This window comes from Sorex araneus, chromosome 3 (genome assembly GCF_027595985.1).
Source record: "Sorex araneus isolate mSorAra2 chromosome 3, mSorAra2.pri, whole genome shotgun sequence".
In the NCBI taxonomy this organism is placed as follows: domain Eukaryota; kingdom Metazoa; phylum Chordata; class Mammalia; order Eulipotyphla; family Soricidae; genus Sorex; species Sorex araneus.
Window position 1 is genome coordinate 133421557 of NC_073304.1, and position 288358 is coordinate 133709914.

The following is a 288358-nucleotide window of genomic DNA, read 5'->3' on the forward strand; positions in this document are numbered from 1 at the left end:
GATAGATCTGCTGTGAGCCTAAGGGGTGCTCCTTTGTATGTGATTTCCTTCTTGGACCTTGCTGCTTGGAGTATTGTGTCTCTCTGGAAGATGTCCATCATTGTAACTATGATATGTCTTGGGGTTTTTCTGTTAGGATCTCTTTTAGCTGGCACTCTTCGGGCGCCTTGAATCTGGATGCCCGCATTGTCCAGCTGTGGGAAGTTTTCCGCAATGATTTGTTTGACTGTGTCTTTTTCGTTGGGGTTGGTTCCCTGTGGTTCTGGTAGTCCAATGATTCTAATGTTGTTCCTCTTGAAATCATCCCCTAGGACTCTGATTCTGGCTAGAGCTATTTTGAGGTCTCTTGCCATGGTTTGTTGTTGCCTGTAGGCCTCTTGCAGCTCATCTTCAAGCATACTGATTCTGTCTTCGGCTGCAGTCATCCTATTGTTGAGGGAAGCCAGAGAGTTTTTGATTTCATGTATGGAATCCTTCATTTCTTTTTGAAGGTTTTTTATTTCTGCTCTCATTTCTTCCCGTATTTTGTCGGCTGTCTGTTGTATTGTTTCCGCCAGGTCTTCCTTGAAGTTGTCCATCTTTGCATTGAGTTCATTGAACATGTTGAGGATTTCAACTCTGAATTCTTTCTCAGAGAGGTCAAGTTTGTAGGAAGCGCCCATTGAGGTTTCCGGACTCCTTTGATCGTCCTCTGGTTGCAATGGGGATTTTTGCTGTTTCTTCATGTTGTTTGTGGTGATATGAAAGAGGGCCCTTGATGATGAGTGTCCCTGTTTCCTTTTGTTGCAAAAAAGGATTGTGGATAGGCTCAACAACTTGCCGGTTGTTCTACAACTTGCCGGTTGTAGAACCTGGTCTCCTACTGAGATGTTTCCTTCAGTTCTTATGTGAAGTCTTGTGTTTTATTGTCCTACTGCTTGTGAATAGCTAGGGTATTAGTCTTGGATAGGATGTTGAGGAAAGTACTTGCCGCCGCGTTAGTGTTGGCTGACCGGCAATGAGGCCACGCCCACTTTTCTTAGGCCACGCCCCTGGTGGTTAGGCCACACCCCTTTCCCACAACCCGTCAGTGGTCAACGTGCTGGGGGTGGCGTGCCGGCCATTCGGCCGGCAGTCTGGAGGGGAGGGAAGCCCGGGGTGCTCAGGGCCGCATAGCAGGCTGGGTCCGGAAGGGCGGGTCGAGGGAGCGTCACAGACCTTTGCTGGAAGACTGGACGGCGGCGGCGCTTGGGGTCGGCGTGCCGGCCACTCCCATATATTTTTAAAAGTGTCCCTTATATTTAAAAAAAAATGCCTCTCATAGAGGCAGGGGAGTATTAGGCTAAGGATTGGGAGAGTTTGTGGAGGGAATGCCTGAAACTCAAACATGAATAACTTGGTAATTTCACTGTGACTAATTAAAAAATTTTTTAAACATTTTAATTTTTTTAATTTTCATGTCATTAAACATTTTTAAATGTAAAAAAATGGAGGGGAGAAAATAAATGCAAGTAGAAAAATTTCAAAACATATTGTGTTCAAAATGACATAAAACAACGATAGAGACAGTATCTTGAAAATAGAAAGTCAAAAAAGGAATTTACACACCAAGGGTACCCAAAAGGAATTTACACACCAAGGGTGCTCATAAGATTCAGGGCAGATGTATAAAATAAGACTCTATAAACCAGAAGGAAATAGTAGGATATGGGGGGTGGGGTGGGTCAGGAGACTTAATGAAATGGACACTTCTCCCAGGATACTCTTCAACAAGATTCCAACTTGAAGGAGCAATACAATCTCTGGACAGGCAACAAGTTAGAGAATTTATAGCCTTAAAAGCAGTCTTGTAAGAAGCATTAAAAAGCTTCTTTAAAAGGCAGGAAAATTTTTTCAGCATTTAACATTGAGAATAGCATCCACCCATGGTGTTTATGGTTTCCCTCTACTAAACTAAGAAAGGTTTGCTAAAGGATTTTATGCATTATCAATATGAATTAACATTTAGTATATTTTGTGTTCTGTATCTGATCATTGGGAGTGCTTTTTGGTACTTCCATGGAAATATTCATTTGTTTGCTTGTTTGTTTGTGGAGGCACACCCGGCTACGCTCAGGGCACACTCCTGGGCACTGTGCTCAGAAAGCACTCCTGGAGGTGCCTCAGGGGTCCATACAAGGTGTGAGCAACTGAACCAGGGTCAGCCATGTGCAAGGCAAGTGCCATACCCACTGTGCTACTTCTCTGGCACCGCATTGAGACTTAAAGTGAAAAACAGAGATTTCCACTACAATATTTCATTTATTAATACAGACACTTAAGCAGTATCTATATTTTTTCTAATTATACAGTCAACATTTCCTGTCTTAGGATTAAAGCATATGCCTATTCAGATTTCCCCTTATTTTTTTCTTAATTCTCTTCATCCTTCCTACATTTTTATAATTTATTTCATGTACATTTTAATATGTATTAACACAGACTTATTCAAAATATTTAGTTTTAGTTTAATACCTATAAAAATAATATAGTTTTGAGAAAGAAATTTGAATTTATCATTCAATTTATCATTGATTTGTGAAAATCCAGATTTAGCTCTGTTCATCTCTCTGTGTGTGATGCCAGTGAACCCCCAGCTACTTACGTGAAGTGGAGAGGAGAAAGACGGTCATTTTCCTCGAATCCATGTCAGTCACCCCTGGACTGGCTGGGAAGTCTAGGACTGATCAAGTCTGCGATAAGCCCCTGCACAGCACAGACCTCGAGTCCCGCCACCCCACTTCTCAGCAGTCAAGCTCCACCTGACATCCACTTATTTGCAAGGCAAAGGAGTTCATCACTGCCACCAGATTTCTCAGGAAGCCATGGACTCTGGCTGGAGTAAGGAATCACTCTTTGCAGGAAGGGAAAGTCAGTCCTAGGTCTGGTCCAGGTTTTCTGGGCCCTTGCCTTCTCTAGAAAAGAATTTCAAGAAGAGATTAGCAGTGAAGTAAAGTAGATTTTATTTAGAGGTTTTTGAAAAAGGGAAAAGAGGGAGAGAAAGAGAGAGAGAGAGAGAGAGAGAGAGAGAGAGAGAGAGAGCGAGCGAGAGAGAGCGAGAGAGAGATAGAGAGAGAGAGAGAGAGAGAGAGAGAGAGAGAGAGAGAGAGAGAGAGAGAGAGCAGTGCACTCACGAGAGAACACAGGCTTCTCCAAAGGTGGAGAGAGCCCCCGGACACATCCCAGCATTAGATATGACAGTACAAATCTTAAGAGCGGAGATGCGGATGACACATATGTTGGGCTGTTGGGCACCACATGTGCTTGATCATGACACATAGACATGGGCAGCAAATGGGCAGGATATGCGTAGGCTTTCTTTGTTCAAGTTGGCTTTTCAGGGTTTCTTCCAAAATGCCCCATGTGTGGCTTTCTACGCAGGTAAGAGTCTGTTGCTAGGGTGACTACCAAGGGGGAAGAGTTGGAATTAGTTGACAGTCTTCATTGAAATTCCTTTCGTGCATAGCTTTTCTTGGAGCGGGCAGTCCAGCCTTCTCTGGATCTACGCTGAAGCCAGATAAAGATCTTAATAGCCTTAGTTCCTGTGTCCACGATGTGGGTCCTGAAAGCCTTAGGGCTAGTTGGTTATCACTTCCCAGGAATTTCATTGCCTCTACATGTGTAGATATCACCCCCTCCACAATAGAAAAAAAAAAGAAGAAATTTCTCCCATATGTGAGATGAAAAAAAGAAACACAGGTAGCAACAAATGGTCAGTCATCATAGCTGAAGAATTGGCTGTAGAATTGAGCATCTATAGGAATTTGGGGGCGAGAGGGGTGTCATCCTCAAGTCTCAGGCAAATTTGTTGAGCTCACAGAACTTCTGTAAATTTTGATTGAGGGAATCATCTTGGTCCACAGTTTTGAACAAAAGAGATCAAAGAGAAAATTCTCAGCATGAAAAAGAAGTTAGAGAACTAACTACTGAAGGAGATAGGGAGAGAATAGAGTCTGAAGCTGGAGAAGGAAGAGCGCAGGGTCTTGGATGGGCTTGTGGAACATTCGAGCAATCTTGTTCACAGAAAAAATGGACAGTACTTACAAGGGAGTTCAGATTAGGGACCACTGAACAGTTTCTCATACACTGAAAATAAATTGAAGACAGAATTAATCATGTTTTAATAACTTTTTTCTGTGCTATTTGTGTTGGTCAGAATAAATTATCATAGATAAATAGTACTAGTCTAAAGAGTTTCTTCAGAATACAGTTAACTAATAATAATTGTACAACTGAGGAAACTTTTTTTCTTTTCCTGAATTTTCTGTTCTCTGTTATTACCCATATGCTGTCTGTGGGAAAAATGTCTCGATGCAGGGCCTCTTTCATGTACAGCCACTAGATGTCAGGCCAAACTTAGTCAATTACCTTTACCTTGGCTCACACAGGACATTGATTTTGCCGGCTTAGCTGGAGGAACCTTTGGGAGCATGAGACCTTCAGGGTCAGATACAGGACCCTCATGGGCCTCATGCCTTAGAACCTCTTTCTTAATGAGCCTCCACGGCCTTCTTGGCTAGGGCAGATAAGTAATCTCAATTGTGAGAACTAAAAAAGTTAGAATACCAAGTGACTAGCCCAAGCACTGAGGCCTTCACTTCAAAGGGGCCTCTTTTGAGAGAATATCCAACTTCCAGAGGTGCCGCCTTTCCTTCCCCCTGTAGCCTCCTAGCCTGGGAGGGCTTGTTGGGGCTTCCTGCACAAAGACAGGAAATCTAGTGGCGACAGCCTGGAAAGAACACAGAGGACCTGCCTCCCACAAGGTGCCTGCAGGTGATTCCCTCCAGGCTAGCCCTGCAGTACACAGACGCTGTCAGGAGGTGATTCCCTCCAGGCTAGCCCTGCAGTACACAGATGCCGTCAGGAGGAAACTGATTCCCACTGGCAGGGCTATCCTCACCAAGGTGTCGGCAGTCTCCTGAGTGTGAGGTGCTGCCAGTGATAGGTCCAACTGATGTAGGCAGGACAGGGAAGGCCCCTTTCCAAGGCAATGGCAAAGATTTCCTGGGAAGAAATAGCCCCAAAGTTGCTATGAGAGCCTGATAAGACCCCTCAGAAGAAAACAGGAAAAGACAGGGAAAAAGGGCCTGACAAGACCCTCAGCCACAGATAGCAACAGACCCAGAGAAGCTCCTGCAGAAACAAAAGGCCAGGAAAGGAATTTCAAAGAAGACCATCACCACTCCCAATCCCCCTGGTAACTGCCTTAGCAACAGACTTTGACCTAGGTAGAAGCCCCATGTGGGGGCAGGTTGGAGAAACCCTATAATGGCCACCTTGAACAAAGGAAGGGCGCACCTATGCTGCCAGGGCACATGCAGTGCCTGAGCACACGTGTGCCCGCATCTCCCCTCTTGAGATGTGGACTTCCATGCTTTCCTGACTCATGCTGGGATGTGTGTAGGGGCTCCCTCTGCCCATGGAGAAGCCCAGGTTCTCTCTTGAGCACGTTATTCTCAACTCTCTCTCTCACTTTCTCTCCCCTTCCCTTCAAAACCTCCAAATAAAAACTATGGATTTTCACTGTTCATTACTCCTGAAATTTGTTTCTGTGAGGCGAGACAAGAAGCCAGTAACCCTGGGTCCCGGGTGGCCGAGGTGGATGGGGAAAATGTGGCCGTATTTCTCCTCCCCACTTCACATGAGCCACCCATGGGGCCCACCAACTTCACAGCAACTATATTCTTGCAACACAATAGAGAAAGCAAACATATATATGTTCTAGAATTGTACCATGGTTTATATTAGATAGACCCATTCCCTGCATAAGAACAGTGGCCCTGGATTTGGGACAAAATGGAACTTTATTATTAAGACCACTGGGGAGGCAATTTGTAGAAACCGCTTCACTAGATTTAAAAATAAATATAGTAAAATACCTGCTCAAATCTATACGAGAATACCCTGTAGTCTTAGTAAATCAACATGAAAAATATATGCTTTGGAGGTAATTGGGCTGGAGAGATAGCACAGCAGGTAGGGTGTTCGCCTTTCATGTGTTAGATTCGTGTACGATTCCTGTTCAATTCCTCCACCCCTCTCGGAGAGCCCAGCAAGCTACCGAGAGTATTGCACCCGCATGGCAGAGCCTGGCAAGCTACCCGTGGCGTATTGGATATGTCAAAAACAGTAACAATAAGTCTCACAATGAGAGACGTTACTGGTGCCCACTCAAACTAATCGATGAGCAGTGGGATGACAGTGACAGTGACAGTGATGCAGATAATGAAATCTTTTGCATTTTGTGAATAACTTGAAGAAATAATTTGTAAGATAAATTTATCAGAATAATTGATTTGGAGTGAATTTGAGTCCCTTTATTATGTCTCAATATAGTGTTAGTAAAAACAAGAAACAGTTTTACTTGCCACACTGCTACTTTCCTCGAAGCTCTGTTGTGTTGCCCTTTCTGGTCCCTTAGGAATATCTTGAGCATAGTCCATAAGTTTCTTGTCACTTTCAATTTCTAAACCTTCATTTATTTTTTAAAATTTACATAAAACTCTATTTAAATCACCCATCTCTCTTCTAAGCTTCACAAGGGTTGATATTGTGATTGTCTTTATTTTCTTCTACCCTGACACTTTGAAATTGGTGAACAGAGACCTAGAGAATCCCTGTTAGTAAACTAGCCTCCAGCTAATGTGATGTTAAGTGAGGAAGAATGGATAATAAATACAATAGTAAATTAACAAATAAAAAATGTTTCAATGGAAATGTTTTCATTCTTTGGAGGTTGCTGCATTGAGCTATCATGGTTGGACATTAATGCTCCAGATAAATGTGATATTCAAACTTTGTCTCATACCACTACATGCATGAGTTCTTTCAAAGATCTTATTGGAATCTATCTACCTACCATGCAACTTCTGATGTGTTGGTTCATCTCTTACCTAGTTTATCTCATCTTCCTTTCCTGGTAGAAAACCCTACGTACTTCAATCTGCTAAAGAGTGAAATTTGCCAGGAGGACAGCTGTATTCAGTGGAAAATTGACAAGAGAATGAAAAAGCAGGTCTCTCTATAAGGTCATAGGAAATACTTGTGTTTCAGAAGTGAATATCCAAATATCATCAATGATTCTCACTTTTTTTTCCTGTCCTTTCTTCAGTTAAGCTCTCAGATATAAAGGAGCAAAACTGACTGCATTGAAAGATGGCTGCTGGCTATCTGGGTTACAAAGACATGTCTTGTTATAGTCCTCCTACTCCTTTAGTCTCTGTGAGTCCCTATCATTTGACCTTAAAGATGAGTAAACATCTTTAGCATATTCACTTGTTCTTGTTGATTGATAATCATAAGAATATTGGGTTATAATATTTTTTATGAAATTCTTTTGAGTTTTTTTTATAGGCTGTGAATAGGCTGAATAGTGATGGACTGAAACGATAGCACAGCGGATAGGGAGTTTGCCTTGCACGCGGATGACCTGGGTTTGATTCCTTCATCCCTCTCAGAGAGCCCGGCAAGCTACCAAGAGTAGACTGCCCGCACGGCAGAGCCTGGCAAGCTACCTGTGGTGTATTCGTATACAAATTTCAAACTTATAGATATGCCAAAAACAGTAATTACAAGTCTCACAATGGAGACGTTACTGGTGTCTGCTCGAGTAAATCGATGAACAACTGGACGACAGTGCTACAGTGCTACAGTGATGAATACTAGTGGCGTTGAGGTTCTTCTTGGCAAGTACTGGGAAAAGATTGGTCATAGAGTTTTTCAACTTTTTATATATTGTTATTATTTGGGGGTGGGAGTTGGGCCATCCTAGTTGTGCTCAGGGCTTGTTCCTGGTTCTGTGTTCAGGGGTCACTCTTGCAAATCCTTGAGACACCATGTGCTTCCAGGGATTAAACAAGATAGGCCACATGCAAGGCAAAGACCTAATACCTGTATTTTCTCCTCTATCAAATCTTCTATCAATTTTTTTGAAGGCTGAAATGTAGCTCACTATACAGATTTGGTGCATTATTTCCAATATAAGGTCACAATGAATATCTTTCACAATATCTTTTGAATTCTATAGAGAAACATTAAAGAAAGTTTAAAGTTTTATGAATCAATATGTTATATTCAAGAAGGTACTAGCATGTTTTCAGCACTCACTTTATCTCATATCATAGAAGACAATGTGATGATTTTCTTATATGATAAATGAGAAAAATATATCAATTGTATCACTTGTCATCCCATTGCTCATAGATTTGCTCAAGCAGGTGCAAATAATGTCTCCATTCATCCCTGTTGCATGCTAGTGTAGCCCAATGGCACCTGCTTGCTACAGGAACACGAAGAGCCTCAAATCTTTCATTCAGGGTCTTGATAAAGAAGTCTGACCATCTCATAAGTGGGCAGCCAGGCATTCTTTTGACGTCCCGTGGAATCCAGTTGGTAATAGCTCTAGTCCAGCAGTTGTCTCTAAATTGCATTACATGTCTGGCCCACCTGATTTTCAACACCTTGGCAAACGAGACACCGTTCCTGATTCTCGATGGTCGACAGAGGTCAGACTCTGGATTCCTTCTCTCACTTGAGTGAAACATGATATTCCAAGCATAGTTCTTTCAATTCCTCTTTGGGAGATCCGAATAGCATTCTTATCCTGTTTTCATAAGGCTCAGGTCTCAGGCGTATGTTAATGCAGGAAGAATGGTACAGTTGAAAAGATGTGCCCAGAGCCAGAGGTTCTTCGTCCTCTTAACAACTTCTTTCATGCTCTTGAAGGCATTCCATGCTACTCTCTTTCTCCTGCACAGCTCAGGTGCCAGGTCATTCATCGTACTGAGTTCTCAACCTAGGTACACATAACTGCTGCATTCAGAGATTTTCATTCTGTTGAGAGCAAATGGAACATCAGGAAATATTCCGTTTCTCATGAACATTGTCTCTGTGAGATTCAGCTGCAGTCCGACATTTCCTCACTCACAGTCAAAGTTGGCCAGCATTCCTGATGCTTGGCTAATGTTTGGTGTTATTAGAATGATGTCATTGGCAAAGCAGAGGTATTGTAGTTGCTGACCGTCTATCTTCACTCCCATTTCTTCCCACTCCAGTCATCGCATGATGTTCTCAAGGATGACACTGAAGAGGTTTTTGTTTTTGTTTTTTAATTTTATTGAATCATCGCGAGATACTTACAAGCTTTCATGTTTGGGTTACAATCACACAATAAATAAACACTCCTCCCTCCACCAGTGCACATTCCCCAACACCAATATCCCTGGTATACCCCCCTTACTCGCCCTCCCCCTGCCTCCAAGGCAGACAATATTCCCCATACTCTCTCTCTACTTTGAGCATTAGGGCTTGCAACACAGACACTGAGAGGTCATCATGTTTGGTCCATTATCTACTTTTGACACATCTCCCATCCCGACTGATTCCTCTAGCCATCATTTTCTTAGTGATCTCTGAAGGCAAAGAAGAGTTTTGGTGAAATGTCATCCTGCTGAACCCCTCTCTTTACCTTGGTGATCACTTCCTTGTATAATGGTGAGATTCTGGTGGTGAATCTGTAATACAGCTCATGGAGGATCCTGAGGTACTGAGTTTGAACACCCTGTTTGGCTAGGGCTTTGATCACTGCTTCAGTCTCAACAGAATCAAAGGTCTTCTTTAAATCGATGAAAGTTAGAGTGGCATCTTGAACTCTCGCAAAACCTCAATGAGCTTGGTCACTCTGTGGATCTGGTCGATAGTTCTGAATCCATTTCGGAACCCAGCTTGCTCTTGTGGTTGCCCTTTGTCTAGTGTTTGAGAATGTTTTCTAGTCAGAGGATGACTCGAGTGAATAACTTACAGATGATGGACAACAGGGAGATCAGGTGACAGTTGCCGATGTCATGGATGTCTCCCTTCTTGTACAACAGAATGGTCCTGCTGGTTTTCCATTGGGACAGAACCTTGTATTCAGACAGGTAGCGTGTGAAGAGCCGAGTCAGGGTATTGATGAGTATTGGTGTCAGATTCTTCAGATGTTCCAGTGTGACATTGTCTGGAAGCTTCATTACCAACGAAATGGCATGTCAAATTTCGGAAGGGAGAATCCTGGGAATGACATATCCATCCTGCGGAATTTGGTAAGTGGGCAGGTGAACGTGGCTATCAAAGAGATCTGAGTAGAAGTCGTGGATAACCTTTTCCATTGCCATTTTGGAAAATGTGATAGATCCATCAGGACATGGAGGGCAGTCATCTTGGTCTTATCATTGGTGAAGGATAGGTGGGCATTGCAAATACTTTTTCCAGCTTCTGCCTCATCAGCCAACACTGCTGCTCTTCTCTCTTTGAGGTCTTCCTTTATAGCTTCTCTGCACAGCTTCATGAGCTCGGACATTAGCTTGTGATGGCCTGAGGCTCGCACCAAACCATGTTGGCAAATGAGCTTCCGAGGACAGGCATCTTTTTGTGGCTTTCTCTCTCTCGGTATTCCTCGCACAATCATGAAGGTGCTGAACCAGTCGATCGTATTCCTCATCAACATTGTTAATGATGGCATCTTCCCATATTGCCACAATAGTGCCATAGAGCTCCCAGTTGGTGCTCCTTTTGGGAGTTCTCTTCTTAAACTTTGCAGCCCTTTCTCCCTGCTCCATGAGGTAGAATTTTGCATGAAGGAGATGGTGCTCTGATCCTGTTTGAAATTTTGGGACAACAGTGACATCAGTCAGGCAAAACTGTTGATTGAATATGATATGGTCAATTTCATTGTGGAACTGTCCACTGGGAGACTCCCAGGTCCAACGTTTAGATTCGGCCTTTTGGAACTGCAAGTTACCATGGATGGTCTTGGTCAACATGATGAACTCATACAGTCTCTCACCTTGTTCGTTCCATTCTAGGCTGTGGGTACCGACATGGAGTTCTTCAGGTGATCTTCTCAGTCCTATCTTGGCATTAAAATCACTGACAATGACCTTGTAGAAGGTGTGGTCTTCTTTTATAGAACTTCCCCAGCCTTGTGTAGAACTTGTCAATTTCATCTTCATTGTAGATGGATGTTGGTGCATAGATGATGAAGGTAGAAACTGCCAGCAATAAGCCACATCTATTCAAAAATAAGTGTCCTATTCGGGTTGTTAGGCATTTGAAAGAATCAATGCTCATGGCCAAGCTCATGTTGATGAGGACACTAACACCACCGATGCCTCTACTGTTGCATGTTCTGAGGAATAGCTGTTCTCCAGTGTTGAAAATGGCATGATGTGATCAATGCATTCTCGTCTTGGTCAATCCAATGATGTCGTACTTGATCTTCTGCGCTTGCACCATCAGGTCCTTAGTGGATGCTTCCAATGCCAGCATACATGCTAAAAATGCAGACAGTCATTTTAGTCCTTCTTTGTTTGGGCAGCCTAGTTTATTCCTGATATTTTAGCAGCCTCTTCTTGCTCATCCTTCTCAACACTGCCGTATTGGGGGCTCTTCCAGGGTCAGGGGAATGAGGCCCAATGTTGCTACTGGTTTGGACTTATTGAATATGTCACGGGTAGCTTGCCAGGCTCTGCCGTGCGGTTGGCATGTTATAATGATCTGCATGCTGACAAACAACCACATACCTTGTGCGTGGACATGATGCTCATGTACAGAAAGTACTGGCCAAATCAACACAGTTGATTGAAGGAGTCCAGCCTTGTACCTGCCTGCACCTCTGCGCAGCAACTGTTGGCTAACTCTTGCCAGTTGCAACTGTTGCCATCTCCTTACCATGATGAAGCCATGAGCCATCGAGGGGGGGGAAAAATATAATCAGTAAATATTCAATAACTTGTCTTATACTTAGAAAAATGAAGCAGGAATGCAGGTTTGTATAATTCTAAGACCCATTATTTTATGTTTCTGCTTCTGTTTAGACAAACAATTTCTTATAAGTAGTTCTGATAACCTCTATGAATAACTAGTTTTAGATAATTTAAGCAAAATTCAATTTAAAATAAGTAAGAACCACTAAAAACCAAACCAAACAAAACCAACACTACTTCCACTTAAAACTCATTCAGCTTGTTCATTCCTCCTGTGAAGTATTTATTGACTGGTCTGGGGATATACGTAACAGTATGACCCTGATCTGGGTTCTATTCCTGCTACATCATGGCCTGGTGAGAATTTCTGGATGTATAGCCTTGGAAGCCCCTGAGCATCATTGAGTTTGACTATGGAGGTTCTTGAGCACCTCCTTGAGCACTAAGGTGATCCTAATTGTCCTTGGCAGTGCATTGCCCCCCCCCCCCAACACACACAACACATCTTTTGTTCCTAGCACTAAACCGCTTGTCAAAAGGCAAAGTATGGCTAGGAGTAATTGCTGGCCACCTTGAACAATGATTGGGCGTCTTTCCCACTCCCCCAATAAGATAAAAGAAAAAAATGAAAATAATTATTGGAGGCCAACTGTGAAAGTTTCAAATGTATACCAGATTTCAAAAGTAGTTGCAACTAGGAAGATATCTGAAGTCTTATAGGAAATGAGCTATAATCAAAAGTATAAGTGAAACATTCTAAAGATCAAAAAAAAACCTAACAAGACACATGTACAGAAATTCTGAACTTCAATTTCATGCATGGGGGTGTGGCGGTTGTCAGAAAAAGTTACACTTTGAGATGAATTTGAGGGAATGGTAAGCTATGGAGATGGAAGATGTCAGAGAAGGACTTGAGGGCGGGGAACAGCAGAAGAAAAGCAGAAAGACAAGAAACCATCTGGTAGGATTAGGGAACTGCCAGCTACAACTAGTTTAACTAGAATGTCAGGTGTACGGAATTTACCTGTTAGAGATTATGAGATAAAACTAGAAATTTAAGTAAGGGTTAGAGCTCAGACAACCTCTACTGTCCTGCTAAAGTTATGACTAAGGTGCCATTTAAAGAATTTGAGCTGAGAATTATTTACCTAGACTCAAGTCTGAGATCTGGGAATGAGCTTCAATCTTACACAGGATCAAAATAAGAAACTGACAAATGCAAAATTAAGGTTAAAAAACTCCACTCCTATCCAAAACATTATGAGTTTTAAACAGTAATTATTGAAAATTTATAGAACCAGAGTCATTGTATACTACTTGTTAGAGTACAAAATGGAATAATCACTTTCAACATTGTTTGATGATTTCATATGCAAGCAAATTTTTCCTTAGGATCTAGACATTTCATTCCTCATTTCTTTCATAAGTCAAATGATAATATACATCCACAAAAAGACTTACCTTAAGAACTGTTTACAATAGCCAGAATCTGGAAAAAACCCGAGTGCCCTAGAACAGATGACTGGTTGAAGAAACTTTGGTACATCTATACAATGGAATACTATGCAGCTGTTAGAAAAAAGGAGGTCATGAATTTTGCATGTAAGTGGATCAGCATGGAAAGTATCATGCTAAGTGAAATGAGTCAGAAAGAGAAAGACAGACATAGAAAGATTGCATTCATCTGTGGAATATAGAATAACAGAGTAGGAGACTAACACCCAAGAATAGAAGAATAGTAGAAGTAAGTACCAGGAGGTTGACTCCATGGTTTGGAGACTGGCCTCACATTCTGGGGAGAGGGCAACTCAGAGAAGGGAACACCAAGTAAAATGTGGTCGGAGGCCATGCAAGGGAATGGTGATGCAGGCTGAATGTAGACTAGAGACCGAACACAGTGGCCACTCAACACCTCTATTGCGAACCACAACACCTAATTAGAGAGAGAGAACAAAAGGAAATGCCCTGCCACAGTGGCAGGGTGGGGTGGGGGGAGATGGGATTGGGGAGGGTAGGAGGGATGCTGGGTTTACTGGTGGTGGAGAATGGGCACTGGTGAAGGGATGGGTTCTCGAACTATGTATGAGGGAAACATGAGCACAAAAATGTATAAATCTGTAACTGTACCCTCACAGTAATTCACTAATAAAAAATAAATAAATTAAAAAAAGAATATTTGAAATAGCCTTTCTCAGAATACCTAAAAACTGCAAATAATTGAAATTTGCATCAACAAAAATATGCAGTTTTTATATAATCATATAACAAAATGCAGATTTTTATTAGCAATAAAATATCTTGAACTACTGATACAAACTATCAAATAATTACATCTTAAGTATATAATACTACAGAAGATAAGAGTTGCATCTTGTGGTTACTTTATTTAAAATCAAAATTCTGAGAAAGCTCATCTATAGCAGTAGAAATCACTTAATTGTTGTTGGGAGAAAAATGTAAAAGTAAAGCTAAAGAAGGGACTCAAACTGAATGTTGCTTAAGGGAACTTTCTGAAGGCAACGCTCTCTGTGTTATTTTTTTTTAGTGATTGAAATTATTATCAATTGCCAAATGTTCACCAATCTAAGTGAAACTCCAGCTTTTTACTTATTACTTTTTACTTATGTGAATTATATCTCTGTTAAAAACATATCTAGGGCATTAGTAATGTTACATCAGCCTAGAATTCCTGAAACAAAACAAAACACTCAATCCAAATGGCAGAAATAATGGCTGAAAATCCCTAGAATTTAGCAATAAAATTGATAAAGTCTTCAATAAAGATAGAATAATATGTTTACATTTTTAATTAAACCATTTTTAAATATAATAAATATAAGATAATGTTTTAATAACAGCCTAATATCAATGCTAAATTATAAAAAAAACAAAAAATTCAGTGGAGGTGAGGCAGAAATGATTCAGTGATATGTTTAAATTGACCTGTAATTTAAAATATTAAAGTTTTTTATAGGAAAAACAAGTTTTTGCTTAAACATTTTATTTATACAGATAAACATCTTTATTATAAGCACTTCTTAATATTTTTCACCTATGTGCTAATTTTGCTCTTAAAATATGACTTGGCTACACTCATTTCTCATATGAAGTAATGGATCTTACTTAAACATGTCATATCTGTTGGATAAATAGGAATAATAGTGGGTGAGAAAGCAGCAGATAACTTTATGGAACTAGCTTAAGAAGCAAAATTAAATTATTGTTCATCAGACAGATAAGCTCCAATAAATATATACTTAAGCTAATCTGTTTATAAAGTCAAAAGGTATATTTCCTGTTCGAAATAAAGATAGAAATGCGTAGAATTTGTCATTCTGGAAACTTATTTGGATAACACAAGTGTGTTAAAAGAAGTTGAAAGGTCATCTGAGAGGAGAATATAGCCTTGAAGCAAACATAACTCATGAATCTTTCCCTGAAAGGAAAACTAAGTTGTTTCCTACAGAAAGAGTCCCAGTGATAATCAGATAAAAGTTTTATGTAGAAATCAGATAGTGTTAGAAAGTTTAGAGAATAAAATATGACACTTGGGAGGCAAATTCTTTCAATGCACTATAATTTTGGTCTCCACAGATTCCCATCTACGCACTTGGACTAGAATTTGTCTATGGAAAACTAGAGACTATGAGACACTAGAGACAAGAATTTGTTTATTGGAGATAGATTCAAGAGTTAATAGCTGAAATCATTCAATTGCTGCAACATGGATGGAACTGAAAGGTAATATGTTAAATGAAGCAAGCCAGAAGATGAAGGATAAACATAGGATGATATCATGTGTATGTGGTATTTAGAGTTAGCAAATGAGGAAATGCAATGGTTAAAGAAGGATGTCTAGATCACTCTTGGTCCCAAAGGAAAAGGAAAAAGAAAGACAATGAGCAGAGTTGGCTGGGGAGTTGGGTAGGGGATGGAGAAGAGACATATGGGAAGCAACAGGGAGCAAGGTTCAGGGTACATCAGTATTGTTAAGGAATGAGAGAGCAAATATCCAAACCACAGAGTCAACGGCACTGGAATCATGAGAACTAAGCTTTAACAATTATACTTAGGGAGATACCTGTCAATATGGCAGGCTATGTATGAGTAAGAAGCAGAAAAGAGAACCTGGTGGTAGAATTGTTGCTGGAACATTGTATGTCAAACTCAGTTATGAATAACTTTGTAAATCATGGTTCTTCAAGAAAGTAATATTTAGGGGAAAAGAAAAGATTTAATAGTTGAGGTCAGAAGTGATAGTACAGCAGATAAAGTAATTGGCTTACACAGTAGCTGACCTGGATTCAGTTCCACGCATTCTACAAGAAGTGATCCCTGAGCTCGAAGGCAGAAGTAAGCCCCCAAACACAGTTGGGTGTGGTCCAGAAACAAAAGCAACAGCAACAACAAAACAGTAAGTTTAATAAAGTATGGTAAATCTCTACAAGAAAATATTGCATAGCAAATAGTTAGAGTTAATTAGATTCATATCACTATATCCCTGTCAGATCACTTCTGACAGGCTCGGGGAATTATATGTGGTGCTGGCGATCAAACCCAAGTCAGCCGTGTGCAAGACAAACCCTGTACCTGCTGTACAATCACTCTGGGCCCTAGGGTAATTCTTATTTTAAGTATTCATTTTGGCATAAAACAATAACAATACAGAAATCTTATAAGACATATAAGTTGTTCAACAAATATCACACTAGAGAAATTAAAAGTATTGCTCATATGTAAAAGGGAAAACTTGACATGTCTATATAATTCATATGGCAACTAATTTGAGTAAGTATCTTAAGTCTTTGAACTACAAAAGAAAATTCAGTAAATATAAGTGATGGATAGATGAATAGAAAATTAGAATGATAGAGAAGAAAAAGGAGTGAAAAGAAAAATTATTTTTCATTAGAAAAATCAAGATATTATTTCATAACAGCTGTTATACTGATGGTTTTGTTTGCTAAAAAGACTCATTCTCTTGATCCTTAGTGTTCTGATATTCCACAATCAAAATGCATGTGTATTTTCTGTTTTAAGAACTGTTGCCCCTTCAACTCTGGAAATGCTCCCATATATGTCTATATCATTTAGATTCATTTATTTCCTCTTTATGTCACTGCCACTTACTGGTTATTGGAACTCATGGATATGTTTCTGGTCTCTTACCTTTCCTCTAAGTTTCCATATCTTTTTTAATTATTACACTTCTTAACATTTAAAAAATAATTTCTCCCTTTCTTAGTTGAAGGTGTATTTCACACACTTTTCTTTCTAATAGCACTCTCCTCCTGCTTTGTAGGTAGATTTAATGCCTTGGTTTTAAAGGGGTGGGGGAAAGGCGGCTATGTGGCTAAATTGGGGTGTTTTCAGTGCTTAATCCTGGTTCTATGCTCAGGAATCACTCCTGGTAGTGCTCAGGGGGCCAGGGTTTGTTGAATGCAAGAACCTTTTTTTTTTTTTTTTTGAATTCTTGGATCACACCCAGCAATGCTCAGGGGCTACTCTTTTTTATGTATTTATTTATTTTTCTTTTTGGGTCACACCCAGTGATGCTTAGCGGTTACTCCTGGCTCTGCACTCAGGTATTACCCCTGGCAGTGCTCAGGGGGCCATATGGTATACTGGTTATCGAACCTGGGTCGGCCGCATGCAAGGCAAACGCACTACCCACTGTGCTATTGCTCCAGATCCTCCAGGGGCTGCTCTTGGCTCTGCACTCAGGTATTACTCCTGGCAGTGCTCAGGGGACCATATGGGATGTTGGGGATCGAACCCAGGTTGGCTGCATGCAAGGCAAACACCCTCCCCATTGTACTATGGCTCCAGCCCCAAAAGAAGAACCTTAACCCCTGTATTATCTCTCTATTTTTCAGTATCTTACTAAATTAGTATGTTTCATTGAGTTATTTTTTGTGCCCTGAATGATCTTTCTATCTTCAAAGGCCAATTTGTATGTATCCGTATGTGACTATATTGTCTAAATATAATGAAGAAAATGGGAAATGAGATTATAGTTAGAACAACAACTATCCACATATTTCTGGAAGATAAGGACCATACCAAAGATCACTGACTGGGGAAGAGGTGAGGCTGGGAACTTCCTTCTTAGAATACACACTGACATAAATGAAAAAAGAAGTCAACTGACCTGGAAGAAATTAATTGTGATTTCTGCACTGTCACTTATTACCTACATTACCATAAGTACTTTTACTACATCCAAAACTCTCACTATTATCCATTAGGTCAAATATACAAGACGGTATGATACTTGCATTAAAAGATTACTTATATTTTAGCACCCTCATCAAGACATAAAAACATTATTTCAGAAAGTTTTCTATATAGCTCTTTCAGATCACATTGTTCTCTCAAACTTGATCTTAAATAGTGTGCCAATAAATTTCGTTTGTCTTTTGTTTTGCTTTTCATCTCTACTTGTAACTATAATAGATATGTATTAAATATCAATTATACATAATATATATTCTATCTGCATATAATTTTATTGTGTTTGATTTTAAACTTAAGCATAGAATTATGTATTATTCCAAGTATCCATTCAGCAATTCAACATCATATTTTTGAAGCTCCTCATGTTTTTATTTACTCATTTTGACTGCTAAACTTTATTCTATTTAATGACCACATTTTATCAACTCTATCCAAATTTACAAACATTAGATTGTCTTCAGTTTCAGATCATCATAAATTATACTGCTATGAATGTTCTTATGCCAGCTATTACATAGGTGCACATTTGTCTATTGAAGTGAATTACTGAATTGCATACATACTTAGTCTTAATACCATATTTAATACTAGTAAGTTATTCAAAGTTGTATTATTATACCTAATTCATCAGTAGAAGACAGTTCTAATTCATTTATACTTTAGTGAGTATTTGATATTGTCAAATATGCTAACTCTTTCCATGCTGGGTTTGTACTAGTATCTCATTTTGGTTTTAATTTATATTTCTATTATTGAAAATTCTGTTAAGCATGATTTTCTTATGTAATAAAATTTTGGGGGCTTCTGGTCACACTTGGCTGTGCCCAGAGCTTATTCCTGACTCTGCACTTAGGGATCACCCCCACATTGCTCAGAATTCCATACTTTGGGGATCAAACTTGAGTCAACACCTTGCCCACTCTACTACCTTTTCAGCCCGAATCATAACTTTAAAAACCATCCTATATGATTCTGCAAGTAATCATTTTGATCAATGTTGGTTGTTCATTTTTGTATTTGAAATTTTGGTTTGGGATGTGCTTTTAAGTGAGATAAAAGAGTTTTATTTGTGAACTCTGAAAGAAGAGAGAGAATAGAACACCCAATAAAGTAGAAGAAATTATGCATCTCTAGTTGAGATGTGCAGGTGACCCTAGGAGGACTGTGAAAATATTTTAATAATATTTAGAAATCTATCTGAGGTCTCACCCAGTTAAATGTGTGCTCAACTATTGAATCACACCTTGTTTCCCATGAAAATATTTTAATGTGAATTTTAACATGAGGTAAAATATTAAGAAAGAATATTCACTTTCATCTGCCAGGTGCCTAAGAACATGATCAAAATAATGCCACTTGAAAGATTCATACTACAAGGGTAATGTGAACATGAACTAAAGCCTATGTGAGAGCTTAATTATTATTACATGTTTTCAGAAGGTATTTTTTTCTATTCAAAACTAAGGCTCTAAAAGAACCTTATATTAATGCTCCCTTCTGTAGGGTGAGATTTCTTTCTAGTTCACCTTACCGAGTATATAGCACTTAATGATTTCACTCATATCTGGACTGAAAAGAAACAAAGCAATAAAACAGATAAAGCCTATTGAAAAATAAAACCTGAAACCTGAATATTCACAGAACTGAGATGACCAGATGGGAAAAAAGGGGAGATTCAAAGCAGTAAAACAATTCAATAAATTATGGTGGAAAGGTATTTGGTATTTTGGTAATGGGCTTGGTAACATACATTGTCACTGTCACTGTTACTGTCATCCGTTGCTCATCGATTCGTTCGAGCGGGCACCAGTAACGTCTCTCATTGAGAGATTTATTGTTACTGTTTTTGGAATATCCAATATCCAATAGCATGGGTAGCTTGCCAGTATCCACTCGGGTTCGATACTCTCAGTAGCGGAGGAATCGAACTCGGGTCGGCTGCGTGAAAGGCGAATGCCCGACCGCTGTGCTTATTTTATTTTATCTTATTTTATTTTTTGTTGTGGCCATCTCTGACAGTGTTCAGGACATACTACTGGCTCTGGGCTCAGAGATCCCTCTTAGAAGGGATTGGGAGAGACATGTAATGTCGGGGATTGAACCCCGATTAGCCACATGTGAAGCAAGCCAGCTGTACTCTCTCTGACTATAGGAGAAAAATACATTTTAAAGAGGTGTAAAAGCATACCCCCAAAGAAAACGTAGTTTAGTAAACCCATGTATCTCAATAAAAATTAAATAATTAGTTAAAATTTTTTTTAAAAAAAGTATTATTATTGTCTCTATAAAAAACCACCATCAGTGGTGTGGACCTTAAGATCTCCCTGGGAGCTAGAAAATAGTTCAGCAGACAGGGTACATGTGGCCAACCTGGATTGATCCCTAGTACTCCAAATGGTCTCCCCAAAACCTGACAAGTGTCATCCAGGAGAACAGAGCCAAAAGTTAGCCCTGAGCATTATCAGGTGTTAAACTTGCCTTCCCAAAAGGATTTGTTTCCTGTATCCTCTATTCCAAAATCCAAATCAAGTTCTCCAAGTTTCTTAGAAACCTCTGGAAAAGGTCCAGCTGTGCCACTGTAATCTAGTTTACAGGACTCTTGCTTTGATTTTATTTTGGAAGCTAAATATGTCTGCATTATAACATCTCAATAAGAAAGTTAAACTATTAGTGTATATCCTGTCCAAAATTTTTGTTACTTCAATTGACAGTGTCCTTTAGCATATCTAATATAATTTGGAAAATTCTACAATGTTACTTCTTTAATTTTATGAAAAATACTACTTATTGTTCTACTTAAGTAATGTTCCATATCATAGCTCCAATAATCAAAACAAAAGTCACTACTAGCCACATGTCACTGTTGAACATATAAGGTGTGATTTAAGAAGTCAGCTTTTGTTTTAATTTCATTGTAGTTGCTTTCAGTTTAAATTTAAATGCCTCCTTAAGGCTACTGGCTATGGATATTGGACAAAAGAAATACAGACCCTTTTCACTCATATATAGATGATCTTGTGAATGATATATAAACTGGTTTTCTTCACTAGATAAATAAAAATAGAAAACAGAGCAAAATCTAAAGGAAAAAGTAAAAGAAATTTTAAAATAAATCCAGTCTTTCTCTGGAATGTTGTTAGGCATCTGGACCTCACATCTTTTTTAGATTGATTTATGTATTGTATTTATCTATCGTAAAGTAGGATTCTAAATGTAAGGCATCCACCTGGCACCATCACAACAAAGGATATAGCATAGTTTATGTTATTGCACAAGTCCAAAACACAAACAGCACAGGAAATGGCATGAGGCACTCCCCAAAAGGTTTCGTTAGGATAATCTTATCTCAGCTGCAATGGTTTTGCCTAGCAGCTCTAATGAGCTATTTCTGACTCAGACTAGCTTCTTGAATTCTCGCCAAGCCCAGTGCGTACTCACAGCTGGGCTCTCCCCTCCTGTTTATGTTACTTGTGGAACTAGACCTCTTCTTAGTCCTCTGTAAAGAGATCAGTCATTCAGTGCCAGGCATGTGCAGAGGATTTCTGGACATACAGACTTCATATTTCCTTTAATAATATTGATGGCTACATAAATATTATGTATCAATATTATAAATGTATGTATGTACCACTGCAGTTACTTTCTGTGGAGAATAAGCACTGTATTGTGAAAGATCACTGCACTTAGTGTCCAGGAAAACAGATTCTTACCCCAGGTCTGTCATTTGCCAGTTGTGTTCTATTTTTGTGCAAGTCATACAATTGTTCTGAGCCTCCATTTTTCGAATTGCAAAAAGGAGAAGTTTATAACATAGAAAGGATATAGCACCGCATTCTTTCATAGTAAGGTACACGTCTTACATACAACTGATCCAGGTTTGATCATTTGCACAATATATGATCTTCCAAGCTCCTCTAGGAGTATTCCCTGAGTTAATACAGGAGTAAGTCCAGAGCACAGCTGGGTGTGGCCAACAGAAAATGCAAAAATGAAATCTAACTCTTTATTGTGGTTAAATGGGGAATGTTTGATTGCTCAGTAAATTATTTATATAAATAAATATGTATAAGATAAAAGACATAAAGGAACTTCTATTTCCTCTCTTCCACATCTTCATAAGTGGTCATCCCAGTAGAAGGAACACAGTAGGTAATGACTTGGTGACGTGTGAAGGTCTTTGAAGAAACAGTTTTGTCTCCTGATTACACAAATTGTCAAAATAAACATATACTTCTCAATGACTGCATTTCTCATGTATCGAAATGAAAGATTACTATGGCAGTCTCAAAGGGGATTTAGTAGCTTTCCGTTGGTCAAGAGATCTTCCCACTGGGCCACATCTGGCGCTTTCAACATGATCATGACAGGTGGTAGTTTTGAACTTTCAGTGTTGTCAAAGGCACCACACATCCACCCTAAACATTAATTCTGTTTATCTTTAGAACTTTGAACTTTATTTTCAATGGCCTATTTTCTATTTTGAAGATTGCTAAACACTTATAGTTCCTAGAGTTCTGTATGCAATTCTGGGTCAATTTCTGGGACTTGTGTTTTCTCTTAAAAGACAATATTCTACTTCCTATTTATAAGCATTTTATTTCCATAAATAAAAATGTCTGTAACTACAGAAAAATGAAATAATATTTATTAAAAACATGTTTCATTCACAAATAATTATTATTAAATTAAAAATAATGGGTTTACTTTTTAGTTGTATAAAAGTAAATATCCCAATCTGTATCATATAGTCTGAAACTATACAAAAATAGTGCATCTATTGTAAATTATATGAAAAGGTACATTGTGTCTTTGAATGACTACTAACTCAGATTTATTAACAAGCAGATTGTCCAGAAATAAAACACATATTTGTCTATCCCCAAAGTTATAAAGCTTGACCTACTTAAAGAAAATCATCATAAAACAATATCCACCATTAAGCAATCAATATTTGTACAGATTTCATTGAAAATTTTTAAATAGAAATCCAAAAGAGCAGCCAGCTCACTTTAAAGATGAATATTAGCTGTTCTTGGTATAATATTATCTTAGTATATGAAAGAATAGAAATTCTTGTATTTTAGTTTTATTCTTCTACTTCACTTAAAAACTTAAAAAAATATTATCTCTTATTTTAAAATGATTTTCTGAAATTATGCATATATGTTTTTCAAAATAAAAAATTTATACTGAATTATGTGTACATACACAAGTCTCTTGCCCCCACACCTCACTGTCTTCCCCCACCCCCTCGCAGGGGGTGGGCCTCAGCTTCCCTCCCCACCCCCAGCAGAGCTCCCATGGCCGAAGACCTCCGGAGCCTAGCCACAGCCATGCTCAACGTTCGGACGAGTTTCACGCATGAAGGAACATGTAGAGGAACTTAGGTATTGAGACCTCAAGCCTGCTCGGATCAGGACTGGGCCTCTTCCTCCTAGATTGCCCATTTTCCAGTAGTGAGGAGGTCACACCCAGGGACTGCCCCTGGCGCCATGTAATCCCACCAACGGCCAACATCCAGAGACTATAACACCAAGCTCCCAGAAACTCGTGGCCACTTGGAGGCCGAGCAACTTCTTTTAACCTAGTTCTCCCTCTGGGAGAATCTGGCAAGCTACAGAGCGTTTCCTGCCCACATGGGAGAGCCTCGCAAACTCCCCACGGGGTATTCATGTGCCAAAACCAGTAACAATGATGGATCTCATTCCCCTGACCCTGAAAGAGCCTCCAATGTGGCACCATTGGAAAGGACGTGTAAAGAGAGGCTTCTAAATCTCAGGGCTAGGACAAATGGAGACGTTACTGAGACCACTCGTGGAATTTGATGATCAACGGGATGATGATGATGATGATGATGATGATGATGATGATGATGATGATGATGATGGTGATACATAATTATCAATGCCCTTACCCAAAGGAGAATACAAAAAGTGTGCCATAATTTATAGTTTATTCTACAACATTTGGAATGGTCTTCTGAGAACCTTCAATGATATCAACTTAAAAAATCTTCATTTATTTGACTTGAATGAAAACTTAACATAATAGAATACCCCAGGCTCTTTGTTTTAAAATTAAGCAGAGACTCATTTGTTCAGTGCACCTTGTTGAACATCTGTTGTATGCTTTCCATAGGATTAAGTGCAATGAATGAGGAAAAGATAAATGAGGTCAGGGAAGCCAAGTGATTGTCCAAGAATACATGCAATTCCATGACACATTGGGAATGACAGTTCAGGCAATTACTATCATAACACTTAAGGTTTAAATCAGAGAGCACATATCTGAAATTCCTTATGAAAGTGCTAGTTATTCAAAGATCAGTAAATTTAAAGTCTGTCACACCAAAGGAAGGAAGGAAGTTTGGGAAGTGCCTTTAAACATTAAGACCAAGCTATCAAAGGAATATTTCAGAACTTGTATAGTAATGAAACTTCAGCTGACAGGGTCTAGTCTGCTGGTACAGTTGAACTTTTAAAAACGTACTCTTTCTAAAAAGGTGGACTTGGGGTAGCATTATTTCTTAACTGTGCAATCTGGATCATATTCCAGTCTTTAGTGTTCAGACATTTAAAATCCAGGTCTTCTCTGGGTGGGAACTCTTGATCCAAACTTAGATGTTACTCTCTTCCACTTTAATTTTCAGATTAAATATCAGGACATTTTGTCTAAAGATAGCAAATTGCAAGTGAAGTCAAACCTCCTTAAGAAAATGAGGTTAAGTAAGTAAATAAATAAGGACAAACTGTCTATAACATCTCAATGTAAGGCAGCAAACACACAAAATAACAAGTGGAAGCTATTATGAAAAACAACTCATTTGTCTTAGAAATAAAGAAATGGCTAGGAGACAACACATTCCAAAACAATTGGCCCTCAGAATACTACTAATTCCTCCAATGGGGGTTGGCCTATGGGAAGATACAAATTTTTCTTTAAGAAGAATAAGATCATAAGGAGATTTAATCACCATTATATTTGCCTTCAAAATCAACTTACTATTAACTTTTGAGTGTAGGGGATCTGGTTACATATTCTTTTCTTAATAACATATTCTTTAGTTTTATTTAATGGCCATCAAAAGGTCTTCTTAAGCCTTAGAAAGCTTCTAATGGTGAGAATCTACTAGGCCTTAGAAAAAGGGCAACATAAACTACATTTTAAAGACTCCAGAGTACCTGAGTATGCTTGAAATATTTTTAAAGTGAGACCATTAAATTAAAGTAAAATTCTAGAAAGTCAAAACATCAACATTTTATTAAGAGTAATGGAATGAAAATGTGGTTGGAGAACCCGCTCGGGAAGGGAGATGCGTGCTGAAAGTAGATTATAGGTTGAACATGATGGCCGCCCAATATCCCTATTGCAAACTATAACACCCAAAAGGAGAGAGAGAGAGAACAAAAGGGGATGTCCTGCCACAGAGGCAGGATGGGGTGGGGATGGGATTGGGGAGTGGGAGGGATACTGGGTTCATTGGTGGTGGAGAATGGGCACTGGTGGAGGGATGTGTTCTCGAACATTGTATGAAGGAAACACAAGTATGAAAATGTGCAAATATGTAACTGTACCCTCATGGTGATTCACTAATTAAAAAATAAAAAAAAATAAAAGAAAGAGTCATGGAATAAAGAGTCACAGTACAATGGTGGTATAGTGGTGACACTACATTGTAACTAACATGTTTTTGTGAAAACCAAGAGTGGATAGAGATAATCATAAAAAGACAATTGATGGGGGCTGGAGCAATAGCACAGAGGGTAGGGCATTTGCCTTGCACGAGGCCAACCCAGGTCCGATTTCCAGTATCCTATATGGTCCCCTGAGCACCACCAGGGGTAATTCCTGAGTGCAAAGCCATGAGTAACCCCTGTGCATAGCCGAGTGTGACCCAAAAAGCAAAAAATAAATAAAAATAAAAAGACAAGTGAAACATAAAATAATCATAATTTCAAATGCTCTTCATGAAACATCAGCAGAGGACTAATAAGATCAGAAATTGGGCAATTAGCTCCCTTTGTTTCATGGTTCAGCCACCTTCCAAAGAATGTTGGCAGGTAATGGAACAGTGATAATGTCCTAGGGCAAATACGGAACTGGTTAGCAACAGAGTCAAAGCACTGCAAGAGAGAATGGGATGTCTGCATGTTTTCATAAATTTCCTTCTTCAAAATAAGAAAATTGAATTTATTTGCAGAATTCAGGTGAGAACAATAGAATACCCCAGAAGTATTCAAGAGGAATTTGAGAAGTCATTCTTTTTGCAGAGATATATTAGGAAATAAGCATATAAAAATATTTTAATACCAGGAGGTTGGCTCCATAGCTTGGAAGCTGGCTTCACATGCTGGGGAAAAGGCATCTCAGATAAAGAAGGGAACACCAAGTAAAATGTGATTGGAGATCCCGCGTGGGAAGGGAGATGCGTGCCGAAAGTAGACTAGAGACTGAACATGATGGCCACTCAGTACTCCTATTGCAAACCACAGCACTCAAAAAGAGAGAGAGAGAACAAGTTGAAATGCCCTTCCACAGAGGCGGGGTGGGGTGGGTGGAATAGGATTGGGGGGTGGGAGGGATACTGGGTTCATTGGTGGTGGAGAATGGACAGTGGTGGAGGGATGGGCTCTCGAACATTGTATGAGGAAAACACAAGCATGAAAATGTGTAAATCTGTAACTGTACCCTCACTGTGACTCACTAATTAAAAAATAAATTAATTAAATACTAAAAAAAGCATATAAAATATTTAACAGTTTTTTAATAATGTAGGAATACTGCTATTTATTCAGCCATTTATTAAGCTGATTGAATTGGGCATGAACTCCACATTCCTTACATTTTTTTATTCTACTCTGAACGTTAACTATTTTATTATTTTATTATTATTTCCCCCCTTTTTTTTGATTTGCCATGAGACACAGCTACAAAGCTTTCATGTTTGAGCTTCGGTCATATAATCCTCAAACATCCCTTCACCAGTGCACACTTTCCACCACCCAAATCCCCAGTACTCCCTTCCTCCCCCTTCCTCCCCTGCCCAGCCTCCAACCCTTCCCCTGCTTGTGTGGTAGCTGATTTCCCCTATACCCTCTCTCTACTTTGGTTACATTCAATATTTCGACACCAGTCCCACCACCACTCAAACCTCCCAAAAAGGCAAGGCTAGAGGATTTATTTTGTATTGCTTGTTATGGATAGAGTATAATGTCCAGGAAATTCTGTGTCATTCTCTTCTGGGAGATTTAGTTTACAGACTCTGGGTCTTGGCCATTGATGAGATTACATGGCGCCAGGGGCAGTTTGTGGGTATGACTACCAAGCTTCTGGGAAACTGGAGACCTGGGGGAAGGAGGCCCAGTCCTGATCCAAGAGGGTTGGGAGATCTCAGTCACGGGTTCCCGCATATCTGGGTTTTCCTGCCGGTCTGCTCTCTGGTGAGGTTCATCCCTTCTTGGGTGAGGCTCGTCTGAGCATGTGGAGAGTGGCCTTGGACATGGCGGTGGTTGGGTTCTGGAGGTTTTCGGCTGCTAGGGTTCTGCTTGGGGCAGGAAGGGAAACTCAACCCACTTCCCCTCTGAGGTGCCCTGGTGAAGACAGCCTGGCGTGGGATCAGGGCATTCTGCGGTGCTCTCTTCTGGGAGCTTTAGTTTATAGTCCCTGGGCCTTGGCCATTGATGAGATTATTTGGCACCAGGGGCAGTTTGTGGGTGTGACTGCCAAGTTACTGGAAAACTGGGGACCTGGGGGAGAGGAGGCCCAGTTCCAATTCAAGCAGGCTTGGAGATCTCAGCCATGGGTTCTTGCATATCTAAGTTATTATTTTTATTTTCGGGTCACACCCTGCAATGCACAGGGGTTACTCTTAGCTCTGCACTCAGGAATTACTCCCGGCAGTGCTGGGGGACCATATGGGATACTGGGAATCAAACCCGGCTTGGCCACATGAAAGGCCAATGCCCTACACGCTGTGCTATTACTCCAGCCCCTAGCAGTTATTTTTTTAAGGAGTAATTCTGCAATGCTTCTGTGCCTGCTATACAGCAAAAAAGTGCAGTTATTATCTATCACTGTATCACTGTTATCCCGTTATTCAGCGATTTGTTCGAGTGGGTACAAGTAACATCTCCATTGGTTCCAGCCCTGTGATTTTAGCAGCCTCTCCTTACTCGTGTGCCCCAATGATTGGAGGCTCTTTCAGTGTTAGGGGAATGAGACTGTTATTACTACTGCATTTGGCATATTGAATATGCTATGGGGAGCTTGCCAGGGGAGCTTGCCAGGCTCTGCCGTGTGGGCAGGATACTCTGATCTGACCAATGTACAAGTACTAATACACCCAATACTTCTATATTAGCTCATCTGAGGCAGAGGGCGATGAGGCACTGAGTTGGCCCCAAGGGGCTTCTGAAGCCTTCATGCTTCCACAGGTGCCTCTTTAAGTTCCAGTTCTAAATTTCACCAGGAAGGCCCAGAGCAAAAGGGAGCAGAAACATCCTGGAATGTTTCTAGGGGTAACAGGACTTAGCTGCTTTTCAGTCACTCTGGTCTATTCCCCTGCAGAAATTTGAAAGTTCATGTCGGTACTCTACAAAGCATTTCACACAATCTTGTAAAATGTTATATACACAAAGTGAAGATGAATGCCTACATCCACACTTGTAGCCTTGACTGTTTACTTTTTACCTTGCTGGGCATCTGTGCTAGGTCACTGTCACTGTCACTGTCATCCCATTGCTCATCGATTTGCTCAAGAGGGCACCAGTGATGTCTCCATTGTGAGACTTGTTGTTATTAACTGAAATAAAATATATTAAATATTGGTTTTATCCATCTAGTTTTCTTGTGTCCCCTTATTAGTCTTCTCTGTGTATATATTATGTTAGTTACCCCAAGAAAGAGTCAGTCTGCTATAATTAGGAAAGCAGAAATCGTTGTTACAGGATGTAAAGTTTCAGTAATGCTTGATGAAAATTCTAGGTATCTGCTACATGACATAATGCTTATAGTTAATAATATCATGCTTACACTTAAAAGTTTATTGCTAGTGGATGCCGAGTTATCTGTTCTCACCACAATAGAAATAAAGCTACCCCTTTTAAGATGACTTCCACTGCCTACCTGAACTACTACAATGCTAAATTCCAAAGTAATTTATAAGAAAACTATGAACACAGCACCTTATTACTGTTAAGGATAGGTCTGTGTGTGTCATTCGATTGGGCAGTTGAAGAGGTTTAGATCAAATGTCTCCTCAAGTGCCCTGGCATAGCTCTTCTTTTTTGGTAAATAAGATACTTCATAATTCATAATAATGCACAACATAAATGTGTGCCCTAATGTCTGGAGGCCAAAAGAAAAAATCATATATTAGTGCATTTAAAAGTTTTTATTATTTTCTTTATTAAGGCATCATGATTTATAAAATTATGCAGAGTTAAGTTTTAGGTATACAGTATTCCAGCATGACTGTAGTAAACAACTTAGATATAACAGTGTTAACAATTATGGTCTCGATGTACATTGCCATACCCCATTAGCACCAATGTGTCTCGTACCCTCCACCAATATCCTTTTATAAAATTTATTATTTCTTTTTATTAATGAGTCACCATGAGGGTACAGTTACAGATTTACATTATTTTCAAGCTTGTGTTTCAGTCATACAATGCTCGAGTATCCATCCCTCCACCAGTGCCCATTCTCCACCACCGATGATCCCAGTATCTCTCCCACCCCCATCCTACCCCCCCACCCCACCCCGCCTCTGTGGCCGGGCATTCCATTTTGTTCTCTCTCTCCTTTTGGGTGTTGTGGTTTGCAATAGAGGCATTAGGTGGCCATCATGTTCAATCTATAGTCTACTTTCAGCATGCGTCTCCCATCCTGAGGGGATCCTCCAACCACACTTTACTTGGTGTTCCCTTCTCTATCTGAGCTGCCTTTTCCCCCAGCATGTGAGGCCAGTTTCCAAGCCGTGGAGCATACCTCCTGGTATTTATTTCTACTATCCTTGGGTGTTAGTCTCCCATTCTGTTGTTTTATATTCCGCAGATGAGTGGAATCTTTCTATGTCTATCTCTCTCTTTCTGACTCATTTCACTTAACATGATACTTTCCACATTGATCCACTTATATGCAAAGTTCATGACTTCATCTTTTCTAACAGCTGCATAGTATTCTATTGTGTAGAGGTACCAAAGTTTCTTTAACCAGTTATCTGTTATCGGGCACTTGGGTTTTTTCCAAATTCTGGCTATTGTAACTTCACCAATATCCATATGCCATTTCTGTCCACCTTCTCATTCCATCTCTTCCTTCCCCCTCCATCAATTGATAATTTCAGTTTTGCAACCCCAGGCCAAGAAAATGTTAACCGAGTTTGTTCTCACTAAAATGATTTCTCTGGAGCTTCAACAATGCTCCACAAGTCCCTTAGCTGACAGGGATGAAAATCTTATTCAGGTGACTTTTTTTTTTTTGGCAAAAGATACAAGTAAATCTTAAGACCATTATCTGTGATATTCACTGAGGACAGAGTCACAATTCCTGTGCATCCAAGAAGTATTTTCTCTGCTCAAAAATAGACAAATGATCACTGTATGAGTGAAATGGAAACACAAAAGTTCATAAGTTTGTAACTGTACATCACAGTGATTCTCTAACAAAAATTTTTTTTAAAAAAACTATAATTGCTGGAGAACTAGATGCTCTTATCTTTATCCTGACAATCATCAAGGAGAAACTGTTTGAGAACAAGCTTGATGGCAGTGCTGTCCCTCCAACAAAGCAGGTTTAGAGAATGTAAAGAAGGTTGAGAATTATGGAACGCTATTGGCCACATCTGGATAGGATGCTGACTGAAGTTTCTGCCCCAAGTAAACAAAGAGCAAAATTCTACAAACCAAAAATTACTCATCTGTACATGGCAGCAATCAAGAGAAGGTTCTCATTTATCTGCTTTACACTAGAAATCTTTTGTTTTGTTATTGTTTAAAGGTTAATTTTTTTCCAGCTTTGTTCAAGGCTTACTTCTTGCTCTGGGATTAGTTATCAGTCTTGATAGGGCTCTGGGTACCATATGCAGTGCAGACAGTAAGACGCTAGGCAGCAGCATGCAAGTCAAGAGCCTTACTGGTGTACTATGTCTCCTGTCTCTACAAATCTGTTTTTAAATGACAGTAAGTGAATGTTACATTTAGTAAGAATAAAGTTACTACTTTGGAAACCTTCTGAAAAAATTAAAATTAAAACATGTTTGTCATAAACACCCCAAATTAACTCTCTACTAAATTATTATTCATAATTAGATTCATATATATTTTAGGAGTTTGGGATCCTTCGTGAAACTGCACATAAGATTTATTTTTGATAATTTATGCCATGTCATTTCTGGCATAATAATTATGAGTTATTGCGGCCAAGAGAAATAAAGAGAAATACCTAAACTGGGTAAGGTGTTTGCCTTATGTTCAGCAGACCCTAGTTCATTTCCTGGCATTCCATATGGTCTTGTCAGGAGTAATTCCTGAGTGAAAAACCAGGAGTAAAGCCCTGAGAACTGCTGAGCATGCCTCCCCCCAAAAAAAAATAAAGTAAAACCAAAACCAAAAACTAATAATTACTAGTTACTGAGAAATAAAACAATTATGAATATAAAATTTTATTTGGTGGGAGGAGATAGAGATTAGCCACATTTGGTGGTACTTAAGGGTTACCCTTGCCTCTCTACTGTGAGTATCTTGTGATGGTACTGGGAAACTAGAGAGTGCCAGGGATCAAAGTAGTATTCCTCATGCAATGAAAGTACTCGGTCTATTCAGCTACCTCTACAGCTCAAAGTCAATTTTTTTAGGAGCTTACTACAGTGGTGACAGATGTGGTGTTGAAATTTGTTGCATAAGTAACAATTATTAACAATATTATAAATGAAGAAAACTCAAGCAATTAAAAAATTAAATTTTAAAAGCAAAATTTTCTTAGATAAGTTTCTAAGAACAAAATAAAATACATGTCAATGAATCTAAGACACATGCCAAATTGCTTTGAAAAAATGTGATGCCTGAATATTGAAGCACATTAGACCTCTGAAGGACATTTAAAATTTTACAAATGAGATCAAGTAATATTTTCTATGCAACTGTGGAGTCAGGGAGATTGCTTAAAAGATGAGAGTACATGCCATTCATGCAGTAGACACGAGTTTGATCTCCTACCTTGTATATTCTTCATCTCACCCTCACCCTAGCACCTAATGTGCTGCATTGTCAGGCCTGAGCACCAAATTTGAAGGCTAGCATGGCCAGGTATGTCATCTGAGTCTCCTAATATCACTGGGGAACCACTTCCCCCACCAATACAACCTGTTACTTTATTAGATACTGTGATAATAGTGGTCACAGAAGTAATAAGGAATTAAAATAGAATTAGAGGGCAATGAGAAACATTGATTTCTGGTCAAAACTATTATGCAATATGATTAATGACACTAACTACTTACCTATTACACATTAAAAAGCTTCTAGGTTTAAAGAAAAAGAACAACTAACTCCAAGTAGGATTGATGGCTAAATATAAATTTTACAATTTTAGCATTCATTTTTGTAAATGAGTTTTTTGACATCTCAAGATTACCCTATTCTGTTAGAAATAATGGTTGTCCTTGGTGAAGGTAATGACTAGAAAAGGAACAAAGCAGTGTTCAGGGACAGTAGTTAAGTTCTTTTTCTTGATTTGGAACTAATTAATAAAATATGTACAATTGTGGAATCCAGGAGAGCTTAGTACTTTGGGGCCTTGTTCTCTGTATATGATATATATATATATATATATATATGTGCAAGAAATGTGTTGTGAGAATTCCTTGAAAGTATCTTTCACATTGCAGAAATGTAAATGAGAAATCTGGAACATTCTGTGAAGCACTAATTTGAATCAAAAGTTGGTATCTATATATGTGCATCTATTTTGCTACACACCATCAAGGATTTCCAAAGCATAAATTCTGAAGGTGTGAAAAAACTGTTCCAAGACTCAAAAAGTAATAATAATATTTTTCTTTCCTAAATTTTGGCAGAAATTATGCCGGTGAAACTGTTAGGAGAACAAAATCTATCTACTTGGAGCATATTGGTTCTCAAAATAAATTTTGAGAACTTGACCAGGTGGCAAGACTTGTGAAACCTAAATGACTGGCCTGAGACACGTATAACTGGTGACAGAGCTAGAACTAAATCAACTCTCCGGTTTATCTTAACAGAACTCTTCCTACCTTTGGAGAATTCTTTCTATACAGCCTGAGATAAATATCAGACAAAACAGCTGGTGATTTAAATCCTTCTGTAAATATCTTTGTAACTTTGTATTTCACAATGATTCAATTGCTTTTTAAAGCTGAAAAAAAGTGCTGAGAGGAGAACTTTTACAGAAGAAAAAAAAGTAAATGCTTGGGGATAAATGAATAATAAGAAACACAAATAAAAAGAAAATTAGTCAACTAAACATTAGCCATATCCCTGTGTAAACAATGACCCAGTTTCAAGGCTTCACAATTAATCTCATAAGAGACGCAAGCAAGCCACTAAAACTCACAGGTACAAGGTTTTCGGTCTTCAGCTGAAAACTCTGCACCCCACTTTGGGAGGGGGCGGGACAGCTGCCCACTTTGCTAAAGCTTTAGCAGCCACAGCCACAACCATCAACTCCCAGCCCTTCCCCTCCCCCGCCCCAATTCTGCCCAGTTGCTGACATACAAACGAACCAACTTCACTGCTTCACAACTAATCTCTGCCAAGTTAAAAAAAAAATACAAGTTTTCAGGCTGAAAACTCTGGGGTCGTCTCAGAATGGGAATGGACAGCCTCCACTACACAGCCAGTACTTCCAGAAGCCCCAGCAGCCACATTCGCATCCCCCAGCCTCTGCCATATAAACAACAGCCCAGCATCACAGCTTCACAAGAAATCTCCAAAGAGTTGCAAACCAAGTCAAATTGCTGAGAGTCATTGGGGCAGTTCTACAAATCCTGGTTTCCACAGTACACAACCCCATATGCAGCTGTGTGACACCTTCAAATTCCACAATACTGATAGCCTGGTAGGAGCACACCAAAGTAGATGAAAAATAGTAAGAAGCCAACTAAGCTAAATAAACAGAAACAAGTAACACAGAAGGCTCAACTAGCAACAAACAGTTTAGTAAAGCCTCAGACAGACAGTGACTTTAATGGTACTTTAATTGTGAGATATAACAATTTTCACAATTTTTTTACTGGAGTATTTTTGGTAATTCCATTAGCCATTTTTTGTAACAAGCAATATAAAGATACATTATTTTGTGCCTGGAGAGAGGTGATGGGGAAGCTGGGGGCAATGGTGGAGGGGCATGAGATACCTGTCAGAACATTGAATGTCTGAAACAACCGAATTGTGAACAACTTTGTAAATCACAGTGTTTAAATAAAGTTAATAAATAAATCCTTCTGCAATATCCCATTTTATCTGGTTTAAATTCTATGACTCCATAGTTCCTCTCCACTCTGTTGTTTTGTTATTTCCCAATACATTTGTTAGTCCTATTCAGGGAGAACTATATACTTTTATGTTTTGTTCCATGTCTAAACACTTTGCCTCATTAAATATCTATCATAAAGCAATCTCATAAAGTAAGATTTATGGACAATGGCTGGTTTAAGACCACACAAGTAGTAAATTTTCATGCACTTCTTTCTAATTCCAAGCTCCTTGTCTAAGCCATTTTTCCTAGCTGCCTCTGTTAATGCATTCACAGTACCTACATACTTTTACTGACTTGGTCACATTTGTCATTCCTTACACATATCAAAGCTAAACATTATTTACTGAAGACTTATTTGAAGAATTAGAAACTGAATACCTTGGGAATTAGGAAGATTGCTCTTAAATTGCTTTCTGTATGTTAAATTTCTGCAATCTTTCTTAAAAGATCCTAAACACAACAAAACTTATCTTGTCAGATTCCCACAATGCTTGATTGAGCCTAGGGCCCCAAATCAGTAAAAAGGTGTTGCTAGACTTATTAATTTAGGCTTTTCTCATATTTTTCTTTAATTCTTATCTCGGTACCAAGATAGTCAGAAGTCAACCAAGCACCAAGCATTTTTATTCTAGGCTGACTCTGATGTCATTTATAATCTGATTATCTTTATTTCTCTTGATAGAAAAAATGTATTTAATAAAGAATATGGTATAATAGGCAACAAATTTCCGGGCAACAACTGTGAATTTCAACTTACAGACAACACAGGGACTAAGATACTTGCCTAGTAATTGCCATCCCTGTCTCTGTCTTCAGGAGCACCACCAAAAGTGACACCTGAGTGCATATCCAAGGTTAATCCTTGAGTACTACCAGGAATGGCTTAAAAACCAACACAAACTGTACAAAGGAAAGCCTGAGTTGTGACTAAGGAAAATTTCATGACTTGCATGTTGGAGACCCCGGATCTGATCTCTAGCATTGCAAACAGAAAAAAGTGCAAAGTATATGAGCACACACTTCTACAAAGAAGATGTACATGTCCTCAATAAATATATTAAAAGGACTGGAGTGATAGCACAGCAGGTAGGGCATTTGCCTTACACGTGGCCAATCCGGGTTTGAGTCCTCCATCCCTCTCAGAGAGCACAGCAAGCTACCAAGAATAGGCAACAAATTCCGCCCACATGGCAAGCTACCCGTGGTGTATTTGATATGCCAAAAACAGTAACAACAAGTGTCACAATGGAGACATTACTGGTGCCAGCTCAAGCAAACCAATGAACAATGGGCTGACAGTGTACTGTGCTACCCTATATCATTAGCCTTCAAGTGAATGTTAATCAAAGTTATTATGAAATATTTTACTCCTTCTAGAAAAATAATAATCAATGAAGGATAGCAATAATTGAATGAAATGTAAAGAAATATTAGCTTTCCTATAATTATGACTATAATATTAATGATATTGTTATATTGGAAAACATAAGTAAGGAGAAAGATGGGCAAAAATGAGATATGACCTTAAATGGATGTCTTGGTATTTTTGGTACTATGATGGCAATTTCAGATTGCAATTCTAAAAGTGTAATAAAGTCAATAAATTATATACTTTGAATTATGGTATATGAATTATATATTCATAATTGCAGCTTGGAAGCCTAAAAAAATTAGAAAAATATTCGGCCATGTCACTGGACTCCATGCCAGGCTGTTTTCACTCGGGGCACCACAGAGCGGAGCAGGTGAGAACCCTCCCCACCCCAAGGAACCCAGCCCTTGCAGCTGACCTCCACTACCCAATGACGCCATGTTCCAGGCCACTTTCCAGATCGCATGGCTGCAAAGCGGCTGCGTGAGACATTATAAGACACTTCCTACCCATTTTTCATAATTACCACATCATATTTGATGGAGTTCAGACAGTAGGCAACAAATCAGAGAGATCATAGAGAGTATGCATTATATATGTACATATATATACATATATACATATATATATATATATATCAGAGAGTCCAGCAAGCTACCGAGAGTATCCCACCTGCACAGGCAGAGGCTGGCAAGCTATCCATGGAATGTTCAATATGCCAAAAACAGTAACAATAGGTCTCAATTGCCTGACCCTGAAAGAGCCTCCAATCATTGGGAAAGATGAGTAAGGAGAGGCTGCTAAAATCTCAGGGCTGGAAGGAATAGAGATGTTACTGGTGCCCACTCGAGTAAATCGACAAACAACCGAATGACAGTGATACAGTGATCAAGTTAATTAGTTATCCTTGTGTTTGATCTACTCATATGTCTACTTTGGTTGTTAAAGTAGAAAGACCTACAACAGCTCTGCAACATAGTGTCATGAGTTTAGGACATTGAAAAGAACTCAATGAAGATAAGTGGTGGGTAATTCTATGAGATACTAATTCATAACACAAGAATTGCATATTTCAAAATACTAGAAAGAATCAGCATTGGGAGCCAGAGATATAATACAAGTGGTGAGCTACTGACCTTACACGTGGCCAACCCCAGTTCAATCCCTGGAGCCATATAGCGTTTCCCTAACAATACCAGGAGTGATCTCTGAACACAGAGCCAGGAATAAGTCATCTCACAATTACAGATGACCCCAAAACAAAACAAGACAAAGAGGGGCTGGAGCGATAGCACAGAGGGGAGGGCGTTTGCCTTGCACTCAGCCGACCTGGGTTCGATTCCCAGCACCCCATATGGTCCCCTGAACACTGCCAGGGGTAATTCCTGAGTGCAGAGCCAGGAGTAACCCCTGTGCATTGCCAGGTGTGACCCAACAAGCAAAAAAAAAAAAAAAAAACAAGGCAAAGAACAATCCATGTTGATAGAAATATATTAGAAAGTAATAATAATTCATTGTTGGTGCAATGTTGGGTGGTTCAGCTAATATGAAACAGTATGGGGATTTCTCAAAAAAACAGTAAGATAGAGCAGGGCCAGGGGCCTCAGACATATCATCAGTGTATGTAGGTATGAATGTGTGTATGTGCGTGTTTATATGTACACAAGCCAACAACACTGTAAACATAAGACCTGAACTTTAAAATGTACCTATTAAGGAGAAGGCTAAGGGTGGGAAGGAATCTAAGAACATTGGTTGAGAAAAATTCACATTGGTGGTGGAATTGTGATTAGAACATGCTGTCTGAAAAAAGCTTTATTGTCTAGAAGTTTTTTAATTATTGTACCTTAATTTTTAAAGAGTAGGAATAGCATTTTCATATGATCCAGTATACCATTTTTTCATCTACCCTCCAAACACAAAAAATATTAATCTGTAAAGATATATACTTACCTATGTACTTTGCAGTTTTAGTACTATACCCAGGATAGGAAACTACTCAAATTTCTAACTACAGATAAGTGTGTATCAAGAAGTGTGTATACACACACCACACTATTATGCAGCCTGAAATCTGGCCTTTTGCTGCTATTGTGTTAGTAAAGAAGTCAAAGGGTGGAGAACAAATGACAAATGACCTCACTCATCTGTGACATACAGAGAAACAAGACATGGGGGTGGAAGATGTCAAATGATGGCAAACACATTACCCTGTACCATAAAACTAAGAATGCCAAGAAAGGAAGTAGTCAGTTTGGGATATGAGTGGAAGTAACCAATTGGTTCAACACTTTGGTAGTGAAAGAGTGCAGTAACTGTACATAAAAACCACAAGTGTTAGCACTATTATAAACATGAGACCCAAACTATAATAATTAATTTTTTAATGAGCTTGTAAGGTGGGTTAAGTGAAGGTTTGGGATGGAACTGAGACATCAGTGGAGGGCCACTGACTCTATAGTAAGTGTGGAGCTGGAACATTCTATGCCTTAAACTCTATTATTAACATTAGTGTACATTGTGATACCTAAATAAAAATTAAAAATAAACAAATTATTAAAATTTATTAGCAAATATAAATGAAGACCTATAATTATTGAAACCTCAGCCTATTAGATAATTTTTTATAGCTCTCCGAGGTCTCAAACTATTCTTAGATCCTTTGTTTTCTAAGAGTTTGTTTTGTTTTGTTTTGTTTCCCACTGTACTATCTCCCCAGTCCACAGCCTCAATTTTTAATGTGTAAAAATGGACATTTTTGCCTATCATTGAGAACATTTCAAAGACTAAATTAAATGTGGAAAAAACCCGGAAGCAATTTGAAATATTGATGTATCTAGGAGTGAATGATATTGGCAATTTAGATACCAAAGAAACGACTTATACTACAAACAAAGTGTCATTTTCCAAAATTAAAAAAAAACTTGCTCTACACAAATATAAAATGAATATATCAAATATCCTATTCAACTGATTATCTAGCAGCAATATGTTAACACTGGACTAAGGGGATTCTGAAGAACAGACAGGCAGAAATGCATTTACATATAAAACTGGGTTGTGTGCTCTAAGGTAAAATGTTTTGGGTGATGTTTTAAATTTGAATAAATCAATTGCACCTACTAGTTAAATTTAATTTTGTATTGTGATCCCCAAGAATCATTAGCTTGATTGTCAGTTTTCTACATAGTTAACTTCAGTCCCTAAAGAACAATAAGATAGTCAAATCAGGAAAAAGATGTTTTCTTGCAGAATCAGATGACTCTGCCAAGAGTTCATTAGACAATATCATACCGTCCTCTGGAAAATCTCTTTGTAATTTCTCTTGATAATTTTAAAGTCATGTACAATATTTTCTTACAAAACTACCAGTAGTATAATCCATTCCTGTATGTGTATAGCTGAATGAAAACAATTTTGAAATGCTTGATTTCACACACGGTCATTAAAAAGCTTCAGAAGGATATTGTTCTTTCTTTGTACATATGTGTGTACACAGTAGGAAATATAGTTGTCAGGTTGAAGAATTAGTGCAGGGATTAAGGCACTTGCCTTGTGAGCAGCCAAACCTGGTTTGATCTGTGGCATCACATCTGGTCTGACAAGCACTGCCAAGAGTGACTCTTGAAAGACAAAGAATGAGTCCTGAGCACCTCTGAGTATGCATCATGCTCCCCCATATGTATATTTGTCAGATATCATTAAAATACTAAGCTGAGTTGCATTATCACTGTCTTCCTTGTGCTTCATTCTAGCAGTTCAACTTCTCTATTCTCATTGAAATAGAAATAGGAAGTTACAAAACAGAATACAGAGGAATAAAAATAATTTCTGTAATTTTTTTTCAAAAATTTAAGACTGGGGGCTGGAGAGATAGCACAGCGGGTAGGGCGTTTGCCTTGCACGCGGCCAACCCGGGTTCAAATCCCAGCATCCCATATGGTCCCCTGAGCACGGCCAGGGGTAATTCCTGAGTGCATGAGCCAGGAGTGACCCCTGAGCATCGCCGGGTGTGACCCCCCCCAAAAAAAAGCAAAAATTTAAGACTGGGTGAAACAAGAACTCATGGAGAAAGCAGAAGAGTTGAGAAGAGATGAATATTCTGGAGGAGAGATGAGAGATTCTTCAGGTTGGGAGAAGAAGGGACATAGTTAGACAGCAGAGAGAGGTATGTGCTAGAGGGAGGGACTCAGCCTATTCTTCAGATAATACTCTCAACAGAATCAAGTCTCCCAAAAGAGCAGAACTGATGCTTAGTACAATAGCCAGGATATAAAAACAACCCAACTGTACAATGATAAATAAATTACACTTAATATATATGTGATGAAATATTATGCATGTTTAAGAAAAAATTAAATCATGCAATTTGCAACAACTTGAATGGAACTGTTTGGTATCATGTTAAGTGAAATCAGTAGAAGGACAAATATCAGATGACCTCACTCATCTGTGCATATTAATAAAACGTAGAAATAGTGAGTAAAAGAATATATATACAATAATAGGTCAACTGCACAATTCTCTTTATTTAAGATTAATAGCCAGAATTAATTTATGAAAATGAAATCAACATGGTGGTATTTGGGGGAGGAAGAGAGTAGTCAGTGGGACAGGGCATAAAATGGTTCTATAAATTATTGAACTGTGTACTTAAACTTATTTTTTATATTAATTTAGACTAAAATTGCTTTAGAAAAAATAAAAATATATGCAATTTGAGAATAAACTGGAAGTCTCTAAAATACCTATGAACAATATTCTAATCTGTAAAAGAGCTCTAAACTGAATAGAAATTCTCTCTGTGACTCAAAATTTTTCAAATTAGTAGTGATAAATGGAAGATAGAATATGACTCCTCAAAGCTATGCATATACCTGCAATGTGACTTTACACAGTAAAACTTTGTAGATGTGGCTGAAGTTATTCTGGAGTTGTCTTGCATGATCTAGATGGTAAAATGTCATTATCTGATTTCTTGGAAGCATCTGATTTTTTTTCTGGCTATAGTTAGAGATACAGTAGAGTAAAATTGGGAGAAATATTGAAGAGATGCAAGTTTACTGGCTTTGAAGATGGAATGTGACTTCCAGACACAGAAAAAAATCCTAGAAAGCATATTCTCCCTTAGACTCGCCAGAAAGGAATGTAACCAAGTGATACCTTGATTTTACCCCAGGGAGTTCCATGCCAGATTCCTGACTCATCTCCTGGAAATGGTAAATGTATGTATTTCAGCCAAGTTTATGAAAAGTGGTGCAGTGGTAATAGAAAACTAACAAAAAGAATGAGCAAATGACTTTTGTAATTGTTCCTTACTATAAAATGTTTTTACATCAAAATTTTAAAGAAAATATTTTTTACATTTACATTATTTTTTACATTTTTGCAGATAAAATTGATGAAAGACTTGTCACCCAAGAGTAGTAGAGATAAAGACCAGAAGGACTGCTCCATGGCTTGGAAACCAGCCTTATATGCTGGGGGAAAAGGCAGCTCAGATAGAGAAGGAAACACCAAATAAAGGATGTTGGGAGGACCCATTTGGGTTGAAAGATGCATGCCGAAAGTTGACTATAGACCGAACATGATGTCCACTCAATGCCTCTATTGCAAACTACAACACCCAAAAGGAGAGAGAACAAAAGGGAATTTCCTCTTAAAACCCCCAGACCTTTCCTATGGGAGTCACAAGCAAATTTGTCATCTCTCCAAATTTACTGATATTTTACACAATGACTATATCACATTTCTCCAAGTGCTGTCTCACTTAATTTTCTGAACAGTGTAGCACTGATCATTCAAAAGAGTCACTGTGGTCTCTGATCAACAGATCTGATAGACTAATTAGGGTAAATGTATTTGCTTATAATCCTACAAAATATATTATTTAGAGGGTTTTTTACAGAGAGTGGATAATCGAAGGGTGGAAAACTAATAATATTTTTAGAAGGGGGTTTCTGCTTGGAGTGACAGAGCAAACTTCCAATGCGGATCCAGAGAGACTGTGAACAACACAGTCAGAACTGTCCTTTAGAGAAGGAAAGCACCCAGGGTGTTTTATCTATTGACTCCAATAGTTAATTGCTTGAAGGTTGTTTCAGGTACATCTGCACTTACCTGTACATGACCACACTGCACTAATAGCGTATATGCAACGGCCAAAAATCTGTGCAGATAGAAGTAGCAGCAGGGACCACTAAGGGGAGGAAAATAGATATAAATGAGTCCCTCATTGTATTTGTAGTTGTAATCAACTTCAGATGTTCTCTAGGGATAAATATATAACACTCCTCAGTTTCAAATCACAATAGCACTCAAAGCCTAAGACATGAAAGCTAAATTTGACCTTTATAAAAAGCAACTTCCTCCCATAGGAGACATCACAGAATTTCAGCTACTGTTTTTATTAATACAAAGTGGATAGATATAGCTCCATCCACTCCCATTAGAAAGGGTGGGGTTGAAAGAGCACCTCTGAGATGGGGCATATTGGGCCCAGGGGTGCCCCTGGACCAGCAGCTCACAGAAATCTCCTCTGTGCTCACACACAGGTGCAACTGAAGCAAATCTCCAGGTTTGCGGGGGCTTTATGGCCAGACTGCATCTGGAGGTGACAGCTCAGCTGCCCAAAGTGACTGAGCCTGGTGACCAGGGAAGAGTCCAAGCTGAAAGGGACACCCCACCCCAAAGAGCCCCTGCTTGCACTGCTCTGGACATCTTCACAGCTCCAGTGGGCGGAAAGACCCCCCACCCCCCACTCACCTTCCTACCACACCTGATGGTCTCTCAGGGATTACTCCTAGTTTAGTACTCAGGGAACATTCCTGGCATATCTCAAGAGCCTGAAGCAGTGTAGGAGATCAAACTGTGGTTCGTCATGTGAAAGGTTTGGAGGTCATACCTGGCAGTGCTCAGGGATTGCTCTGACTTACCACTCATGGATCACTCCTGGTGGGCTCAGCCACCATAGGGGTGCCAGGTATTGAACCAGAGACACAACAGTGAGTCCCGGAGGCACCACAGTCCGAGACCCCTCTGGGCCCCATACAAAGCCAATTTCACCAAGGCACCCCAGGTGGAGCAGGTGCAGTCTTCCTACCTACTCCACATGGAATCCTGGCAACCAAAAGCTTCACAAGCAATGCCCAGATATGCCTGTTCCAGGACTAAAATCTTCAAGCCCCATAGTGACGCAGGCTGTCCCTCCCCGGTGCTCTGCAGCCAGCTGGCCCAGCTGTCATGACCATGAGCTTCCTCCAGGCACCATCTTAGCACACCAGCAGCCCTGTTCCAGAGACTCCTACTTGAATCTCCAACTGGATTACTGCCCTACAGAGATTCTCTGGCCCCCAATCACTTACAATGTAGGATTCCAGAACTCTCATGATATTCCAAATGAGCAATAGAAAATAAATCATCTAGCATCTGCCCCTGGCAGGCAGGCTTGAATGATGGTGGGGAAATTCAGGTGAAACATAACACCCAGTAAGTAGAGAGAAAGTATTGGGGAAATTGTCTGCCATAGAGGTAGGGTGAGGACTGGGATAGAGAAGCGGGGAGGGGAATACTGGGGACATTGGTGGTTAAGAATGTGCACTGGTGGAAGATAGGTGTTCGATCATTGTGTGGCTGAATCTCAAACATGAAAGCTTTGTAACTGTAACTCACCATGATTCAATAACACTAAAAAATAAACAAACAAACAAAAAATACATTGTGGATGTTAAGTTACAGTATTATATATTTCCCTTTTCCTCCCTTTGGGTGCTATCACACAAAAGGCCACTATAGGAGGAGTAAGTGAAGGTGCATATTTTCACTGTACTGTGTTTCCTTATCTTCCTTACTTATTGTATAAAGAATCTTTTTTCAACCGTTTTGACACCTGTGGCCTACCACCTGTTCTGTATGACAGTCAAAGGAGCAGACCAGTGACTTTCAGACTTTCTACATTTGTGAACCTGCAAAAGTCCATGGGCCAGTAGTTGAAGACCACTGGTGTAAGATATCCAATATTACTCTACAACAATGAAGCCTCAAATGGTGTCCTGGATATTCTGTGACATGAACTCACCAAACACACTAGTAACCTACCTGATATGTGTGGACAAGTCCTTTAGTGTCCCCTTCAGTGTCCCCAGTACCTTTTCTATGCACTTATCGATAGTCTTCTTGATATCATAGCAGTCTACCTCTCCAAAGAAAATTCCAGTGCTACTCAAATATCTTAATTTTTTTCCATTGGCCTGGAGGCCAGGATAAATCAAAATTATAAATTTCCTAAGGCCACTGGTTTCACTCTATCACCTACATTACCAGTTTTACATTTACCAGATGTAATTTGGAGAATTTCCAAATTTGTCTTCTCCCCTAAAATTGGTCTTTTCTCACATATCTTCTCATATATTTCTTATATTTATACTTTCATGCCACTGCTTCTACGTGAAACACCAACCAATACTATGCTAGAATTTATGTGTCAAGTTCAGTTCAAATTCTGACACTATTGTGTGGTTTCCCAACATAAGACCAAATTAGGTTCTGCCTCTTCTGTGTTCCTTGACTCTTCATTCTTTTCTCACAGTGAGCTCCAGTTCTCTGCAAGTCCCTCCTGTGTCAAATTTATCTTTCTTTCTTTCTCTTTTCTTTTTTTTTAATTGAATCACCATTAGATAGACCATCACAAAGCTGTTGATTATTGAATTCTACTCACACTATGTTCCAACACCCATCCACCCACTGTGTACCTTTCCCACCACCAATGTCCCCAGTTTCCATCCCACCTGCCTGCCTCTCCTGCAGGCACCTTTCTTCTTTCTTCTGCACAGTTTTGCAGGTATCCAAGACTAACTGCAGCTTTTGATCTCTTTCAAAATTTATTTATGTATATCGGAAGGACTGGAGCCATAGCACAGTGGGTAGGGGTCTGCCTTGCACGCAGCCGACCCGGCTTCAATTCCTCTGTCCCTCTCATAGAGCCCGGAAAGCTACCGAGAGTATCCCGCCTGCACGGAAGAGCCTGGAAAGCTACCTGTGGCATATTCTATATGCCAAAAACAGTAACAAAAAGTCTCACAATGGAGACATTACTGGTGCCTGATAGAGCAAATCGATGAACAATGGGTTGACAGTGCTACAGACAGCGACACTGCTACAATAGCTGAAGCACGTCTGGTAGAAGAGATTACGTGGTGGTGGCTCTAGAGTTGGTTCACGGGGGTGACGGCCAGTGCTTCCAGAAGTACAGAGAAGTGGAGGGAGGTAACCCATCTCAACTCTGATGATGCCTAGAGATTTCAGTCTCCAAAACCTACATACCTGAAATTTCAGTAGGTTAATATTTTGGTGAGGTCCATCAGGAGACAATGGAGTCCAGCCAGGGGCATGGTAGTAATTTTGGATTATGGGAGCAAGTGGCTGTTGGGGGCTCTGTTTGGGCAGGCACCAGGGTGACCCACCTCTCTCCAACCTACCCCAATCTGTTCACCTTGCGCAGCTCTGAGATTAACTGCCAGTTTTGATCTCTTTTGATATTTATTTATGGGTCTCTGAAGCAAGGCCCTTAAATAAGCTTGTATGGTTGAGGCAGAGGTTGTGTGTGGGTGTGGCTCCCACATACCTACCATTTTGTGGTGTAATTTCTTGGGAAACCTGGTCCTGAGTTGTTGGAGTCAGGCCACAGGCACAGTGGTTATTTGGGGGTATCAGGAATACTAAAGGAACCATCAGGCTGCTGATGTACTTGCCCCCTGGGTCCAGGATGACCTGCTGGTGGCACTCTCAGGGCCCAGTGGCAACAGCAGCAGCGATTCTGGCAGGGACCAGGACTAGGGCCAGGGCTGCTACTGATCACGGTCTGGGAATTCTGGGTGGGGTGTCCAGTCCAGCAGGGCTTCACCAGAGGCGCATGCCCCGATTCTGGGTCTCTAGACACCTGGTGCTCAGGGAGGTTTTACTCCATGATATGCTGCAGGCAGTGGGCTGGGCCAGGAAAGAAATAGCAGCTGAGTCCCGGGAACATTGGTTGTTTTTAGTCTTGGTGAAGCTTCTGGACCGAGAGCGAGATCCTGGCATACCACAGGTTTCTGGGGTTACCCAGCTACCCAAGCCAGTTGCTCAGGTCAGGAAGCTGGAGCATCACAGCAGTTCCAGGCACCAGGCTGGCCATGAAAGGTACCTTTCTTCATGAATTGACACTTACATTCATTCCCACGAAATTATGGAGAGTTTCTGTGTCATCATGCTCCACAGCTCGAGAACCGCCTGGGACCACGCGAAGACTGTCTTGGCTCCTACTCAGCCTGCGTCTTTGTTTCTTAAAACAACAAAGGTGACACATTGTCACATACATTATTCATTTAAAAGTGCTATGATTGAACTATATCTGATAGATTCATTTTAAGAGTTTAATGCATTTTTAAAAACAGTTTATTACTAGAAAATTTCCTCAGAATAGGATGAATGGGTTTTCACATTTATCCATTTTATTTCAACAATTAAAGAAATAAAGTAAAACTTTCTCAAGAACTCCTTAGTAATTTGGTAATGGAAAACTTAGTAATTTGGTAATGGAAAAATAAAAATTAAATGTCATTATAACAAATAATATTTAGTTGTATGTTTAATTGCATTTCATTGTTATTTTTAACTGCAATAAAATATAGTCATAATAAAATATTAAGAGCAATTATCACAATGATTCCATTTTTAATCTAAATTTTTACTAAATGTGGTATTGGCAAAGTCTAATTGAGTGTATCCACAGAAACAAACCCTGTGATCCCACAAGCACCACCAGAAGTGATCCCTGAGTACAGAGCTAGGAGTAATGTCTGAGTACAGCAAAGTATAGTGTCAAAACAAAACAAAAATACTGTATTAATTTGATTATAAAACTTTTGCTTTATTCTGCACACTAAACTTACATGATGTGAGAAAAGAAGAAACTTGGTTGTGTAGCATGGGTAATAAGAGAAAGTGAAGGGATTTAAGTGGCTTTTGGAGCTACATAGAGTTGTCACTGATTATGCAACAGGACAATTACATGGGGAAAAATGTGGAATACACTGAAATTTCATAAAATGACTTAAGAGTTTTGAAAACAAAATATTTATGGGAAAAAATGTGATGCTGAAATATTAGTGGTATGGAACTACAGAATTTGTCCCCCAAATAAGCAATTAGAAGCCTACCTATATGTGGCCAGAGGATTGTATAGGGGTTAGAGCACTTGCCTTGCACAGGTCAACCCAGGTTCCATCTTCCCCACCCCAAGTGGTTCCCAGAGCACTGCCAAAAGTGAGCCCTAAATGAAGAGCCAGGAGTAAGCCGTGAACACTGTTAGAGTTCGAAGAGGCAAATGAAAAGAAAACCAGCAGACTGGACTCGGTGATCCCTGTTGATGTGATGAACAAATGTGGGGGACCAGCAAAGTTCTAGATCTCTGGGCCAGCTCTCTTATGTCCCATGGCCTTGAGATCCTTATATATATGCTCGTTCATTTTATTGTAATAGTACTGTGATTCACCTTAAACTTGCCAAGAAGGCTGAACCTTAAAAAAATATTTATTTTTTCCTTTTTATTTTTATAATTTTTAAACATTTTATTTTCATAAAAGTAGCTCACAATATTTCATTACAGATAATATTCAAATACCCACCCAACCAGCAAGCATCTCCCCACCACAATAAGAGGGAAGTGTGTGAGGGTTGTTGTATTTCATTCTGGGGTTATTTAAGCCTGTATATAGAAGAACACAAGCAAGTATATTTAAACCAAACACACATGTGCTACTTTAGGTACATCAGTGAACTATAGTGTAAGAGGTCACGTAGCCACGAATGCGGCCATGCACTCCAGGAAATACTGCATTTCTCTCCTCCAGGAGCTTTATTTTATAGTCTCTGGGTCTTGGCAATTGATGAGATTACATGGCATTGGGGGCAGTTTGTGGGTGTGACTGCCAAGCTATTGGAAAATGAGGGATTTGGGTGGAAGAGGCCCAGTCTCAATCCGAGCAGGCTTAGGAATCTCAGCCAGGGGTCCCACATACCTGCATTCCTCTGTCCTTCATGGGTGAGGCTCATCTGAGCATGTGGAGCATGGCCTTGAGCATGGTTGTGCCTGGGTTCTGGAGGCTTTTGGCTGCCAGGGCTCAGCTTGGAGAGGGGAGGGAAACTCAACCTGTCCCCCTCCGAGGGGCTCTGGGGAAGACAGCCTGGCTTGGGGTCAGGAAGGGTGAACTTGTTTCTTTTTTTTTTTTAATTTATTTGTTTTTAATTAGTGAATCACTGTGAGGGTACAGTTACAGATTTATACACTTTTGTGCTTATGCTTCCCTCATACAAAGTTCGGGAACCCATCCCTTCACCAGTGCCCATTCTCCACCACCAGTAAAACCAGCATCCCTCCCACCCTCCCCAATCCCATCTCCCCCCACCCCACCCTGCCACTGTGGCAGGGCATTTCCTTCTGTTCTCTCTCTCTAATTAGCTGTTGTGGTTTGCAATAAAGGTGTTGAGTGGCCACTGTGCTCAGTCTCTAGCCCTCATTCAGCCCGCAACTCCCTTCCCCCACATGGCCTTCGACTACATTATAGTTGGTGATCCCTTCTCTGAGTTGCCCTTTCCCCAAAATGTGAGGCCAGCCTCCAAGCCATGGAGTCAACCTCCTGGTACTTATTTCTACAATTCTTGGGTGTTAGTCTCCCACTCTGTTATTCTATATACCATAGATGAGTGCAATCTTTCTATGTCTGTCTCTCTCTTTCCGACTCATTTCACTCAGCATGAAACTTTTCATGCAGATCCACTTAAATACAAAATTCATGTTTCCCCCCTGCTCTCTAACAGGAAGACACTGGGGGCGTGGCCTGTGTCTTAGTGGGCGTGGTCTCAAAGTGGGCGTGGTCACCTGTCAGAGCGCGGGGGGGGGGGGGGGGGCGGGAGGGTGTGGCCGAGGGTTGGTCTTGGTACCTGATGGACGGGCAGGCGCAGTTACAGAGCCAGTTCGGGAGACGGGGTGCGCGGGTCGCGCTTGGGGGGGGGGCGGGAACTTGTTTCTTAAAGTTCATTGATAGTATCATTACCTTGGGACTCTTATAGTGAATAGGGACATGCTAAAGCAAATAAAGTCCAGAATACTAATAATTACCTATTAAGTTTAGGAATGATCTACGTGAGTGAATTAAAGAATCCATAATATTTGAGATACTGTCAGAAATCCATGATTGAAATTTAAGATATATAACCTAATAGTAACTCATTTATAGACAGTTTGGGATATTGGTGAAAACTTGATCTACCGGTTAAATTTATTTAAATTTATTGAGCTTGTATGACTCATTTTTGTTCTTGGCAAGATTTTGCTTATTAAAACTAGTTGTTCCCAAGGTAGCTATTAGAAGTGCTTAAGTAAGGTAAAAGAAAGTAGAGTCAAATACTTTAATGTTTAAAGGCATTTTATTAACTTTTATGCTTAAAGGCAGTGCACTAGCTAATTTTATAAGTAGTACTGATTTTTCAGGACAATTGAACCTATCCAACTTTTGTCAATCACATTTTAGTGATGCAACTATTAAAAAGTAATCGTTCTCATCTCCTACAGAAATTATAACAAGATTTATAGATTAAACTTAACTCCACTTTTAATTAGTAATTTAATATGCTAAATATCAATTTAAAGTACAATTATGTAAATTGCTATCCATAGGGGATTTAATTGCTATTGCTAGGCACATAAATTCCCTCAGGAAACAAAGAAACTTATGCTTGCAGGAAATATTTTTTGATTAGAAAAATCAGATACCCTTCTCCCCCACGAATACTCTGGTTTAAGAAGCTTGTTCCCAAGTGTCAGGCATAGGGAGTCATGTTCTATCTTGAATGTTTTTGGTTTAATTTAATAAGCACTTAATTTAATAAACTCATAGTCAGAGTTTAGATATACATAGAAAGAGGAAAACTGCCCTAAGGACCTAATAATCTCTCAAACGTAACTCTTCCATCATAACACCATCACAGTGGGGGTTTGGATTTCAGCGTATGAATTTTGTGATAGTTCATTTAGGTTTTTTGGGTTTTTTTTTTTTTTTGCTTTTTTGGGTCACACCCGGCGATGCACAGGGGTTACTCCTGGCTCTGCACTCAGGAATTACTCCTGGCAGTGCTCAGGGGACCATATGGGGTGCTGGGAATCGAACCCGGGTTGGCCGTGAGCAAGGCAAACGCCCTACCTGCTGTGCTATCACTCCAGCCCCATGTGATAGTTCATTTAGATTGTAGTAATTCGTGTCTTTTAGTTCAAAACTATCAGTCACGAATCACGAATCACGAAATCCCGTTAATCATCGATTTCTCGAGTGGGCTCAGTAACCTTTCTATTCGTCCTTTCCCTGAAACCTTAGAAGTCTCTCTCAACTCGGCCCTGCCAATGGTGTCCCACTAGAGGCTCTTTCGGGGTCAGGGGAATGGGATCCAGCTTGTTACTGGATTTAGCATATGAATACACCATGGGAAGATTGCAAGGCTGTCCCATGTGGGCAGGAAACTCTCAGAAGCTTGCCAGTTTCTCCCAGAGGGAGAAGTAGGCTACAAGATACCACGCAGCTGCAAAGCGGCCGCGTGCTTCTGGGAGCTTGCTTTTAAGTCTCTGGATGTTGGCCGTTGATGGGATGACACACACCTGGGTTCCTCTGCCGGTACCTTCATGCGTGAGGCCCGTCTGAATGTGTGGAGAGAGGCCTCGAGCATGGCTGTAGCTAGGTTCCAGTGGTCTTCGGCCACCTGGAGCTCTGCTCGGGATGGGGAGGGAAGCTGGAGCCCATCCCCTCCGAGGGGCCCCAGGGAAGACAGCCAGGCATGGGGCAAGAGACTCTCTGCCAAAACGATCTGTCACTCAGATATAATTTTACATTTGTCAATTGATAAAACAGTGATCAAATGATAAAACAGTGAATGATTATACCTGTCCTATCTGATGCTTTATGCCAGTGTATTAAAAAGATTTTATGGACACAGCAATCCACATATTCAAATATGGCTAATGAAGTACAACATTTTATGAGTGAAAGCATGTGGTATGTATGCTGAAATTTAATGTGAATCTTTGCCAACTAAGTTGCAGAAAAGAGAAGTATTTCAAGTGTAGTTTGAAATATGTCGTTTTCAAAAAAACAATCCAAAAGGTCATTGAAACCAAGAGCTGGTTCTTTGAGAAAATAAACAAGATTGATAAACCACTAGCAAGACTGACAAAGAAAGAGAAAGAGAGAACCCTAATAAACCGAATCAGAAATGAAAAGGGGGACATCACAACAGTAACCAGTGAAATTCAAAAGATCATCAGAGACTACTTTGAAAGTCTGTATGCCACGAAATAAGAGAACCTAGAAGAAATGGATAAATTCTTGGATTCCTACAATCTCCCAAGACTGAACCAAGAAGACTTGGAATACCTGAATAGACCCATTAATATCAAGAAAATTGAAACTGTAATCAAAAGTCTTCCTAAAAACAAAAGCCCAGGTCAGATAGATTCACTGGTGAATTCTATCAAACATTTAAAGAGGACCTGTTGCCAGTTCTTCTCAACATTTTCCAGGAAAGTGAAGAAACAGGAACTCTCAGATTAGGTGTTGTGGTTTGCAATAGAGCATGAGCATAAAGATGTATGGATCTGTAACTGTACCCTCACGATGACTCTCTAATTAAAAATAAACTAATTAAAAAAAAAAAAGAAACAGGAACTCTCCCAGTTTCTATGAGACACATATCTCCCTAATACCAAAAGCAAACAAAGACACCACTAACAAAGAAAACTATAGAACAATATCCCTGATCGACACTGATGCAAAGATCCTCAACAAAATATTAGCAAATAGAATCCAACAACTCACCAAAAAGATCATACACCACGACTAAGTTGGATTCATCCCAGGGATGCAAGGATGACTTAACATTTGGAAGTCAATCAACATAATCCATCATATCAACAAAAGTAAAGATAAAAACAATATGATCATATCAATAGACACAGAGAAAACATTTGACAAGATCCAACACCCATTTATGATGAAAACTCTCACCAAAATGGGTTTTGAAGGAACTTGTCTCAAGATAGTCAAAGCCATCTACCACAAACCATACCTCAAAGGGGAAAAACTAAGGACCTTTCCTCTAAGATCAGGCACAAGACAAGGATGCCCACTCTCACCACTTCTGTTCAATATAGTACTGGAAGTACTTGCATTAACAGTTAGGCAAGAAAAAGATATTAAGGGCATCCAGATAGGAAAGGGATAAATCAAATTCTCACTATTCGCAGATGATATGATACTATAGAGAGAGAATTCTAAAGCCTCTACCAAGAAACTCTTAGAAACAATAGACTTATGCAGTAAAGTCGCAGGCTATAAAATCAAAACCCAAAAGTCCATTTTCCTATATGAAAATAATGAGACACAGGAAAGCGACATGAAAAAAGCAATCCCGTATACAATCGTGCCCCAGAAAATCAAGTACCTTGGAATCAGCTTAACTAAGGAAGTAAATGACTTCTACAAGAAAACTATAAAACGCTACCCCATGAAATAATAGAGGACATGAGGAAATGGAAACATACCCCCTGCTCATGGATAGGGAGAATCAACATTGTCAAAATGGCAATACTCCCCAAAGCATTATACAGATTCAACACTTATACATATTCATTATACATATGAATAATTCAACAATTATACATATCCTATAAGGATACCCATGAAATTCTTCAAAGAAATGGGTCAAGCAATCCTGAAATTCATATGGAACAACAAATGCCCACGAATAGCTAAAGCAATTCTTGGAAAAAAGACAATGTGAGGCATCACCCTCACCAAACTTAAACTCTACTACAAAGCAGTAACAATTAAAATAGCATGGTACTGGAACAAAGGCAGAGTTGCAGACTAATGGCACAGGGTGAAATATAACTACACACAACCCCGAATATAAGGTCATCTATTCTTTGATAAGGGAGCAAGAAATGTGAAGAGGAGCAAGGAAAGACTCTTTAACAAATGGTGCTGGCATACCTGGACAACCACATGCAAATGAATGGGCTTAGATCTAGACATAACACCATGCACAAAAGTCAAATCAAAATGGATTAAAGACCTTAACATCAGACCACAATCCATAAGGTACATTGAAGACAAGATCGGAAAAACCCTCCACGATACTGAAGGTGAAGTTATCTTCAAAGATGACACACAACTGACCAACCAAGTAGAAACAGAGAAAAACAAATTAAACTAAGAAGCTTCGGGGTTGATATCAAGGGTACATAAGGCACTGGTTGAACTCTACAAGAAAAATCATCCAGCCACATCACAAAATGAGGTGAAGAAATGAACAGAAACTTTCTGAAGGAAGAAATATGAATGGCCAAAAGGCACATGAAAAAATGCTCCTCATCACAAATCATCGGGGAGATTCAGACCAAAACAACTATGAGATACCTCACACCACAGAGACTGGCACATATCAAAAGAACAAAAGCAACCGGTGTTGGCGTGGATGTGAGGAGAAAAGGACCCTCGTATGCTGCTGGTGGGAATGCTGACTGGTCAGCTCTTTTGGAAAACAATCTGGATGCTTCTCAAAAAATTAAAAATTGAGCTCCCATTTGACCCAGCAATACCACTTCTGGGAATATATCCTGAAGAGGCAAAAATGTATAGTCGAAATGACATCTGCACTTGTACGTTCCTCAAAGCACTGTTTACAATAACAAGAATCAGGAAAAAACCCAAGTGCCTGAGAACAGATGACTGGTTAAAGAAACTTTGGTACATCTACAGAATAGAATATATGTAGTTGTTAGAAAAGATGAAGTCATGAACTTTGCATATAAATGGATCAACATGGAAAGTATCATGCTAAGTGAAATGAGTCAGAAAGAGAGACACAGATGTAGAAATATTGCACTCATCTGTGGAATATAAAATAACAAAGTAGGAGACTAACACCCAAGAATAGTAGTACCAGGAGGTTTGCTCCACGACTTGGAGACTTGGGGCCGGCCTTGCATGCTGGGGGATAAGTCAGCTCAGGTAGAGAAGGAACACCAAGTAAAGTGTGGTTGGAGGACCTGCTCGGGATGGAAGATGCGTGCTGAAAGTAGACTGTAGATTGACCAGAATGGCCACTTAATACCTCTATTGCAAACCACAACACCCAAAAGGAGAGACAAGAAAAGGGAATGCCCTGCCACAGATGCGGGGTGGGGGGGCCTGGGGGAGGATGAAGTGGGGGAGTGGGAGAGATACTGGTATCATCGGTGGTGGAGAATGGGCACTGGTGGAGGGATGGGTACTTGAGCATTATATGACTGAAACACAAGCATGAAAATATGTAAATCTGTAATTTATCCTCACAGTGATTCACTAATAAAAAATGATAAATTTAAAAAAAGATTAAACACAGTAACAGGTCTACAGTCACTGTCACTGTCATTCCGTTGCTCATCAATTTGTTCGAGCAGGCACCAGTAATGTCTCCATTGTGAGACTTGTTGTTACTGTTTTTGGCATATTGAATACACCACAGGTAGCTTGCCAGGCTCTGCCATGTGGGCAAGGTCCACAGTACATAACAAATATTATTTGTACTGTTATCACTTTGATATATATATATGTATGTATTTCAAAGACTGATGCATGTGCATACATATGTGAACAATTAATGGATAGGAAAAATTCCATAAAAAGGTAATCGTAATTCTCATAAAAAAAAAAGAAAAAAGAAAGCAGAATGATGGGTCCCAGAGACTGGAAGGGAAAAGAGAATTAGGAACTTTCATTTAACAGATATGGACATTCCATTTCACAAAATGATAAATGAGCTATAAAGATGGATGGTGGTGATGACTGCACAATCTTATGTGTGTCTAATATCACTGACCTGTGAACTTAAAAATGGTTAGGGGGCAAATTTTATGTACATTTTTCCATAATAAAATTATTTTTAAAAATTCATTAAAAAAAGAAATATGTGATTTTTGTCATCCTGTGAAGAGAAAAAAATAAAAGAGGAGCAAGAGGAAAAGGAAGAAGAAGAAAAATTTCAAAAACAGAAGGGAAAAGAGGAGTGTTAGAAACATCTGATGTTCAGAATTTAGGTTTTTTTTTAACAAAGTGCTTACTCCAAAAGTAATTTTATTCAGTTCAATAGAGTTTAGTCAAAATAACACTGTGTGCTCAGTTTGTCTCACTAAGTAAGCAAGGAAATGATACAACAGTCATTAGCTCCCATCCTCCCTTTCCTTCTCACCTCTTTCATGTAAATCTAAAAGAAGGTAAATCAACAATGGTTTAGCTCTTCACTCCCAGTTCAGCAGTTCTGGAGACTAAAACCCAGTGAAAAGTGATTTAGGCTCTATAGACAAATATTGGTAGAAACACAATGAAAACTTTAAATTTTAGACACACAGAAATGACACAGTTGGTACTAACATTATCCCATCAGTTGGCCCAAGACATTCTCTTATTCCTTCAGCTCTTCCCATCTTTTGGTTTATATGTTTATTTTCTCACTGACCCAAACTATGGAGCTATTTTTTTAAAAAAACATTTTCTATTTATTTTATTTTGGGCCACACCCAGCAGTGCTCTGGTGTTACTCCTGGCGGCTCTTCACTCCGTAATTACTTCTGGCAGTACACAGAAGACTTTCTGGGATGCTGGGAACCAAACCCAGGTCGGCCACATGCCAGGCAAGCACCCTGCCCTCTGAACTATTGCTCTGGCTTCTGTAGTTTTACTTGAAATGCCTCAAGTCAAAGAGGTCTACATTCAGTTGTGCTTGAGGGATAGGATTGGTAGCATTCAACAGACTATAAATGATTGACAGGGGCCAAGAAACCATATCACTACCTTACACTGATAATGATAGGGGAAAACAGAACGCTGATGACTGGTGCATTGAGAGCATAAGAGTTAATGAGTAAGCCAGACATGTTCAGAATTGGGCCACTGCAGTTACCATCTGCCTCACAATCCCTGTTAATTAGAGATCCAAAAGTCAGAATTTTGTTTCCCTCCTACCTCATCAGAGGGAACAACATGCCGTGTGTTTCTCATCTTCTAGAAGGAGAAACTGAGGCAAAAAAGGGGCACGTAGCTCCCTGAGGTCATGTGACAGTGTATGTAATAACGCATGTAACCATAGAAAGAAACCAAATTTCTTTCTCAGATTTCTGTTCTACTGGTATTCTTGATGCATTGGAACCTCTCAGTAAAGTACTGACTTAAACATCAGTTGGGTTCTGAACTCTATCTACCCCATTACTGCACTATAGTAAAGTATATGTCACATATAATTTATTATTTTAACCAATATTAAGTGTTCAGATCAGTGGCACTATGAACACTCACATTATTGTCAATCATCATCATCAAAACATCTTCCATGTTCCTCAGCTAAAATTTGTTTCCCAGTAAACAGTAACTTCCCGTAATCTCCTCCCTATGACCAAGCCTTGGAAATCACTTCTGAATGTTTGTTCAGCAAAGACATGCTGGTTTTGAGTTGGCAATACAAACCCCCTCCCCAAGTTTAGTTAGATCAAAAAAGATTGAAAGAGCTACTTGTCAATTTGGAGTCAACTGTACTTACAGGACTCTGTGTACCGGATATGTGTGTATGTGTCTTTAAATGATTCTCCACCTCCTAGCCCGCCTCCTCACAGTTTGCCACTGGGTTTGCAGTCTTCAGGTTTCCTCAGTTTGTGCAAGAAGCCAGCATGAGCAATCTCCTTTATAAATGCCAAAGCAGGTTTGTTGCAGTGGAGTTCACAGTCTGAGTTGAGGAATGTAAAGGTTGCCAGTGTAAAGGTAACAGTTTGGTTTTGGTTTAGAAGATCTGTCCAAAAGATAGGCTGTTACGCTCCTTCTGGAAAAGCCTGATTGGTAGGATTCCTATAGGAGCTCAGCCCAAAGCTGATCCCATCCCCTCACCAACTTCAGCACTAAAGCTTGCCAACTACCTCTGGAAGAAAATTTGCTGGGTTCCATCATTTCATACAAATGGCTCATCCTGGAGGCGGTGATGTTTGCAATGGGAATCTTTACAATCACAAGAAACAGAGTGACAGCTCAAAAAGTGGAAACTGCACAAAGAATGGGATAGTGAAAGAAGCCCAGGTAAGAGGCAAACTGGTCCCCCTGCCCTGAATGATTTGAGCATTTTCAGTATCTCTTGGCAATGCTGCTTAAGTGGTTTTAAACTAAAAATGCCCTGTTTATAAAGTGCTTTAAGTGCTTTAATTCTGCAACTAATTGAAAGAGTCACCAAAAAGTGTTTTTTTTTAGGTATGGGTAAAGCGAGATAATTTTCTCACCTTATAAGATAGGACACAACATAAACTCAAGATCCTTAAACTTCCTGAGCTATTAAGGTACCTACCAGATGTCTATTTTCTTGTAAGAATTTTGATGATGGGAAGTGAGGGGGGGGGTGAAGGGGGTTGGCATGAGAGAGGGGGCAATGTAGTGCAGATTCAAATTTTTAAACTAAATTTCAGTCCATCAAAAATTCACATGTTACATTCATCATGCTTCAGAAGAAAAAGAGGAAGTGAAAGTAAATATTGCTGGAATTGTGTGGTGGAGAGGGCATTTTCGCGGGAATACATGAGAAATGCCTCTGGTTGAAAGATGGATTCTTTTTAGTGTTTAATGGAGCATTGTCATAAGTCAGTTTGATTTGGGGCCAGAGCCCTTCTTTGAAATTTGACATCACAGGAATTCTTTTCCAAGACACTTTGGAAAGCGTAGCTTATTGTTACTTTTTGCAAGCAGGAACCAAACAGACTTGTTGGTTCTTTTGCCTTTGGTATTTAAGTTTTTCCTCCTTTGGCTCCTGCTGTCACAGAATGTTTTACAGAAATTTACTGAGGAGGAAAAAGAACTCATGCTTATTTGGATAGGAAGCTTAGGTTTTGGAGGTACTGGTAAAAAAAAAAAAAAAAAGCTATTTCCCCTTTTTTCTAAACCATGATGCCATAGCCACCTTTTCTGAGCAGCAATGTGAGCTCACCTGTTGGAGGAACAAATTAGCATAGCCAAACAGGTAGCTCAACTGTTGGGAAATAAGAAGCTGGGCAGGGAACCCATGTTGTCCTCCTTTACTCATCCATCCTTGGAGAACTAACATCTGCCTAGAGGAAAGGTCAGATTGTTCTAAGATCACAGGACAGGATGAGCTGGCAGAGAGCCAGTCCACTCTCACGACATTACATGTTTTTCCCTGGAGTAGGGGGACGGCTCAAGACCCTGAATTTTGTGGTCCCCCCAAAATGTCTAGCCAGATAAGTGTCGTAAGTGAGGGACATTTGAGAAAAGAAATGGCATGATCTCGAGGTTTTCCTGGATTCTGTGAGTTTTATCTCTAGTGACTTAGATTGTGCTTGTGGGTTATCTCTGGTTCAATGGAGCTTATCCTCATAGAAGACTCTATTATGCTATTAAGAAACATAAACAAAGTTTATCTACTGTGACAGCTAAAGGAGAAAATGAGAATGGTTAAGAGTTGGACATCACTGCTATCATTTACTCTATGCACTCAAACCAGTGAAAAAAGCAAGAAACCATGAAGAAAAGTTTTGTGCATATATTCATAAGAAAAATAAAGTTCTGTTAATAAAAATATCAGAAAATTGGTTTATTTTAAAAAACAATTTAAAAACGCAATTAAATCAAAAGCTCCATTTATAGTAGCATCAGAAACATGAGGAACTTGAGAATAGTAGTAAAAATATGTGAGGTAGAAATGAAGTTGAAGATATTAAAATACTATGGAGAGACATAAAAGTTAACTAAATTAAAGATGGAATAACATATAATACCCATATGTAGATGAAATATGTCAATTCTACCTAAATCATTCCATGAAGTTTATGTGAACTCTTTATATAAAATTATTTTAATTTTTCTAGAAATAAAATTAAAATTAAGAAAAATGAATAAACAATATAAAAGAATAATAAGCAACTGATACTGCAATAAAGAAATCAAGTGTTATTTACATTAGCATGTAAACACTGATAAATTTTTAATTTATAAGAATATTGGAAAATATACTTTAAAATAATATCTGGAGACAATAAGAAAAACTATCATATAATAAATCATGAATCATAAAAGTAAAAAATCTGACTATATAAAAAATGAACATTTATTTCTGATGAAAAATATAAGAAAAAAACACTATCATAAAACTGTATCACTGTCATCACAAAACTGTATCACTGTCATCACTGTCATACCATTGTTTGTTGATTTACTTGAGCGGGTACCAGTAACATCTCTATTACACTCAGCCCTGAGACTTTTGCAGCCTCTCCTTACTCATCTTTCCCAACGATTGTAGACTATTTCAGGGTCAGGGGAATGAGAACTATCATTACTGTTTTTGGCATATCAGGCAACATTGAAATATTCCATGGGTAGCTTGCCAGTCTCTGCTGTGTGGGCAGGATACTCTCGGTAGTTTACCAGGCTCTCTGAGAGGTATGTATATGTCTTTAACTGTATTTGGGATATGAATACACCACAGGAAGCTTGTCAGGCTCTCCTGTGCAGGCAATAGATGATTGGTAGCTTGTCAGGTTCTCCTAGAGGGACAAGTAGGCTATTAGATGTCGCGCTTCTGGGAGCTTGGTTTTATAGTCTCTGGATCACAAAACAAAGAATGGTAAATTAGAGACCAGGAAAATATTTTTAATATATATTATAAAATTCAAGTTTCTTGTTAAACAAGAAATTTTACAAATGAATACAAAACTATCTAAAACCAAAGAGAAAAAAATGACACAAGATATAAAGGACATTATTGGAAATACAAAAGGTAAGTAAAGGAAAGAGAAAGTAAGGGAGGGAAGTAAAGAAAAGAAAGAAAAATAATATTCTAGAATTGGGTTCAATTAGATGGCAAATAAAAGTCTGCTTTCTCAGGTTACACTATAAAGTACAAAATCAAGATGAAACTTAGTTGTTTTCAATTCAATAGCAATATAAAAGTTTGCCGTTGAAGAGGTAGTACAGCGGGTTGAGTGTTTGCCTTACAAGTGACCAACCTGGGTCAGTCCCTGCCATCCATATGGTCCCCAGATCACTGCCAGGTGTGATTCCTGAGTTCAGAATTAAGAATAACCCCTGAGTATTGCCAAGTGTAATCCAAAAAAGTCAATAAAAAAACGATATAAAGATTCATTAATAACATTTTAGAAGCTGCTAGTGCTATTTCTTTTTCTATGTATATGAATTGTTTCGCTTGATTTTTATAATATCACAGCCAAATTATTATTATTATTAGTTATGTTTATGAGGATAAAGAAATTGAAGAACTTACCCAGTGTCATGCAGTCAGAAGAAAAGTGCACATATATATATACACACATATATGTACATATTTATATATATATATATGTATTTCCTGGACCTCATGGTATCATCTGTTCTCCATTAAAATAAGCCTACAAACCAGTATTTATGAATTAAACAGTATACACAACGGAAGACTGGTCAACTATAAAATTGGTGAAAATTGTCATTTTCAACGTCATGGATAAACCTTGAATGAATCATGTTAATAACAATAAGTGATATGGAGAAAAGCAAACATCTTATAATTTTATTCATATATGAGATTAAAAGCTAGAGCAAAAGTGTAAACGGAGGACCTGATTGTTTGTTCCCAGAGTGGGAAATATGGGGGTGTGAAATAAGTAAAGAAAGTCAGTTTTATGGTGATAAATAGAAACTACACTTCTGGTGAAAATCATGAAGTAGCATATACAGAGGTCAGATATTGAGTTTTACATGTGAAACTTATGTTATAAACCAATGTCACTTTCATAAACATGTATTCTAGTTGCTAAAGTCAAGAAAGGGATTTTTATGTTTTTATTGAAACCACACATTGAAAAAAAATAAAAAATTTATAGCTCCTAACATATGTTGCTCTATTGTAAAAAAGATAGTAAGGTAACCAAGAAAATTATAATTATGGTAATCTCTAACAAGTATTGAGGCATTCTAAGTGCCAGGCAATCTAAGTGCTTTGCATTCATTTCAAAACATACCTACCAGATAGATACTATTATTATTGGACCCACTTTAAAGATGAGGTAACAAGAAAACTCGGGTAACATAATTAAAGTCAACAGTTGATAAGTGCCAAAGCTACATTTGGAAATCAATTCCAAGTTCTTGAATTTTTGGTCTTTTTCCTTAGTCACACTGACTCTATAAGTCATTTAAGACATTGTTTAGAGTGTACTTCCTACCTGATCCCACAGAGAAGTAGAAAATGAATTCGGGTTTAAAGGACAAAGTCAGAGTAAATAATTTAAGGTGTTGTGGGGAGTTTGGCTTGCTTCTTTTTCTTTCCTTCTTTTCTTCTTTCTTTCTTTCTTTCTTTCTTTCTTTCTTTCTTTCTTTCTTTCTTTCTTTCTTTCTTTCCTTCTTCCTTCCTTCCTTCTTCCTTCCTTCCTTCCTTCCTCCTTCCTTTCTTTCTTTCTTTCTTTCTTTCTTTCTTTCTTTCTTTCTTTCTTTCTTTCTTTCTTTCTTTCTTTCTTTCTTTCTTCCTTCCTTCTTCCTTCCTTCCTTCCTTCCTCCTTCCTTTCTTTCTTTCTTTCTTTCTTTCTTTCTTTCTTTCTTTCTTTCTTTCTTTCTTTCTTTCTTTCTTTCTTTCTTTCTCTCTTTTTCTTTCTTTCTTCCTTTCTTTCTTTCTTTCTTTCTTTCTTTCTTTCTTTCTTTCTTTCTTTCTTTCTTTCTTTCTTTCTTTCTTTCTTTCTTTCTTTCTTTCTTTCTTTCTTTCTTTCTTTCTTCTTTCCTTCCTTCCTTCTTTCCTTTCTTCCTTCCTCCTTTCATTTTCTTTCACTCTCCCTTTTATTCTTTTTTATTTATTTCTTTTTGGGTTTTGGGCCACCCCCAGATGTGCTGAGGACTTACTCCTGGCTCTGCACTCAGGACTCCCACCTTGAGATGCTTGGGAGATCATACAGAAAGCCGGGGATCAAACCTGGGTCAGTCAAGTACAAGTCAAGCACCCTGGCGACTGTACTGGCCCTGATTCTTCTCAACAAAAATCTAGTATTACTTTTTATTAAGCAATTTAGCATCACTATTAGTATAAGAAATACTAAACTAGAAAAATACAGAAATACTAAACTATCACATACAAGGACTTTCACTGTGCAACTTGGTTGACTCATGAAACAACTATATCAATGGACTAGCCATCCACACCCAAGCCCCCATTCTTCAATTGAAAAAGCTCTGATCTCCCCCATGTTGATTCTGAGTCATATAATCTAAGACTGAACACCAGATGAATTTCTAGAGATAAAGTCTAGAAGATTTCATCAATCCTAGAAGTAGTACATGGCTACTCTACACAGGTCGTTTGCTTAGAACAACATTTCCTGGTAATATGGTACCTTCTTAGATATGTGATGTGACGGATGAAGGAGAACTAAAACTTTTTTTCAAAAAATTTCCCATTAAAGGCAAACTTCTATTCCACCCTTCTTACAATTTAAACTGTACCTACATACGTTTTTTGACTAGCAGAATGTGACAAAAAGGGCCATCTTGAAATTGGGAGACATTCAAAAGGACTTTGTAACCAGCCCTCTCAGAACACTCAGCGCCAAGACACCAGGGATGGAGGAAGCCCACGCAGTCCAAGTAGAAAATACCAAATACCTTTGCTGTACTGAGATCCAGCACCAATTTGTAAACTTGGAGAATTAAGCTATCCTAGAAGCAGGATGCTCTGGCTTCAAGGTCTATCAATTCAAATGCATAATCCCTGAAGAGAAGTTATCCCTTGACCAAACTGTAGATTGCTAAGCAAATAATTTTTGTTGTTGATCTATTAATGAGGTTTGAAGCAGCAAATGTTAAGTAATACATGTGTTTTTAATCTCTCAAAAAGTTATTTTCTAATCTAATTTTATAATAATTTTAGCATTGACATTTTTCTTTTTGTTTGTCTTGGGATCACACCCTGATGAACTGATGGGCTATACCCTTTCCGTGCTTGGGGGTTCCTCCTGACATCAATCAGAGTCACTGTCACTGTCACTGTCATCCCGTTGCTCATTGATTTGCTCGAGCGAGTACCAGTAATGTCTCCATTGTGAGATTTGTTGTTACTGTGTTTGGCATATCGGATACGTCACGGGTATCCTACCAGGCTCTGACATGTGGGCAAGATACTCTCTGTAGTTTGCCGGGCAATCCGAGAGGGGCGGAGGAATCAAAGTTGGGTAGGCTGCACGCAAGGCAAACGCCCTACCGCTGTACTATCTCTCCAGCCCATCAGTCAGAGTAGTGCTGGAAATCTAACTAAGCTCCTAAATGCAAACTCCATCTATTTAACTATTTGCATTTTTGCAAATGTTTGCATTTTGAAAAATCGTAGGGGTGTTAAAATTTTTTGTTCATTTTTTTGTTTTTGTTTCCAATCTTTGTTAAAGATGTCTTTCTCTAGAATGAACTTTTATTAGAGGAGACTTTTATGCTTTAGTTTAAAGAGTGCATGCTTAAAATGGATATCTGACTTGCACAGTTAAATTAGATAAATTTAATATCAGAAATGCAAAAACTTAATTGTTTGAATGCTGCCAAACCTGGCCTATAATTAATTTTCTGGAGTCTTAAAATAGATGCATAATATGTAAAATAATGTAAATCAGAAGAGTATGTGCATTCAGAGATGTTTCATTAATGAAAAGAATGCATGTTTTTAGTTATTTAATATATAGCTGGACCGATAGCACAGTGGGTAGGGCATTTGCCTGGCACGCAGCCAACCCGGGTTCAATTCCTCTGTTTCTCTCAGAGAGCCCAGCAAGCTACCAAGAGTATCCTGCCCGTACGGCAGAGCCTGGGAAGCTACCCATGGCATATTTGATATGCCAAAAACAGTAACAAGAAGTCTCACAAGAGAGATGTTACTGGTGCCCCCTCAAGCAAATCGATGAAAAATGGGACAACAGTGCTACAATGCTAATATATGTTAATTAAAAATTAATTTTATCTATTTGTTTCCTAAAACCATTCTCCTTCTAATATAATGGATAAGACTCTTGCCTTGCATATAGCTGACCTGGGTTCATTCCTGGCAACCCATATTGTCCCCTGAACTGCCATGAATGATTCCTGAGCTCAGAGCCAGAAGTAAGGCTTGAGGACTAGTAGGTATGGTTAAAAAAGAGAGAATATTTTTTCTCCTTGGAAACACTGGTAGAGATAGGTCAAAGTTACCAAATAATTTTAAAAGAATCAATATCACTTATTTCTAAATATATAATTTTTGAGTTCTAGCACAACACACGGTCCACTGAACCTCACCAAGGAATCATCATACTTGCTATACTGTCATTCTTGACCCTGAAAATTGCAGTTTTAATGACTTAAAGGGCTAGAGGGATAGCGTCTGCCTTGCACATAGCAGACCGAGATTCGATTCCTCCGTACCTCTCGGAGAGCCCGGCAAGCTACCAAGAGTATCCTGCCCGCAAGGCAGGACCTGGCTAGCTACCCGAGGTGTATTTGATATGCCAAAAACAGTAACAAGAAGTTTCACAATGGAGACAGTACTGGTGCCTACTCAAGCAAGTCGATGAACAATGTGTTAGACAACAGTGCTACAGTGATATGCTCCCATGAGCACTGCTGGATATTTCCCCCCACCTCCCTGTGCCAAGCCAATCCCCATTCCCATCTTCTTCCATAACTACAGGGGTGTCCCAGTGTTTCCTGGCACTACAGAGACTGAGCAACAGGCCCTTGCATTGAATCACTGGTCACATGGACTAAAAACACTGGGAGGTAGTACACCCATCCATTCTCCAGTATCACATGTTCCGCTGATACTACCAGATGTGTCCTGGGTGGTTCCTGAGCTTAAGTATTGAACCATCTAGCTTGCACAACCCTAAGAATCAGGAACGACCCCCAAGTTCCCTGTGCACTTAGTGGATGCTCTTACCAACCCCCACCTACCACCACTCCCCCCCATGTCCCAGGAAACCCCCCTTCTGAAAACAAACAACTTCCATAATTTGTTTGCTTTATGTCCCAAATGAAGTCCATACTTATTCTCTCTTTGAGATACTTTAAATCAGTTCTTGTTATAGAACTGCACCCCTGCATTGTGTCAGGCGCTAATGGTAGTTCTTTCTCTGATGTGCCTTAATCTAAAATCTCAGGGCTAGGATGGATGGAGATGTTACTGGGCCACTTGAGCAAATCAACGATCAACAAGATGATTGTGATAGGATTGTGATATAATTTTTGTCTTAAATATTATAAATTTTGTTTTGATTTATCTGAACTGAACTGGTATAGTTTTCCTGAAATTCTAAACTATCCTGGCTAAAATTTACATAAAAAGTTGCTTCTGCCACACAAGAGGAAGAAAAACCTTAAACGGGTAATTCAAATTTAGATTAAACCTTTTAATTTCAATATCACAAAAATGCAATTAAAAACTATAAACATAACTTAGGTATTCAAAATTGTTCTTCACAATTGCCTTTATCTATGACAGTGACACCTGAATTATTTTCCACTCACCCAGGAATTTTGTCACCTTTATTATCTTTCGGTTCTAAAGGAGGTAGGAATTGCAAATGTCTTAAAAGAAAGCTGATAAGCCTATGTGACAATAGAAAATGAAAGCAAAAGTTTCATCTGAAGAAATTTAATGTTGCCAATGGAGCAAAAAGGTCCTGTGACAAAAAAAATGTATGTAAGGATTTTCAAAAAGAACCTAAAAAATCCAAACATGGTGAGAAAAGGTAGTAAGTGGAAGATCTAGAGTTTTGAGATGTTTGCTTTCAATCTTTAAAGTTTCAAGTAGTGTGAGTTTCAATAAAACACTGCTATCAATTACAAATCGATAACCCTGAACTATAGATAGCCAGAATAAGAAAAATATAGTCATATGTAGAATGCTATTTTCACAAATTCTTTTAGAAAGAAGGGCTCAGAGATTTGACACCTCTTAATTTAGACTTACTTTAAGTTATTTAAAATCAATAATTGATCTCTATGTCTTCATTTTGCCAAGTTACTATGCTAACACAATGTGAAAATTTGTAGAAAAATTATAGCTGATTATATATATCATTAGATTCTCCTAATTAATCAGATTCCCCTGGTTTTAAATATGAGGCTCCAAGTTATCAAACTACTAGAAATAAAACTATTTTATTGGACAAATCTCATCTTTCAGGTTTCATAAGAAGTGATATATAAACTGTTTGTTACATTAAGCAGGAGAAGTGCCTAAGAGCCTTGGCTGTCGTGAGCTCCCCCTCATATACAGCTGTCTGTGCTGTCTTCCTCTTAGCACCCACTAAACTTCAATCAGCCAAATCATGCAAAAGTTCCGTAATAAACCCACAGATTTCTCAGGAGCTTTAGTTGACTGCTCCCTTCCTCCTGCAAAACCATCCCACTTTCCTCTGCCTGCCCCTAACCTACCCATCCACAAGCACCTCACCCTGTATCTTGCTCCTCCAAGACTTTCACTCATCACTCCAGCCTCTAGGATCACTACCCCTCACCAGAGCTAAACTCAATTGTCATCCCACAGAGCACAACATTTTTGGGCTGTGTAATTATGAATATGGATTTTCTCAGGCCTCTTGGAGGTAAGACACTTGACATTTGTTCATTCCAAGTCATGATCTATGGCTTGACCTCACCCACCAATACTGATGAGAAACCCAAAATTGGACGCTAGTAGTGATGTCTCTTCATTTTCAAGATTCCTACAGTGGCCACGAAGGAATGTCTTCCATGCACCTCAACCACTGCTGAGTGATTCTCACCCATGACTTTGGCCACAGGAACACAACTCAGCTGCCATGCTGAGGCCAGAGCAACCACCTAGCAAAGAGTTGTTGATCAGCTGGTAGATGGTGTACATATCCAAAACTTTTTCAAGTTTCCAGTGTGTTAATCTCTATTCTATAATATCTTTAGAAATTAAGTCAGATCTACTCTCAAAACCCAACCCCTCCAAAATAGAAAATCAACTTCTATAGAAAATATAGGCTGAAGGATTTATAAAATTATTCAACAAAGAGAGAAAAGCAATATGACCCAAAGCAACTCAGACCACTGCTCACTTTCCCTGTTCCATAATTCATTTTCACAAAAATTTATATCATAAATTTATATTCTATAAATTATCATATCTATTTTGTAATGTAACTGCTTTTATCATCTTCCTAAAACCTTGAATAACACTTGACTCAACCGGAGCAGAAATGAAATGAAAGCAGATAAGACACTAGCCTTGCCTGCTGCAGATCAGAGTGTGATCCCCAAACAACATACGATCCCCAAGCCTCATCAGGACTGATTCTGAGAACAGATCCAGGAATAAGCCCTGAACAATGTCGGGTGTTACCCAAGGCTCCCACCCGCCAACAAAGGTTGAAGTCAGGGATACAGAGGTGTTTGTGTGTATGACATTTTCTACCCCAACACCAATCAGAACTTCCCAGTGAACTACTTAGGGAAGAGTAATAGAAGGAAGATCACTAGCTTTAATATTAGATAATAATGGGTTGCAGATTTCTTTTTTTTTAATTTTATTGAATCACCATGAGATATTTAAAAGCTTTCATGTTTGGGTTACAATCACACAATGATCAAACACCTATCCCTCCACTAGTGCACATTCCCCACCACCAATATCCCCGGTATATCCCTCCTTTCCCGGGTTGCAGATTTCAATTCTGTCATACTCTAATAGATGCACTACCCTTCATTCATAGCTTCATTGTCTGAACCATACTTCCCTAGGCAATGATGATTAAATGATACAGTTAATATACATTGGTTTCCATTAACTCTCAGACATATATTGGTTACACCAAAAATTGTAACTGTTATCTATCAGAGTTAGCCTGCAACCACTTATTTCTCATCAATTGCTATTGTAATCTTCAGTTGTTCAGTTTATCAATTGTTTAGTATAATGCAGAGCATATACTACGTACTCAGTAAATTATTGTTTTAGACCCTAATATTTCCGCATCCTACAGTATCTTCTCAAATTTTATTATTTTCATTTGACCTGCCAGCAGTATTTGACACAAGAAATCACTTCCTCCCCTTTTTTGTTTTTTGGGGGAGGAAATTACACCTGATGGTGCTCAAGCATTATTCTTGACTTTGCACACAGGAATCATTTATGGTGGGCCTATAGCAACATAAATAATTCCAGGAATAGAACCCAGGTTGGTCACAAACAAGTCAAGTGCCTTACCCACTGTATTATCTCTTTGGCTCCATGGATATATTTTAAAATCTCCAAACCGTGCTTTGAATACTGTCCTCCTTTCTATCATCACCAATAATAATGTCTTCAACACAGCAGACTTCAAAGTATAAATCCTCTGGTTATTTAATTTGTAGGTTCCCCAATCTTGTTAAGAGTAGAGTCCCTACTCACTGTACTATAAAAATAACATAATTAGACAATTTATTATTACCAGGTAGCTAAGTCTGGTGTCAAACAACATGCTTTAAGTAAATGGAATTTCTTAAAGTAAACGAAAATAGAAATTAATTATTATTAATTCAGCTAAGAATTCCTAATACCTCTTAGTAAGAGATGAAATTTTCCTGGATTAAAGAGAAAATGAATACTTCATAAGTATATTAGCCTGTCATCTGGTTTTAATAAAGCCCTAAATTCTTGGGACTGAATGACCAAGTACAAGTCAGTAGAATCTATCTTTGTATCAGTGATCCTTTATGTGAAATAATATTTAAATTTTCATTTAACAAATTTTTATATTACACGACATGCAAGGACTTTATGTAAAATGGCTTAATTGGTACTTAATCTGGAATATAATAGTATTTCAGGCCAATCTCAGTGATGGAGGATGCTGAGTACTCCACCTGGTACTGCAGTACTTGTGAAGAGCTGTTGGGGGACCCAAGTCTGCAACAAGCAGTTTTGAATGGGCCATGTGGAACAAGGGTATAGAACTAAGGCTTAGCAAATGCCAAATAGCAGATCTTACCTTTAAGCCATATTCCTGGGCCCACTCTTCCCATTGTTTAGATGTATCAAGTGATTCAATTAAAGTTAGGTAAATTTTCTTTAGACTAATCATTGAGTAATTAAAACAAGTTGGCCTTAGGTTCTGTGCTTTTATCTCAGGGGAAATCAAAACTATTTTAATTTTATTGTGAATATTTAAATTTTTCTAGAGTTCTAAAATTTACCAACTGCTTAGATTCTACAACAATTGCTTTGTTGCATTTGTTTTATCCATGAACCCATTATTTCATCTATAAATAAATTCATGTATTTTAAAGAAAGTTTAGAGAAGTAGATACTATGGTTCATGCAAAGACCACTACCAATAGCCCAAGGGAATTCTATATAAGTGTCGGCTGCTCAATGTTGGCCCTTGTCTTATTTCTACCATTAGTTTCTTTTGGTGAAATAATGCTAGAAAATGATAGAGAACACATATTGGACTTCCTTTTGATACTGCCTCTAACACATGTAACAAAAATCCTTGAGTAAGAGACCGGCATGCCAACAAATTTGTAAATGAAAACAAACTTATAATAATATGGAGATATTAAGGTTATGTATAAAGGTGGAGCAGTTATGAAATCAAGATGAGAGTAGCAGATCCTGTTGGTGCCATCTCTACCTCCTCCTTCCAGTTCTTAATACATCTTTATTCCTAGGGCCAGTTCCCATGTCCTTAGCTGGAGCACTTTCTCTGGTCCCCCTGAAATCTCTAAGGCCCTGGTATTCATCAGGCCAGGTGCCATTAGAGAATCAACACCCCCAGGAGAAGCCATCAACTATAAACTAATGTAAATAGAAATATAAATATCCCTGCCTCCTCTCCTTTAGCTGAATGATCCTGAGGCATTCTGTAAGCTATCTCTTAGAGAACCACAATACTAAATATCTTGATAACATACTCTTTCCTTATTTCCTACTTGTCCCATTTTCATCCCCCTCCTCCATTTGTGCTTTCTGGGATGATCTAAATAAATTATTGTCATTTGAATCTTTTGCTCAATTCTGCTTATGAGTACCCAAAAATTAAGACAGTGATTTATTAATATGTAGCCAACTCTTTTGCATTAATGACAAAAGCAAAAATTACCTTCAGTATCAATAATATCATTTTATCTGGATAATAATACTTATATCCGTGATCTCATTAGATTTTCACAGTAATGTGAAATAGATAAAATGAGTGTGGCTGATATATATTTTAGGAATGAAAAGTCCGTGGTTCATTAAAAGGAGACAGAATGCACATGAATGAAGACAGTGTTTTGATCCTAAGTTCCGGGATGACTCAGAGAACTAGCTAAAGTCGATATTTCCCTAACCATTATTGATTCATAAAACTTTATCAACTACTCATAAATACAGGTAGACAGTGGGAAAATTGTAGCTTTTATCCTTTAGTTAATTCATAACAAGAGCAAATAAAAGTTATCTGGCTTATTATAGTATGAAGAACTACTTTAGGAGTCTCCATAATTATTTTAATCTATGACATTCCCAGAATTTTAATTGATAACTTTCTACATTATATTTCCGTAGTTGGAAAGTAAACAATTTTTCTTCTCCTTTCAGCTAATACAACTTCAAATAAACCCTTTTAAAGTTTTTTATATAATTTTCCCTCATTTTGGTATTCTTATGTTACATAAGCAGATTATATAGCAAGTATATTGCTCAGAATCACCTGCTTCTGAACTTTTGATCAACCTCAGTTCCATTTCAAATACATGAGATAGATACTGTCTTCCTAACCCAATAAAGTAACATGAGCCGATTTAGGTTTTGGTTACTTTGCTAATTTTGTCCAAGACAATCAAGTTGATGACACAGTAGAGATTTTGGGTTCTTGCAACATGTTAGGTTTCCTAGTCACCTATTCTGATTGTTAGTCCTAAAGATTCTAGGCTCTAAATCTTTTCAAACACTTGTATAATGATGGCAAACTGATATCAGATCTCAGAGAATCATGCTATCTCATTTTCTAAATCTTAGTGACACATTTCTCAATATGCAGGTGAGACTCAAAAGAGGTGCATCACTTGCCCACAATCTCAAAATTGCCAATCCAGGGCAAGACACACCTCTGTCCATTGTCAGTATATAGTGCTTTTATACTGTATTGCCTTTTACATTACAGAACCAGAACCAAAATTCTTAAGAAGACTGACACTCTTTTTGAAAAACTTTACAAATGACTTGGGGACATGGAAAAATGGTATAATACATATACCTCCTGAGTTGTTTAATTCTTTTATAAAAGGAGCCAACATTTTTGCTAAGGGACCATGTTTCCATTGATCACCTCTCAGAAATACCACAATGAGTGCTTATAGACAGAAACAAATAGAAGTACTCAATCAGGTAGACTGAGAAATCGAGCCAAAGTCTGAAATAAAAGATTATAAAAGGCTTTTTTGTTCATTATAATACCAGTGTTTATGTTAATAATATTACTATAGCATGTAAACATAAATTACTTTGGCCTCAGAAATTATTATGGTTTAAGATGCCTGGGTCTGGGTCAGAGAGAGAGTAGAGTAGGTAGAGTTATTGCTAGCCTTAAAAGATGAACCAAAAGGTTCATGGGATACTTTCGACATGCATAGGTTAATGGAGAGAGAAAGAGAAAAAAGATGCAAGAAGAATAGGTAAGGGAAATCATAGCATCAAATTTGAATAAACGAGGAAAGAACAACAACTGAATCATGGACACATTTCTCTGTTTCCGGGTAGGAAGACTTTTGTTTGTTTCACATTGCTAAGACAGGGCATTGTTTGGTGTAGTTTTACAAGATAGAAAGTTTAATTGGGGTCCAGGCTTAGAAGTTTAGCCAACTGAGGTGTCATAAAATAGATTGAATTTTATCTAAGGCTAAAAATCATGTACAATCTGAGTGCAGTCCACTGAGTTTAGTCAAATGACTGTAACACATTTTGTGTGCTCTCAGGAGCCACACCCTTGTTCTTAGTCACCTATGAGTCAACTGGCTGCCTGGCATAGTAATGAAACCACAGAGCACACCTCACCATAATGTCAAAGCACACCTCAGTTGTTAGTTTCTCCCATCTCCATTTAGAAGTTTCACTTTACATTTTATTAGCAAGTTAAAAATCTCAGCATCAATTGCTTGTTGCATTGAGTCATATTCTTACATGGATACTGGAGAAACTTTAAAATTACCAAACCCATAATCACAAATCACTGTGCGTCACTGAACTTAGGGTCTCCCAGTTAGCAGTTCTCCACACAATCTACCAGGGATTGTTTTGAAAACATGGGTGTGATCTCATTTTTAAGCCAAAGGTTTGTTAAAATCTGACCAGGGCCCAGAGCAAGATAGTACAATATGTAGGGCCTGCCTTGCACACAGCCAACAAGGATTTGATCCCTGGCATGCCAAGTGGTCCTCTGAGCCCCACATTGTTACCTAGGAGTAATCCCTGAGTGCAAAGTCAAGACTGTCTTGAACACCACTCAGTGTGGCCCCCAAAATAAAAACAAACAAAAAAATCTGATCAGATGTTTTTTTGTTAAGAGCAGGGTTTCAAGTCTGTATTACTCAACTTTACAACTCAGTCAGGGCCGAGATCTCCAAGGCTGTTCTGATCAGGACTGGGCCTCTTCCACCCAGATCCCCCATTTTCCAGTAGCTGGGCAGTAACACCCAGAAACTTCCCCCGGCTACTGTGTAATCCCATCAATAGCCAACATGTTGAGACTATAAAACCAGCTCCCAGAAGAGAGCAACACAGTCTCTTACCCCTGCGCCTGGCTGTCTTCACTGGGGCCCCTCAGAGAGGACAGGTTGCATTTCCCTCCCCGCCCCGAGCAGAGCCTCAACAGTTGAAGACCTCAGGAACCCAGCCACAGCCATGCTCAAGGCCACTCTCCACACGTTTGGCATCTAACAGCCTATTTTTCCTCTTGGAGAACCTGACAAGCTACCAATCGTCTATTGTCCGCATAGGAGAGCCTGACAAACTCCCCGTGGAGTGTTCATATCCCAAATACAGTTAAATGTATGTACATACCTCTTGGAGAGCCTGGCAAGCTACCGAAAGTATCCCGCCCATAAGGCAGAGCCTGGCAAGCTACCCATGGCGTATTTGATATGCCCAAAACAGTAACGATAGGTCTCATTCTCCTGACCCTGAAAGAGCCTCCAATCATTGAGAAAAACGAGTAAAGGATGCTGCTAAAATCTCAGGGCTGAGTGTAATAGAGACATTATTGGTGCCCGCTTGAGTAAATCGACGGACAACTGTATGACAGTGATACAGTGATTACTCAATTTGAGTAAACCTCTGCCTATGGCCCCAAACTATTCATTTACTCATTCAGTCATCAAATATTTATGGGATATCTACTACATGGACTGGAGCAATAGTACAGTGGGTAGGACGTTTGCCTTGCACGAGGCCGACCAGGGTTCAATTCCTCCCCTCCTCTCAGAAAGCCTGCCAAGCTGCTGAGAGTATCTCACCCACGTAGCAGAGCCTGGCAAGCTACCCATGGCATATTCTATATGCCAAAAACAGTAACAAGTCTCACAATGGAGACATTACTGGTGCCCACTCAAGCAAATCGATGAACAATGGGATGATAGTGATATAGTAATCTACTTCATAATTCAATAAAAAAAAGAAAAGTAGTTCCCCTTCTGGAATTTAACTGTGACTACCTTTACTCATACCTGCTTCCTACCTATTTGTGCCAGATAAGTGTTGACCCCTGCCACACATCCTTCTTTTTGTATTTTTTCATGCTCTTCCTCTGTTGTAAATGCTGTATCTGGTTAACTTCTACTCATTACTCAGATCTCATTTTAAACACTTTATTTATTTATTTATTTGTGTTTTATTGAATCGTTGTGAGATACACAGTTACAAAGCTGTTTATGAACAGGTTTCAGTCATACGCAGTTCCAACACCTGTCCCTCCACCAGTGTAAATTTTCCACCACCAATGACCCTAGTTTCCCTCCCCGTCTCTTACCCTGCCTCTATTATTATATAAACTAAATATTTTACTTTATAGGAAGGTGTTTCTCTTTTCTTGAATTAGGTCAAATCCTTACACTCTCCATTGCATAAGATCTCTTATTCATCATTTCTCATTTTGTAAGTACTTGTTTGGCATCTTTACAGAAATTTTTCTTAGAGGGTCACAGAATAAATAATTTTGGGCCCTGTGGGCCATACATTCTCTGCTACAACTCTGTCATTATACTGTAGAGGGCAGTCACAGGTTAATATGCAAACAAATGGGTGCAGATGTGTTCCAGTAAAATTATTTACAAAAATAGACTGAGTCAAATCTAGTCCATGCACCACCATTTGCCAGCCTCTGACCAGTAAAACATCTAGCAGTGATGGAAATGTATGCTCCTGCCTAGTAATGCAACCACCATTCACATGCTTTTGAGTGTGCTATTGAAATGTGGACAGTGTAGTTAATGTTATAAATCCCTAAATCAACTTCATTTTGACTATTCAAGAGCTAGTAGGCATCTGTAGCTGGTGACTAACTATATTAAACATCACACACATTAACCATGAGTGTCACAAGGTCAAGGACTCTGTCCCTCTTGTCATCATGTTGTTACCTAGATCTAGCACAAAAATTGGAGCAGAGTAGGGTTCATGTGCATCTGTTCAATGAATAAGTGAATGAATGAACAAAGTGTAGAATGACATTGAATGTTTTGCTTTTAGGCCACACCTGTCTGTGCTCAGGGATCACTCCTGGCAATGCTCAAGGGACCATATGTATTGTTGTCTATCTGTCCCCCAAAGCTGTTTCATTTGTGAAATATGATGCAATCTGTCATGTTTTAAAAACCTAACTTCAAATTTTCTTTTGTTTTAATCTACTGTGACAGAGTTGAGGAATTCAATGTAAGCCTATCTTTTTCAGCTAAATAACCTTGAGGAAGTTACATAATGCCCTGCACTTTTTAGAGTAATTATAATCCTTATTTGCTACAGCTATTTACAACCTACTTCTTAGTTGTATTATGACAATATGTAAGGTTATAGTCACAAAATCTCTGAATACTCCAGAGGTAAACACTGTATCCACATGACATATAATAACTTATCAAGAATACAGTAAGTGGTAGCTATTTTCAATGATTTATAACCACTGGTACATTATTTTTCTCTAGTTTATCAGGATAACCTAATAAAGCTCTATGTTTCTCAAAGGATCCAGCATGTTTCAAAGATCAGCAGAATACAATCATTGCACAGGAGTGAAGGACAGCTACTTTTTTCCAAAGTTGAATTATATCCAATTGACTTTAAAGTCTCCATCCCATATGTTATCCCAGAGAGGATCTTCGAAGCCTATAAATATTTATGCCCTGAATTAATCCTTTAGTTTTGATATGGGGCCATCCTACTAATGGCACATATTTTTATTCCACTGCTCTCTGAAACAAAATGCCTGCTTACCCTGCTATAATATTCCAATTTCACTATAGTGGCTTCTTTATGTCTTATTTCCAAATGGGTAACACAGGAAGTCTAGTCATCATTTCATATCCTATTCTTCTTGAGTCCACATATCAAAAATGGCCCCAGAACTTATCTTCCAGTCTTGGCAGATCCTCCCCTCCTCTTCCAAACTTTCTTAGTCTCAACTTTCTCTCTCATTTACTCACTCCAACAGATGATTTTCAGCAAGTTTCTGTAGTATGTGTTCATTGGTACTCCTCTAGGACTGTTTAAAGCTCCTAGAGAAATTCTTCCTTTTCTGTGGACTCTATATTTTCCAAACTGGATGAAGCCACACTGTTGCTCTGAGTTACTAGCTCATTTCTCATGTAGAGAAGAGAGCAACAAAGGTTATGGGAATTAAGTGTAACCTCTCAGTAACTGAATTCACTTATTATTTGAAAGAAAGGGTTGGAGTCACTAATATATAAGGAATATATCTCCTTTTAGGGATTTGGATATAGAACAGTGGTTAACGCTAGGTGAAACCAATCAGGGTTACATATAGCACCATAATGCCCCTTGAGCATCATTAAATGCAGCCTCAGAGACCTACAAGCACTGACCCTAGATCATCCTCACACTCCAGCGCCTGAGCAGCATTGAATTTTCAGGTCCTTTCATTGGACTTCTGATCCAGTTGGCTAATAACCACGAGCAGGGTCCTGGGACCTCCTGAGCACCATTTGGGAATTTGGGACCCCCTCCCATTCATTTTATGTCATACCTATGTTATTATTTTTTCAATACCAGGGATCAAATCCAGGACCTCATACATGCAAGTATGCTGTGCTCATTGCTGAGGTCTTACCTCCTCAATCCTCCAAAGTTTATATTTTTTGTGTCCCTCTCTTACTTTTGCAGCCATTGAAATCTAAATATTGTCACTTGCTTTTTCAAGATGTACCACGAAGAGTGAGATGCCTATAAATAATTGAATCTTCAACTCAGATTATTGTTCAAAATGAACTTTCCTAGATTTAATTTTCATTTTATGATTATGTTTCCTTAGGCAGATAGCTTGGTTACCAGACTCCTAAGCTCTTATAAGTAAACATTAGAAATGAAAGCGTGTTGAATACGTTTCCGCAGTATGTTTTAATTTAGTGAATTGATAATGTCATAATACATGACCAGCCAAATCCCATGGTACAAAACAACAAAGTTTAGTTTTCACTCTTAATGTTTCATTGAAAGTATACAGAAGTTGAGGTGGGGGTAGTAAAATGCTGTTCACACACTTATTCAGGGCACATAAGTTCTTTGATCTGTGATATATGACTTTCAAGGTCACCTTGCCCAGTCGCATTCCTGCTGTAGTCAAGGAACTGACATATTTCACATATTCCCATTTTATGTTTGTTAGAACTCTGTCATACAATAATATTTGCTTCAAAAAACGTATAAAATGCAGCCTTGCTATAATAAAGAGGAAAGAGTAAAATTGGTTTTGTTACTTCCTTTAACTCATTTATCTAGAATAAATATGAGTAAACTGATTAGGTTTAAACGATATATGAATATAGTAGAGTTTTTCATAATTTATGGGGTGGTGGAGTGAGCAGCCCAAAAGATAGTGCAGAAGTTAGGACATATGCCTAGCATGCACCTGAGCCAGGTTTGATTCCCAGCACCACATGGTCTTCAAAGGCATTGCTGGGTACAGATGTAGAAGCCCCTGAGTACTGCTGAGGTGGCCTGGGTATACTCCGACATCTCAGAGCCTGAGCATCATTACATTCAGCTCAATGCATTGAATCTGTGGGTAGATTGACCAAGAATCATTGTGGGGACACCCTATCCCCCCAAAACAGAATATCTATTCTTTGCCACAGTTGATAACTGGGTTTAAATACTTGGAATATTTGAAAGGCCTGCCTGAAAGAAAACAAAACCTCATATTAGTTTTGTAAGTGATCCTTTATTTTCTGTCCTTTTTAAAACATCTTGTCATTTAGAAATATTATTGTAACACAATGTGGTAAATATAAAGCTAGTATTACATAATAAGGACATGGAATCTATATCTTTTTAGAAAAAGAAGTCAAACTTCTGTCTTAAATGATATATATTAGACAGATAATGGCTATTAGCATATGTGGTGGTATTGAGTGTGGGCTGATACTAGAGAACAATTAAGGAAAGGAGCAGAAAATGAAAAAGTTACAACAAAATTAAATATTTAGAGGTGATAAAACTTGGGTTGTGAAATAAAAGTAGTCTGACATTATTTAAGCAACAAACTGAAGACAGAAAATCAAAGACTTTGAGACAAGTCATTATCTTCTGAGCTAAGATATTTAGCTTTATGTTAAAACAAAATATATAGCAAAAAGAATTTTTGTGATGGCATAAAATGTTTATAAAAGATGAGAATACATCTTATATATGAATTTGGTTCACTGTCACTGTTAGCCCGTTGCTCATCGATTTGTTCGAGCAGGCACCAGTAACGTCTCTCATTGAGTTACTTAATATCAAATGGATTTCTTACATTATTGTATTCAAAACACTAATTCAATCAGAGATATTCATTCAGCACAGTTTATGGGATGCTATATGTTGACAACGGATGTTAGGTTTTGTACACTATGAATGACTAAGAGGTGCAGAGATATGTAGGTTTCTACAGCCCTTTCTGTTGAGAGGCAGCTCTAGGAAGCACTTTGGAAAATCTTATAAATGATACTTGGGTACTAGAGCTAGAAATAAAGTTATCTAGACACTGCATATTTGAGGAACTAGGATGGAGTAAAAGACATTCAGGAGATTATTGCTATGGTTGTTAAATTATGGATTATTGCTATAAATGAGAAGTTTTCTGGATTCTCTCAGTTGTGTTCAGTAACTTCTTTTCGATCCTTGCTGCCCTTATCTTTCAATCATTCTGTTAACTGTCTTCTCGTTCCTGAAGTCTACTCTACAACCTTCTCTAAAGCCAGTATAACATTCATCTCCCTCCCAGTTCCCAGTTCCTGAACACTCTCTGTGGTGCCATTGTCAACCATAGTCTTCTGGTGGCTCACCCTGTTTCTTCACAAAATTTTCAATAAGACAGACACTCAAGATTGGGAATGACAAGTGATCTGATGGAATCCTTTCAGTTGCAAGTAATGAAAAGCTCAAATATAAAGCAGAATATATGTAAGATTTTTGGTTTCATATTTTGAGTCTAGAATTGCATGGGCCCTGGATTGGGCTAATTCAGTGATACTACAATGCCATCAAGGATCAGAGCACTTTCCGTTATTATTTGACCATTTTTAAAAGCTTAACTGGACATCTCCTTTATATAAAGGTGATTAACTGCCACTCCAGATGTCCCAAATACATGTAAAGATGTCTACAGTATAGAGAATTTTTAAATTTTTTTTATTTCCAATTAAACCCTTACTGAAAATTCACCCCAAAAAACTCTTATTAATCATAATCACACGTCCATGTTTAAGCCTGTCACTGGCAAGACGAATTATAACTAGCTTGGACTAATCATGCTTCCCTGCCTGAGGTTAAAGTCTTACACAGAACACCAAGACTCTTCTACAAATAAGGAGCATATGGATGGCAGGAGGGTATGACATCAACAATATCTATATCACGCAGCAAGCTCTACTATATGTTCTATTTAAAAGAGTAATTTATGACCATTTTCAGTGTTAGAGTGTTTAAGCTGACAAAGTGTTTAACTCCATTTTGAAACTCAGCTGTCTGTGCTTATGTTCATGAAGACCACAACTACATCCTCGAACCCTATGGTGATGTCCCATTTCTTATGTAAAAGTGGCAACTTCATTAAAGAATTTCATCAAGATTCTAAGGAAGAAGTGTTCCTGTATAACCATTGATGAAGCGTAGCTCGGATGTATAATCCTCTGAGTCTGCCTTCTACAATACACACCTGCGCTTGTAGAAATGTAGATTTGTTTTTATTCTTGAAAACACTATTATATTTATGTAGAGGAGTGGATTAATCAGAATAATTTTTAATAGTTGCTGAAATAAGCAAGTCATAAATCTCATGAGCTCAACATAGTGAGTTTCATTGGCCACATATCTCTTCAGTATTGTAGCTTCACACCATGACTCCAATAGCCAGTACATGGTGGAAAAAGAAAAAGATGGATAAGGCACAACAGCATTTTGGCTGCTTTCATCCAGAAATGGTACATACTATTTCCAGTCAAAGTTCATTAGCTAGTTCATTAACGAGACACATGGTTCACAGCAATTGCAAAGAAGCCTTGGAAGTGTAGCAAACACTGCAAATATTGAATAAATGAGTTGTTCTACAAATATGTTTTGAAAACCATTTTCCCCAAACCATCTGAACAGTGTCTACATGCCTCTGAAATTTTCTGGTTCAAGTTGGGGCCAAGATAAATTATAATACTAGCAGTGATAGTCTCCTTTTTTTCTGAATTAAATCATTTGAATGCTCTATTTGCTTGGTCCATACAGTCAATTTTATTGTATAAATTGAATAACCAACTTGATTTTTATTTGAAGTATTTTCTCTCTAGTAGCTACTATTTTCTTTTATCTCCTTGTTTTAGCTTAATTTTAAAAAGTTAAAGAAACTTTTAAAGTAAGTGGTTTGTTACAAATTTTAGGTATTTTTAAATACAGGTATTACAGATAAAGATTTCCCCTTGAGTACATTTTTAGCTATATTTCTAAGTTAGATATATCTTCATTTTTATATATATGCATATATATGTGTATATGTATATGCATGTATATAGATGTATATATATATTTGTAATTTCTTACCATTTGACCCATTTATTATTTAGAAAATGTTTAATTTCCACATATTCATTAATTTCCCATTTTTGTCTTTTATAGACTTCCAATTCTGTTGTGGCCATAGAATATATGCTTCATTATTTCAATTCTTTTTAATATATTAGACTTTTTTTGTGACCACACAGTGTTCCAATGTACTTGAGAAAATTAGGAAGTATGTTTGCTTTCATTTGGTTTCATTTTATTTCTGGGTCACATCCAGCTGTGCTCAGGGTCTAAGCCTGGCTGCATGCTGAGGAATCACTCCTGATGGTGCTCAGGGGACCATATTTAGTGCCAGGGATCAAACTGTGGTTGGCCAGGTGCAAGCTCTCACCTCTTCTACTAATTCCCTGGTTCTGAGGAGAGGTATTATCCGGTGGCTAGTAAGTCGAGTTGATTTGTAATGTTCAAGTCAGGTTCTTATTGACCACTATCAATATGACATGGAAGTTTCTATTGTGAAATTGCTTAATTTTTTTAAATGTATGTCAATTTTTATATAAGGATTTTAGGATTTTGCTTATGAATGCAGTTTTTTCATTCTAACATTAATAACTGATCTTTTTTTGGTTTTTTGCCTTTTTATTCTCTTTAATGTTTGATTGATAGTTTTAATACAAAATGTTTCTTTTCTAGTAAATTTTATTTTTTTAAAGCTTGTGATATTTGATATTAGCATTCCAGTTTCTTATGCTTGTTCTTTTTATGTTATTTTTTTCATTCTTTTACCCAGGTTCAATTCCTCCAACCCTCTCAGAGAGCACGGCAAGCTACCGAGAGTAGCTGGCCTGCATGGCAGAGCCTGGCAAGTTACCCGTGGCGTATTCAATATGCCAAAAACAGTAACAACAAGTCTCACAATGGAGACGTTACTGGTGCCTGCTCGAGCAAATCAATGAACAATGGGAATACAGTGCTACAGTGCTACTTCTAACTGATTTGCACTAAATATGTCTCCTTTAGACAGCTTATATTTAGATTTGACTTGTTTCTTTATAGTTTAACAATCTACCATTTGGTTGAATTTTTTCTATGGATATTTATTGTTATTGTGTAGCTCACGTTCTAATGTACATCTATTCTTTTTTTTTTTAATTTTTTATTGAGTCACCATGTGGAAAGTTACAAAGTTTTCAGGTTTAAATCTCAGTTATACAATGCTCAAATACCCATCCCTTCACCAGTGCTCATATTCCACCACCAAGAATCCCAGTATAGCTCCACCCCGCCCCCTCACACCCCTAACCCCCCACACCCTTAGCCCCCCCACCCTAAGCCCCCCCATGCCTGTGTAACTAATAAATTTCACTTTACTTTCACTTTGTGTACATCTATTCTTATGTTACTGTTTGTTTGGTTGGTTTTGATTTTGGAGTTGCAATCAGCAGTGCATAGGATTTACTCTGGACTCAGGGATCACTCCTGGTGGAGATTGGGGAATCATGTGGATTGAATCCACGTTAGCCTTGTGCAAGGCAAGAACCTACCCCCTTTACTATAACTCTGGACCTACAATTTCATTTTGTTTGTTTGTTTGTTTTGGATTTTTGGGTCACACCCGGCAATGTACAGGGGTTACTCCTGGCTCATGCACTCAGGAATTAACTCCTGGCAGTGCTCAGGGGACCATATGGGATGTTGGGAATCGAACCCGGGTCAGCCGCATGCAAGGCAAATGTCCTACCCTCTGTGATATCACTCCAGCCCCTACAGTTTTGTTTTAAGACAATATAAAAAAAGAAAGAAGAAATATAATGTTATGCTGATTTTAAGAGTCTCATATTTAACTGTGTTCTCTCTTGTGAAGCTGGGGTTCAGGAGTGGAGTGAATTTCAAGCAACTTTTTCAGGCTAAAGAATTTCCTTTAGGTTTTCTTATATGATGGATTGTCTATCAATGAGTTCTTATTTTCTCACTATATTGGGATACATCTATTTTACATGAGTTTTAAAAACTATAATACTTAATAATAAAACATTTCTTCTAGATGGCATAATTTTTAGCTTTTTGAATGTCATAAACAACCTTCTGTTCTTTATTGTTTAGTTGGAACTCAACTTCTTATCTTACTAAGGTTAATTATGCAATATATTGTTTTACCTTTCTTTTTAAAATATATTTATATCTCAAACATTTTGCTATAACATTACTGGAATAAATTTCTCTGCCTTTGTCATATTTTGATATAAAAAGATTCTGGTAATATTTATATATATTATTAAATTTAAGGTGTATGATTTTACTATATCTTGAAAAAATTTTTTCTTTTTCTTTTCCTCTGCTCCTTCTTACATTATCCATATGTGTATATTAATATACTAAATAGTATCCTACATTTTTCTGAAGTGCTATGTGATTTTTATTTTTCCACACTTGGTTTCAGTTTGTTTCTTAGACAAACTATTAATATGTCCTGCAATTTACCAGTATCCTCTTGCAATTTTTATTTATATTAACTCTCTCCTTTTAATTCACCCTGTACTTCCCTCTCACTCTTACTGACTCTTAGTAAACTAAAATCATTTTCTGAGGATAAATATTACTAATGTACATAAATATTATTTTCCAAATATTTTTCTGTAGTACTGTAACACTTATCCTGTTGTTCATCGATTTGCTCAAGCGGGCACCAGTAACATCTCCATTGTGAGACTTGTTACTGTTTTTGGCATGTCGAATATGCCACGGGTAGCTTCCCAGTGCAGGCAGGATAGTATCAGTAGCTTGCCGCTCTCCGAGAGGGACAGAGGAATTGAACCTGGGTTGGCCACGTGCAAGGCAAAGGCCCTACCCGCTGTGCTATCGCTCCAGTCCAAATATTTTTCTAAGAGAAATATAATCCAGTCTCACATTTTTGCCTAACATCTTTCGGAAGATTTAATTAAAATCATAACATTTATAAAGTGCATATATTATATCAAGGTACTTTTCATATAATATCACATTTAATTTTAAATAAAGCTTAACTTATAAATTTTATACTTGTCATTTAAAAAAATAAAATGGAAGTACCATATTTTTTAATGTTTAAGAGTAATTTATTATAAAGCAATTTGTAAAACATAATGAATACACAATATGGTATGTTTTTATTTTCTCGAAGAAGAAACTAGTAGAACTAGTGCAGTAATTGGTCAGGGGTACATACCTTGCATATGCATGAACCCAAGTTTGTTTTCAGATTCTTTTTCTCTTCTATTGTTTTCTAGAGGTTTCCTTCATTTTTTCTTAAAACTTCTCAATCTTTTCCTCAGCCAGTGTTATTCTGCTACTCAGATCTTCTATTGTGTACTTTCTATCTCCTACCATGCTCTTCATGTCTGTCATTTCTGACTGTAATTTTTACCATTTTCGCTTTCATACTTTTGTGCTTGGCTATCTGCCATCATTTCTTTAATCCCATTAAACATCCTCATCACAATATCATTAAAGCCAATCTCTGAGGATTTATAGAGTTGGTTGGTGCTGGTTGAGCCATGGGTGTGTTATTATTATTACTTTCATTCAGAGAATTTGGAGGCTTCTCAACATCTTCCCCATTGGGTTTACTGGGCACCTGCTGTGCTGAGCTGAAGGTGAATCTTTGCTTTATTCCACCTGCGAGTCTCTGAGGTTTGGGGCTGGGAATTGTTCTTTCCTCCCCTGCCTGTCTTCATCAAGTAATGCGATGTATAACTGTGAGCAGTGTGAGATTTGATGAGTAGAGGATTAGCATAAATGGGCAACACAGGATCAGGCCTATTGATATGCTGGTGCTTGGGTGTGGAGGCTGCCAAAATATCGCTGGAAGGACGGGGAATTCATGCTCCATCCCCAAAAGGCCCCAGAGATGTCGGCCAGGAAATCAATCTCACCTGAGAGGGTAGGGGAGCAAGTAGAGGTTAAAAGTGCCATATTTTAAACATAGACAGACTTACGTTTATGTGTTTATCATTATACTCTACTGTCCATCAAGACTGAACCCAAATTCCTCCTTCAGGAAGCTACTCTACTCCTGATCACCCACTGTGATATGGGTCCTCCATTTTTGTCACCCTTGTGGCATTTTTTTTGCCTTATTTTGTGGTCATTTACACTTGCTCCCCTCCAGAACCACCTGGGATTATTATACTGTTCTCAGGGAGAAAATAACTGTAAATATCAATATAACGTATATTAGCCTAAGATAACACAAGATAAGCAGGCAGTTTAAAAAAAAAAACAAAAACGTAGTTTACATGAGAGTGATTATAAAGGTAGAAGCTCTAATGCTTTGTTTATTCCTAGGTGTGAGAGGAATGCAAGGAATAAACAAACCCCAGGTCCCAGTGTCCCAGATTATCAGAGTCAGATCTGTTTGCTTTCAAAGTTGTTGTAAAAAGGAAAGAAAAGAAAAGAAAAGAAAAGAAAAGAAAAGAAAAGTGTGTATTACAGATTACATTGTCCTGTCAGCCAGACTGCATCAAGGTTTTTGGTTACTAAGGTTTTATGCTTCCTTTTATTTGACAGAAAAAAATCCTATATTCAAACGAAGTAGGCAATCCCAGACTGAATAATCTTTTCCTAAGAGAAAAGGTTAAATAAATTTATATGAGAAAGGAAAGTGGTACTAGTTTGAATCGATAGCCTTTGTTGTTAATTTCTCCTTTGTGTTAGCATTTTCTCTCAGAACAAGCCACAGGGGTCAAAAATTAAAAAAAAAAAAATAGTTGCACAGGCCCAGCCAACTAAGGGTTTTATTTGCATCCCATAGATACTCTATTATATTCAGATTTGCCTGAGAGCCAGTTCAAGCAGAAAATTCCCAGGGGGCTCAGGTGGAATGCTGTACTTGATTTGGCCACATAATGAGTATGAACCAGAAAAATTAGAAGAGGCAAAATCCGCTGATCTCCACTGGATGGCCTTCATTAAATACCATAGATTTGATGTGTCTTTTTTTTTTGTTCCTGGGGAACTCCTAAGTGGAGCATATAGGACCTGGGGATCACTCCATCCAGAAATTCTGTCATCGAGGACAGTGGTTCAGTTTCGGGGCCTGTACAAGTAGTCAGAATCATGTTCTACTTCTCATCAAGATCAAAATCATTCACCCCTTTTGTAAGCTACTCCTAATCATCCTCCATCACATGGCTCCTCCATTTGTGTCACTCTCTAACATTTTCTTTCTGTTTTCGTTGTGGTCATTTGCACTTCCTCCCCATTCACTACATGTACCATTACTTGGGAGAAATGAACTGTAAATATTAATTTAATATCCCCTGGTATTAGCCTACAATAACACAAAATAGGCAGCTTATAAAAGACACCCTAATTTAAATGACAGAGTGATTGTAGAGGTAACTGCTACAAATGTCTGGTTTATTCCTGTATGTGACAGGAACACATAAAATAAACAATCCCCAGGGTGAGTGTCCTAGATTACTAGGCTCAGCATCTGTTTACTTTCATAGTTGTGTTTAAAACTAAAATGAAAACAAAGAAGTAAAATGTGTTACAGATTACTATGCTGTGTCAGTCTTGATCGAACATTAATATTTTATTCTTTCTTTACTATGGCAGGAAAAACCTTATATTTAAACTAACTAGATAATCCCAGGTTGTATAGTCTTTCCAAAGAGGAACAGCTCACTACAATTTTAACTTAAATAGTATGGTAAATGGATTGTTTTCCATTAGTTCATAAATTTTGCTCATTTTCAGGTAATTCTGCTTTTTGTAAGAGAATCTCACCACCATCACCCCCTCCAGCCCATCACATGCCATGCAGTGATCTTCTTTCCTTAAACTGTATATGACTGAAACACAAGCATGAGAATATGTAAACCTTTATCTGTACCCCCACGGTGATTCATTAATAAATAAATAAATAAAAAGAATTTCTTCAAATTACCCCATTTTTTCTTGTTAATACTGCTTTAAAACTACATGTAGATACTTGAACATTTTTCTCTTTCTTGGCTTCACATCTCAGAAATTACAGAATTTCATCATGAGGATCATAGTCCCTTTGCTGGAGTGTTGGGGCTGGACTGAGCTACCAGGGCGAGCCCATGTATACTGTACCGTGCTACGGACAGGAACATAGGGACCCATGAAAATGGGCGAGATTTCTCGTGTGTCCTGACTGGTTTGGATGAAGCTGAACATTTTCCCCCTTTCAAGCTGCCTTCAGAAAAATAATTTCAGAATACTGAAAAGAGCAGTTTTTCCTTCTCTCACAGAAGCCTGGCTGGTCTTTGACATGCAGATGGCGTTAGCCAGGCCTGACCTTTGATATTGTAAATTGTAGATTTCAGGTGCAGGCCCAGCTTTGTCTTTGGGATGTAAATCCAGGTGCCTGTAGAAGGTTTCAGTTTCCGTTTTGTATCTTTCCCTTCTGAGTTCTGTATTCTTTTCCGGAGGCTATAGGCCTACCCATACAAGGAAACAATATGTTTCCATTGTCTCAATGTTCTCCCTGTAACATTTTTTGATGCCTTTGGTGATGTCACTATATTGCGCCCTTTAGAGGTACCATGATCAATAAAAGGAGGTCCACGAGGCCCTCTGCTTTTGCTAAGAGCCAGAGCGAGCCTTAGTCCTCCAATCAATGCATTTCTTCCGCGTTCCTATCTCAGCGCCTCCGATTGCACGAACGTTCACGCAACACTGGAGTCTGGAAAAAAAAATTCAAGAATAAAAGGAAGACAATAGTGTGTGTCCATGATGTGAGTGGAAGTGATGATCTGGGTCAGGAAGTCATGTGGAATGCAGAAGACACATATAATAAGATCATACACAGGACAGAATAAGTGACAGAGGCAAAGTTGGCACAAATATATTAAGGCCAGTCATCCATCATGCACAAAGGGCTGGTGTAGTGAAAAAAGACATCAGGAGCAGGAACCCTTTCTGTATTTTCATCATTTTGCTTTTAACCATTCAAAAATTAGTCTGTACCTATTGCTAGGTCAGGAGAATCCGTTTTGTTTATGAGGGTTTGGGTTTTTTGTTTATATAGGTGAACAGATGATGGTGACATTTAATTTTTTAAGTAGGTGAGTGGAATTTAATGCTTTTTCCCCCCAATTTCACTAAATCACTGTGATTTACAAAGTTATTCACAGTTGAGTTTTAGGCATACAATGTTCCAGCACTGATCCCACCACCAGTGTGAACTTCCCTCCATCAGTGCTCCCAGATTTCTGCCAATACTTTCCCCTCTCCAGCCCGCCCTCTTGACAGACACCTTCTTCAGCTCAGTTGTTAAAATTTAGGTCTCATGATTTCAGTGTCGTTGACTCTGTTGTGTGGCTATTTGTCGCTATCATTTCTTAAGACCACCAATGTACCTGAATCCCCTTGACCTGCCCCCTGTAGCTTCTCATCTGTCCTTTCTCCCTGCCCCCCTCTGTTATATTTCTTTCCTTCTCCTTTCTACATTCTGGGGCCAAGGGTGGTCTGGGTATTCCCCTTTTGAAACCAGCCCCGACAACAATCCAGAGGGACATGGAGGGGCCGGTCTTCTCAGAACCCAGAGCCAGGATTGAGCAGAGGCAGGCAAGGCGGGGGCGGGGCTGGTGCCAGAGGTCTGTGACAGTGTGAGGGTGGGGGGAGCTTGCACTGGGCTGCTTGTTGGGCCCTTTGAGTAGGAGCTATCAGAAATCCGTATTCATGACAGTAACTGCTGGGACTGGAGCAATAGTACAGCAGCAGGTAGAGTGTTTGCCTTGCACGTGCCAACCCGGGTTCAATTCCCAGCATCCCATATGGTCCCCCGGAGCACCGCCAGGAGTGATTCCTGAGTTCATGAGCCAGGAGGAGCCAGGAGTAACCCTTGTGCATCGCCGGATGTGACCCAAAAACCAAAAACAAGAAAAACAAAAACAAGACAGTAACTGTTGATGCACATCAGTATCCTCTAAAATGGGAGGTGGTGAGGGGGCTCACTGACATGCTGCCAGCACCCTGAGATTCTGGGAAGAAGCTCATTAACCTGCTTCAGGTGCCCCAAGGGTTTGGGCGGAGTGCTGTGCAGAGCTGCAAGGCTCCCCCAGAGGGTGTGGGCCCAAAGCAAAACAGGGGGAGCTTGGAACTTGGCAGAGCACATTGAGATCACAGGGACTCTAGGAACTAATAACCTCTCACAGCTGAGTCTCAGGGCCAGATCTTTCCCTGTGAGGAAAGCAAAGTCCCATGTGTTTTTTCACCTTTAAGAATAATATTGGCTCTGGACTCTTTACAGATAGATGCTACTATCATGAGGAAGATTCCTTTCACCCTTATTTTTATCGAGGAATATTGTTTTCACTATGAATGGGTATTGGATCTTGTCCCATCAATTGATATGATCATATGATTTTTATCTTTTCTTTTACTCATGTAGTTAATTGATTTGAATATTCTGAACTATTATTACATCCCTGGAATACATTTGATTTGATCATGGTGTATAATTTTTTTTCTTGATGTGCTGATGGATTTGGTCTGCTAAGATTTTGGTGAGGATTTTTGCATTGATGTTCATCAAAAAAATTAGTCTGAAATATTTCTTTTTTGTAATATCACTGTCAGCAATGGGTATCAGTCCAATGTTAGCCTCACAGGTGTTAGAAAGGATTCCTGTTTCTTCAACATTCTGGAAAAGTTTAAGGATCAATGGCAGTAAGTCTTTGCTGAAGATTTGATCAAACACCCATAAACCCATTTGGGCCAGGATTTTTATTCTTAGGGAGATTCTTAATTACTGTTTTGATTTTCTTACTTATACTGAGCCAATTCAGGCTTCTTATTTCCTCCTCATTAAGTTTTGGGATATTACGTTTCTAGGAAGCTGTCTATTCCTTCTAGTTTCTCCAGATTGACAGAATAGAGTTGTTCATAGTTAAGTTCTCAGGACGTCTTGGACTTAATGGGAGTTGTAATTTCATTTCTGATCCAATTTATTTGATCACTTTCTCTCCTTTTCCTTGAGAATCTATCCAATAGTTTGTCTATCTCATGTATTCTTTTGAAGAACTAGCTCCGGGTTTTGTTGATTCTTTGTATTGTTCTCTTGGTTCCTATATCAGTGATTTCTTCCCTGGTGTTTTTTACTTCTTTTCTTCTACTGGCACTTTGATTCATTTGTTGGTGCTTCACCAGACATGGTGTGCATTTTAAGTTGTTGATTTAATCTTTTTCTTCTTTCCTGTGTAAGCCTATATTGCTTGTGAGTTTCTGCTTTAGTGCTGCTTTTGCTGTGTCCTATAGATTTGGGTAATTTGTTTCTTTATTGTAATTAGTCTCAAGAATTCTTTTAATTTCTTCCTTTATTTCCTTTTTGATCCAGATGTTATTTAGCAACATGTTGTCCAGTTGTTAGAGTTTCTCCCCACCTATTTTTATGCTTAATTTATATCTCTGTGGCATTGTAGTCTAATAGAATACTTGGTGTGATTATTGTTTGTGAAATTATGTAATCAGACTTAAGTCCTAAAAGGTGATCTATCCTGGAAAATGTTTCTTGAGCACTAAAGAATGTGTACTCAGCTTTTTGAGATGAAAGGCCCTGTATAGATCCAATATGTCAATTTTGGTCTGATATAAATACGATGCTGTAGTTCCTCATTTGGGGTTTTTCTTTTAGTTCTACATTTAGAGATCTTATGTCTTCACTAATATTCTGTCTAGTGCATCTATCCAATGGTGACAGTGGCATATTGAAGTTTCCCACTACTATTACATTTCTATCCATGTCTTACTCTAGGTTTGTAAAAAAAAGTCTTACAAACTTTGCTAACCCAACATTTGGCATGTATATGTTGATTAGAGTTAGTAATTTTTGGTCTATATTTCTTGGATCAATAAGTAGTGTTCACCTCTATTTATTTTCTTTAGACTGAGTGCAATTTAATCTGACATAAATATGGCTGTCCCAACTTATTTTTGTTTTCCATTGGCTTGTATAATTGTTTCCATCCTTTCACTGTAGCCAGTGTCTATCCTGTTTTTTCAGACATTTTCCTTTAAGTAGCAAATGGATGGATTTTGTTTCCTGATCCACCCTGAAACTCTGTGCCTTTTGATGATAAAGTTTAGCCCATTGATATACAGGGATGTTATTTATATGAAGGGCTGTGTTGCCATTTTATTGTGTAGGGTTATTACTTTTACAATTGGCTATTTGGTGTATTTAAGTGACTTTTCAGTAGCTCATTCAGGGCCAGTTTGGTTATCACAAATTTTTCCAGCTTTTGTTTGTCTAAGAATTTTTATCCCTCCCTTCCATCTAAACAAGAACTTTGCAGTATGGTGAACTCTACATGGAAAGTTGCTTTAATTCAGTAACTTTAATATGTTATTCCATTATTTCTTGCCTGCACTATTTCATATGGAAGAGATGTTGTGATTATTATATTTATTTCCCTTATATTGAAGGTTTTTCTTCTCTTTTGCTGTTTTAAGAAGTTTGTTTTGGTGTTTTCTGTTTTCTGTTTTTTATTTTGTTTTTTTTTTGTGTGTGTGTGTGTCTTGGTGTTCTGCAAGTAAATTTTGTTTGGTACTCGTCTAGACTCTCACATCTATACAGCTGTCTGCCTCCAAAGGGTGGGACAGTTCTCAGCTATTATCTCTATTACCACTCATTCTTTCCCTTTTTCTTTTTCCTCACCTTCTAGTATTCCTATAAATTGTAGATCATTCTTATTATCTTTGTTCACTAAGTGCTTTCCATTTTCTTCGATTCATTTATTCCTCTTCATTTTTTAATTCTTTTTCAATGCTGTCCGATATTTTGTCTTGACATTCATCTATCTAGTTCTCACCCTGTGATATTCTGCTAGTATGTCTTTCTAGTGTGTTCTTTAGTTTTGAAAAAGAATGAAAGCCTCCTGGCAAATGGAGTCCTGCTTTGAGTTGGTTGAATTTCTCATCTAGTTGTTGCTTAATTTGATGACAAGTGCTTGCTTACTTTCTGTATCCAGTGCAGTGATTTTTGATTTTAGGTCCTCATTGGCCAGGCTCAAGCATTTTTGTTGGGCTTGGACTGTCCCTATCTACAAGTACAACTGAATTCCTTAGAATCCTTATTATTCTTTGAGTTTTGTGGGTATTAATGGTGAATATTTATATTCCCAGGTATACTTGATGACTGATATAATGGGTTGTTTGTACCAGATGGTTAATAATAGTACTTCTGCTATACAGGTTATTTTCCTTGCCATGCAGTGTTTGAGTATGCCCTGAAAATCATCAACTAGATACTCAGTTAACTGAAATTCAAGGTTGTATGAAAAATAGGTGATAGGTGTGCCACATACCACTTTCCCCAAAAATAAGAATTAGAGAGATGTGCCTAAGGTTAAAGCATTTGCTTTGCACGCTGCCAATCGCAGTTAGATCTCAAGGATCACATAATCCCTTCAGCACCACGAGGAGTAGCATTGAGCACATAGCCAGAAATAAGATTTGAGCAAATAAAAGAATGCAAAAACAAAATCCTTAACTATTAGTAGAAATAACCATTAGTAGAAATATTATTCACTAACCTACTGAATCAAAATTGAGAAAATTGATTAATAGGAAAAAAGTATCAATTAAGGTGGAATCAAAATTGTTGGATATTAAAAGTCTATCCTCTACTCAAATGTTGAAGACAAAAATAAAATACTTTCTTTAAATTTTTATGAAGTGAATTTTTAAATAAGTGAAATGTTATATAAATTAAAACACTATTATTTAACTGATAAATATTATAAACATAAAATAAACAGATGAACTAAATAGGGCAGTAATAAGCTAATAAACTTTAGATTCTGTATCACTGTACCACTGTCATTCCATTGCTCTTTGATTTGCTCGAATGGGCACCAGTAACATCTCCATTGTGAGACTTGTTACTGTTTTTGGCAGATCGAATATGCCACAGGTAGCTTTCCAGGCTCTGCCGTGTGGGCAAAATACTCTCGGTAGCTTGCTGGGCTCTTCGAGAGGGACATATGAGACTGTCAGAACATATTATTGAACATTCATCTCTCTCACATGATTCAAACAAAAAGGTGACACACTAGTATCTCCTCAAAATCCACGGCTTTCCTCTCAGCCCAAAAAGTCTTCCACATGCCCAACAATTTATAATGTTTAAGCTCTGACAGGCCATTGGTAGGTCCCTCCCTTCACCATAAGCTTCATTCCCTCTCAAGGTCTTCTTTTAAAATAACATCAAGGTGACTCTTTCATCACCTGGGTCAAAAGTCCCAATACTTTCTTCTTGGTCACCCAGTTTCCCAAATGGAATGTTACTTCTTCAAATGAGGATTCTATCCCCAGTGAACATTACTGTGGCAGATACATCAGTAAATTCATGTATCACAGAGCATGTCTTGAACTATCATTTTGAAGAATGCCTACTGTGGCTAACTGTCATTTCTGCCAAACAATTTCTTATTCTTAGCCCTGCAGACTGCTGATGTGACTGAGAATCAAGGTAACACAGCTGACAGAGGAGCAGGTGTGAACCAGGAGCTGGGACTTCTGACTCCTGCAAGCTTCTATTCTAGCTCAACTGCCCTCTCCTCTTACATGCTTCCCGACACCACTTACAACTTTAGATTACAATAACAATTAGCAATTACCAGAAGAGAAGTAATAAAATGGGGATTGGAAATATTCTTTATTTTATTTTTTATATTTTTATTATATTTTATCTTTTTCTTATATTTTGTTTTTATAAAGTTGTTCACAAAAATGTGTTACATTTAATATTCCAACACCAATCCCCCACCATTAAACCTACCACCACCATTTTGAATGCTTCCACCCCATCCCCAAACCCTGCCCCCAAAGCAGGACCTAAATAATTTATTTTATATTGCTTGCTATAAATATTCCACTAAGATTTATCTAAGGAACTTTTTGGGGGGTTTTTGTTTTTGTTTTGTTTTTTTACTTTTTGTGTCACACTTGGCAATGCACAGGGGTTAATCCTGACTCTGAACTCAGGAATTACTCCTGGAGGTGCTCAGAGGACCTTATGGGATGCTGGGAATCAAGGGTTGGCCAAGTACAAGGCAAAGGCCCTACCTGTTGTGCTATTGCTTCAGCCTCCAAGAACAATTCTTAAGTTGGAAAAAAAAAGCAACATACATGTTGATTTTAATGATGCCATACACACACACACTTATATATAAGAAGCTTCAGTTTTTTATGTGTAAAAAGTAGAAAATGTGAATGTACAGGAAAGTAAAAGTATAACAGATATAAATATAATTTCATCTAACCAACAGTTAAATTTTGCTCCAAATTGCTTCATGTATAACTTCACTTTTGATTGGCCTCTTGAAAGAAAATTATAGCAGTCATAACACTTCAGCTATCAAATTCTTCAGTATGTACAAAGATTGATACTATCTTCCATGGAAATAGAATAATGCTATCACTCTTGATAAAATTAATAATAACTTATTAAGAATATGTTTCATTCACACTTGGATTTCCACAGATGTTTAAACTACATTTATCATCTTTTTCCCTCCTCTCTCTTTCTCACACATACACACACATACACGCACATGCACACATGCACACACACACACACACACACACATACACACACACACATACAAGGTCCAATGAAGGAACATTGGATTTGGATATGTCTCTTAAGTCTTCTATCTCGCAACATTTTTTTTATTTCCTTTGTTTCACAATGGTAAAGGTATAGTTAAGATATAAAGTCTGTATAATTTGAGGTTTACAATGCAATTTGACATAGGTACACACACACCGTAATGCAATAGCTACTACAATCAAGTTAGCACTCTCATTTCACCTAGTTGTTCTGTGTATGTGTTTAAAATACTCTTAATTACTTATTAAAAGTACATGCACAATATTATTAACTATATAGCTATACTATTTTTAAATCTCAAAGATTATTATCCTTATTAACGAATGTTGTACCCCTTGACCAATGTTTCCCCATTTCCTTTATACTTGAGACTTTGAAACCGTTATTTTACTCTCCGCTTTTGTAATGTTAATCTTTGCAGATCCTACAGATAAGTAATATCATGCAGTATTTGCCATTTTGTAGCTTATTTATTGCACATAGAACAATATGCTCCAGGTAAATCTGTTATCAGAAGTGGCATAATTATCTTCTTATGGATGAGTAGAATTTGGGGCTATGTGTGTTATACATAACACATATTCCTTATACATTTTTCAAGACATTAATCCTATTTCCTGTGATGATAGATTTTAATATTTTTTTGAGTAGCCTCCATAATTTTTTCTATATTGATTTCATCCATTTACATTCTTATTAACAATAGACAAAAATTCCTTTTTCTATGCTCCTTGTGTTTCCTCTTATCTTTTTAATAAATGACCATACTGGCAGGTATTTTGTTACTTCTCACCACAAGTTTTGATTTTGAATTTTCCTGATAATTAGCAATATTGAGCACTTCCCCCCATTCTTGTTGACTATTTTGTATATCATCTTTATTAAAATATCTATTCATGTCATATTTATTAAAATATCTATCCATTTTTTCTTCTTCACCAGTGGCTACTTTGTAGGGCTCTCATGATTATCTTGGTGAATGTGTTCGGTGCTAGAATTTAAATCAAGGCCTCATACTTGCCTTGGAAACTATTTTAGTCCCTGAGCCATTTTCTGGATGCATTTTTGCCAAATATCAAAAATAATAACACCAGCTCAGGACAACACTGGAATTTGAACTCATTCTCATACTTGCTGGGTAGGCAGTTTTAATCACTAAGTTATACTGTTAGCCCCAAGTCCATCTTCTATATTTTAGTAAAGTGATTTGATATTTGGTTCTTGATTGTATACATTTCTTATCTGTTTTCAAAAGTAACCACCTCTCAGATACTTGGGTTGAGTTGTTTTATACCATTGCATAGGTTGTGTTTTTATTTTGTGGACTTTTTCCCTTTGCTGCATTGAAAGTTCTCAATTTAATATAACATCACCTGTTTATTATTTTTCTTTTAAATATAAGGCCAGTATAGAAATTCCTTTGCTATGGATTATCTTATTATGTCCTTACAAGTGTATTTACTATCTACATCTATCTTATAAAATTCATTTTATAATATAACTAAATTATAAAATTAAGAAAGATGTAAGAACTTAAATTTAGGTTAAATGTTCCATCAGTATATTGATTATCATGCTATGCGTAGCGCATAAAATGATTAATTGTTCCAACAATTGTAATAACATTTGACTGTCTGGATAAGATAATAACTTTATAGTTATGATTATGTAGTAACTAATAGGGCAATACCTTATCATGATGCAGAAACTCATAAAATTTTCACTTAATGGATTTAGTCTCTGCTGAGAAATTTTGCCTGATTTCAATCATGAATTAAATTCAATAGCGAGTTATAAAATAAAGTATACATATTTTTCTACCCTCTTCAGTGATCAATTCCCAATTCCCTCTTAAAATCTTATAAATCTGTTATACATTCTTTAGCATTTAAGTGGTGAAAAGTAAATATATATACATATATATAAAATAAATCTCATAATTTATTGTCATGGGGAAAACTAACCTTTATTTTCTGTTGTTTTTTTAGCAAAATGGGAATGTGCATTTTCATCATAAGCCAATTGTTGAATCCTTTGAGGAAGCGCCTCTTCATGTTATGGTTTTCACATACATGGGATATGGACTTGGAACCCTCTTTGGCTATTTCAGAGACTTTTTAAGAAACTGGGGAATAGAAAAATGCAATGCTGCTGTAGAACGAGAAGAACAAAAAGTATGTATGCTCACATCCACGGACATATACCAGTTTCTTTTCTTTCCTAAAATGTTCTCAGAATTAACGATGCATGTACAAATCCTAAAAATATTGAGATGCTCATGAACTACTCTAAATACATTCCTTTCCTCTCTATCTCTTAAAACATCACCCACTATGTGTTTGTTGATGTGGGTACTTTTACATATATTTATTAATTAAGCTTTATAAGATACTAAACTTACTGTTTGAACAATATTGGATTTAATATTTATAACAACCCTATAATATCTATGTAAGTATCACTTTAAAGATGATAAAGTATAAAAGCAAGAACCCATGACTGGAACTGTACTTTAGTATTCTAATTGTAAAATAAGCATTGTGTTCTATCCTGAAATAGAAAAGTGTGTCTAAATGAAATATGAGCTCTCTATTGCTTTTAGGTAAGGGTTTGTGATACACCTGCCACTTTGGATTGAATCATTATTTGGTGTGTGTGTGTGGCTTTCATGTTTACTGTGGAGTTTTTAACAGCATCATTGTCCTGTATCCATTCTAACATATATTGCAATGGTTAAAAATAGTTACAGGCATTTCCAAATGTCTCATAAAAATATGAAATTATCCCTAATTTATAACAACTGATATAGATATTCTCACTCTCAACTATTAACTTTAAAGCTTTATCTTTTTTCTAATAGAAAAACCTAGAAAGAATTCAGAGATATTCCAGTAACTTTCATTTTGTTTATGAGTTTTCCAAATTGATTAAGCTGGTTTTTGACGCTGTTAACCTCCTTTTTTTCTAAATATTGTTTGATAATACTCTGATTTATTTTCACAGATCCTTCCATGTTGTGGGTCTTTGTATATACCTAACAAAAGAGCATAGGTGAGGCAAAAATTTCAATGAACTAAAGTAGTCTTGACTACTTTCAACTTAATAACTAGTGGTGATAGTATGATAGATATTATTAAGTAACATATTAATAAAAAAATTATGAATCAGTTATTTTGGCCTCATGTTAAGTATATTACCTTCTGAAGAAACAAGTCTCAGTTTATTATTACTATTCTCCCTACACTTAGCAAGTCTTTGAGCACATGCTGTCACACATAATGGGTACCAACATACATGAGTAAAAACACAGATCCTATATCAGTGAATTTGAGTGAGAATAGAAGTATTTGTGGAGAAGAATTAAGACTGAAATTCTCACAAGCGAAACAATAAAAAGTGAAGCTAGGAAGGAGGAAGATTTGAAAAATTGGGATCTATGGAAAGTTATTCCCTTAGAAAGTCAGGAAGGCCTGAGACTAGAGCTTGAAAAGTAAGCAGGAGTAAGAAAATGATGCCTGGAGGAATCAGTCAGGATGGGAGATGTGTGCTGAAAGTAGATAATGGACCAAACATGATGACCTCTCAGTGTCTGTGTTGCAAGCCATAATGCCCAAAAGTAGAGAGAGAGTATGGGAAATATTGTCAGCCATGGAGACAGGGGGAGGGCGAGAAAGGGAGGGGGTATACCAGGGATATTGGTGGTGGGGAATGTGCACTGGTGGAGGGATGCGTGTTTGATCATTGTGAGATTGTAACCCAAACATGAAAGCTTATAACTATCTCATGGTAATTCAATGCAATTTTTTAAAAAAGTAAGCAGGAGTTCTCTAGTGAGCAAAGTAGAAAAAACTGAAACTGCCCTATAATAAAAGGACACTCTCAGAAGAGAGCACTATATGTGCCAAGCCATACATTCTCTTGGAAATCAAGTCACATTCTTTTTGAGCATATAATTTTTTTTCAGGAGGCTACACTAGCAGCCGCACAGTTTTATATTTCTGTATTTAGTATTTTAGTAACTAAGTCCAGAGAAATATCTGCCAGAAATTGCAACATTGAGAGCTTGTACCTCTCAGCTACTTTATATTCCACATATGAGTGCAATCTTTCTATGTCTGTCTCTTTCTTTCTGACTCATTTCACTCAGCATGATACTTTCCATGCTGATCCACTTATATGCAAATTTCATGACTTCATGTTTTCTGACAGCTATGTAGTATTCCATTGTGTAGATATACCAGAGTTTCTTTAGCCAATCATCTGTTTTCAGGCACTCTGGTTTTTTCCATATTGTGGCTATTGTAAACAGAGCGGCAATGAACATGGAAATGCAGATGTCATCTCTACTATACCTTTTTGCCTCTCCGGGATATATTCCCAGGAGTGGTATTGCTGGGTCAAATGGGAGCTCAATTTCTAACTTTTTGAGAATCGTCCATATTGTTTTCCAAAAGGGCTGAACCAGTCTGTATTCCCACCAGCAGTGAAGGAGAGTCCCTTTCTCTCCACATCCACGCCAACACTGGTTGCTTTTGTTTTTTGGGATGTGGGCCAGTCTCTGTGGTGTGAGATGATATCTCAACATTGAGCATATAATTTTTAAGATTGTGTTTTTATTTATTGAGATATATAAGAATAACAAAAGCAGGTATGTATCTTCTCTTTAGAAAACTGACCATTAAAAAAATTGCAATAAAATTTTATTAGCAATGAGCCATTAAATTAAGCAGTGAATAATGAGAAAGTAAAAAAGAGAAACATCTAACTTGAAGTTAGTGTTCAGTGAAGGTTTCTGGGAGGAAGACTTTAATTGAGATTTTCAGGCTAAAGAAAAAGGAAAGCAATACAGGACAAGAGTCTTATTTGGGGAGAAGAAACCTGTTTCAAATGGCCAAGAAATAAGAGGAAGCATTGTACATTCAAGTAACCAAGGAATTTTAATCATTGTGACCAAATTATTGTGAGAGTAGGAGTAGGTGGGCAGAAAGATTTTTAGAGATGCAGGCAGGAACTAGACTATAATGGGTTCTTATGAGCCATGGATTTTCATTGTAAGAACAACGGGAAGGTATTGAAGGACTTCAGGCTAAGAAATGCAGATTTGCAAATTAGAAAGTTTATGTTCACTGCCCCATAATAAAGGGATTGCAGGATATAATATAGATTATTTTTTAAAATAAGAGGCAGTTATCCAGGTTAATAAAAATCTAAGTGAGAGCTTAAGTAGTGAGGTAATGGGCAATAGTAAGAGATTAAAGAACAATATATATTTAAGAAATAAGAATTGATAGATGGACAGACCTGGGAAATTGAGGAGATTTATATGTCAAAGAATACAATGGATTTATGATAAAGGCATATTGATAGAAAGAAGGTGGTTTCTTTCACTGACATAGAGACTAGAAGAACAACTTGGAGGGCAATGTGCAGATACATTTTTTGACAGAGTCTTAAGAACTGGCAACTACACTCAGGGATCTAAAATCCCAGAAAAAATAGTCTTGTATGTATATTTGGCACCTCTAATGTGTGAAGTATAGCAACAAACACTAAAGTCACAAAAGTAAGAGAGGTTCTCTTTTTTCACTTAGCCCAATGGTGATAAGAGAGAAAAGGAGAGAAGAACTCTAGGAATTTTATAGAATTAAACAGATGTTAGAGATAGCATTCTAATTCAAGAAAAAGTCAATATGATAAAAAACAATTCTTATACTAGCTTAGGAATAGATATATGTGCTTGAACTGAAAAGAGATAGTAGCAATGAACAAATGGGAACTAGGTATAGAGACACTTAAGAGGTAGAATCCAATCTTTGCTATGCAATATGTAGAAAGCAATGCAGACAGGAAAATGCACATGCTTTTTTTGGTGAAATACAATGGTGAAGGACACAGCACATTCTGGAATGTTTTTTTAAGCAGAGGATGGATTATATATTAATTTCTCAGGTTTGACAAGCCTTTGTCAGGCTTAGGCCTCAGAACTACCATCTATATTTTCCTTCCTCCCTCCCTTCCTTCCTTCCTCCCTCCCTCCCTTCCTTCCTTCCTTCCTCCCTCCCTTCCTTCCTCCCTCCCTTCCTTCCTTCCTTCCTTCCTTCCTTCCTTCCTTCCTTCCTTCCTTCCTTCCTTCCTTCCTTCCTCCCTGCCTCCCTGCCTTCCTTACTCCCTTCCTTCCTTCCTTCCTTCCTTCCTTCCTTCCTTCCTTCCTTCCTTCCTTCCTTCCTTCCTTCCTTCCTTCCTTCCTTCCTTCCTTCCTTCTTCCTTCATTCCTTCCTTCCTCCCTCCTTCCCTCCCTCCCTCCCTCCCTTCCTTCTTCCTTCCTTCCTTCCTTCCTTCCTTCCTTCCTTCCTTCCTTCCTTCCTTCCTTCCTTCTTTCCTTCCTTCCTTCCTCCCTCCCTCCCTCCCTCCCTCCCTCCCTCCCTCCCTCCCTCCCTTCCTTCCTCCCTCCCTTCCTTCCTTCCTTCCTTCCTTCCTTCCTTCCTTCCTTCCTTCCTTCCTTCCTTCTTTCCTTCCTTCCTTCCTTCCTTCCTTCCTTCCTTCCTTCCTTCCTTCTTCCTTCATTCCTTCCTTCCTCCCTCCTTCCCTCCCTCCCTCCCTCCCTTCCTTCTTCCTTCCTTCCTTCCTTCCTTCCTTCCTTCCTTCCTTCCTTCCTTCCTTCCTTCCTTCTTTCCTTCCTTCCTTCCTTCCTTCCCTCCTTCCTTCCATTCTTCCTTCCTTCCTTCCCTCCTTCTTTCCGTTCTTCCTTCCTTCCTTCCCTCCTTCCTTTTCTTTCTCTTTCTTCTCCCTCCTCCTCCTTCCTTCCTTTCCTTCCTTCTCACTTTTGGGGTACACCATAGAGTGTTCAAGGACTACTCCTGGGCCTGTGCTCATGTATCATTCATGGTAGGGGTTGAGGGAGCATATGTATTGCCAAAGATCAAACCCTGATGTGATAGGGAAAATGCCTTATCTGCCATACTATCTCTCCCACCCCAACAATTAATCTTCTAGCCAGTTTCAACATGTTTGTGCTATTCAAGCAGCAAGACTCATCATTTCGTTTGGGCTAAAGCATGTATTACATTCAAAGCAGAATAGAATTACTTGGGCACAGCAGGTTGGCTCTAAAAGAAGCCAATTATGAGCTGGCAAGTTGAGAATGTGAAGTTATTGCCCTATATTCCTGAGCTCATCACCTGTACCATCCATGAAGGAGAATGAAAGAAGAAAAGGGAACAGGAGAGTTATGATACGGTATCAACAATGGTTTCAATAACTCCTAGACATCACAAGGGCTCTTTAGAATCTATTCCACTGAGAAAATGGGGTTGAGCTTTTCTGGATGATGTGCAGGAGCTACCACTAGAGGAAGGTATGATTTACATCCAGGCAGCTCCCTTCAACAAGCTGTCAGTGTCCCACACTCCACATCGTTATTGCTCAAGAACTTGAATAATTCTCCAAGAGGAAGACTGCATTGAATAAATCAGTGTCTTTCTTCTTAACAAAATAAATTATTATACTCCTGTTTGATCTCAGTGTATTAAAGAGCTCCAGTTGACGCATCTTGGTTGGTGTGCCTTTCATGTACCATGTTTGTTTTTATTTCCACTACATCCCATTTCACTTCTCTTGCACTGCATGTTATTTATTGAGCGTTCTTTGCTTTTGAGGGAACTTAGCAATTTATAGCCTTTCCGAGTAACGGGTTCTAATAAAGCACAGTTGCTTTGTAATGGAGGTTGGTGACTATAAATCTGAGCTTCAGATTGACATTTATTGACAGTATTCCCGCTTGATGGCAATAAGCTATTTGGCATGTATCTTGAAGTCTCTTGCTGAAAGGTAAGATATGCTGCCTTTCAGTGACATCCTAATGTTTTTTTCAGAAATAAGCTCTATTATATTCTATAGTTAACCACAGGGAGTAGAGAATATGTTATCCAGAAAAGAAAAAAAACAGCTGGGAGCTTGAAAGGGAGTTTAAAATTGAAAGCAAAGTTTCAATCTCTAAAATAAGGGTGGCCCAGTTAGTCCCTGACATCACAGACCCCAACCAGCACAGAAAAAGCTGGTAAGGGCAAAAGGACAACAGCAAAATATGTATGGTTGGTGGTGGTGCAGAAAACTAATCACCTATTGTTTAAAGAATAATAAAGAGATAATTCTTATTTCCAATTACACTTACACATAGTTCATTTTTTAATTTTTGACAAAGCTCTATGTATATGTAAGGCAAACACCAGGTTTGATTTCATAGTAGAATGATTACTACAATATAATTTGTATGCTTTTCTCCTTGCTTCTTTTGCTTAGTTAAATGCAAATATTTATTATACCAACTTTCCTACTTTTATTTTCACTGTGCTAACTTCTTCCTCATACCAAATGATCTATTCGGACTAATGTGTTACCCTCACACTTAGAGTCACTTTTTTGTCTTTTTTAATTTAGTTCAAGTACCCTGAAATTAATGCCCAAAAAAAGATGCCTCTGAAAATCATTTTTGTCTAAATGACATGACTACAGAGTCACTGATGTTACTAATTCACTTAATATATACAAAATGATAACAATAGAAAACTTAAAAAAAAGGAAACTTTTTAAAAGCTCCAATAAGACCCTTAAAGGGTTTCAGGTCCAGAATACTAAGAAGTTCAGCTTGAACCAACAATCAGAAGACACTAGAAAATAGGACAGGTAGATACAGGTCTTAAAGTTATTTGATTAAAATTTTGCTTGGAATTTTGGGGACACATGAATATTTTTATTTAAAAACACTTCATGTTGAATCACAAGTTATTAAAGACCTTTAGATAAAATGCTCTCAGTTATACAACAGCCCACTTTGAAAACTCTAGAAAATGATGTTAGCAAATATAATCAAATAAATACCAAGTATCATCAGACACTTAAAAAAACTTCAAGCACAGTCATATTTTTGTCTCAACCCCATGGCTGGAGAATCACTTCTCATGGCATGATGCCTGGCATAAAACATTTCAGTAGCAATTCTGTGTTTACACAGATTCCCAGTAACCCAATAAGTAAATCCCAGGCATTTCTGGCCCATCCCCAGAAATTTTTACTCCCACATAAAACAAAGGATTCCGCAAGTCATAACTATAGAAAACTTTAAGACAAACCTCCTAATGTTTGTATGAATTCAATCTTGCCCTTATGCATTCACATTTTACATCCTAAATGTGGGCATGTCCTAAACGTAGACTTAACCCAGAGAGACTTTCATCTGAATAATTTTAAAGAAGCATTACTTTAATACCTCTGATTTTATACAAAATAATAAAAGATTCAAGCACTAGTTTTCCTTTAAAGTTTCCAAGTTAGTGTCCCTAGAAATTCAACATAGTAGCCAGCAGCTGATAGAATGGTGATATTAGACCTGAGAGTCTGTCTTTTTTTTTCTTTTTGGGTCACACCCGGCAATGCACAGGGGCTACTCCTGACTCATGCACTCAGGAATTACTCCTGGTGGTGCTCAGGGGACCACATGGGATGCTGGGAATCGAACCTGGGTCGGCTACATGCAGGCAAATGCCTTACCGGCTGTGCTATCTCTCCAGCCTCGAGATTCTCAGTCTTGGCGGCGCATTTGGATTACCTGAAAACCTTAAAAGTAACTAATTCTTGGAGTTTTTCCGTAGATATTTTGATCTGGTTGTTTTGTGATACACAGTGATTGGTGGAGCTCAGATAAGCTGACTCTCTGAAGACAGTTACGGAAACCAATGGTTGAAACAATGCTTCTCAAATTTTCTTGTGCATATAAAAAATAAGTCAAAGATCATACAGATTCCTCCTTTGATAGCTTTAGTATATGTAGGCCTAGGATTCTATAGTTCTCACAAACTCCTGGTTGGTTCCAGTTCTGCTCTTCCAGGAACAGCCTATCAATCCTTCTTAACAGTTTTATTTGTAAGCTTATACAAAATATAGAATTTGGGATGGAGCCCAAATAATTCAATGGGTATGATGCTTCCCTTGTATGCAGCTGTCTCTGGTTTTATTTCTGATATTCCGTGTGGTCCCCTGAACCCACCAGAAGTGATAGCTAAGTGCAGAGCCAGGAGTAAACCCTGAGAAGAATTGGTCAATTTTCTTGATCCATCAGGGATATTGACATATGTTCAAGTGTGAATCTAAAGATTCTCAAGTGAAGTTCAGTTGTCCCCTGTGTCCAGGAAATCATCTCCTTCATATGCATAGCTTTTCTGTCAGATCCAGGAAAGATGGCCCTTGTCAACTCTTTTTATTATGGCAGTTGTCAAAATTCTCTTTTGGCATATTAGCAACCTGACTGCCACTGAATCTAAATTAGTGCTTCCAAACCTTTTGTGCACATTGGACCTCCAGGCTGCCACTACTGGGATTTCCCTTCCTTTCACCTCCACCATCTCTTATTCCACCCTGTCCCTGGAGTCTGTGATTCCTGACTTTTTATTCATTCTTTCCTTTTTCTTCATTCTCCTATTCACCCCCATATTGCTTTTTTTCTCTTCTCCAACTTAAATTTTAAGGGCCTTGAAATACTCTCATCTACTATTTCCTTTTAAATGTTGAATCATGAGATTCATGGTGACCTAGTCCTTCCTGACAATTATGAGTATATTTCATCACCAGTTCTTCAAGATCCTATCTTCTTAAATTGTGAGTCCCAACTGGTTCTATGTGTTCTCACAAAACTTTTTTCTAAAATGTATCACTGTCATCCTGTTGTTCATCCATTTACTCAAGCGGGCATCAGTAACATCTCCATTCGTCCCAGACCAGAGATTTTAGCAGCCTCCCTTTATTCGTCTTTCTCAAGGACTAGAGGCTCTTTCAGGGTCAGGGGAATGAGACATGTCACTGTTACTGTTTTTGGCATATCGAATATGCCACGGGGAGCTTGCCAGTCTCTGCCGTGTGGGCAGGATACTCTCAGTAGCTTGCCGGACTCTCCAAGAAATATATATATATATATATATATATATATGTGTGTGTGTGTGTGTGTGTGTGTGTGTGTGTGTGTGTATATGTATGTATTTCCCTCTATGATTTCATGGAAAATGGGTAGGGAGTGTCTTATAATGTGTCCAGGAATATGTTCACTCATGCGTGAGGCTCAGCCTGAGCATGTGGAAAGCAGTCTGGGGCATGGCAGCATTTGGGTTGTGGAGGTCAGCTGCCAGGGCTGCGTCCCTTGGGGCAGGAAGGGCTCACATCTGCCCCACCCTGGGGTGCCCCGAGTAGAAACAGCCAGGCGCGCAGTCCAGTGACATGGTTATGAGAGCCTCAATTTATGCTCCCTTCCAGGAGAAGCACCTGTGAGTTCTGGACTGTGGCCGGTGAAATTATCTGGCACTGGCATGAGGTGGCTTATGAGTGTGACCCCTGGGTGGCCATAGACGGGAAGCAGGCAGAGGATCACTGGGCCCAGGTCCTGTTGAGCCCAGAGTCCAAGATCACAAAGGTCCATGTTACCTGGGTTCCTTGGGACTTCGCTCTTGCTTGAGGCTCAGCCCAAGTGTGTGGAAAGTGACCTGAAGCATGGAGGCAGTTGGGTTGTGGAGGTCACCTGCTGTGGCTGGGTTCCTCATCCACTCCCTATGGGGCTCCCTGAGTGGAAACAGCCTCTGGGACAGAGTCCGGTGGCATGGTTATGGGAGCCTCAATTTATGCTAATTTTTTATACTCAGTTTCACACATTTTTCTAAAATGTGTTTTAAGATAAATTTGTTATTTGATTTATTATCAATTAATTTTTAATATATCTGCCTATGTTATATACCTATATACCCAGAGTTATACAAAACTATCTCAAGCAAAGAGAAGTTCTGAATCTTATTTTTAGAAGTTCTGGCCCATAACAGTGGTTTTTAAATCACTGATTCAAACTAACTTTTTTTCTATAGGCATAAAAAGATTATAAACCACCAGTTCATCTGACTCTTGCAATGAATGAAAAGTAAAGGCAGAACATTTTGGCTAGAGATACTTGCCACATGACTTCTTGTAGGAAGCCATATTTCAATCCTGGCTGTTATCTTCAAGTAAGACAGAGCCTGGCACTTCTCAAACAGGGGCCTAATTAAAACTTCTCTAACAAGGTCGCCGTTACTGACCTTACTGACCTTACCATTCCACTAGCCGATACCCGTGCCTGACATGATAGATGAACATGTCACAATCTGTGATTGACTACTGTTTGTATAGGGTCCGGGCACGCATACCACTACCTGCCTCCCAGCAGGCAAGTATAAAATGCTGTAGCTGCCAGTGAATAAAGCTCTCTCTCTCCTTTTCTCCTCCTCCCTCTGTTTCTGCGTCTGTTCATTCGGCTGCGTCCCCTCCTCAGCCCCACAAAGGGTCCTACCTGCTGGACAGGGCAGGGCCCTCACAACTTCTGACTTCTGACTTTAGTTGTAAAGGAATCATATTGGCTGTTAGTTAAGCAACTGTGAAGATTGAAGGTGTAAACAGGGCAAATCCATGCCCTCTTCAAAAAGATACTGGATTAGACAAAGCTGATGGCAATAGGTATAGCATGAAATAGTCTAATAACAAACATATTTTGAACATTGAACCATCCAGTATTTGCTAATACAGATTTAACTTGAGGTACAAGAGAGAAAAGTCGAGAATGGTTCAGATTTATGGCCAGAATACAGAGCTAGTGGATTGCCATCTCCTCAGAGCCATGGTATGATCTAAGAAAGATTGCAAAAACAAGACTGAAGAGGAACCTCACCTACACAGTTTTGGACATTCCAAGACTGAGTGCTGATGAGCGTGACCCAATGCAGAGAGGAGGCTTGGCCCAGAAGCGTGTCCAGAAACCGACTTTAAGGAAATGGGGAAGGTGGGAAGAGTAGAGGCAGGTGTTCAAACACAGGTGCAGGTAAGTGGTTCCAGTGTGCGAAAATTAGACCATCTGCCCATTTCTTACTGAAACGGGGAGATTATTAGCAGAAAGTCAGGAAACCAAACAAGTGTTGGAGGTTTCTCAAAAATGAAGAAAGTTATTTCTATTTCCAAGTACTTCTGTTGCTTGTCTCTCTCTCTCCCTAACTCAGAGATCAAAACCTTCTCACTATTTCCCAAGAAAATCTCACACATATGGACCTCAGGGACTTTCAATCTGCTTTTATCTTTTCCTGAAATGCTCCTCCTCCAGATACTGGTACCACTGTCTCCCTCATTTCCTAACTTACAAAGAACCAATAGTGTAAAATGCAGAACTCTTTGGCCAGTGAAATCTCCAGTCTCTCCAGCCAGGCTTGTACCTAGCCACTTATAATGAGAAAATTCACCCTCACAAGAGAAATATATTTCTGCACTTGCATATACTAGAGAAGTATGATGACTCAAAAATAAAATTTTAGAATTATTTTAAAAATATAAAATATAAACCTTTTGGGGTTGGAGAGATAGTGCAGTGCTGGCCTTGCATTCAGCTGATCTGGGTTCAATCCTTGACATACCATATAGTTCCCTGAGCACCGATCCAAGTGTAAGCACAGTTGGATGTGGCACAAAAACAAAACAAAAAATGCAATTGGCTTAAAAATATATATATATATATATGTGTATATATATATACATATATATGATAGTAAAATCAGATCACTGCCTTCCCACAGTAAGTACTCAGATAGGTCAACTTGTATTTGCATATGAATAGCATGTATGCATATTAAATACAGGTTCATAATGTCTGGTGTATTACTAAAATGTTAGCCAAATCACTTTCTGTTTTTTTTTTTAATGATAAAGAATACTGTGCTTCCTTTAGACAGAAAGCAAGGATGGCAAGTATGATAGCACACAGAGTTTATAGATTTTGATAAAGTAGAACTTTGCTAGTGCACACTTATGAGTATTAAGTCAGTGTGTGAAACGCAGCATATTAAGGCAAACCCTAATGAAGAATTCTTTCTCAATCTCCTTTCCTTTTTATTATGGTACTGAACAAAAGCAATCTTGTTTCTCTTTATTCCAATATATAAACTATGCATATGTTCATTTCCATTTACTCAGTCTTTCCCTTAACAGAAAAAGGATCATATTAATAGTACATATTGCTGTGTGACTTAATTTTATTCTACCTAATTATATGCCATCACATGTAAAACTCTGGATTACCTCATTCCTTTTTACAATTGCATGATTCATATCAGTAGATGATTACTTACATTCCAGTTTTCTGTTTTTGCAAATAATTCTTCAGTGAACAGCATATGCATTGATTCAAGGATAATTCTTAGAAGTGACATTCTGAGTCCAAGGAATGCACATTTTAACTTCTGAGGGACTGGCAAATTGCCTTCCAAAGAAACTTGTCCAGCTAGATTCCTGTCAGCAGTGCTGGGAATGCTTCTCCCTGGCAGTAATTGTTGCATTGGTATTAACATATTTCTTGATGTTTGCCAATCTGATAGGTGAATATGCTTTGTTCTTGTCTTAATTTGCATTTCCTGATTAGAAGTGAGACTGAACTACTTTTCACTTGATTATCAATTATTTATACTTATTCTTCTAAACTATTCATATGCTGGATAATTTTATTAAATTGTTTTTTTCTTACTGAGAGTTCTTTCCATATATCCTTGAAGCAAGAATTTATCTACTAAGCATTTTACAAGTATTTTTCCAATACTTTTCTTGACTTTCAACTTTCTCCATTTTGCATTTATCATATATGCATTTAAAATATTTTAGAAATTGTAAAACATTCCTATTATGTTGTTATAATTACCTTTTTTAAAAGGAGAGCTAATCATATGAGAAGACTTTTTGATCAAAAAGTTAATCTTACATTTTTTCTGGCTTTATTATTTAGGCTTGATGATGGATTTTATTTAAAATTCCAACTAGATTTTATTTCTATGTATGAAGTACAGAATTTTTAAAAGCTTTTTAACTGTCTCAATATCATTGTTTATGTTGTTTGTCTCAGTACTTGAAATATTAATCTATATGTCTTTTATGTAAATCTATATGTATTTAGATGTTGCTTTTTTTAAGTATTTTTTGTTAACCTTAGAATTAACTTGCCAGTGTTATTTTTTTAAATAGGCTGTTACAATTTTAGATATTAATATGCCGACTCTATAGGTATAGCTTAACTTTAGATATTTGACAGTTTAATGCTCCTTACCCTTCTCACTCAAAAACAGAATGAGTATATAAACTGAGATATTTCTTAAGACATTTAATAAATTTTATAAGTTTCTTTACTCTAAAATCTTGTCATTTACTCTTATGATTGTTATTTATATATAATTTTTATGGTGATGCTATTAAAACTACCTTTACCCTCTACTCCATATTTGAATATTTTAATAGCATATAGAAAATGTAGTAATAATTTTTTATTTTATTTTATTTTTTATTTTTATTTTATTTATTTATTTATTTTGCTTTTGCTGTCATGCATGGCGATGCACAGGAGTCACTCCTGGCTCTGCACTCAGGAATTACCCCTGGCGGTGCTTGGGACCATATGGGATGTTGGGGATCGAACCTGGGTCGGCCACATGCAAGGCAAACGCCCTACCCGCTGTGCTATTGCTCCAGCCCCCAATTTTTTGTTTTAAATGATAACATCTAAATGAAATCCTCTCTTTAGGTCTCAATTTCAGGTAGAGTTGTACTGAATTTTCTTATTGTTTTCCTTATGTGCCATGAAAAATTATATTTTGTCTTTTAGATCTATATGAATACCTTATTAGTTATGTTAATTGTATAGATGTAGTTAATTTTTGTCTTTCAATTTTTGAGATATCTGTGTTAATACTTTCCACTGTGGATTTTTAAAAATATATTTCAATATAACTCTCAAATATATAAGAATTCATGGCTCTGACAGCTCTTGGAGTTTCCCTTTTATCATTAAGAATTACCTTGTGCGCTATGTGTAGAAGCATTCCTCAATATTCATTTCTTTATGTCTCTTATAAGCAGCATGTATATTCTGTAGATTTGTTTAGGGAAGGGTTCTTAGTTTTTTTGAGAAATGTTCAGGTGATCTTCCAAAAAGGCTAGCCTGTCAACATTCCACCAGCAGTGAAGATCCCGTTTTAGCCCACATCCTCACCAGCACTAGTTGTTGATCTTTTTGATGAGTGCCGGTCTCTGTGGTGTGAGGTGATATCTCATTGTTTTGGTTTTGCATTCTCCTGATCAGTATTGATATAGAGCATTTTTATGTATCTTTTGGCCATTTATATTTTTTCTTTGAGCAAGTTTTATTAATCTCTTCTCAATTATCAATCAATTTTTATAAAATTGGATATTTTTTCTTGCATAGTTTACCAGTGCTTTTTATGCAAATACTTTTTTTTTTTGCTTTTTGGGTCACACCTGGCAGTGCACAGGGGTTACTCCTGGCTCTGCACTCAGGAATTACCTCTGGTGGTGCTCAGGGGACCATATAGGATGCTGAGAATCGAACCCGGGTTGGCCGCATGCAAGGTAAACGCCCTACCCGCTGTGCTATTGCTCCAGCCCCTGCAAATACATTTTTAAATATGAAATATTCTGTATTTTTATAGTAATTACTCACTTGAACCACATGAAATTGTTGTTTTTATATGCCAAAGCTGTCAAACTTTGGCAATTCCATGCGGTTAATTCTATCTTGTGTTTAAACATATTCCTGATATTTTTATATCTTAAATTCATTTTCCATTATTTATTTTAATATTTTTCCATCTTAAAATACTTTTACTTTTTCTCTTCCTGTTTTTGGCTTTAGGGGCATGCCTGGCAGTGTTCAGGGCTTTTTCTTGGCTCTGTGTTCAGGGATTACTCCAGGTGGGTTCAGGGAAAACATGTGCAGTGCCAGGGATTGAACCCAGGTCAGTTGCATGCAAGGCGAGTAAGTACCTTTCTCTCTGTACTATCTCTCCCACACCCAAGTCTTTTTTCTGTAATAATTTTCGTACGTTTGATTGAGGTCTCTTTGTTTTACATTTTTCCTGCCAATGTTAAGAAATCTATTTATTAATCTCTGTATTGTTTTTAATGGTTTTCTTTGAATATTTAATACACATATATTAATTTGTTTTTGATACAGTTTTTCAGTAGGTGCTTCTAAGAAGACAATAAAAATATACTTATGTTTTCATACCTTAAATTTGTAGCTCTGTAGCACTATCATCCCGTTGTTCATCGATTTGCTCAAGCGGGCACCAGTAATGTCTCCATTGTGAAACTTCTTGTTACTGCTTTTGGCATATCTAATATACCACAGGTAGCTTGCCAGGTTCTGCCATGCATTTTAAATTTAAATTTTATTTATTTTAAAATTTGTTATAGTTAAGTTAAAGTGTTTACAAGGGATTCCTTTATTTAGGTCATGTATATATTCTCCAGGTGGGTAGTTTGTCATTAATCTTTATTTTCTCTTTATCAGAGATATGTTATTACAGAATTACATAATTATTACAGAAAGGTTTACTAGAGCAAAACTCATGATTTCTTGCACACACTGTAAGGGCTATTTTTGTGTGAGTACAGGATAAAATGACTTGTATGAAAACAGGATAAAACTCTGAAACAATTTAATTCTTATTCTCCTATGATTCAGAGAATATTATTCTCTCTGCTCTGAACATTTTGAGGTTTTTCTCTTATCCCTGGAGATTTGAAATTTTACCAGTATGTTTCTTGATATGAATTTTTGTTCACTCCCTCTACCCAGTGGTTTATATGCCATTTACATCTTAAGATTCAACCTTTTAAAAAATTGTTTTTGAGCCATACCTGGTGATGCTCAGGGCTGACTCCTGGCAGTATTCTGGGCACCATATGGGATGCTGCAGAACAAACCCATTTGGCCTCATGAAAGGCAAGCCCCCTTTCAGCTGTACTCTCTCTCTAGCTCTGATTCAAACTTTTCTTAACTCTGAAATTTCTTCCTTCTCTATTCTAAATTATTTTGAAATATTTTCCTGATATAAGTTATGCTTGTTAAGCTTGGTATTTCTTACTGCTCTAGATTTTCTCTTCCTTGTTCTCTATCTCTCCACCTTCTTCCTATTCCTCTTTGTTTAGTCTTAAAACACCTACTAGAGAAATTTTTGATGTTCTGAATGTCCTAAATAACTCTTGACTTTTCCATTCTATTTTCTTTTCTCTCCCTTTTTATTATGTTCTAAAAAAATAACTTACTATTATAGCTTATTCCTGTTCTACAGTGTTTTTCTAAACATGTTATAACTATTCTAAATTATTTTAAAATATTTTTCTAAGATGACAGTTATGCTTGTTAAGCATGACATTTCTAATTGCTCTAGATTTCTTCAAATGGTGCTGGGATTTTATTTCATGTTCACTTCTAGACACAAAATGAGCTTGTCTTATGCCTATTTCCTATAGATTCACCTATCTCTATTTCTTCATATAAGTACATAATTCTATATGCTTTAAATGGACGTGTGAAGTAAAATCAGATAAAGGGCCTTCTCTGCAATTTTGTAGTATTTTTCACAATGGCCATTGATCTTCCTGGTAAAGATCTGGCTCTAGAGCATAAGTTACTGCAAGAAGTATTGATATTAGAATGAAATTAACTCTTAGTTTTTCCACTCAATTTCTGATTTTCTATTGAGTTGTCTATAACAATTAGAAATACTTAGACCATTTGAAAAAAAATGGTAAAGTCCTAAACAGGCTTAACAGTGGAAAAAAATAAAGACCTCATGTAGTAGAAGAAATAAGGCCATCTTTGTGGTTGCATTTTCAATTTGTCTCATTGCTCTAATTTTATCCCAAAATGATGTATTGTGTTCTCATGCCCTACGGCTCACTCTCACATCAATCCATTTGTATCATGATGAAAACTAAAGATAGAGGATAGGCTTAAAGACAAGTCAAATCCAGAGCTGCATGAAGCTATGTCCTATTGTAATGCTCCTGTTTTTGCAATAGCTAGTCCAGTTTCATTTTCTGACATAGTTAACATGCTGTGGGAGGCTGATACTTGAGGGCATTGACCTCTGGGTGGTGTTGACTGGTCCTAAGGAAACCTCACTGGTGTGCAAAGGAATGGGGTGGGGTGAAAATACACCCATGCAGAGGAGGAAAGCCTCGCAGGTGCAGAGGAAGAGGAGAACAATGCATCTCCACTCCCCCCAAAGCAACACAGTTCTGCCCTGGACAAAATCTTGTTTTCTAGAACACTACTACAATTTACTTATCTCTCATGAATATAGACTGTTGAGATAATGTTTCAGATCTGACTTCGATAACTCACAAAGGAGTTCTATGCTTCTGACCCATCCTGCTGACAAATAAGTTTTAAGAACATAATTTATTTTTTAAATACTATCAAATGTGAAAGAGATTTTTCAGCAAAAATCTCTGAACCGACAGAAGAGTTTGAAAACCCTGTATCTTGACCTAAGGACACTTATCTCAATAAAGAGTTAGATGCCTATTTCCTCATAGGTAGAAATTCTGGATCTCTGAAACAGAAGCCAGAAAGGCTGGGCAGAAAGGAGTATTGTCCCACCTTCCCTCAAGGGAATATGATGACACATCTTTATGTGGCATCAATGGCAGGAAGCCCTAGGTTGTTTTCTCAATTCAGTGCCAAATTCCTTATGATGGTGAACACTCCTTCATAGTCTGGTCATCTATTAACATTAATTTTCCATGTTGTGATTATGGTTTTTTGTCATCATGGGTATTTAGAAGAAATACTGGGATAAGGCTCTGCCGTGGCATATTTGATATGACAAAAACAGTAACAATGATGTGTCTCATTCCCCTAACCCTGAAAGAGCCTCCAATGCAGCACCATTGGGAAGGACAAGTAAAGAGAGACTGCTAAAATCTCAGGGCTAGGATGAATGGAGACATTTCTGGTGCCTGCTCGAGCAAATCGATGAACAACAAGATGACAGTGATATAGTGATACTGGGCTAAGTGAGGCAGCTGCCAGCCTGAGATAATTCTGATGATAATGCTGGGAGAATGAAGCCAGGGACTGACTGAGTTCAAGTTACTCACCTTGTTGACATTGATTTTTCCTTTCTTATGAAATGGGTATTTGATACTTATTTGAATTTTTTTTTGTGTATATGTGTGTGTTTGTGTTTGCTTCTATATAAACTTAGCTGGTTTAATTTTGTAGTCATTCCATTTGGGTTTTTTCTACCTAAACCCAAATATTTTCCTAAATCAACCATTAATTTCTCTCTGAAGCTCACTGATAATTTTACTTTAAAGATTTCTCATAAAATACAAATCTCTAATTTTATTGATTTAAAAAATGCTACTTACAGACCACCTATTTCTCTTTTTTCACTTAATAGAATGAGGTTCACATGGACCATTTCAAATAATATACTTTTTTTAATTATATGGGATACAACTTTGGGGAATATAATCTTCCTTTAGTAAATAATCTAAAAAGGTTAGTAAACAAAGAAGAAATAGTTTGGGAAAGTTTGTTGTAGAATTCCACAATCCTTTTTTTACTCATAAAATAAGTTCATTTTTCTAATATATAATATCAGCTTACATCTGATTTTCATAGTCTTATAAGTTTATGTCACAATAAAGCTTATTTCAAGATATTTGACTAGTTGAGCAAAAATACACTTGGAAAAAATTTCAACTTGCAAGTATAACCAGTAGAATTTCCCAGTTATCCCTCAAGTTCATGTGCAAGGATATGCCCCTATTTGTAACTATAGATATCATTAGTATTCTTCTATCCCCCCCCAATTATGTAATTTTAAAAAAACACAAACGGTAAAGTAACATAAAAAGACTGTGACTCAGATGGCAACACCTGGTTTTGAAAATTTGAAGCTTTTATAAATTTTCTTCAAATTGGACTAGCACAGAAGAGTGGATCAAACTTAGACATAAAATGTCTTCGACAAAACCATTCTACAAGCTCATTGTTCTTCTGTGTTCTCTGAGGAGAGGATGGGAAGAACCGTAAGAACTCTTGCTCCTAACCACTCTGTGTCTTCAGGATAATGTCTGAGAGTCTCATTTGGATCCATAAGCCCCCACTGTCTGTGCTCATGTGGCATTGCAGCCTCACCCCCCCCACACACTCTGGGGAAAGGGGTTGCAATTAGAGAGATAACAAGGTAGCCAGACCAGCAAGGAGCACAGCTTTGACTGGTGGCTGGTGGAAGTTCCTAGAAGTGAGTGATGAGAATTGTACTACATCTTACTCCTGGTCTGTTTGCTTCGGGCCCACACACGGCAGTGCTCCTGGGATGTTTCCAGCTCTATGTTCAGGAATTGTTCCATGCAGCACTCAAGACACCATGTCTGTGCCAGTAGAAGGGATCAAGCTGCAGCCCTGCTGCTGATAAAGTACCTTAATCCTTATACTACCTCTCTATTCCAGCATTGTACTCATTCATTCTTCTCAGTACATTCTCAGCGTTCACGCTGAAGCATTCTTCCTATAGCAATCTCTTCCTACCTTCAGTACCTGTTTCCAAGTCCCCTCCTACATAAAGCGTGAAGAGACTTTCTCTCTGACACTAATCTTCTAATGCCCAGAGCACTTGGCTTCAGCCAAGGTCTTGCATTTTTCTGCATTGTATTAGCTATTCTGGGTTAGATGACAACATTAGATATGCCTTACCTTGAGTCTTACTGGAGTTATAAACCCCTCAGGCACAAATTATGAATTACGTTTTGCACCACAAAACAGTGCCACTGCTTCAACTGCAAGAGAAGTTTGGCATCTCCACTAGCTGTCAACTCGATTTCTAGGCCTTGGGCAATATATCAGTGAGTACCTGCCAACAGTTTTGTAAAAAAATCCTACCATTCAAGTATATCTGCTTTTCTAAAAACAGAATAAGTGGAAATATTCATGTTCATAAAACTTAGACCAAGTTATCAGCCATTATTTTTCCAATTAAGCTGCCTTAAACATAAATACCTACTGTTACCCTTGAGATGTGATTCTGTATGTAAGATGAAATTCTGTGTGTCTCTCCAGTCATTTCTGGTTTGAATGATACTACCATTTTGTTATTTACATTTATTTGCCGCTTTTACAAAACTTAACTGCACTGAAACATAACTTCTTTGGTGATGAAAACCAAAAAATTTTTGGAAACTCAATCACCTAGACTAAGAAAAACTCATTTGGAAAGTACTTCTAGAGTAAATTTATGGTTGATTTGTTTTAGATATCTTTAAAGCCTTTAATTATAAAATAAATGTTAAGAACCATTCCAGGAGGGGCCTGGAAGGATAAAAGAGCAGATAAGAGACTTCCCTTACATGCAGCCAACCTGGGTTCAAACCCCGTTTATATGTCCAGAACATGCCGGGAGTCATCCCTGAGCTGAGCCAGGACTAAGCCCTGAGGACCACAAATAAAACAGAAAAACTGACATGGAAGATTATAATATAGGAGTAAAGGTGTATATAAGACGTGTTCAATTCCAGTTCTAACCCTGGCTCTACCTGCTGGAGCCCAGAGGTCCCTATGCTCCACTGGGGAAGCCCTGGTGGTCCCTGAAGCAGAAATGCTATGGCACTGCCATGTCTCACATCTTCACTTTGAATCTCTGGTCAATGGGAGTGGTCCCCAGATTCACTGCCCACCACTTAGAAAGTCCACACTCCTCTCCTCCCTCCAGTTTTTAAATAGCAGCAAGGAACCAAAGTTAAATTTCTGTCTCCATCCTAACAGAATTTTGTGCCACTCTATCAAAACTTTGAGAATTTTTATAAACGGAACCTTTACATGAGAATCAGAGACAACTGGAACCGACCCATCTGCAGTGCTCCAGGGCCATGTTTCGACGTGATGGAGAGAGTGTCAGATGATTACAACTGGACATTTAGGTGAGGCAATCACCTGGAGGGTTTGGGTTGAAAGGAAATTTATTTTTAAATTTTAATTGCTTAACTCCAGTCCAGCTCAATTCCACTGCTTCATAAATATTCTCAGCAAGACACCAACCTGTGAAAAATTTCAGGTACCCAATCCCAATGTCCAATGTCCAATGCCCAATACCCAATGTATCTGGGGTGACAGAGCGATAGCACAGCAGGTAGGACGTCTGCCTTGCACGTGGCTGACCTGGGTTAGATTCCTCCGTCCCTCTCGGAGAGCCCAGCAAGCTACCAAGACTATCTCGCCTGCATGGCAGAGTCTGGCAAGCTACCGTGGCATATTCGATATGCCAAAAACAGTAACAGCAGGTCTCACAATGGAGACGTTACTGGTGCCTGCTCAAGCAAATCGATGAACAATGGGACAACCATGCTACAGTGCTACAATTGTTTAACTAAACAACATTTATTTTACATAACAGAGTTTCAGGCATGCAATGTCCCAACACCAGTCCCTCAACCAGTATCAACTTAGCTCCACCAATGTCCCCCAGGTCCCTCCCCTCCCAACAGCCTTCCTTCCTCCTTAACAGGAACATTTTAAAATTTGGTTGTTGTCATTTGGATCTCCTGCTTGAAGTGTTGTTGGCTCTGGGGTATAGATATATGCATGTACCTCTATCCCATCCAGGTGTCCGAGGCCTCTGGCTACTCCCCTGTTATCTCCCACCCTCCCTTTCTTATTCCCCCAGACCCCAAATCTTTATCAAGAAATACTACTAGCTGGGCCACAACTTTTATCTATATTTTAAGAACTGTGGAAGTAGCCAGTCTTCCATTACTTAGTCCTTTATAAGTTCACATATTATCAGTTGGGAAAATAACAGTAATTTAGATACCATGAGTAGTTTGTTTATATCACAATTATCTGAGACTTTTCGAGCCCCAGTCAGAAATTGCCCACATCAGCTTATTGACAAATTATACCCTTTAAGGTTTTGCTAAAGTAGATAGTCATGAGCATGGCTCTTCTCAGTGAGAAAGTTCTTGCTACAATTTAAAGTGGAGCGCAAACATTATGGCAACAATTGCCCATGGAAAATCACAACTAAGTACTATTCCATGGCTCAGGATACCTTTTCCAGTGTTCTTGCCAGCTTCAACATGGTTATGGAATGTGATTACTTTCTTCTAAAAACAAACCACTGTGTGGCAAAACAATGAAAATCTTAAAGAAAATAAATCATATGATCTGAACCCATGCTGCCTTTGGAAAAGAAGTTTATTTGGGATTCAAAGATGATACTAAGTTAGAAAAGTCCTTTGTGCTTATCTGTACTCCTCTCTGCAGATTTACAGGAAGAACCATCAAAGATGTCATCAACATGGGCTCATATAACTTCCTTGGTCTGGGAGCCACATATGACGAGTCTATGAGAACAGTGAAGGATGTGTTAGAGAAATATGGTGCAGGTGTGGGAAGCACCAGACAAGAAATAGGTATGTCTATTCACTCTTTGGGAATTACATTTTCAAATTAGTTCAAATTCAATTTCCTTCTGACTACTTCTCAAACTTGAATCATAGCTATACTATATATAAAGTGCTGTTATAAAATTGAAAAAAATGGTATATGAAAGGCTATTTAGGAATTTCAAACATCACACTGTTGCCAAAGTATTTTATTAATTGCAGAGTTATGTTCTCCAGAGTAAAAATCGATCTTTCTTGACCACATTGTCTAAAATAGCATCTATTGTCCCCCTTCCATCTGTTCCTCTTTTGGGTCCCTTTTCCCAGTTTAAAAATAAAAAAGATTTATTGATATGTACTTGATATGCAAAAATGTATCTGTTCAATTTATGTAATTTTATGGGTATGACCATATATATACATCAACAAAACTATCACTATCACCTTAGTAAGTTTTTAATGTTCTCTTTATATGGTAAAACATTTAGCATGAGTTCTACTGTCTTAAAAAATGTGAATGTATAATCCATAATCATTAACTGTGTATACTTAACTGTTTCAGCATATCTTTGGAACTGAAACTTGATATCTATTGAAAAGCAGTATATATTTGGATTTATTAATGCTTCTCAGTTTTCCTAATGCCAATCACTTAGTGTCTACAGCGATCTTGCTTTTGGATTTGCATATTTACCATTTCTGCTACTAAATAATAAGTTTTGTGAAAGGATGAATTGTCTATATTAACTATTGTGATGAATTAATTAAGATGAATGTATGGTCAATGTAGATCATATTGCCTATTTTTATTTTAGCATTACTCTCTTGTTCAGAAAAGTAAAATTTGTGAGATGGGAATTACTCTTATTCTTATCCTGGGGGAAAAGATGCAAGGTCACACTCTAGGACAGTGTTTTGAAATTTCTAGCACAGTATTTTCTTATGTATCGTCACATTTATCACACACAAAGTGTCTTGTGCTGTAGTAGCCAGCATACATATAGATGTTCCGGTCTACATATTAAGAATTAAAGTGACCAAGTAATATGCCCTCAGTAGAAAATTAAGGATCCTAATCCCTAACCTAGCTCAGATTTCCCAATAGAGTACTTTCCTAAACAGGATAAGATGTGCAAGGTCAATTTTAGGTCAGTTTCAGATATGTAAAAATAAGGTAGAAATGACAGGTATAGTGCTTGTCTTTCACATGGCTAACCTGGGTTTGAATCCTGACATCTCATATGGTCCCCCAAGTCCTGCCAGGAGTGATCCTTGAACATACCACGAGTAAGGCCTAAGCACCTCTTGCTACAAAGAAATTTAACATTTATGGAAAGTGATTCACACCATCCTCTTAGATACTGGGTTAGCATAAGGGTTTTAAAATTCTAAAGAACTATTCATGCCTGAGCAACAAATCACCGTTAAAATTAAATAAAATAACCCATTTATTCATGTGCTCAGTAATGCTTAGCTACAGCTCCAGAGTTAGTAAGTAGTTGTCCAGGTTTTCTAAAAATGAAATCCTATTAGTCTTCATTTTAAATCTTGAATGCCAGAGATATTAGCAGGGTATGGAACAAAAGTTCTATTTAAAAGAAATATATTTCCCATGATGCCATATCTAGAGATAAGACATACTAAAGAAGAGTCTAGTCACAAGAGCACTGAAGTTAAAACCATTGGGAATGTAGCCATTTCTGATTATGATACGCAACACAAGACTGTTAATGCTGACATCAAGATGGAAAACATTCCTAGAGATGCTAAACCCCTAGCTCAGTGAGACAGCGAATTTGTCCATCATAACTTGCATTAGAGGATGGAAGGCGCTTAACACAGACAAACAATGGAATTCATACGAAATATGGGTCCCCAGACCTCCAAACTCAACAGACCATAAGAAACTGGGCAGCGATGAAGATTCCAATTTGGACTGCTGACAGTAACTTCTTTATCCCTCTACTCATGCTTCTGAATGTCTAGGTTTTTAATATTTACCTGCTTCACTTAGCTCTACAACTCAAACTCTAGGAGGAAACAGAAAAGTGGAAACCTCTCCCCAACTAATATTAAGCAAATAAGAATATAAATAATAAGAATCCATATAGTTAAAAATAAATAAAATTTGAAAGTGTTCTGTAACCTAAGTATTAAATTTAAGAAATCAAAAAATAGTAGCAAGACCTTTTCATCTATTTCAAAGATGTAAGCAACTATGGAATATTGATATTTTATAGTACTAAGAAAATGTTTAAAGTATTAATGGAATAGCAGCATAAACATGGGAGTAGAGAGGCTTAACAATATTTAGTAAAAAATTAGTTTATTTTTAAGAACCAAAAGCTATAAATTTAGGACTATTTTATCACCTTAAAACTAACTTTCTGAGTAGGTAAAGAGAAACAAATATGATAACCTCTCAGTACCTGTATTGCAAACCATAATGCCCAAAAGGTATGAGAGAGAGGGAGAGAGAGAGAGAGAGAGAGAGAGAGAGAGAGAGAGAGAGAGAGAGAAGAAGAAATGTGCCTGCCATAGAGGAGAATGGTGAAAAGGGGTTGCAAGCCAGAGGGTGGTGGCTGAAGGGAAAGTGGGGACATTGGTGGTAGAAAATGTACATTGGTGGAGGGATGTGTGGTAGAACATTGTATAATGAAACCCAATCATAAATCAGCTTTGTAATGGTGTATCTCGTGGTGATTCAATAAAAGGAATTTAATTTTAAAAATTAAAAAGAACTTTTTTGAATGGGGCCAAGGAGATAGTCCAGAGGATAGGGATAGAGCACTTGCCTCGCATGCAGCTGACCTGGGTTTGCGTTCCATCCTTGGTACCATGTATGGTCCCCTGAACCCTGCCAGGATTGATCCCTGAGCTCAGAGCCAGGAGTAAGCCCTGAGCATCACTGGGTATGAGAAGGAAGGAAGGAAGGAAGGAAGGAAGGAAGGAAGGAAGGAAGGAAGGAAGGAAGGAAGGAAGGAAGGAAGGAAGGAAGGAAGGAAGGAAGGAAGGAAGGAAGGAAGAGAAAGAAAGAAAGAAAGAAAGAAAGAAAGAAAGAAAGAAAGAAAGAAAGAAAGAAAGAAAGAAAGAAAGAAAGAAAGAAAGAAAGAAAGAAAGAAAGAAAGAAAGAAAGAAAAGAAAAAAGTTTCCTGGCATTTTAAAATATAGTTTCTAAAAATAATTCATTTTAAAAAGAAAGAAGTCAGATTTGGCCAAAAACTTAAACTCAGCTATGTTCTATAATCAAAAACAAATATAACTAAATTAATGTTGTATAAAAAGCTAAAAATATAAAATAGTTATGAGTCAGATATCTGGTTTTCATCTCCCTCATACAACCACAACTAGAATAACCTCAATGCTGGAGGAGTAGCATTGTTGATTCAATGGAACAAGTAGCAAGGAAGACCAGGATGTACTTGCACCAACTCTGCCCCTTGAACTGTGAAAACTTGGTCCCAATTTAAGTAGATGATACATCTCTAGAAGATATATATATGCATAAATATATAGAGAGAATTATAAATGTCATTTTTAAATGTGGTCTGAATAGGGATAGGGAGAAAATACGGGTATAATAGTCTTTGCCTTGCATGTGACTGATCTTTTTGATCCCCTAAACCACATATAGTCCTTGGAGTATCACCAAGAGTGATTCCTAAGCCCATAGCCAGGGGCAAGCCTGCTCACCATCAGGTACGGTTCAAAAGCAAACAAATGGAATATGCTCTGACTGCTGCTGTTTATTTTCAAATACAACTAAAAAATATTGTAAATAATGAAAGTGAGGGAGATCGTGACTCTCTTGGATCAGTTTAACAGATCACAGTAGGAAATATATTTTTATATAATAATGTGGGACAAAAAAGCATAGCAATTTAAAATCATTATTAACATTTTAAGTCTGTACATTTTAAATATAGGTCTTTTATATTCATGCTGGTTTTTTGTAGTTGGGGTGTCCCCAGATCTGGGTTAATTCCTTCAATTGTGTGCCACATATGACACCTTCAGTAATTACAGTCTAGTATTTTCTAAATGGGTTTGTTAGTGTGCTACGAAAGATTAGAAATTTTGAGTTTGACGTGTTTATAGTACATTATAAATTAGTGAACACAAGAATGAAAAGCTTATCAAAAAAAGACTGGTACTCAATATCTGTTTTTAAGGTGGCTTACATCCAAATGTTTAACTAGAAAGTTACTAGAAAAACTATAAACAGAGCTGAATATAAATTTAAAAATTTTTCAGCGCCAGTGTCAAGAATTGGGTATAAGTTTTTCATAATATCTGAGTAGCAAGATGAAAAATATAAGGAGTAAATCTCCCTTGTGCAAGGAATGTCCACATTTGGTCTTTGAGCATCTTAACTGAACTATTTAACTTTTCAAGTTTGTAGTAGATTTTTGTCTAAATACTTTGGGCTAATAATGGAAGGCAGTAAAGCAAGCTCTGAGGCAATGTAAATGCATATTTGCTGTTCTTCTTTCCTATGAACTTGGTTAAGAATAAGTTAAAACTTTAAAACTAAATAAACTACTCAAAAGTCTAATGTAATTATGAACAAAAAAGGAATAAAATGAAGAATTAACAAACAGGGGCTGCAGTGATAGTACAAATGGTATGGGGTGCTTGCCTTGTACTTGGCCAACAGGGAACCATCCAGCATCCGAGATGGTTCCCGAGTCCTCCAGGTGTGATTCCTGAGCAGAGAACCAGTAGTAAACCCTGAGCATCACCAGGTGTAGCCCCAAATAAAAATAACAAAAAAATAATTATCATATATAATAAGCCCGGCAAGCTACCGAGAGTATCCGACCCACAAGGCAGAAGAGCCTGGCAAGCTACCCGTGGTGTATTCGATATGCTAAAAACAGTAACAACAAGAATCACAATGGAGACACTACTGGTGCCCGCTTGAGCAAATCGATGAGCAATGGGATGACAGTGACAGTGACAGTGAATAAGAGAATAATTTTATAAAATTATGCTTAGATCCCCACTGGAAGATAGAGATGATGCCAATCTTTAATGTAACACATAACATAGCAAAACTAGTATGGCAGCTTATTTTGTGCTTTGAAAATCAGGTGGGCCAATTTAAAATTACACAGGGGGATTATAAATAAATTTTTTAAAATAAAAGTGATAGAATACTATTACGTACATTCTGATTCTCAAAATGAAGACCTCAGGGGCTAGAGCAATAGTACAGTGGGTAAGTCGTTTGCCTTGCACACAGTCGACCAGGTTCTATTCTCAGCATCCCATATGGTCCCCTGAGCACCGCCAGGGGTAATTCCTGAGTGCAAAGCCAGGAGTAGCCCCTGTGCATTGCCAGGCGTGACCTTCCCCCCCCCAAAAAAAAAAACAAGACCTCAGAGATAGGAAGTAGATTAACAATATCGATATAATTTTAATATATTTTTGTAATAGATGTTGAACCTTAACATATATTGCCATTAACTTCACCCTTTTATATAGCTATTGAGTTCTCATTAAAATGTTCTTTATATCATGCTACAAAGAAAACCTCACTGAATTATGAGTAGAATCTGTGTAAGTCACATTCTTGGATCGTAAAGAAATAAATCTAAAAGTTAATAAGAGGATTAGAAATGCTTTTGTAGAAATCATTTGAGGACTTGAAAACACTCTCTTAAGTGACGGTCAAAAATGGAAATAAAATTAGTTACATCACATTGAAGAATAACAGTTTTTAAATCATAAAATATCATAAATTCCAATAGTTGTGAATTCACAGGAGAGCACATATTTTTGTTTTACTGAAGAATTAAAACTAGGGCCCAGGCAATAATAGGTCAAATTGCTGGGCACATGCTGAGCAAGTTCCAGCACGGAGTTTGATCCCTATAATTGTCTCTTGCCCAGCACTACTGGTGTAGACCTGGTAACCTCTGAGTACTCAGAGTATGACTGCCATAGCAAGGAAAACAACAACCGAGATTAGTAAACTATGCTGCTAAGGCAGTAGGGGAAGGAAGAAAAGCAAAAGTATCACGTTATCAAAGATGAAATCAGGGGCTGGAGTGATAGCACAGCGGGTAGGGCGTTTGCCTTGCACGCGGCCGAACGGGGTTTGATTCCCAGCATCCCATATGGTCCCCCGAGCACCGCCGTGTGCATCGCCGGGTGTGACCCAAAAAGAAAAAAAAAAAAAGATGAAGTCAGAAACTTGTGAATGAGAGATGACCTGAGGCGTCTGTCTTTTGATAAATCTCTAGAAGTGATTTTGATAAATAGCAGAATTGACAACCATGGGGCATACATCATTTTAATCCCAAACTTTGACAAATTTTTAATAAAATAAAAATTAAAGTCTAATATTACTTTAAATTATGAAATAAAATAGCATTGCAATTAATTATTAATACAAAACTACATTTCAATAAACAGAGTGCTATAATCAAGTATTTCTGCTCATCGTCCATAGTTCAATAATGAGACAATTTATATTACTGAAATACCCAAGAAGATAAGATTGATGTGCGAAAGCAGCAGTAAAATTTAGTAGATTTTACTTGAAAAAACTTTTATAGAATAAAAATAGGAGCTTCCTGAATAAAATAAATAAATGTCTACATTAGACAAAGAGATGACTATACTTATGAGGATTTGCAATAAGTATTCATGTAAAAATTAGGAAAAAGAAAATGTCTTGTAGTCATGTTTATAACCTGTGGAAATAATTGACCATGTAATCATCAATTTAGTTTTTTAACTAAATATTTACTGGAATATATCATATATCAATTCTTATTCTGGAGGCAGATTAAGTAGATTATAGAATAAAAGAGGAGGTGAAGGAGGTGAAATTAGCATTAATTGCAGATGATGACCCTTCTTTGGTGTTTAACTGCCTTTGAGATGTAAATAGGATTTCTAAAGAGGTTTCTCTTAGGGCCTTATGGAGATAGGAACTCAGTAGGAGAGACAATGTTTCATTTTACATGTTTAAGTAATCAGAAATGTATTACAAATAATAAATATTCAAAATAATTCAGTGAAGACCTATATTTATAAAGATCATTTTTAATTGTATATAATAGAAATTTCTTACTAAGTAGAAATTAGTAGAAGATAGTCTAGGGAAATTGATATTATTAGAATAAGCACAGAATCCTTGGACTCTTGTACTCAGCCCAGTTCACCAAGAATTGCTGGTAGAACCCCCCAGAGCCTCCTGGCCACCAGTAGGGAGGCCCTCTCCCTCCCAGGAAAAAGCTTGAGCTTATTTTTAAAAATTAAGACATGGAACTAGTCTGTTTTTTACCTAAAATACTTGAAATGACTGGAAAAACAAATTTATATAATGTTGGTAGAGTAAACTAGAGGGAAATTCAAAAAAATGTATGCAGCAAGTTGTTCAACCCAGCAATTCCATTTAGAGAAAATTTGCCTCAAATTTATTGAATGCGTATATATTGCAATATAGTTAATAATAGTAAAAAGAGAGTTAAAATTTGGGGAATAAATGAATTCTCAGCAATAGTAAAGTGAGTAATATACTTGTGGCTCAGTTGTAGCGTGCATTCCTTTTATGTGAAGAGTCTGATCTCTAACAGAACAAAAAGGGAAAAGAAGAGATTAAAATTATAATGTAATTGGTAACAACTTGGTTCACAGCAAAGCTTTTTGCATTAGGTTATTGGGATTCAAACCCTGTTTCCTCTTTCCCAGATAGGGTCTGAAATAACCCAATGCCTTCCTAATCTCATTTTTCTCCTCTGTGAAATTTTAAATACATTGTTCTAGATATACAAACTATCCTGTCATGCAGGCAGGATACTCTTGGTAGCTTGTTGGGCTCTCCGAGAGGGACAGAGGACTTGAACCTCGGTTGGCCTTGTGCAAGTCAAACGCCCTATCTGCTGTGCTATCCCTCCAATCAGTAAGAGCATTGTCCTTAATTATCACATGGTTTGTATCTCTATTTTCCTAAAAATTTTTCTGCTATTATTCACATTAATTCAAACTATCAATGCAAATTATCAAAATTATTCAATAATTTAAATATCAAGACTTTATGCTTCTTTTGTTAAAAGTTATTTATACTTAAATATCACTTTATCACTGTCATCCCATTGATCATCAATTTGCTCGAGTGGATACCAATAACGTCTCCCTGAGATTTTAGCAGCCTTTCTTTACTTGTACTTCCAAACGGTGCTGCATTGGAGGCTCTTTCAGCGTCAGGGGAATGAGACCTATAATTATAAGTAATATATTCTTGTTACTGAAGAGATCATACAATTAACAGGGCACTTTTTGAAGGTGACCTACCAGGGTTCTATCCCTTGCACCCTATAGGGTGCCCCCAAGCACTACCAGGAGTGATTACTGTGTGCAGAGCCAGTATATATATGAGCCCAGAGAAATGCTGGGAGTGACTCCAAAACAAAACAAGCAAGAAACAATGACTATATTCTTACTACTTTGATAGAAAAGAGATCAGTCTGAATCTTTTGTAAGATATGAATTAAGTGTATTTCAAATAAATATCAGGTTGAGTATTTATTTTCCTATAGGAATGAGCAGTTTTTAAGAAATTGATACTAAATGGAGAACTTTTTTTAAAAAAAAGCAATTTTAATTAACATGATTTTATGTAAATCAATGCTATAAATGTACTGTAAAACAATTGCCTTGATTAAATAAGATGTTAACATTCCTATCTTGATTATTTTTAGCCTTCTTAATTTACACAGCTAAACTCTTCTTTATAAACAGTGAAAGTCCTTCCCAGATCAAATTATTATGAATTCTGCATAAAGGGATTTTATTCCATTTCTCTCAAGTCTCTTTATTTTCCTGTAAGAATACATGCAAACAATGGGAGGAGGATACAGAAAAATTGTTGGAAACTGAAAAATGAAATGTATCTTGGTTTCTAAAAATCTTTGGAAAATTTCTCATACCTGTTACAATTCTGAAAAGGCAATAACTCTTTCTTGAAAAATGATAGACATAGTACAACCAAATTTCAGCTAACAGATATTTCAAGGATTGTAGAATTTCACCCCACTGGGATTTTGGTTTCTGTTTTGTTTGTTTTTGTTTTGCTTTGTATTGCTTTAGGACCCCATCTTTACCTTTTGCTTTAGGTGGTGCTCGGGGTTACTCCTGCCTTTTGGCTCATGGATGCTCCTGGAAGACCTCAGGGAATCACATGGAGTGCCAAGGATAGAACCTGGGTTGGCCACATGTGAAGCAAGCACCTTATCTTCCAAGCCCAAATAGTTCTGCTTAAACAAAGCCAAAGCAAGCTTAAGGATTCATAAAGCTATGCCAAGTATAACTTAATATAACTGGAAAGGTTTTATCTGTAATGATTAAACAAAGTCAAAACTTAAAGAATTTCAGAATATGTAGGCTATCAGCTACTGTCCTTTCAACCAAATATGGTAAATTGAGTACATGAAGCTTAAAGATTTTCAGTGACTTTCCAATAAAATGCAGTACAATACAGTAGGTTGATAAGTCAAGATGAGAATCTTACCAAACAGCTCTTATACTAGCCCACATGTTCATAGCTGAAACAAAGACCATCTCCATTAATAGCCACCAAAATAATACAACTGTCCCCTGAATTGAGGGCAGGAGCAGGATCACTCCTGATAATGTTCAGAGGACCATATGTGGTGTTGTTGGTGGCACCACTGCATGCAAGGCAATCACCTTAACCCTTGGCAGTTTCTCCAGCCTTGACCCTCTATTTTTGTACTGTCCACAAATTATAAAGTATGCTTACAGTTTAAGTGCTTAAAAGATAAAAATGAGGGGCTAGAGCGATAGCACAGCGGGTAGAGTGTTTGCCTTGCACATGGCCAACCCGGGTTCGATTCCCAGCATCCCATATGGTCCCCTGAGCACCGCCAGGAGTAATTCCTGAGGGCAAAGCCAGGAGTAAACCCTGTTCATAGCCAGGTGTGACCCAAAAAGAAAAAAAAGATAAAAATAAGAATATTTTGCTACATATTAAATTACATAAAATTCATGGTTTCATTATAACACAGCCACACCCAATCTTTGTGTATAGTCTACCATTGCTCTTGATATTAACTGAATTGCAACTGAATTGCAACAGCTGCAGTATTGGTCTGACATGGTCCAAAATGTTTTCTCTCTGGCAATCTGTGAAAAATTTGCTGATACTGACAACAAAAATGCAGCTTTCCAAATCAAGGGGGGGGGGAGAAGAGAACAAGAACAAATGGGTGAACAGGCATTAGAGCTTCAGTTATACTGGTGGCATGGTGAGTGGTACAACAATATATCCAAAACACAGACTCAACAACATTGAAAACATAAGCTCTAAGCTACAACCACTGGAATTTTGTAAGGTGTCTGTCAAGATCACAAATGGACAGATAGGGTGGGGGTTGGGAGTGTGGAAGAAATATGGGAACACTAGTGGAGGGAAGATGATACTGGTGAAAGGATTAGTGTTGGAGTACCATACACCTAAAACTCAACCATCAATAACTTTGTAAATCAAAGTTCTTTAAATTTATTTGTGATAATTGAATCCCAAATCCAGTAATACATAATTGTACACATTATACATCAAAATATAATGTGTCCCCTTTATTTTGTTTAGCTTAAAAATCCTCTAACACTCAAATATACTGAGGATACAGACTAGCTTTCGCTGACATTGGCACTTTTTTGTATCTTGAAAGCCACTGATACCATTATTCCAAAAATGACTAGCTATTAAGTGTTGTTTTTAAATTTGTTTATAAAATTGCCATATAAAAAGTCACTGCTTATGCAGTTATAGGTATTTATTTAACTGCTGTAAGAAGGTGCTCTGGATTCCCCAGTGTCGGATGTCCAAGAGGTGTGATGGTTCCTTGCTGGTCCCTGTGAATACTGTCCTTGGGCCACACTGATTTCTCTCTGGTTTTGTCCCCCCAAATCCATTGCTATTTTCCTGGTCTGTTGCTTATGCTTCATGGTCTTATCGTCCTTGCTGATTCTTGCTACTCTTTGTCCCTTTTAACTCTTTTGTTGTGTGTGTGAGAGGGTGAGTGGTTAGGGGTGCCACACCCAGTGGTACTCTGAAATTACTCCTGGCTCTGCACTCAAGGATAACTTCTAGCAGGTTCCGGGGAACAGGAGGTGCCACGGATCAAACCTGGTTCAGTTGTGTGCAAAGCTAGCATCTTATCTCCTGCACCATAGCTCCAGCTCCCCTTTGATTTTTTCCTGTTTCTCCAACCACATGCTCCTTTTCCTACCATTCACCCTGGGTCCAAGGCTGCAATCCATCTAGATCAAAGGCAAGAATCAAGAGGAAGTTCTGTGCCCTGTATTTCACCTTAAAGTGCTGTGGTCTCCACCCTTTAGCCATTTCCATTGTCTATCTTAATAGACTGAATATTCTGTGTTGGTGAAATTTTAAATGACCATTTGTCTAACTAGATTACCAGGTGACTACACTCACCTCTTAACATTATCAATTTGAGGAAATTAAAGACTTTGTCAATATCTACCCATAATTTCCCACATCCTGTGAAAATAGGAGCACTTTGAATGTCAAAAGTACAACTTGGCAGAAATGTGAATTTAACCCATGTTTTCTGTACCCACCATGAAAAGTAAAAGAACAAGATGACCTTCCTGGCACTTGTACTTCACCTAATTCCATGACTGTGATCTATATACACAGCCTGACTTTTCATCTGATATTTAGGGCACTTTCTGTAATGGAGAAGATGGCCTTTAAAAAAAAAATCCACTTCCTATGCGCTGATGCCCAACAGCCCAATTTTTTTTGCAATGAATCACAGTGAGGTACAGTTACAGACTTACAAATTTTCATGCTTATGTTTCAGTCATACAATGATCAAGTTCTCATCCCTTCACCAGTGCCCATTATCCACCACCAATGATTCCAGTATCCCTCCCACCACCTCCACCACCTCCACCTCCCACCCCTGCCTCTGTGGCAGGGCATTCCCTTTTGCTCTCTCTCTTTCCTTTTGGGTGTTGTTGTTAGCAATAGAGGTACTGAGTGGCCATCATTCGGTCTATAGTCTACTTTCAGCCCACATCTCCCATCCCAAGAGGGCTCTCCAAGCACCATTTACTTGGTGGTCCCTTCTCTATCTGAGCTGCCTTTTTCCCCATTATGTGAGGCTGGCTTCCAAGCCATGGAGCAATCCTCCTGGTACTCATCTCTTCTATTCTTAGGTGTAAGTCTCCCATTCTGTTTATATTCTACAAATGAATGCAATCTTTCTATGTCTTTCCCTCTCTTTCTGACTCATTTAACTTAACATGATACTCTCCATGTTTATCCACTTATATGCAAATTTTATGACTGCATCCTTTCTAACAGCTCCATAGTCATAGTATTCCATTGTGTAGATGTACTAAAGTTTCTTTAACCAGTAATCTGTTCTTGGGCACTCGGGTTTTTTCCAAATTCTGGTTATTGTAAACAGTGCTGCAATGAACATACAAGTGCAGATGTCATTTCTACTATCCTTTTTTGGAAAAACAGTATAGATGCTTCTCAAAAAATTAGAAATTGAGCTCCCATTTGACCCAGAAATACCACTTCTGGGGATATATCCCAGAGATGCAAAAAATAAGATGGCCTCTTGAGTGTCCTCAGTTCAACTGAAGAAGTATGCTGTCTTCATGGGAGGAAGCTTTTATATCTCTTAAAAGAGAAAAATGGTATTTGCCTGAGGGAGCTAAGAAAAAATGGCATCTAAGAAAAGATATCAAATTAAGTTGATGAATGAGTGGGATCTGCAAGGACAATGACCATTCTAAATATAGAAAAGAATACTCCCAACATCAGAGAAGCTGGTTAGAGCTTTCCCTAACTCTCCAAAATCTGTGAGGAGAGTTCATCAGAAGTTACTGCGTCACTTTGTAGGTACGCTGGAATCAGAACCCCAGGCTCCAACTGGTCCAGCCATTCTGGAAAACAATATGGACAGTCCTTCAAAAACTAGAAGTTGAGCTTCCATATGACCCCACAATACCACTTCTGGGAATATATCATGAGGACACAAATAAAGCACAATAGAAATAACATCTGTACCTATATATTCATTGTAGCACTGTTCACAATAGCCAAAATCTGGAAACAACCCGAGTGCCCTAAAACAGATGACTGGTTAAAGAAACTTTGGTACATCTACACAATGGAATACTATGCAGCTGATAGGAGAGGTGAAGTAATGAAATTTGCTTATAAATGGATAAACATGGAGAGTATCATGCTAAGTGAAATAAGTCAGAAAGAGAGGGACAGACACGGAGGAACGGCACTCATCTGTGGAGTATAGAATAACATCACATGAGGCTGACACCCAAGGACAGTAGATACAAGGGCCAGGGGGATTGCCCCATAGCTGGAATCCTGCTTCATGAGCAGAGGGGAGAAGGCAGGTGGAATAGAGAAGGGATCACTAAGAAAATGATGGCTGGAGGAACCAGTTTGTATGGAGATTCATGCCGAAAGTAGATAATGGACCAAACATGATGACCTCTCAGTGTCTGTGTTGCAAGCCATAATGCCCAAAAGTAGAGAGAGAGTATGGGGAATGTTGTCTGCCATGGAGGCAGGGGGAGGGTGGGAAAGGGGGCGTATATCTGTGATATTGGTGGTGGGGAATGTGCACTGGTGGAAGGATGGCTGTTTGATCATTGTGAGATTATAACCCAAACATGAAAGCTTGTAACTATCTCACGGTAATTCAATAAAATTTTAAAAATTTAAAAATAAAAAGAACCCCAGGCCTCATGCCCAGGCTGGTAGTTTCTTAGTACTTGTCCTGAGACCCATTGTCCTTAGGACAGTCTGTCTCTGCAAAGGGAAAAACAAAAGTTCTTACACACTGTTATGTTTGCACACTTTATGTTGAAATTTAAGTTTTTCTTTTAACTCGACTTTACCTTAAATTTTAACCTCTCGGACTGAAGAGATCGTACAGTAGCTAAGTCCCATACTTTGTATATGAACTGTCCCCCCAGAGCGACCAGGAGTGATCCCTGAGCACAGAGCCATGAGTACAGGGAATGTGGCCCCCAAACAAAAACCAATTTTTAACTTCTCCTTTAAACAAAATTTGACCAAAATTAATTTTGCTAGCTTATATTTTGATTGGGGGAAGCAGGCAGAAGATTTCTGCTCCCGGGTCCCATTGAGCCCAGAGTCCAAGATCACAAAGTTCTGCATTACCTGGATTCCGTGGGACTTCGCTCATGCATGAGGCTTGGCCCGAGTGTGTGGAAAGTGGCCTGGAACAAGGCGGCAGTTGGTTAGTGGAGGTCAGCTGCTGGGGCTGGGTCCCTTGGGGCAGAAAGGGCTCTCACCCAGGGACGCCCTGAGTGGAAACAGGCTGGTGTGGAGTCTGGTAGCATGGTTATGGGGGCCTCATTTTATGCTCCCTTCCGGGAGAAGTTTCCATGATTTCTGGAGGGTGGCCAATGAGGAGAGTATCTCACACAGGCAGGAGGTGGCTTATGAGTGTGGCCCCTAGATCCCCAGAGATTAGGGGAAGCAAGCAGAGGATCTCTTCTCCCTGGTCCCATTGACCTCCACTACCCAATCGCCGCCACGCTCCAGGCCGCTTTCCACAGAGTCCAGATCTTGGACTCGGCTCAACAGGACCTGGGAGCAGAGGTCCTCTGCCTACTTCCCCCAATCTTTGGCAAACCAATGGTCACACCCATAAACCCACTCCTGCCCACGCCAGATAATCTCCTCATCAGCCACTCTCCAGAACTCAAGGCTGCTTCTCCCGGGAGGGAGCATAAAATTAGGCCCCATAACCATGCCACCGGACTCCATGTCAGCCTGTTTCTACTTGGGGTGCCCCGGGGTCGGAGTGGGGAGCGGGTGAGAGCCTTCCCCTCCCCTAAGGGACCCAGCCCCAGCAGTGACCTCCACCACCCAACCGCCGCAGGGCTCCATGTCACTTTTCACGAGCCTCACGCATGAGTGAACATATTCCTGGAACACATGGCTGCAACAAGACACATCATCATAAAGGGAAATATATACATATGCCTCTCGGAGAGCCCGGCAAGCTACCGAGAGTATCCCGCCTGCACAGCAGAGTCTGGCAAGCTCCCCGTGGCATATTCAATATGCCAAAAACAGTAACAATAATAGTTCTCATTCCCCTGACCCTGAAAGAGCCTCCAATCATTGGGAAAGATGAATAAGGAGAGGCTGCTAAAATCTCAAGGCTGGGACGAATGGAGACATTACTGGCACCTGCTCCAGTAAATCGATGAACAATGGGATAACAGTGATGACAGTGATGACAATTTATGTTTTAGTATGGTTTTGAAAGTTTGGTGAATAAATCTAAGGCAGTTTACACCAATCATCCGTTACATGACAGTGTGACTTCTTGTGACCTCTCAGAAAAGATCATAAGCAGTTATCAAGAAATCTTCTACATCACAAAGGCAAGATAAAGCTTTGAACTCATATCAATGTCTTCTAAACTTTAGCACTCATCATGGGAGCACATAAGCAAGCTCATCTCTTAATGTGTTAATTTAAATAAAATTTAGATCACGCTCTAGATGGGTCCCTTTTCAGAAAAAAAAAATGTACTGCTGAGAAGTCCCTTACTAGAAGTCAATCTTCTTTAAGTGAACAAACAGAAGGTATCCCCAATTGCACCCAAGGCTAACACTTCTCCACCCATCACTCCAGAATTGGGGCAGGGCAGACTAGGGGGTGTATATTCCCCACTTTGGTAAAGTGTCTAGAGTGAAATAAGCGATTCTTTAGTTTGAAGGAAGCATGTATATATTAGTCCTAAATATTTTGCCAATATTTCTACAATTAATATAAACATAAATGAGGTCTAGAGATGTGGCTCAAGTGGTAACACACATGTGCAGAACTTTGAATGTGATCTTTGGTATCACATGCACTGCTGGATATTGCCCGGTGACCCCAGAGCACTACCAAGTATGGCCTTTGCAAAAGCATATATGTACATACATATTATTAATGATACACTTTGCATTATTTATGTCACTGAACTAAGCCTTTTAAAAAATGGTTAATTTTCCCTTTACAGCACATCCCAATTCAGAAACTAGATTTTCACTGGTAAAGGTGAAATAAGTAAAACATCACTGTCACTGTCACTGTCATCCCATTGCTCATTGATTTGCTCTAGCAGGCACCAGTAATGTCTCCATTGTGAGACTTGTTGTTACTATTTTTCGCATATCAAATACGCCACGGGTAGCTTGCCAGGCTCTGTCGTGCAGGCAAGATACTCTCAGTAGCCTGCCGGGGTCTCTGAGAGGGACAGAGGAATCGAACCTGGGTTGGCCCTGTGCAAGACAAATGTTCTACCCACTGGACTATTGCTCCAGCCCAAGTGAAACGTACCTTACTAAAATAACCCAAGTTGTGTTTCTTGTAAATACTGTAGCAATATTTACTAAATTTAAATTAAGTTAATTAAAATTAAATAAAACTTAAAAACTCAGTTACGTTGCTCTAACCTAGTGCTTCTAGTGGCTACTATTTTAGGCAGTACAGACTTGAAAATTAGAATGATGCAAATAAAAATGTATGGGATGCATTAGCATTGCTCTTAGTAATAGTCATAGAAAGGGATTATGCATAAAGGATCATAGTTTTAGCATGTTAAAGATAGAATAGTTGTAAAACATGAACTTTGGAGTTCGACTAGATTCTTTTTGTTGCTTTTTAAATCTGGCTTCCATATACATTTTATCTTTTTATGTGTAAAAGAATAATACTGCATTATAAGCCTCTTGGATGAAATGAGATCATATTAATTATGGGCTTTGAAATATAGCACATTCTAAACATTCGAAAATATAACTATGTGTAATCACAAAAAAGAAAGTAAAATGATGATCCTCGGGTGGCTGTTGCTGCTGCTGGACACCTTGTGTGTGTTCGGTTCGGTAGCCCTGAGCCGCCTCCCCGCCTCCCCACTTCCCCAGGGCCCCCCAACAGATTCACAGAAAGATGGGGTTGAGGGGGGAGACGGGGAGGCTGGGGACCACAGTCAGAAGGTGAAAATGGCCCATTTAATGCAGAGTGCTAGAATACTTATAGAACATCTGAAGGGGGGTTGAGGTAAGGACTGGTATGATAGTCATTTACATAGATAAACATTTGGCAGAGGAAATTCTTTTAGGGAGATCAACTCAAGGAGACACACTGTCTCCCAGGGGCAACTGTATTGCTTTTATGTTTCCCTCTAATTGTATAAGTTATCAATACTAGCAGTTGTTTGGATAAACACAGTAAGAGACAAAGATTCCAACACTTAGTTCTCTGGGTTGAGAGCAAAGAAGGCTTTATTTTTTTTAATTTATTCTTTTATTGAATCACCATGTGGAAAGTCACAAAGTTTTCAGGTTAAGTCTCAGTTATACAATGCTTGAACACCCATCCCTTCACCAGTGCACATATTCCACCACCAAGAATCACAGTATACCTCCCCCCATCCCCCCTCTACCCAGCCCCCCACCCCACCTGTGTAACTGGTAAATTTCACTTTACTTTCACTTTACTTTGATTACATTCAATATTTCAACAAAAAACTCACTATTATGATTTGGAGTTTCTCCCCCCTAAAGTCGGACCATTTGATAATTGATAATTTGAAAAGGAAGCATTTGATAATTTGTTTTCCCTGTTGAGAATGAAGAGATATGAGGTCGTGTGGCCACACTAGCGGCCACAGGGTTTTGGATTTCTGTATGCAAACAAGGCTTTAAAGACTTGGTTGTCTGGGCTCTGAGTGCAAGCAAGGCTTTTACCGTAATTCCTAGACTAAGTCCTCAGGCCAGTTCAGCTAGTCCTTCTCCAGGGGGTCCTGTCTCTAAAGTTGTAACAGTTTGCATGAAAACCATGCATTTATGCTTTCTAGAATGTCCCCTTTTGCTGCTGGGTACTTTTGCCACTCGCCCTGGGTCCATCCCAGTCCCAGGGCGGGACCTCTCCTTTGGGGTGTCAGGAACTACAGAAACTGAAGCCTGAGTCAAGTAGTTATGATCAAGTAATTATGCTCAGGAGCAATCAACTCCCAAGTATTAGGAGCATAGCAGTAATGGTCTCTCTGTGTTTAACTAAAGAACATTGCTCTATGGTAACATATAAAAAGGCTATAGGGAAAACAGAAAAGCAAGTACAAATATACAGCACTTCAAATGCAAAGCAGTATCAATACAAGTTCAAAATTACCAGAAAATTTTGTTTTACAAGCAATCAAGATTAACATGGGAGACTGTGACAATGCGAGGTAAAATACAAGGGAAAGATTACAAATAAACTTTAACTAAATTAGGAATGCTAGCAACGGTAATATAAATTCCTCTAGGAGGAGGAAAGGAGACAATACACTGATAAAGCCTAAAGCACTTAGGGTTAATATCCAACACAAAGGAGAGGTTGAAGATAGACTTTGACTAAATTAAGGATGTTAGCAAGGGTATGGTAAGCTTCTCTGGGAGGAGGAAAGGGGCAATACACTGATAAAGACTAAAGCACTTAGGGTTGATATGCAACATAACTAGATTTATTAATATCGATCAAAGTCATGAGATTTGTTTGCATTTGAGTATAGGGCACTTTGGGGTGATTATGATTTAACTACTTGAGGGTGACAGAGTGGAGGGAAAGAAGAACTGGCACTTTCTTACATTTTATTGCATGATAAGGCATATCTCTAGAGAAAAAGCACCAATCGTAAGTTTACAGCACAATCGATTTTCACAAAGCAAACACACATGTAACCGGCACCTAGATCTAGAAACCAACATTTAGAAAGTCTTAAAGCCCACCAACAGAAGAAACCATGATCCTGAATGCCAACACTTGAACTAGTTGACATACAGCCTCTATGAATTTATTATACTCTGGCTTTTTTCACTGTTATATATTTCTGTGGGTAGTCATTTACTGCTTTTTACTGCTATGATGAATTTCAAAATATGCATATATACACAATTTATTTACACACTCCACAGTAGATAGACATTTGGGTTATTTCTTTGTTACAGCAATAATACTTGCTATATACTCTGTAGTTTGTACTGAAATTCAGGCTGTCAAATTTAGATTTTTTGAAATGATCAGACTCATTCATCCTATCATTTTATGTGCAGGAACCTTGGATAAGCACAAAGAAGTAGAGGAACTTGTGGCAAAGTTCCTGAATGTGGAAGCAGCTATGGTTTTTGGAATGGGATTTGCAACGAACTCAATGAATATCCCTGCACTAGTTGGAAAGGTGAGAATTTGTTAACATGGCTGGCACTGTATTCTTCTTAAATATTGTAAGTCTAATCAGATCCATTGTTAGTGATATAAATGAAATAATTTTATTCTTAGGAAAGGAATTAGCCCAACATATCTCTTTAGCAGGATATTCTAGTTATAAACATATAGTCCTAGATATGGGCTAAAAAATTTTTTGTAATAGTGATTTAATAAATTCTACTAAACTTTAGGTTTCCAAGTCCTCGTATGGAACATGGCAAACAGTTTTATTTGGACAAAGCATTTTTCTTATTTATTCATTTATTCAATAAATCACTTATTGAGAACCTACTATGTCCCCATATGAGGCAAGGTGAAGTTCATACAAAGGTAAACTTTAGTTAGAATTTGTCAATATATGTACTTTGGAGTTTACTAAGAGACAACAATGCAATAGAATAAATTCCGCAAAAAGACACACACACACATAAAGAAAAAATATGTGGCTCAAACTTTTTGAAAAACACTGGGAAGCCTGTGCAAAACTGAAAGTCTGAGAATTAAATTTTATTTTATCTTTTAAGATAAATTATTATAAAGTTATAATAACTTTAGGTTATAAACAGTGCTGCTTACCCTTTTCCTGATCTTACTTTCTTCCTATGATTCCCTTTCTACCAGTTGGTCCCATAGTCACAGACTGTGGTCCTCAGTTTATGTAATTTTACCTGTGACCCCCTTTGAATATCCTGGGAGTCCATGGTGGGACCAAGATGGGGATCCTGTCTAGAAATACTAGTGTAAATCAGCCTAGAGTATTTGGAATTCTTTATGAAATTTAAATGAAAAATTGGTTCACTCATTTTAAGCAAGTTTCATAATTAAATATGTTATAAGAGAAAAACTTAATGTGACAACTAAATTCAAATTATAATTTTTGTATTCTACATTTAAAATATGTAAGAAAAGAATGCATCTATCCAAAACATTAAGATACTGTTAGTACTGGGAAATTTTTAATATCTAGTATTGGGACATTTTAAATTTCAGCTGTGTATTAGATGTTAATTATATAAACGCTGTATTTCTTGTTTACAATACTTTATTATGGTTTTGTGATTATTTACTTATTCTTAGTAAACATATGATAAAGTATTTAAGAGTAAGGCAACATGATTTTGACAAGCTGCTCTAAAGAGTTCACCAAAAATAAATATATAAACACATTTTGGCTGAGTGATAGTAGTGCAGGTAGAGCACTTACCTGGCAAGTAGCAGGTCTGGGTTCATGTCCTGGCACTCAATATTGCCCCTGAGCCATGCCAGGAATGATCCCTGAACACAGAGTGGGCAGTGCTAGGTATGCCCCTCCCCCACACAGACACAGGCAAATCTTTTGTATGGACTGTGGTAATTTTATTGACTCTTGCCAAACAAATTTCAAGTATATTGCAAGTGGTTTCCAAAATTTAATGAAAACTGTAAGATTCTGGATAGCCACAAATGACAGAGGAGCACTTATTTGTGTCTGGAGTTTTAGTATGCTTGAACAACTTATAATTTAGAGAAATTTTAATAAAAAATAAAAATTCTACAAAACATAATAAATATATTAAACTTTTCCACTTGCCTCATATGTGTATATAATTGCCCATTTATAGTTTTCTAAATACAAAGTTACTAACTGCTCACAGTGATACTTTTGCCAATGTATAATTCAGCATGAGTTTGAAAATTCCTAGCAAAGTCACACCCTACCCAATCATACATCAAATTTCCCATCAAATACCAATTCTAGAGATACAAGTTTGGACTTAATCAGTATCTTGAATGACTGTCTTTTGAAATTTATATGCAAATTATAGCACTGTCATACCGTTGTTCATCAATTTGCTCCAGTGGGCACCAGTAACGTCTCCATTGTGAGACTTGTTGTTACTGGCTTTGGCATATCGAATATGCCATGGGTAGCTTGCCAGCCTCTGCCGTGCGGGCAGGATACTCTCGGTAGCTTGCCGGGCTCTTTGAGAGGGATGGAGGAATTGAACCCAGGTCGGCCGCGTGCAAGGCAAACACCCTACCCGCTGTGCTATCATTCCAGTCCTATGCAAATTATTAGATTTAATTCCTTAAAATAATCCTCGTTTCCATCAATTAACTGTTGCATAAGATTATTATCCATATTTATAAGATTCAATTCTTAGCTTCCTGAAATTTAAGAGGGTTTGGAGATTTATTTTACACGTCTTTAAAGGACTTTCTGCTTCCATGTGCTTTGTTTTCTTTAATTTTATTATTGGCTTCTGTTTTTTGTGTTTGCTTTCTACAAAGGGCTGCCTTATTTTAAGTGATGAGTTGAACCATGCATCTCTTGTGCTTGGGGCCAGACTCTCGGGTGCAACTATAAGGACCTTCAAACACAACAGTGAGTATAAATATGTTTATACAACATGTAAAATTTGCTTCTGTGTGAGAGTACAGATTTTTAGCTTTCCAAACTAGGAACTCAGTCTAATGAAACACACTTGTGTTTATATTCCCTGACAGCTTCCTAACCTCCTGTGACCCAGAACAAATGCCTAAAGTACATTAGACATCTAGATTTCTACGTAGTACCCAAATACATTTGTGCCACTGTTATTAGTGGTCTTACAATACAACCTCCAAAAGCATGAGTCATCTCTTAGGACTATTATTTAATTTTCAGAAGTGTGATAACTCTTTATCTCCTAAAATGTTGCTTGGAGAAGTCAGAAGACCTGTTTAATTGTTATGCACTAGGTTAAGGAGAAGGTAATCTTTAATACAATGTCTTCTTTCAATAGCACCCACTCAGGCTACATGCTCAGACAAACCACTTCCCTCTACATACAAAGGCATACTCATAAACCACCAATTCAACTTCATTGAAACCTATCAAATTTATTGAAACTCAACGAAATGAACTTCACTGAAATGCAGAACTTAGTCGTATGAAGGCCATTTCTTCTTAAAGACTTGAAAGTGCAGCATGAGAGCATGCTTTTAAACAGGAGAACATGCTTAAAGGAAGGGAGTGTTAGATACTTAAGTTCTCTTGCCTTGCTTTGGACCTGACTTATTGCATCACCTTGTGTAAGTTCTTTAATTTTCTCATACTCAATTCTCTTATTTATAAAATGAAAATGTTGAATTATATCATCATTGTCTTAGTTTAAAATTTATTTTTCTATTTTTATTCCTAATCTTAGAACACCATATATATGTACACATTTGTACATGTGCACCCATGTTTATGCATACATACTTCTTACATGTTAACACACAATTGTTTTTGCTCTCTTCCTTCTCACCGCCTTTCTCTCCTGCCTTCTCTACTCTACTTTTTCTTGGTCCACATCCTTGGCATTTCACTATATCTTCAATGAAAGAAAAATTAAAGTGTAGAAAAGTGACGGACACTTGAGAAAGAGTTGTCTTAATTCTATTATACCCCCATAACAGAATCTCAAAGCAAAGAACAAGTATCCCATGGGAATGAAAAGAGAATATTTTAAAATGAACCTTCCTTCCCAACTTCTAGATGCAATGAAAAGTCTGTTAGCACTGAGTGTGTTAGGTGAGATGTAGCTATGCCTGACCCACCATAAGCAGATATGTGAACATGAGTGCTCTAGAGGCAAATTCAGGGTCATGTTCTCTAAACAAATTCTTGATGTCCCCTCAGATTTTCACTTTCCCCTCAGATTGACTTTCTCCTGCCTGTTTTATCAGTTGTTATATCTATATTCATCTTATTCTCACCAATTTCGGAATTCATATTTAGAATAGACATTGTTTAGGGGTTCAAGAAGTGATTTCATTAAAAGAAAATCAAACTTCTTTTTATTTAAACACAGTTGTGGTAGTCTCTTATTTGGAATGGCAGGTAGTTGATGACCAAAGTTACAGTCTACTTGGGAAAGGATAAAAAAGACGGAAGGTTAATCAAGTTAGAGATATAGGTAACTGAATTTTTTTTTATTAGTGAATCACCATGAGTTACAGTTACAAACTTATGAGCTTTCATGTTTGCATTTTGTTTACATCCCTCCACAGTGCCCAGTCCCCTCCACCAGTGTTCCCAGTATCCCTCTACCCTCCCACCCCATCCCCCCCACCCCACCCCACTTCTGTGGTAGGGCATTCCCTTTTGATCTCTCTCTCCTTTTGGGTGCTGTGGTTTGCAACAGAGGCACTTCATGGCCATCATGTTTGGTCTATATTCTATTTTCAGTGCGCATCTCCCATCCCATGCAGGCAACTTTTTTAGTACTCCTAGTATGATGATGATGCACACTTACACCAATGCAATATATGTCATATAATTTTTTTTTCAATTTTTAGGTGTTTGTTTGTTTATTTGTTTGTTTTTGATCATAGCCTGTGGTGCTCAGGGCTTACCTCTGGCTCTGTGTTTAGGGGATCATATGTGGTGCCCAGGATCAAATTCAAGTCAGCTATACACAAGGCAAAAGCCCTACCTGCTGTGTACTATCTCCCTGGTCCTTCTAACCTTCTTTAATCTAGATTTATTTATACCTTGCAAATGTATCCTGGGATATGTCACCAGATACACTCTTCCTCTGACTATGGTTTTTATGCTACTTGTCTAAAGTTGACAAAGAAAGTAATAAAATTAAAATGCAGAAGGTTTCCAAGAAAAATTTACCATGTATTTATAGGATGCCTCCTCTGATTTAAACACTGAGTTATGTCTTTAGGGTACCATAAAAGGGGTAAGGTAATATCTTAGGTATAGTAGAACTTACAGTCAGTGAAATAAATGTCTCAAAGTAACTACATATGGGTTAAGTTTTTAAAAGGTCATAATAATACTAGACAGAATTGAGGGTTTGGCCTACATCCATTCTATACCTAATAGAAGAGCTAAAATTAAAAAGATGACAACCTCTAAATGTTAGCAAAGATATGAAGCAACTAGAACTCTTACTCATTGCTGAAGCATAAAGACATACAACTTCTTAAGAAAACTCTTTGGCAAAGCGTTACAAAACAAATTTGTACTATGATCCAGAAAGTTCATACCTTGAAATTTCTAAAAGAAGATCTGATGTCACAAAATTCCTGTATAAGACTGTTCATAGTAGCTTTATTTGTAATAGATTTACACTGGAAACAATCTGATTTTCTATCAACAGGAGAATTTTTGTTTGTTTGTTTGGGGTCACACCCAATGATGCTCAGGGGTTACTCCTGGTTCTGCGCTCAGGAATTATGCCTGGTGGTGCTCCAGGGATCATATGGGATAGCAGGGACCAAACACAGGTCAGCTGAATGCAAGGCCAAAGCCTTATCCACTGTACAATCACTCTACCCGTAGGAGAATTTTTTAGTAACTTATTAGTATGACTCCATAATTTTAAAAGAAATAAATTACTAATACAATCATTAAAAATCATTGTCATTAGTAAAATAATCTAGATAATAAGTATTATATCATTTATGTATTTGTAAAGGGTAAATTCTAACACAAATAAAACTAATCCAGTGCAATTATAGTCATGAAATGCTTCCCTCTCAATGTGGGGAGGTAATTGATGAGAAAACACATAGAGGAATTTTCTAAAGTAATCCAAATGTTTGATAGATATATTTGCATTTTAATCTTACCAAAATTTAATGAATTGAACCCTTGAATCCATACATGTTCTTATAAATATATGTTGCTAAATATTATTGATATTATATAGCATATTCCAATGTAAAACCATCAGTTCGGTATTTTTAAAAAATAAGTTTTGACCCCAAAGTAATCCATATTCAATAGTTAATTAATATGTAGTTGTAGGCAAATAACTTAATTATGTTTAGTCTCTAACTACTTCCAAAATGAGGCTAATTACATTACCTGATCCATGGTAAGTTGAAGGACGTACATAAAAAGCCTGAAATTGAAAATTGCTGAGTTGTTTTTGCCTTTTGTGTTATTATTACTGTCCTCACTCCTACTAAGAGATAGCATGTAATAATACTCTGATGACCTAGAAGAAGGTAATAATTTCTCTTTGGAGATTGAGTGAAGTGGAAAGTACTTGCCATAGACTGAAAAATTAAGAAAATTCTAATCAGGTGTGAAGGAGAGACTATCTCAAACATAAGGATAATCTGAAATGCTTAAATGATAGCAAAAGCTCCACTGTGGGGTAGAACTACTGAACAAAAGTCTGCGAAAAAAAGCTTTGGCCAATTATTACAGAGATACTAAGATTTGTTAACAAACTAAAATGTATGTACTTCATGAAATAACCAAGAAATTTGGACTGGACAGTATGACTTTGGCCCACTTTATTCTCTAAATGCTGTGATTCAACATAAGGCATTTAAGAGCCATCCCCTATGTCTAGAAGTGATGAAATTATGGATTCAAACTTTGAGTTAACACTGAACATAAGGTGGGAAATAAGCTAATTCATTCCATAGCAATGGATCATGAACACAGCGTCCCTGGCCAACATTGGTGTGCCTGAAGCTGGATACTCAGCCATGAAGTTTTGCTTCCTCCTCCCTTGAATATAATACGAATGACTCAGCAGACCCTATTTCCATTATCCAACTACTTTGCCTGCCCAGTCACTGACAATTAGAAAGACAAAATAAGACAAGTTGAAAGACAAGCCACTCTAGGTTTGCATGAAGGCATGAAAAATCTGCACTTAGGTCAGGAAGTAGGTTTGACTAATGTTTCTTGAGACATGATTTCTCAGGGCCAGCGGGGCCAAGAAATGTCACACTCTCACCCATCATGTTTGCAACTCTTTCTCATTATTTTATTTTAATTTTGACTTTTGTATTCCTTATTTATTTTATTTTTTCTTTAGTAAACATGTTATTACAAAGTTATTTATTATTGGGTTTCAGGAATACAATGTTGCAACATCAATCCCTTCACCACAGTCCACTTCCCTCCACCAATGCCTCCTCACACCACTTTGCCTCCCTCACACCAGTCGGCTCCCTATGACGCATCTTATATGCCAAATACAGTAACAATAATGGGTTTCATTCCCTTCACCCCAAAAGAGCCTCCAATACGGCACCATTTGGAAGGATGAGTAAGGAGAGGCTGCTAAAATCTCAGGCTGGGAGAAATGGAGATGTTAATGCCACCTGCTCAAGCAAATCAATGAACAACAAGATGACAGTGATACAGTTATATATATAAATATGTGTATGTGATTTTTATATATATATTTTTATATATATATTTATATATATGATCTATATATATAGTTTTTGCACCGTAGTTTACAGGACTGTGACTGATAGGGTTTCATATGTAGCACTTTACCACCTTTTAGCACCATTTCCTCCTTTTGTCTGAACTCTTCCCTCCACCATCGATGCTACTCCCTCCTGTCCGATCCCCAAGGCCCCTCAAGGAGCATGTTTCATCTATTTTTGGACACTTGGAGCAACCCCTCTTTTAACGGGAAAAGGAAAGGGAGTGACTTTAAATGATTATTTTCTTCCTCAGCCTTAACAATGGAGAGTAAGACTCAGTATCAGCCACATCATATTCATATCAACAATTATCAAAAATGCTGCTCTTATCTATGTGTGCACAGAATAGATGCCAACAACATAAACTCATCAATGCAGATTATTTCCACATTTTTGGTTAAAATACACAAAAAGGTACAGATAATTGAGCAACAGCTATACAAAAAAGGGCATTTTTATACAAATTCCTCATGCACATTACTTAAAACAAAATAATGAAATCTGTGAATGTAGGTCCATACTGGACTAGGGCATATATTTTGTATATAAAGCCCTTGATTTGATCCCCAGAACTGTCCTGGTACTGCCCATGAGATCACCAACACTGCAGCAAAGTTTGACTCCTCATTTACCAAATTAAAGCACAAAATACATACATACACATTACTTAAATATTCAAGTAAACTGATGCAGTTTGATCACAAATTTCTTTTGTTTGGTTTAAAAAAAATAATTGGGGGTCATCCCAAGCTATGCACAGTACTTAGTCCTGGCTCTGTGCTCATGAATCACTTTTGGCTGGCTTGGGGACATATAAGATGTTGTCTTACCCATTGTACTATCTCTCCAGCCCACGGATCAAATCTTTGTATTACTACATAAAATTGCTCCAAGGTTGCAGTTTTTCAGCTTAATTCACCTGATCCAGCCTAATCTGCAGCTATTTTGTATTTCAATCTCAAAACAACAATTTTAGTGAAAGCGTAACCAAAAAAAAAAAACATAATATATAGTTGGGAGAAATAAATTATCTACAACACTTAGGGAACCTGACATTATTGTGAGGAACAGATGGATATTCTGTGTACAACAATGCTTTATAGTAAGACATGCTCAAAATCTCTTACACAGTAATCAAGTAAGATATTGATTCCATTGCTAGACAATCTCAAATGGCAGATTTTATTATTTCCGGTAAAAATAATAGAAAAAGAAGAAAAGGAGTTTTCTAAAAGATTACAACATGCTGAAGAAGTTGTTGCCACTAAGTTTAATAACTTATCCAAGTCTTTGATCTGAAACAAACAGAAATACTATGAAGGACATTATTGGGAAATTTAAACAATAGGAATATGGTTGGTAGGTTAGATAAAACCAGGGAAGCCTAGAGCATTAATGTTAAATAGTTAAAGTGAATAACTATACAGTAGCACACGTACATAAGAATATGGCACGCAAGAATAATTTTTAATTTTTTACAGATTATACAAAAATTAGAAAAGAATATATCACAGAGAGTATGATCTCAGTAATTGTCCATATTCACTATCCATGTTCACATAGCCAAAATTATTGCTATCTAATTTTTTTCAGGAAAAGTTCTCTGATCTCTACTGTAGTCTTATTGGAGGCTATCCTTATTCTTAGAAAAGACATTCTACTGTGTGTGGGGGGAAAGTGTTAAAGACCACAATCTATGCAATTTAGTCTCAATTAGAAAAGTATTATGTGGCTGTGCATGCATATAAATACAGATTGATTTACCTACATACAGTATGTGGATAAAAATCTAAGAAAAGAAAGAGGGGTGGAGAGAGAGAAATAAAGATGTTAGAGCAAAGAGAAAAAGTATTAATAGATGAATTTGAATAATGGCTAAATGTTCTCTTTTTTAATTTGAAAACAATACCTGGTGGTGCCCATGGCTAATTGCTGATTTGAGCTAAGGAATCACTCTTGGCAGTGTTATGTAAACCAAATACAGTGCCAGGGATTAAATGGGGGTCAGCGAAATACATTTAAGCCCTTGTACTGTCTCTGTAGCCTCAAATGAGTATTATCTATAGTATTCTTGTTTATATTTTTTCCATTAGGTTTGAAATAATTTTTAAGTAAAATTATTCTTTACTCCCTTAATTCTTTGCTGAAATTATATCCAAAAGTTTCACTTTTCTTAAACTTTAGCCCTGAAACATTGAGCAACATATTCCTCAGGTTCTACCTTTATACACCTGTAAAAAATAATAGCATCTATGTGTTTATAATAAATATTAGCTATGGTTATTTTATACTATCAAATAGCACTAGTTGATAATTTATTTAGTGCAATCAACTGGGCTAATGATCTCTTATCTAATTATTTAACCCTTAGACAACTCTATGGAATAGGTACTAGTTTATAAATGAATAGATTTATACTTAAGTTATATTAAGCAACTTTCCAAGATCATACAACTACTCAGTGGTGAAATATGAAATTGTCTGTATAAATGATGCCCTTGCCAACTAATTAATAACTACCAACAGTAAGGGTCAGAGTCCATCATCTGGTCCATGAAATTATGTAAGAACTGATACTACTCTTTAGCTTTGGGTGGTAAGCAGAATGTGATATCCTCCATCCTTTACAACGTTCGTATCCTAATATCAAGAACCAATGAGTATTCAGTATTATGTATTAAAAGGAATTAACGTTGCAGATAAAATCAGGTTACTAACTTTAGGATGAAGTGATTGTATGCATGGATTCAAAGTACTCAAAAGGACCTTCAATATAGAAAAGGGTAGTAGAATAGTGGTTGTCATAGAAAAGCCATGTGAAAAAAACTTTAGTAAATAATTGTTGGCTCTGAAGATAAAAGCCAAGAAATTTAGGAAGTCTCAAGATGATTGAGAAAACGAATTATCTCCTAAAGCCTACAAAAAGGAAAGCATCTGTGTCAACACCTTGATTTTATCCAAGTAAAATCCATTTCAAATTTTTAGCCTTGAGAACAATAATATTATATATTGAACTATCTTTTAAATGATATTTAGTTCTGATTTCTTATTACAGCAACAGGAGACTGATCCACTTTTATTCTGAGTTACACAAATCACGTGTTTCCACTCCCCAGCGTATTGAATTTTAGGATCTTTTTTGCAATGGGCATACTCTCCCTGTTATTTGCACATCAAACCTTTGAAAGTAGGGGTAGCTCCTAGATCCTTTGAACAACTTCTTTCTTCAAAATTAAGGCAGGTAAGATGGTATATGAAGAGGTAGATAATTGAGTCATAATGTATATAGTGTCAGGGCTGGTAAGTTTTCAATGTTATTCTCAGGATAATTCCAATACCTCAATAAACTGTGACACTTTAATTCTTAATATACCCATATATCCATAAATTATCATCTAGACATTGTGCAAGGACTTGCAGATCTGAAGTTGCCTTCCTATGTTTGCATGAAGTAAGCAGCTGGCCTAGATAGGAGCTATAACTTGTACGGCGGGTTCTTCAGGATTGTTACCTAAACAGGATGTTTTTAAACATCAGAATCATGGAATTTTATACAATTCCACACTTTGCTGTCCTTCTGTAATTTTCTTTGCTTGTATCCACTGTTCACACAATTTCTACTTCTATTACAAGGGTTAATTCTTCCTGGATAGTGAATATGGACAACTACTGAGGTCATAATTATCATCTATTCTGCATTAAGAAGGCAAGCATCACATTAGCCCTTTACATAATCAGCTTATTTAAATGTAACAGAAACCCAGATTCTTAGATCACTTCATTAGTCCCACTTATTAAAACAGATCCTCAAACTGACTAAATAATCCATTCAAGGGTACACAGATGTTAAGCAGTGAGAGTAAAATTTGAAACTATAAGTCATTTATTTCAGAAGATCTTAAGACATAGTAGCTATAAACAGAGGATGGAGATAGAGAAGGGGAAGTAGTCCATAAAAAAATATCTGTTGTCAAGCAAGTTTTATCACAATAGGCAACTGAGTCTCAATTCTATTAAGAAACTCTGGGAGCCAGTGGAGATATACCTAGATGTTATTCCACCTGGAAGGTTGGGCTTCTATTCACCACTTCTCACTCTGATTGGTTGAGTTCATGCTCGGACTCCCTGAGTCAGGAACAAAAACATTCTTAGAAAAGGATTGACCTGTGTTTTATAAGAGACAGGTGAGCTAAGGATATAGGTAGAGTGTGGAAAAACTTACAGTCTTACTTTCTAGCTAAATATCTATTACCAGGCAATATGTAGGACCCAGAAAGAGATGTGACTCTTGCACATATATGTTTTTAATTAAAAATTACTTTGGTTTTTGGGCTACACCTGGCTGTGCACAAGACTTAGTCCTGTACCTGTGCTCTGTGATCACCTCTGACCCTGCTCGAGGGACCATATGTGGTGCAACGGATTGAACCTGGCTCAACCACATGCAATGTGAACACTTTACCTACTCTGCTATGTCTCTGACTATAAAATTTTAAATACTGTAGCAGTTATCCTGGTAGTAGCCTGAATTTTGTCTCTGAATGCTAGTTAGGTATCTGAGTTCTTCTAAGTCCTAAGAATATGTCATTGCATTTTCTACTCTGAGCAACTTAACTAAGGCAATTTCAGTATAGAGTGGACTGGAGCCACATTTGCCTTGTTTGGGAGCTAATCCCAGCTCTGTGCTCAGGGATCACTCCTAGAGATTCTCAAGGGACCATGGTAATAAGGTGCTGGTAATAAGACTAGAATCAGCCATATGCAAGGTTAGCCCCGTATCCTCTCCTCTATCATCTCTTTGACCCAAAATATAGCTAATTTTTAATTTTCCTTTACGGTTCATTGAATTCCACAAGACTCTCTGGTCCATTCACACTCTATAGTAAGGAGTCAGCTCCAATAATGGATTAATAAGTTTATTATCCAGAGTGAATCCGGTACATTTTGAAAAATATATTAGAGTCCTTTGAAATTCTTACATGCCTTCAGAAAACACATCATCTCAACTTGATGTATTTACACTTTAAGCCTTCCAAAGATCTCACAATGTGAATTGTTTTAACTCTCTGGAAGAGTCAATGATATGGGAAAATCATGCAGGTAATACAGGACCACTTGTGGAATAGTGAAGTTACAGGCAATCTGTGTCCTGAAACAAGTCATAAAGGGCTTCTTGAATTTGCCTTAGAGATGTGAGACTTCCCTGTCAGCCAGGAAACTTGCCATGAAGTCAGAGGGCTAGACAGGCCAAGAATTTGGGGTGATTTTTAAAAAAATAATAAATAAAGTGGAAAGGAAGAAGCAAGATTCTGTCTAAGGCATTTAAAGGCCAAGTGGAGGAATTACAAAGAACATAGTGTTTACTAAAATACTCTGAGTGCTACTCTGTCCAGAATGAGGGCTCATGAGTACTGTTTGAGTGGAAGGTCAAGCCTATAAACATCATTTAGACTACTTTACAAGCCATGACCTTTTAGATCTCATGCTATGACTTGGACTCAAGCACTAGGCTGTTTACTTACTTCCGTAAATACAGCAACTGCCTCTAAGTTGTTTAAAAAGAGATAACAGTACTGAATCTTTGTTGTAATGAACCTTTTACTCGTACTAATTCACAGGGAGACACCTGCTATTATTATCCTATTTTAGACAGGTGAAGAAACATACACAAAGTCATGAGGTTACTGGTTTACAGTTAATGTTAGGGTGTAGAAAATAACCAACCCTCAAGTCCTATGGGTCCTTCTGAAGTTAGACAAACAAATTTATATTTCAAACAAATTAGTAGGGGGAAAAGATCAAATTAAATTACATATGTATGGAGAATTTCCATGACTGTTAATTTTAAAGTAAATGAGACAAACTGAGGATTTATATCCTATGCTAAGTATCCAAGGAATAAAAAACGGTTTCACATGACAAGGACAGGATGGCTTCATATAATAATAAAACTTTGCCTCCAGATATTTTCCTTGCTTTGGATAGGTTAATCTAATATTAAGTCTATTCCTGGAAACAATATAGGTAATCTACATTTTCTAGAGCTATGATAAAAGTTTCTCTAGAAACACGCACACAAATAAAAACAAAAACCAGAAAAGTTTTTCTAGAGGCATAGGGACCTTGATTGATCTTAGTTCCACACATCAAGGTTAAAAGTCAAATACTTGCTCTAATGTGGAAAGCCTGCATGAACAACCTTGGAGAACTAGTATTATAGTAATAAGAGATCAAGGTGGTATTTAAACCAAGGAGGCAGGACTTGAGTTCCCATTTAGAAAGCAATTTTTACTCATTTGCTGGAATTTTCTAACTCCCTCTTTCCCTAAAATGTAAAATGATGTATGAAACAATAGGTAAATTCCATCACACATTTAACTCTCTTCTAGTCCAGGCACTTAACATATGAAACCAGAATTCCCCCTGGTTACCTTTATTTTCCATCTGACTTGACCTGAGCCTTAATTTCAGAGCAGAATCCTAACACAGACCTCTGGACTCCAACAACACTCTCTGAATAAAGGGCTCACCTTCTACTTCCGCACTTAGAGATCTCATCTTAGTTTTCTATTTAGTTCCATGCTGTCTCATGAAATCTGATTTCCTAAATCAGGCTTTGGGTTCTACAGGTCCTTCAGCTCGGGTCCCCAATGTCAGAAGTTGCTGATCTGAATCCCTTCTCAGAGTCAGCAGTCTCTGGCCCTCATGTCTGTCTCAATTTCAAACTTGACTGGATTTTCTCTACTTTCAGTCATTTTTTGTACTCTTCTAAGAAGATTATCTTTTTTTTCTGGCCTACCATGTGACACCTGCTGACATAAAGCCATCAAGGAAATCTGAACCAAATTACTTGCTCAAACATCTTAGGTAAAATGTAAGGCATAAACATTTTCAGTCCATCACTTTCATTGATCTCATGGAGAAATCTTTATAAATGTGACTTTGAGAAAAGTTTTTGCATCGTTTGCCAAAGTTGGTCATTAGGTTTATGTTTCTTCCAAAGTCTACGTAAGCAAAGGGTAGCTCTAAAGATTTTATCTTTAAGGAGGCATTCACTGAACTGAACCCAGTTTCCCTTCTGGTAACAACAGAGCTACCTTGTTTTCTGGTGAATTCTATCACAGGACCCTTTATGCAGCTTTCCTAGGTACAGAGTTCACTAATACCAAAGCTAAGAATTTAAACATAGAAAGAGACGCACTGGGCTTATGTGTCACCCATTCCTGATTATAGTTTTTGGCATTAGCTGAGTTATTCTGGGTATTTCAGAATTCAGTATTTCAGATACCCATCACTTTGCCCCCATAGGTACTATTGCCAGTCTGCTGACTGTGGTCTCCACACCACATCGCTGTGTTAGCAAGTCTTTCATAAACAAAAGGAAACTGCCCTGGTAAGCCAGACTTGGTGGCAAATAGTGCTTAAGGCATTGTCAATACTCAAAGTTGTGCCAATTGTCACTCTAATTTTATAACAAGTGCAGACGTATGTATGCAGATATGTGATGGCATCATTTCTTATTTTTAGTTTCATATATCACATGTTTTTTTTTCAAAGCTGATGAGGAAATCGAGAGGTATTTTTGGAAGGGCGCACATGATTGAGTGCTCTGGGGCTACTTCAGACTGTGTTCAAGGACCATACGCAGTGCTAGGGTTTGAACTGAGTTCAGAATTATGCAAGGCAAGTGCTTATCCCTGTATTATCTCTCTAGCCTGAATTTTGGAGCTTTTAATTGTAGTTGTTTGGGACCTTATAATCCTTCTGGCATTCATTTGTTTATCTAAAAAATCAAAAATCGAATCATTCTTCTTCACTTCTTAGTGGTATCACAAGGATTGACATAATACAAATATAAGTATTTTAATAGGCATTATTATTTTTAAGAATCCATTGCAGATGTTAGTAGGTGGCTTGTTGAAACAGTATAATCCCACAAGGCCTGTAAAGCAGAAACCACAATCTCCTGAATCCTTGGAGTCTGTGACCCACCTGCTGCACATTATAAAGCAAGAACCTAAAAGCTAGAGAGAATCTACCAGATGCTGATTAGAACAGGTCCAGAATTCCACTGTGAGTGAAGACATCTCATTCCCTCTCTAACTTCCCTGATTCTAAGAGATCAGTGAGTTTGTGCCTCACAGTTCAAAAATGGCTCATTGATTTTTCTCTCTGCTCAGAAATCACATAATAAATACACTAGAGGCGGGAGGGAGGCTCATGAAATTCTACCCTTAAGCCTCTCCCCATAGGACTCTCCATTTATGTTAAATATCTTGAGTCTCCTGACATGGAAGGGACTAGGATTCTTGGGCTCCCATCTGGAAAAAAAAGCATAGATACATAATGGTCTTTGTAAAGATTTATGTTCATGTCCTGTATAAAAGAAAGGAAGGAAGGAAGGAAGGAAGGAAGGAAGGAAGGAAGGAAGGAAGGAAGGAAGGAAGGAAGGAAGGAAGGGAGGGAGGGAGTGAGTTAGGGAGGAAGGGAAGGAAGGAAGGAAGGAAGGAAGGAAGGAAGGAAGGAAGGAAGGAAGGAAGGAAGGAAGGAAGGAAGGAAGGAAGGAAGGAAGGAAGGAAGGAAGGAGGGAGGGAGGGAGGGAGGGAGGGAGGGAGGGACGGAGGGAGGGACGGAGGGAGGGAAGGAAGGAAGGAAGGAAGGAAGGAAGGAAGGAAGGAAGGAAGGAAGGAAGGAAGGAAGGAAGGAAGGAAGGAAAGAAGGAAGGAAGAAAGGAAGGAATGGAGGAAGAAAGGAAGGGAGGGAGGGAGGGAGGGAGGGAGGGAGGGAGGGAAGGAAGGAAGGAAGGAAGGAAGGAAGGAAGGAAGGAAGGAAGGAAGGAAGGAAGGAAGGAAGAGAGGAAGGAAAGGAGGGAGGAAGGGAGGGAGGGAGGGAGGGATGGAGGGAGGGAGGGAGGGAGGGAGGGGGGAAGGAAGCAAGGAAGGAAGGAAGGAAGGAAGGAAGGGAGGAAGGGAGGAAGGGAGGAAGATGGAGAAAATTCTCTTCTATTTAGTGTTGTTTATTTTAAATTTCATCTTGAATGAACTATTTCTATAATAATATCTGGCATATCCACTGTAAAAAAGCTAAGGAAAACAAAACAAAAACAATATACTCTAGGTTCACTGTTATTTTTCAAAATCTTTGAAAATTTATTTGAATGACTAGTTCTCATTGGGGTTGTTTCTATTATTATGTCTTTTGAATCACATTCATCATTTGTCATATCCATTTAAAATAGAACTTAAACTCATGCCCCAGAAAAGTAAAATATTAGGTATATTAATCAAGTAATTAGGAACTCACTAGGAACACTCATGTATTCATCTCTGTATTTCACTAGAAACTGACAGGCTTGTGACGGTTTACAGAAAGGGAATTAGATCCCAAGTACATGGGCTTTTTAAACTTCAGAGGAACTCAAACAGAAGCAAAAGTGAAAATGAGAGGTAATACATGTGAAAGTTTTATGCTTCCTAATGTTCTCAAATAAGCAGAATCTTTTTTCTTTCTTGGCTGCCATCTAGTGGCTAATGTTGTAGCGTCGATGACATAATACTCCTATGAAGACCAGTACCTTTGTATCTTTGAAATAAAGGGGAGGAAAATCAGTTCTTTGAAAATATGTATTATTTCATGATGAGACATTAATTTCTATAATATATATTGTTTATACTTAAAAGTATTATTCTTCCAATTCCACATCTACTCTTTACGAACAGGAAATAATACTGAGTTTCTTTTCAATAAGAAGAAAATGAATTCAATTATCAAATATTGATGTTTGCACTAGAACAAGGATCCACAAAGATGGTTAAGATAAGGTCCCTGCTTTCATTGGAGGAGAGATATGAAATCAAATAATGAGAGACATAGTGCTTTCTTATTTAAAAAACAAAGAACAGCAAGTAGAAAAGAAATAGTGTCTTTTGGGCCAGAAGAGTGTTTGAGAAGAAACTTGGAACAACAGAAGCTTTCCAGGTGGTCCAGAGGGGAAAAGCATATGAGAGAGATGAGAAATGATATACTGTAAAGCATTGAGAAACTATGAAAGATGGGCAGAGGCTAGATCAGGAAAAGTCTTTTGAAATTTCATTAGATAGCTATTATGATAACAACTCAAAACCTCAGTGATGTTTAACAAGTTGTTCATACTTCTATCAAAACTGAAGGTGGGCTGAAGTAATTACACCTTACCTATGACTCAGCTTCTTTGTGGAATCTTCTGGGACTGGTGGGCTAGCTTGGGCATGTTGCTTTCTTATCACTATAGGAATCTGTAAGCCTCTTACCGCCAAGGCATAGAGCAGTCTCTTCCCTGAGTTCTATGTAACCAAAGAATGTCACTTGGCTGAAACTACATTCTCCACCCTTTGGCTAGAAAGGACTGTGAAGTACTAGAATGAAGAACTCAAACGAGGTAGGATATAAGAAATGGGTCCAAGAAGCTGCTACAAGCTCTCCTGGAAATGGTTCTGAGGTACACGTAGATTTGTCTGAACTATACTTAAAAAATATTTATGTAACTTAAAATAAAGACTTACTTTGAAAAGATGCCAAGCATGCAACTTGTGAGCCCAGTCCAAAATCAAATAGCACAGAATCTCTAGGAAAAGAACTGAAAATCTGCATTCAAATTGCTCACCAAATGATGTTTCAAACTTATGTTGAGATTTGAAATCTGCTATTAGATAAATAATAAACTTTTTTTAAAGGACATAGAGATTATCAAGCAGGAAATAACAAATGAGGATATTGCTCCCACAAAGAAAATTAGAAAGAACAGGAGAAAAGTTGAGAGAAAATAAGGGAAAAGTTTCCTAGACACTTGAAGGGAGAAGCTTTAAATTCACATGATTGTGTCAAATCTACTCATGTGTTGAATAGGACAGTACTGAAAAAAGAACTAAGGCATCACAAAATGAGACAAAAAATATCAGAGGTTGGATAAAATCTGTTTAGTCTAATGATGGCACGTTGTTTACAGAAAAAAAATCAGGACAGAGAAACTAATTCAATCTTCAGAGTAACCTCAAAACAAAATGTGGAGCTGAGAAACAGAAAAGTTAAGAAAAAAAAAAACTAATGAAACTAATGTATTCTCTTAATATAAATATTTTTTAAAAGATTTTTAAAAACTATTTTTTAAAACAGATCAAATTATATCTAAGAATGTGTTGCTATGAATAATCGGGTTTCCAAGATAAATTTCTAGTACAAAGTACCCTAACCCCATGTAACACTTAACTCTACAGTCAGTGCCCAAAGGTTTGTTTATATTTGACTTTGAAGCATTGCTTTGCTAATTCCTTTAATCCATGAGCATGGTATCTATCTCTTTGTATCTTCTTCTGTTTAACAGCGATTTGTAATTTTTTAAATTTATACATTTTTAATGTTTTGTTAAGTTTATGTATTTATTTATGATGCCGTTAAAAATGGTGCTGTTTTCTTCATTTCTTTCTCTTCTAGTTAATTTCTTAAAATAAACATGTAACCAATTTAGCCTATCATTTAACTATATTGGTGATTTTTTTTCTAATAGTTTTTCTTAGGGCTGGAGCCATAGCAAAGCTGTAGAGCCTTCCCCTTGCACGTGGCAGACCCAGGTTCGATTCCTCCGCCCTTCTGGGAGGGCCCGACAAGCTACCGAGAATATCTCACCTGCATGGCAGAGCCTGGCAAGCTACCCGTGGCATATTCAACTTGCCAAAAACAGTAACAAACAAGTCTCACAATGGAGACGTTACCGGTGCCCGCTTGAGCAAATCGATGAGCAATGGGATGACAGTGACAGTGACAGTTTTTCTTAAAATATTAAAAATTTTTTGGATACATTATCTTTTTAGTTTTACTTATTTTTTTAACCTAATTTATATTCACTTCATTTTTTTTTCTGGTCAAGCTGCTCTGGCTAGAACTGCCTATACTATGTTAAAAAAAAAAAACATGGTGAAAGTGTATATCTTAGTGGAATTGTTTTTGCATTTTCACTGAGTATAATGTTAGCTGTGAGTTTACCATAGGTGGCCTATACTATGTTGAAACATGTTCTTTTTTTTTATGCTTTTTGGGTCACACCCAGCGATGCCCAGGAGTTACTCCTGGCTCTGCACTCAGGAATTACTCCTGGTGGTGCTCAGGGAACCATATGGGATCCTGGGATTCGAACCTGGGTCGGCCACATGCTCCAGTCCCAAGACATGTTCTTTTTATCCTCATGTTGTTAATAGATTTTCTCATAAATAAGAATATAATCTTGTCCAAAATTTTCTATGCATTTATTAATATTAGCATTAATATTAATTTTATATAATTATAAATATTAATATTAATATTTTGGATATTTCCTTTGTTGATGCTGTGTATTATATTTTATTTCAGTATATGAAACCAGTTTTACATTCCTAGAATCATAACATGTGATCCCTTTAATATGTTGCTAAATTTGGTTTACTAATGTTGTATTAAGGATCTTTGAATTCAAGTTAATCAGGGACATTGGTCTGCAGTTTTCTTCTTTTACAATTTCACTGTATGCCCTCGCATCAGAATATTGTTCTCTCATAAAGTGTTTGGAAAAATTACTTTTTCAATATTTTGAAGGAACTTGAAAATAGATAGTATGTTTATTTTTTACATGTTTCTTCCTGTGAGCATTTTCAATGATATACCAAATGTTTCATAAATAATATGTATAACAGCAAAATCAGAAATTCAGTAGTATCTCTATCCTTTCAAAGTTAGACTGAACTCTAGATATAAAACACTCCAGTTGAAGTTCTTCAAAAAGAAAGCTTAGGAAGCACAAAGAAATGTGCTGAATCTTTTAAAAATGCTTATGAAATTCTGTTCTTTTCCTTCTCTGGATTTTTTTAAGTTACAAATACTCTAAGTCATTATACTAATCTGCCCCATGTCTCTCAACAAATTCCCAGTTATCTACGTGTGATTATATAAAGAGGGTGCCATTAATTGTATTTGTCACTAAAGGGTAATAAGGTAAATCTACTAGACATTCATCCTTCTTCTATATAACAAGAGAGTTTGAAAAAAAGAATAATGGTGTATATGTAAATAGTAAAAAGTAGCACTGTAGCACTGTTGTCCCATTGTTCATCGATTTGCTCAAGTGGGCACCAGTAACATCTCCATTGTGAGACTTGATACTATTTGCTGACATATCGAATACGCCACAGGTAACTTACCAGGCTCTGCCGTGCGGGCGGGATATTATCCATAGCTTGCCAGGCTCTCTGAGAGGGATGGAAGAATGGAACTCGGGTCGGCCGTATGCAAGGCAAATGCTTACCTGCTGTGCTATGGCTCTAGTCCATAGTAGAAAGTAACAGGGATAAATATGGGTTATGGTTTAAGAATTCATGGCTTCAAATTCCAGCTGTTTATGATCACAGCCTTGGGTAGTTTATTAGATCTCTTTGTGCTTCTTGTTCTGAACCGTGAAGTGGAAATAAATACATCCTACTTAGGGTCATTACAAGGATTTTATGAGTTATTACGAAGAGTGTACTAATAAGAATTCCTTGAAAATAAATAGAGCTTACTAACTGAGAGCTATTGTTAATGAGTGCCAAAGTCTCCAATTATTTTGTCAAGCAGTGATATTTCTCTCATTGTCTTAAAGTTTTGAAACCTCTGAATTTTGAAGATGTCACACATTTAAAAATAGGACAAAAAAATAACAACTTCTGCTCCATACAAACTCAGCTAAATTCTAACTTACATATGGTTAGATAATGAGTGAGTGTTAATTAATTCTATCTCAGAATTAATTTTAATGTGGAAAAATATCTAAGCATAAGAGAATTAATGAAGATTTTTCAGTGAGCACTGAGGCAGTAGTGGAAAGCATTTTTATGAACCTTTCATCAGTGGGGGTTTACACTCCAAGCTGCATGTACCCAACGAGTCATTTTTATCACAGTTAAATTTTATGACTCTTGGGGGCAGGAGAGACAATAGAGTGGATGATGTGCATGTCTTGCTTGTACCACATTTGGGTTCAGTCCCCGGCACCACAGATGGTCCCAGGAGCCCTAACAGAAGTGACTCCTGAGCACAGAGGCAGGAGGAAGCACTGATCACCATGAGGTGTGACCCCAAAAACAAAATAGAAATTTTTATTATATTTTATTAAAATATGTTATAAAAAATTTTAGTTTAGTATGTCACTGTCACTGTCATCCTGTTGCTCATCGATTTGCTCGAGCAGGCACCAGTAACGCCTCCATTATGAGACTTGTTACTGTTTTTGACATATCAAATATGCCACGGGTAGCTAGTTTAGTATTTATACATATATTTTGTTAAGTGTGTATTTATCATATATATATACCTATGTATATATATGTCTTATATATATGTCATATATACATATATAAGTCCTCTCCCTACTCCACCCTCAAGAGTTCTGTATTTCTGACTTTGATGTATAAAAGTTCAAGTCTGAGTCTCAGGTGAAAAATTCCTGAAATTTCCACACAAATAAAGGGAACTAGGGAAGTAAAGGAGAAATATTTTGTGGCTTGCTCTGTGTTCTTCTTTAAACATGTACCTTGCTTGCTTGATTTTATGTTTACCTTTACTGGTTTTTTCCACTCTGGAGAAGCCCTTGTTTTCTCTTGAACACATAGTTCTCACTTTCTCTCCCCTCAAACCTTTCTAAGTAAGTTCCAATAAAAGTGACCTTGATGGAAACCAGTTATATTACAGTGGATAAGGTGTTTGCCTTGTACACATTGGACCCGGTTTCAATTCCCAGCATTCCATACAGTTTCCCTGAGCACCAGCATCCCATGTGGTCCCCCAAGCACTGCTAGGAGTAAATTGCTGAATACAGTGTCAAAAGTAACCCCTGAACATTGCTGGGTTTTGCAAAATAAAGAAGGAAGAGAGGGAGGGAGGAAGGGAGGGAGAGAGGATGGTGAGGAAGGAAGGAAGGAAGGAAGGAAGGAAGGAAGGAAGGAAGGAAGGAAGGAAGGAAGGAAGGAAGGAAGGAAGGAAGGAAGGAAGGAAGGAAGGAAGGAGAGAAAGAAGGAAGGAAGGAAGGAAGGAAGGAAGGAAGGAAGGAAGGAAGGAAGGAAGGAAGGAAGGAAGGAAGGAAGGAAGGAAGGAAGGAAGGAAGGAAGGAAGGAAGGAAGGAGGGAGGGAGGGAGGAGGGAGGGAGGGAGGGAGGGAGGAAGGAAGGAAGGAAGGAAGGAAGGAAGGAAGGAAGGAAGGAAGGAAGGAAGGAAGGAAGGAAGGAAGGAAGGAAGGAGGGAAGGAGGGAGGGAGGGAGGGAGGGAGGGAGGGAGGAGGGAGGGAGGGAGGGAGGGAGGAAGGAAGGAAGGAAGGAGGAAAGAAGGAAGGAAGGAAGGAAGGAAGGAAGGAAGGAAGGAAGGAAGGAAGGAAGGAAGGAAGGAAGGAAGGAAGGAGGGAGGGAGGGAGGGAGGGAGGAAAGAAGGAAGGAAGGAAGGAAGGAAGGAAGGAAGGAAGGAAGGAAGGAAGGAAGGAAGGAAGGAAGGAAGGAAGGAAGGGAGGAAGGAAGGGAGGGAGGGAGGGAGGAAGGAAGGAAGGAAGGAAGGAAGGAGGGAAGGAGGGAAGGAAGGAAGGAAGGAAGGAAGGAAGGAAGGAAGGAAGGAAGGAAGGAAGGAAGGAAGGAAGGAAGGAAGGAAGGAAGGAAGGAAGGAGGGAGGGAGGGAGGGAGGGAGGGAGGGAGGAAGGAAGGAAGGAGGGAAGGAGGGAGGGAGGGAGGGAGGGATGGAGGAAGGAAGGAAGGAAGGAAGGAAGGAAGGAAGGAAGGAAGGAAGGAAGGAAGGAAGGAAGGAAGGAAGGAAGGAAGGAAGCAGACCTTGTTATACACACACACATACACACCCTCCCCCCACACACACGTGTGACTTAGTTTATTCTTCCTTTTCTATTATTTAAAGACATGCAAAACCTAGAGAAGCTCCTGAGAGATGCTGTCATCAATGGCCAGCCTAGAATCCGCAGAGCTTGGAAAAAGATTCTCATCCTGGTGGAGGGCATCTACAGGTACGTTAATAACACCATGCCAATGACATATGGAGGTCCACAGCAAGCTGAACAGTGGAAAATGTTTCTCTCTCCTAAGCAAATGGAAATATGAGTTAGATGTAGATTTTGTCAAAGAATCTGAGCCAGCGTTGTCAATTAGAGTTGTCAGACCTTGGGCTGCCTAAAATCTTCATTCCACATGTGATGAAGCGCCTTTGTGATAGGTGATCTTGTGGAAGAGTCCTCAGAAATCTTTGCTCAGGATAGTTCTAACTTGAACTGCGTGTTTTTCATACCTTTGACTGCCATAGAGTTTTTAAAAACTTTGAGAGTTGAGGAATGCTTCTTGCCTTTACTACTAGTTTTAGACGTGGCTGATGGGCACCAGACTGAACTGTATAGTCAAACTCCAGTTCCAGTTATGGACTACACTTAGCCAACATTTAGCATCAGAATAAAACAAAGCTGATCTTTTCCTCCAAGAATGCCTAAATTAGAGTACAATTCCCAGTCCAGAGCTAGGAGAAGGATTGAGAGAAGGGTGGCCTTAGTCTCTGAAAGTACATGTAGGGTTCATTGGTGGTGGAGAATGAACACTGGTGGAGGGATGGGCTCACGAACACTGTATGAGAGAAACACGAGCACAAAAATGTGTAAATCTGTAACTATACCCTCACGGTGACTCCACTAATTAAAAAAGAAAAAGAAAAAAGAAAGAAAAGAAGAAAGAAAGAAAGAAAGAAAGAAAGAAAGAAAGAAAGAAAGAAAGAAAGAAAGAAAGAAAGAAAGAAAGAAAGAAAGAAAGAAAGAAAGAAAGAAAGAAAGAAAGAAAGAAAGAAAGAAAGAAAGAAAGAAAGAAAGAAAGAAAGTGTAGGGCCAAGTCTCCTCACCTCCTTTAAGCTGAACAGACAGAGATGCTGGTTGGCCCATTCAGAGCTACAGGTTGAAGTGCTGTGTCACACTGGTTTATATTGCAGGTTGTGGCTGAATTTGTTTCATTTCTAAGTCAGTGAGTGGTTACTGAAATGGAAATTGCCTTCCGGCTTTTGTTCTGTCAGAAGCCCTATTCTATGAAGCAAAGGAAACATTATCTCAGAGGCTTCACTCCTAAATCAATTCTCAATAATCTGAATTCCCAAGGAAAAAAAAGAAAATTTTCCTATGAAACAATTTTCAAAAAGTGAAAAACAGGGGCCTAGTGATATTATACCAGATAGAACATTTTGCCTTGCAGGTGGCCAACCTGAGTTGATCTCTCGCACCCCATACTGTCCCCTGAGCATGCCAGGAGTGATTCTCTGAATGAGAGCCTGGAATAAACCCTGAGCTCAGCTAGGTGTGGCCCCAAAATTAAAACAAACAAAAGAGGAGGGTGGGGGGAGATATTCAGAGAAAAAGAATGAGGTCTTAATTTACCCACAAAGAGGAATAGGTTTACAAAAGAAACTTGAGAAGCACCATAGCATTTCTTTCAGCCAGATAATCGAATCAGTCTCCAGGTACACATTTTTCTACAACATAAATACGTAGCAGAACAATTGCATCTTCATCCCATTTTCAAAAAAGGAATAATTTTTCCCAAATTTATAATATTAGTAGTAGTAGCAATAAGGCCAGTCGCTCTTTTGGGCGTCTTCCATCCTATTCCGTGGGTGGGTACAAAGCTGGTCTTTATAGTTTCAAGTAACCAGTTTTCAGTACTTGAGGGTAGCCCTGAGAGGTGTCTTATTTGTGAAGTCTTTAGTATTATCCTAGAACAATATTATTCTCAACCAGTGTCCTTCACACCTGTACCTGTCCCACCCTTTATCATGAGCACATTTGACAATTTTCATTTGTGTAAATGCAATGCTATAAAAACTCACTGTCCTGTAATGGGCAAAGATAAGAGGATATCTAAGTGCTACTAAATACCCTACAATGCACCAGAGTCTCCAACAACAGAGAATTATCCAGCTCAAATGTCAACACTGCTGAGACTGGGAAACTCTGCTGTAGACTAATTCAGTTATTTACTAGGTTGTAATTTGCTACTTTTAAGAAATAATCTCATATTGACTCTGGGCTGCCATAACCTCAAACATGGGTCCTTTTTATGTGTGATCTGTGCCAGCTGTCATCCTAGAGAGTCTTTATCTAAACACCTGTCACTCCGGTTGGTGAAGACGGAGGATGGGACTGCCAGGAAGGCCAACTGGGCATCTCCTTTAACCAGAGTAAACTGAAGCCAATTGCAAATAAACAGGACTTGGCTCCACTAAAGGAAAGTTACATTTTAAGCACTTTAACTGAAATTAAGTGGACCACCAACATTTTACTGTCAAATATTCTCATCCATTATATAGAGAAACCACAGCAGCAGTGGGGCTTGTTAATGGCTGCCTTGGGCCCGTGTCCTGTGGTGATATCATAAGGAAGGGTAATGGAACAAACTTAAGGCTCCAAGTCAGTGTGACAGAGACCACAGCTTCACCTCACTTGCAATGATGGCTACTATGTCACTCTATTATGAAACAAACCACTCAATGCCTAAGGGCTTATAAAAAAAAGTCATCATTTTCCACTGCAGCCTATCAAGACCATCTAGAAAGTTCTTCTTCTCCATAGGATATTGGTTAGGGTTATAAGATTATCCAGCCAAGGGTTCAGCTAGAGCTAGAACATCCAAAATTACTTTCTTCATACTTTGGGGTTCTTGGGACTGAGGTACTTTGCTATCATCTTCTGGGGGTGTTCTCTCTCTAAGCTTTCTCATTTGAGCATTTAACTGGAATTGAATTATGAAATGCTGGCTAACTTCAAAAGGAATGAAAGAAGAAACTGCCAGTCTTTTTTAAAGGTTTGATCCAGAATTTGATCATCACCTCTTTTTCACCCACTTAATCAAAGCATGTCTCCAAAACAGTTTATATTCAAGAGGAGGAGAAATAAACCCTACCTCCTGATGGGAAGATTGTCTTATAGAGGACTGAAAAAATTATAACCAATCATCTGTGGAGGCAATCTAACACAACAACCTAACCAGCATTTGCACAAAGTAAAGTCTTCAGTTCCCATGGTCTTGCCTTCACAGAAACATTCCTTTTAGCACACACTTGGGAATCCTGCCTTTACGTGAAATAAGATCTCGAAGACCATATTCACAGAGTCAAACTATGGGTTAAGTACTTCTGTTGCATGTGACTGACACCATTTTAATCTCTAACACTGCATAAGTCCTCATGCATAGCCAAGATTGACCCCTGAGCACAGAACCATGAGCAGCTCCAGAGCATTCTTGGACATGGCCAAGCTCCCCAAGCTCAAAATAGACAGCATTCATAGCCAGGCACAGTACTTCTGAGAACTGTATTTTCTGTATAACTGTATTTGTAAACTAAATTTATACACTAAATTTATAACTGTACTTATAAACTAAAACTTACCTAGAGTTGAGCTCTGAGACATCTAAGCATACTCTCTCAACAAAACCTGATATTGTTTCCTATAAGATATTTCTAAAGATCAGAATTATAAATGTAAAATTGTTAGTTTGTAATGTATTTTTCCTTTACCAATATTATAAATGGAGACAGATCTTGACATCTGCACAAATCCTTCTTTGAACTATACACAGATATAAAAAATACACACACATGTGAATTATATATAGCACTGTCGTCTCATTGTTCATCAATTTGCTTGAGTGGGCACCAGTAATGTCTCCATGTGAAAGTTGTTACTGTTTTTGGCATATCGAATATGCCATGGGTAGCTTGCCAGGCTCTATCATGAGCAGGATATACTCGGTAGCTTGCTGGGCTCTCCGAGAGGGACGGAGGAATCAAACCCAGGTCAGCCGTGTGCAAGGCAAATGCCCTACCTGCTGTGAGTTCCCAGAGAATTATATGACATATATATGTATATATAGCTTGAAGTTCAGTGAGCAGACAACCCCTCCACAGAGAGCATGTACACATCAATTTTTTTAATAAATTTATTTATTTTTAATTAATGAATCACCATGAGGGTACAGTTACGGATTTATACACATCTGTGCTTATGCTTCCCCCATACAAAGTTCGGGAACCCATCCCTTCACCAGTGCCCATTCTCCACCACCAGTAAACCCAGCATCCCTCCCATCCTCCCCAATCCCATCTCCCCCCACCCCACCCTGCCACTGTGGCAGGGCATTCTCTTCTGTTCTCTCCCTCTAATTAGCTATTGTGGTTTGCAATAAAGGTGTTGAGTGGCCACTGTGCTCAGTCTCTAGCCCTCATTCAGCCCGCAACTCCCTTCTCCCACATGGCCTTCGACTACATTATAGTTGGTGATCCCTTCTCTGAGTTGCCCTTTCCCCAGAATGTGAGGCCAGCCTCCTAGCCATGGAGTCAACCTCCTGGTAGTTGTTTCTACAATTCTTGGGTGTTAGTCTCCCACTCTGTTATTCTATATGTCATAGATGAGTGCAATCTTTCTATGTCTGTCTCTCTCTTTCTGACTCATTTCACTTAGCATGAAACTTTTCATGCCGATCTACTTAAATAAAAAATTTGTGACCTCCTTTTTTCTAACAGCTGCATAGTATTCCATTGTATAGATGTACCAAAGTTTCCTCAACCAGTCATCCGTTCTAGGGCATTCGGGTTTTTTCCAGATTCTGGCTATTGTAAACAGTGCTGCGATGAACATACAAGTACACATCAATTTTTAAGTCAATTCAGAAAGTTTGAGGAAGTATCAAGTTAGAAAATGAAATTCTACAAAAGCATGTATAGTAATAAAAATTATAGTAACAACTATATTGTTTGTATTGTCCATAGATAATCTTGTATAATTATTATAATTATTTATATATAGAATTATGAAGAATCCAGATTTGGAGAAAGTCCTGGAACCTGGTTTTAAATCTTAGTGTTGCCACTTATTATTATGTGCCCTGCACAGGGCTCTTAGTATTAAATTAGATCTGGCAGAAGCCCAGTCAATAGTAAACCTACAACCAAGAAGATCTCCATTATTACATTATTTTTAGTTAAGTAATTTGCAATATAGTAAACAATAAAACATATGCATAGCAAAGTTGTATGTACTTCACCATTAAATAAAATAGTCTCTGGGGCTAGGCAATAGATCAATGGTTAGGGCATTTGCCTTGCATATGGCTGACCCCAGTTTTATCCACAGCAACCCATTCATTCCCCTGAGCACTGCCAAGAGTAATTCCTGAGCACAGAGCCAGGAGTAACTCCCAAGTATCTTTGGATATGACCCAAAACCAAACCAAACAAAAAAATGAATGAAAGGGTGTCTGAGGAAACAAGCCACATTTATCACCTGTCTACTGCTTGTTAAACATTTCACTGCAACATTCAGTGAGTCTACGCAGTATCGTTGGATTAGTGTGAGGATGAAGTCTCTGAGGCTTAGAGGAGCAGGTGTCTAAAAGGCAGGTAATTGAAATGTAACAGAAATGGATTCAAGGCAGATAATACTGCTAAGAAAGAAACTAAAGAGTTAGCCCATGTTCTCTCACCCAGTGAGTTAAATATGGAAATTACCAGATCATCCTTTTGACCTTTATCATTAACCTATCTAGAATTCAGTTTCTTTTCTGTAGGATAGGGAAATTGACACTTGAAATCTAAATCTCTATGAATCCATGATTTTTGGTTTATAAGTATCATAGTGAGAATACACGCTACTTACTGCGCTAATGAGAAATGGAGCGATAGCACAGTTGGTAGGGCATTTGCCTTGCATGCGGCCAACCCAAGTTCAATTCCTTTGTCCCTCTCAGAGAGCCCGGCAAACTACCAAGAGTATCCTTCCCACACGGCAAAGCCTGGCCAGCTACCCGTGGTATATTCGATATGTCAAAAACAGTAACAACAAGTCTCACAACGGAGATGTTACTGGTGCCCACTCAAGCAAATCAACAAATAACTGGAGGACAGCACTAATCTGTTTGATGCTAAGTATAATAGTATTAGTTTCATCCTAATTTTTCTTTAAGGACCATTTTAAAGTCACACTTGCATTTGTGTGTCTCTAAGAAGTATAGATTTCTTAACAACTTATTGTGAATGAGAAATCACAACATTATTCAAGAATACACTGTGATCACCATGAGGCACTCAAAATAGAGACAAACTAGTATAGTATAGCAGGAGCCCTGACTTTCTAAGTTAAATAGGGTAATAACATCAAGCGCTGCCCACCAAATACATAAAGACACACTGAAATGTCAGAATGTCATTTTCTCTACTGTATTGTATTGAATACTGCACGTATTCACTACTCACTAACACTATTAATTAACATTATTCAAAATAATGTAAATTCAAGGACTTAGAACTTCGATAGTAAACTCCTAACCCATTATCACTATACTTAAACAAATAACAAATAATATAAAGCAGCAGTTGCTTTTTTTCTAATTAGTCTTAGCTACTCTTTTATATTTTTCCACATTTCTTCCTTGTCTTGTGCATATCTCTTTGGACCCACCAAGGAGATTTTTCCACCATGAAAGTTGGCAAACTATCGGTTTAATTCTCAATCCAGCCAGTGGATAATATGGTTTATATGTGTAAGAGAAGGTGGTGAGAGGGAGATTTCAAAAAGGAGTCTTGTCACTTAGCTAATACATTATGTAATCGAAAAGATATAAAGAAATTATTCACGGGCTTGCTGGTTTAAGAATAATTCATCTCTCTGCACAGAGCTTCAAATTAACTGGCAGAATTATCTTTACCTACAGTTGTGTTTAGTTTTTTTTTTTAATTTGAATTAAAAGACAGTATAACCTTCCACTCAGGAAGAAAGAATCAAATACTGTTCTGTTTTCTTTATCGTTTTTGGCACTGTGTTTTTTGGACTGCAATCCACAGAATAACATAGATAGCCTTTTTTTTTACATGCACCAAATTCAATACCCCTTTATAAGAAAAAGTTCTGTTCAAATTTGATCACATAAAGAAAACAAAACTTAGTGCAGGTAAATATAATTCTTAATACACGCTGAGTTCTCCCTAGGATTCATGTGTGCCCTGCATTAACTCCAGAAATCAAACAGAATTGTAGAGTCATTAATCTTAGAGGACAAAATGTAAACCAGGTGGGCAGACTCCTAAAATCAGTTAAACCGGCCCCAGAAAAAGATTGCTAATTAGCTTTCCTGAGTGTCTGTAAACTGTTCAACATTAACTCTGATTCCTGCCAAATTCAGTTCCAGAGCAAAGAATGGCCATTCATGACATATCAGGTTTTTTGCATATTTCTGTTACCAACTTACAACATTTTTAAGATGAAAAGGAAATTCTAGAATTTTGAAGACATATTGTCTTTTATTTATTATGTTTGTGATTCATGATGACATCCACAAGTCTTGTTTGAAGAAGATTTAGTGCAGAGTGCTGTCTATAACTTCCAATTTCTCAACTAAGGCTTGACTGTAATTATTTCCTAAATTAAGAACAGTATTATAATTACTGTGAGGCATATTACAAACATTATCCCTACATATCTTTATAAGTATTTTACCTATAAAGAAATTGAAGTATATAAGATCATGTAAAGTGCACAAGCTCACAGTTAGTAAATGCCTAAACTTTTTAATAAGATAGTAAGCATAGGCAGTTAAATGACTCTATAATCTCCCCTTCAACAAAAATAACTGCAATTAAACAACTAACCTGGAAAATACTGTTTAATAGTTAAGAAATCTTATAAAAGGAAGACTTCAGGAGCTGGAGAGAGAGTACAGAAGGTGGGGTGCTTGCCTTGCATGTGGCTAACCTGAGTTTGAGTCCCAGCACCCCATGAGGTACCCACGCCTGCTAGGTATGATCCCTGAATGCAGACCCAAAAGTAAGCCCTGAGCATTTCTGGGTGTGCCCCCTCCACAAAAAATGAAGATTTTATTTGATCTTCCTGTCATTCAAATCTGAATACAGTCATTCAAAACCACCTTGTAAAGCCAGAAAGATCATGTTAGGGATAAGTTGCTTGCCTTGTAAGCAAATAAGCCCAGTTTAATTTCTGGCCCACATATGGTCCCCTGAGCACTTTCAGGAGTTATGCTGAGCACAGTAATCTGAGAGTGTCTCCAGGTGTGCCACCAAAATAATCTATCACTATCACTATCACTGTCATCCCATTGCTCATCGATTTGTTTGAGCAGGCACCAGTAACGTCTCTCATTGAGAGACTTATTGTTACTGTTTTTGGCATATCCAATATGCACGGATAGCTTGCCAGGCTCTGCCGTACGGGCTCCATACTCTCCGTAGCTTGCTGGGCTCTCCGAGAGGGGTGGAGGAATCAAACGCAGGTCAGCCACGTGAAAGGCGAACGCCCAACCGCTGTGCTATTGCTCCAGCCACCAAAATAATAATAATAATAATAATAATAATAATAATAATAATAATAATAATAATATTAAACCCCAACTTTGTGAAAAAATATAAATTTAATAATGTAAAGTAATTTGCAAAAAACACTGCCAAAAAGATTAAATAACTAGATTGGGAAAAAATAATAATTACTTCTCAAAAAAGTACTAATTAGGGGCTGGAGTGATAGCACAGTGGGTAGGGTGTTTGCCTTGCACGTGGCCAACTTGGGTTCGGTTCCCGAATCCCATATGGTCCCCTGAATATTGCCGTGGGTGGTTCCTGAGTGCAGAGCCAGGAGTGACCCCTGTGCATTGCCGGGTGTGACCCCCCCCAAAAAAGTACTAATTATTTGATAAAGGACTATTACAAAAATACACCAAAAAAAAAAAACCTCTTAAAATGCCACAATAAGAAAACAAACAACTGAGTTTTAAAAATAAGTCAAAAGTTTAATAAATTGCTTCAGAAAATATTCAGAAGGAAATTACATAGATAAAAAAGAATACTACATCATATATCTTTAGAGAAATGTAAATTACTGCAATGAGATATGACTACTCACATACTAAATCAAAATATGGAACATGGACAAATACATAAAACCTGGTTAGGATGTGGAGCAATAGTAATTAATTACTCCAATGCCAAATGATACTATGACTTTGGAGGACAATTTTGGTTGTTCCTCACAAAATAACCCCCAAAACTAGCATGCACTTCTTGATATTTACCCAAAGAAATTAAGCTTGTATTCACATTTACACACATACACAGACACAATCCTGCACTTTGACACTTATTATAAAGCTTATTCGTAATTGCCAAAACATGGAAACAAGATGTCTTTTAGTTAGGTGAGCAGTTAAACAAACAGTATACGTTCAGACAAAAGCTATTAATCATGAAAAAGAGAAATGAGCTATCAAACCACCAAAAATACATGCAGGAAACCTAAATGTGTATAACTCAGTGAAGAAAGCCAATCTGTAAAGATTACATACCGTATTGTTCCAATTATAAGACATTCTAGAAAAAGCAAAACTATGGACACATTAAAATGTTCAGTGGTTGCAAAGGGTTGACAAGAGTAAATGGGAGAACACTGAAGATTTATCATATGATATTATCTTATAATTATGGTACTATAATGATAAACTTATGTCAGTATATGTATGTCCAAATGCACAGACTATAGAGCACCAAGAGGGAACCCTAATGTGCATTATGAATTTCATGTTATAACAATGTGTTCATGTAGGCCATCTATCAATGATAATAAGTTATCACTCTGGAAGTGAATAGCAGGGAAAGCTTTGTATCTTCTCAGTTTATCTGTGAAACTACTCTAAAAAAAAGTTCTTTGAAAAAAATTGCACTCGTCTGTGCTCCCCCCAAGCCAATATGTGTTGGCCTGGATAACTGTAAACCCACTTGGCATGCTTTCACGCAATCAATTTGACACCTTGGTTGATTTTTAATATATTGAATTTAATAAACCAATTTGGAAAAAGACTTAAGTCAATTCTACTTTATTAATATATTTGTCCTTGGACAAAATTGACAGCTTTCTCGAATTATTTGACATTCTTTTTTGTGTGGTGAGGGAGCAAGTCTGTGTGTTTTTATAGAACTCACTTGTCAGTGCCGTCAAAACTGTGTGTGGTGGAGCCACAGCTTACGAAATGTTGTGAGACCTGATTAAAGGCAACAGCTGTTTTAGATCCATTGAGTTTCAGAGGAGTCATTTATGATGATTTTCAATTTTATTTACATATTTACTTCCTATTTTTCCCTTTGCTAGAGGACTTGAATTGTTTTTGCAATTTATAATATTGTGAAAAAAAAATAAGCACTGAGAGCTAAAACAAGAGGGTTCCTTTGTAATAGGTGTCCTTACAATGCTTCCCCAACCGGCAGTGTGCTCATATCCTGGGCACTTGGTAAAAATGCACCTTCAACTTACCTCAAACGACTAAGTCAGGAACTTCAGGGATGAGATGCAGCAATTTGTGATTTTAGTAAGTGCTTCAAGGAACTCTAATGTACACTCTAGTTAGAAACATTACCTTACAAGAATGGAAAGCAGGTTCAAAGACAAGGCTCACAATTCTTTGATTTATGTTAAGTAGTGAACAGGAAATACTAAGGACTTTAATACTATGTGACTTAAAGTACTTTTATGTGATTTTAATTTTTATTTTTTAATCTTCAGCAGTTCAGACACTGAGTTTGAGTCAGACAGACCTGGCCAAATACAGTGGCAAGCTGAAAAAGATGAGTCACTAACAAGCAGTTTAATTAAATCAAGCAAAATATTTAAAATCCAGAGAGATCCATAGAGTTATACTAGTTAGCTTTACTGGTAAGCTAATTATTTACTTGGGAATTAGTTTAAAATATCCATGCAATGTAATCCATTCAAGTAAAATAACACCATGTTAGTTTTACAAAATGGTTGTCTCCGCCAAATAAAATATTTCACAATAGAGAGTGGCATATTCCCCATACCCCTGACTGGTAACAGAAAAGTATTGAACGCAAGACTGACGCACCCTGAGGTAACTACACACTAGTGATGACCATTTCTCCTTATGCCCTAGCATGGAAGGTTCCATTGTTCGACTACCCCAGATCGTGGCGCTAAAGAAGAAATATAAGGCTTACCTCTACATAGATGAAGCACACAGTATTGGGGCTGTGGGCCCAACGGGTCGAGGTGTTGTGGAATTCTTTGGAATGGACCCTCGCGATGTTGATGTGCTCATGGGCACATTTACAAAAAGCTTTGCGAGCTGTGGAGGTTACATAGCCGGAAGAAAGGTAAGAAAGGAATTCCTTGTGTCTGAATACTTTGGGGACTCTGTCTTCAGGGCTTCTCTGAATTCTCTTAGAGCTGCAGTGCAATTCCACAACTCAGTTGATCAACTACAAATGGGTTCACAACTAAGATACTGAAAACACAAGATGTTCACTTCAACAACGAAAATAAGAGACCCAGGATATAGCTCAGAGGTAGAGAGTTTCCTTGCATGCATGAAGCCCCAACTTTGATCCCTGGCACCAAACACAAGAAAGAGCACTAATGAGTAATCACATTACAGTAAATGCAGGCAGAAACTTGGTTCAAAGAAAACGGATGATTAACTCTGTGAGTTAATATGTAAGAAATGTTAACTGTCAATCTGGCAGACAAATAGTGGAGATTCATATTCCTGAAAAAGGAAATAATGAACATCAAGACACAAAAATAACAAGGAGTATTACTGAATTATAAACATTTTTATCTGATTTTGGTTTCTGTGGCATGGAATAGGTGAGCAAATATCAGATATTAAGGAGACTGATTCTGGGCTTCATATTGTGGATTTTAAGAGTTTATCTTAAAATGATAGCAATATACTAGATGTAATTTTATGATATTTCTCCATGAAACAATTCTCTTGTATAATTTTAGATAGACCAAAGTTAAGATCTTGTCATTCTTTGGTATCTTATCTACAGGAATTAAAATTAAAATTTTAATTAAAATTAAATTAAATTTTAATTAAAATTAAAATACTGATGTGGTGGGGTTAGATTGTTAAGTGAGCTATCATTCTAGTACTAGCATAAAATGGGGTTGCCAATGTAAAATAATAAATGTGTAAAGGTAATTTTAAAGAGAAGGGAAAGAAAAAAAGGAAACAAAACATTCAAATGTAGATTTGAGGAATCAAAGAATCTGTTGTCTGTTTCACTGCATGGCAGTTTGATCCAAAGCTTGGATCAAACTGCCATATATATATATATATGAAGTATATATGAATTCACTCATATATACTTACACCTGTCCCCAAGAGATATGGCAGTAACATTGATCCCAATTAGGAGAACATGGCAAACACCCCAAACCAGAGGGGGTTGGGAGCATCAACAGCTTATCTAAAATTCTCAATTCCTTATCCATTGTGACCAGCAAGAAGAAGAGTTTACATTCCTAGTAAACCAGTTCCACTGAGTCCAACAAAACAACCTAATCATTGAAAGTCCATAAATTATAATGGCAGAATTCAGTGGTCCTACATCAAATGCACAAATGCTTAAAATGTTCAGTATTTTAGTGGTCTTTACCCTTCATTCCTTACTTTCTCCAACACTCAAAGCATTGTTTTACATCTTTCTTCCACTTGCCTGTGGAAATTAGCTGATTACTGCTAAAATCATGCCAAGTGCTCAGGAGCTTACAAACTTCAGCTAAATCTGGTCAAAGGTGAAATGTTCCCTTTCTAGAATGTCAATGCCTTGGGATCAGAAGGTCTCAGGCTTAGGACCTCCCTTATCCAGGCTGCATTGCTTTGTGCATTTGTGGTTTTGTGATTACTTTAGCAGCAGTTCTGAGCTACGAAATTTTTAACCAAGCGTAACTCTGTTTCCTGAACCAAAGGCACCTGAATAAACTGAAGCAAGCAGATCCTTGCAATGTTGTCAAATTCGATAGATGTCACATTTCCCCGCCCCCCATGTTCTTCATTTGATATCTACTTTAAACAAAGGTTGATGACTAGCCTAAAGAATTTTGTGTGGCTCTTTCTTCAACTCTTACTCTATCTTGAAGTCAGAAGATTCTGAATAGGATATTTGCTCTGGTCTACTTGACAAATTTGGACTTGACTGTGAATAATTATTTTTACCTACATTCAAAATATGCAGTGTTTTCATTATCTTTAATATGTTCAATCTGTACATACTGGGATCTGGAAGCCTATACTTTTCTTCCTCCCCTCCATCCTCCTCCTCCTCTCCTGTCTCTCCTCAGTCCCTCCACAATACATTGCATTTTCTGGTCTGACCAGTAGATGGAAGCAAGAATTAGAGTGTTTCACAGTTTTTAGTTTATTTAGTGAACCATCCCCTGAAAATAGTCAGATATAAAAGCTAGCACATAGGACAATTTTCAAGATGTGAAAAAACTTGAGAAAGTATTTGAATGATTTAAAAATGAGTCAATAAAAAGCCTTCTGGCGTTGTTTTACTGCTCCTATAATAAACTCAGCTTAATGAACCCTTGAGCTAAAGAAATATATGTAATATTTGCTCCTGTGTTCCTTTATTTTTTATCACAATAAAAATCTGATATCTGATAAAAAATATTTATCAGAATAATTTTATTCTTATCATTTTAAATTATATGTAGCTTCCATTTAAGTCTTATTTTAATTTTTCTGAATTTTGAATAATCTTATAAGAATGTTCACTTTAATTTTATTTTAAGCTATGCTTTTTAACTGATAGAATGCAGGATTGGGAAAACACTAAAGATTATAGCTTGTCAAAAAAAATATTTCTACATATATAAATAAAATGAAGCTTTCATTGTATATTATATTTTAATTCTCCTTGGTACCTCACAGCGTATGCCTCAATGGGGGGAAATAATAGAATATCTAAAAATTCTAAACCAGTAGATACAAAAAAGCAACAAAATTACTCATAAATATTTTAACATGAACACTCTAATATTTTACATTTTTTGAAATTCTATAGTTTAAATTTCACTATGTATGTTAATAGGATTTTTAGTATATATTGAGATTTGAAAAGTCTCAGAGATCTAGACAGTAAGAAAAAAAAGTCAAATCTTAACTACTTTTATAAAGCAAGTAGTATTAATAGTAGAGGGACTCTTTTCCTAGTAACAGTTTCCAGAAGAGTTTGGAATTCTTCATGAAGTTGGCCAAAGTCTTCATGCTTTACCAACCAGACTCATCAGACAGGACAAAAAGAAGAAGGTCTGGGAACAACAAAGAAGAGAGAAATAGATTTCTCACGACATTATGCATAGAAAGCAAAGACTTTGTTTTAACCCCAGTCCTTCTGTCACAAAATGTTTAATAAATTTATTGCTGCTTCTTAGAGTTGCTGCCCTGGCCTCAGCTTTCTCTCCCTACCTCAGGAAAACTGCTTAGACCATCTCTTAAGAATCAACAAGATCTTGCTATTTTGCTTACTTTGTGATTGAACTACAGTAGTTGAAAATTGTACTGCAAACTACTGTGCAGTAGATGAACTCTGAATAGTTCAGTTTGGAGTATGCTATTCTTTCAAGGCTGTTGAGGTGAAAGATGAGATAATTACTTCTCTGTACTTATCAGAGATCCATACTATGAATTAATTCTTTGAAGGAAGCCTGAGTGATGGGGGATAAGATTCTTCTTTTCCATTTTGAATTTGTCTTGATCCAGAAGCTGAGGATCAGCAGGGAATACTGCAGACCTTGCTTCCTGGGGTCCAAGTTTTCCTCTGGCCTGAATCTTGAGTCTTCGTGAATGCGGAGTGCCGGGCAGAACCGCTAAAGCCACAGGCCCCGCGGGCTAACCAGAGACTTGCAAAGGAAGGAGACAAAGACAGCCCTCAAGATTGAGAGGTTTTAGGACTGCAGTGCTGGAGAAGAGAAATGGAACAGGAAGGCAGATTTGAGATGATCCCCAGGAACCCATGTGCCAGAAGCAAGCAGGCCCCTCACAGAAGCCAGTTCTGCCTGGGTGCTCAATCCTGGCTCTATTTTTAATGTCTTTGAGGTAAAGGGGGTCATGGAATGGATGCCAAGATGTTTATTCTAAAAGTTTTCCATCTGATTTGTTCAGGAAAGTCACCCTTGTCCATAAACTGCAGGCTATGGGCAGAGAAAATAATCAGGGTTTTGGACTAACAACTGGATTTGGAGACTTCATTATGAGAAGACCTCTAAGGCACCCTGAAGAAAGATAGAACCCAGACTCTCCTTGCAGAAGAACCAAAGTCAACTCTTAACTCATGACTCACGAAGGCCAATCGGGGAAATGGAAGGAGTAAATGCAGGAAAACAAAGGATCAAGGCGTTCCTTGATGCTCTGCAGAAGTGACTCAAAGTGACATATTCTCTGGGCCACTTGAGCAAACTAGTTACCATCCACAGACTCAGGCTTTAAGAGGAAGCCAATTCAGACTGAAAAGAAATACTCTTACGGGCCAAGAGTGCATTAACATTAAAATAGAAGATTGTACTGGTGAATCTCTATGACCTTGGCTTTATGAAATTTTTCACTGCATGAAGGAAAATTTGGAGTAGTGGATATTTGGAAGAGATTTTTAGAGATCAAAGGCAGCTTTGTTTTGTTTGTCAGTGATGCTGTGACTCTGCAGAAATATTGCTATTCGTGTTCCTAAGCATGCAGTTTAGTATCCTTACACAATTTAGGAACCCTGATTCTTTTTCAGTCTCTGAAACCCTTCTGACATCCATGTAAAACATCAGTTTTTACTTAATCCTGCTAAGCAGCCAATACTATGAGCAATACTATGAGTTTTAAGAGGAGTGTAGTGCTTCCCCGCTCTCAAGGAGTTTTCAACTTTGGAGAAATAAGTCTAATAGATATGAAAAGATTTTAGATGCTGTGATTTTTCTCCTAGAGTTACTACTGTAAACACCTGTTATATATTAAGAAGTTACCCTTTGTTCACCAGGGAAAAAAAGAGAAGTAACCTCTGTGGATTAGGGGAAATTCTGTACAGTTAAGTCAAAGTTAGGATGGTCTTTGCATTCCTCTGGCGTCCACAATCTGGAGTCAAACGAGGTCTTCTGGTCTGGGGAAGCAATACTGCCCCCTAAAGTGTGGGCTTTAAGGTTGCAAGCCTAGAGGAGACACTTGGTTTACAAATTCTGTTTCTGACACTTTGGGGATGGATACTTTTCTGATTCTCTCCTCGACTTTGCTATCCTATGTTCTACATGGAAAGAAAAGAAATATCTATTTCACAGTTACTACGATGCTTAAAGGAGTGAATGTAGGTCTAGTGGACAAGAGCGTACTCCTTGTATGTGGGTGTCCTCTATTCTCACCCCAACAAAGATTTGCTGACACCATCAGAAATAACCCCTGAACACTGCAGCCATGGTCTCCCCATGAGAAAGTTAAAGTTCTTTCAATGCCTCTGCTTTTTCCTTTTTTATATCTATTCAAGTCTACCCACTCTTCAAGGTCTTCAAAGTCTACCCATTCTTCAAATTGCAGCTATTTTTTTGTTTTGGATGTGTCACACCTGGCAGTGCTGAGGGCTTATTCCTGGCTCTGTACTTAGGGAACCATGTGGGGTTTCAGAGATAGAACCCTGGTCAGCTGTATGCAAGGCAAGCACCTCACCAATTATGCTATCTCTCTGCTTCTTCTAATCATCTCTTGAAACAAACTTTTCCTAACTAGAGTAATGTAAGACCCCATCATTTAGTTTACTCTCTCCCATCCATTCTCTTTGGTGACTTCCCTAGTATCCTTTTGCAAGGCAATTCCTCTCAACAGAGAGGAATTTCATTGCTGATAACCTAGGAACAATGGAGAATGAATATAAGGAGGGCTGACTGCTGGAAAATGTATACTTTTTCTCTTTGAGGTACTTCCAATCTTCCATAGTGAATCTCCTAAATGCCATGTGACCTTAAGTCAGGCTAACACTGAGCACTGACTCTTCAAATATGACTGTCTGTATGTGGACTTTTCGCCCAGCTCTTTCTATGAAATTTTATAACACAGAAACTTAATTGTAATTATTTAAGTGGGTAATAGGTATGATAGACTAGCCTTAGAGCCTCTCCTTATACCCCTCTCTTTGGAGGCTCCCATACTAAAAACATAATCCCAAACACATCCTTGGTAAAACTTTCTGGAGTAAAGGTAGGAGGTGGTAATATAGAAGATGAGAAAGGGAAGAAAAAAGGCATAAGAAAATAGGGAAGAAGGAAGGAAGGAAGGAAGGAAGGAAGGAAGGAAGGAAGGAAGGAAGGAAGGAAGGAAGGAAGGAAGGAAGGAAGGAAGGAAGGAAGGAAGGAAATATAGAGAAAATATTTAAATTTAGAATCTGAAAGGAATGGGGGAAAGAGTAAATCAGAGTAGAAGTCAAGGGAAAGAAGGGGACTAGAAGGACAAAAGGAATGAGCAGTGCAAAATGATAGACGAGATAAAGTAAGTCAGAAACAGGGATGAGTAGAAGAGGGTATTTCAAATGCAACTTATTAAAGGAGCGAGGGCAACAGAGCTGCCTAACAGTGAGGCAGATGGCATGCTAAGCTTAAGATTATGTTAAAGATCTGAATATGTCCCAGGAGAAATAGAAAGATAAAGGGTTGGGCACAGTTCCAGACTTGGAGTGAATGTGTTCAATAAAAGGGAAGTTCAGAGAGGATGGACCCACCCAAAGAACAGGATCTCTTTCCAAGAACCTCTCCCAGTTTACCTTCATGAAGAAAATTTTAGAGAAGTCTCAGCAGAGGTATCTTAAGCTACACGGATAGCCTAGGAAATAAAGGTGACTGCCCCTTTATAGATGCCACTTCTAGTTCTGAAAGTTGTAATCATATCATCAGCTTTTCTGCTGCATATGCCAAAGGCCCCAAACCATAAGCCAAGGACAGGAGAGCCAATACATGAGCCAAGGACAGATCTGCCCAATCAGAGCTGCACACTTCCAGATGCCAACTCTGACTAACTCCTCCCAACCACAGTATCAAGTTGCTGGTTCTTTTTAGGTTCTCTGTAGGCTTACCTGAGTCTACACTTGGTCTCCGAGGCCAGACTTGCAAGTAGTGAACCATTCCTACCACTGAAGACCAACCTTCTATTTCAGGTTGGCAATTCAGTGTTGCATTAAAGTTCCAATTGCTCTCTACTTTCCAAGGATAACCAGACGTTATCTGGTCCTCCACTCTACCCTGATTTAATTTCTCAGATCACTCTTCTGCCATTCACTCCCCCAACTTTTGTCCTTCTTATCTGTCTTCATGCTCCAGTGTTTAACTGCAGTTTTTCACAAGAGCTTTCCCTGTCTACCCCAGCTGGTAATAACACCTTTTTCCCCTGCTGCTTTGTACACCATTGCACATCTTGGTTTGCACGTCTCTAACTTTTCCTATCACTATTGCTCCTTGGATACAAATTAATATAATTGCTCAAGGACATAATTATTATCCTACAGTCTTTAGACAACCCTTAATAGTAAGCCAGTGCTCATATTTGCATGGTATTTGTTATTCAGCACTGGCTTAATAAATCATTTTTCTTTTGCACTCTGTTTTTCCTTGCAGACCTCAACTCCAAATTTTCAGCATCCCACTTCTGTATATCTTAGGGGGGTGTCTGAGTAAGAGATAAGAAGAAATTGGGAAAGAGAAGTTTGGTGCCTGCCTTAAAAAATCAGAACATACTGTAAAATCAAATAAATGGCTTGAACTATGATGGGCGGGGAGGGGGAAAGTGTGAATCTCACCACTAACACTGAGCTCTGTTTGCCTTCTCTTTGTTTCTCCTCCTTTATTAAAGGAACTGGTGGATTATTTACGAGTCCACTCACATAGCGCTGTTTATGCTACATCCATGAGCCCCCCAGTGGCAGAACAAATAATAAGGTCAATAAAATTAATCATGGGACTGGATGGAACTACAAAAGGTAAGAAGGTCTGAAGTGACTCCGCTACTATGAACTCCTAGTCTTACATGTCTCACGGTCTCCTTTTCTGCCAAATCTGTACCTCTACCATAGTGCAACCCTATTTGTAATCTAATCAATATGCTACAGATCAACTACTACCAACACACACACACACACACACACACACACGATTGTTTTGCTGTTGCTGTTGTTGGTATGAGTGTGAGTGTGAGTGCAATATGGAGTTAGTGTGTTTTGGTTTTTGTTTGTTTATTTCTTTGTTTTGCTTTGCTTAATTTTCTATTGCCAGGGATCAAATCCAGGGCCTTATACATTTAAGGCATGTGCGTTATAATGAGAAACATCCTGGTCTCAGTAAAACTTTGCAATTCGCTTTTTAATGTAATCATCAAATTTCGATAATTTTATACACGTGATTAAATAAAACATAGTTTAAACATAGTTGTGTTTAAGCAAAACAATGGTGTATATTGCCCATGTTTGCTTGGGGATCATTGTGTTGTTTCCCTATAAACAAGCTAGTCACTTTATTACTTTCATTTTTATTCTTTATTTTATTCATGTTTAGTTTTTGTTGCCAGCCATGAGTTTGGGTGAGGGAATATATACATGGTTACTTGAGTATGTAAAGGCAAAAATGTATATAATGATAGTAGTGTTCCTACAATTTCTTTCATATTGGGTGCCTTCAGTCAAAATATTCAACTTTTTTAACCTAAATAAATATTACCTCGGTTTTTAAAAAATTTTTATTAGTGAATCACCTTGAGGTACAGTTACAAACTTATGAACTTTCATGTTTGCATTTGGTTTACATCCGTCCACCAGTGCCCATTCTCCTCCACCAATGTTCCTTCCCAGTATCCCTCCCATCACCCCCACCCCAACACCAAACACCCCACCCAGCGTCTGCGGCAGGGCACTCCCTTTTGTTCTCTCTCCTGTTGGGTGTTGTAATTTGCAATAGAGGTAATGAGTGGCCATCATGTTTGGTCTATAGTCTACTTTTGGTACACAACTTTCAACCCAAGTGGGTCTTCCTAACATTCTCTACTAGATGTTCCTTTTCTCTATCTCTGCTGCCTTTTCCCCCCAGCATGTGAGGCCAGTTTCCAAGCTGTGGGGCAGACCTCCTGGTTCTTACCTCTACTACTCTTGGGTGTAAATGCTACCTGGGATTATTTTTTTTAAAAATCATTTCATTTGAGCCTCTTAGCACTTTCTTCCTATCTTTTAGATACAGGTTGTAGGATATTTATTACATATCATAGTGGAAATAGAGTGATGAATAAGGCAGTTCTTGTTGCCAGGCAATCTAATGAGTGCATTTATGGAAGTAGCAAGTTATTCATGTCCCAGAAGTGGCTGCTGAGTTATCTAAGCCATGTGCACCACCAGATCTCCCAGGTCATGTGTAGCCTTTCAGTGGACATAGGAGAGATCCTTCATTTTTCAATTTTGTTAAAGCAACAGGCTGTTTTCTTTATATACAAATGTTATCCCAAACCAAAACCTTCTATATAAGACAATTTAGAAAATGTTTGTGTTGGTTGTAGTTATCTCTACCTCTTTCTATAATGATGGTCTTTCAGGCTTTTCTTCTAAGCTTCACTGGGAACTGATTTGAAAACCCCTAAGATTGGTCTGTATTTTCCATAAAACAGGAATATGGATAGTAGAAAGACTTGCTTCCTCCTCATGAAATGCAGTAATTGATTTATGAAATTTCTCTCAGTCTTATTTTTTGGATTTATGGTTCTGTCTATTGTTGAATTGTCTGCATGAAAAGTAAATAAAAATCCAGTCTATAGGGTCTACATGGCATAAAGGTTAAGGTCATAGGCTGAAAGTGGCCATCTGGTTTTGACTATCTACTTGCTGTGTGACCTTAAAAAAGTGATTTAATTTACCAGTTTAATTCTGAAGAAGTTGTTTCAGATCTTTCAGTTATCAAAATCATAAAAGTAAACTCATATGTTAAGTTTTTATTATAATGACATATATTGAGACATATAAAGTGCTAATAAAGAGTGCAAATAAAAAGGTTATACCTAAAATAATTATGTAGTATTTTATAATTGTTTGCTACTACTACTGTTTGCTGTTATTCCTGAGATTTTTAAGAGGTACTTCTCAGATAAATACTGTTTAAATAGACAAGTTTTCTATGATGGAACTAAGCCAGACATATTAGATGTCTTCTAAGACTCTAGATAAGTCAAGATAATATAAATTATTTTAATATTACCAAAAATAAAAAGGGAGGGAGGCAGAGAGGGAGGGAGGAAAGAAGGAAGGATGGGAGGGAAATAAGGAGGAAGGGAGAGAGGAAGGAAGGAAGGAAGGAAGAAGGAAGGAAGGAAGGAAGGAAGGAAGGAAGGAAGGAAGGAAGGAAGGAAGGAAGGAAGGAAGGAAGGAAGGAAGGAAGGAAGGAAGGAAGGAAGGGAGGAAGGGAGGAAGGGAGGAAGGAAGATGTGAAAATGTCAGTGACTTTTCATTGGAGACTTGGGCAGTTAATCACATATTTTCTGTGGTCAATAAAGATGAAAACAGGATAAAAACTAAATAGAACAGGTTAAAATTGACACTTTTTAAGTTACAGACAAAATAGTCACATAGCTATACCCCCAAAATACTGGGGGAGAGAAAAAATAACAAGTATATGTAGATATGATTTATTAATAAGCAAGTATTTTACAGCCTTTAAAACTGAAGCTAGAAAGAGTTGTATCCATGTCCACATGAACTAGATGACAACAAAGTCAGTGTAGAACCATGGCTTCTCATGAAACCATACTAATGATCTTGAATGTCATGCATTTCTTACTAACAAACAACCACTTAAGATTTAAAATAAAATATAAAAAAAAATAAAAAAAATAAAATATAAGATAAATGAACTTTTTCACAATGACCAGAATTATCTTTTAATTTTATTTTAAAGAAAAATAACTAGACAAACATAATTGTGAAAGAGCCTATGTTTCAATACAAATTATTAATTTCTTAAATCCACTAGTGTATGCATCATCAAAATCTGTTGATTTTTATGTGACAAATCTTAATAATTTTGTTACTTCTTCTGGATTTCTTCATATCAGATAAGAGTCACTTTATTTGATCACAGATGAAGATCTGAAAATTACAAAAAAAAATTTAACATTTAAAGATCCTGTGCTTTGTACTTCAATAGTCATCTAGCAGCAATTTTCACTCCTATAAGTTTAGGTGGAAGTGATTTTACTTGGTTCTCTCTCAACCTTATGATTAAATAATTCTTTAGTTATTATTTTAACATCCTAGTTAAAGTTCCCCACTTTATTTTTAGAAGTAAATTTTAGATTGCAGAGAAGGCTAGGTGTGCAGACTGCTTTTAGAGACCCAACACAGAAGAATGACAGAGAAAGATAGGACAGCTTCTTTTCAAAAGAATGATAAAGAAAAGTAGTACACAAAAACTGACAGAATCATCAGCCAAGTTTCAGATGGTTCTGCCTAATTTCTCTTTTGAAGAATTCAAAGGCACACAGTGAATGTTCATGCTGGCTTCATTTGCAACAATGCCTGCTTTAAATAAAATGAACAAGACAGGTTACGAATATTGCATTAACTCATCCCTGTTTCTGAGATAAACGGATTGATTCTAGGGGTAGAGTTGCCCGACGCTCAAAGGAATACACTCTTTTATGCCAGAGCTGCCTAACAGGATCTGAGAAAGAGTGTGCCGCTCCAAGCCTTCAACTTCAGCTTACTACATTGCAACTGCGATCCGAGCCTTGAAAGGCTTTGTTTGGGGTTGAGTTTAGGGAATGGTTGGCCAGATCTGATCCTTGATGAATGTCTTCACTTTAATCTGCAATGCAAAGCCATACGCTTCAAAGAGAGGCAAGCTACAGGAATAAGGTCAGTGTTCCTTTGAAGCCAAGGTTCAAAGATGAAACAGCAGTCCCAGTGAAATGACAGTGTTTATGCACAGCCACCTTCACTCTGCAGCCAGGCTGCTCGTGGAGTTAATGCACACAGGCTGAGGGGCTGCCGGCCGTGGATGCATTCCACATGCATCGAAGTCCTTTTAATCTCCTGCCCTGTCACTCCATGCGGCACAATGAGTCCAAAGTGGAGATTTGGTTTCTTGATCCTAATGGATGTTGGGTGGTCCACCAGCCAAACCAATGCAGTAAGCCCCTTAAGGGCAAGAAATGTGTCTTGAATTAATTCTGTGTTCCTCTGAGTGTCAAACCCAGTGCTCAACATAATAAATATGTCATGACTCAACTTCCATCTTGCCAGCCTACTTGAATTCAGGTTACTGTTTATGCAAAACAACAACAAGGGGATGTTTATGTCATAAGACTGGAAGCTAGGAATCAGTTCCACACGAGCTGTGGCAGCTGAAGGAACTGCTCAGTTATTGGGGGATTTCTCTGTCATTGACATCATTTTTGAAGAGATCCAGAAAGATTGCAATTCAATCTGCTCCTTCGTCTAAATGTGCCACCAGCAGCCACAGGAGGGCAATCCCTAAATCACATCAAGGACTCTCCAGAAGAAATGACAAGCATTGTCTTTACATAAGTTTTTGATGCACAATTTTCAATTCATCAGTCAACATTCTCTTAAACTCCCAATATTGACCCTACTCTTCTCTCTCTCTGTCTCTGTCTCTGTCTCTCTCTGTCTGTCTCTCTCTCTCCCCTTCTCTCTCTCCCTTCCTCCCTCCCTGCCCCCTCTCTCCCTATTTTCCTCAAATTTGGATGATAGATAACTTTTTCTTCCTATGAAAATAATACCCCATGTATGCACCTATGCTCAAACTGAAAAGGACCCAAATCCTACACGGTTCCTAGTGCCATGACTGGCAGGTTGCTTATTATCCTTGCTTTTAAAATAAAATAATATTTCTAAACTTTTGTTATTGTTTTTTAGCCACACTCAACAGAGATCAGGCTTTACTCATCACTCTGAACTCAGGAATCACCCTTGTAAGATTCGGGGGACCATGTGGGATGTGGAGATTAGACCCAGGTTGATTACATGCAAAGCAAGTGGCCTACCCACTGTATTATCACCCAGGCTTCAATAATATATTTTTAGGCACTGTGATTTATAATACTCTTAGTGCTTATGTTTCATATGCAGCATTCCAACACCACAGTCTCCACCAAAGTATCCCTGTTCCATCATTGTGAATGGTGTGAATGGTGGGTATAGGAACAAGTATATTATATACTATGTGTCATGAACTACTACATGATGCTTTATATGTATGAAAATACTTATTAAACATTTCATAAAAATTAAAAGTTACTATCATTTTAACTATTTGCTCTCTCCCCTTCCTTCTCCAATGTTGCAATAGTTTTAAACCCATTTTGTAGTCCTTCCCTTCTTATCAACCTCACACCTTCATCGTTGCCTGTTTTAGCACTTCCTTTGGCTGTATCCAGAAACTATCACTGCTTACCACTCCACCGTGACCTCTGTCAGCTCTCTCTTATGAAAATAACCTATCCTATGTTTTCTCCACTTCTTTTCCTAACTTTGTATGACTTGTTCTCCATCTAGAAGCTAAAATCTCCCTTTAAAAATACTTAACTCAGAGCACCTCTTTACTCATCAATTTTCATTTCTTCTCAGGTTACTCAATGTAAAAGTCCAAACTAGGGTTTTCAGGACTTGGGTAAGTTTTCTATTTTTCCATCACCCTTTCCTTTGCTTGATGCACTCCAAGGACCTAGCAGTCTTACTTTTCCTAGAACACAGGAAAGAGATCCTGCAGAAACATCTTAATTTTAGGGTCTCTCTAGTATTCTAAGAAATATCTTCATGGTATATTTCCTCACAAAATCAGCCTTAATAAATCAGTATTCCTATTCTATTCTAAATTACACACTCTGCTTATTTCTCTAGTTGATTTCATAGTATCAAAATATTAGTTCTCAAAATATTTAGGAGACTCTGTGCCAGAACAGAGCATGGCCATAATGGAAACTCAACAAATATTTAGTGAAAGATAGACTCCTCTCTCCCTTCTTTGCTCTGCTAATAAACAACCTTATCTCCCTGGCATCTTCATTTTTGCCTTCTCAAGTATCTGGCTTGTTTTCTCAATATTGAACTTGTTCATTTAATTCATCCTAAAAAAGTTTTCCCTTACCCTCTACCTTTTGAAATCACATCATCTTACTCAATTCCTATACATCTTCTCAAACATGTACCTTACTTGATCTTTTTCTCACTCCTCCTTTACAATCACAGTACTCAACAACCTAACCTGTCTTCTATTTTTGTACATGGACTCTATGACCCCTAAGGGTAACCCTATTCAGCTATGCAGTTGATTGTTCTAGAGCAGTAGGTTGACAAAACTCTCGACCTCAGTCTTTCTTTTTGAGGACAATTTTCCCTAGAGGTAGAGTTGCTCTCTTTTTTCAGTTATTTTATCTTATATTCTATCTATATTCTGTCTATTCTTCTTTCCTTTTCTCTGTTTCTCTTACCCTGTCTGCGTTTGCCAAAATTCCATCTTCTGTTCTCTTAAAATTTTTCCTCTGCCTGCATCCCTTATACCTTTTACTTATGTGGAAATTTTATTCTCAAATTTGAACAAGCATCAGAATCACCCAGTGGTACTTACAGTAGAGTGCTAATCCTCACCCCCTGCAGAACTTCTCACTTAGAAATTATTATTGACTATATCATAAACTCCAATCAAATGCTATTACTGTTGGTCTAGGGACCATGTTTTGAGAGTATTGAGTCTTAGTCATCTTTTTCCTCCCTTTAAACACTAAAGAATTGAGGATTTGGGGGGATACTGGAGCAACAGTACAGTGAATAGAGTGTTTGCCTTGCACACAGACAATCCAAGCTTGACCCCCAGCACTAAACATGGTCTACTAAGCCCCACCAGGAATAATTCTTGAACACAGAACCAGGAGTCAGCCCTGGGTACCACTAGGTGTGGTCCCAAAACTGAAAATAACAATAGTTGATGAAATTATCATCTTATTATTATCAAAAAGCAGCATAGTGCATCACACAGTATAGATAAGCACTATGCATTTTTCAGGTAGAATTTTCTTTTAATCTTAACAGGAACCCAGTATCCCTACTTAAAGAAATTACTCCAGATAGTTCAAAATCAGAGACATCTGACATTCTCTGATTAAACCCACTGGCACCTTCTGTATACCATAACAATCGCAGTAGGCTAATTTCCTATTATAAAATTTAATTTTCTAATTAGAATTTATTAGAAAATTCTAATTTCCTATTAGGAAAACCATGAATAAATAGATAGATACAAACTCAGTTATTGTTCAAGAAATTTTAGGCAACTCTAGGAGAAAATTAAGAGGAGAAATTTTGTCAAAGTTCTCATAAAATGATGTGCTAAGCCCAAATTATGCCTCTACCAGTAGTAGACATGCTGATAAAATGTCTGTCCTGGGACCTCTTTTTTATTAAAAGATGCAAGTAGAATCTGGATATAGTTAATATTAGCCATCACAGTGACTGAACTTTTTCTTGGACTATTTGATGACTTTTGTATAATTTTCTCGTTATATTTCAACACTAATCATAATTTTTCTTATGTTTGAAAAGTTAGACATGTGTCCCCAGTGTTTCATCAGCATGAATTGATGGGAGTACTTAATGGGAGAAAGAAATGAGTGTAAAGCCTCCTTCAGAGGGGTTTGCAAGTTTCAGTCCCTGAACTAGCATCATCATGCTCATGGGGAGCTTATGAGAAAAACAGCATTTCTGAACAAGAAGTCCTTGGGGTGAGGTCAGCAATTGAGCTGTATTATCTCTCGGGGTGATCCTACTCTGGGTTTCATCTTGAGAAAAATGTTTCTATCAGCAGCAGATGAAATAGATGAGGGAACTTTTGTAAAGAAAAAGTGAAAAAGCAGAGTGCAAAGTCAGGGCCATAGTACCTAGTAGAACAAAGAGGAAGAACAGACAAAAATAAGAGAATACCAGGAAAAGAAAAACATAAAACACCTTTCTATTTACTTCTTTAAAGCCCTGTGATTTATCAGCCCTGTTCATTCAGCTAAGGCAACACCTCATCTGTTCCTCCCCAGCGCCTGTGACCACTTTGATATCAGCAAAAGCAAAGAACTTTATGTCCTACAAAGCGCATGTGTCTCCCACTAGGCATCCCCTTAAATCAGTACTTTCACAAAACTTTTTGAACTGTGTAAAGTCATCAAAAGTTCACAGTCACATTGATTTTATAATTTGATCTGATCTGAGGCATCTGGCAGAGAAAAACTGCAATTTCTCGAGTAACTCCTGTTTTCAGGATAGACAGTACATTATTTAACAATAACAATCAAATTTTAATCCCCTAATACATCTCTAATAGATGCAATCACTTTGGTAAGAAAGGCGATTCCTGTAGGCCACACTTTTAAATTTAAGTTAGATGGCCTGAGACATGCTGTGCATGCAAGAAGCCTGGGTTCTATCTCCATCACCACCTACTTCCCAAGCACCACTGGAAGATATTCTTGAGCATAGAGCCAGGTGTGCCTCATAAAAAAAGCAAGGGTCAATTATAACAAAATGTTTCCTATTCATAATTTAGGAAAACTTCTCTTTCCTGTAATTACATAGTCAGCTTGACTTTCTACTGTAATTTATAAACTCTTAATGATTCATTGGGTTATTTTTTTGCTGTGATGATTACAATTTTTATTTGTTTGTTTTTGAGCCACATTCGATGGTGTTAAGGCCCTACTCTTAGCTTTCTGCTCAGGGATCCTTCCTGATAGACACAGGAAACCATATAAAAATGCCAGGGATGGAACCTGGTCAGGCACATGCAAGGCAAGTGCCCTACTAGCTATACTATTACTCTGGACCCAGATGGTTACAATTTAATGACATGGTGTCAAAATGATATTGTCAACTTTCAAAAAAAAATTGGTCTGCTCAACCTGACAAGTCTATGGAATATAACATCCTAATTTTCTTGTTATGTTTTCAATTTCCTAGCAGGATATGTAGTTTCCTAACTGTACATCTTTTGAAGCCCTCTCTAGTCTCCTTATTTATGTGAAAGTTTTAGATCTGCGGTCCTGTTTAAGTAGAGATCTTACATTTTAGAATTTCTGTTGCACATTCCTCTTCTCAGTTACAGAACTTAATCAGAGTCAGTTATCGTTTTCAAACAATTTGAGTCCAATGAACAGACCAGTACTTGCATCACTCCCTTGACTAACATTCCTTGTTTTACAAAAGTAACTTTAAGAAAAACCATAATGTCTGTGATTTCATCAGCCTTCTCCATGCAGAGAGAAATTTTGGTGCTAAGATAGCAGGATATTTAATATTTTAATCAAATTTTTGATTAACAAAGTTTTCTTTTGCTATAATATTGAAAAATAGATTATTTGTTTATAATTGAGTGGTCAATAGTATTTACCTAGGTAGAAAATAGTAGTGGAAATTTACTCACTAGAAAAAATAAAATCAGAGAAAAATAAAATAAATATTTTATTTTATTATAATAATAATATAAGTATTATTGTTTTGTTTATTTATATTGTTATTTATAGTAATATAAATATTATTATATTATGATAATATAATAATGATATTTTATTATAATAATATAATGTTGTTATTTATAAATAATAAAATAAAAAATAAAAAATTAGTTTTTAATGTCCAATTTCAGTAGAATATACCATCATTACCTACAAGATCTCAGATTAAACAATATAGTTAAGAAAAATATAATTCCTATTTGTCTCTCTTTACATTTAAACACAAGGAGTTTCTTAGTAGCAATCTGTGTTTGTAGGGATGGAACCTAGGGGGTTATCTAAAAATACTGTGGAAGTAGAACAAATCAAAAGATGATATTAAGACAAAATCATGAATTGCATTCTTCCCAGAAATAAAGCAAGTAATGGTATACAAATCCTCAAAAAACGCAAGACTTTGACAGAAAGGAATAACCAATGGCATGCTTTATTTTTAATTTAAAATTTGGGGTCCATAGAGTTGTAGCTCACTTGACAAAATGCTTGCTTTGATACAGAAGGGCTGGTTTAATATTCAACACTTAGTTGTTTCCTGAGCACTTCTGGGCATGTTCATTAATTTAAAAATTAATCAAGTATATTTTCTATTGTAGAACATTAAAGTTATTGCTATAATAAAAGGATACGTCTATTACCAGGATTTTTGCTCTATCATTTTAATATTGCCAATCAAACTGAGATATGATTAAGTAACTCAATTTATATTGCTAATATAAGGAAAAACCTTAACAAACCTCAGAGCATAGAAATTCAGGTCTTTGTGATCTTTAGCAAGAAGTCAGTTAGGGAAATCTCTCAGTATCTGTACTGCAAACCATAATGTCCAAAAGTACAGAGAGTGTAAGAAGGAAATTGTCTGTCATACAGGCAGGGGCTGGGATGGGGTGGGGGTGGCAGGAGGGATACTAGGGACATTGGTGGTAGAAAACGTGCACTGGTAGAGGGATGGGTGTTTGATCATTGTATGACTGAAACTCAATCATGAAATCTTCATAACCATTCCACGGTGATTCATTAAAAAAATAAAAAGTGAAAAATAAAATAATTTTGAAAAAGTAGTCAGTTAGAGAAATCTAGAGATAACTCCCTCCAGCAAGAGTTTCCTCTTTCCCTTTAGAGAAATCAAAATTGTGATCAACCCAACATCTTAGGAGGAAGTGTTAAGACAGGGAGCCTCCTGCACTTAACCTTCCTGAGGTTTTATTACTTGCATGACTTAGGAAGTATTCAAAACATTCCATTCCATCTGTGAAAAAGTTGTTACCTTGGCCCTAAAATCCTGCTTGCACATCACATGCTCCTTTGGCAGGATTGAGGGAGGAGCTCTTCCAGCAGCCAAAATTGCTCTTCTTTTTCTCTCTGGGTACAGGTCTTTGAGATAAAGACTCTCCATTGCCAAATTGAGGAAGAGATATATTTTAAATTCAAATTTCATTTATTATTATACGATGACAATCCCTTTTCTAAGACTAAACTGAGTTTTCTGCCCTTTATTGAAAAGTGTTTGATTCTATTTATTGAGAACATCTTGTCTTTTGCAATTTTTGTTTGCTTTGTTGAGCCACAGTCAGCAGTACTCTGGAGTGACCCCAAACTCACTGCTCAAGAGATATTCTTCGCTGTTTAGAGGACCCCATAGTGCTAAAATTCAAACCCAGGGTTCCTTCATGAAAAACATGTGTTCTGTATTTTTGAGTTTTTACTTGGCTCCCTGTTGTCATTATGTGCAAAAAGGAGCAAGAATTAAAAGGGAGCAAATATTCTGTTAGTTGAAGAAGTTTAAATTATGTTAAAAGCACAGATAACTCCAAAATTGTTTCTGATAAAATTTTTCTCAGCATCTCACCTAAACAAAGAAATAATCTCATATCTTTTAAAAGCAAAGAGGGGCTGGGGTAACCCCTGTGCATCGCTGGGTGTGACCCAAAAAAGAAAAAAAAAACAGAAAAATACTTACTGCTGTCTCTGATTTTTTTTCACTACTTTCTTTCATTTTTGAGCCCTCAGTCACTACATAGACACATAGGCATCCTTGCTGTGGTAGAGAAATACAAATTAAATTAATCTTCTATTTTCTACTAATCAAGTTTGTTTCTCAGAATAAGCTAAGAACTTAAACCCACAGATGAAACTTAGACTCAAAGAGCTTGGAATGGGGGTTCAAACTGAAGTGACCCTTTTAGCTCCTCTTACCAACTCATAATGAACTTCTCTGGCCCTCCTTTCTAAAATTACTCCCTCTCTTCTGAGTTATGCAGTCCAATCCCTCATTCTACATCACTGTTTTTCAGAACAGTAATTGACTGAAAATAAGTAGTAATTTCTTTGGTTTGTGTATCTAAGGTCCTAAAGAATACAAATGCAGGGACTCTGCATCTACCTCAAGCAGTGTATGTTTACTGAATGAACACAATTCAGTATGAGCTTTCTCTGTCTCCAATCAACAATTCACCAGGTTGGGTGTGGTGCTTGAGTTCTATATATGGGAAACTATAATTAACAATATTGTAAATCACAGAAATTCAATTTTTAAAAAGGTAAAAATATCTTACCAGGCACTTATGCCTCTATTATTCATGTTCTAGCATTTTCTTTATCTGAAGGTTCTCAGATCCTATTTACAAACCACTAGGCCTATTATTTATGTCTTGAACTCCTGTTCATACTTCTTAACTCTGTCTTATTAGCCGTCATCAGAAAGTAATCTTTTCCTCTTCAATTCACGCAATTGTTGCTCCTATTATGTTAATATACTTCAAAACCCAGCTACCCACGAAATAGGTAGTGATTAGTTAATTAATTATGCTTTAAACATCAAATATGTGATGAAATGAATACTGAATGACTGAATTTGTGGCATAGAAGATTTCCTGGACAAGGCTTGCAACTTAATCACTGTCTAGAAACAATTACAGTATTATTTCTTAAGAGGCTACCTATGGAATTATTTTGGCTCAACTACTGGAATTATAATCATTTCCTTGGTGGGTACGTGCCTAGACCAAAATCCAGAGTTCCTTTTCTATTATTTTGATAAATTAATGGTTTTATATTACATATATTAAAGCTTTGTCTAGACACCATCTAATATAGAGATGAGTAAGCTGGATAATTCAAGCCAATGCTACCGAAATAGCAGAAGTAAAAATGAAGTTTTTCCTTTAATTATCCAAGCAGTTTACTGAGTCCCTCACTTAAGGTTTTTTATGGAGGCACCATCCAAAGTTCAAAAGAGCATTTGCCTTTTTTTATACACAATAATCAGCAAGAACCAGCCATAAGCTAATCCCTTCTGTATGAGTTGAGGTTCATTTGTAAAATAGAGAAGAGAATGTTGATTCTTAAGCATCCAAAATGGAATTTTCCATTATGCATGCTAAAGAGAACTTCCTTCCCAACCCCCATTTAATGATGATTTGCAATGAAATCTTTAGTCAAGAAAACTCACATTGTCATGGCATTACTTGGTGACTGGTAATGAGAAGTGAAGACAATAAAATTTCTTTCTTTTTTTTTCTTTTTGGGTCACACCCGGTGATGCACAGGGGTTACTCCTGGCTCTGCACTCAGGAATTACTCCTGGTGGTGCTTGGGGGACCATATGGGATGCTGGGACTTGAACCCGTGCAAGGCCCTACCCACTGTGCTATTGGTCCATCCCAAGACAATAAAATTTCTAAAGAATTAGTTTCCTTTCAAATCAATGAAAAGCTAAAGGACATCAGGCTTAAGTCTCAGTTATACAATACTCGAACACTTAAGGACATCGAAAGTTTAGTATTAGTTAAGGTAAATTAGTTGTGACAAACAAATTGTAGCACCTCAGTAGCTTCACACAATTAAAATTTATTTTGGGCTAACATAACATCCCAAATGGGTCATGCTGTTGAGGAAGCAGTTCTCTTTTCAGAAACCCAGTCTCCTTCCATACTGTGACTTCACCAGCTTCAATATCTGACTTCCTGAGTTGCCTCTGAAGGGGTGAAGAGCACAGAAGTTTATGCACGTGATGCTTTAATGAGACAATCAGCAAAGATACATTCTTGTACATATTCTATTGGCCATAACTCAGTCACATGAGCTTTTCCAGGCACAAAGAAGTCTAAAATGTGACATTAACTCCTTCAGAGAAAGAAATGAATTTGGTAAGCAACTAGCCAGTCTTTATTACAGTTATTACAGTACTTATCCAGAACATTTCATTTTTCTAACTTTCTGAAGGAAATATACGGCAGAAAAACATTGCATAATTTTGACAGTTTCCCAGTGTTCCCTGAACAGCTTAGAAAATAAATTATTGTCCTGAAAGGAATGATAATAGTTACTATAGATGAATCTGTTTTCCTATAATAGCTACTCTTGAAGCTCTAGTCTTGCTTTATTTTAAACATTTCTGCTTAGTTTTTAAGAAACTTAGTGCCAGACCATGGCGGTTATTAAAAATCACTCTTATTATTGTGTTTCTAACTTCCTTTTACAGCCATTATACTTGAAATAGAAAATGATTTTTTATTTCCTGGGCATAATTTTCCCCAGAATGAGTCAATCTGACATAAAACTGAAAAACTCAGATATGCAGGATCTTTGGGAAGGAAGGGAAAATGTGGTAAGACACAAAACTAAATAGCATTACTATCAGGAGAGGTGGGGGGGTGGGGTATACTGTGCTTCTTGGTGGTGGAATATGTGCACTGGTGAAGGGGATGGGTGTTCGAGTATTGTATAACTGAGACTTAAGCCTGAAAGCTTTGTAAATTTCCACATGATGACTCAAGAAAATAAATAAATAAAATTATGCAAGTTTTAAAATAATGAATCACAATTTAGGATACAGATGTTCAAAAAGTACATGAGTGCTTCTAAATAAAAAATAATAGTAGAAAGATAACAAAAAATAGCATTACTATCAGAAAATTGTCAAGTGCAATTTAAAACATACTATTTTGAAAACACATTTGGGCTGGGTATCTGAAATAGATGACTTTATTTTGAACCATTCTCATTCTCATTTAGCCAACCCATGATATTTTGAAAACAACAGACTAAGAATGATGTCACTCTAAATCCAGTATTTAGAGTAACTGGATAAGAAAATGTAATGGCTTAAAGGGGAATACCTCTATCACCCGTGGCCCAGATTATAGGAAGGAGAAGAAAAGAAAGAATGAAGCAGAAAGGAAGAAGGGATAGATGAGAAGCACAGGAATCGGGAACAAATCTATCCCCATTTCCTATAAATTGATTTATGTACCTTGGTGGCATAAAGGAATACTAGAGTTAAATATCCAAACCACACAGTCAACAACATAAAATAATGAGTCCCAAACTTTTATAACCAAACTTCAAAGTTGCCTATCAAGGTGGGAGGAGGTGGGAGAGGGAAACTGGGGACACTGGTGGAGGGAAGCTGACATTGGTGGTGGGATCAGTGATGAAACATTGTATTTAAAAACTCAACTATGAGTAACTTCACAACTCGTGGTACTTTAAAAAAATAATAAATTAGGGAGCAAGGAAGCTAAGAAACTGAACAAGTATTGAAGACCATGTCCATCAGTTCCAGCTTTAAACTAGTCATGATAACTTGTCACAAAGAAGACAATTCTGAGTCTAAGTAGAAAAATAAAACTCGAGACAAATTTGAGTTTACTCAACATCATTCTAGGGTGTCAGAGAAGCATCACAGTAGTTAAGGGGCTTGCCTTTCATGCAGCCAATCCAGGTTCAATTCTCAGCACTTCATAGGGTTCTCCAAACACTGCCAGGAGTGATCCCTGAGCACAGAACCAGAAGTAATCCCTGAGCAGTGCTGGGTAGGATTCAAAAACCAAAATCAATTAAACAACACATTACCTTACATATTTCATCAATTTGAGAAACAACAGGATCTGAGCGTCTCTGTTGTTACAACATCATGGGCAAGTTCACCCATAATTAATTTTATTACATATCTTAAGTTTGAAATATTTTTGAAGCCGAAATTTTCTGTTTAGACTCAAATATTAGAAGGAGGAACTGGAGCAATAGTACAGCGGGTAGGGCGTTTGCCTTGCACACAGCCGACCAGGATTCAATTCCCAGCATCCCATATTGTTCCCAGAAGACCACCAGGACTAATTCCTGAGTGCATGAGCCAGAAATGACCCCTGTGCATTGCTGGGTGTGACCCAAAAAGAAAAAAAAATATTAGAAGGAGTTGGATAAAATAGCAAAATCTTTTGGGTAACTGTAACTTTTGAACTCTTTGCTTTTTCTTTTCTTTATATCTGGAGAGGAAACTTAAGAGAAAAAAATAAGACTGGAAATACTATGTAGAATAGGTACTACATCCAAGTCTCATTTTAAAGTTATTATGCATTAATTATTTCATTAATCCAGGTCATTTGTGAAGTTTTATCAAAAGATTGGCAGGAGAGGTATTGATCCTACTTCTAACGTAATATGGACTTGGGGAAAGTGGCAACAGCTCCTTCCCAGCTGTGACCTTGGAACTTTGCTCTGGTATCTGGAACAGGAAACACATATTTTTACACTTGAGTTTGATAGATTTTTTTTAAAAAGCTGTGAAGATTTAGGGCTTCAAGAGGGCAAAGAAAAGAGTACTTTAGGTGACAGCAATTAATGCTAGCTCTCCAGAATAGAATTTTCTCACTTTCCTACTACTTATATTTGACATGAGAGACTTTCATAAACATCACTTGATGTTGCTTTTCTTCAAGAGAAGCTGTTGGAGAGCTGAAAACTACAGTTATACTCCCCTCTCACCAAAATTACCTTGTATCTGTTCTGCTGATGGGTGCTTTTTATCCAGAGTTCCAGACATCAGTTTATATCCATAAGGACTGCTCTTAGGGCAGTGTAACTATGATAATTAAACTTGGGGGTTTGTAACAGTCTTCTCACATTTTTCAGCATCTACCTCAGTGGAGAATTTAATTGAATACAAAATTGGCTTTCTACAATGTCTTTTCTCTTCTAAAATCCAGCAAGCTAGTCTTAGCTTAGCCCTTCCCAAGTCCCTCAATGAAAGCCTAAAGAGTCGACAGAGAATTCCACGCCAAACACACCATTCTGAGAATCCTGGCGTTAAAGTCTCCTGGCATTGTTAAAGGGGGAAGGAGCTGCTGTTTCCTAAATATATTTGACACTTGGTTACCAGCTGGATCTGCAGAGAGAGGCAGAGAAAGAGACAGAGGGCAGAGAGAACTGCGTTTTCTAAATGGTTTCAGGCCACTGGCATTTCAGCAATGGCTAATACAAAACAGATGGCGTTGCTATGCTCCGCTGACTTTCAACTGAGAGGCTGCCTCAGTCCATGATTAATCACCTGTGCTGGGGGCTAAAACAGTTCTACCTGGTCTTGTGTGTGTGAGTGGAACGAAGGTCGAGGTTAGCAAGTCAAGTGACAGGCCTCTCTGCCCTGCTATTGCTTACACACCACTTAGGTCGATGGAATGAGCACAGAATTCACCGACACACTGAAGCCCCAGCTAGGAGAGGAGGTTTATTTCCTGCTTGAAAAGTGTTCTGCAACCTTCTGTCTTTTAATTTACTTCACCTTAGGAGTTAGCCAAGGATGGGATTTTATGGCAACTCTGTAAATTCTGTACTTGCTTTGAGGCCTTGAAATTTTCCCTGGCAAGAGTGTAAAGAGAATGTTTGTCCTTTGATGGTACTGGGGCAAAAGGATTGTGTGACCAACTGCCTCTCCCCTGTCCTGCATCCAAAATATCCTTTTACATCATGAGTCCTACTGAAGCTACTAAGTCTTCACTTGGATTTCCGAGTGTCTGGATTCTGCCACGAGAGTGTTGTGATGTAACACGCGCAGAATTCCATGATGGACCTGAGCTACTATGGAGGAAAGAACATGATTCCAGCTGTAGCCTCCTAGAAAGTAAAGAAGAGTTGCTGTCACATGGTCATCTTCGCTTTTCCCATCACAGGTTCATTTTCAGTGTAGTAGCAACTCCAAATACAGAGAGGGCCATACCCCAAGCCAGCTCTTGTCTGGAGAGGTTTGTGGTTTAAAAAATAAAATAAAATACCCAGCTACCCTACCAGCCACAGCTGGGGAGGATTAAGCAGGTGGACCAGTGCCTGAAGAAGGCTGGCGTGCACTCGGAGCTAGAGAGAATGCACTTGTTTTCTGTTTCTGCATAACAAATTACCACGAACTTAGCAGCTTCAAACAACGCCCATTTATTATCATACCGTCTGCTTCAGTTAGGCTTCTAAGTATGTTCTCTGCTCAGGCTCTCATTAGGCTGAAACCAAGGTGTCAGAAGCTGCCCTCTTTTCTGGAATTCAGGCTTTCCTGGTTGTGGTAGAACACAGTTCTTTGGCGTTACAGGGCTGACGGCCCTATTTCCTTGCTGCCTGGAGCCTGAGTCCCTTGAGATGGCTTGAATTCCTTACCACATGGCTTGTTCATCTTAAAGCCAGTGATGGAGAATCTTCTTCATATTTTTCCTTCAACTTCTTTATTTACAAAAATCCCAGTCTCTTTCTAAATCTCACCTGCTTAAGACTTTTAGTATAGTCAATTCTCCTATAACTTTTTTTACCTTTGTAGAACAGGAGACCGTTATTTAATTTGCTTTGTAGGGATCAAATATTTCAACTTGAAGACAGAGAATAAAAATAATTTTGATGGACAATTAATTCTAGTAGATAATATATTGGAAGACATATCCCAGGTTCCAAGAGGGAGCTAGAGAAACCATCAGGTTGACTACAAAGGTGAAAGTGCATTATTGTGGATGCAGGGGTCCAGCCTGAGAGGACAAGTTCGGATTAAGTTGATAGAATTTTGATTCCAATAGTTTTCAAGATTTTTAAACTGTAGAATCTGTTTCAAATGAATTATAAATGGATATCCTTTTATTGTATATGTAGATATTTATGTTTGTTTTAAAATTTACAGCACTCACTTAAGGCTTATTGCATACAGACTTTCTTTTAAGTGTGTATAATTTAATTCCTATGACAGTCTGCAATAGGCATCACTATTGTCATTATTCCCATTTTACAGGTGTAGTACCTGACTTACAGGAAAATGAAGGAACTTTCTCAATATGGTAACACTGCTTCTGAGCCCAAGAAACTAGAAACACAGTCCTTGAACACTTGGCCTTGATGCTGTAATATAGTGGGGGCTTCTTGTACCCTGGGTGGGGGTCTCATTATCTCTCATTCACTGGACAGTTTCCTCAGTTTCACTCAGCAACCTCTCCCTGAAGTTTCTTCAATCTACCTTCCCTAGCAAAAATTTTGAAGTCGTGTGGCAGCTTCTTCAGATGGGCCATTTGCATTTGCATCCTTTCTCAGAGCTTTCACGAGGGACCCCATCCCAGGACCCTGGACCTGTCCTCTGACACCTCCTTTACCTACTTGACACAAAATAAGAACAGTTGCTAACATGCTAACATGCTAACACGCATCTTCTCATCCCCTGCAGATATGGGCTGCCACTCTGATTTCCCAATTTGTATCACCGTCTCCAGTTTTTCCTTCAGCCAAGTCCACGCACTGTACACTACAAGCTTCCTCTTCCTAAACCCTCTCATGTAATTTCCTGTTCATGATCTGTCCATGGTTCCCTGTTGCCCACCAAATACTTCCAATTCTTTTTTTTTTTGTGGGCAGGAGGACTGGCACCTGGGGGTGCTTTGGAGCCAACCCAATTCTGTGTTCCTGGCAATGCTTTGGGGAATGTGTGATGCCACAGAGGAAGGCTGGGCCTCCTGTAGGCAAAGCATGAGTTCAGTCCCATTGAGCTATCACTCTGGCCCCTAAATTTCCAATTATTATAGCATTTACAATAGTCGTTAGGATTTATCAACTGGTCTGAATTCGTTGATCATTTTCATGATCATAATTTAAACATTCCAGATGAAGTGAGTGTTTCATTCCCTCAGTGCCACATCTACAAACTTACATGCATAGGATGTTGACTTCACTCTAGATCTTAACTCGAAGCTCCCTTTTGGTGGAGGAGGGAGTACACATCTGATTTTCTACTTTCTACTATAAGGAAAAGAATTTTTCTGGCCGACTGGGGCTGGAGCAATAACACAACGGGTAGGGCATTTGCCTTGCATGTAGCCGACCCAGGTTCGATTCCCAGCATTCCATATGGTACCCTGAGCACTGCCAGGAGTAATTCCTGAGTGCAGAGCCAGAAGTAACCCCTGTGCATCGCCGAGTGTGACCCAAAAAGAAAAAAGAAAAAAGAATTTGTCTGGCCTACAAACTTCTTGAAAACAGTAAATGTCCTCAGCTTTAACCCCCCCCCTTCCATCCCCAAACACAGCAGCCAACTGCACATCAAAAATACTAAATTGCATATGGTGATTTGTGTAACTTCTCCAAAGTAAGTGCTTAAGGCTACGAGGAGAAACACTTGTTTTCATCTCTGTTTAACAGATCTCTACATTAAGACTCAAGATGATGCAAGACTTGCTCTTTATAGAAAACAAAGGAAGAGATAGATTGAACCTGACATACTGCTCTGTTGCCTGAATACAAAGTCCCTTAGGCTAAATGACTGCTTGGTCTCTTCAGTTAAGATCAGTCTAAATATATTTGTAAAACCAACAGCTGCAATATAACCTATGACTTGGAGTGGTAATTCTTAAGTGGGTGATATACACTATAGTTTCTCTAGATGCTTTTGGGCCTCTAAGCAGCTCTCAGGGAGTCCAGGGGTCACTCCATCAACCTGGACATTCAGTTGATGCTAGAGCTTGTGGATGTGGTAGGTTTTTGGTCCCATGATGCCAAGTTATCCAGGAAGTTTTTTCAAAAGATATTCACATCACTCATGGTAGCAGGACCCCTATAGAAGTTACTGTTTATATTCATGAAAACATAATTCTCAGAATATTCTGATAAATTATACTATTTAAGGATTGCTGATTTTATCATGCAGTATGATGCTATATGAATGGAATTACCATGCTGAGTAAAGTCAGTCAGAAGGACAAGGATAGATAGTGAATGATCCTCCACATGTAGAATATAAAAAATGTAGTAATGGATTAACAAATAGCCAAAAACAACAGAACCTGAGAACTGAGAATACCAAGAGGGGTAGTGGGGCTGGAGGAAGTGTGTTGAAGGATCCTGTGATAATGATAGAGGGAAGCAGATACTGTAGTGGCGAGTGTAGCATTAAAATATGTATGCATGAAATTCCATCATTAACAGTATTATAAAGCATGCTATCTCAAATGAAAAGAATTTTTTTATTACTTTTTGTAAAATAGTTGATGGTTTTAAAGCCAAAGAATTAGTCCATGGGTGAAATCTGCATCCCTGGTTCAGTCCCTGGGACTAGATCTCCCAAGAGTTACTCCTGAGCACAGAGCTAGAAGTCACCCATGCTCCCTTCAAGGTGTGTGGTTCAAAGCTCCAAAAACAGACACAAAAGAATTGCTTGTTTTACAGAATTCTCACAATGTGCCTAAAGTCCCAATACAATTCCTTTAATGTGTAAAATTCCACTGTTTGAGATGAAATATTTGTACTAAAATGTTAACTAACATTAAATCTTATCACTCATTCAGTAAATATTCATGACGCATTACTATGTGAAAAGATTGCTATTTCTCTCTCTTCCTTATAGTTCATTTGATCTTTGAAACTTAATCACAATAGACTATTATCTGATATCTGTCCTGTGTACATTAGGTTATTTCTCTCTCAACAGTCTCAAAATTTTTTCTTTTCTATTCCACCTTAGCAACTGGCTGGGCTCCTAAACATAGAGAGTTGAATGCTTTTCATTTGGGAAACGTATGAACTCATGAATCATAGAATTCACACCTCATCAGGAATGAGTTTACCAGCTTCATTCCAAAGACCAGACTGACAGATTTGTAGGCATGACCAATTTCTGGGTCAGCAGGGCAACACATTAATGATCTCCTAGCCTCAGTTTCCTCATCTATGAAGGCATCCCAGAAACACAGTTCCCAGCTCCTAGGTACCTAAGTGAGATGTCCAATTCTATTCTAACATATAGATTAAACTCCTTACTGATTTAAGCAATATGTGGGGGTGTAGAAGCAGAGCATCTTCCTGGGCCCCCTGAAATCAGACCATGCAGACATCCATCCACCCTTGATGTCCAGCCTGCCAAGTCATGCATACATTTCACAAGGACATGACTGAGCAGCCCAGAGGGTCCTTGGAACATGTGTATGAGACTATAAAACATGCTGTAACCTTGGAATCTGAACATCAATAGGGAGAGCTTCAGTGCCTGATAAAAATGTGTGTTCCTCTCAACAAACCACTCCAAACACTGTTTTCTCCATCCCACTGGGAAGCTTGTCACTGCTAATGTGATTCTTATGATTCTTGCCGCTCTGTTGCCTCTTGATCTTTGCTGAGATCTCCCTGCTTCTGAGTGTGTTGGAAACAAAATGTCCTGTCTGGTGTCCAGAACTTAAAATAACAGACGCTGGGTTCCTGCTGCCACGTTGAAACTTTATTCCAAGGTCTCTTTCCCTAAACACGCACCAGGTTCCCCTCCTCATGCCAAGAGAAGAGACCAAGAGTAAACGGCAGACAAGGCACTCTTAGACCATTGCGAACATTCTTTAATATCAGTTTTATTTCCCTGGATTAATTTTTTAGAAAAACCGATTTCTTAAATTATGAGTGATATTTTATGGAAAGATTCTTCCCATCTCTAATGAAATGGACCACATTTTCCAAGCAATGCGGCCTCAGAGGATGTTTGAGGTTGTCCAGTCCACGTTCTGACATTGGTGCTATGCTAAATAATTTCAGGAGAGCAGTGCCTATTTCTGTGTGTTCGTTTTTAAATCTAGAAAATAATAAAATAAGTCACCCTACTGTGGCATCTGGGCATATTCATGTTTCCTCTGTTAAAAAGTAAACTTGTAAAGTATACAGAAAATAGGGAGTGGCTTGGGTATTGGTTCAACAGCTTGTCAAATCCGCCTGTTCCACTTAGTCTTTCAGAAAGAATGCCTTTTTCTTTTTTCTTTTCACGTGCCCATTTCAACAAGAAAGACATTTTCTTTAACTTTTGACAGGTCATTCTACAAGTCTCCACTGTTCACAATTTCTTTTGGTTCTCTGGAGGTTGAGTTGTCCCAAACATATTTTTGGAAATGCCACAGATGATTGTTTTTATTAGGGGACTGCAAGGCTTTGTAGTGGGATGCTTTGCGTTTTATTTGTTTTCCTTCCCCTGCCCCAGCTGTTTTTGTTTTAACAGCCATTGGAGAGAAGGTTAAAGTATTTGTGGCCTCTGTTAACCTTGCCCATCTCTCAAATCAAAAAAGCTAGAAATCTGAAGAGATGGATTGGCAACATACAGATCATTTACTGCTCTGACAGGTTAATTTCCTCCACCTTCATCTGAGGGTTAAAGTTTGATTGTGCTTCAAATTGATTCAACATTTTGGGGCAAGTCACCCTTACAATATATACTATCAAAGTACCTAAAAGCTCAGTAACAACTCGGATATAATTATATCAAATACCAAACAAGAGACCATGAAAAGTTGCTCTTTTCTTTTCCATACTATGACTCAGCCAGAACACAGTATCTAATATAGCCATATGTGTTTTGGGGATGGATTGATAATGGTGGTTGCTTCTGAGACATTTGAGTCTCTTCACAACCAAATTTCACACTTGGGATTTCTAGAGATCATCATTTCATTGGCCTGGAGCTTGGTCTTGTCATGGAATATTGCCAGGTTAGCGAGATGATTCTGAGATACTATCAATGTAGTTGAGAGGTACTGACATATGGTAAGTGGGAATTAACCTTCTGATCATCTACTACCTGGTTATGTACTTTGCTGTATGAACTGCTTTTCTCTTCTCAACTTCCATGTGAGGTAGGCTTGTCCCTATATTACAGATAAAACAGATTCTGTGGTCTTAAAGTGAAGTGTGAACAGTTAAATTTAGTTCCTAGTGTATTTAGCTCTTACTATTTCTTTACCATTCAACAACTTCCTGAGAAAATCCAGAATATAGAAAAATATAAACTTGCAGGGCCCTACATAAGATATCGGCTTATTCAATTCACTGTTCCTGTCTTCTAAGGTGCAGAAAGGTCAGAGATTACTTAATTAGGGAAAATAAGTGTCAAAAAGAGAACGTCACTGGAATGCCCCGTCTCAGCATCACTCTGGCATGGTTGTCACCGCACAAAAGTGCTAAAATTTTCTTTGACTTTTAGAAAACACTACTTAAACAAAGATCTCAAAGTGCAACATAATTAATAAAATGACCCACATCCTGTCTAGATGAGTAGCATTTTATATGTACAAATTCCTCTCTGCCTCCAGGGCCTCCTTGAGTAGGAGAATGTTTCCAATTTTGAAAAGTGAGCAATAGAGTAATTGAAAGGAGCTGTATCTTGGCCAACTCAAAAGACCTCAAAGACATTTCTAGTGACCTATATGAGAAAACATGGTGACCACAAACTGTTATAATGAGTTGTCAGCCATGCAATTCCTGGTGGTTCAAAGATAAGAAAGATAGGGCAAAATAACATATTCAATTCCTAAGAATCATCTTCATATGGAATAAATGTTCTGATCTATTTGATCAACCCCCCCAAAGATCTAGAAACAGGAAAGTGATAATGTTAGCTGATGATCCAGTTACTTTGGTTAATTAAGGCAGAGGGAACAGAAGGGGCAATTAAGTAGCTGGGCAACCCAATGATAAATGAGTCTCTATGGGCAAGTGCAAAGAAAATGCCATTGGGAAAAGTAATTTAAGTATTCATGCACTTCCAGGCCAGGGAATCCTTCTAGTTTTTGAGAGGGATCAATTAAGGAATCAGATCCAGCCTGATAAAGTCATCTATTCTATTGTGTAACTAATGATCAACCAAAGATCTAAAGACAGAAGAGAATAGGCCATATGGAATACATTTTGGTGTCTGGGATATATATCTGTGCCTTCATTTCAGTCATCTTCTTTAAAATAAGTCTTACATTAGCCTTTAATTTTATTTCATTTTCCTGTTCATGATCTCCTCCTATTCCTATGTTCTTATCTCCCTAAAAACTGTGGTTTCCATATGTAGATAATTTTTAACTAAAGACAAAATTCTCCTTTCTAATTTCTAATTTATATTTCTCTCTGTAACTTTTCCAGGTTTTGTTTGGTTTTAGTTTTTCAAGGCTCTCTGTGCAATGAAATTTATATAAGTTGTTCTTCCCCTCTTAAAATCCTTTACTTTTATCTTGTTGCATATCTTGAATTTTGGGGAAAGAGATTATATTTTTAATTTAATCAGATGGATTAGAAAATAGAAACATATATGAAGTAAAGTAAACCATTTTTGCAACTACCTGTTTCATTAAAGCCAAAGTTTCAACAAGAGACCTCAAAGTAAATGTCATCAGTGGCTTCCATGTCTTTAAATCCAAATGAACACTATTTCGGCTCCTGATTTATCTCCCTCATTATTCTCATTTTCTTCTCTTATAATTTCATTTTCCTCCTCTCAGCCTTTTAATATTGGAGTTTTCAGTCCTTGTACGTACTTTTTTAGATAACCTACTCATTGCTCTAGCTTCATGTTGCCCCACACCCAACTACATCTTGCTTAGTTAACACTATTCTTCTACAAAGTATGGGACCATTGCACCTATTTATTCTTCATTGGATCTTTGTATGATTAACATTTGCTAATTTTTCAGACCTCCACTCAGTCATAATTTATTGAGTGAATTATCAGACTTGGTTTAATCTCTCTAGTATGGATTCTTGTGATAGCTTGTGGTATTTTTAAAGCACACAGTAAGTTGCAATTCTGTATCCACTTATGTAGTTATTTGGTTTTTTCCTTCATACTACAAGGTCTTCCTTGTTTTTATTACTTTCTTTCTGTTGCTGCTTAAAAACTTTGTATTTTCCACATCTTTCCATGGGTTTCCATTGTGTTTGCTAACTAATAGCTTCCTCTACATCATAAATTCTAATAATAAGCCTTTCTCTTCATGTCAATCAGTTACCAATTATTGGTTCTCTATAATTTTTCACATTCCCACTGTACCTGAAATAGATTGTTAGTTTAGTTCATATAGGTTATCTCTATGTAAATTTATTATAACAGACCAATTTTTGGTTCTCCCGCCAATATCCAAATGGGTTAAGGGTCTCCTCCCTTCATTGACTATGACCAGCATGGTGGGATTTTTAAACAATATTTCCTGAAAAAGGACAGTAAGCCAGATGCTTTCTCCATTACAGCTTGCTTGCTAAAGTAATGCAGATTTGAAAAGGGATCTTGTTTAAGAACTGGAATTGGTGAAGGGTAGCAATAGAAAACAAATCAGAACAATAGAGGCATTGAACATTCTTCTCTTGGTTGATGTTCCATTCAACTAAATCTCCTTTCCTTGGGATATACTGTCATACATTTAAGTGGTCAAAAACTGAGGTAAATTTGAGTCTAATGAGCAAGGAAAAATTCTCTAAGGGACATCTAAAATGATTTGGGAATTGTAATAGAACCTGCTACAAAATGTTAGAACATTAAATAAGCAAAGTTTCCTTTAGAGTTGACATATTTCTGGGTTACTTTTACTCTTTAGGGGAAACCATACCCCACTCCCACTGAAATTGAAGGAGATACACTAGTATTTTCCTGTGGTAGATCCCAGACTCTATGCCTTAATGTTCTACCTCATATATTCAAGGTGAGATTATCGTAAGATAATCACAGATGTATCAACTAGAAAAATTTGCTATGATTACAATCATAGTAGCTAGTAGAGACAGGTTTATTAAGTTTGAATAGAAATGATTTTTCCTTTATTTGTTCAGACACCATAATGTAGGGATTAACAGCACAGTTTCTACAGTCTAATTACATGCATTTCAACTTCCCTCTTCTACATATCAATTATGTGAAGTAGGGTAAGTTCCATAGCTTCTTCTTATACATAGCATGAGAATACAGTATCTACCTCAATAAAATAGTCCTAAGGATTAAATAATATTCTGAAAATCAAGAGCTTCTATAGATTTATGTGCTACAATTATTATTGTTGATATTATTATACCCATGGGAAGTCACCTAATTCAATTAGAGATAGCAGGTATTAATCTGGACATGCTTGGTCTTATGTTGTTGAAAATCAGCTCAAAATAGTATAAGAAAAATAAATATATGAGCTGAGAGGTAATTCTGTAGTAAAGGGCACATTCTTTGCATACACTTGGATGAGTTCCAAACCCTAATGTCATGAGGTTCACAAACCTAGCAGGTGTAACCGTGTAGTAACTAAGCATCACTGGAGTGAACCTGTTGGTTCCTGGTACCAAGAAGTCCAAGCAGCTATATATCTTTGGGCCAAAGGATTGAACTACCCTGCATAGTTGGCTGAATATCACTGGGAATATCATCCAAATCACCTGACTACTGCATAGGAGCCCCTTACCACCCCCACAAAGAAAAAGAAATAAGTATGCCATATCACACAACAAAGGCTGTCAAAATGATGGACTTTTGTAGGCTCAGATAGTTCAAATAATGTCAGCTGAACAATCCTCCTCAAGCAGGTTTTCTGCATGTGGTAGAAAATGCATAGCTTGAGAACTACCTCGTTCTTACATATCTTCCTCAGTAAATCAAAGGAGTATCATAGACCCAGGTTATATTTCATGATGAAATTTATAATGAAAATGAAGTCTTCACATTGGGCATTCCCAGGTCACCCAATTCTCATGTAATTAAGAGAATACTTAGACCAACTCCCTGAACATCATGCTACCTTAGAGAAAGAATCATGATCTGAAGAAACCCACTGCTCAGCCCTTTATTGAATGTAGTCTGAGGCAGTTTCTCAGAGAAGATATGAAGAAACTATAGCATGTTTAATGACTTTTTTAACCATTTCTCATCCAAGTAAAAATACAGAGACCCAGGATTAATGCTCAAAATATTGAATAAGTGGGTAAGAGATAGGCTCTAATCAGCTTCAATAACACCTAGCCAATCAGAATGGAGATCAGCTATAGCAGCACATTCCTTCTGAATAATCACTACCTTGCATATGATGTAAACACTATGATTTGTGATTTCTTAGGGATCTAAGGATTCAATTCTGGTTAATTTTCCATATGGAGCAAATACTTTCTATGTGGACTGGTTTATTCACCTGATTACAGTCATGATTGGATTGGACAGATGTCTCCAAAGCTTGTTTAGTTATTTAATTCCTTTCATCCTCTAGTTGATATAACTGCCTGCCACACGAGGACACACACTTCAGACAGAAGATAAGCTTTTCAATATTACTTTTCAGTAATCTTGACATGAAAGCATTGCTGGACATTTTATTTCATGACAATATTTTTATCTTTATTTTTCTAGTGAAGAAAGTAACAATCCATATTGCCATCTCCCTCTATAATTTTATTATACCAAATGCCTGGGATAAATGGAGTTTCAGGTTAGCTAGATCATTTTTTTTTGTCCACATATGTGCTGATGCAGGTTTGATGCAACATTCTTTAATTAGACATTTTGATGAGGACTAACTTAAGACCAATTCCGCTTGACCTACCAACAATTAATATGTTGTATTGGTTCACATTTCCTTCTTTTTACATCTCTTTTCTCCTGAGTCAATGTTTGTCTGTCTGTTTGTTTATTTTGGAGTGGCATTGCTGGCTGTGCTTAGCGCTTACTCCTGGGTCTATAATCTGGGATCACTCCTGATGACCTAGGGGACCATATGGGGTGCTGAAGATTGAACCCTGATAGGCCTAGTGAAAAGCAAATGCCCCACCTGCCATACAATCAGCCTAGTCCCCTGATTTAATGTTTTAAAAATACTTAGCATAGTCCATATACAATTGAACCTAGTAAATGATAGTTCATATCTTTTCTTCTTCTTAGCTACCAGCCATCCCCACCTCTTTGCTACATTCTAGCCTGCCTACAGTACCTAGCAGCACTCATCTCTTGATTCTACTTTCCAGACTCAGTGAAGTTCCTGGGCATCAAGGCCATACCTGCTTATACCTGCTTACCAGGAGATGTTTTCCTACCCTACTTTGAACACTTCTCTTCTAATGGTGCAGTTCTGCAGAAAGACTTAGAACACTTGAAAAATCAACCTGACTTTTGTTTTCCTTTTCCTGGTGAAATTGATGGATTTCATGCCTGTCTTCTTTCAGGGTTGCAGAAGGTACGACAACTCGCAAAAAACACAAGATACTTCAGACAGAGACTGAATGAGATGGGATTCATTATCTATGGCAATGAGGAATCTCCTGTTGTTCCTCTACTCCTTTACATGCCTGCTAAAGTAGCGTAAGTGTCCAATAGAATCATTTCATGTCTATGCCCTAAGATAAAATGACTAAAATGATGCTTTTGTTTTTAAGAAGCTCCATAAGCACTAGCAATTAAATTATGCACTTTGAATAATGTGCCAAGTTCAGGATTCACTTGTCAGGTTCTTAGAAGCCACCTATCAATCTATGAGTTAGGCTTCTTCTCAGGCTTTGCATGAAGGGATCCAGGAGATTTTAAACACCATGAGTTGTGGGAAGAGACTTCCTTATAAATTAATAACTTACCCACATCTGAGGCATTAGATGTGAAACTCTATCTGCAAAAGTACTACAAACCACAGTGCAAAAATTTATTTAAAAAAATAAAAGCACCTCTTGTAGAACTAGTCCCATGGTTGAGAAGCAAATGGGGTTATTGGTGCAGGGAAGTGGACACTGGTGAGGAGATCAGTAATGAAACTTTCTATTCCTAAAACCAACTCACGAATAATTTTGTAATTTCAGTGACTAAATTAAAAAAAAATCTGACAAAATGGAAAAAAAGAAGGGGGGGACATCTCCTGGTCAAAAAACTATCTTCCCCTCCATTTAATTTTTTTTTCAGACCCAAGAGCTAGCACAGTGGGCAGGGTGCTTGCCTTACGTATAGATAACCTGGGTTTGATCCCTAACATATTTATCCCCCTGAACTCTTCCAGAGTGATCTGAGCACAGATCTAGGGGTAAACCCTAGCACCACCAGGTGTGGCCCTACAAACAAGCATTTTTATTCTCTATGCCTTTTGCCCACTGATTTCCTATGGTTAGCCTTAGAAAAAGGAATATTTGTTTCAGTATGCAGGAATAGAAACTGAGACAAAGAACAGTTAAATAACTTGCCTGAGTCTTACAAGTCAAATAGTAAAAGAGGCAAATTCAAACCTGCCATTGATTTCAAGTTTTGAAATCTTTACACCAAACTTTAATGCCTCTCTTATAAGACCATATGAGATTATTTTCCATGATTACAATTTTGAATTATGCATTGATATCAAGCATTAGTAAAAAATTCATATTGTGGGGAGAAATGACTTTTTCTAGTATGGCAGGCAATTTTATATATGTTATTTTCCAACCTGCTGGAGACTAACATTATTACTCAGAAGTTAATTAAAATCCTATGTAAATGTAAAATATTTATTTGGTCTCTGTAAAAATGCAACCCTATACACAATTTATGTTTAGGAGATTTTAAATTTCCACTCTTTCTATTTATATATCCACATTGTTGGAGCTTTCTGTTGATGATCTGATTAAGTTGGCAGAATATTCAAAGTATAAAAAATAAGTTTTAGGATTATTAGTTGAGAATACACGGTGATAAGCTAAGTTACAAGTTCCTAAATGATTGATTCTTCATAAAATACTCTTCTGTCATTTCAACACAGCAAGTAAGTAAGCATTTAGCTACATATATGAGTTTTGTTTTCATATTTTTATTGATTTTTTCTTTACCATTTTTATTGTGGTACCATGATTTACAATTCTGTCAATTCTACTTTTCATGTATGCATCATTCCAACACCACCACCATTAAGAGTGTCTACTTCCTCTCACCACACACAGGAGATTGTACTATGCATGCCACCAAAGTAAAAAATAAGCAGCCAGACAAATAGTAGTTACATATTCATCGATCCTCTATGTCAGTTATGTTATCAGAATATGCATATTATGTCAGACTGTCTAGTATCTTCAATTTAATTTTTAGAAGGTGATAACATTGATGAAGGATGATCATTGCTCAGTAAGACTCTTTGACTTCAGTGATCACCTGTTAAGAATAAAAGGCTTACCTGGGTTCCATAGGGCTCAATGGGACCAGGAAGGGAGATCCTCTGCCCACTTTCCCCAGTCTCCGGTGACCCAGGAGGTCATGCCCATAAGTCACTTCCTGCTGGCGCCAGATAATTTTGTTATCAGCCACCGTCCAGATCACATGGCTGCTTCTCCCGAAAGGGAGCATAACATGAGGCCCCCATAACTATGCCACTGAACTCCACGCCAGGCTGTTTCACATGAGCGCCCCAGAGGGGGGGCGGGTGAGAGCCCTTTCCACACCAAAGGAACCAGCCCCGGCAGCCAAAAGCCCCCCATAACCCAACTGCTGCCACGCTCAAGGCTGCTCCCCATGCTCTCAGGCTGAGCTTCACATGAGTAAACATTTTCCTGCACCACGTGACTGCTTTTGTAGCCACACAACACATCATAAAACACTCCCTACCCATTTTCCATAATTACCACACCACATTTGATGGGGTTCAGATGGTAGGCAACAAATCATAGAGGGAAATATATATATATGCACATATACATATTTTAGATATATATATACCAAAGCTCACATCACCCAAACTTTAACAACACGTTAGTGATATCCTATAGAATGTCTTAATGGCTTTTGCCAAAATAGAACAATCTTCACACTGTTTCCTACATGAAAACTCTTTTGTAAGCATGTTCAGGAGTTCTTCATAACAGACAATACAAAATATACTATTTCAGTTATGTTTTGGGACAGGGATTGGGTCTTGGGATGGAAACATCCCGAATTTGGTGGTGGGAAGGTATAATGGTGGTGGGATTAGTGTTTGAATATTGAAGGTAAGCAAACATTATGAACTAACTAATAAAATTTTAAAAAAAAATAAAAGTAGAGTTCATACCCAATTCAATAAGCTTAATCAATGGCTGAATAAATAGCAGTGCTCCTACATTTTTTAAAAAAATAAAGAATAAAAATCTTAGCTCTAGTTTGAAAATGTGGACTGCTCTCAAAGAATCACAGATTTCCAGGTAACAGAAGCTAGAACTCAAAGAGTGTACCATTTGCCTCCTAAATCATATTCTTTTCAACTACAAACTGCCTCATAAACTTTAATATATAGAGAAAATGATATTTGATTAAAGCAACATAGACTGTAAGTTTAATTCTCTTAAATGTCCTTTTTGGTGAATCAAAGCATTAATCATTACAATGTAAAAATAATAATCTAGTTGCTTATGTTGCTTAAGGATACTTAGAACAGATTAGTTACAAAAAGCAGTACCATTTGTTATTGTTAACGGTTGCTGACATTAGCTTACCCTCCTGCCTGCCCCATTTTCCCTTCTCTGATATTTCTTCAATGGAAAGTTTACATGTAAGAAGCTTTTGAAACAGGGAGCTAATTGTATAAGCCAGTGTGGAAGAACATTTTCATTTGCTCAGTTAAAAACCTTTGATTTTATTAAGGAACTATGATTTCTCCACATTTCCTCCTACCACAGAACAAAAATATTATTTCTACTCAGTTATCCTTTTGAACAAAATTCTGTTGCAACTCTATCCCTGGAATCTTTTATGAATCTATGAAGTTCAATATAGTATGATTTCATCCGTAAAATATTTACTTAAATGCTCAAAAAGGTATTGTGTTTGGTTGAGGATTTACATTTCTCACTTGGAATATAATGGTACTCAGAATGGGGTGACACTACAGGCAACACAGTGCTAAAGTTGATGTTTTATTACTATTACTATCGCTATTATTATTCATATCATTTAATTTTTTTAGTTTATGGCCAGCTTTAATTGCTTTGGGAAGTCAAAACCCAGAGATTCATTATATTAAATAACCAGGGCAATCACATACATTAACTTGAGCAGATGAGGTTTAGTAGCCAAAGTTTGAAACTCATATGTGTTCCAAGGAGGCCTCAGATAAGCCAAATTAATCAACAGTCATATATTTTGTTCTGCATTTTTTGGTAAAAACGTGCATCCTTTAAGACAAATAGAAGCATGCAGAGAGTGAAAATGGTCTTTGGGGAGTCCCAAAATCTGGCCTGAGATCATGGGATCAGGTGGTTTATACCCAAGCAATAAGAGCACTTGACTTGTTTCTGAGACAATAATGAGCTCTCATCCTGTAGTTCTGTAGGCAGCCTTCCAAATAGTCATCAAGACAGAAAAAGAACAATCTCCATATCCAAGATTTATCAGTTATAAAGCTTTCCTTCCAATTTAAATGAAAAGAGACAAATTTTGATTTGAGTCAGATCTTCAAGCCAGAGGAGCAGAAGAGATGTATTTTCAGTTGGTCTTGGATTCTCAAGCTCCTTTTGTGATAATCTAAACTCTGGGAGAGGCAATCAAAAGACAGAGAGCATTGTAATCCTGTATCTGAAAATGGTATTATATTATAAACTAATGTTACCTCAATAAAAAAATATTTTTTAAAGGATAGTTAGATGGCAAGAGGAATAAATGAGCAAGCAAACTTATGCTCATCTAGTTCAAGCCTTCTTCCTGAGTTATGACTGGAAGGTTTCTGTGATACTGTCAACTTCTAGTCTAAAATAATTCAACATCAATCTCCGAATCTCTGAATCTCCGAATGCTAAGTCTGAGACTCTTACCTTACTTGTGGGCAAATCCCCCATGATAATTAAGGCTTTACAGAAACAATGGAGCATAGAGGAAAAAATGATTCAGTTGGGGCACAAACCATTTTGTCAGACATTGATTCTTGGCATACACACACAAACACACACAAAAAAATGTGGCACTAACAGACTCTCGGAGTCTGATGTTCTAGAATTTTTACTGAGATTTTCAGTGGAAAACAAAGGGGTTAGACATAATTAAGGGGAAGAGGTAATAATTTTCAAGGTATTCATCAGAGAACTTTGTAGTTTCATGACTTATGTCCTATAACCTGTGTCCCTTGCCAGTTTCCCCATGTAAACACATTTCTTTCCCCACCCTGCTCTGCATTGTTCACCCTTTAGCCCAGCCAGTGAGTTTTTGAACCCTAAATTTATAGACCTGCTCATTTATACATAAAAAATGAAGATATTCTTGCTATTCCCTATTCCTAGTTTGATGGGAAATAATATATTTGGCCCTGGAGAGAGAATATGGCTGGAGTTAGGTCCTACAGATCCTTGGATTCCTCAAGTTACAGGCAGTAAACATAAAACTTCTTGAAATATCCACATAATAACATATTTTTTAACATATAGGTTTGTATATGCTATATTTTATTCCTTTGTGTAATTACACTGTGTTAGCTATTTGGGTTTTTTTCCTAGACCCCCTAAAGGCACAAAAGTTTTACAGTGTAGGGGCTGGAGCGATAGCATAGCAGGTAGAGCATTTGCCTTACACGTGGCCAACCCGGGTTCAATTCCCACCATCCCATATGGTCCCCTGAGCACGGCCAGGGGTAATTCCTTAGTGCAGAGCCAGGAGTGACCCCTGAGCATCACTGGCATCACTGGGTGTGACCCGAAAAGCAAAAACAAAAATTTACAGTGAAGCAAAACTTTTCTTTTTTTTTTATTTTATTGAATCACGATGAGATATTTACAAGCTTTCATGTTTGGGTTACAATCACAAAATGATCAAACACCCATCCCTCCACCAGTGCACATTCCCCACCACCAGTATCCCTGGTACACCCCCCTTTTCCACCTTTCCCCTTCCTCCATGGCAGACAATATTTCCCTTACTCTCTCTCTACTTTCGAGCATTATGGCTTGCAACACAAACACTGAGAGGTCATCATGTTTGGTCCATTATCTACTTTCAGCACACATCTCCCATTCCAACTGATTCCTCCAGCCATCATTTTCTTAGTGATCCCTTCTCTATACCATCTGCCTTCTCCCCTCAGACCATGAAGCAGTTTTCCAGCTATGGGGAAATCCTCCTGGCCCTTGTATCTACTGTCCTTGGGTGTCAGCCTCGTGTGATGGATGTTATTCTATACTCCACAAATGAGTGCAGTCCTTCTATGTCTGTCCCTCTCTTTCTGACTCATTTCACTTAGCATGATACTCTCCATATCTATCCAATTATAAGCAAATTTCATGACTTCATCTCTCTTTTTTTTCCTGGCTTCTGTCGCATTGGCCAACACTGCTGCTCTTCTCTCTTTGAGGTCTTCCATTATCGCTTCTCTGCACAGCTTTGTGAGCTCGAACTTTAGCTTGTGGTTGCCTGAGCTCGTGCCAAACCACATTGGCGAATGAGCTTGAGAGTTTCCAAGGACAGGCATCTGTTTATGACTTACTTGATCTTCTGCGCTTGCACCATCAGATCCTCGATGGATGTTTCTGATGCGTTTAAAGTACAGACAGTCATTTTAGTCTTTCACTGCTCATTTGTCAAAGATTAAGTGGCCATATGTTTGGGGGTCTGTGACAGTATATTCAACTCTGTTCCATTGGTCTGCAGGTCTGTTTCTAGCCCAATACCATGCTGTTCAGGTATTCCAGATCTTCTTGGTTCAGCCTTGGGAGGCTATAGGAATCTAGGAATTTATCCATTTCCTCGAGGTTTTTGTGTTTTGTGGCATAAAGTTTCTCAAAGTAATCTTTGAGGATCCTTTGAATTTCTGTAGTTTCTGTTGTAATGTCCCCCTTTTCATTTCTGATTCAATTTACTATGGTTTTTGTTCTCCCGTTTTTTCTGAGTCTTGCTAGAGATTTATCGATCTTGTTTATTTTCTCAAAGAAGCAGCTCTTGGTTTCATTGATCTTTCGGATTGTTTTTTGAGTTTCCATCCCGTTAATTTCTGTTCTGAGTTTTATTATTTCCTTCCTCCTGTCAGGATTGGGCTCCTTTTGTTGGTCATTCTCCAAGCTTTTAAGCTGTGAGGTTAGGTTACTTATGTGGACTCATTCCTCCTTCCTGAAGAATTCTTGTAGAGCTATAAACTTTCCTCTTAACACAGCTTTTGCTGTGCGCCATATATTTTGGTAACTCGTGTCCTCATTTTTGTTTGTTTCTAGGAATCTTTTGATTTCCTCTTTGATTTCCTTTCTAAGCCTCTCGTTGTCCAACAGTGAGCTGTTTAATTTCCAGGTATTTTATTTAGTTTTCTGTTTGTGTGTGTGATTTATTTCTAATTTCAGCACATAGTGGTCTGAGAAGTTCGTTGATACAATCTCTATCTTCTTAATTTTATGGAGGTATGCTTTGTGGCTCAGCATATGGTCTATCTTGGAGAATGTTTCATGCACACTTGAGAAGAATATGTATTCAGCTCTTTGAGGATGAAGTGTCCTGTATATATCTACGAAGTCCCTTTCTTCCATTCCTTCCCTCAGATGAAGTATGTCCTTGCTAAGCTTGAGTCTGGTTTATCAAGTGGTGATAAAGTGGTGTTGAAGTCTCCCACTAGTATTGTGTTGCTATCTTTGCTGGTCCCTCATTAGGTGCATATACATCTAGTATTGTAAAGTTCTTCCTTTTGTACAGATCCTTTTATCAATAAGAAATGACCTTCACTGTCTCTTCTGACTTTCTTCAGTTTGAAATAAATGTGGTCTGATACTAGGATGGCTGCCCCAGCCATATGGGAATTGTTTGCCTGTAGAATTGTTTTCCATTCTTTGACTTTGAGTCTATCTTTGCTCTGACTGTTGAGATGTGTTTCTTGCAGGCAGCAGAAAGTTGGGTTCAATTTTCTAATCCATACTGCCACTCTGTGTCTTTTAATTAGTACATTTAGCCCATTGATGTTGAAAGAGATTATTGTTATGAGTTTTTGTCCCATTTTTCTGCTTGAAATTTGGTGTATTTGACGGGACTGTCTAGTCTTAAGTAGCCCATTTAGTTGTTCTTGTAACTATGGTTTTGAGTCTATGAAGTTCCTGAGCTGTTGTTTATCTGTGAAACTATGTGTTGTTCCTTCTGTTATGAATTGAGTATAGCAAGGTAAAGTATTTTTGGTGAGGCATTTATTTCATTGAGTTTTTTTCACTATATCCCACCCGTTTTCAGGCCGTGAGGGTTTCATCAGACAGTCGGCTGTGAATCTTAAGGATGCTCCTTTATAGGTGATTTCTTTCATTAATATTGCTGCTGTCTCTATCTAAGGTTTTGGTCATTTCAGGCTCTGCCTTGGGGGTATTTTTATTTTTATTTTTTCTAGCTGGTACCATTTGGGCCTCTTGCATGTGATCGCATGTTTTCTTCAGCTCTGGGAACATCGTAGCAATGATGTCTTTGACAGTTTCTTCTTCATCAGGGTCTTCTTCCTGTCCCTCTGGGACTCTAATAATTCTTATATTACTCCTCTTGGCTTCATCACGATCTTCTCTTGCCATCTGTTCCCAGATTGTGAGTCTATTTTCCATTTTCTGCTCTTTTCTAGAGAGTCTCTGGACTTCATCTTCAAGCTGATTCTGTCCTCAGCAGCTGTTACTCTGAACCAGTCGGCATTCCCACCAGCAGTGTAGAAGGGTCCCTTTCTCCCCACATCCTCTCCAACAGTGGTTGCTTTTGTTCTTTTGGATATGTGCCAGTCTCTGTGGTGTGAGGTAGTATATCATGGTTGTTTTAATCTGCATCTCCCTGATGATTAGTGATGTAGAGCACTTTTTCATGTGTCTTTTGGCCATTCGTATCTCCTCCTTGGTAAAGTTTCTGTTCATTTCTTCGCCCCATTTTTTGATGGGGTTGGATGTTTTCTTCTTGTAGAGTTCAACAAGTGCTTTATATACCCTTGATATCAACCCCTTATCTGATGGGTATTGTGTAAATATCCTTTCCCATTCTGTAGATAGTCTTTGTATTATGGTCACTGTGTCTTTTGCGGTGCAGAAGCTTTTTAGTTTAATGTAGTCCCATTTGTTGATCTCTATTTCCACTGGTTGGCCAGTTGCATGTCATCTTTGAAGATACCTTTATCTTCAGTATCGTGGAGGATTTTGCCGACCTTGTCTTCAATGCACTTTATGGTTTGTGGTCTGATGTTGAGGTCTTTAATCCATTTTGATCCGACATTTGTGCATGGTGTCAGGTCGAGGTCTAAGCCCATTCTTTTGCATGTGGTTGTCCAGTTGTGCCAGCACCATTTGTTAAAAAGGCTTTCCTTGCTCTACTTCACATCTCTTGCTCCCTTATCAAAGATCAGATGATCATACATTTGGGGTTGTGTGTTGGGAAATTCCACCCTGTTCCATTGGTCTGCGGCTCTGCCTTTGTTCCAGTACCATGCTGTTTTAATAATTACTGCTTTGTAGTAAAGTTTGAGGTTGGGGAGGGTGATGCCTCCCATCGTCTTGAAAAAGACAAGAATTGTTTTAGCTATCCGTGGGCATTTACTGTTCCATATGAATTTTAGGATTGCTTGATTCATTTCTTTGAAGAATGTCATGGGTATCCTTATAGGGATCGAGTTGAATCTGTATAATGCTTTGGGGAGTATTGCCCTTTTTAACAACATTGATTCTCCCTATCCACGAGCAGGGTATATGTTTCCATTTCCTCTTGTACTCTATTATTTCATGGGGTAGCGTTTTATAGTTTTCTTTGTAGAGGTCTTTTACTTCCTTGGTTAAGCTGATTCCGAGGTACTTGATTTTCTGTGGCACAATTGTGAATGGGATTGCTTTTTTCATGTCCCTTTCCTCTGCCTCATTGTTTGTATATAGGAAGGCCATGGATTTTTGGGTATTGATTTTGTAGCCTGCAACTTTACTATACAAGTCTATTGTTTCTAATAGTTTCTTAGTAGAGGCTTTAGGCTTCTCTAAATATAGTATCATATCGTCTGCAAATAGTGAGAGTTTGATTTCTTCCTTTCCTATCTGGATGCCCATAATCTCTTTTTCTTGTCTAACAGCTATCGCAAGTACTTCCAGTACTATATTGAAGAGAAGTGGTGAGAGTGGGCATCCTTGTTTTGTGCCTGATCTTAGAGGAAAGGCCCTTAGTTTTTCCCCATTGAGGATAATGCTTGCCATAGGCTTGTGGTAGATGGCTTCGACTATCTTGTGGAAAGTTCCTCCAAAACCCATTTTGGTGAGGGTTTTCATCATGAACGGATGCTGGATCTTGTCGAATGCTTTCTCTGCATCTATTGATATGATCATATGATTTTTATCTTTACTTTTGTTGATATGATGGATTATGTTGATTGATTTCTGAATGTTAAACCATCCTTGCATTCTTGGGATGAATCCCACTTGGTCATGGTGTATGATTTTTTTGATGAGTTGTTGGATCCTATTTGCTAATATTTTGTTGAGGATCTTGGCATCGATGTTCATCAGGGATATTGGTCTATAATTTTTTTTCTTAGTGGTGTCTTTTTTTGCTTTTGGTATTAGGGAGATGTGTGCTTCACAGAAACTGTTTGGGAGAGTTCCTGTTTTTTCAATTTCCTGGAAAAGCTTGAGAATAACTGGCAACAGGTCTTCTTTAAATGTTTGGGAGAATTCGCTAGTGAATCCATCCGTCAGTAGTATCTGACGATCCTTTGAATTTCGTTGGTTTCTTTTGTGTTGTTCCCCTTTTCATTCCTGATTTGGTATATTAGGGTTCTGTCTCTCTTTCTTTGTGAGTCTTACTAGTGGTTTGTCAATCTTGTTTATTTTCTCAAAAAACCAGCTCTTGGTTTTATTGACCTTTCGGATTGTTTTCTGGGTTTCCATGTCATTAATTTCTGCTCTAATTTTTATTATTTCTTTCCTTTGGTCTGGTTTGGGTTCCTTTTTCTGGTCCTTTTCTAAGTCCTTGGGCTGTGAAGTCAAGATATCTATGTAGGCCCTTTCTTCCTTCCTAAGAAATGCTTGCAGAGCTATAAATGTTCCCCTTAACACAGCTTTAGCTGCGTCCCATAGGTTTTGGTAGCTTGTGTCTTCATTCTCATTTGTTTTGAGGTATCTCTTGATTTCTTCCTTGATTTCCTTACTTACCCACTTATTGTTCAACATTGAGCTGTTTAATTTCCAGGTGTTTGTTTTGATTTTCTGAGTCTGTGTGTGATTAGCTTCTATCTTCAGTGCATTGTGGTCTGAGAAGATAGTTGATACAATTTCTATTTTTCTGATTTTATTGAGGTATGTTTTGTGTCCCAGTACATGGTCTATTTTGGAGAATGTTCCATGTGCACTGGAAAAGAATGTGTATTCTTTCATTGGGGGGTGTAAAGCCCTGTATAGGTCTATTAGGCCTCTCTCTTCTATTTCTTCCTTCAGAGTCCATGTTTCCTTGCTGAGTTTTGTTCTTGTCGATCTATCAAGAGGTGATAGGGCAGTGTTGAAGTCTCCGACTACTATTGTGCTGTTAGCGATGTCCTCCTTAAAGTCTGTTAGGAGTTGTTTTAAGTATTTAGCCAGTCTTTCATTAGGTGTATATACATTTAAGAGTGTGATTTCTTCCTGTTGCACATATCCCTTGATAAATAGGAAGTGACCTTCGTTGCCCCTCCTAATCTTTTTCAACCTGAAATCTATGTTGTCGGATACTAGTATTGCCAACCCAGCTTTTTTGACGGAGTTGTTTGCTTGCAGGGTTGTTTCCCACCCTTTGACTTTGAGTCTGTGTTTGCCCTGACTGTTCAGGTGTTTTTCTTGCAGGCAGCAGAATGTTGGGTTTAGTTTCTGAATCCATTTTGCCACTCTATGTCTCTTAATTGGTGCATTTAGGCCATTGACATTGAGAGAGATTATTGTCATGGGGTTTTGTGTCATCTTTCTGTGGGGTTTGTTGTTTTTGTGGGGTTCTTTCTTGACTTACAATAGCCCCTTTAGTCCTTCTTTTAAGTTTGGTTTTGAGTCTATAAAGTTCCTGGGCTGTTGTTTATCAGAGAAATAGTGTAAGATACCTTTGAGTTTGAGTGAGAGTTTAGCCAGATAAACTATTCTTGGTGAGGCGTTCATTTCATTGAGCTTTTTTCACTATGTTCCACCACTGTCTTCGGGCTCGTAGGGTTTCCTCTGATAGGTCTGCTGTAAATCTGAGGGGTGCTCCTTTGTATGTGATTTCCTTCTTTGACCTTGCTGCTTGCAGAATTGTGTCTCTATCCACTGCATCCGTCATTCTGACTATAATATGCCTTGGAGTCTTTTTATTAGGGTCTCTTTTTGCTGGTACTCTTCAGACTCCTTGGATCTGTATGCCTGCCTTCTCCAGCTCTGGGAATTTCTTGGCAATGATGTCTTTGACTGTGTTTTTTTCATTGGGATTACTTCCCTGTGCTTCTGGTACTCCAATGATTCTTATGTTGTCCCTTGCAGTCATCACCAAGGACTCTGATTCTCTTTATAGCCATTTTGAGGTCTTTTGCCATTATTTGTTATTGTCTATAAGCTTTCTGAAGCTCATCTTCAAGATCATTGATTCTGTCTTCGGCTGTAGTCATTCTACTGTTGAGGGCACCTACTGAGATTTTTAATTCATCTACCGACTCCTTTATTTGTGTGACTTCTGTTCGTAGCTTTGTGACATCTGTTTGTAGCTTTGAAATTTCTGATCTCATTTCTTCTTGCATTTTCTTGGTTGACTGTTCCAAAGCATCGTTCATCTCCTCCCTTAATTTATTGGATGTCTGTTCCATGGTTGCTTTGAGTACATTGACTCTCTTCAAGATTTCTTCTCTGAATTCTTTTTCTGAGAAGTCCAGTATGTGGGTGGACCCTTTGGAGATTTCTGGAATCTTTTCTTCATCTTCTCTTCGTGGAGGGGACTTTCACTGTTTCTTCATATTGTCATGGAAGTCTAGAGTTGTAGCCTTCTAGTTGTCTATCCCTATTCCCTCTTTCTGCGGGGCAGGGGGTGGGGGGAATCCTGTTAGTGCTAAGTTGATGTTGGAGGCTTTGTTTCAATTCCAGAATACTTCCTTATTCTCAGGCTCTCCTCTTGGTTTATGTGGGGCCTTTAGTGTTGACTAAAGGCTATGCTGTCTTTATGAGGTGTTGCTGGAGATTCTATTGTCCACTGACAGCTTTTGTGAAGTTCAACTCAGCTAAAGGACTATTCTTACAAAAAATGATTTAGATGGCCAGGGTGATTTTAAAAGAAACAGGTTATAGAGTATGTAATGTAAGAAAAATTAAAACTGCAGCCGCGTAAGGGGCTGTCGCTCTGGCAAGTGGCCACGTCCCCTTTTGAGGCCACGCCCTCTGAGCTACAGGCCACGCTCCCAGTAAAGTCTTGGGGGACAGGGCAGGGTAGATGGGTGGGAGAGTTCCCTTCGGGTCGGTAGGCGGAGTCCTGATCCTCTTTGTCAGTACCTGATTGGGAGTTTGGGCGTTACAGAGGAGCAGAGAGGGAGTTCGGGGGTTCCAAGGGAGATAGAAATTTCTTTAAATAATCTTTCACTTATTGTTAAAGAAAAAGTTGATTAGCTGTATTCTTTTTTATGATTCATCAATTTATTAACTTTTATTGACTAGTCAGCATTTACAGTAAAAAAATCTAAAAGATGATAGTTTAAAATACTTCCTGAGCCTTATAATTTATACACATTGAAAATTAACTAATATATGCTATTGTGCAGATTTCAAATCTTTTTAAAAGATATAATATTCCATTTTTATCTGCAAAGGGTTTGATGATCATTGCAGAATTTTTTGTTTAAAACTATGCTTCACATATGATTAATGTTGGAAAACTTCCTGAAAATAGCATGGCTGTGTCAATGTATGTCATTATTAAATTATATTTTATATTATTGTTCTATTTGTGACATAATTTGCTGACTCCTAAAGTTAACTTGTGTTTTTTACTTTTCTGTTAGGGCTTTTGCAAGGCATCTATTAGATAAAAAAATTGGGGTGGTAGTCGTTGGATTTCCAGCCACTCCACTTGCAGAAGCTCGGGCTCGGTTTTGTGTTTCAGCAGCACATACAAGGGAAATGCTAGACACGGTGAGTAACATACCCTCTAGGACTAGTAACCCTGATTCTGAGAAATTTCTTTTATTGAGCTGTGTGGTAATTTTTTGGTTTCTCTTGGGTAGTTAAGGAAAATAATATTAAAAAAATTTAATGCTGAAAAATACGGCCATGCCCAATAATACCCAACCATGTGACCATTTCAGTAGGTACAACGAAAATCAGTTAGTGAGGCATTGCATCAAGTCAGTATTTTGGTCCTTTAGGGAAAAACAGAGTAGCTAAATATTCTACCTATATCCTGACAGTTTTAACTGCCACCAATAAAGTAAATAAATAAGATATGATGTAATTAAGTACTTTGTTGGGGAAATAAAAGAGAAGGGGCAAGAGATATACAGTACAGAAGCTAAGGCTAGCACTGCTTACCTCAGTTAGATCCCCAGCACTCTATATGATACACCAAGTACTGCCAGGCATGATTCCTAAGAACAGAGCCAGGAGGGACCCCCAAATCAAACAAAACAAAAAATAAAGACAAACCTATCAAAACAACCAGACTTACATGAGGCATGTATTATTTTTAAAAATCACATTTCATCGTTCCTTGACTCAATTCTCTAATATTAGCATAAACATAAATTGAAATCAGTTTGGGATGAATGGAACTGTCTCATTAATATCACAGCACTTTAAAAATTACTATTTAATACCTATGTTCAGAACACTGTAGCAAAGGATTTAGGAGAAAAAACTAATAACAATCTTTTTTTTTTTAAGAATTTTATTTTATTGAATCACCATGTGGAAAATTACAATGCTTTCAGGCTTAAGTCTCAGTTACACAATGCTGGAACAACCATCCCTTCACCAGTGCCCATATCCCACCACCAAAAAACAAACAAACAAACAAAAAAAAAAAAACACAGTACAGCTCCCATCCTGCCCCCCCACCCCGCCTTGTAACTGATAAATTTCACTTTACTTTCTATTTACTTTGGTTACATTCAATATTTCAACACAAAGCTCACTATTATTGTTAGGAGTACCCCAATAGAGTCAGACCTGTTGTGAAGAGATATGAGGTCGGTTTTGGATTTCTGTACTTTAGCAACTAAGTCCAGGGAGATTTCTTCCAGATATTGGATCATTGCAACCTTGTAAACCCCATCTGTGGTCGTCATAATATGGTGGTCACCACGCCCTTCACCTGAACCCAGCAAGGAAGAGGCAGAGAGAGAAATACCTTTCCCCTCCTGGGCGGGCATGGGGCCTCGGCTTCATTCTCAGTCTGGAGACATTCTGCGAGGAGCTGCCCATGCCGAAAAATTTAGCTGGCGTATGGAGTCACGCTCGTGCAGCTGCGGAGAGGCCACACACACGTGCGGCCCCCAGGATCACATCTTGGCAGCAGAAAACTAATAACAATCTTGTACTAAATAGATTTATATTTGAAAATGAAGATAGCCTAGTGAAAGAACATGAAAGTAGGAACAATTTATATGTAAAATTATACTTGAATTCTTTCATTATATTCATTATAACATATAAAAATATGGAAATTAGTTACTAAATATAAATATATTAGCTCTTTTACATGTATATAAAATAATCACAGTCGCTGGACAGGTGTCTTGAGATAGATTTTTTAATTTAATTGTTTTTTGGCTTTTGGACCATACCCAGTACTGCTCAGGGCTTATTTCTGGCTCAGCAATGAGGGATCACCTCTGGCGGGATTTGGAGAACCATATAGAGTGCTGGGGGTCAAATGTGGGTTGGCTATGTGAAAGGCAAGTAACTTACCTGCTATAATATCTCTCCAACCCCCAAATAGGCATTAATTAATTCAATTTTCTTTTTTTTCATTGGTGCTTGGGGGGACCATATGTGGTACTGGGACTGAACTGGGTTGGTACATGCAAGGCAGGTACCTATTACCCCTGTTCTATCTCTCCAGCCTCTAAAAAGGAAACAATAAGAACTTATCCCAAGTCTGTGCCGAAATATCACTCTTGGTGGTGTTTAAGAGACCATATACACTGTCAGGGTCAGTTTAAGATCATCTGAATCCACTTCTGGTCAAAAGGGAACACTTTAATCTTTCCTTTCTACTATGAAAGATTTGCTTTTTACTATGTTTAACATCACATTAATTAAGGTCTTTTCTGATTACTGACTTTGCTAATTGAGTTCACCTATGAGTTTATATACCCTGGGATGTAAATACTTTTTAGAAATCTTGTTTTTGTATATTCACTTGAATTTGGACAATTATATATTCCACTATTGTTTTTTAAATCCCTCAGTTCTGCAAATTATAGCAGTGTTAGCTTTGCACATACTCTTCCACTTTAGAATTTTATTTTCTCTATCATATTTGATCCATATCATGAGTTCCTCCAATGCCGCATCGTTAGGAAGGCTGAGTAGAGAGAGGCTTCTAAAATCTCAGGGATAGGATAATAGAGAGGTTACTGAAACCGCTTGAGAAATTCGACGATCAACCACATTTCATGATTGTGATCATGAGTTCCCAACATGTCTAGCCCCAAGTTGAATTTACTCCATCATTCCTCTTGAGTATTTACTATTTTTTCCCTCCTTTTATAATAGTTTTAAAAAAAAGAGCAATCCAGTTACTTCACCTTATCACCACCAAGTATTCAAGACTGTATATGCCATAACATCAGCACTATTATAACATAATAAGCTAAACCTTAATAATTAGTTTAGCATTACTATTGAGGTCTAGGGATTTACAGTACTGTTAATTATGCTTTCCATGCATATATTTTTCCAGTACTGTACCCACCATCAGAAAGCACACTTCTCTCTACCAGTGTCCCAAAGACCCCTTGAAATCCCACCTCCCATGTAAGTTCAGTTCTATAGACAAAAATCTTAAGTTCCTATAACTTTGATCATTTTTGTTTTTTAATTGAAAATATGAGATCTTTTCTTTTTTTATATTGTGGAGTGGATGACACCTATACACATATAAATGAACAGAACTAAACTCTAGAAATTACACAGAATTATTAACTAATGAGAAATTTTTCTTGAAAATTTTTTCTGTATTTTATAAGCATATAAGTTTTAAAAACCAGTATTATAAATAATCCTGTGAAAATAAATTTTATGTATATGAAAGATAACTCTTACAAATTTAAATTGTATTAAGGAAGAGGAAATTAAGAGAATTTTAAGGGGAAATCTGAAAAAACATATAAAAGTATATTTTATTCTAAGAAACATAATATTGAATTTATGTTAGAAAATATTGTAGATAATGCTTAAGTATATGCATTAATAAGTAAACAATTATGATAGAAAGTTCTATGAATATTAAAAAAAAGGACCTGGTAAAACATAGAAGATTCAACATAAATAAGAAGTTAATTTGCTATTGTAAACTTTTAATTTGCTATTTTTAATTTGCTATTGTAAAATCCCGTAGTTACCCAGGTAAAAATCTTACTCAATACCAAATGGTGAGTTTTCTCTTTTAAAGAAGCTCCTTTAAATCTTGTAAGATTGGGTTCAATGCTGTGAATTCCCCAACTGTTGTTGTCCTTGAAGCTTTTCAGACCTGAATGGTAACTTAGCAAGAGTATACTTGGTGGGGTATTTGTTTCATTGAAATTTTTAATACTCAATCCCTCTATTCACTTGTTACTTGTAGAGTCTCAGTGATAGATATGCTGTGAATCTTATGGGCTTTCCTTTATATAAATTTCTTTTTTGATCAAAATCAAAATCTATTTTCAACATCCTGTGTTCTGTATCTGGCTTTGGACAATCTGAAACAATGTGTCTTGGAGTTTTTCTTTATTTTTTTCCATTTTTGGGCCACATCTGGTGATGCACAGGCCTTACCCTTGACCCTATGCTCAGGGGCATTCCTGGCAGGCTCACAAGACCATATGGAATGCCAGGCACTGAACCTAGATCAGCGTCATGTAGGGCAAATGCCTTATTCACTGTACTCTCAGGCTTGTAGTTTTTCATATTGAATCAATTTTTATTGTGACCCTTCAGGACTCTAGGTTCAGGTATCTGTATCCCTCAACTCTGGGAAATTCTTATCTATAATTTCTGTAACTAGTGGTTCTTCATTAAATTTACCATTCTTTTTTCAGATACTCTAATGATTTTTATTGCTCCTCTTGAATTCATCTCATTGTTCTTTGTTGTGCTATACATTTATTTTTGAATGTTTTTCTATATACTGTTGTTTCCTAGAGGATTCCTACATCTCACTTCAGAGCCTACTGATATTTTCCTCATTTCCTGTTATTGTGATGCCTATGCTTTCTATTAAGTTATTTACATACATCACCTATCATACTCTACATTTCTGTCATTTCTGATTGTAGTTTTCTCATTTTGTCTCTCATGCTTTCTTGTGCTTTGCTATCTGTGCCATTGTTTCCTTGAACTTATTAATCATCCTCAACATGGCATAACTGGTGGGTGCTGATTGAGTTTTCCATGTAACTGTTTTCAATTATTGAACTTGGTGGGCTTTTATTCCTCTTCTGATTTAGGGTTTGCTCCTGATAGGCTGAGGGCAAATTTTTGTAGTTAACCCAACCAACTGGAGTCTCTGAGGGACTAGACTGGAGTTGTTCTTTTCTTTATATACCAGCCTGTCATCATCCAGTGACAGGAAGTATAAAAATATGTAGGTGAGAATGTGATGAGCAGAGCTGGTTCAGAAGATGTAGAGCTGGATCTGAAAGGGTAGGAGAGCAAGTGGAGGCCAAGCATGGGGTCTACCAGGAACAAGTCAAAAGGGAGGAGAATCTTCCTCCAGGTCAAAAAGGCCTTTAAAAAAATCAGCTGGAACATTAATTTTACCCAGAAGGATGGGGAAGCAAGAAGAGGTCCAGAGGATCTATAATAAATATATTTCTTTTTTTATTAATAGTTTATCTTTAATTAGTGAGTCAACGTGAGGGTGCAGTTACAGATTTATACATTTTTGTGCACATATTTCCCCACTGACCCTGGTTTCATCCCAGTCACCCTACGGTTCCCTGAGTATCCCAGAGAGCAGCTGTGGAAACCAGGAACACATTTTGAGTGGCCCAGGATATCCCACACAACAGAGTCCGAGCAGCACCACGTGCTCTGCCCTTGCTTTGAACTGCTGGCTCCATTGGCCAAATTCGCTAGGAGTCAGCCCAGGTTTTCTGACCACTGTTTGAGAGACTCACATATACGTACACAAGCACACACACTCCCCACAAAAATGAAAAAGAAAAAAAAGAAAGAAAGAAAGGGAAAGAAAAATGGGTGTTTAAAGATCACTGATGGGAGGTAATCTCTTTGCAGGTTTTGCAAGCCCTTGATGAAATGGGTGAACTTCTGCAACTGAAATACTCCCGGCACAGGAAGTCAGCACGCCCTGAACTCTATGATGAGACAAATGTCGAACTTGATGATTAAGTTTACTGGTTCTGAATGGAACTTAAAAACTTTGCCAGAAAGACCTCCCTCCGTGCCTCAAAAGGAATATAAACGAATGTCTTCCCCTTCCTAAGGAAAGTTTCAAGCCAGTTAATTGAACGGAAACAAACATCGTTGTATTGTTACTGTCTCCAATTTGGAACTGAAGACAAAAAAATGTGATTCCGAATTTTAAGTTTCTCTCTCCCCAAATATACTGCTAGAAATACACACACACACACACACACACGCACGCACGCACGCACGCACGCACGCATGCATGTGCTCATACACAGACACACACACATATGCATGCACGCGCACACACATACACAGGCACACAGACACACACACAGTCTCAGGATATTGTTCATGTCAATGAGCCTTGTTTTCATGCTACTGTGTAACCTCTTTTATCCAGACCCTTTAAGGTAGTAAAGCCAAATGAGAGGGCTTTAATTTTTTAATTTGGTTGATCTCATGTGCTTACTTATTTTATGGACAGTTAAAAAATAAGCAAACTGTAAAATATTTAAGTGAACAATAGCCAATTTTCTGGTTCAACCTATGAATGTTCCATCAAGAACTCTTCTGTATTGTGGGAAGTTTCAGGTAGGAGGGTGAAAATAATGTCGCTTTTACCATTTGTCACATTTGGACCTTTTCCAAGGACAAGTGTCAAAAGACATAGTGAATATATGAAGGGAGAGAGCAGTACCACAGCAGTGACTGCAGACATCTTGGAAGAAAACTTTTCTTTTCCTTTTATGGGTCTCCAAAAGTTTTACAATTGTGCTTTTGAAGCTTGGAGAAGATTTTTCATTTCATAAAGAAGGGAGCAAAAAGCAAGAATATGATTTTTAGGCCTAGTCTAAAACAAGTTATAACAACTCAAATATTGTTGGTGCCGTAAGGAATCTGGAGTTGTCATTTTCCTATTGAATTTCGAGTAACTGATGAAATTCAATTTCCCTTAGAGCTGACTCCCAAGACTACACTTGAATAATATATTCATGAAGTGCTCTTTAACATTAAAAGTATATTGTGTTAAACTTCCTCAAGACTGACATCTATTCAAGTCCATTTAATAGCACTATCCAGCAAATTTATTCAATTTAGTGGAATAGATTTGCATATCAAATTTTTTTGCTATATGTAATTTGAATTCTCTGTCTCTTTGTCTCTCTGTCTCTGTCTGTCTCTGTCTCTCTCCCTTTCTTTCTCTATAAATGTGAACACAAAATTATCTGAAAAATTAGCCCTTTGCTAATTGAATCTAGTTTGGGATGAAAAAAAAAACCACTGGAACGCCTTATCTTTAGCAAGCTCCCAGATGGTGCCCAGATTTGGAAACTCTAAAGAGCAGTGGTGACCTTTTAGCAAAGCTTCTGTAATAGTTTGAATGAGTTACAGAACATTCCACTCCATCAAATGACACTATTAACAAATCACTTCAAGAGAGGTTTGACTTGGTGTGGCACAGATGGACCCAAGGTTTTCATGCTTGTGCACACTAAAATAGAAACGCAATCCATAGCACCAATATTAATGGAGCATTGCACTGCTACTCAAAGCTTGCTAAATAAAAGTGGTGAGGAACATGAAAATCTTTTTATGAGTAAATTATAAACCCAGTAAGTATATCAGTTTAAAGGTGAATTAAAATGATAGGGAGTATTATTATCATGAGAGAGGTCTTTAATTCTTAAAATGTAGTTGTCCCATCCTATAACAGATGTCGATGACAAAATCCCAATTCCTAATGATCTGCTGCACCACTTTATAAACTGATATATAACCAAAGAAAGACATGTCTTTCCTCTTGAAAAATGTGAATCCAAATATCTTTAGCCCTATAAAAGAACAAGGAGGCAAAAGGACAGTAGAATGTCTAGGACGTCAATATGCTACAACAAGCAATAAACATTTCCCCTCTATTTTGAATGTTTTCTTCATGCACCCACACCCACACCCACCCACCCACACACACACACACTCACACACACACACCCCTTCACACTCCTCCTTTGCATTATAAGCCTCTGGAAGGGTGCTGTTGTGAGCAGGAATGGTTACCTTTATTTATTTTTATGGAAAGCTTCAGTTTAACTCATAATTGAGTAAAATTACTTACTACCCAACTTGAAAGACAGGGAAGGATTTATTCCATCATCAAATTTACAAAGTCTAGATTACAATATAAATCATCTGCCTCTTCAGTTATCTTGGTCAAATGCACATATGAGATATCAGACTATACCTCAAAGGAATGCCTCCTGAGCACATTAGGAGGAACCCAGAGACCCAGGGCTTCTCATATAAAAGCGTGTGTCATACAGAATGAAATTTACTAAGAGCGTGATTGAAAATAATGAGAATTTTTATAGGAGGAGGTTTTCTACAAAGTTAATTAAACCATGATTTCAAATCAATGGTGATTAGTCACTCTCAATAATATTATTAGAGCCAAAACTGTATCTTTGACTGGGTCCATTGGGAAAGAGGATTTTATAACAGCCATTAAATTATGTACCACAAATACTCCATTTATATCCCATACATTCTTGTAAACACATGCACATATATACATACATACATACATACATACTCTTCATTACCCTTAAGTAAAAAAATAAAATATAAATGCAGAAAGATGACAATGTAGTTGGTTTGTAGGTAGATGAAAGATGTTATTCTGAAAATGACCTCCAAGGAAGAAAAAGAATACAAGACCAATATTTGTAAGAAGGACATAATTACATAATTATAAATAATATAGACACTCTTTTAAACATTTAATGGAGTTAGAGTGTCATGCATGTTTGACTATATTGGTTTTTTAGCATGTTAACAGAAGACCATAAATTTAAGGTTTTATTGAAATCAGTCCCTAAATCCCACATCAGAAGCTCATCAAATCATAACTGAAGGGCCCACGAGAGTAATATTTAATTTTATCTAGTTTTCCCCAGGGAATTCTAATACAACCCAAAATTTGGGATCAATAGTAGAGCTTTTTTCTGTTTTGGGATTTTTTTCTGGTAAATCTGTTGTCTGTAACTACATAATAGAAGCTTTGTTTCAATTTTCTATTCATAGGGTGTTTACAATATTACTACAGTAAATTATTCAAAAGTTTTCTTCTCAAAAGAAAATTTTGTTCCCATTTTCTAGGTAAATTCTCTTTCAACAAGATAGGTTTAATATTTAATAATAATCTTCCCTTCATTTGGATTTTTTTTCTTCTCTAGACTGCCTACATATAAATTCCTTTGAGATATTTCTATTCTTTTATCATCTATTTCTCTGGTATTTTGATTTTTTCTTCATATCTCTTCCATAAATCTTCAAGTTTTCATTATTTATTCTAATAATAACTGTTGGTTAGAGAAACTGCAATGATTATTCAAACATAAAATATTCCTATTTTTAGTCAAAAACATCAAATATAAATAATTTGTTCCATCATAAAAATTAATTCCTAATGATGAAATTCTTCTCTTCTTTCAAATGCCTAATTTTGTTTATTATTAACAGTGCTCTGAATTTATCTGGTTATTTATTGTCAATTTTTCCTTTTCTTAGTAAGAACAACATATTTGAAATCTGTTTCTCAGAATTTCCTATTCAGCTGTGTAATGTTTAGGAAATCAAATTAAAAGGAGACCATAATTTAAATGTTTATAGGTAATTATTGTGGTATATGGTTTCTGGTGTTCTCTGTAGTGGTAGAGTGTGTGTGTGTATGTTTGTGTGTGTGTGTGTATTTGTATGCATGCGTGCATTATTATGTCATGATGTTTATATTTCTCTGAAATATTTAAGGTGATAAATTTCATTTTAATGCCTGTGAAACATTAGTCTCTTTAATAAACAAATCACCAAACTTAATAATATTAAAAAACAATGTTTTTTTAATTAATTCAAAGTTGTAGTTACCCTAAGAAAAGTAAAAACGAGGCATGAGGGATAGAACAGATGTTAAGGAACTTGCTTTTTATGACCCAGGCTGACCCAGGTTTAGTCCTTGGCATTACTTATGGTCCCCTGGGCACCACCAGGAATGATCTCTCAGCACCGAGTTAGGAGTAGCCCTCAGCACAGCTGGACAGGAACAAAAATAAAAAATAAATAAAAACAAACAAAAAAATAAGAAAAACAAGAAATGCTAAGGGTGAAGTTTGCGTTAGATTTTCATTGAATATGGAGTGAATAGGGAGACTTATCTACTGTATGCAAGACTCTGAGTCCAATATCCAGCACTCCTTGAGTACCTGTCACATTCATGTATGACGCACATGGCACCAGAGTACCACTGGCTTACGCACTAATGACCAGTGCCTAGCTGAGTTCTCCTTGAGATGCCCCCTATTTTACTACTGAGTAAAACTGACAAAGATGGATACAGTGCCTTGTACTGTATGTGAACCAACTCTACTCATACTTCTCAATGATGTATATTGTGACATTATATCGGTAACTAGAAACTGGCCATATTGGCATTATTTACCCATACGGTATTGCCAAACCCTACAAAATAGAAATCTGGAGAAATGGATACTGAATATTTATTAGCACACCACTGAGACCACATGCTAAGGCCTAGGCTTGGAACAAGGGACTGTAACTTGTAAATAGCAAAGTGATGAATCATAACAAAAACCTCAGAAATTCTATAGAAGCTGTGTTACTAAGATGGTTATAGTTTTCTCAAATTGAGGCTGGGGAGCCCACTTTTTTTTGTCCTCTCCCAATCAACAAATCACATATGCAAGCTGCCAGGCAAGCCATGTGGAAAGCAATTTTTTTCTTTCCTTTTCTATGAAGAGGAAGCTGTTGGGGAGGCACACCTTATGGTGATCGGGGGTGACTACTAGCTCTGCATTCAAGGACCACTCTAACAGGGATTAGAGAAAACATATTGATGTTGGAGATCAAACTTGGGTGGCTGGCCACGTACAAGACAAGCACCTTACCTGCTGTACTACATCTCCAGCCCCTAGGAAAAATAATCTTCCCTTCTTAAGGAAGAATTCAGCTCTGAGCTGAGGAGTTCATCTACTTAAAAGATTATTTCTAAGTAATCTCTTAAAAACATTCATTAAAAGCTAAGGAGATAGCTCAAAGAATCGGAACACATCTTATATGCAAATTTCCAAATTTCAAGCCACAGCACAACAAGGGCCTCAGAATACCCACTGTATCTAATTCTGGTGGTCCCTAAGTTATCACCAACGTGGTCTTATGGTCTTGGCTCCATCACTGCCAGAACGGAGCAGCCCCACATTATCAGCCCAAGCACAGAACCATCAGGTCCAGAACTGCTAGGCCAAGTATTAGCAGGAGTGACACCCAGACTCCCATGCAAAAGTAAGGAGGTCAACAACATTAAATAAACAAATAAATTTACAATGGATTTTGTTTTGGGGCCACATTCAGTGTTGGGCAGAGCTTTCTCCTGGCTCTGTGTTCAGGGATCACTCCTGGAGGGGCTCAAGGGACTACTAGGGATGTTGACATGAAATCTGGGTTGGTCCTATACAAGGGAAACATTCTAGTCATGAACAATCATTCCAGCACCTACAGTGGAAATTTTTAAACACAATAAAATAGAATTAATAGTGAATCTATATACATCTATCACCTAGTTTCAGTCTGTTTTTTTTTACTTTATATTTATTTTAACACTCTGGTTTACAAAATGGTTCATAATACAGTAATTTTAGGCACTCTGTGTTTCAATACCATGCCTCCCACCAGCGTGACCAATGCCCCCAGTATCCCCCTTCCCAAGTGTGCCTCTTGCCTCTTTAGCAGGTACTAAATAGTTAACTTTATATTGCTTGTTACCAAAAACATGGCAAATGGAATTATAAAAAAATTCGTTCAGTAAAAGATAAGTAGTGAAGATTATTATATCTCACAATAGCGTTATTAAAATTATTTTCTGTGGATTTGTTGAGCTGTTTGGTGTTAATGGAGCCTTATGTATTATTGTTTTCACTCACTGAGCCTAGCAGGCTTCTATGCAACTTTCCCATCTAATTTTTTATTTTCCTACAGGACTGTAGAACTGGGACTATTCTTTGGCTTAGCATCTCTTCCAAGATTAGTATGAAGCTGTGAGACTGTGAAATTGGGTCATTTATACGCCAGGGATGTGGTTAATGACTGGGGCTGCTGGGCTTTAGGCAGAGCAGGGCCTTGGCTTTCCCCAATTCTGGAAGGAATCCAAAGTTCTCAGCCCAGAGACTCATCTACCTTGGAGTTTTATTAGCTTGGTGTCTCTTCTGAGATTAGTGCACCTAGCTTCAATTTTTACAAATTTATGCTCAGGATTTTTAATTCGGCAGAGAGTCTCTTGCCCGCATGCCTGGCTGTCTTCCCCAGGGCCCCTCGGAGGGGATGGGCTCCAGCTTCCTTCCCCACCCCGAGCAGAGTTCCCGGTGGCCGAAGACCACCGGAACCTAGCTACAGCCATGCTCGAGGCCCCTCTCCACATGTTCGGACAGGCCTCATGCATGAAGGTACCAGTAGAGGAACCCAGGTGTGTGTAATCCCATCATTAGCCAACATCCAGAGACTTAAAAGCAAGCTCCCAGAAGTGCGTGGCTGCGCGATACCTTGTAGCCAGTATACTTCTCCCTCCCTCTGGGAGAAACTGGCAAGCTTCTGAGAGTTTCCTGCCCACATGGGACAGCCTTGCAAGCTTCCCATGGTGTATTCATATGCTAAATCCAGTAACAAGCTGGATCTCATTCCCCTGACCCTGAAAGAGCCTCCAGTGTGACATCATTGAAAGGGCCTAGCCGAGAGAGACTTCTAAGATCTCAGGGAAAGGATGAATGGAGAGGTTACTAAGCCCGCTCAAGAAATCAACGATTAACGGGGATTTCGTGATTCGTGATTCGTGATTTTTAATCCATTCCTTCACAGACTTCACTCACCTTCCCATCAGTTTCCTTTGAACACACTTTAGAAATATTATGATTTGACCACAGAAACACTAGGATTTAATCATAATTGTTTCATTAGGTCTTTCTAAATGGTAGTGGTCAGTGTGTTCCTTAATTTGTTTTAAAGTTTCCAAAAGGTAAGTAATCACGGTTGCAAAAAGGGATCAAATTAAGTCATATTTTCATTTTTCTATCTCATACCAAGGATGTGAATTTTCTAGATCAAGACTAGGAATTATTTCTAAAGTAAAGATTGTGTCTTTTAAAGATGATAAATCTACAGGGGTATGGTGCTGCCAGCAGGTCAACCTGTACCTGTGGGGTAAGTGCATTAGCAGCCTGATGGTGGCTTCAGACTTCCAGTACACCAAAATTGCTGCTGTGCCTTTGGCCAGACCCCAACAACTTGTGACCAAGTTTACCAAGAAATTAAACGGCCAAAAGTTAGGTATCTGGGAGCCACACCCACAAACCACCGCTCTGCTATATAAGCTCATCTATCGGCCTTATTTCAGAGACCCATAAATCTCAAAAGAGATCAAAAGACACAGTTAAAGCCTGTAGCTCAGAGGTAGGCAGGAACCCATGACTGAGAGCTCCAGGCCTGCTTGAATCGGGACTGGGCCTCCTCTCCTCAGGTCCCCAGTTTTCTAGTAGCTTCGCAGTCATACCCACAACCTGCCCCCAATGCCATGTAGTCTCATCAATGGCCAAGACCCAGGGACTATATAAACTAAAGCTCCTGGAAGAGAGTGCCACACAATGTCCTGACCGCACGCCATGCTGTCTTCACCAGGGCACCTCTGAGGGGGGCGGATTGAGTCTCCCTCCCCACTCCAGACAGAACCCCGGCAGCTGAAAACCTCCAGAATTCAACCACTGTCATGTCCAAGGCCACTCTCCACATGTTGAGATGAGCCTCACCCAAGACGAGATGAACCTTACCAGAGTGTGGACCGGCAGGAAAACCCAGGTATTCAGGAACCCGTGACTGAGATCTCCAAGCCTGCTCAGATTGGAACTGGGCCTCCTCCCCCAAGGTCCCCAGTTTTCCAGTAGCTTAGCAGTCACACCTACAAACTGCCCCTGGCGCCATGAAATCTCATCAACAGCCAAGACCCAAAGACTGTAAACTAAGGCTCCCAGAAGAGAATGACACAGAATGTCCTGGACATTATATTCTATCCATAACAAGCAATACAAAACAAATTGTCTAGCATTGCATTTTTGGCAGGTTTGAGTGGTGGTGAGACTGGTGTCAAAATATTAAATGTAACCAAAGTAGAAAGAGAATATGGGGAAAACTGTCTACCACACAGGCAGGGGAAGGGTTGAATCAGGGGGTGGTGATGGGGAAGTACTAGGGATTTTGGTGGTGAAAAATGTGCACTAGTGAAGGGATGGTTATTTGATCATAGTATGTTCAAAGCTCACACATTGAAAGCTATATCTCACAGTGAATCAAAAAAAAAGGGGGGGAGAATAATAATTAAAAAAAAATAAAACAAAATTGACATTTAGAATAGAATTTTTTAAAAAAGTGATGCAGAGTACATGCCCAATTCAATCATCTTAACCAGTGGCTAAATAACTAGCAGTGCTTCTACATTATAAAAAAAAATGATGATAAATCTATCATTTTGGACATACATTATGTGTCAGACTTTGTATCAGGAAATTGTGACATATCATTTTTTCTGGAGACTCTCACATAATTTAATGGATTTATTTTAGTCAGCAATAGTGTGGAAGTTGTCTGAATTACAGCAGAATATATAAAAAAAAAGGCCAATAAATTTCAAGATTCTGAAAAAACTTTGATTTTTTTTTTCTGAGAAGTTCCTCCTCCTTATCAAATAAAAATAAAAAATTTAAACAAGAGACTCACAAATAAATCCAGGAAGAGAGCAACACACTGCAGAGATGTCTCCCCACCCCATGCAGGCTGATTTCACCCAGGCACTTGGGGGGGGCAGCGCACCTACCCCAAAAGAACCACAGCAGCTCCAAACTTCTAGAACCCAATCGCCACCATGCTTACAGCTGACCTTCATATGAGGTCGAGACCCCAATGCATGAGAATGAATCCACTGAAAATCCCAGCATCTGGGACTTGTGACTGAAATCTCCTGACTCTCACAGAGTCAGGAATGGTCCTCTTTTCCCATCTCTCTGTGATTCTGGTTTCCTGGCAGTCACGCCCAGAAACTGCATCTGGGCACCATTTAAGCACATTAATGGCCATGATTTAGAGACTCACAAATTAATCTTAGAAGAGAGTAACAAGCTGCAGAGATTCCTTCAGACCCCAAAATCACCATCCAGTTAAAGTGGCTCTGTGACATCTTATACTTTATGCCACTAATATAGCAAGAGTAGCATACCACATTTATTAGCACAGAAGGCTCAAACTCTAACAACACGTTAATGATCTCTTATATGGAGGCTTAATGGCTTCAAGTTGAGATACAACAATTTTCACATACTTTCCTCCAAGGAAATATTTTTGTATCATTCTTAGTCAATTATTCATAACAAGCAATACAAAATAAATTATTTAGCACCTGCCTTTGGGGCAGACTTATGTGGTGACAGAAAAATTCGATGTAATGGTGGTGGGAAGGTATAATGGTAGTGGGATCAGTGTTGAAATATTGAATGTAATAAATTACTGTGAACACTTTATGAAAATATAATTTTAAAAAAATTTAAATGATTTCTTCTTGGGGTTGGAGTACAGTAGGTAGGGCATTTGCCTTGCACATTGTAGACATTGGTTCTGATCCCAGCATCTTATATTGTCCTCCAAGCCCACCAGAAGTTATCCATGAGCACTACTAGGTGTGGCAAAAAAAACAGGAAAAAATTAAGTAAATTTTAAAAAATAAATATTACTTCCATTAACTATTATCTTTTAGCAGGATTAATTGAAGCAGAAACAAGAGAACAAGTAAAGAAAGTTTAACCATTAAAAAAAAAAACCTTGACACCTGTGACAGTTTGGGTTGGAGGTAGAATTTGTTATCCTCAGTCTCATTTCATCTTTGATCCTAATGAGAAACTTAAATCTCATGATTGAACAGATATCACAGATAGGGATCAATAAAATATACAACATAAGAGATTATAGTAGAAGAAAGAGGGCATTTTTTTCTGCTATGGTATAAAACAGAGCTCCTTTTTATTCAGCCCAGATGCTAATTTTTATATCAAAAATATTGATGGAAGGAACTAGTGATTTTGGCTCTTATCCAAGTTTATTCAAGATCTTTCTTAATTAGGTTTGGGTCTGCTGCAATGCCCATGGCCAGGGTTAGGTCTGGCTCCAATCACCACATTAAAATGCTCACTACTTCATCATGGGCCAAGGAATAAGGCAAGGAAATTGCTGCTTCTTTGTTTCTCCAGCCTACAAGTATGTGTTTTTCCAGATTTGAAGCATTCATGGAGCAAATGTGTAAGAAGACCAAAAGAAACGTAATGGCTTCACTGTGATGAGATCAATCCAGCCTCCTTGATTCCAATCCTCAGCATGAATAAGGTTCTGTATATAAAAATGAATGAGTAGCAATATGAGATCACGGAAATAAATCTTGGCATCTTCTGAATGAAAAACTTTTATTGATTAAAGCAGTCAATCCATTTATAAATTTGTTAAAGGGAAAATCATTTCTTCTGCCAACAATGCACGATTTTCCCCATAAGGTGTCTGTTCGGTAAATGACTAAGTAAATCATACAACTAATTTTACAGTGTCCATAACAAGTTTGTATAGCTTTTACCAGTCTTTTTAAAACACCTCAACACACATAATGTATCAATAAATTATTGTGATGAAATATTGACACCCAGGACAAAAAGGATTTCCCTTAAATATAAAATAATATGTTTACATTTTAAATATACTTCAGTTTCTCTAAAACATATCCAATTACATACCTATAAAAATTTTAACTCTAAGAATATACTTAGATAAAAATCACAGCATACATTTGTACAATATTTTATTAATAACATAACTCAACATGGAATCTACCACATAATAGAGTTTCCTTAATAGGTATGTCTACAAGTCCCATACAAATTCAGTGTGCAGTCCCATCACTTAAATACCTTAAATTATTTTTTAAAATATGGTCCATTTCTAGTAAAATGAACACCAACACTTTTGAAAACTACATTTTCATGATACTTTATTTGTAATAACAAAGTAGAGAACATTTCAACAATTCAAATTAACCATCAATCTATATTATGACTATTTAGAAAACCAAGAATTACTTGGTATTTGCAAGAAACCAGAAACACCAAAAATGTGTGGCCAAAGAAAAAGAAAGAAAAAAATGTAGATGAATGGAAAAGAAATCCTTTTTTTGAATATTCAAATAAGAGTCTCTGTTCACAAATTTGAGTGTGTGAATCTAACAGATCCACAAAAGAATAGGTTAATAATAGTTACAAAATTCTAATACGAACTATTTGATAAGAAAAAGGGAAAAAGCAATAAACATTAAATCTTTCTCAAAATAAAAAACGTTAAAACAATAGAAAATATAATAGAAAAATGTAAAATATATGGCTTATTCAAACACCAATACTTTATGAAAGGAACAACAGGAATACTGAGGGCAGGGAAGAGATCCAAAAGTAATAGAAGTGCTTTCTTGAGTTTGAAACAAACAAGCAGATAAAAATACCCTTTTAGGCACTAAACTGACATGAATTTTCACCTAAACACAGATCTTCATGAAGGTTTATTGCCTCAAAGGAAAATGAGAACCACAACTTTACCAACCAGAAAAAAGGAACCCATTCTCAATTGTAGAAATAGAAGTGACAATTTCTGAATGTCATAAACTGTCCTCTAGAAAGTTCATTCTTTCTGTACCCAGACTTCTTCAGTTTATACCAATGCTGAATGTTAACATTTTGTTTAGTCCTTATCTATCAAATAGAAAGAGAAAATCAGTTTTCTATATGTTTGATTTTCATTTACTAGAAATATTTTTCATATGTGTATAGACTTTGTCATGCTCTTGTTGTGTTTTCTATCAACCAATTTCTGTCAATCATACAGAACCCTAAAATGCAGCAAAATAATTCTTGCAGAGTCAGAAGGCAAAGATAAAACTGTATATTCAGAACAACTTAATCAAACAAAATAAGACTTCTACATGGACATTATCAAATTATTTTGTGCACTTTATTTTATAAATTACTTGACCAATATTTCAATAAACATAGTCAAGCAAAAGAAACATGTCAAATCCAGAAAAAAAGAATTAATCCAGGAGTACAAAAGGGGGGAAAAATCCCAGAATGATTACATGTTAGTTAAAGTGGATTAAGTGAAAAGTAGCAAAAGGTGATGGACTGAAATCTTCTTTTAAAGAAGTCCAAAAGGGTGTGTGATTGACAAAAACCTTCCCTCACACGTGATGTTTCAAGGAGCTAGGCTCTTTTCCTGCCTGTGTCTCTACCAAGCTCTAGGACTTACACATTTTGTGTGTCATTCAGGCTCCTGGTTTCAACTTTTGAAAATAGAAAAAGTGTATGAGCAAAATGGGGTCTTCTGAGAATAGCAGGCCCTGATTTCAGGATTTAAAGGGAGGACCAAGAGATCTCAAGGATAGAATGACAGTAAGCTATCATTGAATTAACTGATGGTTAATTCTTAGAGATATAATACTCCTCCACCACCACATAGCTTGAACACCAACCCATTCACTTCAGCCAAAGAGATGAGGCTTTCTAAACTCTATTCATATCCCAGTCATAGTACCCAGATTCATGAACCCACAGTCACCTGCTCAGCAGATCAGGCTAGTTGCTAATTCCATCCCTCATTCTGAAGAGCTCCTCTAACAGATTCATTTACCTACTTATTTCTGTTCACCATGTGCAAGGTAACTGTCAGACCTGAATGTTCTCAGCAAAGCCATCTCTGAAGAGGTTGTGCTGGATGGCAAAGGGGAACGTTGTAGTGATGGCTGTCTTTCTCAGTGTAGCTCTTAAGACAGTGGGAACTCTGTCCTACTACAACTGCTTTGGACATGCTGAGTCTGGCCCATCTGCTCCCCAAGATATGAAGAGAGGTGACAGGTTTCTCACCTCTGTGATCTTTGCTCTGCCTCTCAGATTGTCACACCTCTCTTTAGGACTCTTCTGGGTTTCATTAATGATGGGAAAAGTCTCCCAACAGGGATTAGTATGGATTTGTTTGGGGTTGGGTCTTTTAAAATTCCACTTTCACAGGATAATAGCCTGGGGTGAGCTATTCAATGAAATGTTGGAAAAGAAAAATTATGGGGCACTTTCTGGCTTGTTTATCCATCTGCATCATCCTTGGTACACATGTTCCTATACTCTGTCCCCTCCTGGGTTATGACCTTCAGGGTTTTGCAGCTTGTTCAAAGCTATTCTCAGTGGCAGTTTAAATACTAGAAAAGGTAGCTGCTAAAAATAACAATGTTATTCATGCAATTCATGACTGACCCATCTCCATATAGTGTCTTTTTCCTCTGCTTTACCCTTAAATATAGATGAGTGCTGTGAAAACTAGAATTTACTGTAACAAGTCCTCAGTTCTAGATATAAGAATTGGGATAAAAGCTTTTAAGAAAGTTCTTATTTATCATAATCCCAAAATAATTCATGTTCAGACCTTTTAATTTGTGATAACAGATATTAAAGGGCAAAAGTACCCCAAAAAATTTTAAATCATTTTCACATTTTGTAACTTGTGTTTTTTCTTCTGGAAAAAAAGAAGTTTAATAGAAGATGTTTACAAAGAGAGGCATGTTGAACTCAGATTTAGTTAACAAAGAATCAAAAAATATTTAATGCTATCTTATATTCATTATTGTGTTTTGGAACTGTCGTGTATTCCAAGAAAGAGACTTTTTCAATATTTTTATTATTAATTTTTAATTTATTTTGTTTGGGGGCCACACCTGGCAGTGCTCAAAGCTTGCTCCTATCTCTATGCCCAGGATTCATTCCCAATAGGGCTTGGGGAAACATGCATAGTGCCCAGGACAAAACCCAGGTCAGTGGCATGCAAAGCAACTGCCTTACCCACTGTACTATTGCTCCAGCCCCTATTATCAAATTTTAACATGTGAAATACATTTAAAATGTTTATGTTCCCCAAATTTAAACTTTATCCTTTAAAAACATACACTTCAGGTCTGGGACAAATTTTTTAAATCCATAAAGCAAGCCCTGGGCACTGTCAGGCATGGTCCAACCCTCACCTCCACCCCACCCCACCCCAAACACACTGACACACACACACACAAACACACAAACACACCACCACCACCACCACCACAGCACCACCAGCACCATTACAAGGGGAAAAAAAGGAAAAACATTTTTTTAAAATACATTAAAGAAATCTTTAAGAACTTTAGTTGCTGATAACATTCTGATCTTTAAAAATCTAGGAAAGGAACCCTTCTATTTACAAAAGGTAAAATCTTGAGAGGCTCCTTTTATAAGCATAGCTGTGACTACAAGATTAGGGAAAGAAATCTATAGGGATGCAAAATGAAAAAATACTAAAATAAAATCTTAAGCTGATTTGAAGCTTATTTCAAATCAGCTTTCAACTGATTTGAAACTCTGGAGGCCCAATGAGTATTTTCTGGTTTCAGTATTATGAAGAATTACGTTTAATGCTCAAGTAGGGAACACAAATAAAGACTTAAATCTGTGAGAGATAAAGAGATTAGACTACACAAAATAATCCATCTACACGTGAAAAGAAATGACAATAACATGTTCTAAATCTAGGCTCTAGATTAAAAAAATAATAATGTAAAAAGAACTAAGCAAAAAATTAATCTAAAAAGAATTAATAGCTATAGGCTTAAACTTTATGAGTTGACATTCAGGTTTATACTAAAATTTCCTTTCAAGAAATTTACGTAGGGCTCTCTCTCCACTCTCTAAGGTTCATGTTCTTTCTTGAATCTCTCTCACTTTTTCTCTCTCTATTTCTCTCTTTCTCTCTTCCCCTACCCCTTTCCTCAGAACTTCCAAATAAAACCTGCTTTCACTTCAAAAAAATTAATTTAAAATGTGTTCTGACCTAATGACACCTGTGTGATGTTATCAGAAAAAAAATTAAGTGTTTATCATTACACTAGGATTCCACTGAGCCCCTATAAAAGGTGAACTTGCAGTAAAAATAATAATAATTATAATCCACAATGAGCAAGAAAAGAAGTCCATATCTTTTTAAATGATGAGTTATCCTTGGATAAACACCACCGGAAAAAAAAATAGGCTTAAACGATTAAAGACAGGTATTTCATTTTGGAATCACATACATTCCAACTTTGGATATGTAATTTATTTCTTTTTTTTCTAAATAAATTACTAAAGACATAAAATAAGTAGAAAACATGGACACGTTTTGAAAATATACCACTTAACTGCGAAGGTATGAATGACAATCAAGAGAAAAATCTTGGTAGTTAAACATGACTTAAATCCAGTTTAAGAGTACATTTGTCTCAATTACCAGCCCAGAGAATTGCTGGGTGCAATAAAACTTGAGAAATTGAATAAATGGATACATTTTTTGACTTCTATAACCTTTCAAGGCTGAATCAAGAGGTTGAATCAAGAGAACCACCAAGCAAGCCAATTACTGTAAAGGAAATAGCAACAATAATTAAAAGTCTCTCTCAAAACAAAAGCATAAACCCAGAGAGCTTACTAGAGAGTACTCCCAAATCTTTAAAGAATATTTACTTCCAGTCCTTTTGAGGCTCATTTCATGTCTTATTTGCCCAGTCATCTACTCCAAGAAGACTGCTGCACATTTTTCAAGACGCCAAACCTATACAGCATTGCTCTGGGGATACTAACAGCTAGAGTCCATCTGATTTTATGAATTGAATTTATCTCCTCATACTATCAAAAATTCAGTAACCCCCACCACACAGTACCCCCCTGCACCTCCCAACACCCCCTGCCAACCATGCCACAAACTTTGTGATTTAAGGACATAGTGAATAAGTCTCAGTGCTCAGAAGGGGCCTGACCTTCTCTTTAGACATCACTCATCCAAGCTTGGCATTGGATACTGCATTCCTTTCTAAATTCTGATTATAGGAGTCAAATAATCACTCACGAGGGCCTGGGTATTCACACATTAGGAACTGAGGTTGGTTCGTGGGAAGCACAGATACCATGGATAAAATTCTACATTCTACCTTGGATTTTAAATTTCCTGTTTAAAGAGTTACACCATTGCTTTGTAATAACAATTAGTATAAAACACAAGCATAGTACAATATGCTATCCACATCACATTTTCAAACATAGAAATATGAATAGCATCCTGATAATAGCATTTACATCAGTTAAAATGGATTAAATTAAGCTCTAATCTAGGTTACATAATGAGTACTGAACAGAGGTAATTGGCAACACCAGCAGTGTGCTTCTTTAGGAACCCATTATGTCCACCAATGATATAGTCAGAACTGTCTTCAAAGTACTTAATCTCTGTTTCCTTCCTCTAGACTGTCATCTTCTCTATATTCCTCCGAAACAGAAATTCTAGTAGCCCCAAACACTAACTCACTTCTTTGCTATTATATTTGAGTCCAGTATCATCATTTCAATGTTAAATATGATAAACTAGAGTAAGAGGAGAAAGTAATTTTAATGTTTGACTATAATGGTATAAATCACTACAAGATTACAGTGTCTGTTCAGCCCTAAGGGCTATGTTCTCTACTCTCCCAACATCAAAACTTATCATTGACTAATAGGTATATCATAACCTGAATTGTTAGTAAGAAATTTAAAGTATTTCTGACCTGATCAGCATGTTGTACACACTTTAGTAACTAAAATTCCGCAGGTTTGGTTAAATATAACAAGTGTTTATTGATGACCAACAGTTCTAACAGAATTGAATAAAAAGTAGTCTTTGTGTGCTCTCATTCATTTTGCACTGCACTATGGTAGCAAGTTCCTCTTTTAGCAAGTGTTCTGCCTATTTCCTTTTGACTTTCCCTGGGAGTTACTTATATCTTTGAGGATTTGGGGGGATGTTATCCGTACTGACAGCTGCCTACCACAAGCACCTACATTTCATTTTTTTTTCTTTTTTTTAATAATTTATTTATTTTTAATTAGAGAATCACCGTGAGGGTACAGTTACAGATTTATACACTTTTGTGCTTATACTTCCCTCATACAAAGTTCGGGAACCCATTCCTTCACCAGTGCCCATTCTCCACCACCCGTAAACCCAACATCCCTCCCACCCTCCCCAATCCCATCTCCCCCCCAACCCACCCTGCCACTGTGGCAGGGCATTCCCTTCTGTTCTCTCTCTCTAATTAGCTGTTGTGGTTTGCAATAAAGGTGTTGAGTGGCCACTGTGCTCAGTCTCTAGCCCTCATTCAGCCCGCAACTCCCTTCCCCCACATGGCCTTCGACTACAATGTAGTTGGTGATCACTTCTCTGAGTTGACCTTTCCCCGGAACGTGAGGCCAGCCTCGAAGCCATGGGGTCAACCTCCTGGTACTTATTTCTACAGTTCTTGGGTATTAGTCTCCCACTCTGATATTCTATATACCATAGATGAGTGCAGTCTTTCTATGTCTGTCTCTCTCTTTCTGACTCATTTCACTCAGCATGAAACTTTTCATGCCCATCCAATTAACTACAAAATTCTTGACTTTCTTTTTTCTCTCAGCTGCATAGTATTCCATTGTATAGATGTACCAAAGTTTCCTCAACCAGTCATTCGTTTTGGGGCATTCGGGTTTTTTCCAGATTCTGGCTATTGTAAACAGAAGCACCTACATTTCTATGACTAAGAATTTTATCAGAATTCAATAGTCCTCAGACAATCTTATAAGACAACAGCTGATATCTCAGGAACTATCTTTCCAAGTGAACTATGGGAATGTAGAAGAGCATTGAGACTTCTTTAACATCTGGTGTGGGAGTGTGTGTGTGTATGTATGTGTGTGTGTGTGTGTGTGTGTGTGTGTGGTGGGTGGTGGGTGGATGGAAATCATTTAAAGACATCTCTGACAGTTAGTCTGAAGAAAGTTCTCTCAAAGTGTCTTTATCCTATCCACAGTAGGATAAATATCCAGCTGCCTTTATAATTTACTCATAATGATAAACCCTTCATTAGCTCTTTTCTCTTCCCTCTCTCCCAATCTCTTATCATGCTTCTTCAATCAACTCCCAAATAAACTTATGGGTAAACCTAAATTCCTGTTTCTGGTAAGCTATTTTGTGAGTGCAAGTAGAAAACACAAAAACAAAACAAAGCAAAAATCCTTTCCCTTCCCCATTAAACTTCTAACCCAAAAGTTATTGATTATACTGGAGTCACCAGAACTCTCTTAGTCAACATCATTATTGTAACCTCTTTAAGAAAGCCAAAGGTTGATCTTTTCATAAGATCATCTTGTCAAAGAAACCATTACCTGTAAAAAGAGAGTTCAGTGCCTTTTGAACTACACAATGAGGCACCTCTCCCACTTGATCTTATATGGTATCAAAATGCTGATTTTGGATTAAGCAGATTAGATTGAAATCCCAATTCTACCTTGTTTTTAGCAGAGTTGCCTCAAAAGAGTTGCCTAAGGTTGCTGAGACTCTGTTCACTCATCTATGAAACATGCTAATTATGTATATACATATACCTTATGGTGATATATTAAGAAATGTTAAATACCATGAAAGTTACAAAGTATGGCATAGATGTCAATAATGGCAAATATCATAGAATTTTTTTTATTAGTGAATCACCGTGAGGTACTGTTACATACTTAAAAACTCCTGTCTTTGCCTTTCAGTCATAAAATGATCGGTTACCCATCCCTCCACAAGTGCCCATTCTCCAACACTAATGATCTCAGTATTCCTCCCACCCCCCACCCCCTCGCCCTCACCACCTCACCTCTGAGGCAGGGCATTCCTTTTGTTCTCTCTCTCCTTTTGGATATTGTGCAATAGAGGTGTTGAGTGGTCATCATGTTCAGTCTATAGTCTATTTTTGGCAGCTCCCAACCCAAGCGGGTCCTCCCAACACCGTTTGCTTGGTGTTTCCTTCTCTGTCTGAGCTGCCTTTTCCTCCGGAATGTGAGGCCAGCTTCAAACCATAGGGCAAACCTCCTGGGGCTTATCTCTACTGTTCCTGGGTGTTAGTCTCCTATTCTGTTACTTTATATTCCACAGATGAGTGCAATCTTTCTATGTCTGTCCCTCTCTTTCTGACTCATTTCACTGAACATGATACTTTCCATGTTGATCCACATATGTGAAAATTTAGTGACTTCATCTTTTCTAACAGCTACATAGAATTCCATTATGTAGATGTACCAGAGTTTCTTTAACCAGTCATCTGTTCTTGGGCACTATTTTTTTCCAGATTTTGGCTATTGTAAACAGTGCTGCAATGAACATACAAGTGCAGATGTCATTTCCACTATACTTTTTTGCTTCTCTGGGATATATTCCCAGAAGTGATATTGCTGGGTCAAATGAGAGCTCAATTTCTATTTTTTTGAGAAGCATCCATACTGTTTTCCAAAAGGGCTGAACCAGTTGGCATTCTCACTAGCAGTGAAGGAGAGTCCCTTTCTCCCCACATCCATGCAAACACCAGTTGCTTTTGTTCTTTTGGATGTGGACCAGTCTCTGTGGTGTGAGATGATATCTCATTGTTGTTTTGATCTGCATCTCCCTGATGATTAGTGATATAGAGCATTTTCTCATGTACCTTTTAGCCATTCTGATTTTTTCTTTGAAAAAGTTTCTGTTCATTTCATCACCCCATTTTCTGATGGGGTCGGATGTTTTCTTTTTGTGGAGTTCCACCAGTGCCTTGTATATCCTTGATATCAACCCTTTATCAGATTGGTATTAGATGAATATCCTTTCCCATTCTGAGGATTGTCTTTGTATTCTGGTCACTGTTTCCTTAGAGGTACAGAAGCTTCTTAGTTTAAAATAGTCCCATTTGTTTATCTCTATTCCAACTTATGGCAAATATTATAGAATTTAAAGTCTAAAAACTTAAAGTCTAAAGATATAAAGTCTAAAGACTTAAAGTCTAAAGATATAAACAGATTGAGGTTAAATAGAAATTTGCTACATTAGGGAGTAGTGCGAACTGTACAACAATAAATGTATATTCTATCTAAAATCATCAAAGTAAAATTGTTTAAATCCCATGTCAGCCAATAGTTTAAATCCCAAATATGCCAAATTTCACTTCATCTTTATGACTGGTTCTAGATAAGTCAGATGAAGCCCTAACTTTGTACATGATTTTCCTTTCTCTGAAATATCCCTTTATTCCTTTGTTGTTTGATTAGCTCCTATATAACATAAAATTTTACTGCCAATAATTTGATATATAGATATTTTACTTTATAAGACTAATTTCACTATTCTATAAGCCTATAAAAATCAATGCATAGCATTTTCATTATATCTTCATAGAAAGTCTCCCAAATTGTTAACAATCTGCTGAGGGCACATATATTTCTAATATTTGTTTTAACAAAATTTCTAAAATGTATACATAGGCCAATGAGGCCAATTACTGTTGTTGGCATATTGAATACGCCACGGGTAGCTTGCTAGGCTCTGCCGTGCGGGCGGGATACTCTCAGTAGCCTGCCAGGCTCTCTGAGAGGAACAGAGGCTTTTAGGGCAGCCTCCAATCGCCCTTAGAGATGTTACCATGGTTCACACCAAATTTGAGCTCTATCCAGTATGGTGCAGGAATAATGGATATTAAATGTCTTATGGTGTGTTGTGTGGCCGCTTGGCAGCAGCGTGGTCCAGAGAGCAACCTGGAGCATGGCAGTGGCTGGGTTGTGGATGTAGTGAGGGTCGGCCAGTGAGGTATTTATCTGGCTTGGGTAGGGTGGGACATCTGGGTTTGACCCCTCCCTCAGATGCCAAGACTGAAGGAGGCAGAGGATCTTGTTTCCAGGTCTCGTTGAACCTAGAGTTCAAGGTCGCAAAGTTCTGCTTCCCTGGTTTTGTGGGGCTTCACTCATGTGTGAGGTTCGGCCCAAATGTCCAGAGAGCGGCCTGGAAAGTGGTGGTGGCTGGGTAGTGGATGACTGAATCAGTCGACGAGGAATACCATTGACTGGTTCAGCACCTCCATGGCTGTGCGAAGAGTGCCAAGATTGAGAAAGCCACAAACAGATGCCTGTCTTCGGAAACTCTCAAGCTCATTCGTCAATGTGGTTTGGTGTGAGCCTCAGGCAACCACAAGCTAACGTCCAAGCTCACAAAGCTGTGCAGAGGTGCGATAAAGGAATACCTCAAAGAGAGAAGAGTGGCAGTGTTGGTCAGTGCAGCAGAAGCTGGGAAAAGTATTCGCAATGCTCGCCTATCCTTCGCCAACTACAAGACCAGGATGACTGCTCTCCGACGTCCTGATGGATCTATCACATCTTCCAGAAAGGCAATGAAAAGGATTATTGATGACTTCTACTCAGATCTCTTTGACAGCTATGTCCACCTACCCACATACCAAATTCCGCAGGATGGATATGTCATTCTGAACATCCTCCCTTCTGAAATCTGACATGCCATTTCATTGGTAAAGACGCGTACAGCACCTGGTCCAGACAAGGTCAGACCCCAACAACTGAAGAATCGGCCGCCAGTACTCATCAATACACTGGCCCGACTCTTCACATGCTACCTGTCTGAATGCAAGGTTCTGTCCCAATGGAAAACCAGTAGGACCTTTCCGTTATACAAGAAGGGAGACATCCACGACATTGGCAACTATCGCCCAATCTACCTGCTGTCTGTTGTCTACAAGTTGTTCACTTGTGTCATCTTGAATAGAATAGGCAGAACACTAGATGAAGGACAACCATGTGAGCAAGCCGGGTTCTGAAGGGGATTCAGCACAATAGACCATATCCACACAATGACCAAATTCATTGAAGTTTCGTGAGAGTTCAAGATGCCGCTCTGTCTAAAGTTCATTGATTTAAAGAAGGCCTTCGATTCTGTTGAGACTGAGGCGGTCATCGAAGCACTGGCCAAACAGGGCATTTAAACTCAGTATATCAAAATCCTCCGAGAGCTGTATTGTGGATTCACCACCAGGATCTCACCATTCTACAAGTAAGTGATCATTGATGTAAAGAGAGGGGTGCAGCAGGGTGATATCATTTCACCGAAACTCTTCAGTGCTACCCTCAAGAACATCATGCGATGACTGGAATGGGAAGGAATGGGAGTGAAGATAGATGGTTGGCAATTACACCACCTCCACTTCGCTGATGACATTGTTCTCATAACACCAAACATTAGCCAAACAGCACAAATGCTGGCTGACTTCAACCACGAGTGTGGAAAGGTCGAATTGCAGCTGAATCTCAACAAGACAATGCCCATGAAAAATGAACTAGTCCCTGAAGTTCCATTTGCTCTCAATGTAACGAACATCTCCGAATGTAGCAGCTATATGTACCTGGGATGAGAAATCAACATGAGGAACAACTTGGCACCAGAACTGCGCAGGAGGAAGACATCAGCGTGGAATGCCTTCAAGAGCATTGAAGAAGTGGTTAAGAGAACAAAGAACCTCCGACTTTGGGCACATCTTTTCGATTCCACCGTTCTTCCTGCACTAACATATGCCTCTGAGACCTGGGCCCTATGCAAACAGGATGAGAACGCTATTAGGGTATCCCAAAGAGGAATCGAAAAAGCTATGCTAGGAGTATCACATCTCACTCAAGTGAGAGAATTAATCTGGAATTCTGACCTCCATCAATGGTCAAGAATCAGGGACGCTGTCTCGTTTGCCAAGGCATCAAAAATCAGATGGGCCGGTCATGTAATGCAATTCAGAGATGACCACTGGACTAGAGCTGTTACCGACTGGATTCCACGGGACGTCAGAAGACCGAGTAGCTGCCCACCAACTAGATGGTCAGATTTCTTCATCAAATCCCTGAATGATTGATTTGAGACTCTTCCTGTTCCTGGAGCAAGCAAATATCATTGGGTTGCACTAGCATGCGGCAGGGACAAATGGAGAGATTACTGGCTCCCGCTTGGACAAATCGAAGATCAATGGGATGACAAGTGATACAAGTGAAGTGATACATGCACTGCCCTGTATCTCCTAAGAAATGTATACATAATGTATAGCCCCTATAAATCCATTTCCCTTCCCAGAACATATTTAACCTCCCCATGGTACAGAAACCTCCAGGGTTCTCCACCATAGCAGATTCTGGTCAGATAAAATGCTGATTCATTGCTACTTTCAAAAATTATCCCTGGGGGTCTCTCTAATTCCTTCCTTCTTAAAGGTAATGATTTTGTCCTTGTTACCCTTCAATCCACAGCACCACGAATAGAGCTGATTAATGAATTGCTGAGAAGATAATAAATGAAAATTCCCATACAGGCTACCCAAATTAACACAAAGCAATCACTTAAAAACCACAAAGGATAAATTGATAGCCATAAATCAAAATAATATAGCAATGGATATATCACTCAGACCAAAAGAAATTAATTAGAATATGTTGCTTCTGAACATCCTGCTCACTGGTAAACCAGGTGCTGGAAAAACTATGCTGGGCAAAGAACTTGCATCAAGATGACAACTGAGATACACTAATGTGGGTCATTTGGCTCTACAAGTTTGAGCACTGAGTATCCTGGAGACTGGCAAGATGGCTTCCCCTAAAAGCTTGCTGAAAGATGCATAGATAATGCTACAAATCCTGAAGAATGTAGGAATTATAAAATGTGAGTCAAGATTTATAAATAAGATATTAGCCTGTGCCTTCTATTATTTACTACAATTTGAGACAATGCTAAAATAATCTACTATTGATGATATGCAATTAGCAATCCAATGTCCTATTTACCAGTCTTTTACCTCTCCTTCCTCAAGATATTTTTTAATTGTACATAGCAAGTCAAAGAAATCAGACCCACTTGCCATTGTTCAGCTAGATTCTGGCCCTAAATTGCCATTTTATAGATATTACTTCACTGCTCAAACCACAGACTTAAGTCTTTACAAAAACAAAAGGCACTTACTTCTGTGGGAAGAGTAAGAGTTCCACGGTTAAGAGTTGGTTCAGTTACTAGCAGGCCAAGTACTCATAAGCTTGGCACACCAACACCACAAACAATGTCTGTTGCAACTAAATTAGGGATGATTACTATGATAATTTCTAGCCTTAATGCATGTAATATGTGTACTTGGCCTTAAGTTCATTGCATTAAGATTTAAAATGCATTTTAAATGTTTTCGAGTATTGAGTAAATATACTTACCATACTTAGCCATTTACATGTTGAATTTTCCCTTAAGTTTAAAAATGATTTTCATTGTCTTTTAAAAATTAAAGCTTTTATTTATCAAGCAGATTGGTAGTACTTTGAGACTTGATTTCATAAGTTTCCTTCATAACTAACAGGAAAAAAAACAAGAAAATAGTGTGCCATCTCTAGTGTCTTCAAATGTTTAGAACATAGCTTCTTCAGATGTAGGATCATGTAACTAAAAAGTTTTATTTTAAAATAAATTTCTTTGTTATTGGCATTTGCCTTGCACGCGGCCCGCCCAGGTTCAATTCCTCCGCCCCTCTCAGAGAGCCCAGCAAGCTACTGTGAGTATCCAGCCCACATGGCAGAGCCTGGCAAGTTACCTGTGTCGTATTCAATATGCCAAAAACAGTAACAAGTCTCACATTGGAGACATTATTGGTGCCCACTCAAGAAAATCAATGAGCAATAGGATGACAGTGCGACAGTGCAACAGTGTTTTTTATTATCAGTAAAATATTCACTGTCACTGTTACTGTCATCCCATTGTTCATTGATTTGTTCGAGCAGGCACCAGTAACGTCTCCATTGTGAGACTTGTTACTTGGGGTTTTTTTTTTTAAGTTTTTATCAGTGAATCACCATGAGGTATAGTTACAAACTTATGAACTTTGGTGTTTGCATTTTAGTCAAATAGTGATCGTTTACCCATCCTCCACCAGTGCCCATTCTCTTGCATCAATGTCCCCAGTATTCCTCCCACCATCCCCACCCTGTATCAAATTTGCCACGGATAGCTTGCAGGCTCTGCCATGTGATTGGGATACTCTCGGTATCCTGCCAGGCTCTCCGAGAGGGACAGAGGAATCGAACCCAGGTCAGCTGTGTGCAAGGCAAACGAACGCCCTACCTGCTGTGCTATTGCTCCAGTCCAGTAAAATATTAATAGTAAATAATGATGTTAAATGAAATAATTGATGAGATAAACTTAACTGTACACAGAATGTTCCTCACAAAATGATACACTTTTCTAAAGAAATAATAAATTTCTCAGAACAATAAACTCAGGTAGCCATAGAAAAGTCTCAGAGACAGAACATGTGCTTGGAAACAAAATATTTGTGAAATACAAACAATAATGACTACCTATAATAAACATTCCTATAAAAAATTGGACAACTTAGATGAAAAAACTGTAATCTAACCACCTTCCAAGACTGAACCAGGAAGATATTGATTGCTTAAAGATAAAGATATCAATCACAAGCATAGTGACTGTGAAAAAGTAACGAAAAGTTACTATAATAAGAATAGCCCTGAACCAGACTGCTTACTTATGTTTCATTACAGAATTCTGTATTTCCAAATAACTAACACCCATTCTGCTTAACCTGTTCCAAAAACAAACAAACAAACAGAGAAGGCCTCAGCATCTTTCTTCACCTTCTCTGCTTTTGAACTGGATCACTCCATCTGCTCGTGCTTTTGGTTACCCAGATGCACCCAGATGTAACCTAGAGCTCCGCCTGGCATTCTGTCCAGCTTGATGCCTGCTTCCCAAACCAAATGCTATTTTCTTCCTTTTCTTTGCTCTGGAACCAGACTCAACACAGCCTGTCTGTCTGCTCAATTCCCCGAGTACCCAGCACTCAGGAAGCATGAGGCGGGAATACAAAAAAATTCAGCTGCTTCAAGCAGAGCGGAACAGAAGTCCAGAGAAGTCATCAAGTGTATCAGAACTCTCAACATTGCCTGAGAATGACCTCAGAGAATCAGTCTCTATGACACTAAAGTGAAGGAAGTACTGGATGAAAGATTCACTCAGTTCCAAGAAATGCTGATTTAAAAAAATATATTTAAGAATCCATTGAGGTAGAACTTAAGGATATAAAGAATACAGTGGCAAACCACAGAAGTAGCATACAAGAAGCCAAAAACGTATTTGGTGACCTTGAAGACAAAGCACAGTACTTCAGTAAAAAATAAGAGAGAACATAAAAAAATTACTCTTAGAAAATGAAATTTAAGGTCTATTACACATAATTTATAGACATAGCAAGAAACAACCTCAGAATCAGTATATGTAAACAACACAAATGTGCACCAAAAGATGAATAAAACTTGTGGTATATGAAAACAATAAAATATATTGCAGCCACAAGTAAAAATAAAGGCATGCAGTTGTGGCAACTTTGATGAAATTAGAGGGTATAATGTTGAGCAAAATGGGCCAGAGACAGGAACAAGTACTGGATGATCTAACTCATCTGTGATATATAGACAAACAAATCAATGGTAGAGACAATATCAATTAATAATTAACCTTGGGCCTGGGATTATAAATCTGAATATATCAGGTTGGAGTGAGTAGGTGAGGAAAATGTTGAGGCAGACTGGAAATATCACAAGAGCAGAGCTGGGAGTACTAGGGCATGTGCTAGTGTTAATGTAAGGTGTAACAGCATGCACCAAACCCATAAGCATCAATAATCATATAATGGGAGTATTGATAGGAAGAAGGAAATTTGGATGAGAGGAAATAGCATCAAAGGTGAAAGGTCATGAGCACTTCAGTGGTTGTGGCATGCAATACACCAGTGTTATAAAATTAAACACTATTTATTTTATTTTATTTTTTATTCATAGTTTATTTTAAATTAGTGAGTCAACGTGAGGGTACAGTTACAGATTTATACATTTTTGTGCTCATGTTTCCCCCATACAAATTTCGATAACCCATCCCTTCACCAGTGCCCATTCTCCACCACCCGTAAACCCAACATCCCTCCCCCCCTCCCCAGTCCCGTCTCCCCCCACCCCACACTGCCACTATGGCAGGATATTCCCTTTTGTTCTCTCTCTCTGATTAGGTGTTGTGGTTTGCAATAAAGGTGTTGAGTGGCCATTGTGTTCAGTCTCTAGTCTATATTCGGCCCAAATCATCCTTCCCCCACATGACCTCCAACCACATTTTACTTGGGGTTCCCTTCTCTGAGTTGCCCAGAATGAGGGACCAGCCTCCAAGCCATGGAGACAACCTCCTGGTACTTATTTCTACTATTCTTGGGTGTTAGTCTTATAGTCTATTATTCTATATTCCACAGATGAGTGCAATCTTTCTATGTCTGTCTCTCTCTTTCTGACTCATTTCACTTAGCATGATACTTTCCATGCTGATCCACATATATGCAAACGTCATGACCTCATTCTTTCTAACAGCTGCATAGTATTCCATTGTATAGATGTACTAGAGTTTCTTCAACCAGTCATCTGTTCTAGGGCACTCGGATTTTTTCCAGATTCTGGCTATTGTAAACAGTGCTGCGATGAACATATAAGTGCAAATGTCATTTTGACTATATTTTTTGGTTTTTCTGGGATATATTCCCAGCAGTTGTATTGCTGGGTCAAATGGGAGCTCAACCTCTAGTTTTTTGAGATTCGTCCATATTGTTTTCCAAAAGGGCTGAACTAGCCGGCATTCCCACCAGCAATGTAGAAGGGTCCCTTTCTCCCCACATCCTCTCCAACAGCGGTTGCTTTTGTTCTTTTGGATGTGTGCTAGTCTCCGTGGTGTGAGGTGGTATCTCGTGGTTGTTTTGATCTGCATCTCTCTGATGATTAGTGATGTAGAGCACTTTTTCATGTGTCTTTTGGCCATTCGTATCTCTTCCTTGGTAAAGTTTCTGTTCATTTCTTCGCCCCATTTTTTGATGGGGTTGGATGTTTTCTTCTTATAGAGTTCAACCAGTGCTTTATATACCATTGATATCAACCACTTGTCTGATGGGTATTGTGTAAATATCCTTTCCCATTCTGTAAATAGTCTTTGTATTCTGGTCACTGTACCTTTTGCGGTGTAGAAGCTTTTTAGTTTAATGTAGTCCCATTTGTTGATCTCTGTTTTTACTAGATTGCTTAGTTCAATGTCATCTTTGAAGATACCTTTATCTTCAATATCGTGGAGAGTTTTGCCGACCTTGTCTTCAATGTACTTTATGGTTTGTGGTCTGATGTTGAGGTCTTTAATCCGTTTTGATCTGACTTTTGTGCATGGTGTCAGGTCGAGTTCTAAGCCCATTTTTTTGCATGTGGTTGTCCAGTTGTGCCAGCACCATTTGTTAAAGAGACTTTCCTTGCTCCACTTCACATCTCTTGCTCCTTTATCAAAGACTAGATGGTCATACATTTGAGGTTGTGTGTTGGGATATTCCACCCTGTTCCATCGGTCTGCAGCTCTGCCTTTGTTCCAGTACCATGCTGTTTTAATTGTTACCGCTTTGTAGTAGAGTTTAAGGTTGGGGAGGGGGATGCCTCCCATCATCTTTTTCCCAAGAATTGTTTTAGCCATCCGTGGGCATTTATTGTTTCATATATATTTCAGGATTGCTTGCTCCGTTTCTTTAAAGAATGCCATGTGTATCCCTATAAGGATCGTGTTAAATCTGTATAATGCTTTTCGGAGTATTGCCATTTTGACAATGTTTATTCTCCCTATCCATGAGCAAGGGATATGTTTCCATTTCCTCATGTCCTCTTTTATTACATGGACTAGCGTTTTATAGTTTTCTTTGTAGAGGTCCTTTACTTCTTTAGTTAAGCTGATTCCAAGGTATTTGATTTTCTGCGGCACGATTGTGAACGGGATTGCTTTTTTCATGTCCCTTTCCTCTGTCTCATTGTTTGCATATTGGAAGGCCATGGATTTTTGGGTATTGATTTTATAGCCTGCGACTTTACTGTATAGGTCAATTGTTTCTAAGAGTTTCTTACTAGAACTTTTAGGTTTCTCTAGGTATAGTATCATATCGTCTGCGAATAGTGAGAGCTTGATTTCTTCCTTTCCAATCTGAATCCCCTTAATATATTTTTCTTGCCTGATGGCTATTGCTAATACTTCCAGTACTATATTAAAGAGAAGTGGTGAGAGTGGGCATCCTTGTCTTGTCCCCGATCTTAGAGGAAAAGCCCTTAGTTTTTCTCCATTGATGATAATGCTTGTCATAGGTTCGTGGTAGATGGCTTTGACTATCTTGAGAAAGGTTCCTCCAAAACCCATTTTGGTGAGAGTTTTTATCATGAATGGGTGTTGGATCTTGTCAAATGCTTTCTCTGCATCTATTGATATGATCATATGGTTTTTATCTTTACTTTTGTTGATGTGATGGATTATGTTGTTGATTTCCAAATGTTAAACCACTCTTGCATCCCCGGGATGAATCCCAATCAAGAGATACCTCGAAACAAATGAGAATGAAGACACAAGTTACCAGAACCTATGGGACGCAGCTAAAGCTGTGTTAAGGGGAAAATTTATAGCTCTGCAAGCCTTCCTCAGAAAGGAAGAAAGGGCCTATATAGATAGCTTGACTTTGCAGCTCAAGATCTTAGAAGAGGACCAGCAAAAGGAACCCAAACCAGATCGAAGGAAAGAAATAGTAAAACTTAGAGCAGAAATTAACGATATGGAAACCCAAAAAACAATCCATAAGATCAATGAAACAAAGAGCTGGTTCTTCGAGAAATAAATAAGATTGATAAACCGCTAGCAAGACTCACAAAGAAAGAAAGAGAGAAAACCCTAATAAACCAAATCAAAAACGAAAAGGGGGACATCACAACAGAAACCAAGGAGATTCAAAGGATCATCAGAGACTACTTTGAAAGTCTGTATGCCACAAAACAAGAGAACCTAAAAGAAATGGACGAATTCCTTGACTCCTACAATCTCCCAAGACTGAGCCAAGAAGACGTGAAATACCTCAATAGGCCCATAAATATCAAGGAAATCGAAATTGTCATCAAAAGTCTCCCCAAAAACAAAAGCCCAGGTCCAGACTGATTCACTGGCGAATTCTTCCAAACATTTAAAGAAGACTTGTTGCCAGTTCTCCTCAAGCTTTTTCAGGAAATCTCAAAGACAGGAACCCTTACGAACAGTTTCTACGAGGCACATATCTCCCTAATACCAAAAGCAAACAAAAACACCACTAACAAAGAAAACTATAGACCAATATCCTTGATGAACACTGATGCGAAGATCCTCAACAAAATACTAGCAAATAGAATACAACAACTCATCAAAAAGATTATTTTATTTTTTTTAAATTGAATCACCATGTGGAAAGTTACAAAGTTCTCAGGCTTATGTCTCGGTCATACAATGCTCAAACACCTGTCCCTTCACCAGTGACCATATTCCACCACCAAAAAAGGATAAAACAAAACAAAACAAAAACAGTATACCTCCCAACCCCCAGCCCCCAACCCCCGCCCCCACATAGACTGACAAATTTCACTTCCTTTTCTCTTTACCTTGATTACATTCCTTATTTCAACACAAAACTCACTATTGTTGTTGGAGTTTCAACAGAAGAACTCACTATTCTTGTTGGAGTTTATCCCCCAAGAATACAGCCCTATTGACAAGGAAATATTTGATAATTAGTTTTCCAATGATGAGAATGAAGTGATATAAAGTCGCGCTGCCGCAGTAGCGGCCACGCGGATTGTATTTCTGTATTTTAGTAATTAAGTCCAGGGAGATTTAAGTTGGAAATAGCATCATTTCCCTTCCTGGAACAGCATGGGGCAAAGGCTTAGTTCACAGTCTGGACACATGGCTGCAAGCACTCGCTGGGACCCCAAGTCGTACAGCTGGCTCTGGATCCTGGTCGTTCAGCAGCCAAGCGGCTGTGCAAAGGCAAGGCCACCCAGGTCGAGTCTCGGTGGAGCTAGAGCCGGCTCTAGCCCCGGCCCGAGACTTAAAATTAAACACTATTATAACCCTACTATTTAGACTATAATTTTTAAAAAAGAGGGAATACAATTTAGGAGGTAAACATCACTTTCATCCCAAAACCAGAAGATCACTGCTCAAAAAAAAAAAAAAAAAAAAAAAAAAAAGCAGACCAATATCTCTGATGAGCAAGTGTAAAAATTCTCAATAAAATCTTGTCAAATAAAATCTAATAACATATTTAGAATAGTATTTCTCAATACAGTGCCATAGGAACCTCTGTGGGCCACAGGATATTTTGAGGGGTAACATGATAAACCAAAAGTGGAGGAACATGACAAAAAGTTAGGGGTCAACTATAGAATGGGGAGGGGGCATATAGTAAGGAAATGAGATCACAAGGGAGCCCTAGTCATTAAAAGTTTGAGAAACAGTGACTATCATTCATCCAGATTAAAAAGAAATACTCATCCCATGAATAAACAGTATGGTTTAATGTGAATTTTAACTAATATAATATACCATATCAACAAAAAAGAAATAAAAATATCGCATGATCATATCATTGGATTCTGAAAGTATATTTGACAAATTCAATATTATTTATGATCTTCAAGATGCAGTACATTTAGACTAGAAGGAATACTATTCAACAGAATGATTGCCATGGGTGACAACCCCAAGTTAACATCATACTCTGATTAAAAACTGGATATGGAGCCTAAACCATAGAATAGCTGAGGGAATTTTGCCTTTATGCAGCCAACCGGGGTTCAACAAAACAATCCCAAACAGTTGCTATTGAAATACAATGGCTTTGTGAGTAGAGGAAACATACCCAGCTGTACTCATAGTTTACTCCCACTCTACATTAATGGTCACTTTTGCCAGTGCTTGGATGATCACTTGTGGTGCTGGATCTGTGCATACAAGGCGAGCACCCTACCTGGTACCCTATCTCTCTGGCACACAACAATGGCATTTTTCTTTTTTTCCTATTTTTTAAAAAAATTTTATTAGTGAATCACTGTGAGGTACAGTTACAAATTTATGAACTTTTGTGTTTGCATTTCAGTCATACAGTGATCGTTTACCCATTCCTCCACCTGTGCCCATTCTCCTCCTCCAATGATCCCAGTATCCCTCTCACCACCCCCACCACCCCAACCTGCCTCTGCAGCAGGGCATTCCCTTTTGTCCTCTCTCCTTTTGGATGTTGTAGTTTACAATAGAGATATTGAGTGGCCTTCACGTTCGGTCTATAGTCTACTTTCAGCTCACATCTTTTAACCCGAATGGGTCCTCCCAGCATCCTCTATCTCAGCTGAACAATGGCATTTTTCAAGTAAATATGAAAGCTACAAAATGTGTATGGAAACAAAAAAGGATCACAGATAGCCAAAAAATAAACCTCTAGGATGATATTTCAGGATATTGTTCTCACATAAATACACAAGAGAAATATATTAAATTTGTAATACAATTTTAAAAGAATTTAAAATGGATCATAATTAGTCATCCTGTCCAACTTTTTACATTTCAAAAATATAATGAGAGGGTCAAAGAGTGCAGGTAAAGTAAGGTACTTGCTTTGCATTCAGCCTACCCAGGTTCAATACCCAGCTCTGCACATGGTCTCTCAAGCACCCCTATGAGTGACCCCCCTAAGGCACTGAAGGAAGAAGGAAGCCATGAGCACCCCTACACTGTGTGTGTGGAGGGGGTAGTGGTAGGACACAGAGTTCAAGGATTCCATGCCGAATGCTAGACTCCACTCTGACACTATCTACCTCCTCTCGCCCCTTTATTTCTACTGCTGCACTTCTTAAATATCTTTGATTTCTTTCCACTTGAAGCACATCCCATACACTGTTGCTTCTGCCAAAGAACTTTCCCTTCCTCTTTCTCTTCACCTCCACTTTCACCTTTTCACTGTTCCTTTGCTCCTTTGTTTTAGTTGGAAAACTCTTACCATGGAATGACATGAAATATTGTCCACATTATTTGAGTGATCTATTTTCTTCCCTTGGACAGACCTTGCACATATGTATGGTCAGCTGAACTCCACTTTGTATAGATTTATGTGCTAATAGAATCCCCTCTAAAATTTAAGTGCAGTATGTCACTTTATTGACCACCTGCTTTAGACTACTCCATAAATTTCTCACAGAAACTCGTAAAGTTGCGGTAACAACATGACATGGTAGGCATAAATGTGCTCATTCTAATAGATGAAGAAAATAATTTTCAAAAGGAAAATAAGTGAACTTGGAATTTGCTCTCTAATACACAATAGTCAGTGTTATTCAACTTCTATCATTCACATAAAAATTTGGTGGGCAATTAGAAACAGTGTTGTAATAATTTACTTTTCATTTTTTATTACTCTTCAAATTTCATGTTTGTTTTATTTTTATAAAATTATTTTCCTGTCTTTTATTTTTTCATAACATTTTCATTTTCTTTTTTAATTCTTTTTCATTACTTTCCAAATATTTTTATCATATATTTTTATCTTTCATAGTTGAGTCTTACACAATCTTCTAAAATTTTTGCTGTCACTATTGGGTTAGTTAAAATATAAAGTTTTTCGTCTGTGGTTATAACTATATTGTCCTCTGAGCACTACCAGGAGTACTTCCTGAGTGCAGAGTCAGGAGAAATCCCTGAGCATTTCTGGGTGTGACCCAAAAACTAAAAAAAAAAAAAATACCCATTAGGGGAAACCATTTCTAGAGACTTAGACTTCCTGAACAAAAGGCATATCCCCCGTTTTTTTATTGATATTTTTATTCATATTTTTTTGGTATGGGCTGGCAAGTGCAGAGAGAAGTCATGACTTCAACGAATAACATGACCCAATCTAATAGATTGGAAATAGTGGTCAGGGAGAGGATAGAAAGCAGTGAAAATTAGCTGGGTTAGTTGACTAGTTGCGAATGGACACATGTGAAGAAGGCAGCCTACGTAAACCGGCCGAGGTGCCAGGCAGTGGTGCACCATGATCCTGCCGTGCCTAGAGCTCTGCGTGGTGGCCACAATAGCCCTGGTTTGAATTCACACACCTGGGCTGGTTAAACCACTGACATTTCACTGAAAGACCTTCAATGAAAGATAAAGCACATCTCCCCCCAAGATCGGCCCCATCCCCTCCGCCGTATTATGGTGGAATTCAAGTATAATAGCTGTGAATTACAGCTGTAAAAGTGACACAGACTCTGAGAAGGAATATTTAGGGAAATCTAAAAACAAAGACAGTAGAGGAATTTGAAAGTACCTCAATCTATAGCTACAGCAAGTCTACAGCAAACCTTCATGGGGCAGAGGGATAGTACTTTCCTTGCACATGACAACACAGGTTTGATCCATACAGTCCCCCAAACCCCCCAAGGACTGAATCCTGATTGCCGACCAAGGAGTAAATTTCTGAGCAAACTGGGCTTTGCAAAACCCAGAAAACAAAATAAAAGTTAAGCTTATCATCAGCCAAACTTCAGTTCTCACACTCAAGGCCTATTTACCCCAATTTCTATAATCATCTTATAAAACAAAAATATAAAAAGAAATATGAAGAAAAAAGCTATCATAATTTACCTCAATTATAACACAGATTTTTAAAAATTCTAATATAAGGCATTTAAAATAATTACAGTTAGAGGATGAAGAGAGTTTAGTGATAAAGCACTTACCTGGGGCTGGAGCGATAGCAAGTGGGTATGGCGTTTGCCTTGCACTCAGCCGACCCAGGTTCAAATCCCAGCATCCCATATGGTCCCCTGAGCACCACCAGGAGTAATTCCTGAGTGTAGAACCAGGAGTAACCCCTGTGCATCGCCGGGTGTGACCCAAAAAGCAAAAAAAAAAAAAAAAGAAAAAAGGCACTTGCCTTGCACACAGTCAACCAAGGTTTGATTCCTTGCACATAGGTGGGCCTTCCCGAGCCCACCAGGAGTGATCCCAAGCACAGAGCCAGGAGTAAGACTGAGCACCATCTGGTGTGGTCCAAAAAACAATAATAGTAAATATAACTAATATAGTACAATCTCTAATGGTAAAAATAGATAGCATAAATAACAGATAAGTACTACAAACAAATAAATACTCTAAGAAATCATCAAAAGAAATTTCAGAAAATTTTAAACTGTCAACACACATAAAAGAATTTCTTTGAGAGTCTGGGGATATAACTCAAAAGGCTAGAAAGCATTCTTTGCTGTTATATTAATAGTCACTTTAAATATAAATGATCTAAATATACTAAGAGAAATTATCTGAGTGGATGAAAAAAATTAAAAATGTAATAAATAGAAGAGCTGTTAGTCTTCCAAATTACCTGAAACAAGTAGGGGTCTCCTGATTTATGAAAGAAGCATGATTTTTTAAAAGATTTTTTAAGGATTCAGAACTAATATATTTGATTAAATCAAAATATTAAAAACTAGAATTAAACCCTGAAATAATCCAAAGGTATTGAAAAGTGGTTAAGGTTATGGTATTTACCAGTAAATCATGTTTGTGCCAGGCTTGAAACAATAAAATATTCAGTGTACACAGGCTTAAACAAGATAGTTTGATATCTCACTAGAGCTAAGTTATAAGTTCCATTGCTCCATAATGCCATCAGAAGAGCCAGAATATTTCTCTTTTATTTCAGTTCCATTGAAATTTCCTCTTATCTGTTGTCTCACTATCACAAAATCACCAGGGTAGTTGTAAACTTCAAATGGCCATTCAGATAGAACAAAAGGCAGGTGTGGGGCATATACCCTCATTTGTTAAGAAAGCAATTGTTCTTACTGAAATTCCCATCAAAAGATACCTGTTTCCATTTTATTTACTAAAACTATATTACATAACCACCTATCATTAGACAACTGTAGCACTGTAGCATTGTTAGTCCAGTTGTTCATCAATTTGCTCAAGCGAGCACTAGTAATGTCTCCATTGTGAGACTTGTTGTTAACTGTTTTTGGCATATCAAGGTAGCTTGCCAGGTTCTGCCATGCAGGCAGGATACTCTCAGTAGCTTGCCAGGCTCTCCGAGAGGTACAGAGGTATTGAACCTGGGTTGGCCACGTGCAAGGCAAATGCCCCGACCGCTGCGCTATCACTTTAGTCCATCATTAGACAACAGACGAAGAAAATGAATTTTTAATCTATCTTACTGAGGTAAGTTAGAAAAAAAGGTAAGTAAAGATTCTTTTAAAAAAAATTATCATCACAGCGGGTAGGGCATTTGCCTTGCATGCGGCCGACCTGGGTTCCATTCCTAGCATCCCATATGGTCCCCTGAGCACCGCCAGGGGTAATTCCTGAGAGCAGAGCCAGGAGTGACCCCTGTGTATCGCCAGGTGTGACCAAAAAAGCAAAAAAAAAAAAAAAATTATCATTGCATATTCAAATAGAAAAAGGAAAAGTGATTATCTAGCTATCTCTAGTTTTGATTTCTGGCTTTGTTGTCTCAATTTACAGTTTCTCAAAATATTTTTCATTGAATATATTTTATGTGAGTCATGAATTCATTTAAAATTAAATGAAGTCTTAGACTAGGGATGTGGATCAGAGATAAAGTTCATGTCTCACAGATGTTAGGATTGGTTCAGTTTCTGGCACTGCAGACTAAATAAATGTTAAAAACTAATTTTTATTCTTTTTTAAATTTATTTATTTTTTAATTAGTGAGTCACAGTGAGGGTACAGTTACAGATTCACACATTTTCGTGCTTGTTTTTCCCTCATGCAATGTTTGAGATCCCATCCCTCCACCAGTGTCCATTCTCCACCACCAATGAACCCAGTATCCCTCCCACCCCCCAATCCCATCCCCCCACCCCACCCCACCTCTGTGGCAGGGCATTCCAATTTGTTCTCTCTCTCCTTTTGGGTGTTGTGGTTTGCAATAGGGGTATTGAGTGGTCATCATGTTCAGTCTCTAGTCTACTTTCAGCACGCATGTCCCTTCCCGTGTGGGATCTCCAATCACATTTTACTTAGTGTTCCCTTCTCTATCTGGGATGACTTTCCCCCAGCTCATTTTTATTCTTTATCTACCAAACATTTTGCTCTTTGTACTTTTACATAAAGCTGGTCTCCCAGCTATAACTTGTACTGTATTTATGTTCCTACAGGTTATGATATACTCTGATTAAAAACTGAGGTTAAAAAATATTAGATTATTTTAGATTTTAAAATGTTTTAGATAATTCTGTTGTGCAAATTATAAATAAAATCCTTCTAAGGTTCACATACATAAAAAACTTGGGTTATTTCATTCTAAGACACTGAAATATTTGGTCTACAACAATATTTTTTTAATTTATTTTATTGAATCACCATGTGGGAAGTTACAAAGTTCTCAGGCTTATGTCTCAGTTACGCAATGCTCAAACACCCGTCCCTTCACCAGTGCCCATATTCCACCACCAATTAAAAAAAAAAAACCTGTATACATCCCACCCCTCACCCCCCAAGGCCCCCCCCCCCGAGTAACTGATAAATTTCACTTCCTTTTCTCTTTATCTTGATTACATTCCATATTTCAACACAAAACTCACTATTGTTGTTGGAGTTTCAACACAGACTCACTATTTTTGTTGGGATTTATCCCCCAAGAATACAGCCCTATTGACAAGGAAATATTTGATAATTAGTTTTCCACTGATGAAAATGAAGAGATAAAATTTACAATTTCTGTATTTTAGTAATTAAGTCCAGGGAGATTTAAGTTGGAAATTGAATCATTTCCCTTCCTGGGGCAGCGTGGGGCAGAAGCTTAGTTCACAGTCTGGATACATGGTTGCAAGCACTCACTGGGACCCCAAGTCATATAGCTGGCTCTGGCTCCTGCTCGTTCCACAGCCACGTGGCTGTGCAAAGGCATGGCCAACCGGGTCAAATCTTGACCGGAGCCCAAGCTCCGGCCCTGGCCTGAGACTGCCCAGGTGTCATGCTGTTTCAAGTTCAAAGCACCTTTTTTTTCCCCAGGCCACAAAGTTCATACCTGCTCAAAGGTCCCATAAAATGTCGGACACCACGCCTCCTCCTCCGGGAGGGAAGAGAGGCCAAGGAAGAAGGATATTTCCTCCGTTAGCCGGTGTGGGGCAAAAGCTTAGTTCACAGTCTGGATACAAGGTTGCAAGCACTTGCTGGGACCCCAAGTCATATAGCTGGCTCTGGCTCCTGCTTGTTCCACAGCCACGTGGCTATACAAAGGCATGGCCACCCAGGTCGAATCTCGGCCGGAGCCCTAGCTCCGGCCCCGGCCCCAAGTCTACAACAATTTTTCTAAAAGTTTTTCTGACCATAGCCATCTTCAGAACCGCTTTTTTTCCTGGGTTTCACCCTGTCCACCGGATATTTTCTAGTCTCCCGCCATGGCCCCTCATCTGCATAATTTTCTCCTGAAGTGCCCTGGGAATAGCCTGGAGGCTGTCAGGGGACAAAATGGCCCTTTGTTGAGAAATAATGCTGTAGAGCACCAAATCAGAACTTAGAATGTTGCTAGCTCCAAGTATTTGAAAACAAATTTGAAAAACAAAGTCCAAATGGCTTTTTTAAACAACAAATGAAGTTTCTCATTTTCAAGACTGTTTTATTCAATGAGTCAAAAACATCATCCAAGATCATACATTTGGGTTTTGCTTGAGATTTTCTTTTTCATTTTATTTACTACCACTGTGCCATTGACTTCATCCTATGACTGAGTTAGTTGCCTCTTTCTCATAAGACAGATGCAGTAACCATAGGCCTATATATTTTCTTGCATACATATAAAAATTTTAAAGAAATTAAAGATATTTCTTCTGCTCCTGCCATTTAGCTTTCTACAGCCTTTCACTTTGTTCTAATGAATTAAACTAATCATTACTCAACCGGAACACAAAATTCTGGTTCACTTTGAGCATTCAAGACCCACTGTTATAGTGGGTGGGAGTCACTCCCATACAAAGTACTTAGTTTGATGGTAAATGGGGGAGAATAGATCAGAATACTCATCATCAAACACAATTTTAACAAAAATCAGATTCCTGCATCTTTTTCTTTATTCTTTGTCAATTAAGGTTTCCATGAACCATACAAATGCTCTTCTGTAATATACAAATAATAAAATTTGTTCAACCCATTTTTAAAGATGCTTATAAGAACTGAGTATAAAGGCTCTAACTATAAAAAACTCAATCTTATTGGTTACGTTTATTAGTTACATCATATTAGTTCCATCTTAAGTGTTCATGGCAAGCTTCTAAATATACTCCCTTTAAATACTTGAGCAAATAGTGAGCAATCCACCTAGAATCAGTTGGATTTTCCTGACTTCCAATTCCTGATACTCATATCATTGAGGCTTCTCTTTAATCCCCCTTTCTATTTATGTGGTCACCAGTGCTAAGGGATTAGCCTCTTTCTTCCCAGTCCACTATTTGCTGACCTGTGATGAGAGAGTTATGGAATTAATCATTTGCTCCAGAGATGTAATTATTTTATAATATGTTCTGCACAAAACTGAGCACAATGCACCATGACTAGGCTAGAATTGTGAGCATGGTGAGTGACTTGAGAATATGCCTTGCATTGGCTTCCTTTCTCTAGACTCAGTTCTCTGCTTACTCTAACTCCCATATAAATTTCCTGTACTAATACTTTTTCTAGGTATTTGATTCTGACAGGTTCCAAATGAAAACATACATAAAACTAGAATACACAAATATAAGAAAGCTTGTTTGACATGAAAAGTATATCCCACACGTTTTATTTTAAAATGCATTCAGTGGTTCTTCTTAAATTATTTCTACAAGTTTTCATTTTTATGTATAGAGTATCTTGGTTTATAATTAATTCATCATGTTGCTAGGCTAACTAAAGGGTCAAACATGGCCTGCCTCCAAAGAAAGATGAAACACGAGCAATGGTACCCAGATGTATTTTCCGAAAGTCCTGTCCTGAAGATGGATAATGCTATTAGAATTTAGAATTTACAATTAGTATATTTATCGGTAAAGTACACACTAGACTGTAATGAAATTGCATGTGGGGGAGAACATGTTCAAGATCATTAACTTACCCATTATTTTTTGTTATATTTTTGACAATGAGTTCCTTTCTATTGTAACCAAGCTATTAAATTGATAAAATTATCTGAGTTCAATAGATCATTTAATTTAGACTCATAGATATGTAAGAAATATAGCCTCTTGTACAATGTGAACATTTTGAAGGAATAAGCTGGATTTAAATTATGTGGCAGGCTATATATGAGAATTATAAAATAAGTGTCTAGTTAATCCATTCTCTTATTTAAAACTTAAATTCAAGTTTGATTAAAAACAACCCTATATCAGAACATGTGCTTTTTTTATTATTTTTTTTTTTTTTGCTTTTGGGTCACACCCGGCAATGCACAGGGGCCACTCCTGGCTCTGCACTCAGGAATTACCCTTGGAGGTGCTCAGGGGACCATATGGGATGCTGGGAATTGAACCAGGGTAGGCTGCGTGCAAGGCAAACACCCTACCCACTGTGCTATCACTCCAGCCCCAACATGTGCTTTTCAAAAAAAATTTTATCAGTTAATCACCGTGGGGTATTGCTGGAGGAGAATGGGCACTGGTGGAGGGATGTAAACCAAATACAAACATGAAAGTTCATAGAGTGTAACAGAACATGTGCTCTTAATGATTTCTCCTTCTTCCCTCTCTCTCTCTTTATGCATGAATGATTCTCATTATTTAGATGCTAAAATGTACTTCACACTTACATAAAACTATGTCATCCAATATCATAGTCATCAGTTATATGTGGATAATAAGCACCTCAAAAATAATACATATTTTATATAAAACACATAAATTTAAAATATGTGCATTAATTTTAATAACTCAAAATATTTTTATTGATTATATGCTAAATATTAGTTTTTAATTATTTTATCTGTAATTAATTTTGTTTCTACTTACTTTTCTTAATGTGACTACCAGAAAACTTAAAATGTTATGTGAAACTCATATTTTGAATCACACCAAATGTCTGTTGTTCATTGTTCACCTAATGTAACCTCACTAGCAAACTTTATTGTCGTCATAGTACTTTATTACTCTTACATAAGAATAAGTAAATCCTAAATTGTTTGTGAGCTCCAGGCAAACAACTTTTACACCAGTGTCTGGTGCATAGTAGACCTGATAGCAGACTTAATCATATGAATAGCTGAAGGAGTAAACACGTAAATGTACCATTTTGTTTTACGTGAAAATTCTCCCTTTAAATAGCACCTTAACCTCACTGAGCAGTCATTAGATTAATGAGCTGAACTTGCTCCCTCAGGAAGGACAGGAGAAGTAGACACACACAAAAGGACAGGAGAAGTAGGCACACACACATAAAACTGTGCTTTCAGGACTTAGTGGCTCCAGGGTGAGGTTCAATAATCTTCACACACTTTCCTCTAAGGAAAATTTTTAGAATAATTTTTAGAGGAGTATTCATGACAAGCAATACGAAAACATTATTGAGGATCTTCTTTGGGGGCAGGCTTGTGCGGTGGTGGGAAAATTCGAAATAATGGTAGTGGGAAGGTGTAATAGTGGAAGAATTGGTGTTGGAATATTGAATGTAATGAACCATTGTGAACAACTTTATAAAAATAAAATAAAATTGAAAAAAAAAAGTGCTTTCTTGTTGGCTGTTTCTTGCTTGTATTTTTTAGGTTACTTTACGATATCACAATTATAAATATTAGACCACATGGTTTATTGAGCAAGAATGAGTAACACACCTAAGATAGATTTAGCTAACCAGAGGTCCTGCCAATTATTAAAAGCTAATGACTCACTAAATGAAGTGATTGAGTTGGATCAAAAAAGACTGTAACTGCCCTTCTTGTTAGTTAACTACAATTACAAAGCTAAAAGTACTTCACTGGGGTAGAAGTCACTACTAATTGCTGGCCTTTGCATCCCAAAATGCCATCAAATGGCCAACAGTGATATAATTAAACTTCATAGCTGACAGCACTATTAAGGTAAATGATAAAGTTCAAACCCCACTCACTACTGTTATTTTCAGATTTGCCTGTTTGAAGTCTCAAAGACTTATCCAGAACAAGTCAAAACCTATTTTCTTAACTACCCAAAGTTTTCTTTCCTTCACAGAAACTCACAAGTTTAGGATTAGGCAAACACAGTGCTCTGTACGTTATGTTATAAATTCTACTTTTTTCCACTTGCTATCCTTGAATTCAAAGAATAGAAAACTTATGTAGATTTCAACTCACATCCTAGAGACTCTGAGATTCAAAAATTTCTAGCCCAATAATGTACAGAAAGATATTTAACAATTTTTTGTTTTTATTTCAGTTTTAGTTTTGGAGTTGTGCTCAGAGCTCACTTTTGGCTCTGCATTCAGGAATTACTCCAGCAGTGTTCAGGAGTGCTGGGGATGAAACTTGGGTTTTTTGTCTGTTTGAGGTTTTGTTTCTTTGTTTGGGGGTCACATCCAGTGGTGCTCAGGGCCTACTCCTAGCTCTGTGCACAGGGAGCACTCCTGGCACTCTAGGGACAATAGGGGATGCCAGAGATCAGACCAGAATGATAATACAACGGCAAGGGCACTTGTCTTATAGGCAGCCGACCAGGGCTCGTTTCCTGGCATACCATATGCTTTCCCAGTACCACCTAATGTAATTCCTGAGTTTGGAGACAGGAGTAACGTCTGCTCATGGCTAAATGTGGTTCAACAAATAAACCCCAGTTGCAAGGCAAAAAAGGTGTACCTACTGTACTATTGCTACAGTCCACAGGGGTTGTCAGTTGCTTACAAGGCGGAGGAGGAGGAGGAGGAGGAGAAGGAGGAGGTTGATAGTTTAATATTCACAAATACTATCATAAAACGCCTAAAACATATCTCTTCAAACAATAAAAAACTTCTATCGTGAATTTATAAATAGCATAGACTTTCAGGGATTTCCTACCAGTCCGTCAAAATCCTAGAAAATTTCATTCAAACTTTTGGATATTATTCACTATGTAACAAATGTTTAATTATTCTGAAATGACTGGATTTTTTTACTAAGTTGTTTAGTTCTCTATTAGATTTATTATTTAAACTTATCTGATCACATGCAGCTCTATATTTCTCCTAAATGCATGTAAGTCAGTTCCATTAAACATTTTTTAATTTTTTGTTATGAATTTCCACCTCATATCACAAATCCGTATATTCATTTTTTATCATTCTTCTTGTTATTCTCTCAACTGGGCTGTTCATTGTCTCATTTATAACCCGAAGCTCACCCTAACATTGGATAGATGCCTATTCGAAGCCTTCTTCCTCCCTGAGTCCTCTCCATGTCAACAGGCTTCTTTTTAAATAACTTCATGTTGCCGAGTTTATTTTCTTTTCCCCTCCTTCCACCTCCCAAGCATTTAAAAATTATATCCTGCATTTCTGCATTTAGTAAACACAAATAGTGAGTATTTCTGTTTAGTAAACACAAGTAAGATCTGACCCCCGAGCTTCTCTTAATCTCCTTTAGTGGAAGAGAACAACATAACTTTTTCATCTCTGTCTCCATACCTAACTCACAACTCTCTGGAAGATGAGAGGCACCATCAGACCTGCAGGACCAAGGAGATTCTGAGGAATGCTCCTTAAATTGATTAATGATCAACAAGTGATTCTGACATGTATATCTGCAGCTAACTTGGTGTATTTGCCTCTAATCAGATTCTTATTAATATTTCTAATCAATGGTTCCTTACAATCCCTGAATCAGTGTTTTCATAAACTAATCAGGGATACAGAAGAAATCAAGGATTGGAACCTACCCTCAAAAAGCTGCCAAAATGGAGTCTAAATCAAGAGATATGCAACTCAAGATATTAGACTTTCCTAAGAAGGCCAGTGCTGTAGATTAACTTCTCAGTCAATACTATTGACTTTACTCTCTCCAGGGGCTGGTCCATAGAAAGTATGAGTATATATGTAGCAGTGCTGAGTCTACTGCTGGTGATGCTCAGACAACCATGCAGTGAAGGATCAGGGGTTCTAACATGCTGGAACTCTCCTTTGAACCATATCTTTAACCCTTGACTTCCCACTTTTTGGTTATCCAAAAATTAATTTTCAAACCTTAAATAGCTTTACTAAGCAGTGATAAAAAACAGCGAACACATGAATTATTTTTTGAAAGAACTTTGCAAGATATAGTTTCTTCCTTCAAAATAACTTAAGATACTCAAGTGGGAAGCCTCTCTCCTAGTGCACAAAATTGTAAGTTCCTTTCCAAATTTAAAATAATCAATAATTTAAATTAAATCCCCTCAGGCCCTGAGGCTACTCAGTTGACTTTTTGTATCTTTTGTTTTCATAATCTCTGAAGACAAGATCATAACAAGACAAGATCATTAAAAATTGAAGCATAAACCATATAAATGGATAGTCATTGTTGATGCATGTCATCTCTACTATGATCTATGTTAGGCTAAGGATTCTTCTTTTGAACCTTGTCAGTTGTTGAGTGTTTGTCCCATAGAAATGCATCTATGACGTTAGATTATAATTTTCCTAAAGAAACGATTCTGGGTGTTTTCTCTTTTGCAATTAGCATGATAGAGTTTCCTAGAAAGCGGTTAACCATCAGACTAAATAATAAATCTCAACATCATGAGGACCATCGCTATAAACTAAGTCACTTTCTAGTAAAGTTTCTCTCCCTCTGCGGCTATTGTGCTCTCACCTCCCAATCAAGGAAATAGTACAGGTACAGTGGAAATCACTGCATCAGAACATCATGGCTTATTTGACCAAAAATCCATTTGACTTCATTCAACTGCATACCGTTTGTAATTAAAACAAAAACCAAAACAAACCGACGAACACCAAGAGAGTAACCAAAGAAGAAAAAGGACCCTCTGGATAATGTTACAGAGCCCTTCCCAGCCCCCCCAGAGGGAGGAGTCGGGAGCTTGCTTCATTAGCCCTAATGATAATTATACTCACTTTCAAAGAGGCTTTTATCCCCAGGCTTGAAGTGCTCTATAAACATTAATTAATTTAAGCTCTGAGTAACCCAGTGCCATTATGTCTTTATGTCTTTTGCAAAAAAAAAAAAAAAAAAAGAGTAAACAGAAGTTCAGGGAAGTTTAGTGAATTAACTAGGTTCATTCAGCCAGCCTGTCAGCCTGTCCAGAGCTGTGAACGAAATCGAGTCTGATTGACAATCTCCAAAACTGGTTACAAACAAGGAGGGAGGAAGAGAAGATGCTGTGAAGTGACAAATGAAAAGAGAGGCACCTGGACTTGACCCAAATCACAGCAAGCCAGTAGAATACAACTGACTGAACAAACCTCAGTGCAAAAAAAGATAACTGCCCATACCCCAACCATTTTTTTTTAATAACGCAGAGCTTTTCCAAGTGCTCGCATATCACCTGTGTGCCTGGCTTGCCTAAGGACCCTGATTCAGCTGGAGCCCCGTGAAACCTGAGTTGCTTGTCCACTAATTCTAACTTTCCTAGACAATTGATGCTGCTGGCCAAAGGTCACATATCTGATCATTCCCTGCCTGATATTTTTATTGTGAATTTTTACTTTGTCTCATACTGAACTAATGGTTCTTCATAGCACGTATTTTATATCCCCTCTTTAAAATTGTTGTGTGGAGGATTAAGGATGTGGTTCAATAGTAAAGCACTTTCCTTGCTTTCATGGTACCTGGGTTTAATCACCGACACCACAATAAATGAATGAATAAATAAAGTGTTTCATGCGGGACTGGGAGAGAGGATAGTGATAAGGGTGTCTACCTGGCATGCATCACGTGGCCCTTTGAACACTGCTGGGCGCAGCCCTGGAGACCTCCAAATACTCCAGGAAATAGTCCTGGAAGTCCCCAGTATATCCAGGGTGTCTGCGGCATCTTTAGTAGTGAAGGTCTTCATCAGCACTGTGTCCTCCGGGACTTACATTGTAAAACCAGTCTGGCTGCACCAAGCGCACTCTTAAGCACCTCTCAGGTCATATAGTAAAACCTGTAAGTCTAGAGAGATAGTACCTCTGGTAAGATAGTAAGATACCTCTGGTACTGGATAAGGTACCACCTTGCATGTGGCCAATCCAGGTTCAAGTCTCCAGCAGAGCATGCTGTCCCCTGAATGCCATCAGAAGTCACTCCTGAGCACAGAGCCAGGAGTAGCCCTGTACATTCAGTGTGAAGCCCCAAAAGCAAAATAATTATAAAATAAACATAATTAAAAATAAAACTATTGCATGACATTTACAGGATGAAACAAAGAGAACATAAGTGCTTGGTTCTACAAATTTTAGTGAAGACCTATACCTGAAGACCTAGCCACAGCGCTATCCGTTTAGTGATCATTGTCACCCCTCTAAAATGTTCGAAGCTGCCATTTTTTGTGCAGCCAGATTTTATAGAATATATTCGTACTGACCTAGTACAAAACCAGGATTTTGGTTAACTTCTAAAATGAGAGCCAAATTACTTATTTTTGCCTTTCAATTGTAGAACATGAAACTATCACCAACCCCACTCATTTCACTGTGGCCTTCTTTGGAATGTGGAGACCGAGGAGCAAACACACTGTGATACAAACATCAGGCTGGAATCTGGGTCACCAGCCTTTGATCCCATCACAGAGTGCCAGCCGGTCCTTTGAGCAGCTCTGTGTTGGCTCTTCCTACAAAATACACTAAAGAAATTATATTGCATGATATTTACTATACCAAATGAGGATTTTTTTTCTCATTTGATATTTCTCAGTATGTCCTTAAAAACAAACCACTAATTACCAAAGAGAATTTTAAAAGGAAGCATTAGATATAAATTTGCAGTGTTTGACAAAGGGAAAGAGCCTGGTCAGGTTGCTAGAAACAAACCATTAAATTGTGTTTAAGCAAACCTGATCTAGGAAGATGAGTAGAAAGACATTAACTTAGTTATTTGTAGTTTTCCCTTTTTCCTTATGTAAGATAAACATCTGAAATTTGGGGGAACATTTGAGTAAATAACTCATATTTTTGGTTTTTATTATATATATTGAATGACTTTAATAGAGGCATAAATATCTATAGTACTCGCTATAAGTCTTTTCAGGAATAGTAAAATTATTCAGGTTCTGGGAAAAGTTTATAGTTCACTTTGTAATCACATTCAGGAAATTAAAACTTTAGAGAGGCACAAGAAAACAGGAAAGGTGTTGACTCTACCTATGAAGGTAGAGTCACCTGGAAATACAGACAAGAGATTATGAAAACAGTAGACTCTGAGGTGAGACTTCAGTGGTGACAGGTGCTAGAGGGGCTCCTGGAGCATCTGGCTAAAGTCAAGAAAAGACATAAAGGCAGGGAGAAGTACACAAAACTACTGTGATATACATATTCTTATCTGTCAAAAAAAGGAAGAGCAAAATGAATTTGCATTTTATAGCAAAATATAGTTCTGGGTGTGTCCAAACTTTTTCATTCAATACATTTTACTGGGTGTTTGCCATGTACCTTGCACTATACTAGGACTATTCTTGGAAAATGAGATAAACATGGATCCTGAGCTCAAGCAGTTTACACACTCCCTGATGAACCAGACAAAAGGCATAAATTAGTCAGCATTAAACACTTACAGATGATGAAAATGCAGTTAATGAATGATATACAGGCTAGTTGTGAAGCCAAAAAGAAGATAAGGGATCTATTTGATATACTTGATCAAAGAAGAGCTCTCTGAAGAGGTGTTATTTTGGTTGAAATCTGAATGAAAGAATGTGGATTGCCTTTGAGGAACAGAGAAACAGGGATAGAATCTAGGCCAGTGGTTTTCCAGTGGGGATCTAGGGGCCCACATGTGAAAATCTCATAAATGCATAAATGAGGGGCCACAGCATGAGACTAAGGGACTAGCCTGCAGAATAGAAGGATAACCAGAAAGAAAACAAGGAAGTGAGGCACACTTGAAAGAGGCTTGAGAAACAGTTATCTAGACAGCAAAACCATTTTTGGAAAGACCATAAATAGATGGTCTCAGAAAATATCATATATAGAAATTTAAATATAGAAATTAAAAATCAAGGGGTCAACAGCACAGAGAGTATGGTGCCTCCAGTAGGTCAACCTGTATCCATGGGGCGAGTGCATCAGCAGCCTGATGGTGCCATCGGGCTTCCTGATACATCAAAATTGCCACTGCTCCTCTGGCTGGACCCCAACAACTCAGAACCAAGTTTCCCAAAAATTAAAATGCCAAAAGTTAGGTATATGGGAGCCACGCCTGCAAACCACCTCTGGCTCAGCTATATAAGCTCATTTATCGGCCTTGCTTCAGAGACCCATAAATCTCAGAAGAGATCAAAAGGCACAGTTAATCTTGGACCCACGCAAGGCTGAAAAGACCAGGGTAAATCAGAGCTAGGTGGATCAGCCTGGTGCATGCCTAAGCAGAGCCCCCAGTAGCCACTTGCTTCCACAATCCCAAATCACCACCATGCCCTGGACCAGACTCCACTATCTCGGTGTGGACCTCACAGAGATATAATATGCTGAAAAATCCGGGTAAGCAGGTTTTGTGATTAAAATCTCCAGGCTTTCTTGGGGTTGGGATAGGCTACCACCCTTCACTTCTCTGTACTTCTGGGAGCCTCAGCAGTCATGTCCACACCCAAAAGCTGCCACCCAATTTAAAAGGCTATTCCAGCCTTACCTTCCCAATAAAATGACTGAACTCCCTGAACAAAGATGATGACCTCTTAGTACAACCATGCACAAAATGAGAAAGAAGAAAAGTGCCTGCCATAGAGGAAGGCTGGGGTGGGAGGTGGGGTGTTGGGGGATTGTGGGAGGGAAATGGGGGACATTGGCGGTGGGAAAGGTACTGATGGAGGGATGGGTGTTAGATCACTGTATGACTGAAACCCAATTATGAACAGCTTTTTAATGGCCTATCTCATGGATATTCAATAAAAAAAATATTTTAAAAATAGGGGAGAACAGCACAAGATGAATTGGAAAACATTCAAAGCTTAGATCTCATGACTTAATTGGACATGGCAATGAATTCATATTTCATTTTACTTGAAAGGCACAATCCTTGGTAATTTTTAATATAGAATAAATCACCTAATTTTCATTCTTTAAAGGATCTGTTATGAATAAGACCTAGAAACATACTCTACTCAGAGTTCCTTGTTACAAATGCTATGTTATATCTTTTAAAATTTGCTTAAAGGGTAAATCTTGTGCTAAGTACTCATCACAAAATGATAGTAATAGTGATGACCTTCAAAAATGAGGAAACTTTGAAGGTGATGAATATGTTTATGGCATATGTGATGGTGATGGCCACAAGACTATAGGCTCCTGTCCAATTTATCAAGTAGCATATATTAAATATATTGAGTTTTTTGTTTTTTGTTCTTTCAGATTTTGTGGTACCATCCAGCTGTTCGCAGAGCTTACTCTTGGCTTTGCACTCAGGAATCACCTTTGGCAGACTCTGGGGACCATATGAGGTGCCAGTGTTCAAACCTAGGTTGGCATATAAAGGTCTTACCTTACTAATCTCTTCCTTCTTAAAATATATAGTTTTTAATACCATTTTTACCCCAATAAAGTACTTTAAAGAATAAAAATTAAGATAAACTTGATATATTCTATAAAATATTCATTTCTACTAGTATATGGTGAAGAGGATTGGAAATGAGTAAAATTGAAAATGAGATGGTACAGATGTTGCAGGAGTCTTGATTACTATCTGACTGAGGGCTGCCAATGTGGATTAAAACAGGGATGAATTCAGGTGTATTGTGGAAGTAAAGATCCAACAGTTCTTGGCAATGGATAGACTATGAAGGCAAGAGAAAAGAAAAATGTGGGTGACTACATGGATGGTGGTACTAAGTTCAGTGCCACTGTGGATTTCCATGATGTAGTTACCTGTATTAACATTAACAGCATCAATATTAATTCAAATAGTGGTAGTATCAATTTATTTAAGGAAAAAATAACATTCAATTCTCTTAAAAGTTCCTAGTACACTACTCATGTGCCACCCAAGTTAACTCTCTGAACAAATATGTACAAATAAAATGAATAAGGGGAGGGGGGAATGCAGATTCAGTTTTCCCTGAGGCAGTGACCTATGAAAACAAGGAAAAACTTGTATAATACACTGTAAAGTCCAGCCTCCTAGGCCATGGCTTCTCTGCCAAGGTCTTTTCAGTCATTAGTCTCACTTGTTGCCAATGAAACTGCGCCAGCAAGTGCAGATCAAGGCAACAGTTAGAGCTGTCCCCTGATGCTCATTTGATCACCAGGTTAACCACCTCTGTTTATCTTATAATTGGGTGCCTGGATGATGACTGCCCCTTTAAAGAGCAAAATTTCACCCTGTTCCATTGGTCTGCGGCTCTGCCTTTGTTCCAGTACCATGCTGTTTTAATTGTAACCGCTTTGTAGTAAAGTTTAAGGTTGGGGAGGGTGATACCCCACATCGTCTTTTTCCCAAAAATTGTTTTAAGCTATCTGTGGGCATTTGTTGTTCCATACGAATTTTAGGATTACTTAATCCATTTCTTTGAAGAATGTCATGGGTATCCTTATAGGGATCGCGTTGAATCTGTATAATGTTTTGGGGAGTATTGCCATTTTGACAATGTTGATTCTCCCTATCCATGAGCAGGGTATATGTTTCCATTTCCTCATGTCCTCTTTTATTTCATGGAGTAGCGTTTTATAGTTTTCTTTATAGAGGTCGTTTACTTCTTTGGTTAAGCTGATTCCAAGATACTTGATTTTCTGGGGCACGATTGTGAACGGGATTACTTTTTTCATGTCCCTTTCCTCTGTCTCATTGTTTGCATATAGGAAGGCCATGGATTTTTGGGTATTGATTTTGTAGCCTGCGACTTTACTGTATAAGTCTATTGTTTCCAAGAGTTTCTTAGTAGTGGCTTTAGGCTTCTCTAGATATAGTATCATATCGTCTGCAAATAGTGAGAGTTTGATTTCTTCCTTTCCTATCTGGATGCCCTTAATCTCTTTTTTTTGTCTAACAGCTGTCGCAAGTACTTCCAGTACTATATTGAAGAGAAGTGGTGAGAGTGGGCATCCTTGTCTCATTCCTGATCTTAGAGGGAAGTCCCTTAGTTTTTTCCCATTGAGGATAATGCTTGCCATAGGCTTGTGGTAGATGGCTTTGACTATCTTGAGGAAAGTTCCTCCAAAACCCATTTTGGTGAGGGTTTTCATCATGAATGGATGTTGGATCTTGTCAAATGCTTTCTCTGGGTCTATTGATATGATCATATGGTTTTTATCTTTACTTTTGTTGATATGATGGATTATGTTGATTGATTTCCGAATGTTAAACTATCCTTGCATCCCCAGGATGAATCCCACTTGGTCATGGTGTACGATCTTTTGATGAGTTAACCACTGCTGGGAATATATCCCGGAGAAGCAAAAAAGTATAGTCGAAATGATATCTGCACTTATATATTCATAGCAGCACTGTTTACAATAGCCAGAATCTGGAAAAACCCCAAGTGCCCTGCCACAGATGACTGGTTAAAGAAACTTTGGTACATCTATACAATGGAATACTATGCAGCTGTTAGAAAAAATGAGTCATGAACTTTGCATATAAGTGGATCAACATCGAAAGTATCATGCTAAGTGAAATGAGTCAGAAAGAGAGAGACAGACATAGAAAGATTGCACTCATCTGTGGAATATAAAATAACAGAGTAGGAGACTAACACCCAAGAATAGTAGAAATAAGTACCAAACGGTTGACTCCATGGCTTGGAAGCTGGCCTCACATTCTGGGGAAAAGTCAGCTCAGATACAGTAGGGAACACCAAATAATATGTAGTTGGAGGCCACGAGGGGGGAGGGTGATGCCTGCTGAAAGTAGACTAGAGACTTAACACGATGGCCACTCAACACCTTTATTGCAAACCACAACACCCAATTGGAGAGAGAGAACAAAAGGGAATACCCTGCCACAGAGGCAGGGTGGGGTGGGGGGAGATGAAATTGGAGGTTGGGAGGGATGCTGGGTTTATTGGTGGTGGAGAATGGGCACTGGTGAAGGGATGGGTTCTCGAGCATTGTATGAGGGAAATACGAGCACGAAAATGTATAAATCTGTAACTGTACCCTCACGGTGATTCACTAATTAAAAAATAAATAAATTTTTAAAAATAAAATAAAGATCATAGTTTCTCAAAGGAAAGAAACATTTGGAAGATGCAAGACCAGATGTCTTGATGGATACTTTAGAGTTTCTATATTCAAGTAAACTCTTTAGTATGATTCTGGGTTTGACAAAAACTAAAATTTCTTCCCCTTGACTCAGGATAGAAACTGTTTTGTTTTCTCACTAGTATAATGTATGATCATTCATACATTTACTCAGTAATAGTGTTGAATTTAAGTCCCTTTAACTGGAATTTTTTCCAGTCTGGGCATGAATTGACCTTTCTATAGGACTGAAAACACATCACCTTTGTACCTGACAAACAGTTGATGGCACAGGAAGGTGAAGCAAAGTAATGTGAATAGCACCAACCAGACACAAAACAGCTACAGACTCTTCATCTGAACTCAACTCTGACTGTTCATTTAGGTTCGCTTGATAAAGATAAACCATAGTAACAGGCTTGTTTAATAAGCTTACAGTTTCTTATCTCTGGTAATTCCCTTTACTGTACATTTCCACTTTGAACCATATTATTAAAGTGCTAAATAGTCAAAGCTTGTGAGATTCTTTGTAAAATTTTATAAAATGCGTTTCTTCCTCTTGTACCTCCCCAATATTTTTCCTTAAAATAATAAATTTATATAATTATATCCACAAAAAATTGTATAAGAGTCCTCGCTTCAGCAGCACATATACTAAAATTGGAACAATACAGAGAAGATTAGCATGGCCCCTGTGCAAGGATGACATGTAAATTCGTGAAGCATTCCATATTTTTTAAAACAACAGAATAGGAGACTAATACCCAAGAATAGTAGTATATAATACCAGGAGGTTGGCTCCATAGCTTGGAAGCTGGCCTCACAAGCTGGGGAAAGTCATCCCCAGATAGAGAAGGGAACACCAAGTAATATGTGATTGAAGATCCTGTGCGGGAACAGGATGACCACTCAATACCCCTATTGCAAACCAAAACACCCAGAAGGAGGGAGAAATATCAAAGTGGAATGCCCCGCCACAGAGGTGGGGTGGGGTGGGGGGAGGGTAATGGGAGGGTGGGAGGGATACTGGGTTCATTAGTGGTGGAGAATGGACACTGGTGGAGGGATGGGCTCTCAAACATTGCATGAGGGAAAAACAAGCACGAAAATGTGTGAATCTGTAACTGTACCCTCACTGTGACTCACTAATTAAAAAATAAATAAATTTAAATAATTTTAAAAAATTGTATAAGACAGTAAAAAAATGTGTGGGCTCTTTCAGATGATCCTTTTAAAAAATAATCAACTGGAGTGATAATATAGGGGGTTAGGCACTTGTCTCACATGAGACAAACTCCACTGGATGCCCTGGATGCCCGGTATCACGAGGAATATTTCTGAGCACAGAGCCAAGAGTAAGCCCTAAGTTCTACTTGGTATAGCCCCCAAACCAATGAAATCGATTTGCTGGAGCAGGCACCAGTAACGTCTCCATTGTGAGACTTGTTACTGTTTTTAGCATATCAAATACACGGATAGCTTGCCAGGCTCTGCCATGCAGGCAGAATACTCTTGGTATCTTGCCAGGCTCTTCAAGAGGGACAAAGGAATCAAACCTGGGTCGACCGTGTGCAAGGCAAATGCTCTACCCACTGTGCTATCGCTCCAGTCCAATGAGTGTAAGTAAGATAATTTCTTTACAATAGTAAGCATAGTCTGGGTGTCCGGATACTACACCTTAACATCACCAAGATGCCAAATTCTCTCCACTAATTAAAATGATAAATTTTTAAGCTATCTACCTCTCTGCCTCCTCTCCCATTTTCCCTTTTGCCTTCCCCAGAGCCTCTGTCTAACTCACGCCTTCATCTCTAGGCCTACCACAGTTAGCAATATGAAAATAAATATTGAATGACTAGTTGGGGTGGGGGGGTGTAACTGGAAATGCATACTTGATTGGGAGCATTTGTTAATTTTACATTATAAGTATTCCCTTTATGTATAGCTTTAATCTATTAATATCCTTAAGACACAGTAGTGGGAATGAAATGCAAAAACTATACTGTATACTGATATTTATTCATGACTGTTGTAGTTTCATGGTAGAATCACTATATAATGATATAGTATATATCATTATATATATGCCTATATATAGTATATATGCCTATATATATAATGATATATACTATATAACAACAGAGTAGGAGACTAATACCCAATACCATTATATATGTACCTATATATAATGATATATACTATACATATACTATACATTAAAAAGTATATGAGAATGATATATATAATGATATATGCTATACATATGGCATATATGTATACTATACATATACTATATATGTGTATATATATTTATGGTATATATAATGATATATAAGTATAGTCTATATCATTATATATATCATTCTCATATACTTTTTAGTGTCATATATAGTACTTCTACCATGTTACTACAGCAAACATGAATAAATACCAGAGTATAAGTAATGATACATGGAAAATAGTGAAAAAAGGTCAATTTTAAGTTATGTCTTTGCTTTTACATAATGCATGTAATAGCATATAATTGTAACTTATTTAAAGGATTTATTGGTGAAGAGTTGTGGATGGGTGTAAAAACTTTATTGATTGGGATTATGTGGCTTACAGTTTTGTTAATAATGATTCTCAGGCACATAATTTCAACACCACACCCAACATCAGTTGACCCATTTTCCTGTCCCAGTGACCCCAATTCCCCTTTCACTTAACAATCCAAGCATCCAACTTACCTCTGCCCTCTGAATAGCATAGAGCAGTTCTCCCTTTATGTTGCCTTTACCTTTTGTTACCACCTTGTTTTATATCTCTAAGTCCCACATAAGATCATTCTGTGTCTATCTCTTTCCTTCTAAATGACTTCACTCAGCATTATAATAGTTCTTAATGATGTTTGTATTTAAGAATTGAGCATTCTGGGGCTAGAGCAATAGTACAGTGGGTAGGGCATTTGTCTTGCATGCAGCCGACCCAGGTTCGATTCCCAACATCCCATATGGTCCCCCGAGCACTGCCAGGAGTAATTCCTGAGTGCAGAGCCAGGAGTAACTCCTGTGTATTGCTGCGTGTGACCGAAAAAGCAAACAAAAAAAGAACTGAGCATTCATATGATCCAACAATCCTTCTATCCTCCTTCTGGGCACCTGTTTCAAGAGCCAGTAAAAGACATTTAAAGACATTTGCATTGCTATGTTCATTGCATCACTATTCACTTTAGTCAAAATGTGGAAACAACCCAAGCATCCAAGAAAAGATGACAAGATAAATAAACTGTGGTATATATGCACAGTGGAATATTACTTGACCATAAGAAAAGACGAAATCCTGTAAGTAGCCACTACATGGACAGAACTGGAGCATACCTTGTTGAGTGAAGTCAACCAGAGGAGAGAAATAAACATAGAGAACAATATCTCTCATATGTGGGATATAAAGAAGCTTAGTAAGAAAATAACAAATGGTGAATTGGGAGGGGAAAATAAAGAACACCCAAGAAATAATCTACAGGGGCTGGAGCGATAGCACAGTAGGTAGGGCATTTGTCTTGCAAGCAGAAGACCCAGATTCGAGTCCAGCATCTCATATGGTCCCCTAAGCACCGCCAGGAGTAATTCCTGAGTTCAGAGCCAGGAGTAACCCCTGTGCATCACCAGGTGTGACCCAAAAGCAAAAGGAAAAAAAATAAATAATCACAGAACAGAGTTTAGTTTATGGCAGGGAGATGGCATGGGGTAGGGGTAGGATTGGGGACCCCTGAGACAATGGTGGAGGGAAGAGGGCACTCTTGGAGGGATGATGTTAGAATGTTAGAATGTGTGCATGAAACTGTCATTAACAGTATTGTAAATCACAATGAGTAATACTAATTTTTTAAGTAACACAAAATTCTAAAAATTTTGTGTATAGCTTCCACCAGTCAATATTTCTTTTTCTAACATATCATTGTTGATTCACTATACCCAACAGTAGATACCAATAAATGTGTTTAATTTATTGGTATATCAAAGTCGATAAAAATATCTGTTACCTCACCATTCAAAATCTTAAAAGGTTTATGTTTTTTATAAGAACATTCACTAATAAGTAATTGCTAGCATTAACTGCATGCTTACTCACTGGCAGAAGTTAGTAAGGTGAATTGAAATTTGTTGTATGTTAGTTTCTGTTCTGAGGGCTGGAGCAATAGCACAACGATAGCACAGCAGGTAGGGCGTTTGCTTACATGCGGCCGACCCAGGTTTGATTCCTCTGCCCCTCTCAGAGAACTCGGCAAGCTACCGAAAGTATCTCGCCTGCACGGCAGAGCCTGGCAAGCTATCCATGGTGTATTTGATATGCCAAAAATAGTAACAAGTCTCTCAATGGAAATGTTACTGGTGCCCGCTCGAGCAAATTGATGAGAAACAGGATGACAGTGATACAGTGATAGTCTCTGTTCTAGATTCTTCATTGACTCAATAGATGCAACAACAATAGATGCAATATAAGTTGACACTTTTATAATAGCAATTTTATGAGGAAATTGCAGCATGGAGTGTTGATAGTTTGATAATATAACAATTTGAACCTTTTCTATAAAGTTAAAATAAAAATGAAATAAAATAATCCTTCAGCCATTTCATGATAACACATGTTCTGGTATATTATCAATTTTCTATGCACACGTCTTGCTGTTAACTGGTTAAGCTTCATATATTATTCAGATATTAAGGGGTTTTCTCATTTTCCCTTCACTTTAAATAATGATCTATTTGAATAAAACATGCCTTTAGAAAAATAAAATTAAGTTACAGGTAATAATATTATTATTAATATTATTAAATAATAATAAAACAATTATTTAATTCCATTAATGTGGTCAATTGTTGCATTTTAATTAGGAATGCTTTATTAAACATTTTAATAATAATGAACTATTTCATCTCATGACACAAATTATAGAGATTAAAATTATACCGTTTATATGTCTATAAAAAGCACAAGTTCTATTATGTGGAAAATAAAGGTAATTTGTACTGTCAACTCATGTCTTTGGACTTTAGAGTTGAGGCAAAGGTTCAGTGTTTCAGAATAAGAAGTGCACAATAAACAAAAACAATAACAAAAAAAGGATAAGATCACTTCTTAAAATAACTTCTGACCAAATTTCTTAAATCCATTTTGAAATGACAATAAATTTGCCTCTCAGGGGAGAAAAATGTATTTACTCAAGTACTTGTCACACTGCCTAATACCAACTATCATTTTAAAAAGTCATTTCACAAAAATCTTAATCATGTCATAAGAACTTTGAAATTCTCATGAATATATAGTAACTCAAATAATTATTACTCAAGTATTGATATGTTTAAAGACAGGCTTGATCAGTCTTTTGAGTACTGATTGGGTTTGAATTTCAAAAGTTTTGATTTTAAGAACTACTTTCAGTTCCAAGTCTCAAACAACTTCATTGCTTTCACACTAGAATTCACACCTTTGAAAAAGAAGGGATGACAGACTCTGCTCAGAGGACTGAGCTGTTCTGCCTGTCTGAGGCACTTTTATTCAATTATCTTGCATCTTCAGCTCACAATTATTACACACACTATTTCTGAGATCCCTTGGAGTTTTCAAGAGCCCATTTTGTCCACCTTTGTAAATATATTTCTTTCTCTAGGCATGGAAATATTGCTGGACACTCCTTTAATAGTTTTAACAGGATGCTAAGCAAAAGTATATTAATTTTGAGGAGTATCCCTTTTAAATCATAGGTCCTAGCTTCTTCCCAGTTGAATTAACTTCACTTTGGATTGGGCATGAGGCAAGCAATGAAAAGGGTCAGAACAAGACCTCAGGAATCAATTTTAAAAATGACTAGACACATTTCCTTGCGGGGGGAGGGAAAGGAATGGGGGGGCAGTGGGAGGGATACAGGGAACATTGGTGGTGGAAAATGGGCACTGGTGGAGGGATGGGTACTGATCATTGTATGACTGAAACATAAGCACGAAAGTTTGTAAGTCTGTAACTGTACCTCACAGTGATTCATAAAAAAATTAATTTAAAAAAAAAGACTAGAGGGTAACTTCACCCACCCAAGTTCCTGTCTGACTAAAAGGGGAGTGAGAAAGAACATGATTACAATCAGAGATAGAAAAATGTAGGCTTCCTTAGATACTTCAAGACTTCCCCTCTAAGGTGGCCCTCACAGGTGGGCCTCACAAAGTACCTGTGCTTCCTCCTGTCCAAAAGAACCCGTGTATGATTCCTGAGTCCCCTGGAAAGCTCTCTTAGTGAACATCAGATACCTAAATCAGGTTATAATATCTCTTAGGATAAAACTTAATCTTCACCATCATGACCCTCCTCAAATTCAGTTCTCCTCAAAAGTTATGTCCTTGGAGAAATCTTTCCTCCATGTTCTCCACCTATTAGCAGGAGGTCAGTGAAAGAGAAGGAATCATGGAGGGGGGGATGTAATGCACATGTAACTACCATGGGTAAGAGGTCAGGGCTTCAGTGTCTCTGAAGATGGATGGGAGACAATTGAGAAGGTCTCAGAGGAAGAAAATAAGATATTTGCCTACCTGCTGCTGTCTGTACATTGCAGAGGACACTTCCAGAGCACCTATTAATATGGTGTGCAATATGAAGATGTGCAATTTGAAGATGAGGTGCAATGCTGTCATCATAAAAAGAGAGATAGATGATCAGGACAAAGAGTCCTGACTATGTATTAATGGGATTGAGTTGATAAGTGACATTGGTATTGTGATAAGGTGATAGGTGATAAGCGACATTGGTATTGTCAGTCTGAAGCTTTTCATAATCTGGAGACAACTCAATGCATGGATCCTATTCCTGGAATATTGTCAATCATGGACTTAGAAGTTTTTAATTCTGATGGTTTGCAGTGCACCTTCCCTATCTAAATCACAGTTTCTTTGTAAAATGTGAGTTTTCACCATAACAGTGTTTTCTAAGTGTGGCATATCAAGTAGCTTATAGAGAAGTAGGAAATAAATAGATGGATGTGTTCCAATTTAATGGAGAAGTATTTTTATAAGATAAGGTAAACCTCATTCACTAGTCACTGTCATCCCCATCCCGTCGCTCATCAATTTGTTCGAGCAGGCACCAGTAATGTCTCTCATTGAGAGACTTATTGTTACTGTTTTTGGCATATCCAATACTCACGGGTAGCTTGCCAGGCTCTGACTCTCTGACTCTCGGTAGCTTGCCAGGCTCTCCGAGAGAGGCGGAGGAATCGAACTCGGGTTGGCTGCATGAAAGGCGAACACCCAACTGCTGTGCTGTGCTATCACTCCAGCCCATTCACTATAGTAATCTTAGTAAATAAATAGATGGATAAATTCCAATTAATAGATATACATTCTTATCAGACAGGGTAACTGATTGCTAAAAAAAATTCTGATTATCTTAACTCATTTCAACACTGGTTTCTCACTCACGGACAGTTCAGTGCAAATTGGAGGGAAAGAGTGTGCAGTGGCGTGTATGGTGGTAGGAAGTCTCTGATTTTCAAGGTTATTTGAAAATGATGGTTCCTTTCCTCTACTGACTCTTCCATTTTCAAAATCCCTGAATTTTTAAACCAGGTATTTTGCATACATTCAGGAAAAAGAGAAAGAGATCATGCATGAGATTTCAGGAACAAAGTCTAGAAGGGAGCTAAGCCATACATTTATTCTGATCACTCTTTAACTAACTGTTCTTGATCAAAATCCAGTCACATAAGCTCCCTTGTCAAGCTAAGAGATGCAATATTTCTGTATATCCAAGAAAATATCAAATATTGTTTGATAAATACACTCACATAACGGTACTGCCATGCTATATGTTTTCTATCTATAGCCATGGAATAAACTCACATATCAGAATAGATAAAGATATAAAAATGATATATCAAACTTTTATTTTTGTGCCATTATTGCTTAGAAATCGGTGAATATTTTTGTTCCAATTATTTAAAATTAAGTCAAGCAAATTATTAGGTTACAATGGTATAGGTATTATGTAGATGTGGCAATTTGTAAACCTGAATTATTGATTAAAACTCAAATCAACCACCCTCCCCCAAAATAAATGGAACCAGAGAGATAGTACAGGGTTAAGATACTTACTGTGCAGTGACAAACTGGTTAAGTCCCTGACAATGCATATGGTACCCTGAGCGTTATCAGGAGTAATTTCTGAGCACAAAGCCAGCAGTAAGCCTGAGCACCCTTAGGTGTGGTCTAAATCCATCCACTCAAATTTAATTCAATAGATCATTTCCTTGGAAGTGTAATGAATCAGTTAACTGTGTGGTTCCTTGATATTCTCTGAGAAAAATTATCCATCTCATCTTGGGGTACCAAAATATGAAGACATTCAGTCCCTTGTCATTTTTTCTCCTTCATATTTGCATCTTCTACCTCTGCAACCAACCAACATCAACAGTTGGTTGAATTTGTGAATGTGGAACTGAAAATGGGAGATAGAGATGTGGGGTGTGGCTGGGGGGTAGCTGGAAACAAAGGAACCACACACAAAAACAGACTTAGAG

General features: G+C 37.9%; 1 protein-coding gene, 1 non-coding gene and 1 pseudogene across 2 annotated transcripts; all 3 read left to right on the forward strand.

The window, feature by feature from the left end:
• The first annotated feature begins 56937 nt into the window (after positions 1-56937).
• Positions 56938-227672, forward strand: SPTLC3 (serine palmitoyltransferase long chain base subunit 3). The gene is made up of 12 exons (XM_055133468.1): positions 56938-57071; positions 95863-96048; positions 116547-116701; positions 118044-118192; positions 137339-137463; positions 139764-139857; positions 160625-160730; positions 171694-171913; positions 179422-179548; positions 208315-208450; positions 221994-222123; positions 227431-227672. Exons 1-12 carry the CDS (start codon positions 56955-56957, stop codon positions 227542-227544), a joined length of 1659 nt encoding a protein of 552 aa, XP_054989443.1. The 5' UTR covers positions 56938-56954; the 3' UTR covers positions 227545-227672.
• Positions 227673-240486: 12814 nt separating this feature from the next.
• On the forward strand, positions 240487-251773 carry LOC105943090 (transcription initiation factor TFIID subunit 9-like; annotated as a pseudogene).
• A 28670-nt stretch (positions 251774-280443) lies between these two features.
• LOC129403817 (U6 spliceosomal RNA) lies at positions 280444-280550 on the forward strand. Its single transcript, XR_008629478.1, has one exon. It is a non-coding gene; the product is annotated as a U6 spliceosomal RNA (small nuclear RNA).
• Positions 280551-288358: the final 7808 nt, after the last annotated feature.

Coding starts and splice junctions, on each gene's coding strand:
- SPTLC3 (XM_055133468.1), top strand. CDS start 56,955: ATGGCTCATCCTGGAGGCGGTGATGTTTGCAATGGGAATCTTTACAAT. Junction 171,914..179,421: donor GTTACATAGCCGGAAGAAAG/GTAAGAAAGGAA, acceptor CCTTTATTAAAG/GAACTGGTGGATTATTTACG. Junction 179,549..208,314: donor ACTGGATGGAACTACAAAAG/GTAAGAAGGTCT, acceptor GTCTTCTTTCAG/GGTTGCAGAAGGTACGACAA.